This window comes from Neoarius graeffei, chromosome 21 (assembly GCF_027579695.1).
Source record: "Neoarius graeffei isolate fNeoGra1 chromosome 21, fNeoGra1.pri, whole genome shotgun sequence".
Taxonomy (NCBI): Eukaryota; Metazoa; Chordata; class Actinopteri; order Siluriformes; family Ariidae; genus Neoarius; species Neoarius graeffei.
In genome coordinates this window covers 51,688,748-51,963,523 of record NC_083589.1, presented here as the reverse complement: position 1 = coordinate 51,963,523, position 274,776 = coordinate 51,688,748, and the positions used below count along the sequence as shown (strand labels likewise).

Below are 274,776 nucleotides of genomic sequence, written 5' to 3'. Positions count from 1 at the left end.
GAGATGAGAACTCAGACAGCACTTCTGTCTTACAGCTCCAAGGCCACTGTTTGATCCTGTACACACATTACTGTCTGTGTGGAGTATCATATTCTCTCCATGGGTTCCTTCCCACCTCCAAAATACATACCAGTAGGTGGACTGGTGTTTCTAAATTGCTTCTAGATGTGTGGAATACACCCAGACCCTGAACAGGATCAATTGATTACTGAAGATGAGTGAATGAATGAAATCAAATGAAATTCTGAGAAGCATCATGTCTAATCTCTTTGCAATTACAATACAACATGAAATACAGCTTGCAATCAAATAATCTATTAAATAATTTTAGAAAAGCAGTTAAAGTTTCTGATTAAAAAATGTCTAGAATTTGACAACTTTCAACTAACATTGTAAACAAACTAAAAATGTCCCTTTACTACTTTAATTATGGTTTCTTGGCCCCTTTCTAATGCAAGCATGCAAGTTGGCCACATCCTATTTTATTTGCTAGATTTGTTCAATAAACCAAATTCCTACATTTTCCTATACTGCTAATTTACACCAAGTCCAAGACCCTAAATACCGCTGTTACAGTTAGGGCCATAAATATTTGGACAGAGGCAATATTTTTCTAATTTTGGTTCTGTACATTACCACAATGAATTGTGAACAAAACAATTCAGATGCAGTTGAAGTTCAGACTTTCAGCTTTAATTCAGTGGGTTGAACAAAATGATTGCATAAAAATGTGAGGAACTAAAGCATTTTTTAAACACAGTCCCTTCATTTCAGGGGCTCAAAAGTAATTGGACAAATTAAATAATTGTAAATAAAATGTTCATTTCTAATACTTGGTTGAAAACCCTTTGTTGGCAATGACTGCCTGATGTCTTGAACTCATGGACATCACCAGACGCTGTGTTTCCTCCTTTTTAATGCTCTGCCAGGCCTTTACTGCAGCGGTTTTCAGTTGCTGTTTGTTTGTGGGCCTTTCTGTCTGAAGTTTAGTCTTTAACAAGTGAAATGCATGCTCAATTGGGTTGAGATCAGGTGACTGACTTGGCCATTCAAGAATATTCCACTTCTTTGCTTTAATAAACTCCTGGGTTGCTTCGGCTTTATGTTTTAGGTCATTGTCCATCTGTATTATGAAACGCCGACCAATCAGTTTGGCTGGATTTGAGCACACAGTATGTCTCTGAATACCTCAGAATTCATCCGGCTGCTTCTGTCCTGTGTCACATCATCAATAAACACTAGTGACCCAGTGCCACTGGCAGCCATGCATGCCCAAGCCATCACACTGCCTCCACCATATTTTACAGATGCTATGGTATGCTTTGGATCATGAACTGTACCACGCCTTCGCCATACTTTTTTCTTTCCATCATTCTGGTGGAGGTTGATCTTGGTTTCATCTGTCCAAAGGATGTTCTTCCAGAACTGTGCTGGCTTTTTTAGATGTTTTTTAGCAAAGTCCAATCTAGCCTTTTTATTCTTGAGGCTTATGAGTGGCTCGCACTGTGCAGTGAACCCTCTGTATTTACTTTCATGCAGTCTTCTCTTTATGGTAGATTTGGATATTGATACGCCTACCTCCTGGAGAGTGTTGTTCACTTGGTTGGCTGTTGTGAAGGGGTTTCTCTTCACCATGGAAATTATTCTGCGATCATCCACCACTGTTGTCTTCTGTGAGTGTCCAGGTCTTTTTGCATTGATGAGTTCACCAGTGCTTTCTTTCTTTCTCAGGATGTACCAAACTGTAGATTTTGCCACTCCTAATATTGTAGCAATTTCTCGGATGGGTTTTTTCTGTTTTCGCAGCTTAAGGATGGCTTGTTTCACCTGCATGGAGAGCTCCTTTGACCGCATGTTTTCTTCACAGCAAAATCTTCCAAATGCAAGCACCATACCTCAAATCAACTCCAGGCCTTTTATCTGATTAATTGAGAATGACATAACGAAGGAATTGCCCACACCTGCCCATGAAATAGCCTTTGAGTCAATTGTCCAATTACTTTTGGTCCCTTTAAAAACAGGGTGGCACATGTTAAGGAGCTGAAACTCCTAAACCCTTCATCCAATTTTAATGTGGATACCCTCAAATGAAAGCTGAAAGTCTGGACTTTATGTCCATGTCCATTATATAACTATAACCTGCATATGTTTCAGTAAACAGGTAAAAAAAAAAAATTTGTGTCAGTGTCCAAATATATATGGACCTAACTGTATATGTTTCCACTGTGGGATGCAGAGAGTTCCTAATTTTATCTGCACAAGCACAATGTTTGAAAGCGTGGTTGGGGGAGAATTAGTAGAATGTGCAGGATAAACAGCATGGCTAATGGGAGGACAGGGAGGCTGGAGAGAAGTGAGAGCACCCTAGCAGAAGATGCTCAGGTAGGTCATGTGAGGGGATGAAGGGCGAGCTACCTTTCCCACCACAACTCCTTAGCTTTGACCGTGTCTGTTTCTCTAGCCTTCATATCAGTTATACTGTGAAACTAGATGTCACTCAGTTTCTTACCATCAAACTACTCCTTACTGGGTACAAACACTAAAAAATTGGGGATCAGGACACTTCATCCAGTGACCATTTCATCCAATATCATGTCGTTCAATAGTTGAGACATTTCGTACAGAGCTTTTTCACACATGCTATCAATTATTTTATATGTGGTGACAATATGTGCAATAAGATCGAGATATAAACAAACCATAATTCATTTAAGGAAGTGCATTAAGCAGGTTTATGACTGCGTCTCTCCGTAATAAATGGAAATAAACAATTTTTGTAAAGCAAACGAGTGCCGTAGTACGAGCGCTTTGACACAAAAGAGCGGTGTAAGGGGCGTAAACAAGTAGACCCTTACCATTACAGGCTGCTCTCCGAGCTTTGATATACCTGAAGTATAAAATAATTGATAGTGCGTATGAAAAAGGCTTTGGACGAAATGTCTTAACTATTGGATGATATGGCATTGGACGAAGTGTCCTATATCCAAAAATCGTACGGCTCCATTTTTTTTTCTTCAGAGCAACTTGAAGTTGTTGTTGTGAACTGTTGTGCAGACTTCATATAGATATTCTCTATGCAAAGCTTTCCAAGATATTTGTATTCAGGACCAGTCCTTGCTAGACAAGTGACACCTTTTAAACTACTACTGCATGAATTTGGGAGCTAAATGAATTGTCATGTCTTTACTTATCTAATCTATTGCTGTGTTCACACTTATACCGGTACAAAAGTGGTATAACTGTATCGATACAAAGTATACCGGTACAGTTTAGTGCATCTGTCCACACTAGCGAGAAATGTTTGCGGTTTTCTTTCACGGAAGTTGAAATGCGCGTGCGTGAAATGTTTCCGTGGTTACCGAATAACTTCCTTCCGAGAATATGGTGGATGAAACAACGTGTGTGTGCTTTTTGTTGTCAATGTACAGTCTGTATTTCTGGTGGTCATTTATTCAGTCGAATCGTATAAAACGCGCGAGGCAGTTGAGAAAGAAACAAAGAAAACGAATCTCCCTTTCTCCCCCCTCACTTTCTCCCTCTTCCCTTCTCTTCCCCTCCCTTTCTCTCCCTTTTCCCCTCTTCCTCCCTCTTTCCCCCTCTCTCTTTGCTCCATGTAGCTCCACGGTCGTTTTGAGCCATTTTGACGTTTTATTTACAGCTGGAAAGCACGGGCGTATTGTATTGTATGAATAACCCGGAAGACGTAGGAATGGTTCATTGCGCTTGCGCATTATATTTGTTTCGATACAGAACCGCTTCATCTGTCCACACTACAGCGAAGCGCTACAGTACCGGTACTGTACCGGTACGAAACCCATACATTTGTGGGTTTCGTACCGATACAGTTATACCGCTACAGTACCGCTATAGTTGCTAGTGTGGACAGGTGTTGCGGTACGAAAGTAGTTTCGTATCAGTACAAAATCCCTAGTGTGGACAGGGTATAATTAAGATTCCATCCATCCATTTTGGCATGTCATTACAGTGACGTGGCCACTCTGACGGCTTCAGCCATCAAAGTCTCTAGGGAACATTACAGTAGTGGTTTTCTGTTGCTTTCTACTGGATTATTATAGAGGTTTTCTTCTCTCAACCATTCACACCTACAGTCAATTTAGAGCCACCAATTAACCTAACCTGCATGTCTTTGGACTGTGGGGGAAAATGAAGCACCCAAAGGAAACCCATGCAGACACGGGGAGAACATGCAAACTCCACTCAGAAAGGCCCCCATCAGCCCCTGGGCTCAAACCCAGAACCTTCTTGCTGTGAGGTGACAGTGCTAACCACTACACTACCGTGCCGCCAACTAAGATTAGTTACCTCAATAAAGCCACAATAATATATCAGCACTAGAATGGCACTTGGACAGTACAGACCTCTGCCAAGATAGCAGTCGACTCTTCTATAATATGCAAACCACTTTACATGTCTGGATGAGTCGTACTTACTAACAACGATTCCCCAGCCTGTTTGTTTCATGACATTAAAGTGTATGTCCTGGACCAATTTAGTGTTTTTTTTATATGAAAGTATGTCCCTTTACACACTCATCCAGAAAGGTAATTTTGCACAAGGCCATCTGTCTTCAGCAGAAAAAAAAAATAAAATAACAAAACGCGTCTGGAAAAAATCCCAAGGGAGTCTGGAGCCAGATTCGTGATGCCACGTGTGGATCCGCCAGCAGGCTGAGAGAGCTTCCATGGATTCAGTGCACAGTCTGTGTAGACCAAGTTTAGCAGCGAGCGATTTTGCATTAAAATATGGAATTGTCACCTGAGCTTCTAAACCCATGGATTCATGTATCAATGCTCATCTATCTATTGTTACATAAATCATATTTTTTTCTAATTACTATTATGTATTTATATATTTCTTCATTTAGAAGAGTACTGGCTACTGTAGGAGAAAGATTTCATAAGCTACACACATGGAATCAGCTAAGCAGGGTTGTATATACATTTAAAGGGCTGATGACACGAACATGACTCGATGCAATTTCTTAAATAAACTATACAACATGGCAAACATGTTAGATTTCTGTTATAATTACGTGAAAAGAAGCTGTTGTTACGCGAATATCCAACTTTTAATTGCACAGCGCAAGAAAACTGGGTCCGTGGCTCGCGGCCATGTTGTGATGTCAGCGGAAGAACACACTGAGGTTCACTGGCTGTCTACTCAATGGAAATGGCGCATGAAAACGCCGGTGAACTCTCTAGCTCTTCCTCTTCTGGGAGTCTAGAATTGTGTTGTGAGTGGGATAGATCGGAAGAATCAAGTGATGACGAACACGGGTGCATCCAACCGTACAGGTTTGAACCTGTTACTGTGCAATCTGAGAGCGACTCCGATTCCGACCCCGAGATGGACAGCGGACAGGCAGTCAGCCCAGCATTGAACACCACAAGGTTGGATAACAAGGATTGGTAGGTCAACCCGTATTTGTTCAAAATGTTATGGAATCAATATTTTATTATTGTGTATTGTTGTCTTGCATGTGTAAACACTGCTTATATCATGTAAGCCGTATGCTACACTGAATACACAGTTCCTAATGGAGCATGCAAACGGCTAACATAATAAGCTTACAACTATGCCTGATCCGTGATACATTTAGGATAATATTGGCAGGCACGTCTTCTAGTTTATGGCTTCTTAGCCCATGTTTACATTAGACCGTATCAGCGGATCATCAGATTAACGTTTTTAAAACGATTAGTGTGCACACAGCAACACCAATACACGATTTGCGTGCACACAGCAACACCAATACACGGATACGCTCGGCTCCGCAGGCATCCTGCGCTCCAAATCACTCCGCCCTGAACAGCGAGTGCCCTCTGGAGGGTGCGCACTCCGGCCTTGCGCAGCTTACATAGCACGCGAGTGAAGTGAACAAGCTGTGATTCGGGACTGAGCCGCTGTGTGTGTGATCCCAGCGCATATCACTTACCACTTGCAAGTGGAAGGATGGCAAGCCTAAAGACAATCATAACTACACAATGGGCAGTATTTTCATACTTTTATACTCTTTAATGAAAGGTGATACAAGGCGGAAGTCCACGCCGTTTTTCAGCAGTCGCGTCACATGACCAACGCCAGCGAATCAGGAAGGTGGATGTCACAGTGACGTTGTCCAATGAGACGCCAGCTAGAGCTCAGCACAGCGTATCCGCGTATTCTGAATGTTTACACAGCACCGGAGCTGACACGATCTGGATTGAATACGTGGACGCTGGCGGATTCCCGTTTCCCGGCGTTTCCAGGCGGTTTAATGTAAACGGACAGTGCATCCACGAAGAAAACGAGACAGATACGGTTTAATGTAAACATAGCCATAGTTTTATCCTTGAATGAAGCAAAATATTTGATAACCTACATCAGCGTAAGCAAATGACAATCCGTAGCCTACTTGTCTGGCTAAGTTAGCTTTCCCTCAGTGTTTGCTTTGAGAAACAAATTCTTTCAACTTGGGAATAAGAGACCACAATGCAAAGGCAAAATACTACAACTGCTACTACAAATCTGTCACATCAACAAACCAGCAAGTGAGGAGGAAGACTAGGCGATATGATGCCCATACCCATAGATCAGTTTTTTTTGTATTAGTACTAAGAAGACGTAAACAAACCATCCAACACCATCGAAGACAGTGCAAGCTTTCACAAGCAAATACATGACTGATATCACGCCAACTTTATGATTACATTTATGATTATCATGAATGTGTACTCTATGATGTGTACTCTATGAGCGCTCTGGAGCGAGTCACTTCCAAGATGGCCGCACAGACCGCATGGTTACTATTTTTAGCATCATGTCGGAGCACTCTATAGCTCTACGTACCTTTATCTTATGTCGTTTCTCAACACATGTTCTAACAGGAGGACTGTCTTTGGAGGAGTCGCCTTGTCCCAGACGACTGCTGGATCCGGCATAGCTACTAGTAGACCCCCTCCGGAATACTGTAGGCACTGCTGATGGTAGCAGCACACGTTTGTGCTGAACTGAACACCCAAGAGATTCCTTTAAGCTGGGAAGGGTGTCAAAACAATCCAAATCGAAGTGTTCAGAGCACAGGACGGATGTTGGTGAGGGCTCCCACTTGTCACGAGTGCGCCTGACTTGCTTCACCCACTTCGCATGCAGCTCGGGATCTCTGGGAAACTTGAATAAACTTACCCCATCCTTGTGGGTTTTGGAGCAAAAGCCGGCAACACAATGCGAAGGCATAATAACTATATATATATATGGCGGCACGGTGGTGTAGTGGTTAGCGCTGTTGCCTCACAGCAAGAAGGTCCTGGGTTCGAGCCCCATGGCCGGCGAGGGCCTTTCTGTGTGGAGTTTGCATGTTCTCCCCGTGTCTGCGTGGGTTTCCTCCGGGTGCTCCGGTTTCCCCCACAGTCCAAAGACATGCAGGTTAGGTTAACTGGTGACTCTAAATTGACCGTAGGTGTGAATGTGAGTGTGAATGGTTGTCTGTGTCTATGTGTCAGCCCTGTGATGACCTGGCGACTCGTCCAGGGTGTACCCCGCCTTTCGCCCGTAGTCAGCTGGGATAGGCTCCGGCTTGCCTGCGACCCTGTAGAACAGGATAAAGCGGCTAAAGATAATGAGATGAGATGAGATATATATATATATATATATATATATTAGGGCTGTCAAAAGATTAATTTTCTTGATCGCAACTAATCTCAGAAATTTCATAGTTAATCGCGATTAATCTTGATTTACTTTGCATGTGTAAAATTGATATTTTGCAGTAAGACCGTTCGAATCTAAAGTTAAACCCACAATGCAAAGTATTTCTGACCATTGTGTCTTAAATTGGAATAAAATGAAGACAGAGACAAAAGCAGAATTTATCTTTTGGCCTTTTTTTTATTAAAAAAAGAGTGTAGAGAAAGGAAAACAAGTATTAAGAATGAATGACTGGCTACTTTGGAGAAATTGTAAATAAATGAACACAAGAAAAAAAATCAGAAAAAGTGCCATGTAGACCCACTTGTCTCTACTTCAGATTTGACTATGAACAATGTAATGTCAGGCCACTCTCTTCTTCAAAAATAAAATGTCACCATAAAAAAATAAATAACCATACAAAGCACTTCATAACTTAAATTCAAACAAACCATTCAGAGGTCCAGAAAACCGTTGCTTATCCATCACAAAAGAGGACTAAACTGAAGACAACAGCGTGTCCTTCCATGCCAATGCCAACGACTCGATGGAAACCACACGCTTCCACTCGAGCTGCCTACGGATGCGTAGAAGGAACAAAAGACTAGCAAACTCGAAATAGCGCGTTTAACCGAAAATGAGTTTAATTAATACAACCAGAGGAGCTGCATGTGGATGGTAGAAGTGCGGAAAATGCTGGTAAACTCTGATCGCGATTAAAAAAAATATTCGCGATCACAATTTACATTAATCTAATCGCGATTAACGCGTTAATATTCCCAGCCCTAATATATATATACAGTATATATGTTATAATAATGTATAATAATAATATTAATAATGATAAACTGAACACCTCTCGCATCAACAACAAACTGGTAAGTTAGGAGGAAGATTCTTTCGCTGACGTCATATAGCCCCTCCTCCTCATTCGTCTCCTGGGTGCTGCAGCCCCGTCAAATTTGCCCAAATAGATGCGTTTTTTTATCATAACTTGTAAAATAGGCGCCTTCGTGAATTAATATATGGATCATCGGGAATTACTTTTTATGTTATAAAACATCGCCAAAGATGTCAAAAACGTGTCATCAGCCCTTTAATGTGTTTGACAGGTCCCAAGATCTCAAGCCCTGACACACATATCCCTTGATACATGTGAAGTAAGTGTATTATCGCCCAGCACTTTCATGGTGTTTACTTTTGTGTGTGTCAATAAATAACATTATCCGTGTACCACACAAACACAGGAACACCTGATTTAGAGTATAGTCTCTCTTATTTCTTACCCTGGCAACAGTCAACTTGTGAATTTCCGATTTTCTTGGTCTTTTTCTCGGCTCTGCTTGGTCCTCGGCTTTTTCCGGGTGCCTCGCATGAAGCGCTCCCATTTCTCTCTCGTTGTCCGGTCTTTTGGAAAATGATGAGTACTAATCCCATCATGATTGGTGTTGCTACACCCTCCTATGATACATGAATGAATGAATGAATGAATGAATTTATTTATTTCGAACATGTATAAAAAATGTATGTAACTATTTGTACATACAAAAGAAAGAAAATGAAAAAGTGACAAAAACATACATCTGAAATACATCTGTTAACCATTTTAATAATTACATGATAACATTGAAGAAATTTGCAGAAAACCACCACGTCGTATTCTCATAAACAAGCCAACGCTAACATGGGATTCAGAGGGAGGCGTCCCGCGCATGACGTCACAAAAATCAGTGTTTGCCGGGAAATCCAAATGGCAAGTTTTTTCAGAGGCGGACCAATTCACCTCAAATAGCTTAATTTCAACTGAATTTTTCTGGTATTGCGCAAGGTAAAAAAATTGCACAAAATGCAAAATGTTACAGATATTTGACCAAAGTTTAATATAAAATAGGAGAATTACATTGATCTTGCTCCTAAATACACCCAAGATGTGCACTTTAAAGGTGTTTGACAGACACTCTTATCCAGAGTGACATACAGGCTCCCAGAGCAGCCTGGAGAGCAGGTAGGGGTTAGCTGCCTTGCTCAAGGGCACTTCAGCCATTCCTGCTGGTCCAGGGAATCAAACCCGCAACCTTTAGGTCCCAAAGCTACTTCTCTAACCATAGGCCATGGCTTCCCCTTTCATATTAAGAGATACGTTGAAACATCTGTCCCCGAGTGCTCCGTGATAACTGCTTTCTGTATTAGATATGAGCAACCGGCCTATGTGTATCCCAGAGGATTACTGGTACTCGTGAATATCGGATTGTGATATGGAAGGAATTTGAGCCCATTCCTCTGTACAGAACATCTTTATCTCTGGGATGTTGGTGAGTTTCCTCACATGAACTGCTCACATAGCATTTCTCTTAGATTAAGGTCAGGACAGCCTAGAGATGATCTGGCGACTTGTCCGGGGTGTACCCCGCCTCTCGCCCATAGTCAGCTGGGATAGGCTCCAGCTTGCCCGCGACCCTGCACAGGATAAGCAGTTATGGATAATGGATTAATGGAAGGTCAGGACACTGACTTGGCCATTCCAAACCATTATTTTTCTTTCATAATTCTTTGGGAGAATGACTTGTATGCTTGAGATTCAGTTCATGGACAGATGTCTTGACATTTTCCTTTAGAATTCAGTGGAATAATTCAGAAGTCATTGTTAAATAAATGATGGCAAGCCGTCCTGGCACAGAGGCAGCAAAACAGGCCCAAACCATGATACTACCACCACCGTGTTTTACAGACGGGATAAGGTTCTTATGCTAGAATGCAGTGTTTTCCTTTCTCCAAACATAACACTTCTCTTTTAAATCAAAATTTCTATTTCGGTTTCATCTGTCCACAATATTTTTCCAATAATCATCTGGCTTATGCAGCTGATTTTTAGCAAACTGTACAGCAATGTTCTTTTTGGAGAGCAATAGCTTTCTCCTTGCAGCTCTGCCATACATACCATTGTTGCTGAGCATTCTCCTGATGGTGCACTCATGAACATGAACATTAACAAATGCAAGAGAGGCCTTTAGTTGCTTAGAAATTACCCTGGGTTCCTTTGTGACCTCACAGACGACTACACACCTTGCTCTTCGAGTGATCTTTGTTAGTCGACCACTACTAGAGAGGATTGATGGAGTTAGAACCCTTAAGAGATTGTTTTGTAACCCTTTCCAGCCTGATGAGCATCAACAGCTCTTTTCTGAGGTCCTCAGAAATCTCCTTTGTTCGTGCCAAGATACACTTCCACACACGTGTTGCGTAGATCAGACTTGTATAAATCCCTGCTATTTAAATAAAACACGGACCCAGTCAAACCTGATTGTCACCCCACTGATTGAAAACACCTGACTAATTTGACCTTCAAATTAACTGCCAATCCTAGAGGTTCAAATACTTTTTCCACTCATCCACCGATATCTAGGGTGGCATGGTGGTTAGCACTGTCGCCTCACAGCAAGAAGGTCCTAGGTTCAAGCCCAGTGCCCAACGAAGACCTTTCTGTGCGGAGTTTGCATGTTCTCCTGTGTCTGCGTGGGTTTCCTCTGGGTACTCTGGTTTCTCCCACAGTCAAAAGACATGCAGGTTAGGCTAATTGGTGGCTCTAAATTGAGCATAAGTGTGAATGGTTGTTTGTCTCTAAGTGTCAGCCCTGTGATGACCTGGCAACTTGTCCAGGGTGTACCCTGCCTCTTGCCCATAGTCAGCTGGGATAGGCTCCAGCTTGCTTGCGACTCTGTACAGGATAAGTGGTTACAGATAATGGATGGCACTGATATCTAATACTGGATCATTTTTCCTTAATAAATAAATGGCCAAGTATAATATTTTTGTCTCACTTGTTTAATTGAACTCTCTTTATCTACTTTTAGGACTTGAAAATCCAATGGTCCTTTAGGTCATATTTATGTAGAAATATAGAAAGTTCACAAACTTTCAAGCACAACAGTCACTGTATATCCTTCATATTAATTTCACTGTCATACAGTGCTGCTTGAAAGTTTGTGAACCCTTTAGAATTTTCTATATTTCTGCATAAATATGACCTAAAACAACATCAGATTTTCACACAAGTCCTAAAAGTAGATAAAGAGAACCCAGTTAAACAAATGAGACAAAAATATTTGGTCATTTATTTATTGAGGAAAATTATCCAATATTACATATCTGTGAGTGGCAAAAGTATGTGAACCTCTAGGATTAGCAGTTAATTTGAAGGTGAAATTAGAGTCAGGTGTTTTCAATCAATGGGATGACAATCAGGTGTGAGTGGGCACCCTGTTTTATTTAAAGAACAGGGATCTATCAAAGTCTGATCTTCACAACACATGTTTGTGGAAGTGTATCATGGCACGAAAAAAAGGAGATTTCTGAGGACCTCAGAAAAAGTGTTGCTGATGCTTATCAGGCTAGAAAAGGTTACAAAACCATCTCTAAAGAGTTTGGACTCCACCAATCCACAGTCAGACAGATTGTGTACAAATGGAGGAAATTCAAGACCATTGTTACCCTCCCCAGGAGTGGTCGACCAACAAAGATCACTCCAAGAGCAAGGAGTGTAATAGTCGGCAAGGTCACAAAGGACCCCAGGGTAACTAGGTTCTAGGTTCGAGCTTCTCTCACATTGACTAATGTTAATGTTCATGAGTCCACCATCAGGAGAACACTGAACAACAATGGTGTGCATGGCAGGGTTGCAAGGAGAAAGCCACTGCTCTCTCAAAAAGAGCATTGCTGCTCATCTGCAGTTTGCTAAAGATCACGTGGACAAGCCAGAAGGCTATTGGAAAAATGTTTTGTGGACGGATGAGACCAAAATAGAACTTTTTGGTTTAAATGAGAAGCGTTATGTTTGGAGAAAGGAAAACACTGCATGCCAGCATAAGAACCTTATCCCATCTGTGAAACATGGTGGTGGTAGTATCATGGTTTGGGCCTGTTTTGCTGCATCTGGGCCAGGACGGCTTGCCATCATTGATGGAACAATGAATTCTGAATTATACCAGTGAATTCTAAAGGAAAATGTCAGGACATCTGTCCATGAACTGAATCTCAAGAGAAGGTGGGTCATGCAGCAAGACAACAACCCTAAGCACACAAGTCGTTCTACCAAAGAATGGTTAAAGAAGAATAAAGTTAATGTTTTGGAATGGCCAAGTCAAAGTCCTGACCTTATTTCAATCGAAATATTGTGGAAGAACCTGAAGCGAGCAGTTCATGTGAGGAAACCCACCAACATCCCAGATTTGAAGCTGTTCTGTACGGAGGAATGGGCTAAAATTCCTCCAAGCCGGTGTGCAGGACTGACCAACAGTTACCGGAAACTTTTAGTTGCAGTTATTGCTGCACAAGGGGGTCACACCAGATACTGAAAGCAAAGGTTCACATACTTTTCCCACTCACAGATATGTAATATTGGATCATTTTCCTCAATAAATAAATGACCAAGTATAATATTTTTGGTCTCTTTTGTTTAACTGGGTTCTCTTTATCTACTTTTAGGACTTGTAGTGAAAATCTGATGATGTTTTTGGTCATATTTATGCAGAAATATAGAAAATTCTAAAGGGTTCACAAACTTTCAAGCACCACTGTAGCTAAATAAATAACACTGGATAATATACTTTCAGATGAGTTGTTAAAAATATTCTGGATCTGTTTGTTCTCTTTACTACGGAAACCTTTGAGAGAGTTTGATTGTTTGAGGTGTGACACAGCCAAAGTCATAGGAGGCTGAAGCTAATGTGCTTTTTGTTAGCATCAGAGAGGAAATGTTAGTTTGCTCGGTAAAATAAACACATGGGTGCGGTGGGCCTGTCTTCCTGATGGCTTGCTGTGGGCAAAAATAAGCACAAGCAAGCCATGTTTGCCTAAAACCTTCAAAATGTATGAATTTAATTGTGCACATTTAACATCATGAAGTTTTTAGGTTACATGCTAGAAACCTTCTGAATGCTGATAATGACTTTAGTTCAGAATTACTTGAATTGTCATTTTATATCTAAAAAAGTGCTTTGTTTATATGCCATTAGTCTCGATTTTTCTAAATAAATCACGTTTATTGGTAGACACAGCATGTTAGCATCTCAGCTTTGTTTTTGCTTGAAGTTTCAGAGTGTCCTTAGAGAACTGGCCGAGGTTGACGTGGATCAGCAAACAGGGATTAAGCCATAAAATGGCTGTAATTGAGGTATTTACAGTTTGTTTAATTTTTGTCATTCAATATGAGACAATGTGTCGATATCAGAACGGATGATTTGTCCCATCACTCCAGCAGTCTAGTACAGGAAGTGGGTGTTTATTTATTCACAGAAGACTATAAATTCACAGCATTCTCACAGATTTTATCCATTATTGCCCTCCACCAGTGATTTATTATTACTAAGGGTAGCTTTTTTTTTTAAAGCCAACTCATTTGGCTTCACAATGAAGAATCAGTTTGACAGTGAAATGTCGAACTCTAAAGGTGCCAGAAATTAATATCCAAGATGCCTAGAGGATGCAGAATATTTGAGCTCAAAATTACAAAGATGCTGCTAATATTATTTTTTTTTTCCATTATGAAATAAGGTTAAGTTTAAATGCATGACCACTTTCTTTTGAGATTCAGTTCATGGACAGATGTCCTGACATTTTCCTTTAGATTTCAGGGGAATAATTCAGAACTCATTGTTAAATAAATGACAGCAAGCCATCCTGGTGAAAATGTAGCAAAACCATGATACTACCACCACCGTGTTTCACAGACGGAATCAGGTACTTATGCTAGAATGCAGTGTTTTCCTTTCTCCAAACACAACAATAATAACTTTAATATTTATAATGCGCATATCCCCTTCAGAATGGTTGTCTGTGTCTATGTGTCAGCCCTGTGATGACCTGGCGACTTGTCCAGGGTGTACCCCGCCTTTCGCCCATAGTCAGCTGGGATAGGCTCCAGCTTGCCTGCGACCCTGTAGAAGGATAAAGCGGCTAGAGATAATGAGATGAGATGAGATATCCCCTTCAGAGTGGCATGGTGGTGTAGTGGTTAGCACTGTCGCTTCACAGCAAGAAGGTTCTGGGTTCGAGCCCAGTAGCTGACAGGGGCCTTTCTATGTGGAGTTTACCTGTTCTCCCTGTGTCTGCGTGGGTTTCCTCCGGGTGCTCTGGTTTCCTCCACAGTCCAAAGACATGCAGGTTAGGCTAATTGGTGGCTCTAAATTGACCGTAGGTGTGAATGTGAATGGTTGTTTGTCTCTATGTGTCAGCCCTGTGATGATCTGGCGACTTGTCCAGGGTGTACCCCGCCTCTCGCCCATAGTCAGCTGGGATAGACTCCAGCTTGACCGTGACCCTGCACAGGATAAGCGGTTACGGATAAAGGATGGATGGATAGTTCTTTCACATATGCTCACATGCATGCAAAAAATAACAGATGAATAAATAACTAGATAGAACTCGACGCCAACGGTGTAGATGGGGATGCCTCCGCCCGGTAGACTACACGCCTTATTAAGTTGTGATTTGGGGATGGACATTTGACCTCACAGTAATCTTGACCTGGTGAAATTACTTGTATTAGCCTTGGAGACATTGTGTTCACAAGGTTTTCGGACAGACATGTGACCTTGACCTTAGACCTTTTGATCTCAAAATCTAATCCGTTCATGTTTGTCCCAAAGCGCACAAATGGTGAAAGTTTGGTGAAATTCCTTTCATTAGCCTTTGAGATATCGCGTTCACAAGGTTTCGGGACAGACGGATGCACGGACGGACGCACGCACGGACGGACGGACAACCCGAAAACATAATGCCTCCTGCACCTTACAGTGGCGGAGGCATAAAAAGACAAAAAACAAGTGTGTAGGTAAAAACACAGGCCAAATAGATATACAATATGTAGAAAAACTGTCACACTAAAAACGTACGGAATGTACATACAAAAAATATATATTGAAGATCATTACTTGTCTAATCACTAAAAGCTTCAAAAAACTGATAAGTCTTTAGAATGTTCTTAAAGACTGTAGGCGACTTGGCTCTATGCATATTTAATGGAAGCCTTTTCCACATTTAAGCTGCCGCAGCGTAGATAGATCCATCATCTAACATTCAAAGACTGTGACGTGTTGGTGTCAGAAGCAAGAACTCATCATTGTTGGATCTTCAGCTATATCTCCTAGATGGTAACTTAATATCTCTGAGCTTTGTAAGCTAACCTGGCACACACCCATGTATAGTTTTATAACTAATTAGAAGTATTTAAAAGATATTCTATATTTAACTGGTAATCAGTGTAACCTAATTAATATCAGTGTGATGTGATCGAATTTAGAGATATTACATATAAGCCTGGCAGCTGCATTTTGCACTCTTTGTAATCTGTTAATACAGAACGCTTCTCATTTAAATCAGAAAGTTCTAGTTTGGTCTCATCCGTCCGCAAAACTTTTCCAATAACCTTCTGGGTTGCGTACATGACCTTTAGCAAACCGTAGATATACATCAGTGTTCTTTTTGGAGAGCAGTAGCTTTCCCCTTGCAACTCTGCCATACACATCATTGCTGTTCAGCGTTCTCCTGATGGTGCACTCATGAACTTTAACCAAATTTGAGAGAGGCCTTTAGTTGCTAAGAAGTTAGCCTTGGTTCCTTTATGACCTCGCAGACAACTACACACCTTGCTCTTGGAGTGATCCATGTTGGTCCTCCACTTCTGGAGAGGGTAACAGTGATCTTGAATTTCCTCCATCTGTCTGAATGTAGATTGATGGAGTCCAAACCCTTTAGAGATGGTTTTGTAACCTTTTCTAGCCTGAAGAGCATCAGCAACTCTCAAGATGCTTGGAATATACAGTATGTTTGAGCTTAAAAATACTGAGATGCTGTTAGCATTTATTTTAGCATAACCTTTAAATGTTTCAAGATGATTTCAAAATTATTGGCACGCCAGCAAATGCAGTTCTGAAACAGTTGAAGATCGGGGAAAAGACCACTACCTTCTTCGTAGTTATCTTCCAGTAAATTCCCATCTTTCTCGAATGTCCAAAAAGTCAGGAAATAATGACAGAAAACTACATACGTATTTGTTATTTATAACGCATACTCTGCATGCCCACCCTGATGCTCTAAGCATTTTGTCAGCCACTGTATCATGTTTTCATGGATTTTGCACAACAGATTTGGCTCAAGGCAGCACGGTGGTGTAGTAGTTAGCACTGTCGCTTCACAGCAAGAAGGTTCTGGGTTTGAGCCCAGTGGGTGACGGGGGCCTTTTTTCTGTGTGGAGTTTGCATGTTCTCCCCATGTCTGCATGGGTTTCCTCTGGGTGCTCTGGTTTCCCCCACAGTCCAAAGACATGCACATTAAGCTAACTGGTGGCTCTATATTGACTGTAGGTGTGAATGTGAGTGTGAATAATTGTTTGTCTCTAATGCCGCTTTTCCACTACCAACGCGGCTGAGTGGGGCTGTTGGAGTTGCATTTCGACTACAACCGCGCTGGCTGGAAGTGGGTGGACGTCACGTGATGTCGTTAGGCGGCACAAACAGTGACATCAGTGATCTTTTAAGCGGTAGTCTCACGACCCGGATAGTAAACAATAAACATGGAGGACATGGAGTCGTTAGTGTTGCTGGTCTTGGTGCTGTGGCTTGTTGTCACCGACAACGCCAACAGATACTGGCAAGAGCGTATAGATGAGGCGAGGCGCATAAGGCTTCAGAAATTCTCGTAATTCCTCTTCTTCCGGGTTTACGGTGTTTACAGATCCCAGCGTGCTCGCGGGGTGTGTGTGGGCATGTGAGGACACTCCTCCTCACCAATCAGTACACAGGGGAGTGTCTCCTCATGCCCCTAGCCCCACTCGGCTCGGTTTGGCTCGCTTCAGCCCTACTCCAAAACCGTGCGAGTTTTGGGTGCAAAGCAGGGCTGAAGCGAGCTGAGTCGTGCTGCTCTGAGGTAGTCGAAACGCGAGCCGTGTCGGGCTGAAGTGAGCTGAAAAAGGGTAGTGGAAAAGGGCCATATGTGTCAGCCCTGTGATGATTTAGCGACTTGTCCAGGGTATACCCCACCTCTCGCCCATAGTCAGCTGGGATAGACTCCAGCTTGCCCGTGACCCTCCACACGATAAGGGGTTATAGATAATGGATGGATTTGCCCCAAATAGTCTCTTTGGTTTCTGACTTTTCAGACATCCTGAATACAGCAACTCCTATCCAAAATTCCCTTTCCCTATTTATAAGCTCCACAATCACTCCTTATGTTATTTAATTGAAGGAATGGTCTACATTTGCTAATTAATATTTGGCGAAGCCTGTGTTGATTTGTGGATGTTTGGAGTTGTCATCTTGTTTAAAAGGTTTAATTTATAGCCAAGTCTTAACATGGCCTAATGCTTAAAGAAGCAGCTTTGGGACCATAAGGTTGCCGGTTTGATTCCCTGGACCAGCAGGAATGGCTGAAGTGCCCTTGAGCAAGGCACCTAATCCCCAACTGCTCCCCAGGCTGCTCTGGGTATGTTGCATGTTGCTCTGGATAAGAGCATCTGCTAAATGCCATTAATGTAATGTAACTTATTGGCAAAGGAATTAAGTTTTATTGCATGACACTATTCATCTTCCAAGCACTCCAGGATCACAAGCTGAAAAATGATTCATCGCCATATTTTACAGTGGGAATGGGGGTGTATCTTTGTATACAGTTTTTGCTTATTTAAAGAGAGAGAGAGAGAGAGAGAAAAATGAATTACTAATAGTGTGTGTGTTCAAAAATTGCCTTGAATGATCTATAGTAGGGCTGCGTACCGGTACTGTACCGTGAAAATCGATTCAGTACAGGTCCAAAATACCGGATCATGAAGTACCGGTACTGTACCGATATAAATTTACACCAAGTATATGCTTATTTTGTGACTGAAGATGCATAAATCCTACCACAAAGACAAAAATTTAGCACTGGAAAAGACGTAAAATGCCGCGCTGAAACTTGAAATCAGAGTCATCTTTGATTTGAGATCCTCTCGCCACAGTCTCATGAGACATTGCGAGGGCTTAGCTGATCCAGCGTTCTGATTGGTCAAAAAGACTCAAAAGCAGGTCAGCCATTTTTCCTTTGCTGGCATTGGCGGCCTTTGTTGCTTTGTGTAATTGTGCCGCGTAGGTTAAAGGCCGCGGACTGCACGGAGTGAATTTGTTTGTCATGCCACGTGGGAAGACCAGTAAGGTCTGGGATCATGTAACAAAGCTTTCAGGGGGCCAGAACGCAAGTTTTCTCGCTGTGAGACAACTTATGACTTTTTGTCCCAAGTTAACTAAGTGTGAGACTAGGAGGGTGACTGAGAAGTGAGGTAGGAAACCTAGTTACGTTCGGTTTTCTTTGAATAAAGATACTGACAAGTTGTCAACAGTTTATTAATGTTTCAGTCATTATTGAAGAAGTTCAGAACACCACATGTTAATTTGTCAAACTGTTCAGGTACAGGTCCGGACCTATACCTAAACCTCTGTACCGGTACATGTACCTGTACCTGATGTTACGTTTAGGTACGCAGCCCTAATCTATAGCGATGTCTGTAGTTTTGACACATTTATGTGAGAAAGCTGAAAAAAAAGAAGCTCTTATTTGAGGAGAAAATGTGAATTACTGCCGTGTTGATTTGGTTTGTGCCCATTTCTGACGTGATTCTTGAGAATGTGTAATGAGAGCTGCAAGACCTCTCTCAAGATGCTTGGACAAAGACCGCAGAGCCTATTTGCATGTGTATTAAACCGAATTGTGTTGTATGTGGGTTGAGGCTTTCATTGTTTCTCCAAGACTCTATTTAGGCAAACATGCTGGCAGTGACAAGTTGCAGTGCCAATGAAAAGTGGCGTGAATGCTAAAAGATTTGGAGTTCGCCGCTCATTCTGCAATCCTTGCCATTCAGCTCTTGGAATTCCTTCCCCATGAATTCGAGTAAGGGGCTCTGAAGGACCTTGTTTCACTCATTGCTCACTGGAGGCCCTCAAAGGTGGGAGTATTCCAGGAATGTGAGTGCACATGTGCACGTACATGAAGGTATCTGCTCCATCTCAAACACGTTCATCTTCAGTGTTGTTGTGCCAAGCATCAGCGGTGCATATTTGTGCTCAAGTCCTCCCTCTGATGAGTCATTAGTCTCATGCTTTTTCACCCATTACGCCCAATTTTTTTTTCTTTTCCCCCAGCAGGTCACAATGCCATGCATTTTTGATGGTGATGTAAACTTGGAACTAATTGAAGTGGAAAAAAAGAGGCGAGTTTTCCCTCCCTGGACAATGACAGATCACAATGAACCATGGGATCAGAGGGCACCTAGAAAGAAAGCAAATTCTTGAGCCATAATGTAATGCACAGTGTTCATCCTTTCCGTTTATAGTATGTGCATTGTATGTCAGTGTAGCTGACCCCCTGCCTTCCTTAGCAGCTTCTTTCAATGCTATATAGTTACAGTGTACCATGGTTATTGTTGTAAATGCAACTCCGTACAGAACTAGATTGAAAGACGAAAGATGATCACTGCTGCCACGCTTGTGTGAAAACATCCTCGACTGCCTACTTCCTTACTAACACTTTGGATCACATTGCATTCGGTGTTATAATCGTTCATAAGGAGACAGGAAATTTTGGAGTTTGAAGAGTCCACAGTTTGAAGACTGGCTCTGATTATGAGATGGATTTGTATTATCTGTGCAAGAGCTTGCGAGCTTGTCAAGGAATGAAGTATGGAGAGGGTGAGTTGTAGGAGTTGACAGGACACAGAACACTCTGCACCTCCTTATCAGAGGCCTGGTACCAAGTGGAGCTGATGCCTGGGGGAGGAATCCTGCATGTGTGTATGTGTGTGTGTATACGCATGCACAAATGCTTAAGTAACCCCATACAGGTATTTGATCAAAGACGTTTCTGATGTATTTCTCCTTTTAACTTTCTGCAGCGTTTCAACGTTAGAAACCTTTATACGTAGTATGTATGAGTCATGCTACAGGCTGTCACACAATATTCACTCAACAAGTCATTGAAGATGATCATCTTTAAATGAACTTTTCATAAATGTACATTGGGAAACTATGGACAACCACAGTGAGCAAGGAGTCTTTTCATGATATAAAGACAGGGCAAGTCACCCAAAAACCTCTAAAGGATATTGGGTGATTTATTTGTTACATAGGTCTGTGCTGTGCATGGTTTCACTCGGGGTTAAAAGTCAGAACAGATTAAAACAAGAAGACAGAGTCATCTATATCCCCCACCCTATATACCAAGTTTATTATTTGGCACATTTTTCAAGTTCTGCTGCAGGAAACCAACCCTACCTCTTTACACTGACCTCAGCAACCCATGGCATAAACCCACCGGACCTTTGATCCAGGTGAGCTAAAAATTAAAATTTCTCACATTTCTTAGTATCAAAAGGCACAGATACATTACTTAATCAACACATATACCAACTTTCAAGACCATACCACTCATAGTTTTCAAGTTCTGCTCCGGAAACAAAACCTACCCCTAAGACTAACCTGAGAGCGCAAGTCTGAAATTATTTCCATGGAAACATGAAAGATTTAAATTTCTCAAATTTCTTTGTATGAAAAGGCACATCTACATCACCTTGTTAACATGTATACCAAGTTTCAAATCCATATCATGAATAGTTTTGCATATACACTACCGTTCAAAAGTTTGGGGTCACCCAGACAATTTTGTGTTTTCCATGAAAAGTCACACTTTTATTTACCACCATAAGTTGTAAAATGAATAGAAAATATAGTCAAGACATTTTTCTGGACATTTTGAGCATTTAATCGACCCCACAAATGTGATGCTCCAGAAACTCAATCTGCTCAAAGGAAGGTCAGTTTTATAGCTTCTCTAAAGAGCTCAACTGTTTTCAGCTGTGCTAACATGATTGTACAAGGGTTTTCTAATCATCCATTAGCCTTCTGAGGCAATGAGCAAACACATTGTACCATTAGAACACTGGAGTGATATGGCCCTTTTCTACTACCCTTTTTCAGCTCACTTCAGCCCGACACGGCTCGCGTCTCGACTACCTTAGAGCAGCACGACTCAGCTCGCTTCAGCCCTGCTTAGCACCCAAAACTCGCACGGTTTTGGAGTAGGGCTGAAGCGAGCCAAACCGAGCTGAGTGAGGCTGGGGCGTGAGCAGACACTCCCCTGTGCACTGATTGGTGAGGAGGAGTGTCCTCACACGCCCACACATGCCCCGCGAGCACGCTGGGATCTGTAAACACCGTAAACCCGGAAGAAGAAGAATTACGAGAATTTCTGAAGCCTTATGCGCCTCGCCTCATCTATATGCTCTTGCCAGTATCTGTTGGCGTTGTCGGTGACAACAAGCCACAGCACCAAGACCAGCAACACTAACGACTCCATGTTTATTGTTTACTATCCGGGTCGTGAGACTACCGCTTAAAAGATCACTGATGTCACTGTTTGCGCTGCCTAACGACATCACGTGACGTCCACCCACTTTCGCTAACTCCACCCAATGTGTCCACCCACTTCCAGCCAGCACGGTTCAGCGCGGTTGTAGTCGAAATGCAACTCCAACAGCCCGACTCAGCCCAACTCAGCACGGCACAGCTCAGCCCAACTCAGCCGCGTTGGTAGTGGAAAAGCGGCAATAGTTGCTGGAAATGGGCCTCTATACACCTATGTAGATATTGCACCAAAAACCAGACATTTAGTAGAATTTAGCTAGAATAGTCATTTACCACATTAGCAATGTATAGAGTGTATTTCTGATTAGTTTAAAGTGATCTTCACTGGAAAGAACAGTGCTTTTCTTTCAAAAATAAGGACATTTCAAAGTGACCCCAAACTTTTGAACAGTAGTGTATGTTCCGGAAACGAGCATTGCTCTTAGAAAAATCTAGAAATCTAGTTTGTATGTAAAAATTTGAAAAATAATTTTTTTCAAAAATCCAAAATAGCAAAAGCCACCAGTTCACAATGCTGGTTGATATGTATACAAAGTTTCATGAAGATATCTTCAGTAGTTTTAAAGATATGGCCTGGAAACGAAAACATGACTGGACAGACAGACGGACGGAACCCGTTTCTATATCCCCCGCAAAATTTTGTTTGGGTGGGGGATAACTAGCAAGAGAAACGTCTGGGGATCCCTTGGGCAGATCTTCTCAACCTGTTTCTACTGCGACCCCTAACATGCAATGTGGAAGAAAAAAGAATGAATGAATGAATGTTGTGGACAGCTTTACACAAAATATAAGGCATAGTGTATGCAAGGAAATGTTACAAACTTTGATGCAAAATATGGTGGTGGATCACCAATGCTTTGATGTTGTTTTGACTAATAGTCCAAGGGCTCTATTCAAAATTGATGGCACCATGAATTGGCAGAACAAAACCTCATGGCCAGAAGATCAAGTCCTGGCCATGGATGCATTTTTGAACAAGCTGAAATTGATGAAGAAAATGGGGGGGGGGGGGGGGGGGGGGGGAAGATACTTTCAAGTGAAGAAATTCACTTTTTTATACAAGGACAAGAAGAAGAAAACACCATAAAAAAAACTAAGCACAACATGAACGCTTTCAAAAGCTCTCCTGCTGAAATTAAGGAGGAAAGAGAATAATAGCTATCCCCTCTAAGGAGCGAGACAGCTTGCTATGTAGTTTCTATATACAAGCGAAGAAAAAAGGAAATTCAGACTACGAACCTAACACTTTGTCTTCCTTCCCCGGTGGTGTAGTGGTTAGCGCTGTCGCCTCACAGCAAGAAGGTTCGGGTTCGAGCCCCGTGGCCGGTGAGGGCCTTTCTGTGCAGAGTTTGCATGTTCTCCCCGTGTCCGCGTGGGTTTCCTCCGGGTGCTCCGGTTTCCCCCACAGTCCAAAGACATGCAGGTTAGGTTAACTGGTGACTCTAAATTGACCGTAGGTGTGAATGTGAGTGTGAATGGTTGTCTGTGTCTATGTGTCAGCCCTGTGATGACCTGGCAACTTGTCCAGGGTGTACCCTGCCTTTCGCCCATAGTCAGCTGGGATAGGCTCCAGCTTGCCTGCGACCCTGTAGAACAGGATAAAGCAGCTAGAGATAATGAGATGAGACTTAGGTTGGGCTGGACGGGAAAATATTTGCCTTGAGGTCATGCCATATGGACCAAGTGCAGCCAGGTCCATACAAATGATCAAGAGCCAAATATTTTCCCATCCAGCCCAATCTAACTGAGTCATTAAGTACATAATAATAACGTATCCAAGTCAAAATAGAAATATTCACTCTGTTGCAGTAGTTATCACAGTCTATTCATTTGAATCCTACTAAAAGCAGAGTGTAATACAATTTCAATTAAAGAAAATACAGTAAGTGTTTACGGTTTGAAAGTGGGTCATGCAGTCGCTCCAGTGCAGTGCTCCAAGACCATAGTGCTAAAATTGAACACTGGCAGAATGCAATGATGCACATTCACTGCAATTATTCATGTTTGAACAAGGATTTGGCACAGCCAGGCCTATTTGTTGCATTGAGAAACAACAATAGAACATTCCAAGGATATTCCTGCCAAGTGGCTCCAGCCCATATGGACGAGCTTAACGATGACCTTTGACTTACCAACTTTCTTTAGGTTGGGTATTTATCTTTTGTCTGATAGTGCAGAGCCATGTGGATTTATCAGCTCACGCTACTGTAAAACTCCTTACTTTGACCAGTACAGCAAGGACAGGAGGATCCACACCAGTCGTCCTCTCACCCTTGACGCTGACTGTGTACCTACTGCAGATCTCTTGAAAGATCACCCTGAAATGATTGGAGAAATGGACATAGCCTGATGGTGGATAAGATACATCACATTGTATGATTAGCATGCTCCTGTTAGTGTGATCTTATATAGACTGTGTTAATTAGTAAAACGTAAAAGGACAGGGATGATGAAGAAACAAAGGAAAAGCCTTTTTTGGAGCGGTGGAGGACTTTAGATAGCTGGTACCACATCATAGAAATGTTCTGTTTATGCACACTGTGGGAGGGATGCAGGAAGCAGGCAACAGGAGTTTCTTCAGGAACAGGAGTAGGGCGATTCCAGCCTTTCTATAGGAGGAAATGGCTTGCATAGGCGTGGACCTAACAGAGGCCATTTCCAGTCTGCAACCCTCAAATAATTCACACAGCCCCAGCATAGGAACTCTTCATACGAACAAGTCGTAATCTATACATCACCAAGGAGTCACTTCGGTTGCCTCGGTCTGCTTCAGAGCACATTAGAGTATTTAGAAATGGAGTCACCACTGGGTGTTACCTAACAGAAATGGAATGGCTGATGGAGATAACAACTTCCTGTCAGATACAAAGAGACTGCTAAGATTTTGCCATAAAGACCAAGAGTATCATGAGGGTTTTACAATCAAAATTGGAAAAGGATGATATTCTGAGATTAGATATCAATGATGATGAATTTCAGCTGTAATTAGGATCAGAATAAATTTTATTAGCCAATGATCAGATTTGGTGCAACACACACTTACCATACACACAAAAAAAAAAGTCTGAAAGAAAACACGATGTGGTGTGATGTTATCGGAAAATGATTAAAAGCTCCGTTTCTGTAGTGGGTCGCATCACGCCACCTTGATGTGTATTATTTTCCAATAATGGCCTGTCTCAAAGTGTTTCTACAGAATCAGATTGGCAACACTAATTTTGTTTTATTAATTAAAGAACAACATGGTGCACATTTTTATCAGTGTACTGTATAGTTATACTTAAAGTGGAATATTCGTGAAACAAGTCAGTTCCCATTATTACTTACGGTACAACCCCAATTCCAAAGAAGTTGGGATGCTGGGTAAACTGTAAATAAAAATAGAATGTGATAATTTGCAAATCATGGAAACCCTATATTTAGTTGAAAATGGTACAAAGACAGTATCAAATGTTGAAACTGAGAAATTTTATTGTTTTTTTTTTTTAAATATATGCTCATTTTGAATTTGATGTCAGCAACACATTTCAAAAAAGTTGGGACAGGGGCATGTTTACGACTGTGTTGCATCACCTCTACTTTTTAACAACACTCGGTAAATGTTTGGGAACTGAGGAGACCAATTGCTGTAGTTTTGAAAGAGAAACATTGTCCCATTCTTGCCTGATGTACAATTTCAGTTGCTCAACAGTTCGGGGTCTCCTTCGTCGTATTTTGCGCTTCATAATGCACCAAATGTTTTAAATGGGAGACAGGTCTGGACTACAGGCAGGCCAGTTTAGCACCCAGACTCTTTTATTACAGAGTCATGCAGTTTTAATATGCGCAGAAAGTGGTTTAGCATTGTCTTGCTGAAAGAAGGAAGGACTTCCCTGAAAAAGATTTTGTCTGGATGGCAGGATATTGCTCTGAAATGTGTAGATATCATTCAGCATTAATGATGCTTTCCCAGATGTACAAGCTACCCATGTCATGTGCACTAATGCACCCTCATACCATCACAGATGCTGGCTTTTGAACTGTGCACTGATAAGCCAGATGGTTCCTTTCCACTTTAGCCTGGAGGACGTGGTGTCCATGATTTCTAAAAAGAATTTCTACTTTTGATTCATCAGACCTCGGGACAGTTTTCCACTTCACCTCAGTCCATCGTAAAAGAGCTTGGACCCAGAGAAGGTGGCAGTGTTTCTGGATATTGTTTCTATCTGGTTTTAACTTGCATTTGTAGATGCAGTAATGAACTGTTTTCACAGACGATGGCTTTCTGAAGTGTTCCTGAGCCCATACAGTGATTTCTACTACAGACACGTGTCTGCTTTTAATGCAGTGTCGCCTGAGGACCTGAAGATCACAGGCATCCAATGTCAGTTTTCAGCCTTGTCTCTTGCATACAGAGATTTCTCCAGATTCTCTGAACCTTTTAATGATATTATGGACCATAGATGATGCGATCCACAAATTCTTTGCAGTTTTATGTACATTGAGGAACGTTATTCTTAAATTGTTGCACTGTTTGCCCACACAATCTTTCAAAGAGTGGTGAACCCCTCCCCACATCTTTACTTCTGAGAGACTCCGCCTCTCTAGGATGCTCTTTTTATACCCAGTCATCTTACTGACCTGTTGCCAGTTAACCTAATTATTTTTTTAGTATTACACAACTTTTTCAGTCTTTTGTTACCCCGTCCCAACTTTTCTGAAACATGTTGCTAACATCAAATTCAAAATAAGCATATTTAAAAAAATAAATAAATAAAATAAAATTCATTATTTGATATCTTGTCTTTGGACTATTTTCAATGAAATATAGGGTTTCCATGATTTGCAATTCTTCACATTCTGTTTTTATTTGTTTTACACAGTGTCCCAACTTTTTTGAAATTGGGGTTGTACATTATGGCAGCTCTAAACAGTCATTCCCTCAGTACACTAGTCTTTTCTCTCTCTCTCTCTCTCTGTGTGTGGAAGTTCAGAAGACTTGTCATGTTACTGAGAAACCGCAAAGCCGAAAGCCTTCTGTCCTGAAAAACGTAAAACAACGGCTTTCTCTTTGACTGTGACACAGCACTGACACTGACGCCTTCTTCCAGAAATGTTAAATAAATGTCTCCTTCCAGAAAATTCACCATATCAAATGATTAAACAGTTTTATTTGTTAAATAACAGCACATTTTTAATCCATTAATGATTCATCTTGGATCACCTGGAGCAATACAAAATACAAATACAGAATGCAATATAAAAGCCAAACAAATCTCTGTGTAAGTTGTTACTACAGAAATGATATTAGAACAAAAAAAGCAAAGTCCGTCCCATGCCAGGTCTTCCCAGTACGAATCAGGCTCTGAAGGTGCATTGGGCAGTCCCGATCTCCGCTTCTACAGCCCCCCGCCTCTCACCTATACAGCTAGGGGCCAGTCCTCCGGTAACTGCAAGAGTTTGACTCCCCACTCGAATCTGTATTGCAGCGTGCCTTGCCAGAAGGTACCATTTTTTGGAATGGTCTTTGGTATGACCTGACTGCGAGTAGAACTTGCAAGCTCCTGATCGAGAGGCGGACACACTAACCACTAAGCCAGCTTGCGGTATGATATTAGAACAAGTGTGTTAAAGAAGAACTGAAGGCAAATTTTATTATCAAAATTCAATTTCTCATTTTATTAAATATCGGAATGCATGTTTGATCGCTATTTTGTCACTGCTATAGCAAGTTATGAGTGTTTGAAATATGCTCTGTAATATATCAGTCCATATGTCAAAGCAATGGGCGTAAACAAGATTCGTTGAGACCTGTGCGAGACATCGTAGGACGGAAGTAAAACGTACAGCGGAAATCAAAGTGACCGACATCTGCCAACATTGTCAAAAGACGCGCGCGCCCTCTTTCGAATGCTGACGTAATCAAGCCGGAAGTTTTGTTTGTTTTCATAGCAATCAGGAAAGTTTGAAAAAAGTCGGCAGTAATCGTCATTTAAACTCGTTTTTGTGCAATATTTCGTTTGGAAAACAGTTTTCAAAATGACAGCACTGACACCTGGCTGACACTTCACGTTTCAAAGTCTCACACAAGTCTCGTGAAGATCGCACGGATAAGCGACGCCTGCCGTGGACCAAACGAACTAAATTCAACATGGCTAAAAACCGAATAGGCCAATAAGTCTCGTCTCATTATCTCTAGCCGCTTTATCCTGTTCTACAGGGTCGCAGGCGAGCTGGAGCCTATCCCAGCTGACTACGGGCGAAAGGCGGGGTACACCCTGGACAAGTCGCCAGGTCATCACAGGGCTGATAATATTTAATTGCCAGTACAAGTCACAATATAAGGTTACTAAAACCGAAAACGTAATTGAATAACACGTTAATTAAGAAATAAAGCAAGTTTAAAAATGACTTGTGAGCAATTCCAGCGTTATGGACGTGACACTTGAACTCAAAATGGCAACAAATGACCCAGTGCATGTTTTATTGTCTCCCAGTATTTAAACAGGTGTTGCATATTTTAAGGCTGTACCATACTGGAGAAGTGATAGAACAAGAACAATTCCCATAGTACATCTAGGGCATGCCAGAAAATGCCAATAAAAGATGCGTTATGGATGTGACAGAAAAAAGTATCACTTTTCTTGGGTGACTGTACATTTTTATCAAACTCTGTGAAATTGTAAACCTAATGTCGAAATGGAGATATCCATTTGATAGAGGGGTCCAAGGTGAATATTAAAAAATCTTTGTTTAAAATATTTTGTATTTCATGCAGAGTTTCGGAAGGAAAAGTCAGCGTTATGGATGTGACACGTCTGAAATAGACATAGCATATGTTTAGAAAATCAGCAATTTAACCACCATAACCCTTTGAAAAACTCTCTAAATATCAGCTAAAACTATCAAAGTTCTTAAATAATATTTAGGATGGCTATTGTTTTGCTGTTTTGTGGATTTTAGCATACATTTCTGTGGCTTGTGGCAATAATATAGAATTGTACATGATCAAAGTTGATTTTAGCTTGGGGTTTACATTATAAGAAAGAAAGACTGACAGTGACATATTAGGTTGGTTACAAATTGGTTCAACTTATTCACATCTGTAAAATACAGGCCTAGATGAGATCTCTGGGAGTGGTTTTGATGTATTGCATGTTGCTTTATTTTTGCATGGTGAGGTTGACATTTACATGGAATTGCCCTTTAGTTCTCCTTTAATATAAACCTGTGATTTGCCTTACACCAGACGTACTGTCAGAACTGCTGTTATTAAAAACTAATTAATTCCTTTTGACCAATCAGGATCACAGCTTCAGGGGACAGCTATGGCTTGAAGGTTAGTGAAGCCGACTTGGGCCCAAAGGGTCACTGATTCAATTCCTGGGCCCGGCAGGATATACGCGAGGGGAGTTGAGTGAATGAACGAATAGCACTTTCCCCTCCCTTTCTATCATGGCTGAAGTCCCCTTGAGCAAGGCGCCTAAGCTGTAGCATCGCTGCCCACTACTTCAGATGGGTTAAATGCAGAGGGGGAATTTCACTGTGCTTGAGTGTATATGAGACAAAACCTTCTTTTTCAACAGTGCGTGCAAGTGTAGAGAAAAGACGCGTTCATGACCGTGCAAAAACTCAGGTATTCATCAGAAAGTTCTATTTAAAGCTGGCTGTTGTTTGTGCTAATGTTTGTTTATGTAGGAAACTGCATTTACCACATGATAAGTATTTGAATCATATTACATCCAGGATGGGAAGCGTCTGTAAAACAGATGCAGCTTTTCCTTGAGCTGGGCAGATAGATCACCAGCTCAGACAGTTATCTGGGGAGTTAAGACAGACCCGATGATGGATGTGTAAAACCTCCAGGACAAACATCGCTATCAGATGGTAGCTCAGTAAACATGTTTTTTTATTTACTAGAAACACAAAACAACATTCTAAATCAGATTTATCCTGAATGTGTAATTATAACCCGTTATATCTAATCTGTGTTGAATAGGAAATTTATTTTTTTTAAATGCCAAAGAAACTACAAAAAAAAAAAAAAAATCACTAAATCACTGCCATTTGGAAAGCATAGTAACTAAATCCAGAACAACAACATTCACACAACCTGTAGCCATTTTATTTCCTGGTCATCTCTAAAAATCCACGATGTTCAAAGCCGAGCCGCAAACATGTGTTATGACAAGAAGTGAATGGAAACGCCTGGCTTTTTCTCATGCAGCGCAAAATTGTCTAAGAAGCAAACAGGGCAACAGCTGTGTAACTCGCTGCTCTCTGTTTTAACCCTTTAGCTGGTGCATGATGAAATACTTGTCTTAGGCCCTGTCCACACGGCAACGGATTCAGGTGAATCTGATAAAATTGTTTATCGTTTCGGCCTGGCGTCCACACGGCACCGGCGTTTTGGGTGCCCCAAAACGAAATCTTTTGAGAACGGGTTCCAGAGTGGAAAAATCTGGCAATGGCGCCGTTGCGAAGTCGTCTGGATGAGTAGAACGGATTTGTTTACGATGACGTCACAACCACATGACTGTCAGTGCTTCACGCCGGGTAGAAGTGTAATGAACTCGATGCGAGTTGTCAGAGGTGGGGACTTGAGACTTGGACTCGAGTCGACTCAAGTCACTGTTTTCATGACTTGTGACTTGACAAAACATGAAAATACTTGAGACTTGACTCGGACTTGGAAGTTTAAGACTCGGGACTTGACTTGACACACGATGACTTGAGTGACTTGAGTGTTATTTCCATCGTGTTTTTATTGTGAAAATAAAATGTAATATGCACATACTTCAGTAATTTTGATTGCACTGCCGTTGCGTTGTCACCGCCCTGTCCATCAGGCACGCTCTCTGAGTGGGCTATACACTGTGTGCACAATTATTAGGGAAGTGAGTACTCTGACCCTACCATTATTTCTATGCATGTTTTCCAACCGCAAGCTAGATACACTTGAATGCTAATTGGATTTAAGCATTCTCAGGTGGTATTTATTTGTGTAATGAGGGAGGGTGTGACCTAAAGTCATTAATACCCTATATTAAGGTGTGCATAATTATTAGGCAGCTTCTTTATCTCAGGCAAAATGGGCCAAAAAAGAGATTTAACAGACACTGAAAAGACAAAAATTGTAAAATGCCTATCAGAGGGATGCAGCACTCTTGAAATAGCTAAGCTATAGAAATGTGAGCACAGAACAAGCAAACGTTTTGTTGCAAATAGTCAACAAGGTCGCAAAAAATGTGTGGAGAAGAAAAGACACAAATTAACTGCAAAAGACTTGAGAAGGATTAAACATGAAGCTACCAGGAACCCATTATCCTCCAGTGCCACAATATTCTAGAACTGCAACTGACCTGGAGTGTCCAGAAGGACAAGGTGTTCGGTGCTCAGAGACATGGCCAAGGTAAGGAAGGCTGAAACACGACCACCACTAAACAAGACTCACAAGTTGAAATGTCAAGATTGGGCCAAGAAATATCTGAAGACAGATTTTCCAAAGGTTTTATGGACGGATGAAATGAGAGTGACTCTGGATAGACCAGATGGATGGGCCCATAGCTGGATAACTAATGGACACAGGGCACTTTGACTCAGACACCAGCAAGGTGGTGGAGGGGTAATGGCATGGGCTGCTATTATTAAGGATGAGCTAGTTTGACCATTTCAGGTTGAAGATGGACTTAACATCAACTCCCAAACCTACTGCCAGTTTCTAAAAGATACATTCTTCAAGCAGTGGTATGGGAAGAAGTCTGCATCATTCAAGAAGGCCATGATTGTTATGCAGAACAATGCACCATCACATGCACCCTAGTACTCCACTGCTTGGCGAGCCCACAAAGGCCTTAAAGATGACAAAGTAATGACATGGCCCCCTTCCTCACCTGACTTAAACCCTATTGAGTACTTGTGGCCCCTTCTTAAGCATGAGATTTACAGCGAGGGAAGACAATACACCACTCTGAATAGCATTTGGGAGGCCGTGGTTGCTCCTGCACAAAAAGTTGATCGTCAACAAATCAAAAAACTAACAGACTGGATGGAAGGCTCATGGCAGTTATTGAAAAGAAGGGTGGCTATATTGGTCACTGAATATTTTTGAAATGCTAGAAGTGTTTATTTGTTAATTCTGAGTTGTTTATTTGTTACACTGAAAATTAAAATAAACAAGTGAGATGGGAAACTTTAAGCTTTTCATTTAGTTGCATAATAATTCTGCACACTAAATGTTGCCTAATAATTCTGCACACTTGTATATTCCCCTGAGAAGGCCTAAACTCCCCTTTCCTTTGTTAATCATTCTGGTTTTAGGTTTATTAACAATTTGGATTGACTGAGAGCACTGTATTTGTTCAACGATAAAATTAATCATCAGGAATACAACTTGCCTAATAATTGTGCACACAGTGTATATACCACGCCCCATGCCACGATGTGTTCACAGATTTCACATCATATCATCATGTCAGCCATCCCAAGAGTAATCACTTTCGGCTTCAAGGGCTACTGCCTAGAAGGTAAACGACGAACGGCGCAGTGCAAGATTTGCAACGTGACTATTTCTGACAGCCAGACCATGACCTCCAATTTCGTCCAGCATTTGAAGATCCATTCTGCCCAGTAAGTTTATTAATGTGTTGTTATTTGGTGATAGCAGCTAAACTCCTCGTTAGCCAATGTTAGCCACGAGAGTGAGCGGTAGGAGGATTTTAGCCGTTGCAGATGTAGCTAGGGATTCAGTTTATTATTGTGAAATTCTTATGTGAATGCTGGTAAGCAATGTAGTTACGTCAAGTTTAATGATATTGTATATCAGTAGTAGTAAGTTGATTGTGCACTTTGCAGTCGTGATGCTGAATAACATAAGCAGCTTCCTACCCTGTTGTTCTGTTTCAGGGTTAAGCTAATGGTCAGCTTGTGAACATGTACATGTTCATGAGCAGCACAAATTCGTGTAAGTGTGTTCGTGTACATTAGCCAGACTGTCTTGTTGGCTGATGACAATGTGAGAAACTTAGTTGGCTTTCAATCTTGCAATCAATTTTGCCATCAATAAATAACTTTGTGACATTATTACTGTTTTGTTTTATTCCATGATGTATTTTACAGAACATGAGTATTTAAAATGCAAATATTTAACAGGTTGGGCACATGTGCCAGGGATGTTTACTGACATTTACTTATGTATTGCCTTTTCAATGTATTAAATTCATATTCTGCTGCTAAAATTACGCCAATACGCCTAAGGTGACTTGACTTGGACTTGACTTGACATAGCCTGTGACTTGACTTGACCAAGACAAAAAAGACTTGGGACTTACTTGGGACTTGAAAGTTAAGACTTGAGGCTTACTTGAGACTTGCACATGTGTGACTTGGTCCCATCTCTGCGAGTTGTCAACAAATCTTATAACTTGGTTCATGAAACGCGCTTACAAAATATTTTCACTGTAAATATTTATTGTGTAATGGTGCAAAGTGAGAGAGAGAGAGAGAGAGAGAGAGAGAGAGAGAATAGCCCTTAGGGCAGAGTCTTTAGTCCAAACACTGCGGAAGCAGTACCAAACCGCACACCGCCCGTGCGCTTTCCAAAAACAAAAACAATCCCACTAGCAAAAATAGGAAAAAAAAAGGAGCGATCTCACCTCTTCAGATGTTGGTTTAAGTCTGACAATACATTCCTCAAAAAGGGCGTAGAAGAACAAAGTAATCCATCAACGTGTAGCATTCAAATTTATTCCGGACCATTAAAGAATTCTGGAGGATATCAGAATGTTGGCGTACCGGCTTCCATCTACCCCCATTCATTCCTCTTTCCGCGTCTTTCGTTTTACACTACTGATTAATAATCAAAACTTTATGTAGCTGTTGGTACAGAAGAAGGGGTTTATGCGCATGCGTCTACTACTTCTATTGTTCTGGTGTCTCCGATGGGACCGTCTTACAGCACACGTAGAGGTGTGGCATGTGTATTGCATCGTTTTCAGCAAGCGTTGCGTTGCCATATGTACCTGATATTTTACTGATCCGTTGCCCATGTGGACGCAATATTTAAAAAAAAAAAAAATCTCGTTGCCGTTGTCGTGTGGATGTAGCCAAAGTCAAATTCACCCATTAGATTAGCAGCCTGTTGTGTTGCCCACTTAATGTAACAGTAGAAGTACCTATTGAGCACAATAGATCAGTAGTATTAGTTGTACAGCTACAAACTGAATTAATTTTGATTGTAAACTTTTCCAAGTGTGTATGCATCTCAAACCATTAGAATATCATGAAAACGTTCAATATTTTCCATCAGTTATTTAAGAAAGTGAAAATTTTAATATATTCTAGACTCAATACATGTAAATTAAAATGTTTCGAGCATTTTTCTATTTTAATTTTGATAATTATGGCCTACAGCACAAAAAATAAAAACATCTCAAATTAACAGAATATGTTATTTTGAGTACATCAGAATAAATACCATGCATCTCTCAGTCTAGTTCAGTCCACACAACTACAGTCATGGAAAAGACTGCTGACTTGACAGTTGTTCAGAAGACGATCATCGATACCCTCCACAAGGAGGGTAGTCACAGAAGGTCATTGTTGAAAAGGCTGGCTGGAAAAGGTGCACAAGCAACAGGGATGTGCACAGCCTTGAGAGGATTGTCAAGAAAAATCAATTCCAGAACTTGGGAGAGCTTCACAAGGAGTGGACGGAGGCTGGTGTCAGTGCATCAAGAGCCACCATAGACAGACGTCTTCAGAAAAGGGGATACAACTGTCGCATTCTTAATATCAAGCCACTCATAAACCAGAGACAACTTCAGAAGCATCTTACCTGGGCTAAGGAGAGAAAGAACTGGACTGTTGCTCAGTGGTCCAAAGTCTTCTTTTCAGATGAATGTAAATTTTGCATTTCATTTGGAAATCACGGTTCTAGAGTCTGGAGGAAGCGTGGAGAGGCACAGAATCCAAGGTGTTTGAAGCCCAGTGTGAAGTTTCCACAGTCTGTGATGATTTGGGGTGCCATGTCATCTGCTGGCATCGGTCCACTGTGTTTTATCAAGTCCAAAGTTAACACAGCCATCTACCAGGAGATTTTAGAGCACTTCATGCTTCCATCTGCTGACAAGCTTTACGGAGATGCCGATTTCCTTTTCCAGGAGAAGCTAGCACCTACCCACTGTGCCAAAACTACTACCAAATGGTTTGCTGACCATGATATTACTATGCCTAATTGGCCAACCAACTTGCCTGACCTGAACCCCATAGAGAATCTATGTGGTATTGTCAAGAGGAAGATGAGAAACACCCAACCCAAAAATACAGATGAGTTGAAGGCCGCTATCAAAGCAACCTGGGCTTCAATAACACCTCATTAGTGCCACAGGCTGATCACCTCCATGCCACGCTGCATTAATGCAGTAATTCATGGTAAAGGAGCCCCAACCAAGTATTGAGTTTATAAATGAACATACTTTTTAGAAGTTGGACATTTCTGTACTGTAAATAAATTTTTGATTGATCTTCGGAAATACAACCCCAATTCGAAAAAAGTTGGGACAAAGTACAAATTGTAAATAAAAACGGAATGCAATGATGTGAAAGTTTCAAAATTCCATTTTTTATTCAGAATAGAACATAGATGACATATCAAATGTTTAAACTGAGAAAATGTATCATTTAAAGAGAAAAATTAGGTGATTTTAAATTTCATGACAACAACACATCTCAAAAAAGTTGGGACAAGGCCGTGTTTACCACTGTGAGACATCCCCTTTTCTCTTTACAACAGTCTGTAAACGTCTGGGGACTGAGGAGACAAGTTGCTCAAGTTTAGGGATAGGAATGTTAACCCATTCTTGTCTAATGTAGGATTCTAGTTGCTCAACTGTCTTAGGTCTTTTTTGTCATATCTTCCATTTTATGATGCGCCAAATGTTTTCTATGGGTGAAAGATCTGGACTGCAGGCTGGCCAGTTCAGTACCCGGACCCTTCTTCTACGCAGCCATGATGCTGTAATTGATGCAGTATGTGGTTTGGCATTGTCATGTTGGAAAATGCAAGGTCTTCCCTGAAAGAGACGTCGTCTGGATGGGAGCATATGTTGCTCTAGAACCTGGATATACCTTTCAGCATTGATGGTGTCTTTCCAGATGTGTAAGCTGCCCATGCCACACGCACTAATGCAACCCCATACCATCAGAGATGCAGGCTTCTGAACTGAGCGCTGATAACTTGGGTCATCCTTCTCCTCTTTAGTCCGAATGACACGGCGTCCCTGATTTCCATAAAGAACTTCAAATTTTGATTCGTCTGACCACAGAACAATTTTCCACTTTGCCACAGTCCATTTTAAATGAGCCTTGGCCCAGAGAAGACGTCTGCGCTTCTGGATCATGTTTAGATACGGCTTCTTCTTTGAACTATAGAGTTTTAGCTGGCAACGGCAGATGGCACGGTGAATTGTGTTCACAGATAATGTTCTCTGGAAATATTCCTGAGCCCATTTTGTGATTTCCAATACAGAAGCATGCCTGTATGTGATGCAGTGCCGTCTAAGGGCCCGAAGATCACGGGCACCCAGTATGGTTTTCCGGCCTTGACCCTTACGCACAGAGATTCTTCCAGATTCTCTGAATCTTTTGATGATATTATATACTTTAGATGATGATATGTTCAAACTCTTTGCAATTTTACACTGTCTAACTCCTTTCTGATATTGCTCCACTATTTGTCGGCGCAGAATTAAGGGGACTGGTGATGATCTTCCCATCTTTACTTCTGAGAGCCACTGCCACTCCAAGATGCTCTTTTTATACCCAGTCATGTTAATGACCTATTGCCAATTGACCTAATGAGTTGCAATTTGGTCCTCCAGCTGTTCCTTTTTTGTACCTTTAACTTTTCCAGCCTCTTATTGCCCCTGTCCCAACTTTTTTGAGATGTGTTGCTGTCATGAAATTTCAAATGAGCCAATATTTGGCATGAAATTTCAAAATGTCTCACTTTCGACATTTGATATGTTGTCTATGTTCTATTGTGAATACAATATCAGTTTTTGAGATTTGCAAATTATTGCATTCCGTTTTTATTTACAATTTGTACTTTGTCCCAACTTTTTTGGAATCAGGGTTGTATTCTAATTTGAGATACTGGATTTCTGATTTTCATGAGCTATAAGCCATAATTATGAAAATTAAAACAAAAAAGGCATGAAATATTTCACTTTACATGTAATGAATCTAGAATATATGAAAGTTTACCTTTTTGAATTAAATTAGGAACAAAATTAACTTTTTCATGATATTCTATTTGTCTGAGATACACTAGTGTGTGTATAATATATATATTTTTTTAGGTGTTCAGTCTCCCACACACCCTATGACTACCTTCTATAAGACTGTTAGACCAAAATATAAGACCAATTTCTATGTAAAAAATAAAATGCATATACATAAGAAAATTTATCATACTACATATCCTATACAAATAGTTTTAAACTTTATCCTGCATATTCTTGTAAAAAGCTCACAAAACACACCCCTCTCTTATTTATATATATATATATTAATTACACACACGGGCATGACTAATATTATAATTTCATAATGTCAAGAATAGAAAGTCAAATAAGGGAGGTGTTTTATCCTTTAACTAACTTTTGACATTTTAACTCAGTAACTTGATGAACGAGGCGTAGTGCTGGTGATATAAATGTCTGCTTTTCATACGATTTCAAAGCTGTATTTCATGTACGTCAAAAACAATTGTAGTCCTTTAAGATAAAGGGAGACATGGATGGCAAATTTCTGATAACTGCATATCGGATTTACAATGATAAATGTTTGTGTGTGGTTGAGTTGCCTGTTTAAGGACCTTACTGAGTTAAAACACACTCATGTGAGGCCAGAGAGATTTTCTTTAATCTGCAGGATGTTCTCCAGGAACGTGTCCTAAACATGCATTGACTTCAAAGTTAGTTTGCTTTTTAGTTGTTGTGATTGGTCATAATCATGAAAATCCTGCAAATTTTACATATCAACTGTCAATTCCAGAATTACTGGCCCCCTTTTTTATATAAAATGTTCTGTTTATCAGATGAGTTTCTTTTGTATACATCTCATGTTTTGCATGTTGTTCATGACCAAAACGTTAATAGCTGCCCATCTGACTACAACATACGGTACGACTCAAAGTGATGCTCCGTGCCGTTCAAGAGCAGTGAATTGCTGGATGCTGACATGAAGTTCTTTTTAGTGCAGAATCGTTATCATCGAGAATTGTCCGAAAATATACGTCTCATAGCTGGGTTCGGAAAAAGTCTCATGAATTGACTTGAAACCTGAAAACTGTTACAGAAATATGATCACACTAACAGAGCCATGTGCAAAGGCATGGATGGATGGATGGATGGATGGATGGAAAAAGAAAATGAAAAGAAGGAAAGGAAGAAGGAAAGAAAAGGGAGAAGAAAAAGAAAGAAAGAAAGAAAGAAAGAAAGAAAGAAAGAAAGAAAGAAAGAAAGAAAGAAAGAAAGAATGGAAAAGAAAAAGAAAATGAAGGAAAAGAAGGAAAGGAAGAAGGAAAGAAAAGGGAGAAGAAAGAAAAAAGAAAGAAAAGGATGGAAAAGAAAAAGAAAGGAAGAAGGAAAGAAAAGGGAGAAGAAAGAAAGAAAGAAAGAAAGAAAGAAAGAAAGAAAGAAAGAAAGAAAGAAAGAAAGAAAGAAAGGGGAGAAGAAAAAGAAAGAAAGAAAGAAAGAAAGAGGAGAAGAAAAGAGAGAAAGAAAGAAAGAAAGAAAGAAAGAAAGAAAGAAAGAGGAGAAGAGAAAGAAAGAAAGAAAGAAAGAAAGAAAGAAAGAAAGAAAGAAAGAAAGGGGAGAAGAAAAGAGAAAGAAAGAAAGAAAGAAAGAAAGGGGAGAAGAAAGAAAGAAAGGGGAGAAGAAAAGAGAAAGAAAGAAAAAGAACAAAAGAAAGAAAAAGAAAGAAAAAGAAAGGGGAGAAGAAAAAAGAAAGAAAAAGAACGAAAGAAAGAAAAAGAAAGAAAGAAAGAAAGAAAGGGGAGAAGAAAAGAGAAAGAAAGAAAAAGAAAGAAAGAAAGAAAGAAAGAAAGAAAGGGGAGAAGAAAGAAAGAAAGAAAGAAAGAAAGAAAGAAAGAAAGAAAGAGGAGAAGAAAAGAGAGAAAGAAAGAAAGAAAGAAAGAAAGAAAGAAAGAAAGAAAGAAAGAAAGAAAGAAAGAAAGGGGAGAAGAAAGAAAAAGAAAGGGGAGAAGAAAAGAGAAAGAAAGAAAAAGAACGAAAGAAAGAAAAGAGAAAGAAAGAAAGAAAGAAAGAAAGAAAGAAAGAAAGAAAGAAAGAAAGAAAGAAAGGGGAGAAGAAAGAAAGAAAGAAAGAAAGAAAGAAAGAAAGAAAGAAAGAAAGAAAGAAAGAAAGAGGAGAAGAAAAGAGAAAGAAAGAAAGAAAAAGAAAAAGAAAGAGGAGAAGAAAAGAGAAAGAAAGAAAGAAAGAAAGAAAGAAAGAAAGAAGAGAAGAAAAGAGAAAGAAAGAAAGAAAGAAAGAAAGAAAGAAAGAAAGAAAGAAAGAAAGAGGAGAAGAAAAGAGAGAAAGAAAGAAAGAAAGAAAGAAAGAAGAGAAAGAAAGAAAGGAGAAGAAAGAAAGAAAGAAAGAAAGAAAGAAAGAAAGAAAGGGGAGAAGAAAGAAAGAAAGAAAGAAAGAAAGAAAGAAAGAAAGAAAGAGGAGAAGAAAAGAGAAAGAAAGAAAGAAAAAGAAAAAGAAAGAAGAGAAGAAAAGAGAAAGAAAGAAAGAAAGAAAGAAAGAAAGAAAGAAAGAAAGAAAGAAAGAAAGAGGAGAAGAAAAGAGAGAAAGAAAGAAAGAAAGAAAGAAAGAAAGAAGAGAAAGAAAGAAAGGAGGAGAAGAGAAAGAAAGAAAGAGAGAAAGAAAGAAAGAAAGAAAGAAAGAAAGAAAGAAAGAAAGAAAGAAAGAAAGAAAGGGGAGAAGAAAAGAGAAAGAAAAAAGAAAGAAAGAAAGAAAGAAAGAAAGAAAGAAAGAAAGAAAGAAAGGGGAGAAGAAAAGAGAAAGAAAGAAAGAAAGAAAGAAAGAAAGAAAGAAAGAAAGAAAGAAAGAAAGAAAGGGGAGAAGAAAAGAGAAAGAAAGAAAGAAAGAAAGGGGAGAAGAAAGAAAGAAAGGGGAGAAGAAAAGAGAAAGAAAGAAAAAGAACAAAAGAAAGAAAAAGAAAGGGGAGAAGAAAAAAGAAAGAAAAAGAACGAAAGAAAGAAAAAGAAAGAAAGGGGAGAAGAAAAGAGAAAGAAAGAAAAAGAAAAAGAAAGAAAGAAAGAAAGAAAGAAAGAAAGAAAGAAAGAAAGGGGAGAAGAAAGAAAGAAAGAAAGAAAGAAAGAAAGAAAGAAAGAAAGAGGAGAAGAAAAGAGAGAAAGAAAGAAAGAAAGAAAGAAAGAAAGAAAGAAAGAAAGAAAGACCGACCTGGACAGGACAGTGATGATGCACAGGTCAGAGATTCATTTCTTTGCCCTCAGTGTAACTAGCGGAGTCGATTGAAAAGCTCTTATAGCTGTCCGAGGTTTTGCATAGTAATAAGTGCACTAGTGACAGCTTTCAGACGTGGGCAGTGCCGTGCGTGCGCGTGTGTGCGCGCGCGCGTGTGTCCGTCCCCCTTGCATACGTCAGAACAGTCCAGACTGCAGGACATACACAAAGTTTCTCTGTAGGTCAGAGAACTGCTCACATGCTCTGAATAGCACCATCAGCCAACACGCAGCCAAGGAAACCCACAAACACTCCGGATTCAAATCCCCCTGCTCAGGGGACACACAGAGGTGAACAAAAGAGCTCTGGCTTTGGGCTTAATGCTCAGAACTTATTTAGACTAGAGCAGAAAAAGACGTAACAAGGCGGCGTGTCACCTTCAGCATCATCAACAACAATTTTTTTTTTAATGTGCAAACTCTCTCTGATAAGCAACAAACACGACAACAGAAGCAACATGTGCACCAAGATGTGGATCCTGTGGAGTATCCTTGTGCTAGGTGAGTCCATTTTTAATTCCTGTCTAAATCCATGATGACGCATTTCTGAGTACTGAAATCGGGAAATAGATGAAGAGAATTTTCAGAGAAATTTAATTTAAAAAAGAAAAAAAAAGACAATTAGAAATTAAGCTTACAAGTTACAAATGCACCTGCCTGGATACACTTCAGAGTCATTACTGTGATTTACCAGATGCTTATATGCTCACAAAAAAAGAAAAGGAAGAAAAGAAAGATGATACTCTTTTAAAACTCTCCATGGTTTGGAAAAATTCTCATGCTTTCTCATTTTCTAAGCTCAACATTGGCTAGTTCATTCCGACCTGTTTGAGTTTCCAGTGATGTTGGCTTAACAAATGATCTAAAACAGTTGGTTATTTGTTTCATTGCTTATTTTTTTCATTATAAATGGCAGACTAACAAAATTATATGCATACATATGTTTATTTAAATAAGACAGGTATAATAAACAGACAAAAGTACACCTTGGGTTTTTTTTTAATGTAATGAAAGAAAATTATTTGATTGAAGATGGTTATTTAATTTTTTTTTTTTTTTTGGGGGGGGGGTCAGTTAAGCACACTCACTCATATTTCCCAGCACTCATGGTTTGATTTAGCGCAAAAAAAATTGTGCAAAGCCTTGAAATGGTGATAAGAACCTTTATAGAACCTGCATACAAGGCAATCTGGGAAGTGCAACATCTGCAAAACAACATTTTCTGATATTTTTTTTTTTTTCGGGAACAGCACTTTGCTTGTCCAAACAGAAGATAAGCATGTGTGAGGAGAGGGCGGAGATCTGACCGAGGAGTACTGTTATTCTTAATTACCCAAGCTGCACCTGCCACTTCATAAAGTCCTCAAAAAAGCTGAGGCCAGGTCTTTACGTTTCCTTGGCATTGTGGGTCCTCTAGTCTTGCTGAAATCATCACAAAGTGACAGTTCTGTGTTCAAACTGCACGATTATCAGCGTGACGTCTGTTACCAAGAGCCGTGATCTTGTTAGTACTGTAATCTGCGTCACAGTGGCTGTAAAACATTAAAACGGAAATAAGACGGAAATAATTCTCATCCATACCTGCGGTCTACGCCAGCCAGGTCATCGTCCTGGTGTAGGCTCAATGAAAATGAGAAATGAACACAAATATATAGAAAATTCACGAGTGAATGTGATGTCGTTGGATTTTCTGCAATGTTAAGGTTTTTTTTTTCTTCATATAAATTGCATTGTGTAACTTACTACAAACAAACTGCAGTTCTGAGAGCTTTTGCTGGTTTTTTTTGGTGGTATGCCAGAGACTCCACATCTGTAAGGAGGGAAGTAAATAGATTCAAGGCGTGTTGCTATTTAAGAAAGAAAAACATCTCATCTTTGATATGGAGATGTCTGTGAGAAGGAGCTGTTTATCCAACATGTATGGAAGGAGTCTCCAGTGCCAGTGCTTTGTTACAGTCCAAGTTGTGGTTTTTTTTTTTTTTTTTTAATTCATGGAAACATCAGGACAGAGGTGTTTATGCTGTGGCTTTGACAAGCTGTGCTTGCTTTTTTTCCGTCTTATTTACTTCAAGAAAGAGGAAAAAAAGAGGCTGGTGAGGGAACAACCATTTACAGCTGCTGGAACACAAGCGATAACATGAACTAACTTGATGTTCAGCGACATAAAATGTAACTAGAAATGGTTCAAAGTATGATTTTGTTCTTTAATGAATAAAAATGTGTAATAACTGACAAATTATTACACTGGGCGGCACGATGGTGTCGTGGTTAGCACTGTCGCCTCACAGCAAGAAGGTCCGGGTTCGAGCCCAGTGGCTGACTGAGGCCTATCTGTGTGGAGTTTGCATGTTCTCCCCGTGTCTGCGTGGGTTTCCTCCGGGTGCTCCAGTTTCCCCCAACACTTCAAAGACATGCAGTTAGGTTAACATGGGGCGGCGTTGGGCTGAAGTGCCCTTGAGCAAGGCACCAAACCCCCAACTGCTCTCTGGGCGCTGTAGCGTGGCTGCCCACTGCTCTGGGTATGTGTGTGTGTTCACTGCTTTAGGTGGATTAAATGCAGAGGATGAATTTCACTGTGCTCGAGTGTGCATGTGACAAATAAAGGCTTATTCTTCTATTTGCTATAGTATAAGAAGGAAAAAAAAAAAACTTGTGTTGTGCCATTATTAGAAATGAATTAACTTCAGGGTAGGAAGAGTATCTCTACTTGGCACTGGGCTACATCACGCAACCCTGTCGTCGATTATTTGCCTTTAGTATAAATACACAGGTGATTATAGAAATCGTGCGTGCTGATTGGTTGAGAAATTCGGACTATGTCTCGATAATCACCTCAAGTGACTCGGCAAAATGGTGCCCAATCGCTTCATCACTGTAAGTGAGGAAGAATTACAAATGATGAAAGAAAATGCTGTTCCTAAAAAGCACCAAAGATGCAACGAAGTTTGGTCTAAAACTGTTCAAAGGTAAGGTGGGATTGTGATTTATTTTATCCATTTCAAAAAGTATTTTATGTGAGTCGGCGTAGATAAGTGACAAGTCTGAGCCGCACCGTTATTACATTTGCATGCCGCTTTTGAAAACTGAAATAAATTATTTAAGACGATTTTTTTAAAATCATCACTGGTGTATTTATACTAAAACAATTATCCGCCTCAGGCCCGGTGAATATCGGTGAATTATTGTTAAATGACCACATTGCTCAAGGTGGTGCAACAGCAGAACACCAGCTTCGACGTACATCCAGCGCTCGAAACTAACGGTGTCCCGACGTCCCGGGGACCATAAAAAAATGTCATCGGGACACAAAATTATCATATCTGGGACAATCCCGGGACAATGGAAAAAAAATAGATCTAGAAAAAAAGTTCTACATTAATATTATTTACAAAGCCGTAACACGTACGTAGACATTCACCTAATTTGTCGATTTTAATTTTAAAACGTTAACAGCGAAAAATACATAGTAGCTACACTTTCGATGCACCTGCATCCGTAGGCTACAGAGCAGCGCATTCTGTTCTAGAATCTTCGGCCGGAGTCCGCATTATATGGACTTGGAATGGAATTGCTACCGCACACGCTGCGCCGACTCTTGCCAGAACAAAAATGCTTAAGTGGTTGAAGCGGACCGACCGCGGGGAAGAAACTGAAAGCCCAGACATAACGTCTCCGGGACCTTCAGGATCCAAAGTGTCATCGCCTGTCAATGTGGTAAGTTATTTGTGATTATTAGGTTATGACTTATGATGCTATGGTTAGGTAGGAACTACTGTGGATAGGGCTGGTCTGCAGGCAACGCTAGCAACTGAATGAACTTAATGAACACTGTTAGACACGTTATAAAATACAACAGGAATGATGTGGATGATATTGACGGAAGATAGCGTTCAACAGAATAAGTGAGTTTTCTTGGTGTCTTTCTAGTTCAGAAAGTTTAGTCAGTCAGCAGCACAACTAGGCTCGGACCTGCCACTATGCTGATGTTGCTAACATTTGCACCCACGTTTCGGCAGCGAAAGTTCATAAAAATGGATAACGGAAAGTTCATAAAAATGGATAACGGTAATGGTGAAAATTATAAGTTGGCCTTATAAATGCCAACAGATATTCAAGGTATAAATAGATGAAATGAACATAAAAGGGGTCTTATTTTCAACTAAAGTGTACTGCAGATGTAGGGAGTTGAAACATTTTCTGAATGAGCTAGTTGGCCCCTTTAAATAAACGGGTATCTATTCATACAGTGAGATCGCCAAAGTTTAATAAACTGAAAATGCAATAACTGTCATTTTGAAGTAGATGATGTATTGGACATGTGTCACTTGTGTCTTGTGACTTATTGTAAAAATGATATAAAGGGTTCAAAATCGCATAGTTACAAATATAATAGTAACTTCATATGATAATATTAACCACTGGTTATTTCAGAGAGGAAAAAAAATGGGGACACTATTGCTTCCATTCGGGACAATACAACACAGAATTCGGGACCACTGGGGGACACAAAGAAAAAAAGTTAATTTCGAGCCCTGCGTACATCAGTGAAGAAGTGTATTTCTGAACGAGTGCTTGTGTTTGGTGTGTACAAAGTGAAACCGTATAAAAAGGTCGCATGGGATAACCTTGTCAGGAAATACAGCTGTGATCACTTCCTAATGGGCCGATCTGATCCATTTCTGTTTCAAACACACCTGAGGAAGGGTTAGAACTGTGTGGTATCATGTGACGTGATTATCGTTGTTTAGATGTGATGGGTGTGATATTAGTCCTGACACTGCGTGATCAGAGTGGACTTTAAGAGTAATTCGGTTTTCCTTGTGCTAGCTTTCTTGGATTTTCAGAGAGTGGGAATGCCACAATCAATCCAGATTCCAGGAAATTTGCTCAAGGGGTATAAAAACGGCCTAACAAGAAGCTAGGGTTCTATATCTCAATGTTCTCACAGGGTGAAATAAAATACAAACAGTTCTCACGACAGAGGTTTGTTATGGAATCCTCTTGGCAGGACTGTCCGGCACAAAAGCTTGTGAAACTGGAGAACAATAGCTGGGAAAGCTGTCTATCAACATGGCCGTTTTCCACTGAAGGTGTGGCACGGGGCTATATTCCGCTTTCCTACTTCTGGGTCTGGTCTGAATCATGCAGCATCAGTAACGCAGGCATTGAGCTGAAGGTCACGGCTGTCTCACTGAGATAAAAGAAACAAAGGCGTTTCCAGTGTCAGGGTTTTATAAAACCGTCAGTAAGTTTTCTGTAGCTTAAGTTCAAGTTTTCCATCTTTATTTCAGCAAAGAGGGAAAAAAGGGAGGATGGTGATGGAATGATTATTTATAGTTGATGGATGGGAACTGATAACAGGAACTAACTTGTCTTGTGGACTTTCCACAACATTAAAGGAGAACTGAAGTCATTTTTAAACTTGCTTTATTTCTTAATTAACGTGTTATTCAATTACGTTTTCGGTTTTAGTAACCTTATATCGTGACTCGTATTGGCAACTAATTGCAATTAAATATTATACTTATTGGCCTATTCGGTTTTTAGCCATGTTGAATTTAGTTCGTTTGGTCCACGGCAGGTGTCGCTTATCCGCGCGATCTTCACGAGACTTGTGCGAGACTTCGAAACGTCAAGTGTCAGTGCTGCCATTTTGAAAACTGTTTTCCAAACGAAATATTGCACAAAAACGAGTTTAAATGACGATTACTGCCTACTTTTTTCAAACTTTCCTGATTGCTATCAAAACAAACAAAACTTCCGGCTTGATCACGTCAGCATTCGAAAGAGGGCGCGCGCGTCTTTTGACAATGTTGGCAGATGTTGGTCACTTTGATTTCCGCTGTACGTTTTACTTCCGTCCTACGATGTCTCGCACAGGTCTCAACGAATCTCGTTTACGGCCATTGCTTTGACATATGGACTGATATATTACAGAGCGTATTTCAAACACTCAGAACTTGCTATAGCAGCGACAAAATAGCGATCAAACATGCATTCCTAGATTTAATAAAATTAGATCAATTGAATTTTGATAAATTTGCCTTCAGTTCTCCTTTAAATGGAACTATAACAAATATGATGTGCTGTTTATTAATAAGCGAACCATTTTTATCCGCAAAATAGTGTTGTATAAGAGGAAGAAAACTTCAGGACGTGCGGCAAAACGTGTGGGAAACAATCTGCTTCCTAGTGTTTAAAATGTGTCCTCTACGACCGACGACAGCACAATATGTGTAGACAAAAGGAAAGAAAGAGGAGGGAGTGTGTATATGGGTGTGCTGAAACTACTTATCTATTAGCAAATTCCTGTGGTGGAGCTATCATCCTCCTCTCTTCTACTTCTACTCCTCGGCCGTACTTATTATTAAATACTCCTGAGACTGACACTACCAACAGCTTCCCAGTTCCCGAATTCACAGCTCCTGCAATTATATGCAAGAAAAATTACCTGCTCATAAATAGCTGAAGAAATATTCAAATAAAGAAAGGTGGAAAAAAAGAACTGAAACAGCATTTTTCCTCCTTGTTGTTATTTTCCATATTGGATTTGCACTATATTGGTGTTTATTCTATCCACATTCACTGGATATGAGCAATTGCATGCTCTGATTGGCTACTACTAGGATATCAGCTCATATACGGTGAGCAGAGAAAAACAAAATGGCGGCGCGTGTTGCTGAACCAACCGAGGACAAAATAAAAACTCTACTCGAAAACAAAACCCTATAAAATAAAAATTTTTAAAAATCCACAAAATGGTAAGAATGTATTTTTTATTTCTCAAGAATTATAATCGCATTTTTCACAAATTGCTCCTGTCCGGTTGTTTACATTCTAATCGGAAATTATTTTGTCGGACGTTTTGCATGAAGTTTTTATTTATCGAATTTGCAAAAAATAAAAAAAAGTGCTCCGTTTCTCAAAATCCAGTGAATGTGGATAGAATAAAGCAGTTATTCCACTCACTCATATCATACATCGCTGATAGCCAACTTGGTGCTACGCTCCTCATTGACTATCAGCTCATGTACGACCTGATTTCGTGGAATAACTTAAATGTACGTCCTGCTAGTGATTTTTTCTTTTAAAAGGAATACGTCGACATTTTAAACCTAATTTCTTGTCACAAATGTAGATTATGACATGTAAGACTTGATAGAACAAAAAAAAAAACCAAGATTTATTAACAATTCTTCAGTCGAAGGTACAGTATTTGAAATTAAGCTCGAGATGGGTATAATCCGTCCTTGCAGAAAGAGCACTTCTTTTTCAAAAGGAAGGATCTGTACTGATGTTTTATCAATGCAGGAGTTGGATCTACAAATAATCTTTCGCAAAATCTTTCGGAAAATTTAAGTAACAGAAATTTTTTGGAAATCAGAAATATCCTCCAGAACCAGGAGATTGTTGAAAAACGGCAGAGTATTGCTTTAACACCTCTGATTAAATACCATCCTGGTTGAAAAATGATTTCTTTTAAGTTTCTGATGATGAAGATAGATAAATCATCTCCCTCGAAACTTCCATTAGCATACTCTCATGATGGGGCTTAGTCTTTGGTGTGTGTGGTGAGGAATGTGTTCCAAGTCAAGCACACAAAACGCCCTGCGATCCCATCCAGCCTTGTTCTAACCTTCTTCGCACCCTCCTCCCTCTCTCCTGCCATCCCATTATTCCTGCCAAACATCTTTACATTCAAGAGCGTCTCCTCCTGTTCCTCATCAGTTCAGAGAAGGAGCCGAGCTGTGACTCAGCCCCATAAAGGAACTCCCTCCCTCCGTCCCTCCCTCCCTACAGGCCTCTTCAATTAGCCCGCTGGAAGAAGGATGGGGAAGGGAGGGGTGTTAGGGAGGTGGACGGGTGACGGAGGACCCCAGCTCACAGCAGGGAGGTTAGAGTGAGACAACACAAGAACAGAAAAAGTGTGATCTCAAGACAAGACTTTCACGTGCACTAACAAGTTACCGGTACGAGCTGTAAGGTTGGGAGGGTGAAGGCACATGTTGTGGCTGAGTGACGCCTGTTGTGGATGTTCACAATCAAAAAGTGTGACACACTCAGAGTTATTTCCACATCCATACACCAACACTAAGACGAGACCTAAAGGCTCTGAATGGCCTTTCTCCACCGTACCTTGAAGCAGTTATACCGAAGAGGCCCCGAAAGAGAACTACAACAGACAACAACAATGATTTGGTGGTTCCTAGTATCAAGAGAAGTTCATTTGGTGGAAGCCTACGCAGGTCCCGAGTGATGGAACACCTTGCCGAGAGAACTTCAGTCATGTGTAAACATTAACAATTTCAATAAACAATTGCAACCCTTCCTATTTAAATCAGCTTATGATTTTTAGACGACTTTGACTTATTGAATTTTAATTTTTTTTTAAATTTAGTTTTATTCTGTAGCGATTTTAGACTTGAAGTATATTTATCATTTGCATTTTTTGACGTGTAAAGCGCTATAGAGCAGTGTTTCTCAACCACTGGGCTGCGAAGCGCCATCTAGTGGGCTGCGATTTATTTTCCCCCTCAAGTTGAAGCTGATTTTTACTCATAGTAGAGTACGTTTGCTGGGTTGCATCCAACTTCACATCCGCTTCATTAAGCTACGGTCACACTACAGCTCGCGATGCTTTGCGATGGGTTACTGATGAAAATGAGGCGTTTTGGCAGCGATATACACGTGAGCTAAAAGTTGTGGTAACACAGCAGGCAAACATTTGAGCCATTCCAAGCTAACCTACACATCATAGTCATTTTTTCATGCCAAACCCAGACGTAGTTAACAATAGGGGCCAACTTTCCTTTCCAGCCAGCAGCCTTGAGGAAGCCAAAAGCCTAGCTCTGAACAGGCCAGAAATCAAAACTGTTCATCTGAAGTAGTCACAAGCATATTTAACCTGTAGAAGTGACCTTATGTGCACTTTGAATAAAGACATTTTATCTTGCATACAAACCGAAGGATCTGCAGCTGATAACATTTTGGAAAACTTTGTTCACCAAGTTGAACTAAGGACCACTTTATTCTGTGCATTATGTGGGAGTTTAAAAATAAATAATAATAAATAGATACAACTTTTGCACTTTGTTTCATACTGGTGGAGGTACTCGTCACGGAAGTCACATTTTTTCGGTCACGGAAGTCACAGACTTCCAGTGCTCTCCAAGGTCAGCAATTTACTAATTTATGATGGCTTGCTTAATTTAGGAATCTCTAGACTTCCCCCTGGTATACTGTGTGAGACAAATGGTACATCTCTTCCAGAAGGCTACGAACTGGATAAAACATTTCTTCAGTCAATATTTTTGAGGATGTAGCTGTCACGGAAGTCGCATTTTCCTCCTGTTTTTTTTTGTATGAAAATGTAGTTAGAAATGAAAAAAATGTTGGCTATACTAAGGAGCTGTATAATGTCCATGAAATAAATGCATAACATTTTAAATTTGTTCTGGAATTTATGGGCCATAGATTGACTTCAACCAAATTTGAGTAGCTTTCGTCACGGAAGTCACCTTGGAATGGCTGATTTGATCGCCACGCCTTTGCGCGTGCTCACAGAGCGCATGGTGCGTGTTCTTGGGACCCGGTCGTTATGGGAAACACCTGATACTGATTTGAGCGCAATCAGCACGCACAGATATGGACGCTGTTTTCACAGTATTATCACCGTCACATTTCTTTCGAGCCATGTTTATAACGCTGTTTAAATATTCTGCTTTTGTAAATATCACACCTGTTAATAAACACTCTTCCTGCACTTCGATCCGTCTACCGCCGTCTGTCTTGTAGTGTCCTGATTCCCAGATCTTTAACCCAGCCACATATAAAAAGTTGTACTCCTCCATGCTCTCCCAGGTTTTCATCTGTTCGTCCGTATAGAACGATGTCTGCAGCACCAGGTAGTTTGAGATGTCGGGGAACTCAACGGATGGATAATTTTCCAACTCGTACGAAAAAATCCTTCTTTGTTAGCATGTAAGGATCTGTCACATTGAGCGGTTTCTATATCCACTTCTTTTGAGTGTATTTCTTGGTTTTAATAACTGGCTTGTTTGCTGAACACAAACATGGCAATAAGTTCTTGTGTTAATGGACCAGACTCCACTTTTGCATCATTAATCCCTTTTGACTGAGAATGCCCTGCATGCATGGTTTAATGTTGGCTTCCGGTACATCCATACAGTTTTAAATACAACACCTACAATTAAAAAAAAAAAAAAAAATGTATTGCATTTATTTAATTCCTGGACTCCCTTCTGTAACAGGGAGTGATGTTGCATCCTATTAATACACTTTACAACAGATTATTAGATTCTAATAGAATAGATGAGCCAAAATAATTGGGGACCTTTTTTTTTTAATGGGCCCCGACTCGTTACAAGTATGAATAGGTGGGCCTTAAAGCAGAAAAGGTTGAGAACCCCTGCTATAGTGTGTGTATGTATATACACACACGAATAGGCATAGAAATATTGCCCCAGGTCATTTCACAGCGGATGTTTCACCAAGTAAAAGTATAGTATGCATTTGGAGTTACTTACAAAACATAACGTCCTTCCCTTTTTCCCCGCCAAGTGGCGCATCGGGGGCGGCGCCGATCTCCGTTTCACAGCCCTCGGCCTCTTGCCTATTACATAGCTAGGGTTACAGAGGGGGGCTGGTCCTCTGGTAACCATGAGAGTTTAACTCCCCACTCGCATCTGTATTGCAGCGTGCCTTGCCAGATGGTAGTAGGTACCATTTTTATGATGGTCTTTGGTATGACCCGACCGTGAATAGAACTCCCGATCTCCCGATCGAGAGGCGGACACGCTACCACTAGGCCACTAGCTGGTCACAAAACATAACAGATTGCATTTAAATATACTCATACTTATTCTATCAACAATCAAATCTCTCTAATGAAAAATAACCACTGTAAGCTAGGGCTGTATAAAACTGCATTTGAATTTCAATGGTATATTTACACTCAGAGCTATGATCTACTGTATCTCCGTTTTGAAATAACGCCAAATAATCTCACAGACTAGTTGCGTATTTTACAGATCGAGAGAAACCGTTTCACAGCTGAACAGTTCCGTTAGTGATGAACGTCATGAAGCTTTTGCAGACACGGTGTAAAACAGCATCATTGCCATTACACTGGACGAGCCAGAAGTGTCGTCTTGGTTATAACGCGGACGTGTTTGAGCCAGGAGGCCATTAAACTCATTAAACTACCCCTCTTCCCAACCAACAGAACTTCTTCTGCCGCCTCTGTCACATGTACACTCAAACACAGACTGAAGCACACAGTGAAATTCCTGTTCTGCATTTAACCCGTCTGAAGCAGTGATCACACACATGCACACACAAGTGAGCAATGAACACACACACCCAGAGCAGTGGGCAGCTATGCCACAGCGCCCAGGGAGCAGTTGGGGGTTAGGTGCCTTAATCAAGGGCACTTCAATCCAACCTTCAGGCCATGTTAACCTAACCTACATGTCTTTGAACAGTGGGGGAAACCAGAGCACCCAGAAGAAACCCACACAGACACGGGGAGAACGTGCAAACTCCACACAGAAAGGCCCCCGTCAGCTGCTGGGCTTGATCCCAGAACCTTCTTGCTGTGAGGCGACAGTGCTAACCACTACACCACCATGCCACAGATAACCGAATTAGTTCAAAATCTTAAGTAGAATTAGCTTATCAAAAGCATGGTAACAATTTGGATAAAGATAGAAATTAGAAAAGAAATTAAAGTCCATAGTAGGCTGGGGTTAGTAGATTTCCTCCACATGCTTCATCCAGGACGCATGAAGCCAGCCAACTGCATCTTCTGCATCAAACTGCTGCTCATGCTGCGCTGTCCGCCCTCTTCTGCATACCTGAGCTCACAGACACTCGTGATTGGCTGATGTCATTGTGACTGACAGGAGAGAGGGAGAGAATGCCTTCTTTCCTACGTGTTTGTTCTTTCAGAGAACACAACCAGTTGTGCTCCCTTGGCTTCCGGCATCGTCGGGATCTCAATGCATCAGAGCGAACGTTTTTGTTTCGTGCCGCTCAGTTATTTGAATTTTCATTATGTAAAATATTTAGCATTTAAATAAAATGTTCTTCTACAAAAAGCACCAATAATATCAGCAGGATGATATTATATTACATTAAAGGAACAGTCCACCGTACTTCCATAATGAAATATGCTCTTATCTGAATTGAGACGAGCTGCTCCGTACCTCTCCGAGCTTTGCGCGACCTCCCAGTCAGTCAGACGCAGTCAGACGCGCTGTCACTCCTGTTAGCAATGTAGCTAGGCTCAGTATGGCCAATGGTATTTTTTGGGGCTGTAGTTAGATGCGACCAAACTCTTCCGCGTTTTTCCTGTTTACATAGGTTTATATGACCAGTGATATGAAACAAGTTCAGTTACACAAATTGAAACGTAGCGATTTTCTATGCTATGGAAAGTCCGCACTATAATGACAGGCATACTAACACCTTCTGCGAGCTTCGGCAGCGCATTGATATCTGAGCTCCGTATCAATGCGCTGTCGAAGCGCGCAGGTGTTAGTACGCCTGTCATTATAGTGCGGACTTTCCATAGCATAGAAAATCGCTACGTTTCAATTTGTGTAACTGAACTTGTTTCATATCACTGGTCATATAAACCTATGTAAACAGGAAAAACGCGGAAGAGTTTGGTCGCATCTAACTACAGCCCCAAAAAATACCATTGGCCATGCTGAGCCTAGCTACATTGCTAACAGGAGTGACAGCGCGTCTGACTGACTGGGAGGTCGCACAAAGCTCGGAGAGGTACGGATCAGCTCGTCTCAATTCAGATAAGAGCATATTTCATTATGGAAGTACGGTGGACTGTTCCTTTAAAGTGGACACAAGGTAAGTCCTTCTGCATTAAGAAACAATCTTGACGTATGTAGGCAGAGGACTTTGAAAAAGTGTTTTAAAATCAGAAAATACAATATTAAAATTCACACGTAAAATAAACCAAGTGCATCAGTTTTAAACGCAGTAAGTATTTCTATAGTAGAAAGAAAAAAAAATCACAACGTAGCATATAAATAATTCCTAATTATGTCACCTTACCCTGAAATGACAACAAATCAAATCCTGACATCCTGATACACCCCCCACCATATTATCTGATTCCGTGGGTGTGGATGTTTTATGGCTTTGTTATTTTTACAACCGTATCAGCAACAGAATCAAACTATTCAGCAGGCCTCCACCCTCACATCCGACTGCCGTTCTCTTTCAGCGGTTTTAACAAAGCCCTGTACGTTTCTGAACTTACTCCATGACTCTATCTGAACAGGTGGCCATTCTCGAGCACGTGGACCGATTCTATCAAATAATCAATTCTCATATTACAGTAAATTAACAAAGAGAAAATTTGCCCAGACACTAACCCAAGGCCTGGGTCAAACCAGCAACCCTGCAGCTGTGAAGCAGCAACACTGTACGTGCTGCACCATCGTGCTAAAATACCTCCTAATAATATAATTATAATGCTTTGACAAATGATGGGTTAGATAAAGACAGGAAATTCACATCCAGTTTCATCAGAGGTCAACAGCAGGCAGGAAGACCCTGAGGGGGGAAAAGCAGCGGTTCACAGGGGAAGGTTACTCTTCATTCAGAGTTTACTTTCAGATGTTCTGTAAAAATACGCATCCTCTGTGGCTAAGGGTGGAGAACAGGACAGAAACGTTAACAAGAAAGATTTTCTCAAGTCTTTAAAAAAAAATAATAAAACCCCTTTCCAATAGTGATCCATTTAAAAATTGAGTTTGATGATACTTTCATTTAATATCTGCAAAAGAAAGTTATTTAAGAGCAAAAGAGGAAGATCAACTTAAAAATAAAAAAATATAAAGTGTAGGGAAAAAATGATCAGACACCAAAAAAAAAGAAGGATATAATGTAATATATACGTAAACACAAATATTTAATATCGGCAAAAAATTTACATTAAATAGGAGGAAAACAAAAAAAAATCCTAAGTAACATTTTTTCTTAATATTTTATTTTATTTAATATCTAGAAAGTAAATGATTTAAGACTGAAAAGGAGGGAAGATACCTGAAAAAAATAACACCAAAAAGAGGGAAGTTATAATTTTAATAATGTATAAATAAAAACGTTACATTCATGAACATCAAATGTGTTGCTACTACAAGAAAGAAAGAACAAAAGCAAGAAGGAAAGAGAGAAAAAGAAACAAAAGCAAGAAAGAAAAAGAAAGAAAAAAGGAAAGAACAAAAGAAAAGATAGAGAAAGAAAGAAAGAAAGAAAGAAAGAAAGAAAGAAAGAAAGAAAGAAAGAAAGAAAGAAAGAAAGAAAAGCAATTAGGAAAGAGAGAAGGAAGGAAGGAAAGAACAAGAGGGAAAGAGAAGGAAGGAAAGAGAAAAAGAACAAAAGCAAGAAGGAAAGAAAGAGAAAGAGAAGGAAGGAAAGAACAAAAGAAGAAAGAAAAGCAAGAAGGAAGGAAAGAACAAAAGCAAGAAGGAAAGAAAGAGAAGGAAGGAAAGAACAAAAGAAAAAAGAAAGAACAAAAGCAAGAAGGAAAGAAAGAAGGAAGGAAAGAACAAAAGCAAGAAGGAAAGAAAGAAGGAAGGAAAGAACAAAAGCAAGAAGGAAAGAACAAAAGCAAGAAGGAAAGAAAGAAGGAAGGAAAGAACGAGAGAAAAGAGAGAAGGAAAGAAAGAACAAAAGAAAAAAGAAAAAGAACAAAAGCAAGAAGGAAAGAAAGAAGGAAAGAACAAAAGCAAGAAGGAAAGAAAGAGAGAAAAAGAGAAGGAAGGAAAGAACAAAAGAAAAAAGAACAAAAGCAAGAAGGAAAGAAAGAGAAGGAAGGAAAGAACAAGAGAGAAAAGGAAAGAGAGAGAAGGAAAGAACAAAAGAAAGAAAAAGAAAGAAAGAAAGAAAGAAAGAAAGAAAGAACGAAAGAAAGAAAGAAAGAAAGAAAGAAAGAAAGAAAGAAAGAAAGAAAGAAGCCCATGATACCATGTATCATCATAAATGTGACATCATATCATCTCTAGCCGCTTTATCCTGTTCTACAGGGTCGCAGGCAAGCTGGAGCCTATCCCAGCTGACTACGGGCGAAAGGCGGGGTACACCCTGGACAAGTCGCCAGGTCATCACAGGGCTGACACATAGACACAGACAACCATTCACACTCACATTCACACCTACGCTCAATTTAGAGTCACCAGTTAACCTAACCTGCATGTCTTTGGACTGTGGGGGAAACCGGAGCACCCGGAGGAAACCCACGCGGACACGGGGAGAACATGCAAACTCCACACAGAAAGGCCCTCGCTGGCCCCGGGGCTTGAACCCGGACCTTCTTGCTGTGAGGCGACAGCGCTAACCACTACACCACCGTGCCGCCCAACGTGACATCATATATCACAATATGAAGATTATATTATGATGTTAAACTCCTCAGTCCTGGTTGTGGAAAAGCTTTCGCAGTGAGTCTTTCCACGACTGGCTGTGTGGGAATTTTATAGATTCAGGAAAAGCAGCAAAGCACTGGAGAGTTAAAAATAAAAGGAAGGCCGGTGCATCTGTTTCCTGTCTCTGCTATCTGCAGACTTCAGTCACTGGGGCTGTTCCACAGAGCTGAGCTCCCGTTATCAGTCAGAAAGATGACACGCAAGTGTCAGTCTGTAGTGCGCACACAGAGCGAGAGCGCAGGTGGAAGTAGAGAGAAAGTGTCTCCGAGGAAGCTCAGGTGGGATTATTATAGGACAGAGGACTCTGGGAATGCTCTCGACTCTGTGTCTCTGCTGATAGACTCACAATCAGCAGGCCTGAAAGCTAATGATAGTGGGGTTAACAAGGGTCAACACTGAAGACATGAACAGAAACTAAAGAGAGACGCATGAGAGGAAAGTCGTTACACTTAACCCCAGTCCAGGAGTCGTTTGTGGAGGGTTAAGTAGTCCTGGCCACTCGACTGCGGGTAAGTGGCTTGGGGAAACGTTCAACTGGACATGTTAAAGTGCATATCCTGGACCAATTTCATTTTTTTTATATGAAAGCATGTCCCTTTACACACTCATCCAGAAGGGTAATTTTGTACAAGGCCATCTGTCTACAGCAGAAAAAAATAAAATGACAAAACGCGTCTGGAAAAATCCCAAGAGATTCTGGAGCCAGATTTGTGACGTCACCTGTGGATCCGCCAGCAGGCTGCGAGAGCTTGCACGGTTTCAGTGCACAGCCTGTGTAGACCAAGTTTAGCAGCTAGCAATTTTGCATTGAAATATGGAATTGTCACCTGAGCGCAATGTTACTTCACCTTTGGATGAAGAATACAATGAGATGTCAGAATTATTTCTTACCCTGGCAACAGTCAACTTGTGAATTGCCGATTTGCTTGGTCTTTTTCTCGGCTCTGCTTTGGTCCTCAGCTTCGAGGGCCTCAGTGGATGCAGCACTTCGCCTTCTGTCAGGGCAGACGAACACGGCTGGCTCCTTTGGTGACGCTGACACAGATGGAGACGGTGTTGCTTTGGGCATTCTGACAGATGGAACTGCGTCTTTTTTCAGATCAAGTTGCCTCGCGAAGCCCATTTCCCACTGCAAATAGTTCTCAAAGTCATCGGGCCTTGTGAAGTGACCACCGCAAATAATGCTGTAGTCTGTAGCATGTAGCCAATTTTTCCGGGTGCTTCGCACGAAGCGCTCCCATTTCTCTCTCATTGTCTGGTCTTTTGGAAAACAATGAGTACTAATCCCATCAAGATTGGTGTTGCTACACCCTCCTACGATACATCTGTTAACCATTTTAATAATTACCTGATAACGTTGAAGAAATTTGCAGAAAACCACCAGGTCGTTTTCTCATAAACAAACCAGCGCTGATGTAGGATTCAGAAGGAGGCGTCCCGCACGTGACGTCACGAAAATCAATGTTTGCCGGGAAATCCAAATGCCAAGTTTTTTCAGAGGCGGACCAATTCGCCTCAAATGGCTTGATTTCAAGTGAATTTTTCTGGTATTGTGCAAGGTAAAAAAATTGTGCAAAATGTGACAGATATTTGACCAAAGTTTAATATAAAATAGGAGAATTACACTGATCTTGATCCTGAATTTACCCGTGATTTGCACTTTAAAAGCTACACATAAATAAGAACAGAACTGCGAGCTAGCCTAGTGGTTACCGTGTCCACCTCTCGAACGGAAGATCATGAGTTCTACTCGTGGTCGGGTCATACCAAAGACCATCATAAAAATGGCCATATGGCGCGAGACGCCGCAATACAAATGTGAGCGGGGAGTCAAACTCTCACGGTTACCAGAGGACCAGCCCTCCAGTGTAACCATAGCTGTATAGGCGAGAGGCTGAGGGATATAGAAGCGGAGATTGGCACTGCTCAACATGCCTTAAGGGGACTGCCTGGGAAGATCAGGTCCTGGCGTGGGAAGGACTTTGATAAATAAGCATATTCATTTTTATTAATAATACACGGAGTGCAGAATTATTAGGCAAGTTGTATTTTTGAGGATTAGTTTTATTATTGAACAACAACTATGTTCTCAATCAAACAAAAAGACTCATAAATATCAAAGCTGAATATGTATGGAAGTTAGAGTGGGGTGTTTTTAGTTTTGGCCATTTTAGGAGAATATGTATGTGTTCAGGTAACTTTCACTGTGCAGAATTATTAGGCAACTTAATAAAAACCAAATGTGTAGCCATTTCATTTATTTATTTTCACCAGGTACACTGATATGACAACTCCAGATTTGCAAATAAACATATCTGACATTCAAACACAAAACAAAAACAAAATCAGTGACCAATATAGCCACCCTTCTTCATGAGGACACTCAAAAGCCTTCCATCCATAGATTCTGTCAATTTCTTTATCTGTTCACGATCAACATTGTGTGCAGCAGCAACCACGGCCTCCCAGACGCTGTTCAGAGAGGTGTACTGTTTTCCCTCTTTGTAGACCTCACGTTTTATAATGGACCACAGGTTCTCTATGGGGTTTAGGTCAGGTGAACAAGGGGGCCATGTCATCATTTTTTTCACCTTTCAGACCTTTACTGGCTAGCCACGCAGTGGAGTATTTGGACGCATGAGATGGAGCGTTATCCTGCATGAAAATCATGTTCTTCTTGAAAGATGCTGACTTTTTCCTATACCACTGCTTGAAGAAGGTTTCTTCCAGGAACTGGCAGTAGGTCTGGGAGTTGAGTTTGAGTCCATCCTCAACTCGAAAAGGTCCAACAAGCTCGTCTTTGATGATACCAGCCCATAGCAGTACTCCACCTCCACCTTGCTGGCGTCCGAGTCGGAGTGGAGCTCTGTGCCCATTACTGATCCAGCCACAGGCCCATCCATCTGGCCCATCAAGAGTCACTCTCATCTCATCAGACCACAGCACCTTAGAAAAATCAGTCTTAAGATATTTCTTGGCCCAGTCTTGACGTTTTATCTTGTGTGCCTTACTCAGTGGTGGTCGTTTTTCAGCCTTCCTTACCTTGGCCATGTCCCTCAGTATTGCACACCTTGTACTCTTTGACACTCCAGGAATGTTGCAACTCTGGAATATGGCAGAACTGGATGCTAATGGCTGCTTGTTAGCTTCACGCTTGATTTTCTGCAGATCATTTTGCGCCTTTTTTTCCCCCACACGCTTCTTTCGACCCTGTTGACTATTTGCAATGAAACGCTTGATTGTTCGGTGATCACGTTTCAACATCTTCGCAATTTCAAGAGTGCTGCATCCGTCTGCAAGACATCTCACAATTTTATACTTTTCAAAGTCTGTCAGATCTCTCTTCTGACCCATTTTGCCAGAGGAAAAGAGGTTGCCTAATAATTATGCACACCTGATATAGGGTGTTGATGTCATTAGACCACACCCCCTCTCATTACACAGATGCACAGCACCTGATATACTTAATTGGTAGTAGGCTTTCAAGCCTAAACAGCTTGGAGTGGGACAACATGCATTAAAAGGATGTTGTGGTCAAAATACTCACTTGCCTAATAATTCTGCACTCAGTGTACTCTTCAAAAGGTTGTCATTTCATCTTCAGCTGGGGATGGAGGAGGTGTGGCATATGGTTCACTACAGTTGTGGATGGAATAGGGCTGTGTACTGCATTTTTATTAGGGATGTACCGAATCCTGATTTTTAAGGTTCTGCCGAATACCGAATCCACTGCTTAAGATTCGGCCGAATCCGAAACCGAATACTGAATCCTACTCTGAACGTCAGCTAGTACATTATAATGCAGTAAAAAACATTGCACATTTCCTTTTCTTAATAGTAAGATAGAGATACTTTATCCAGAAGGAATATTTTATTTTAAACTGTAAAAACATAGGCAATAACTTCTGCCACTATTTTGTATTTGAATAGTCACACTTAAGCCATGTACACACGTAGCCGGGTATTTTTAAAACCGAACATTTTCGTTTATAAAAATGTTTTATCCACACCACCTCGTCTTCGAAAAAAATCCCTTCCACACATAACCGAACATCTGCGTTTTCAATCACATTCATAAGCATTCCAAACCTGTAGATGGCATCATTTCCCCAAATCCTACCCCCTAATCACATCAGAATAGCACCTGCACAATAATTAACGCTTTCAAGGCACTACTCCGATCCATTACTCTTTGTCCATGCTTAATCTGGCTTCTGCAGTAAACAAAGGTCGCACGTTTGACGTCAGGGCAGATTTGTTGTCATTTTTTTTGGCGCAGATTGTGACGTTCTAAAACGCAAAACTCCGGTTATCTCTGTCTACACGAAAAGGCATACACGGAGTTTTCAAAAATCTTCACTTTGCCCGGAGTTTTTTTAAATATTCGTTTTTGATGTGTTTTCATGTGGATGACGGGCCAAAACGTAGAAAAATATCTTCGATTTAGCAGATACCCGGCTACGTGTGGACGGGGTCTTAGAGAACACCACTGAAATTTTCAGCTTAAAGGCATTCAGTGTACAGGCTTTAGTATAGTGTCCATTATAAAGAACAAAGAAAAAGAGTAAAAAGGGGGGCGTCGTGGCTCAGGTGGATAAGGCGCCATACCATAAATCCGGGGACCCGGGTTCGATTCCGGCCCGAGGTCATTTCCCGATCCCTCCCTGTCTCTCTCTGCCGCTCATTTCCTGTCTCTACACTGTCCTATCCAATAAAGGTGAAAAAAGCCCAAAAAAAATCTTTAAAAAAAAAAAAAAGAGCAAAAAGTGACATTATTGCTAAAAGAATAAGGCCTGTCAGTAACAGTGAGCCATTGCTAAAGTGCTCTTTGTTGAACAAAAAAAAAGTAAAAAAAAAAAAAAATCTCTGCAAATAGAATGCAGCAAAACGTAGCACATTTACATTTTAACTCTTGCATACATGCAAGCCTACTTAATTTTCAAACAAAAAGGTGATATTTAATGCTGAATCTGTTTTCCTCAGGAAAAAAAAACTTACTGGGGATCTTGATCATGTTTAATGCTTACACTCATGGAACATAAATTATAGGCTATTTCACTTCAATTTCAAGCACTTACAACTGTAGGCTTAGTTAGATACATTAAACAAAGTGTAGCACAAAAAACTCGAACATGTCTCCACGTAGGCTATTTTATTAACAACCTAGTTCTATAGCTAGCGTTGGTAATGGTGGTCTTAGTACCACTTTTTGTCTGTGACTGTGCGGTTGCGGTACCTGAAGCCTCACTGACGTAGTCTGGCTAACGCAACTTCAAAGCTCTGCGAGCATTTGGTCTGGCAAAGATATTAAGCCCAACCGTTTCCCAAAGCGCGTGGTTGACCCGCCTCCCTGAAACGCCTCAGTTTGCTACTGGTCGAAGCCAGAAAAGGCTGTGACGAAGCTTAAACCAATCACATCACTCTTTCCTCTGACGTATGTGACGCGACGGAAACTGCTTGAGTAACAGGAAGAAGATAAATACCTCCAGGGCTGCTCTTTGCTCCGTTTTCAATGAGAACTTCCCGTTGAATGCTTTCAATACAGCATCTACCGCTGTGTCAAAGGCTTGCCGCTGCTCCATGTTCGTAATGTTTCTAGTGAATGAAGCGCTTCCGGCATAGATTCTGTAAACAATCTATGGCTTCCGGTCGCAGTTCTACTACGTCAGTGCCTTGAACACGCCTCTACCCAGGGCCGTTGGAGATGCTCAAAGTTGATTGGCTCCCGATTTTTCAGGAGCTTGGAAGAGCTGGAGATAGCTTGCCTGGCCAGACTAAGCTCGCAACAGGCCCTCGTGTTGCGTCACACTTAGGATGGGCGGGCCCAGGCTATCACTGACGTTAGATTCGGCCATGCACAACTCGTACTCCATCGGATGCTTTGAGCGAAGATGTTTTAACAGCAGAGATGTTGTGTACTGTTTAGCATCTTTCCCACCACGAGACAACTCTGTACTGCAAAGTGTGCATGTTGCGCGACTTGAATCTCCCTCTTTCACTTGAAAGTACTGCCACACAACACTCTTTCGGCTCACTGCTTCCATTTTCGATTTCGACTGCAAGCACAATGGAGGCTATCTTCTCCTAAACATCGACGACGTAATCGCATGCACGTGCACCGCACATAGGATTCGGTTCGGTCGGCGCTCTAGGGTTCGGCCGAAACCGAACCCCTTTAAAAAGGCCAAGATTCAGCCGAATCCGAAACCGAATCTTAGATTCAGTGCAACCCTAATTTTGATTATTTACTGTTTGATCTCAAACACATTAAGGCGGCAAGTCTATCTTATTTTTGATTCTACTTCCGGTTAGAGCGCCCCTAGCGGTGGAAGAAAAATCCACAGAATAGCCGCACCTTTGTATAAGCCGCATGGTTCAAAACCTAGGAAAAAAGTAGCGGCTTATAGTCCAGAAAATACGGTACTGTTTGATCTCAAACACATTAAGGCGGCAAGAAATTGCACTAATTAATTTTTGACAAGGCATACCTGTTAACTGAAAAGCATTCCAGGTGACCACCTCATGAATCTGGTTAGGATAATGCCAATAATGTGCAAAGAGCCATTATTTAGGTTTTTTGACAGTTTTTGTTTACCACGTAATTTCGTATGTGCTATTTCATAGTTTCGATGTCTTCAGTATTATTCTACAATGTAGAAAACGGCCCAAATACAGAAAAACTTCTGAACAAGCAGGTGTGTCCAAACTTTTGACGAGCATTTTTTCTTCTTTCCTTTTGCTTTCCTGTGCTGGGTATTACACACAAAGCCTCGTAAAAGGTGTCTATACAATGTCTATGTACTCGCAGCATTAAGAGTCACGTCGGTGTGTGTAAGATGGGGAAAAGGCATTCTTCTCAGTCTCTTGAGGTTGCCCGCTATTGTTTCGTCCTCTCCATTAAGAGCAGGCGTGTTACTTCCTAGCTTATTGTTTCGCTCACTCTGTCCTGTGAATTATAAATAGAAATGGCTCCCAATAAGGCACAGCTGCTGAACAAAATTTAAAAAACGAAAGAAAAGGACTTGACGGGTCAAGGATTATGAACGGCATTGAATTTCCGAAGGCCGACATCAGAGGAATTCAAACACCGACAATGCTACTGCTGGTACAAAAAAAAAGATCTGGATGATATGAAGCTGTTATTATTTTCTTCACAAACCTAATGGGTGGAAAGCACAGGGCATCCTGACCCACGCAATGTGTTTATGAAATTGGGTAAAAATAGGTGCAAGTGGAAAACAATCGAAAAGGAACAGGATGCCTTGCGTGCATAAAGACTGTGGCCAAGTGTGAAAGTGTGTGTGTGTGTGTGTGTGTGTGTGGTGGGGGGACGACCCTCACATTTCAGTTCCTCTGACCCCAAGCACCTCTAGCATTTTTCACGTTTTTTTATTACAAGATATTTTCATACATCTGTTGGGAAGAGAAAAAAAAGTGATTACAATGGACAAAAAAAAATTTATTATTTACTACAATCTAATATAATTACCACTACAGCTACCCAAGAGGAGACACTGCACACAAACCAAACCCAACATTCATCATATATGAATCATGCAGCATAAAATTACACAACATTTGATTCCCCTCAGGCTAACTTCAGCTATAAGAAGTATATAAATAAATATGACCAAGCATCCCGTTATAGAAAAATAACCAGAACGTCATGGACATAGTAGCTCATCTGGCCTGCCATCAAAACAACCATGACGACCAAAGCATCAAACAGAACTGAAATGTGACAGTGCGATAGAGGACCAACCTCCACGGCAAATTGTGTACAACAGGAAAAATCAACAAAGGACTAAATGTTGTTCCCGGAGAGAAGATCGACCCAAAACATCGATCAGAACTGAATTCGCATGATAAATGAGAGAGGAGATACAATTCTAGTCAGAAGAAAATGTGTTAAGTTAACCTAATCACGAATTTGTTCGCAAAAAAATTTGACAATACAATGACTAAGCGTTGTGCAGGACGTCTAGCTCTTTCAAATAAAACGACCAGAACTGAAATCCATCGAGAACTGAGGGAGGAGATGCGATTTAACTGAAAATAAACAAATTGTTTACAACAGGAAAATCAACAAGCAAACAACCAAGTTTTGTTCCTCAAGAGAAGATCTACCCGAAACATGGATCAGAACTGAAATCGGGTGAGAACTGCAAGAGGAGATACAATTCTAGTGAAAAGTCCGAAAACTCGTTAAGGTGACCTGTTTAGCAGTTCATTAGCAAAAAAAATTGACAAACCCATGACCAAGTTTCGTACAGAATGACTAGTTCTTTTAAACAAAACAATCAGAACTGAAATCCATTGAGAATTGACGGAGGAGATGCGATTTAACTCAAAAACAAGTTGTTTACAACAGGAAAACCAACAAGCAAACAACCAAGTTTTGTTCCTCAAGAGAAGATCTACCCAAAACATGGATCAGAACTGAAATCGGGTGAGAACTGCAAGAGGAGATACAATTCTAGTGAAAAGTCCGAAAACTCGTTAAGGTGACCTGTTTAGCAGTTCATTAGCAAAAAAAATTGACAAACCCATGACCAAGTTTCGTACAGAATGACTAGTTCTTTTAAACAAAACAATCAGAACTGAAATCCATTGAGAATTGACGGAGGAGATGCGATTTAACTCAAAAACAAGTTGTTTACAACAGGAAAACCAACAAGCAAACAACCAAGTTTTGTTCCTCAAGAGAAGATCTACCCAAAACATGGATCAGAACTGAAATTGGATGAGAAATACAACCCCGATTCCAAAAAAGTTGGGACAAAGTACAAATTGTAAATAAAAACGGAATGCAATGATGTGGAAGTTTCAAAATTCCATATTTTATTCAGAATAGAACATAGATGACATATCAAATGTTTAAACTGAGAAAATGTATCATTTAAAGAGAAAAATTAGGTGATTTTAAATTTCATGACAACAACACATCTCAAAAAAGTTGGGACAAGGCCATGTTTACCACTGTGAGACATCCCCTTTTCTCTTTACAACAGTCTGTAAACGTCTGGGGACTGAGGAGACAAGTTGCTCAAGTTTAGGGATAGGAATGTTAACCCATTCTTGTCTAATGTAGGATTCTAGTTGCTCAACTGTCTTAGGTCTTTTTTGTCGTATCTTCCGTTTAATGCTGCGCCAAATGTTTTCTATGGGTGAAAGATCTGGACTGCAGGCTGGCCAGTTCAGTACCCGGACCCTTCTTCTACGCAGCCATGATGCTGTAATTGATGCAGTATGTGGTTTGGCATTGTCATGTTGGAAAATGCAAGGTCTTCCCTGAAAGAGACGTCGTCTGGACGGGAGCATATGTTGCTCTAGAACCTGGATATACCTTTCAGCATTGATGGTGTCTTTCCAGATGTGTAAGCTGCCCATGCCACACGCACTAATGCAACCCCATACCATCAGAGATGCAGGCTTCTGAACTGAGCGCTGATAACTCGGGTCGTCCTTCTCCTCTTTAATCTGAATGACACGGTGTCCCTGATTTCCATAAAGAACTTCAAATTTTGATTCGTCTGACCACAGAACAGTTTTCCACTTTGCCACAGTCCATTTTAAATGAGCCTTGGCCCAGAGAAGACGTCTGCGCTTCTGGATCATGTTTAGATACGGCTTCTTCTTTGAACTATAGAGTTTTAGCTGGCAACGGCGGATGGCACGGTGAATTGTGTTCACAGATAATGTTCTCTGGAAATATTCCTGAGCCCATTTTGTGATTTCCAATACAGAAGCATGCCTGTATGTGATGCAGTGCCGTCTAAGGGCCCGAAGATCACGGGCACCAAGTATGGTTTTCTGGCCTTGACCCTTACGCACAGAGATTCTTCCAGATTCTCTGAATCTTTTGATGATATTATGCACTGTAGATGATATGTTCAAACTCTTTGCAATTTTACACTGTCGAACTCCTTTCTGATATTGCTCCACTATTTGTCGGTGCAGAATTAGGGGGATTGGTGATCCTCTTCCCATCTTTACTTCTGAGAGCCGCTGCCACTCCAAGATGCTCTTTTTATACCCAGTCATGTTAATGACCTATTGCCAATTGACCTAATGAGTTGCAATTTGGTCCTCCAGCTGTTCCTTTTTTGTACCTTTAACTTTTCCAGCCTCTTATTGCCCCTGTCCCAACTTTTTTGAGATGTGTTGCTGTCATGAAATTTCAAATGAGCCAATATTTGGCATGAAATTTCAAAATGTCTCACTTTCGACATTTGATATGTTGTCTATGTTCTATTGTGAATACAATATCAATTTTTGAGATTTGTAAATTATTGCATTCCGTTTTTATTTACAGTTTGTACTTTGTCCCAACTTTTTTGGAATCGGGGTTGTAAGAGAGGAGATACAATTTTAGTGAGAGGCCTGGAAAATTGGTTAATTCGGCTGAATTAGTAACTCGTTAGCAAAAAATTGACAAAAACAACCACCGAGTTTTGTGCAGAGTGATGAGTTCTTTCAAACAAAAACAAACCAGAACGGAAACCTGTGGAGAACTGACAGCGGAGATACAATTTAACTGAATCGTGGACGACAGACACCACACCATGGCAACAGCTCATCAGCCTTATGGTAAGATGAGCTCATCAAATACGGGCAGCTTTAACGCAGCCATTTCCAACTCAAAGTTGATTAGTTTCCAACGGTGGAACATCCTGAAGTGATTGATTCCGACACTTTGCCAAAAGTAATATAAACAGTTGCATTGAATGTTGTAGAACCTCCAAAAAACTGGGTTCATTCATCTTAACACAAGTTACAGCAGCTATAAACAGTCCTTCCATCAAAAAAAAAATGCAGCTTGCTGTCTTGACACCACAAAGCCTTCCAGAAACCTAAAAAAAAACAGTTACTGCATTACTCCTGACAGCTACAAAGCACTGCCACTGGAGGCTCCTTACATAAAGGAGCCTTACATCTCACCAAGCTTCAGACTGAATAAGAAATATTAACACGATTAGCTAAGCTCCAAGGTTCAGTTTGAGAGGATTAAGCAGTAACGAGCATCAAATCTGCATCACCAACAGACACTGCAGAGCTTGAACCTTGGTTTCTTATTTTGTGTCGTCAGTAATTTGTGCAACCTCATATTTCATGGTGTAACAATTTTTGGCAAAAAGGTCTGATGCACTCCATTCAACTCAACCCAACCCAAAGGAGGAGTTGAATCTACTGTATCTGAGAAGATACCCAGACCAAGATGGCTTTCCTAACCCTGTATGCTTCCATATTTTCACATCAGCGAGAACAATGCTACAAATGTGTGTTGCTACATGACTACTCATATTGCAATCAATGTTAACGTGTGCACTAATTATGGATCGTTTTCTCCAGCTTCTCTCCTCCAAGACAAGAGCACCATCTCCTCTGCCGGCAGTAGCACAACGCCAACTGGAACTAAAAGCCAACAACCCACTTCACAAACTGAGTCTATGAGCAAGATCACCACAACTAACACATTAGGAACCACTAATAAACCATTACCACCACCAGCACCAAAAACTACACCAATTCCAACACCCCAACCTCCTTCTCTTGGAGACAGTACTTCAGGACCAACCTCTAGTACCCAGTCACTCTCCCAAACCACAAAGCAAGCGACATCCACTTTATCTGCTCTTCCACAAGTCACTCCTACTACTCAGAGCAAGAAACACTCGACCGAACCTCCGACAAATGAAAAGCAGAACAGCAGCACCACTTCAGTATCACATCCAACAACTATAAATGTTGCACAAAGCAAAACAGTGGCACAGATTAGCTTAAGTACTAATGTTCCAAACACGACACAACACAGTACAGTCTCTCCTACCACTACTACAGGAACTCTGAACACAACTACTAGTGTTCCGCTAAATCCCACCTCCACTGCCACTAGTCCGGGAGTCATCGATACCAAAACTTCAGGAACTACCAAAAACCCTAGCACTGCTCCAGGAACTTCGTTAACATCTACTGCCACACCTTCTAAACACGATACAACAAATTCTGCAACAGGTAAGAGTTTAGACACTTTTATGCAACAGTTCATTTGTAAAATTCCACTTCCTAGTTTGAAATGGTTGAAACTACAGCAGAGTTCGTGACAATCAGCGGACAGGCCAAATTTTTTACGACTAACATTCGACTTGAAATATGAAAATGAAGAGGAAGGAAGAAGGGAAGCCAATTTTACCAAAAGCACCTTTAACGGGAACGTGCAAATTATTGTGACCTAGCTAACCAACTAGTCAATGGGCTATCAAAGTATCCAGATTTTTAATAACTAATACTTCCGCAAAATGGAGGAAGAAATGGATAATCATCAACAAAAATCCTTTATTTGTATACTTTTATTCAAACTCCATTAATTACACACATTTTCTTGTATGTTTGATTTTTCAGGTAGCAGCTCAGGCATTTTTAAAGCTCATTATATTTTATAATTATTCCATGAAATCGAGTCGTACATGAACTGATACCCGATGAGGCGCGTAGCACTGACTTGGCTATAGAGAGCGTGCACGTGACGTCACGTGATATTTGTTTATCTGCCATTTTGGACGGCAAGTCCGCGCATAGAACTTCGACGAACCCGTTCTAATTATCAAGTGTGTGGGAGTAGATCTTTCGAGAATGGTTATATCTTGTTCAGCATTTGGTTGTACCAATAGACAGGGCCAAAAGGAGGGCCTGTCATTTTAGAGATTCCCCGCAGACGAGGAGACGCGCGCAAAATGGGTGTCCGCTGTGCGAAGAGAAAACTGGTACCCCAGTTCTACCAGCCGAATTTGTAGTGAACACTTCATATCAGGTAGGCGTAATCTTCTAATTCAATACTCCTAGTACATCTGTTAAGTTGATTTTCGGATTGAATGATAACTGCATAGTCGGTGATTTGTGATATTTTTTTTTCAGACAAAAACATGCATATTTACAACCCTGTCATTATCTGGAACTGAGTTTAGATTTCGAACATTCTTACGATAAAACGTCCTGCATAGTCTCTTTATGATAAACGTCTTAATGCCACTTACCCGTGAGGTTATCAAGTAGACATTCTTCTTCGGAACCTTCCAGAGGTATAGTTGGGATACCCATCCCGCAACAAAATATTTATAAGCTTCCAGGCTCTTGTAAGCTTTAAGGGCTTTGCCAGTGTAACACGATTCACGATTAACAAGAAAATTGTAAATGTCGTGGTAGGCCAGATTGGGCAAATCGCCGGCACCGCAGCTCCAAATTTCCCTGAACAAGGATTGCGGCAAGTTGTACGGATCTGCAATCCCCAACCTGGAACACTTTTCCACGTAACGCTGCCTCACGTCACCTTCAAGATGCTGAACAAACTTAGACAAGTTATCGCGCGATGTAGATGGGGTATTTTCCGAATTTTCTTGGGGATTACTCCCTGGATCCATTACGCTCGCGCAAGGTAAACTATCCTGAAGCCGTCCAATATGGCGGAGTACACACGGACGGGTCATGTGACTGCACATCCTCTATAAGCCATGTACGACGAGATTGAGTGGAATAACTTTTATTCTATCCACATTCACTGGATTTTGAGAAGCAGCATTTTTATTTTTTGCAAATTCAATAAATAATTTTGTACATAACTTCCGACAAAATAATTTCCGCTTAGAATGTAAACAAACCGGTGAAATGACGGTAGCAATTTGTGAAAAATAATTATAATTATTATTATTATAATACGCTCTTACCATCAAACACTTTTATTCCATATTTTGTTGCTTCTTTTTTTATTTTATTTTTTGGGGTTTTGTTTTTGAGTAGTTTTTATTTCGTCCTCGGTTGCTTCAGTAACGCCGCTGTTTTGTTTTTCTCTACTCATGGTATATAAGCCGATAGCCTAGTAGTAGAGTCGTCAATCAGATCACACGAGTGCTCATATCCAGTGAATGTGGATAGAATGTGTGTGTACACAGTTCTGTGCAAAAGTCTTAGGCACATGTAAAGAAACGCTGTAGACCAAAAATGGCTGAAAAATAATGAAATGAAACAAAGTCAAAGTCAATATTTGGTGTGAGACGACCCTTTATAAGGACGCTTTATAGTTTTATAAGGAAATGAGCTGTAGGTTTTACTGAGCATCTTCCAGAACCAGCCACACTCGCTTCTTCATTTTGCACCAAAACCCCAGCAGCCTTCATTATGTTTTCTTTTTTAATCTGAAAAGTGCTCTTTTATGTAATATGCTGCTCAGATACAATTTTTTTTTCCTGTAACACTTAAATTTGTGCTGGAAAACAAACATTTGAAACTCTAAAACGTTTTTGTACTGACTCGATAATGGAGAAGCCATAAAATAGAAATCTGTAACGAAGCTTGTATGAAAAAAAAAAGGGGAAAAATAGGGTGCCTAAGACTTTTGCACAGTACTGTGTATTGGAAAGTTGTTTTTTTTGTTTTTTAAATGGGATTTATATTTATTGAACATAGAAAGAGGACCATCCACATAATAAAAGCTCTTCAAGCCAGACTTTATAGCTTGAGTTGTTTTAAAGTAGGCTTTACGTGACTTTATTGATGAATCTGTGCACTTGAATGTTTTGTTATTAGTAATTTCCTGAAATAATATTTGACTACGTTCAGACTGCACCCTGAAACGACCCATATCCGATTTTTTTGCCCATATGCGACCTGTATCCGATTTGTTATTGACAATCTGAACGACACAGATCCGATTTTTTTCACATGCGACCCAGGCCGCTTGGATATGTGGTCCTAATTCCGATGCATATCCGTTATTTTCACATGCGACTGCAGTCTGACCGGACAGGTCGCATTCATGCGACCTACACGTCATCAACAAGAGACAAACGTCACTATTCTGCGTTGGCTAATCCCGCCTCTTTGGTGGAAAACAACAATATTTATACAGTTTTCAGAATTTAAACAGACTTTTATAGAATTGATCAAGCTAATGGTGGATTTGGTAGGGACCTGGATGTTGATCTGTTAGCCTGATTAAATAAAACAGTTTCTATAACTGATTTATAACTTAAACCATCCTGTATTACAAGATTATAAGATTGTTCTGGAAATTTCCAGTAATTTGACACCTTCGGTCTCATTAGTCTGCTGCCCACATTAATCAGATTATTGTGTGAGTTCCGCCGCCGCCACAAAAACCACATCGCCAGGTCTCGCCTCATCTCCATCGCAAACTGCACTGGTGTTTCTGCACCTTGAGCCAGTGCTGAGAGAAGTTGCAGAATTCAGCTGGCTATAAACAATCTAAATAAATATTGATAAAAATGTAGAAAAAGTTTATTAATATGACGAAATAAATATGTGCAAATTATTAAGCCTGAATTAAGAGTTTGGTAATACAGCGGCCGTATCCCAAATGACTGCCTACTGAAGCTCGAGTGCACTATATAGAGTTTAAAAATCCATTACTTCCTAGTAACATGTAGTGCACTTGTATAGAAATTAGAGACATATTTAGGAGTCAACCCTCGTTACCAGGCTACACGTTTTCATTTCAGTTCAGAAACAAAAACACACACGAGACCTCACACTTTAACACTAACCAGATAATTAAACAAACAAACAAACAAGAAATCATTAAACATGAGTGCGCTTTTTTTTTGTTTACGTAGATGTGCTTATTACGTGTCAATTTGCGCATGCGGGACACTTTTGGGTCGTTTTCCGTTCATATTGGAGATCGCATACAAGTCTCATATAATTGGTAATGTGAACGGCCTAACAAAAAAATCGGATTTCACAACAAATCGGATATGGGTCGTTTCAGGTTGCAGTCTGAACGTAGTGTAAGTTGTGTGAAAGCAGGAACGTTGGGTGTGTCGTCACATCTAAAAACAATCCAAAAAATTGGGATCTTTGATGTGGAAAATACACCATATTCCCATTTGAATACAAAAGAAAAGAAAAAGATTCTAATCTAAAAGCGTAGTGCACTAACAAATGCTTTCAAACAGGTTACGTTCAATTCTGAATAAACGTCATACTGTTAGTGTCTGGTGCTGAAGTGGTGACTAAATGTATAAATCAATTAAATTGCTTTATTTTATTTTAGTTACAAAATCTGCAAATGGAGGAGAACCCTCCAAGCCCCATACATCAGGAACGTCCCGTACGACAAGTCCAGAAACAACAACAACAACAAAAAAACCAGCAGAAACGGAAAGAAAAACAGAAGCAGCCCCCAAATCAGAACAATTCAATGTAAGGATTTTTGTTTTTGTTTGAAATATATTCATTTAACACATTTTGATTCTCACTGCTTCGTGTTGATCATGAAATTCATTTTCTCTCCTACAGACGACCGTAACTCCTGTGCCGACTGGGGTAAGGTCACCTGTTTAGCTTTCCATCAAGCTCCATCCACAACAGAATTACTCAGCAAACACAAAATGGATAGTATATTTAAATAAGGATTTTTTTTTTTTTTGAGTTTGGCTTTGATGCCGTTTGGTTTTATTTTAACGCCAAGAATCTCTCCTGAAGGTCATTACACATTCAGCGTGATAAGAAAAAAGTATATGAAAGTGCGAAAAAAAATTTACGCGTTTAACCAGTGTTGTCGTCGAGTCACTAAACCTCGAGTCCGAATCCAGTCTCGAGTCCCCAATGTTCAAGTCCGAGTCAAATCCAAGTTATTGAAGAAAATTTCGAGTCGAGTCCAGTCCGAGAACACGACTCCAATCGCACCATTTGACGGTGGCTGTTGCTGCTTTTATGTGAAAGCGTCTCTGCTACTGCGTTGGACTAACGTTACTGCTCGACTGCACCATTTTAGTTAACAGGCTACAGATAAACAGCTTGTTCATCACTCAGCAAGCCCCGCCCACTATTAACAGGGCAAATAACATGAGAGGGTTAGCACTAGCTAGTTCATCGCTCAGCAAGCAAGCCCCACCCACTATCAACAGAGCAATGAACATAGCGTGTCACTTCCTTCTCTGGGTGGAGTCTTGTCAAATGACGAGTGAAGTTCAAGGTCGTCCCCGTCGTCTCCTCGATAGTTCTTTTACATATGGAACACACAGCAGTGCATTTTTTCCCACTGCACGAGAAGTCTGTAGAAGCAAAGCGGACAATCCTAGCGGCATCTCTCCAGGCATTTTAGCGCCATTAACGTTAGTTTGTTCCTGAACATGACGTATGAACAGGTGAATGTGCATTCTCTGGCACAAAATTAGTATAAAAATTAATGTAGATATAAAATATCTTACGCCAAATTATGGCGGCATGTTACCAAAAAAATGAAATCCAAGTCCTCGTCTCCAATTTACGAGTCCGAATGCAGTTAATGCACGAGTCCGAGTCATCAGCGCTCAAGTCTAAGTCAAGTCACGAGTCCTTAAAATCAGGGCACGAGTCGGACTGGAGTCCGACTCCTGGACTCGAGTACTACAAGCCTGCATTTAACACAACATTAACCCTTTGGTGACTGACCCCTTGAAAATGGTTCCTCCAGGAACGATGACGTTTCAGTTGTCAAGGCAACGGAAAAACTAAAATACAAAACAGAAAGATGCGTCACAATGCACAAAACAAAATGCTCTTGTATTTTAGTTTTTCCGTTGTTTTGACAACTGAAACGTCATCGTTCCTGGAGGAACGATTTTCAAGGGGTCAGTCACCAAAGGGTTAATATCCACTTTAAACGTGACACGATTGTGTGAGCATTCCACAAAAATAATTGCAGGACGATGCAGTCGAGTGATGATAAACTGGGGCTTATTCTTTTACAAAAAAAAAAGAGGGGAGCAGAAATCTTGGGTACATTCTATTCTATCTGAGAAGTAGGCAAGAACGTGGGGAGGTTCACTGCTTGGCTGAGGATTAGCTGAGACTGATGAGCTTCACCACATCACAAAGTAGACCACAATCCATGGACTGTACACACTTCATTGCCGAACTGCTCTCCTAATTTTTTTTTTTTTTTTTTTGAGACGTCGTCTTTAGTCATTTTAATTTTTGTTGCCCTTTTCAAACAGCACTGGGTTTTGAGACAAAATAAACAAGACTCCGTCAAGCCAGCAAAAGCGTGATGGCGTTTCCACGACCTGCCCCCTGATTGGTTGAACATGCTCCTTTCACGAACAAAATTTTCGTAAAATTGAACCTGCTGCAAAAAAAAAAAAGTTGCTTTTTCACACACTAGCATTCGTCTTCAATGTGAAAGTGTTAATTTAATTTACGGGATAGTTGTTTGAAAATTATATTGATGGATGGAAAAAAAATCTTTGACAAATCGCGCTGTATGTATAAATACCTTAAAGGAAAACTGAAAGTAATTTTTTTTTTATCATCAAAATTCTATTTCTCATTTTATTAAATATCGGAATGCATGTTTGATCGCTATTTTGTCGCTGCTATAGCAAGTGTTTGAAATATGCTCTGTAATATATCAGTCCGTATGTCAAAGCGACGGCCGTAAACGAGATTCGTTGAGACCTGTGCGAGACATCGTAGGACGGAAGTAAAACGTACAGCGGAAATCAAAGTGATCATCTGCCAACGTTGTCAAAAGGCGCGCGCGCCCTCTTTCGAATGCTGACGTGATCAAGCCGGAAGTTTTGTTTGTTTTGATAGCAATCAGGAAAGTTTGAAAAAAGTCAGCAGTAATCGTCAATTAAACTCGTTTTTGTGCAATACTTCATTTGGAAAACGGTTTTCAAAATGGCGGCACCGACACCTGGCTGACACTTCACGTTTCGAAGTCTCGCACAAGTCTCGTGAAGATCGCGCAGATAAGCGACACCTGCCAAACGCACTAAATTCAACATGGCTAAAAACCGAATAGGCCGATAAGTATAATATATAATTGCGATTAGTTGCCAATACGAGTCACGATATAAGGTTACTAAAACCGAAAACGTAATTGAATAACACGTTAATTAAGAAATAAAGCAAGTTTAAAAAAGGACTTCAGTTGTCCTTTTAGTTAGGTGTGTCCAGAAAGGGTTGCTGTGGAAGCAGGTCTTCATTCCAACTAAGCTAAACCAGACCTGATTGTCTAAGGAAAAAAAGACGAGATCAACTGATTGCAAATTAATGCAAACCCGCACCCACACCAGCCCTTTGTGGATACGAAACTTTTTCTCCAAAACAATGGTTTTCGATTTATCTGCATCCAGTTAATATTTGGGGTGGCACAGCAGTTAGCACTGTCGCCTAACAGCAAAGAAGGTTCTAGGTTCAAGCCCAGCAGCCGACGGGGCCTTTCTGTGTGGAGTTTGCATGTTCTCCCCATGTCTGCGTGGGTTTCCCCTACAGTCCAAAGACATGCAGTTAGCTGCATATTGCAACTGGCTACTCTTCACTGATCAAGCTTGGAGAAGCATGGGTTCCACGAAGTTTAAATGCCGTCGACACACCAGCGATGGACTGTTAAAGGTCCCATGGCATGAAATTTTCACTTTCTGAGGTTTTTTAACGTTAAAATGAGTTCCTCTGACCTTCTTAAGTCACCCCAGTGGCTAGAAATTTCATAATGTGTAAACCAAACTATGCCCAAGATTTGAGAATGGCGCGTCAAAACAGCGCGTTGATAAACTCTTCCCTTGCCTACGTCAGCAAGGGAGATGATCCCCACGCCCCCCCTCTGGATTCCCACCCACTGTATGGATTGCCCGCCCAGCTCAAAAGTTGCCACCAAACATGGAAGTTGCGCTGTACATGGATGTGACAACACAGAAAAGAGTCTGTTTTTACTGCCGACGGGAGAGCCCCTGAAGACGCAGTGGCTTAATTTTATTTACTTCAATAATACGCCGTCGAGTCTACCTAAGACGGTGTATGTTTGTCGGAAGCATTTTCCTGATGAATGTTTCCACAACTTGGGACAGTACAGGGCAGGTTTTGCACATCAACTGTCACTGAAGCCTGGGTCCGTACCAAGCATCCCTGCCGCATCAGCCACAAACACCGAACAAGTAAGTGTATAACTGTTAAGTCGTTTTGCCGTGTTTTAAAATCGGTGTCACGTTAGCCTTGCAATGGCTACATTAGCTGTGCAGCTAACCGCTTCCTGCAGTTAGCCAGGTACTCTGCGCTACAAAACCAAAAAGCATGCAGCATGCTCTGTTAAACTGAGTTTAGTCTGGAAATTGACTGTAACTTATGAGCTTATGTTTTGCCGTGTTTTAAAATCGGTGCGTTAGCCTTGCAATGGCTACATTAGCTGTGCAGCTAACCGCTTCCTGCAGTTAGCCAGGTACTCTGCGCTACAAAACCAAAAAGCATGCAGCATGCTCTGTTATAATAGCCAATCAAAACAGTTTTTACAAAGACACCCACATTCTTTTTTTTAAGTCACTCGTTCATTTTATTTCTTTGTTTGTTCAGTAAAAACCCAAACATTTGTTGAATTTATTTTATTTCCTCGCGTCGCACCTTAATGACGTCAGCGCGCGGTATTTTTCCCTTCGCGGTTTGTTCCTTCTCTCTCGCCATAGTAAGACACCCACATCCGCTTGTTCTGACCCACTGGAGGGAGCGTCACAGTGCTGTTAGCCAATCAGAGGTAACACGTTTACATGTCATGAATATTAATGATAAGACCCGCCCCCACCCTCTACCCTTCCCCGCCTCCTGCTTCTCATTAGCAAAACGACGCACTGGGAAAAGCACTGAAATGGGGCTTTCTCCCAGGAGGCTATATCTACGTGCCGAGGGTTCATTTCGAGAAAGGCTGCGGATATAACATCCGGAAACCTCCACGAGCCCGTTTAAAGCATCAACAAACCACCATGCCATGGGACCTTTAAAATCTCATCAGTTGTGCGCCTACAGCCCTTGCTGTCTATGGACTGAAGTAGTTGTTCATATTTGATGAAAACTCCTCCAGTGAGATTAACAGCACCAAGCTTTTTCCTGTAACGTCTGCAGGCACTTGTAATGCCTTGATCAGACTCCACAATATTTGCCTTTCATGATGGTCACCATATCAAATTAATGAAATTCTTAGGAGACTGGCAACACGACAAGTTCGACCCTTATCAATTGGTGTTCACACCCTGGAGTGTCGTCAGGAAGGAGGGACAAGAAGTTGTCAGTCATAGCTACAATTGCATCATAGCTACGTTCATCTTCCCCCCCCCCCCCCCCCCCCCCGGGGCTCTCAATTCAACCACAGGGTTTACTGATTGCCTCACTTTATGTTCATCCATCCATCCATTATCCGTAACTGCTTATCCTGTGCAGGGTCGCAGGCAAGCTGGAGCCTATCCCAGCTGACTATGGGCGAGAGGCGGGGTACACCCTGGACAAGTCGCCAGGTCATCACAGGGCTGACACATAGAGACAAACCATCATTCACGCTCATGGTCAATTTAGAGCCTCCAATTAGCCTAACCTGCATGTCTTTGGACTGTTGGGGAAACCCACGCAGACACGGAGAGGACATGCAAACTCCACACACAAAGGCCCTCATTGGCCACTGGGCTCGAACCCAGAACCTTCTTGCTGTGAGGCAACAGTGCTAACCACGACACCACCCCCTTATGTTCACTATCTGTTAATTTGGAATATAGGGTCACTATGATTGATCTAGCTACAGCTAGGTATGACCAAGATATTTTCTTAAAGGGTGCCATTAAATCTAGAACTGACCATGGACTTATTACGTTCACAGGACACGCACGAAAAAGTTTGTGCCCAGCTCATGAGCATAATAAATGCAACTGGTAACTGCACCATGGTTGGAAAGGAGACAAGTGGTGTTTCCACTTACAAACACATACACCTGATCGGTGAGGCTATGACGCCTTTTTTTTTTTTTTTGCAAATTCACCGTATCTAATGTACCGTTTTTCACATACTGAAATATTTCTGTTTAGTATCCGATCCATCCACGACGCCGAATAATTCTGATAGCAGCACGGTAAGACAAAATTGCGAAAATCACCGAAAAGTATTACAGGGTAACATACTTTTTTTGAAGTCACTGATTTTTCCCTCCCTCCCTCCCTCCCTCCCTCTGTAGTCGACTGAAAAGCAGACTGAAGATTTCCACACGACATCGATCGCCATCATGGCTTCATGTGGTGCTCTGGCACTCATCCTGATTGTGTTTGCTCTGTATTGCGGCTACCATCGTTTATCCTACAGGAAGAACCAGGTAACACACGAACACGCAGAAGAACCATCCCACAGAAGAATTAGGAAGTTTCTCAGGTTTGATTGCACTCATATGCGTTCAGGCTTTCGTAACGAGCTGCTTTGACTACTCTAACACCCTCCTGTACGGCTCGCCTAGTAATCAGCTGCACAAAAACTCCAACGTGTACAGAATGCAGCAGCAAGGCTAACTTGCAATGTTGGACACATCACATCCTTCTTGTTTTGTCTCCACTGGTTGCTGATTAGTTACAGAATTCGGCTTACATTTTAACGTTTTTTTTTTCTCCTATAAAGCTTTAAATGGCCTCACTCCTGTGTATATTACAGAAGTAGTAAAACTCAAAACTGCTCCTAGATACAACCCAAGATCTTCTGATGACAAACTCTTAGTTCAGTTTCCCAACTAGTCGTTATTGCCCGTGAATGGCGCTCTTCACGGGGCGAAATCGCTCCCTGCATCTCCTCACTGATGTAGACTCGGCCCTAACGGACGTCTCCGGCGAGGCCCTGTACAATTGAAACTCCCGGGCGAGTCGGGGAGGGGATTCCGCACCAAGGCTGCGCGCAGTGTGTTAGTACGAGCACGTAGCCTATGGGAAATGAATAACGTGTTGGATTAGCACTAATCCCATGTTTTGGCAAATCGGAAATGTTATCTTGGGCCCCTCTGAGGTGTCACCAGTCCATGAGTATGTGCGTCCAGCCATGTCGATTTGCACAGGTGAACAGACAGAGATAGAGAGCCTTCCTTTAGTAGTGTAGATATAAAGACCCGAGCCTCCCTGAGGCATATTCAACTTTCATTTTCTTTCCTATTACGGTAGTAACTAGATATAATTTGTATATAATAAATATTTAAGTGAAGTTCGTGTTGTATTTATAGTTATTTATATATGACTTGCCTGATCCATCCTGACGCCCTACTTCTGGCTGGAGCCTCCTCACGTTGCTCCTGTGGAGGACGGCCCCATACGGACAGTCGAAAGGCGCACTTGGAAGACGGCTCTGGACGCTTCCAGTAATGCTTTTATGTCCGAGGACAACAGTTGACTTGCTAACTTTAGGACTGCAGAACAGTTTTGCACTCAAGTATCCACCAATGAACAGTTTATAACTTCGACAAAACAGACTTCATGTGAAAACTATCATGAATTTCCTGGTTTCAGTTATACTTTGTGACTCTGTAGGACACGGTTATAGAAGCAAGCTCTTTATAATCACGTTGCCTGTTATCACCCGGATGAGGATGGGTTCCCTTTCGAGTCTGGTTCCTCGCGAGGTTTCTTCCTCATGTCGTCAGAGGGAGTGTTTCCTTGCCACCGTCGCCACAGGCTTACTCATTGGGGATAAAATTAGCTCATGTTTAAAGCCTTTAATTTTCCGTAAAACTGCTTTGCTACAATGTGTATTGTTAAAAGCGCTATACAAATAAACTTGACGACTATATTTATATGTTGTAGGTCCGGGTCGGGCACCGTGCTTTGCATGGACCAAGCCGAATGTGGGTGAGCAAAACCTATTATTTGGGTGTGGCCCGTGTGAGGTGCAGCGTTTGACTCAGGCGTACCGTAAGACAGGCTAACTATTTTATTGTAGTTTGTTTGCTGTAACACGCGTGTGAGCATATTCAATGTAAACACGTGCACTATAAGTCAATAACAACAACAACGAGTGCTCCGAGAGCACAATATCCCCTGCCGGCAACTAAAGCTATGCTAGAAGGCCATAACTCTGGTAAACCGCGACTGAATTGAACAAAATTGCAATTGAGATTTTTCACCTGACGTCACAGGGTCACGTGACGCCCCGGTGTCCGCCATTTTGAAGGTCAAGCTCGCTAATGTCAACAACATAGTAGCTGGTATGTTACTGTAGCAATGTTTACGTTCAGTCATTTGGATGACTGTTAAAACCTTTCAGCCTCAAGTTTTTCCTTTACTGTATTTACTAGTTTACTGTAATTATGATCCGGCAGCTATTTACACCGGATCCAGTGTAAATAGCTGCCGGAGCACGCTCCGGCTTGCTCCCCCTCAAATTAAGCAGCGCGCTCCGGCTTGCTCCCCCTCAAATTAAGCAGCGCGCTCCGGCTTGCTCCCGGAGTGCTCCGGCCGAGGTTCCGGAGCGCGCTGCTTAATTTGAGGGGGAGCAAGCCGGAGCACGCTCCGGAATCTCGGCCGGAGCACTCCGGGAGCAAGCCGGAGTGCGCTGCTTAATTTGAGGGGGAGCAAGCCGGAGTGCGCTGCTTAATTTGAGGGGGAGCAAGCCGGAGCGCGCTCCGGCAGCTATTTACACTGGATCCGGTGTAAATAGCTGCCGGATCATAATTACAGTAAACTAGTAAATACAGTAAAGGAAAAACTTGAGACTGAAAGGTTTTAACAGTCATCCAAATGACTGAACGTAAACATCGCTCCAGTAACACACTAGCTACTATGTTGTTGACATTAGCTAGTGCTAACAGCTAGCTGCTAGTACACTGCTACAACACAGACACCGACCCTAATAATACAGTTCTTGGTCATTGCCTGGTAACAGCAAATTTATAACGGGCCATGTCTCAACAGACTAAGAAGTTATTTCAATGACATTTAATAACATTTTGTTTATCTTGAGGACTGAAAGTAAATGAAAATGTGAACAAACCTTAGCTGTAATAAGATGGCGACCACCGGCTCCAGGGACGACCCGCTGATGTAGGCATGTTACCCAGCCTGACACAAAATATTTGTAGGCATCCAAACTCTTATACGCTTTCAGATCAATACCTGTGTATGGCGATGGGTTTTTAACGACATAGGTATACAGATCATGTGGGCCGAAGTCAGGTAAAGATGAGGGCTTCGTGTACTTCCGTACGTCAGTGAACAATCCTGGTGGAAGCAGGTAAACGTCGTTCTCTAAGCCTGCTAACCTCAATTTTTGCAAATACCTCTCCCTCTGCTCACCCTGTAAATGCCCTACGTCGCTGGATAGTGAAGGTGTTTTCTGCATCTCGCTCCTTTTTCTTTTATGTTTTTCGTTTGTCGCCTTCCTCGCATTCAAACTGATTCGAGCCGTGACGTCCAAAATGGCAGCCTCACATGACTTGGTCACGTGGGTGAAAAACCTCAATAGGCGTATTAATAACATCATGAATCCTGTCAAGTTTCGTGAAATTCATCCAAAAATTGTAAGAGGAGTTGATTTCAGAAGGTGAGTACCCTTCCCGGGATGGACAGACAGACATCCCGTTTCGGGCCTTTCAGCCAGCGGAGGATAAATAAATCGAAATTAAAACATCTGTTTAAGGATGGAAAAACTAGTTTTTGCTTCAGAGTGAATATAAAAACATCTTTTATTGCAGAGTGGATGGGAACCTACCATGATAAAACAAAGTAGGGGGGAAAACTGCTTAAAAAAAAAACATTCCCCCGTAAACCATGTGTACTACGTTTTAACAAGACCATTCAATAAAAGAATAGAACCCAAATAAAACTATCACCATCATGGACAAAGTATGAATTCAAAACTGTGAAAAACATACAGACCATACCGTAAATGTGTCACTGACCACACCTTTAATCATCAATGTCCATGACTTCTACACAGCAACACCTGACTGAAGAGCTGCAGACGGTGGAGAACGGCTACCACGATAACCCCACGCTGGAGGTCATGGAGGTGCAGCAGGAGATGCCGGAAAAGAAGCCGGCACCGAACGGAGAGTTTAACGACAGCTGGATCGTGCCCTTTGACAACCTCGCCAAAGACGACATACCTGACGAAGAGGACACACACCTCTAAAGCGTGCAAGCCCATCAGCTCTCCAATCACGTTTCTCACAAGAGAAACGCCATAAGCAGTCACATCTCGTGCATGACACAGACTGTGTACAGATCACAAACAGCCAAATAGCAAATGGACTACAGGGTTCCCTTTTATTTTCTTAGAAACCTGTATTACTGCCAAAAGGGCACAAGCTGGAGTGAGAGATTTAAGAAAAGTGCTCAAACTTAATGGGAAATGTTGAAAGATAACCCCAGGCTATTTACGCGCCACAAAGTTGCTCTTGATTTTGGTGTCAGTTTAATAATCATGTTAAATCCATGAGATTTTTCTTTGAAAAAGATTTTCTCACATTGTTTCAGCCACAGATAAACATTTTTCACTTATAATACTTAAGAGAAATGTACACTGCTGCACCTGTATATAGTTTTTTTTTAGTATGTTCATAGCACGTTTAGAGACCAATGGATAAATGTTGATCATCCTGGATTTAGACTGTCTGTTAATAATTTAACGTGATGACTTGAGTCAAAGATTTATCTCGTAAACAAATTCCGAGCTGACTTTTGCAGCCATCAGTCAAATTTCACTTTGGAGAACAGAGTCCGAGATTACCCACAATGCCTGGTGACCTCTGATCGAAGGACAGCGATGCAGCAGTGAGTGCTTTAGATGACTTGCAACCACGTGATCAAAACGTGCTACGTCATGAACGTCTGCCATGATGGTGGATCTACAAAAAGGAACTAGGACGGCAGCTGCTGAAAGCGTGTCTGTAAACAATGCTGAATTTTCTCAGTATTACCACGATTTGAACAGTCGAGCGAAGAGTTGATACAAAGAGAAGATAGACGTGTGTGGTTTTGACCCATATTATTTTAAAAAGTCAGACTTTTCTGAAGATAAGACGCTTCTACCGACCATCGAGTACCCAGATATCGCGTTCTATCTGATTCGGCTGCCGAAGAATCAAGTCTGATCTTGGACGAAACGTCGCCCATGTTCTGAGTGGGTGCCCAGTCTGGATTGTTTCTATCGTATAATTTTGCTGGCACTCCGAGAAGCGAAATGGTAATACACGTGTTAAAATAACAACAACGACCGAGTGAACCACGACAAGAGAACGCTCATTTTATAGCAAAATTCTGGCAACACGAAATAAAATTCTTCCATATCATCGAGAGCGCTTTTGAATCTCACCTGAGATAAAATGATCACTGCAAACACGAGCTGTTTCGGTTTTAGCCTCTGTTAGATCAGCCCTGCCGATGTTGTTCAGCCGTGCTCGTCTCCTCTCCGTACTAAGCCTTAGAGTTTCCTCGCCCTCTTTCCGAATCACGGACGGAATTATAAAAAAATCGGAATGTGCCACGGTCACGAGTACTGCTGTGACCGCAACCATATACAGCACAAAGATATGGCAGAGCTAAAAGAACGTTTAAAGGAGATACGCAGAGCCATGGCCTCACTTTCGTTTATAAACGCCTTGAGACGTCAAGAACGGCACAGGAATAGTTAAGCGTTAACAACAGATCTAATATAGTAATTTTTACGATTAAAGTGATTCATATAAGTAGCGGTCTGAGCGAATGACCTTGTCATCTGTGACCTCACCGCAGGAAGTCTATCAGTCTCATCGCCATTTCCGCTATACTAAAACGCAGAGCTGACTGCAACTCCGATCCTCCATTTTGAGCCAATTTATCGGCATGCCACGTAGATGTGTTGCTGGCGGGTGCAGCAACATGACAGAAGGTGGATTTATGTTGCATTCATAGCCCGAGAATGTTCAAACTGCAAAGATCTGGACGCGTTTTGCGAGAAGTTCACGGGCGGCTACGAAGTGGTCTGTCCTCTGCTCTGCACATTTTACTGAAGACTCGTACGAGACCTCTGATCTGTTGAGGAGCGTTGGCTATAAGCCCGTATTGAAAGAGGGGGCAGTACCAAGAATTAAAGGAAAAGAAAAACTACAAGTTTTTTTTTTTTTTTAAAAAGGAAAGAAAGTTCAGTTGCACCAGTTCTCCCAGAGCGTGAGCCGAGGGTTGCTGCTAAAACCTGGGCCGGAACGCGACGTATCGCTCAGGCAGTGACCTCCCAGCGGTTGTTGCGAAAACCGGTGACGTCCCGTCCCAGGTTTTAGTAATTGCCTGAGCCGAGCAGTAATGGCGGAGTACTCAATATGGAGAAAATGGAGAATGAGTGGACCAGCCGTCTGATTTCTCCGCTGGATATGCTTGCCTCAGCAGACATATCTCGCCCTTACATGGAAAAAGCGAATAAATGAAGAACTGAAAGTCAGATTGTTTCAAAACAATCGGCCACAAGAAGTGAGAACACAGGCTATCCGTCTGCGTTCTCACTTCTTGAAGGCCGACTCATTTGGATATAAAATAACAAAACTTGTTCACCTGCATTTAGATAAATCCATGTAACTTGTATTGTGTTTAAGTTACCGGTATAAGATTATTTAATTTGCTTCAGAATGTGATCGTCTCAGTTCATCCGATTATTTAATTAGCCTTTTACGTTTTATCAGTGAAAATGCATGCATGTACATGTCTGTTGCATAAGTTATAGCACCTATCCTGTTTTAATGAGAGTCAACCCACAATCAATCAATGAAGTCAAATCAGTCTTAGTTGAGCAAGTCGGTGACGGTATTTCTTACTTTCACCATAAATCTTTAATTCATATGACTTTGGTCTCAAGCTGTAAAAGGCCTCGGCCTTAAAGGAACAGTCCACCATACTTCCATCATGAAATATGCTCTTATCTGAATTGAGACGAGCTGCTCCGTACCTCTCCGAGCTTTGTGCGACCTCCCAGTCAGTCAGACGCAGTCAGACGCGCTGTCACTCCTGTTAGCAATGTAGCTAGGCTCAGCATGGCCAATGGTATTTTTTGGGGCTGTAGTTAGATGCGACCAAACTCTTCCGCGTTTTTCCTGTTTAAATAGGTTTATATGACCAGTGATATGAAACAAGTTCAGTTACACAAATTGAAACGTAGTGATTTTCTATGCTATGGAAAGTGCGCACTATAATGACAGGCGTACTAACACCTTCTGTGCGCTTCGACAGCGCATTGATATCTGAGCTCCGTATCAATGCTCTGCCGAAGCGCGCAGAAGGTGTTAGTACGCCTGTCATTATAGTGCGAACTTTCCATAGCATAGAAAATCGCTACGTTTCAATTTGTGTAACTGAACTTGTTTCATGTCACTGGTCATATAAACCTATGTAAACAGGAAAAACGCGGAAGAGTTTGGTCGCATCTAACTACAGCCCCAAAAAATACCATTGGCCATGCTGAGCCTAGCTACATTGCTAACAGGAGTGACCGCGCGTCTGACTGACTGGGAGGTCGCGCAAAGCTCGGAGAGGTACGGAGCAGCTCGTCTCAATTCAGATAAGAGCATATTTCATTATGGAAGTACGGTGGACTGTTCCTTTAAAACCCGGTTACCGCTGTGACGTCACGCAGTCGGGGCTGGCTGGCTCAGCGCAGCAGCTCGAATGCCAACTTTGCAATCGATTTTAACTCTCAAAAATATATTTATTTTATTCCCGTTTATGCAGCATACACGAGTCAAGGATGGATATCCTATCCACTCAGAAATGTACTTAAAAATAAAGGTTTTGCATTTCTGCTTTAAAGCAGTGGAAAAACAGAGTTGCACACACATGACTATGTTTTGTATGGAATGTCGCTTGACCCAGCATTTGTATATCCACCAACATGGCCGACATCCGGGTTTGTATTTTGCTTTGAGGTCACTTCTACCCCTTTTCCACCAAAATCAGTTCCAGGGCTGGTTCGGGGCCAGTGCTGGTGCTGGTTCACAACTCGTTCAACTTGCAAGCCAGCTGAGAACCAGTTTGCTTTTCCATAGCTCGGGGTGCTAAGGGAAGCCACGTCATTACGTCGTTGTATACGTCAGTTACGTCGCTACGTTTGCATAAACCTTGGCGCGAATATCGAAGCAAAAACAGCACGGAAGAAGCAGCAGCAACAGCAATAATAATAATGGATGACTTCGCGTTTGTACAGCTGCTGCTTCTTGTCGCTTAAAAATGGCGATCTTTCGCGGTCGTGTTATTGTTGTTGGTCTTAACAACTCCGCCCCCTCCGCTGACGTAAGCGGTTCTTTCCTCTGGCCCAGCAGAGAGTTGGTGCTAGCCTGGAACCGGTTTTTCTGGCCCCAGAGCCAGTTTTGTCAGTGGAAACAGAAAACCCGGTTCCAAACTAAGCACTGGCCCCGAACCAGCCCTGGAACTGCTTTGGTGGAAAAGGGGCATTCCAAGTCAAGGATGGCTCTTTAGCCTGTCCAGCTCGCTCACCACCTCATCTGTACGCTCTGCACATACAGATCAGCTTGCAAAGCTTCAACTTTCATTCAAATACACAGTCAGTCATCACATGACATCATGGCTGGGAGTCATGAAAATACAGCGACACAAAGGCGTGAGTAATAATGCAAGTCATGATGACCAAAGCACTTCTTGTAAGCAGACAATAGTTTTTCCCCTTAACATTCGATTTAGTATCCAATTTCCTTCCCAAACGTCCAAGTCCTTACAAGGCAAGAGATTCTTTTGTACATTTTATTCGATTGAAATATTCCCCCGAGTTTTGGTCACAAAGCTGACTTACTGAAAGGCTGACATTAATTCAAATCCTCCTGAAGTTGCACTAAAAACATTACATCAAATCCTCGCGCAACACAGTTTTAGTTAAAAGCTCCAATTCCTACAGTACATACTACTTCTTATATTTATACGCTTTTCCAACTGTCTAAAGTGACTTGTCTTTAATTTCCATTATATATTATTTTGTATGTATTTTGTATTGTGTTAAACCTTTGCCTTTTAGGGAAGGCAAAAAACAGGAGTCTGATACACTGGAAAAACAGTCACTGCTGTTGCATTGTCTTGTAATTTCACCTTTTTATCTTTCGTTTTTGTGAGAAAGGAATAAAACACACAATAAAAAGGTGTTATTTCACAAAATATCCCTTCATTACAAAAGTGTTTAATAATACAGGAGGAAAAGAAAGGCGCCGCTTTTAGAAAACCTGAACAAAATACAATCTTTATTCGTTATGTACATTACATACAATGCTTTTGTTTTAAAGTATTTTCTACACATTCATGTCTGCCACAGTGTAGTGTTCACATGTCCCGATGTCCTCGCTCAGGAGACGAGAGAGGAAGAAAAGTGAGATGTTTTCCAGGACGGAGAAAGAAAGAAAGAAAGAAAGAAAAGAGACAGAGCCAAAAGGTTGTTTTATAAAAGGCGCTCCCATTGTGTTTTTCCTCTTTTACATTTTTCACAATCCACGTGTTTAACCTTCTTGCTGGCACAAAACCCAAAATTACGAAATGACTGCAGCATGCAGCAGCAGCTCTAATTGCACTCAAGCCCAGGAAACACACAATCAGGGATTTAATCAGGAAAACACAGGCTATGAATGGGAAAATAAATGAAACTCACACACTATAAATCAGCTTGACAATGGTAATTAAACTGATTCAAAAAAAAAAAAAATGCGCTGCTCTACGCCAGGATCTCTCAAAACGAGTGCTGGAATGAAGAAATGGGCAGAGATGTAGGACAGGTTAAAGCAAGAACCTCTAAGATTTACACTACATGTTAAGGATGTATTTTCTTGACTGATCTGATTTTATACAGGTGTGTACATACTGTAGCTTTACATGGGATAAACCGTACTCTGACCTGCACCTTTAATATAATACACCTCCGAAAAGCACAAGCTAGGTTTGAACGAATGATCAACACCGATAAATCAAACATGATGTCCTGCTTTCAGGGGGAAACCTTCAAAAATTAGGTTATTAGTAATACTTCAAATAGTAGATTTTATATACACGCACGGCGATATTTACACGCTACGTTGTACGGAAGACGACCTCCAAATAACATTCCGCCATGTTCGGTCGTGCCACCATACAGCAGAATTCCTAAAATCAAACATCGTGGTATCCAGTACTTCAAATCCCGAAACTCAGAAGACGAGTGCAAGCTTCAACACAGACACACACACATGCACCTAGAGATCTCCAGTGAGGCTCAGTGGACAATTTCACACTGCAGGAGTCTGCGGTCTCCAATCTAATAACATTCCGCATGATCACTGTATTGTTTCGGAGACGGCTTTAGGTGAGAGAAATCTTATGGACTTTATTACTTTCGGACAGAGATAAATTAGACACATGATGCTGCTATGGCACTAACGGGAAGGAAACGAGTCTTTTAGTACCGGTGAGGAGAATTTCATCCGAAGCACGCCGATCGAATTATACCACCAAAATGTGCTCACGACTTCTTATTCCTCTGTAGCTAAGTCGACCTATTACTCTAAAAGCAGCAGGTTCAGAACGAGGCCGCTATTTAAATCTATTTTCCAGACAAACAAACAGCAAGGACAAGGATGCATTCACACAATTTCCACCCTGTAAGCTGAGAAACAAAGAGTGCAAACTTTCCACGTAACCACACTCCTCTTCATTTGGCAAAACATTACCAAGCAAAACCAAATTGTGCAACTCAAAACCCACATTCGTTCAATAAACCAAATCACCGAAGTGTGCGAGACTCCGTCGAGGGCCGCGTAACAGCCATGGACGCCATCCCTAACTGTACACCCTTTACGACAATGAGCATTAAACCTTCACAAACTGAAATAGAGACGAAAGCTGAGCTCGACCTGAAACCGAGTCTGACTGGAATAAAAGAGGAAAAACAGCGAGTTTTGGATTTGTGGATTACACCTTCCTTGTACGCCTCCTGAGAGGAAAGAAACGGACACGAGTGCGGCAGACGCTTCAGGGACTTTGATTTCAGACTTGGGTGAATAAATAGAGTAAAGTAGGTAACGTTCCAGTTTTCTTGTTTTGGTTAAATTCTCATCAAGGGCAGCCCGGAATACTTTCCTGCTTGTGAAGGAACCGCATTTGGTCAGCACGGCGATTCTGAAGTGGATGTAGAAAAATAACTTCTGGTTTCAGTGGGATCAGTCTTTCTTAGAGGCGTAAAGAGTGAAGGGAGAGCGCTCGGTGGGCGTGGCTACAGGGTAATGAGGTCGACGAGGTTACCCTTGGGCGGGGTCATGTTGTCAGGGAAGAAGTTTACCAGTGTGTCAAAGAGCTGCGTGCGCTGGGCGTATGTCTGGTCTACATCCGAAAAGCCTGAAATGTCGACAAAAAAAAAAATACAGAAGCAGCGTTTGAAATGAGTCTCAAATCGTATGCAAATTAGTTGACGTGACAAATCTAAACAATTGGCTGCAGTTGGTTCTTCAGACGGATCGTGACCCAGAATGACTTACCGAGTGGGATGAAGTCTGAGCTGGACTTGAAGAGCGCGGAGGGCAGGAGCTGAAACTGTAGAGCAGTCATTTAACATTCCTCATCACTGTCTCGCGTAATAAAGTGTCCATTTTCTAAAGAACACCTTTACACCTGCTCATTCATGCAAAATCAGCCAATCATGTAACAGCGGCACAACACTGAGTGAAACGAGTGCTCCGAGAGCACAATATCCCTCACTGGCAACTCTGCCATAACGCTGGTAAAATGCGACTGAATTGAACGAAATTACAATATGCGTATTACCAACATATAACAAAGAATCCTGTCATGTTTTGTGAAATTCCTCCAAAAACTATGAGAGGAGATGATTTCACAAGGCGAGTACCCTTCCCCGGACGGACGGACGGACGGACGGACGGACGTCGCCACGACATAATCCCCCTTCAGGCCTTTCAGCCAGCCGGGGATAATCTCATCTCATCTCATTATCTCTAGCCGCTTCATCCTTCTACAGGGTCGCAGGCAAGCTGGAGCCTATCCCAGCTGACTACGGGTGAAAGGCGGGGTACACCCTGGACAAGTCGCCAGGTCATCACAGGGCTGACACATAGACAACCATTCACACTCACATTCACACCTACAGTCAATTTAGAGTCACCAGTTAACCTAACCTGCATGTCTTTGGACTGTGGGGGAAACCGGAGCACCCGGAGGAAACCCACGTGCACACGGGGAGAACATGCAAACTCCGCACAGAAAGGCCCTCGCCGGCCCCGGGGCTCAGAACCCAGGACCTTCTTGCTGTGAGGCGACAGCGCTAACCACTACACCACCGTGCCGCCCCGCCGGGGATAATAAAAAAAAAAATTGAAATTGAAACATCTGTTTAAGGATGGAAAAAATAGTTTTTGGGTTTTTTTGTGCTTCAGAGTGAATATAAACATTTTTAAAAGGGCTTAATTTATTGCAGAGTGGATGGAATTGTGGAAACCTACCATGATATAAAGTGGGAAAAACAAAAACTGCTTTTAAAAAAATATATAATTTCTCCCACGAACCGCGTGTACTACATTTTAGGCCATGTACACACGTAGCCGGGTATTTTTAAAACCGAACATTTTCGTTTATAAAAATGTTTTATCCACACCACCTCGTCTTCGAAAAAAATCCCTTCCACACATAACCGAACATCTGCGTTTTCAATCACATTCATAAGCATTCCAAACCTGTAGATGGCATTATTTCCCCAAATCCTACCCCCTAATCACATCAGAATAGCACCTGCACAATAATTAACGCTTTCAAGGCACTACTCCGATCCATCACTCTTTGTCCATGCTTGATCTGGCTTCTGCAGTAAACAAAGGTCGCACGTTTGACGTCAGGGCAGATTTGTTGTCATTTTTTTGGCGCAGATTGTGACGTTCTAAAACGCAAAACTCCGGTTATCTCTGTCTACACGAAAAGGCATACACGGAGTTTTCAAAAATCTTCACTTTGCCCGGAGTTTTTTTAAATATTCGTTTTTGATGCGTTTTCATGTGGATGACAGGCCAAAACGTAGAAAAATATCTTCGATTTAGCAGATACCCGGCTACGTGTGGACGGGGTCTGAATAAGACCACTCAGAAGGTGAGCACCCTTCCCGGGATGGACAGACGGACATCGCCACGACATAATCCCCCTTCGGGCCTTTCAGCCAGCAGGGGACAAAAATAGTGAGGGAAGTTGATTTCAGAAAGCAAGCACACCTTGATGAAATTCCCAAAGTACAAGTTTGTTAATAATCAAGGGCATAACTCTGGTAAAATTTGCCCAAATTAAACGAAATTTTAATTTGCATATAACGGTCATATCACAAAGCCTTTCGCCGAGTTTGGTGAAATTCCTCCAGAAATTGTGAGAGGAGTTGATTTCAGAAGAGCGTACACCCTCATGAAATTGTCAAAGTACAAGTTATTTAATCGAGGGTCAAAACTCTGAGAAAATTTTCACAAACGAAATTAATCACAATATGCGTATTACCGTCATATAACAAGGCCATTATTAAAAAATGTTCTGTTTCCAGTCCACCAGCCGGGCGAGTGCCGTTTGTGCGGTTGAAATCTTTTTTTTTTTTTTTTAACGCCGGTTTTTCGACATTTTTTTCGGGTTCGTAAATCTAAAATCGAACTTGACATTTACGCATTCCGTGCAGAATATAGAATCGAATCAGCTCTGCGCATGCGCCGTGCGGCACAAAAAAATGTCAGCCACCATGAAGGAAGGAGATCCGGAGTTTTCAAACATTCGCTTAAGTGTGAAATTGCAAAATGGTATTCTAGCGAACAACAAAATAGTAAAGATTCAGAAAAACAAATCATTCAGTGATCATTTTAATAGTGTAATTTCATCCGAACTAGGCCTAACGCTCGATTTAGAACTACAAAAAGTCCGTGTGTCGGACCATCACAAACCGTTACTGGAAAATTCGTTTGATCTTGATCCATCCGAGACGTTACAAACAGCTTTTGAGTTTTGTTATGCGAAATTCATTACCTACTTTGTTAATGACCCTGACAGATCTGTAGGAGAACCTAATAGATCTATTCCAAATGAGAACGGAACTGAACAAAAACATGCGTTTACGGAACTAATGCAGGTTGGCTGGACAGAATTAAAAACTGTGTCTGTAGCAAATAAAAAGAACGAATTACACAACGAAATTATAAAAGACATCCAGAGAGAAGGACCTTGTCTATCTAGACATACTGGCCAAACTGAAGGAACAAATGTAGGAATGAACATTACAAACTGCTTGTGGTATTTAGACGGCCACCAGGACATGAAGAGGCAGTGAAATGCCGAGGACCGTCTGTGGTGACGCCTGTTCCTGCACGGTAGGTTTTATAATAATAAAGTTTTTGTACACGTTTCAGTTGATTAAACTGTCATATTTTATTAAATGTGTCTGCTTTTGTAATAAAGTATTGAAAGAAAAAGCAAACAGCATTGCGATTTCTTATCCATCCATCTATATATATAAGGGCTGTAATGATACACCCAACTCACGATTCGATTCGTATCGCGATTTTTGACCCACGATTCGATATACACAATTTTTTTAAAATGTTTTTTTAAAGTAGTAAATTTGACTTAACATTAACTTACTTACATTAACTATTTAATAACAAATAATTCAGACCACTGCAGAGAATGAGTAATATGTATGCAAAAATGAACAAATGTATATCCAAAGATTGTTTTATTTCTCAAAATAATACTGTTGAGCCGGAAGCTCTGTTTTTTTCGGTTCTGAAAAAGTCATTTTTCCAAATCGTGTAAATCCGTGAAGATTTTTTTTGGGGGGGGGGGGGGGGATAGGGGTGGCTCTCTCACTGTCTCACTCTCATAGGGCCAATGATTTTCTGTGATCGCGGAAAACAGATGGAAATTACGGAATTTTTATGGTGAAACGTTGCTCGCGTGTCAAAACGTAACTGCCGCAGAAGGCTTCCGCCCAAGCAGACATGCCTTCATTGTTGCCAGATATTGCTAACGTTTTCCACCCCAACATATGTTCAAAACCAGCCAAAAAGCACCTAAACCCGCCCAATCTGGCAACACTGCATGCCTTTCCGGTCAAGTGATTGGCTTGTGGCACACCTAGCCAGCCAATGAGCTGCTTGTTTACAGATTCGCTCCCCGTGTCGCAACCAGAATGGCGACCGCTTAAAAGAAATGAATGCTCTGCCAGTGGCGAGTGTGGACGTTGCGTGACTCACAGAAGACTGTCGCAGATCGGCGAAAAAACGACTTACTAATAGATATAAAAAATATAAAAGTAATTTAAGTAAGTTTAAAATGTAATTTAAATAAAAAGTAAAGTATTCATAAATTGAAGTTTGGAAGCGCCTCTGTTTTTGGGCTGAGGAGAAGTTTGAAAGGGTGTACCGCGATTCTGCCTTCTTGTATCGCGACACGGATCGTGGCTCTGCGTATCGTGATTTCGATACGCATATTGTTACAGCCCTAATATATATATATATATATATATATATATATATATATATATATATATATATATATATATATATAAAAAATTAAAAATAAATAAATAAATAAATAAATCCTTCCCTCCCGAAAATTTTTTTGCTCACCCGGTGGACAGGAAACTGATTTTATTTTTTTAAGGATGGCCCAAGGCCTTTCACCAAACTTCGAGAATTTCATCCAAAAATTGTAAGAGGAGTTGATGTCAGAATCCAAGCACACCTTCATGAAATTGTCCAAGTACAAGGTTGTTAATCAACTCTGGTAAAATGCGACTGAATTGAACAAAATAACAATATGCATATTACTGACATATAACAAGGCCTTTCGCCAAGTCTGGTGAAATTCCTCCAAAAATTGTGAGAGGAGTTGATTTCAGAAGTAAAAAACACTCATGAAATTGTCAAAGTATAATTTTGTTCATCAAGTGCTGTAACGCTGGTAAAATGTGACCCAATTGAACGAAATTACAATACGCGTATTACCGACATATAACAAAGAATCCTGCCAAGTTCTGTGAAATTCCTCCAAAAATTGAGAGAGGAGTTGATTTCAGAAGGTGAGCACCCTTCCCAGAACGGACAGACAGACATCCATCCATCCATCACCACGACATAATCCCCCTTCGGGCCTTTAGGCCAGCGGGCGATAAAAACCGAAGGTGACGTTTTTGCATTTTTCAGCTGTCCAGTTTAGGTGAGCCTGTGCCTACTGTGCCATCGTGTTCTTGACTGGCAGGACGGCAACCTGATGTGAACTGCTGTTGTAGCACACCTGCCTCAAGGCTACGCATTCTAACATGCTTTTCTGCTCACCACTATAGTAAAGAGTGGTTATTTGAGTTAGTGCAGCCTTCTGTAAGTGAGAACCTTGGACTGGTCATTCTCATCTTTATCAACAAGGCGTTTTCAACTGCACAAGTGCTGCTCACTGGATTTTTATTTATTTTTTTTAATTTGCATCGTTCTTTCTAAGCTGTCCATGCAAATCCCAAATGATCAACAGTTTCTAAAATACTCAATCCAACATGCATGTCACAGTCACAGAGATGACATCTCCCCTCCCCAGTCTGATGTCTTGATGTGAACTTAAGCTATTTACCCGTAGCTGCACGATTTCATGTATGGCACAGCAGCCACATGATTGGGTAACTGCATGAATGAGTAGGAATATAAGTGGAATGATTGATGCATCAGTCCTTACCTCTTTAGTCTCATCAGGGTCAGAGTGGTCCACGGTCAGAGAGAGATCATTCTGCAAATACTGCAGGGCGCTCAGTGGTTCAGTCTGAGCCTTCTCCTCGAACCTGCAAACAATACGAGCACTCAGGAATTCAGATCTCAACACGGTTTATATACATCATCATATCTTGACGTGCCGGTACTGCAGCCAGTTCAGGGCTTCTTGGTTAGCTTCATATAGGTCTTGATTGGTGACATTTCAACCCAGTTCGCACTCACGGAGAATGCGTCCCATAGTTTGGTTTGGATGACCACATCGACACTCTGCTGAGTTCACCCGTCCCACTCCGCTCCTGGCTCTATTCAGGGCAACCCATTCCCTTCTGGGCAGGTGAGTACCATGAGGTAGGGACTTGCAAGGGACTCTGAAGAGCTTCATTTGGTGGTAGAGTGTCGGAAGCTTTCTAACGGTCTAGTCGGTATTTGGCAGAGTCCTTAGGGTTTATATATATATGATATTTACATTTACAGCATTTAGCAGATGTCCAGATCCAGAAGTGCTCTGCGGTTTCTACTGAAATGTTCACATTGGGCCTTGGTCCAAGAATACCATAAAGCTAAAACCGTGCCATGGACGCACATTAATGGGTGTTTCAGGTGGTTTTTTGTTTGAGATTCAAGTGCTTATATCTGCAGTTGGTAGGACTGAGAAGAGAGGAGATCGAGCTTGAATAATTTGAGCTAAACTTCCAGGCCCCTCCCCACAGAGGAGGCTGCTGTGTGCGCGCAGCCTAGTAACTATGGCAAGTCAAGTTTCTGTTATAAAAAAAAAAAAAAGTCTTAAACCACTTTGAGAACATTTAGCTGCGAGAACAGAGGACAAAACACCAAAACAGATAAAACTGCCTGGGCACTTAAAGATATTTTCAGCAACCTTCAAGTTAAAAAAAAAAAAAAAAGGGCTCATTAGCAACCTTAACATCTGAAACACGCGAACATTACTGTGATCTTGCAGTTGGGCTAATGTGAAAGATGCGCTACAGAGTGTTAACAGTAACCATCATAGCTTTGTTAACCAAATCAAACAATCAAGTAGTTCAGGGTAGAGCCCTGCACTCCCGCGGGACCCGCCGCAAAGCAGTGCGGCGCGGGACAAATTTTGAAAGCTCATTGTGGGCGCGGGCGGGAGGGGGAGTGCACAATGCGGGCGCGGGCGGGAGAGGTGATAAGCTGAATGTCCATGAGGTAGGGACTAAAAACGTGTTTAAAATAAAATTTATAAATTATAAATTTATGTCTATCATATATAATTTGTGCTGGATATTTTATTTGGCATTAATAAAAACATTTTAAGATGCCTAAATTTGCGGATGTGGTTGTGTCAGCGGGGGCGTGGCTAAGCAGCAGTCTGTGAATGGAGGGCGGGGTCGGGAAAGGTAAGTGGCTAGGTCATTACACCTGATGTCAATTTGTGTGTGTTTGTTGCAGGGATGGAGTATAAAGGGAGGGGGAGAGGAGAGAAGAGGGATTCGCTCCCTGACCACAGCACGTGCGTGTGAGTGAGTGAGTGAGTGAAAGAAAGAAAGCTGAAAAGCTCAATAAAGTGAGTGGTGTGCGTCCCGGGTTTCAGCACCACTGTAGTAATCCCCGATGTGGGTGGAGCACAGAAGCACGGCAGGCGAGAGTTCGTGTTCACACCCACTCACTTTATTGAGCTTTTCAGCTTTCTTTCTTTCACTCACTCACACGCACGCGTTGTGGTCAGGGAGCGAATCCCTCTTTGCTCCTCTCCCCCTCCCTTTATACTCCATCACTGCAACAAACAAACACACACAAATTGACATCAGGTGTAATGACCGAGCCACTTACCTTCCCCGACCCCGCCCTCCATTCACAGACTGCTGCTTGGCCACGCCCCCACTGCCACAGTGGTCTAATCTCGCGTACGTTTCCGATTCCTTTCCGCTCTTCCATGTTTGAGATCTCCGATCATGGCAGAAGAGCAGAGCTCCTCTAGTGAAGCTCACAATGGGCATCTCTGTAAAGCCTCAGCTGCGCATGCCGCCCGGCAACGCGCACCCTCGCTACGTTCGCTAGGTGAAGGATCGGTCAGTGGAGAGCTCAGCTAAGCTCAGCATGTTTAACTCCCCAAGCCAATGACAAGAACTTTCGTGAGAAATAACGCGAACGTCTACATCATGCGGGATTTGCGGGCGGGAGCGGGACAAAATATGGCAGGCGCGGGTGGGAGCGGGACTGAAAATCATAATTCTTTGCGGGAGCGGGACTGCACAATGCGGGCGCGGGCAGGAGCGGGACTGAAAATTCTGTCCTGCGCAGACCTCTAGTCCAGGGCTTTTCAAAGTGTGGGGCGCGCCTCCCCTAGGGGGTGCCAGAGTTCTTCAGGGGGGGCGCAATGTGAGGAAAAATAAACCAGAATAAGTTACTATTGCGGACATTTAGCGAACTTCAGCTAGCCTTTGCCAGAGACAAAATGGATCGATTTTTAGTACCTAAAGCTACAGTGAGTGAGGAGACAGAGTCTGGGCCAAGCAAAAAAAAAAGAAGGACGTATGACCACGATTATTTAAAGTTTGGATTTTCACGGACTGGATCTGAAGATGCTCCACTGCCACAGTGTGTTGTCTGCCGAGAGGTGCTCGCTAACGATGCTATGAGATGTTTAAAATGTGTAAAACAAGATGTTTTAAAAAAAAAAGCACAGATGTTTTAAATGTGTAAAAGAAAAAAATGTGTACAACAACCGGTTTTTAAAAATACGAATGGAACATTAAGTATAGCAACAAAAATTGTAAGGGGGGGGCGCTGTTGTTTATTTGCTCTCTGAGAGGGGGCTGACTCTCCCACACTTTGAAAACCCTTGAAGTAGTTGATCAAGTTCCCTGTCGAGCAGAAATGCGTCTAACTCTGCATTGGTTTTGAATCCCTACAGGTGTTCACCAGTGAGAGCACGTGTGGGAGGCGGCGGCTGCCTGCGCACAAGCAGCGATCGACACTCCAGACACTCCTCCTGATGCTGATTGGTTGTTTTGATTCAGGCGAGATGGAGTCATGCAAGAAGTATTCGAACCACTAGGTGGAGCCAAAGGAGCCTGATTCTCCTCCCCCTCCCCCACCCACAGTTATTTCATGCACTACTGTCAGGAGTGACCGTTTTAGTGAGACAAAGTAATTTTTATCCTGGTTACCATAGCCGTAGCCAGTTATGAGGCCACCGAGGTCCGGACCTCGGTCATTTTTAAGAGCTGAAAACACATTTGTACGCTAAATATTCAACTGGATAAAAAAAAAATAAAGAACATTAAAACGTCTCCGTAAAAAGTGTACTGTTAATTATGTTAAACGTTGATTCTGTCTTCTGTGTCTGTTTCGTGCGTGCAGCTCTGAGACCAAGAACACAAAAACGAATGAGTGCGCGACTCGGGGGAGGAACGCAGTGCAGCAGACATGGTTTTTTTCATGGTAATCATCAGCGCACTTTCATGAAGCTGTTAAATTTACCTTTTCGAAGCAGCGCAGTTGTAGCCTACCTTGTTTGTGATTTTAAAAATAATCATTCGATAAGCCAAAGCAATAGAGTGGAAAGTTTCAACTTATGTTTGCCTTGGGTAACTTTGCCTTGTGATATTAGAGAGGGGAAGAGGATCTTGGTGGGACTGGGTCCTCTGCGTCTGTATCTTGCACGCGTCAGGCTCTCTTTAGTCCTCATTGCTTGGGCCAGATCAAACCATTAAACAAGCTTAAATTATTCTTACTCTTGCCGTAGACATGATTTTTTTTTTTTCCAAAACTGATCATCTTCAGTTCAAACACCATTAAAAGTAATTTCAGGAATAGATCTCGTGTGACGTGTAATTCACCCCTCTCGTTTAAATATGTCGAAAATTTTTCGCCGCATGCTTTGCGTACGCATCACGGACCTCGGTGATTTTAAAACGCTGGCTACGGCCCTGCTGGTTACCTACTGCAGCTTTAAGTGTTTAGCGAATAGGTAGGTCTTTAACCTTCGACGTATATTAGTGTTACTAGCTAACCATCAATCCAGGTCACACTTTCACGTTTCTGGTAATTTAGTAAATTATTACTAGCATTAAATACTACTACTGCTGAACATGACATGGTGAGCAACGACGAGAGTGCTATTATCCTTGGAGAGCAATACATAAAGTAAACCTGCAGAGGGAGCTAACCAAGCAGAAATGACTCTGACTCATGGAAAATTACAGCTCGATGTCAATCTGATTTAGTGCCAACACAGTCCGAATTAAAAAAAAAAAAAAAAGAAGCAGAAACAAGGCTGCTGACGTAAAGAACATCCAAAATAGATGCTATATACAGACAGCATAATACCATAAACGATCATATACCGACAGTGTGAATGCGAGATGACTGAAGAATGCATTTTTTTGCTCAAGTCCAATAACACCACCACATTTGACAGGGACAAGGGTTTTATCCTTCGTTCATTTCACTGAAATGTCAAACAGCTAACAGGTTCCTCCAGTATGGAAATAAATGCCACAAGATCCAGCTGCTCTATCATAAGCTAGATCTCCTGGAAGTATTTATTTTTATCACGGTGCAGCTGAATTCTCAAATTTTAACAGTCAGAAGGTGAGTAATCTCCCAAAGCAGCAACACTGCCTGCAAAGCAAATACTTTTATTAATGCTCTCACTTTTTTATTGCTCTAATACTGTATCGTGAAATCAACAGGCATATGGTTGACACGGCATAATTTTAGACGAATGATACACTGGTTTAAAAAAAAAAAATCATTTAACTAACAAACAAAAAAACAACACGTACAGTTACATCACTGTTGATTTTTGTATTTAACATTTATAAAGGAATCTACAGTGTTCGTAACAGAGAGCTGCACATTTTACGCCATGGGAAAATCTTTAGGATGGAGTTTGTTGTGGTTTTGTAGTAACATGTATTTGTCCTTTCTTATTCTCTTCCAGGGGATGGCTTTGTAGCTGCTATAAAACAACTGATAACACGAACTAACTTGCTTCAACAACTCGAAACTTAACCAGAAATGGATAACAAGTACGCGTTATTGGTCAATAAATCATAAAAACTGGAACTGTTTGCAAATTGCTGTGTTGAGAGGAATAAACACTTCAAGGCCAGACGGTTTTAGGATGATAATCTTTGGGATGGGAGCCGTTCCGTGTTGAGCCAAATCACGCCACCATGTCACTGATTATTTTCAGAGAACAGCATGCACCTTCATGCTTCGTTACTTATTTGACCGAGCCATTTAAACATTTAATAATAATAATAATAATAATTTTTAAAAAGAGCCTATAAATCATTAAAGGAACGTTAGACAAAATGAAAATATACTAAGTAACTTTAAAAACGCACAATGGAATTCAACACGATATCACTTTAGATCCATGCATATAGGGCTGCACGATATCAGAAAAATATGCGGTATTCGATAACATGACTGAATATCTCGATATCGATATGTATCACGATAATTAAATACGTTTTTCTTACCTCTACTCGCCGTTCTGCCCTGTCGTTGGTAGCTGCTACCACTGTTTTACATGTCTTGCAAAGTACCCGAGTTTGCAGTACGTCATCCCTCCTGAATCCAAAGCACTTCCAAATAGCAGACGTACATTTTTTTTTGGAAACCAGTTCCTCCTCACACAAGTTTGTCTCACCACACTTGCTACCGCTCCCACCTTCCGCCATCACCACGAGGCTTTTACTTGTTTTGCAATAGGGGGCGGAGTTATCCCGTGGCGCTTGTTGACATTCAAATGTGATTAGATGGCACAGAAAAATGTGCCTTTTATCGAAATTTAAGTAATTTTTGCGGTATGTGTATCGCAAACTATGATATCGCGATATCGATACTTTTTCGATATATTGTGCAGCCCTACATGCATATATTTGAAATTTATGATATTGTATGTAATGCACACACATCTTGAAACATCGATAAAGGACATTTATTGTCAAACTCAAGACAATAAAAAAATTCACAATAAAAATTCACAATAAAAAAAAAATTCAAAGTGACAGTTGGTCCATGTTCACGAAATTACAGGTTCAGTATCGTGTATGACCTCCGTTTGCTTGCAACAAGGCGTTCACTCTTCGTGGCATAGACCTTATCAGACCATTGATCTGCCTCTGTGGGATCGCCTGCCACGCTTCCTGAAGTGCTGTTTTATCAATGTGCGTTTTTAAAGTTACTTAGTGTATCTGGTACATTTACCGTATGTGGAGCTTCTCCGAGAAAACAAGACACTACGTGTCCAAAAAGTACCTGTATTTGCGGATGAGATATTTGCAGTGTCTCAGTAAGTATTCTTTAGATGGGCGGCAGAGTTTCAGAGACCAAAAGTCGTCCAGTCTCATCTTAGGAGAGCTTGACTTGCCTGGGTTCCCCCCGAACAGGTAATGCACCTGACACAAACACACAAATCAGCCAGCATGTATAAAGCCAAGCAAGAGGATGTATAGTCTAGGACCTGGCTTAGACATGTATGCACACAATTTAGGAGAGGAAAAGTCAACTGTTCGAGGCTAATTTGACCCCGAGGAAGAACTTTGGACGTGTGCCAAAAGCGCTATCCGGGGCGAGCAGCCTGAAAATTACCGATCCGAGATGGCTGCCGATGATAAAATTACGGTATTATTGTGTTACTCTTCATGTTCCTGACCCTGATTTATGTGACAAACGGTAAAGGATCGAGCAACTTATTTGAAACTCTTGTAGGATGCCGACAGGGTGCCCTGGAGTCCCCTACGATCTTCAATGTCTACATGGACTTTGTTGTAAGAGTGGCCAGAAATGAAATATTGAAATCGAACCCGAAAGCACGTTTCAAGATTATCTACCGTGTACCCAATGAAGTGTCTCCTGGAGAACTTCGAAAGAAACCTCCGGCATATGGACATTTACGAGTCACCGAGCTACTGTGTGCTGACGATCAGGTTACCGTATTTTCTGGACTATAAGCTGCTACTTTTTCCCTAGGTTTTGAACCATGCGGCTTATACAAAGGTGCGGCTATTCTGTGGATTTTTCTTCCACCGCTAGGGGCGCTCTAACCGGAAGTAGAATCAAAAATAAGATAGACGAAAAATCAATGCAAAGAAGAATTAGCAGATCTTTAGCAGATAGAACACGCACGACAAATTACTAACTGGTAATTATTTTCAAATCCAGCGAAGATGATTAAAGTGACTTGTGGTTTCAAACACAGGAGAAATGAAGGTAAATAAATACCGGTTATTTTCTCTTGGTTCTGTTCCGTTTTAATCAGCAAAGTTGCTGCCGTGTTAAAAGGCACTGTTCGGAAAGAATCTGTTCAGGTACATACATGTACATTTACAGTACAAAATCGTTCTGTACATGCAGTAAATATCTAATTTTTCAACATAGATATCTGCGGCTTATAGCCCGGTGCGGCTTGTATATCTTTTTTTAATTTTTTTTTAAAAAATAGAGCGGATGCGGCTTATATACAGGTGCGCTCTATAGTCCAGAAAATACGGTATATTTGCCAATTCACAAGAGGAATTACAGAACATGCTCACTATCTACCATACGATGACATCTTTAAACGGTTTGGGATGCAGATCTCATACACACTACCGTTCAAAAGTTTGGGGTCACTCTGAAATGTCCTTATTTTTGAAAGAAAAGAACTGTTCTTTTCAATGAAGATCACTTTAAACTAATCAGAAATCCACTCTATGCATTGCTAATGTGGTAAATGACTATTCTAGCTGCAAATGTCTGGTTTTTGGTGCAATATCTCCATAGGTGTATAGAGGCCCATTTCCAGCAACTCTCACTCCAGTGTTCTAATGGTACAATGTGTTTGCTCATTGCCTCAGAAGGCTAATGGATGATTAGAAAACCCTTGTACAATCATGTTAGCACAGCTGAAAACAGTTTAGCTCTTTAGAGAAGCTATAAAACTGACCTTCCTTTGAGCAGATTGAGTTTCTGGAGCATCACATTTGTGGGGTCGATTAAATGCTCAAAATGGCCAGAAAAATGTCTTGACTATATTTTCTATTCATTTTACAACTTATGGTGGTAAATAAAAGTGTGACTTTTCATGGAAAACACAAAATTGTCTGGGTGACCCCAAACTTTTGAACGGTAGTGTACCAAAACTGAAACGATGGTCTTCAATGTGGACGAACATCCGATGGAGCTGCTGAGTCTGGTTAATATCGGCTCAAACAAGCTAAAGAACGTCAGGAGTTCTAAGTATTTAGGATACACCATTACCAACTCTGAATGCACCATACAAGCTTTACACACTAGAATCGGCGCAGCATACCAGAAATGGAAGGAATGAACTAAAACATATTCTGACTGACAGACGGATACGGCTAGCAACTAGAATGAAATTCCTAACCGCCTGTATACGATCAAGGCTTTTGATCAGCGTACAAGCATGGGAACTAACAGAATGAACTGAACAAGGTTGAAGCCATCTGGCATTATAGCTTCTTGAGAAAAATGGTTCGGGGAGGATACGAACAAAAAAAAAAGCACCGGATCAGGCAGAACGTGAAGGAACGGAAGTTGATTGGAGTTTCAGAATATCAAATGAGAGATGACGTGCCCTCGCAGACACTCCACCCATCCGTGATTTTTGTGTGATGCAGCATATGAAATATCTTGCACGTGTGTGTAGGCTGGATAACAACCTCCAGAAACAGGTGCTATTAGATGTTCTGGCTCCAAGGAAAGTGTGGAATAGAGTGGAGAAGCTGCTTGCTGTCGACGTACAGCAGGCAAGGAAAATGATGGTCAAGACTGAATTCCTGCGACTACTAGATGCACGATTCCAGCAGAAGCACCCCAAGGCTGTTCCCAATGCCACGGGGGAACAATGAAGAAGTAATAATGTGATATTAAAAGTTGTATTGTTGGCTCTCAAGATATTGCTGCCTACTAAAGTAATAAGTTTTGTTTTGTATTTTTCACTTTAACATTCCATTGGAGTGTCTGATTATAATTTCATCAAAGTAAATTCTGTATTAAAATTACTAAATAACCCAATGCCGCTACAGTACATGAAACATTAGTCTGGCTAACGCGACTTCAAAGCTCTGCGAGCATTTGGTCTGGCAAAGATGTTAAGCCCAACCGTTTCCCAAAGCGCGTGGTTGACCCGCCTCCCTGAAATGCCTCAGTTTGCTACTGGTCGAAGCCAGAAAAGGCTGTGACGAAGCTTAAATCAATCACATCACTCTTTCCTCTGACGTATGTGACGCGACGGGGCTAACTGGTAGATTAAACTCTTACCGAAGCCGGTCGGGAGCAAGGCGAAAACGTCCTTCCTTTCAATAAATACCTCCAGGGCTGCTCTTTGCTCCGTTTTCAATGAGAACTTGCTCCATGTTCGTAATGTTTCTAGTCAATGAAGCGCTTCCGGCATAGATTCTGTAAACAATCTATGGCTTCCGGTCGCAGTTCTACTACGTCACTGCCTTGAACACGCCTCTACCCAGGGCCGTTGGAGATGCTCAAAGTTGATTGGCTCCCGATTTTTCGGGAGCTTGGAAGAGCTGTAGATAGCTTGCCTTGCCAGACTAAGCTCGCAACAGACCCTCGTGTTGCGTCACACTTAGGATGGGCGGGCCCAGGCTAATGAAACATACGAAGTATAAGTATGAGAAGAAAACAGTAAATCAGAAAGTTGCGCACGTAAAGCCAATTGGCTGTGCGCCATTATCTGCTGCTGGCTGCACTTCACTGCACGCGCAAGGATTTCCATCAGTCCAACGTAAGTTACGCAAGTTACGTAATTGGCTTTACGTGCGCAGCTTTCTGATTTACTGTTTTCTTTCAGTCTATGTTTCATGGACTGTAACGGCATTTGCTTATTTAGTAATTTTAATACAGAATTTACTTTGATGAATTAGAATCAAACACTCCAACGCCCCCCCCCCCCCCCCCAAAAAAAAAACTCATCGGATTTGCGCGATTCACACAAATCCCCCAGACAGCCGTAAAAAAGGTGGCATCCGCCAAAAGGCGCGCCGTTTGCATCCATGATTGATCATAACAGTATGATTGAAAATGAAATGCTTGCTTTCTTATACTCTCCTAAATTGTGTGTACAGGTCTCCCAATTCCATGTCTGACGAAGGGTCATTCTGGGTTGTTTTTTTTCTTCATGTTTTCTTGCCTTGACCACAGCTTGTCCCCCCTCTTTTCCTTCAATCATGAAAATGTCACTAATGGATTCCCCATACCCAAAAAAACATAAAATGAGGTACTGCACATACTTCTGTAGCGAGTGGTTCAAAAATGAAGATTTTCAATATGGCTACCGGCAGCCATCTTGGATTGGTAATTTTCGGCCTGTTCGCCCCGGATAGCGATTTTGGCCCGCATCGAGTTGTTCCTTGGGTTCAAATTAGCCTAGAACAGTTGAGTTATCCTCTCCTAAAATTATGTGCATACATATCTAACCCAGGTCCTCTACTAGGTGTCAAGTGTTAGACAATCAAGCTGTCGGTAATAATGGTGTGTGGGTGCATGTGTATATTTTTTTTATACACACACACACACACGAGGGTAAGTCAAAAAACTTAAGACAAATGAGAAAAATATTTATTTATGAAAATAAAGCTATTTCTCGACATATCCTCCACAAGTCTAAACACTTCTGCAAGCGATTTTTCCATCACAGAATTCCTTCTTTGTATTCCTTTTGAAATTATAACACATCGGGTCTCAGAACTTTTTGACTTAACCTCGTGCGCGTTTGTGTGTAAGCTTTATTTTTAAGAAAAGAACAAAATAAAATAATCCAGTGTTGAATTGATTATTATTGGATGCAGGTTACGAACAACAACTCGACGTTTCAAAGCGTTACCTTATGCAGCTCATCGTACACGAGCTGGTGAGCAAACCGAGGGCACGGCTCCTCCTCCTGTAGTGTCTTACTGGGGTTCTCCTTCACAGCTTGGTCATTCTTATACACACATGACCTGGAGGGATTTAAAACACACACTCATAACATAACCGTGGCTCTTGAGTTTACCCACTTCAAAGCATCACTGCGCATCTTGTTTAACTCCAGGTATGGTTTTTGCTCATCTGTTGATCGTATTTAGGAAGGATGTGGGGGGTGATGATGCAGCTGAAGAAAAACCTGCAAAAAGTTCACATCGTGGTTGTGTGCACTCGTTAAAAATAAACACAAAATAGTTACCAAAACATTATACTATCGATTTGAATCATACACCTTCTGTGACTAATTGGTTAAAAATTCAGGTTTTGATGTGGCTTTCAATGACTAAAGCCGCTCACGTACCTGCTCTATATATACACACACGCATGGGAAAAAGAGGAACGAGTCAAAACTAACTTGCCACAGGTACCTACCCTTTCTCAGCCAGTGATACTTTCCTGTTCGTGCAGCCTCTCTGTACCTGAGAGAGGTTAATCAGCTTGTACTCCCCACAGTGCCATTAGTGTTGCAGTCGGCAGTTAATTAACGTTACAACAATGTTATGTTAATCAGTGTAACATCCTGTGTGTGCTGCACAGGTTGATTATGAATTAATGGCAGAAAGACCGCTCCATATAATTTCTCGACACCGCTGATTATATCCAGTGTGTATGTGAGAGAGCACAGGCCTCAATGTTAACTTTTGACACCTGCAGTGCAAATGGCCTCAAAAAAATGTTTTTGCCCCCCTTGAATTTCCTTTTGCCCTAAAATTTTACGGTATGGGTTGTTTTACAATCAGGGTACAAAGTTTGGGGTCTAAAATTCAAATTGATTCAAACTGGTTCTACAAGCCCCATTCCAAAAAAGTTGGGACAAAGTACAAATTGTAAATAAAAACGGAATGCAATAATTTACAAATCTCAAAAACTGATATTGTATTCACAATAGAACATAGACAGCATATCAAATGTCGAAAGCGAGACATTTTGAAATTTCATGCCAAATATTGGCTCATTTGAAATTTCATGACAGCAACACATCTCAAAAAAGTTGGGACAGGGGCAATAAGAGGCTGGAAAAGTTAAAGGTACAAAAAAGGAACAGCTGGAGGACCAAATTGCAACTCATTAGGTCAATTGGCAATAGGTCATTAACATGACTGGGTATAAAAAGAGCATCTTGGAGTGGCAGCGGCTCTCAGAAGTAAAGATGGGAAGAGGATCACCAATCCTCCTAATTCTGCGCCGACAAATAGTGGAGCAATATCAGAAAGGAGTTCGACAGTGTAAAATTGCAAAGAGTTTGAAGATATCATCATCATCTACAGTGCATAATATCATCAAAAGATTGAGAGAATCTGGAAGAATCTCTGTGCGTAAGGGTCAAGGCCGGAAAACCATACTGGGTGCCCGTGATCTTCGGGCCCTTAGACGGCACTGCATCACATACAGGCATGCTTCTGTATTGGAAATCACAAAATGGGCTCAGGAATATTTCCAGAGAACATTATCTGTGAACACAGTTCACCGTGCCATCCGCCGTTGCCAGCTAAAACTCTATAGCTCAAAGAAGAAGCCGTATCTAAACATGATCCAGAAGCGCAGACGTCTTCTCTGGGCCAAGGCTCATTTAAAATGGACTGTGGCAAAGTGGAAAACTGTTCTGTGGTCAGACGAATCAAAATTTGAAGTTCTTTATGGAAATCAGGGACGCCGTGTCATTCGGACTAAAGAGGAGAAGGACGACCCGAGTTGTTATCAGCGCTCAGTTCAGAAGCCTGCATCTCTGATGGTATGGGGTTGTATTAGTGCGTGTGGCATGGGCAGCTTACACATCTGGAAAGACACCATCAATGCTGAAAGGTATATCCAGGTTCTAGAGCAACATATGCTCCCATCCAGACGACGTCTCTTTCAGGGAAGACCTTGCATTTTCCAACATGACAATGCCTGGCATCAAGGCTTGGAGTATAAATACGGGCATTTGTTAAACCTTAATACTTCCAGGAGGAAGCCTGGTGTCCTCACTGCTGCACTACGGGTTCTTTCATACCAGGCTTGGGAATGTCATGGTGAAGAAATGCACACTATATGCCACCTGTTGATTCTTGGGAGCCCTCCGTCAGGTGGATACAGAAGCTATAGCAGCATCGGTTAACATTTTCTCTCTTCTCTGAAATATCTCATCTCATTATCTGTAGCCGCTTTATCCTGTTCTACAGGGTCGCAGGCAAGCTGGAGCCTATCCCAGCTGACTACGGGCGAAAGGCGGGGTACACCCTGGACAAGTCGCCAGGTCATCACAGGGCTGACACATAGACACAGACAACCATTCACACTCACATTCACACCTACGGTCAATTTAGATTCACCAGTTAACCTAACCTGCATGTCATTGGACTGTGGGGGAAACCGGAGCACCCGGAGGAAACCCACGCGGACACGGGGAGAACATGCAAACTCCGCACAGAAAGGCCCTTGCAGGCCACGGGGCTCGAACCCGGACCTCCTTGCTGTGAGGCGACAGCGCTAACCACTACACCACCGTGCCGCCCTTCTCTGAAATATGTTTGGGTAAATAGTGCCGACATGTTTTTAGAGCAGCACTTTGGCATTTAAAAACAGTCACACTTGATGGTTCCGATCACACACACAGACTGGAGCGTAACTACAGCTAGCAAGACATCATCGGATTGCTCTTTCTTAAATAAGACAGAAGAAAAAAAAAAAAACTCCGCTAGCAGAGAAAAGATGGGAGGGGTTCATTCTGAGGAAATTAGTGATCGGTTCAACACGCAGGCCAACAAGAATACGGTGTGTTCTTCAATAACGATGATTATAAATTTCTAGGTGTGTCTCTTTAGAGTTTGCTCACTCGGTCAGAAGACCTAGTGCTTCCAGACGAGTGCGTCTGTGACTAAGAAAGCAAACCCTTTGTAACTGTACACTAACTTTTTGGTCCAGAAGTTTCATTTCAACATTTGTTTTCATAGGACTCCGTTTCCTTGTAATATTTACTTTGGTAATGCTTCATAGAGAATTAAATTGTGTGTGCAGTACAGAGCTGGACGAATCAGTAGTTCGGGCAGCCGGGACAAACAGATTTCGTGTCCGGAAGAGTTTTGTATTCTTAGTTGTGGACATGTAGGTCAACAACGCGAAAAAGAAGGAAAGAAAGGAGGAGGGGGGGGAAAACCCACAACTTTGCATAACAAAAAAACATTTAACATGCCAAGTAGATGATGGATTTAAACTTCGGTGCTTGCTCACATCAATCCAAGGAGAAATCTGGTTAAATTTTTACGAGGTGGATTAATTCGAAACCACGGCTGCACTGATCTTTTCAGAATCAGGAATAGGCTCTTTGCAGCTAGAGGTCACGTGCCTGGATACCGCTTAGCAACACAAAAGTGGAGAGCAAGCGTTCAGGTAAACAAAACCCTCGACAAGGTCAAACAAAAGTTTCAGCAGTTTATAACGCTTAATCTCTTTCCTTTCCTCGAAAAATTGTCAACCTAGTTTTCTAAGTTTATTTTAGGCTCATTTTTATGGAGGGGGGGAGGACGAGATTTTATCACGAAGGCACTGACTTTCAATGGATGGCACTCGGGCCCTGTCCACACGGCAACGGATTCAGGTGACTCCGATACAATTGCTTATCGTTTAGGCCTGGCGTCCACACGGCACCGGCGTTTTGGGTGCCCAAAACGCAATCTTTTTGAGAACGGGTTCCAGAGTGGAAAGATCTGGCAACGTTGCCGTTGTGAAGTCGTCTGGATGAGTAGAACGGATTTGTTTACGATGACGTCACAACCACATGACTGTGAGTGCTTCACGCCGGGTAGAAGTGTAACGAACTCGATGCGAGTTGTCAACAAATCCTATAACTTGGTTCATGAAACGCGCTTACAAAATATTTTCACTGTGAATATTTATTGTGTAATGGTGCAAAGTGAGTGAGAGAGAGAGAGAGAGAGAGAGAGAGAGAGAGAGAGAGAATAGCCCTTAGGGCAGAGTCAATCCCGCCAGCAAAAATAGGGAAAAAAAAAGGAGCGATCTTACCTCTTCAGATGTGGGTTTAAGTCCTACAATACATTCCTCAAAAAGGGCGTAGAAGAAATTAATCCATCAACGTGTAGCATTCAATTTATTCCGGACCATTAAAGATGCCGCCTTCCGCGTAGAATCATACGTCATCCTCGCCGCCATATTGGATAGGTCAAAGCGGAGAATAAAGATTCATGTGCTGCGTTTAACTGTATCAACAGGTTTACCGTCCAAACGAGATCACATGGGATTACCTTTCACAGGTGAGAAACAACAAATTAATCCATCAACGTGTAGCATTCAATTTATTCCGGACCATTAAAGACGCTGCCTTCTGCGTAGAATCATGTCATCCTCGCCACCATATTGGACAGGTCAAAGCGGAGAATAAAGATTAGCTGCGTTTAACTGTACCAACAGGTTTGCCGTCCAAACGAGATCACATGGGATTACCTTTCACAGGTGAGACTGGAAAATACTTTTCATTGTATTTGGTCATTATAATGTAATTTTACAAACAGATTTTCCTGACTTTGTGGCTAATATGAAGTCTCGCACATAATAGTTTATGCGCATGCGTCCTTACTTCTTCTATTGTTCTGGTGTCTCCGAAGGGACCGTCTTACAGCGCCCCTAGAGGTGTGGCATGTGTATTGCATCGTTTTCAGCAAGCGTTGCGTTGCCATATGGACCTGATATTTTACTGATCGTTGCCCATTTGGACGCGATATATTTTTAAATAACATCTTGTTGCCGTTGTCGTGTGGATGTAGCCTCGGATCTTCGCGGTCAAACAACATGGCGGCTTTTGCAAGGTATCTACACCGAAAAAAAAAACCTAGCAAAAGTATTTATTTGAATGTTAACAGCTCAAAGCAGCTCCATAAGAAAAGTTTTCAAGGTATACGGTTGTTTGAGAGGTTTGGCTACTTCTTGAAGATATAAAAACGAACAATTTACCGCGATACAGTTATTACAGCGCATCGTTGGCTCATGGATCATTTGTGACATGGTTTTGTTGGCTTTTATTCAGTGAGAAAAGCTCTCTTTTTAGACAGCGAGAATCACATTGCTATGGCAACACGATTGTTGACGAGTACCCGTGTCAGGACTGCGTATGCGTTATCGAGCCGAGTCGGCGTTAGAAACTTCAAAAAAGTGAAGTCTGTTGATTTACGGATTTTGTTGCCAGTTTAAAAAACAACCCACATGGTTAGAGAACATTTCTGATTAGATTTTTGTGGCTACTGCCTCAGAGAGGCGAAGTGAGGCTGTAGCCACTCCGTCATCATGTTGTAAGAATGAGTAACAATAGCGCAATGCGTACGCTAGAGATGAAAGCGGAGCAAAGGAAAAAAATCCTAAACTTTTGAAAGTCAAACTAAGATGGGGGGGCAACGTCCCCCGAAAAAATTTTAATAACATAACACGCAAAACCCTGCATTTTATCACTTATTTTCACTAAAACAAGTTATAACTTTTAAGCCTTTTTCTTTCATGTACATTAATGATTAACATGTCAAAAATATCAAATTTAATTCCCCTAGTTAATGAGCAATTTTCAGGAGTGCGTTTAGAAAACGCGGCGATTTTACTGCTACACAGTTCATTACTTTGAAAAAAAAAAAAAGACATTTGAAGGTAAACTCAGCAAAATCCCTAAACAGTCCTGTGAAAAAGTAAAGGTCTGTTAGAGTTTCTAAAGCTTTCAGGTTTCAGTGTTGGGGACGTTGAGCCTCGTTTATCAATCTTTTAGTAGAGTTGTGCGTTTGCAGAAGCTAAAGTGAACTAAACATTTCCCATTCATATTTATGCGAGTTGAAGCCAGTTGTTTACATTAGTTTGTATTGTCTGTAAATTTAAACACACCAATGAATACCAAATTTCTCATGTCAATCAGGGGCGTCGCTAGGATTTTTCAAGGTGTGTGTGTGTGTCACACACTGACTAGCAGCCTGAGTGCATTATGTAACAAAAAATAAATTACCATTGTTAGTTTTAGGCAGCTTAGAAACCGGCTCTTCCATTACTGCTGTTTCTTCCACGTTTTCTTGATGTCGTGTTCTAGAAACGGCACTAAAACTTAGCTTCGAAGCCACAAAATGCAACTTTGATGGAAAAAATATATAATAAATCGCTTACCTCTCTTCACGTCGAAAGAAGGAGGAAAGTTTTGCTTGTTTTGACATGGCAAATTAACAACACAAGAGAAAATACTCGTAATTCGCAACTAAAAAGACTGCAGCTACACTGGCAGCTTGTACATGCTTTCTACTGCGATTGTGTTGCGCCTGCGCAGAACGGTGTCAGTCCTGCGCACCTTAGCTCGTGCACCGTTAACAAAGAACACCTGTCTTTAATCAATCAACTATGTTTGGGCTATTGAAGGACCGCGCCCAGGGGCTTCAAAGTTTGGGAGAATAGCAGGGTACAAATAATTTACAGCAGGGTGCAAAATGGTAAAATGTCTGCCAGTGGCAGACATAATGCACGCAAAGCGTGCAGGGATATATATATATATATATATATATATATATATATATATAGAGAGAGAGAGAGAGAGAGAGATAGATAGATAGATATGTTAAATATTAAGTTATTACTGAAAAACTATTGATTAAAAAAACAGACACTGAGAAATGGTCCTATAAACAACTTTACCAATATAAAAGATTACCAGGACTACAAAAATGCAGAAAAATCGGCTTTACTTATCCAAATGCACCTGTTGGTTCAAAGGTTAAAGTGCAGAGAACCTCACAGCACAACATGAAGTTACCTTAAAATATAATATAAATGCCTCAGCTTTCATGTAAGAAAAAAACTATTTATACTAGTACTGTGTGCAGGCAGTCTCTCCTGAAGACTAAATTAAACAATAATTATAAACTAATAAAATAAATGGCTCAGGCTTCATAGAAGAAAAAAAAACAGTTTGAACAGAATCTCACAGTATGATGCTGAAGCTGCCTAAACAATGGAAAATAAAATACCATTTTGGCAAAAACGTTGGCATCCATTAATTTCTTGTATTAAGTAAAAAAATATGTTGCCAGATACTGCTGACGTTTTACAGCCCAAAATATGTTCAAAACCCGCCAAAATGCACTTAAAACCGCCCAAATTGGGCGGGAAAACACGCAATCTGCCAACACAGGCGGCAGTAATGGCTGCACTCGTGTCGAGGATGTAAACACAGTTGACGCGGCAACGGACATACATGACATAGTGGATGTAATTTACGTTCACAACTTTTTTCCCGTCAGAAATATTTAATATTAAATTTTGTGACTCGACTGACAATAGCCGGCGGCATAACAAGCCATAGCCGGCGATTTGCCGCCGGTGACCGGCTACTTTTGAGACCACTGCGCGCCCATGCAAGGATGATGCGAAGTATTACGCAGGGATGAGAGTGCATGTTGAGAAAAAAATCTGAAAAGTAGCGGGGGGCAGCCCGCAGGTCCCCAATGGGGTCCAGGGGCAACGTCTCGGTGAGGGACCAGGGGGTGAAGCTGATGGATTTTGGCGATTTAAACACCCAAAACCCATTAATTTTAGCAATGAAATATATGTATTTTTCTCGAAGTTGATATCCCAATTCAACATGCCATCAACTGAAACTTTTCTATCATGACAAGTGTTCTTTCTTAAATATCATATCCCACCTTGTTTGACTTTTTCAACATGTTCAGTGCAACCTTTTAGGTTTTGGAACAATAGACCCATAAATCAGGGATGAGAATGAAAAATATTTTACAAGTCTGAAAAAACCGGGGCGGGGCCCATGGGGCTAATGATTTTTGGCTTTTTTTTTTTTTTTTTTACCCCAAAACCATTAATTTTATCAGCAAAAATTTGCAACTTATTTGGAAATAAATTCCCCTTCTTGGTGGCCTCCCAGGTGAAAATGATTAATATGCTACAAGAGACTTGTTTTTAATCAATTCACATTTGATGATTTCAAAAAAAATCAATGCACCTTTTAATATAAACGAGCTCTACGGTATTATATTTCTGCATTTTAGCTATTCATGTCTTTGAATCCTCTAATCCTTTAAAATGAAGTGCAAACCAGAAAAAAAGTTCTATCATATAATTCTCTTAAGCTTTCTTCTGATGTTATCATGGTAGCAGGAGCTCTTGCGTATTAAGCAGGCAACATTCAACATCACTTATCGCTTCCCTTTCGACTGTTGTGTGAACTAACGAGGTTTTATCTGGACAGGATGTTGTGGAATGTAATACAGATACCATACGGTCAATCTGAAGATCGAGATGGTGATTTTGAATTAAAGAACAGGCATGCACAATCGGCATTACATATTGGAAAATTTTTTTTAAATCAAAAACTATAAGTTCATCTCGGCCTAAAAAAATTTGGGCAGACGCTCCCGCGCAGCACATACCAACAATTCCCCCCGTCCCCGTATGAAATGAGCAATAAGTAGAAGTTATACATGCTATCATACTTAAAATTTCATCAGAAATATAGATATGATGCTATGATTCTCCCCAACATGCTACATTAGATAAGCTAACCCCATTTATAAAAGATACACACTTATATATGACATGTAACTGATATATATTTTTTGGGGCGCGCGCTCTCTCTCTCTGCCATGCCGATCCTGTAGGCTGCACTGACTCAATACAACTGAAAACTCCGGTCCTCGAGAAAAGAGATAAAAGCCCGCCCACACTGAAAGCTGATTGGCTTATTTTGCTGAGTAACCCAATCAAGATGCTCTCTGTCTGGCATGCGCTACATGAACAGGCACACAGGCAGTGTTGCCAGATTGGGTGGTTTAAAGTGCATTTTGGCGGGTTTTGAACATATTTTGGGCTGGAAAACGTCAGCAGTATCTGGCAACACTGCACACAGTCTCCCTCGCGCACCCCCTCGCGCGCACACATTCTAAGATGCGTGATGCAGACCTTAATGTTGCGCGCGCATGCTCTTGCTCGCTTCTATCAATATGCAGGAGACTCCCGGAACTTCTGGGAGACTTGGGATGTCTGCGTTATAAGGTGACCACAGATCGTTAATCATAACACCCCCCCCCCAAAAAAAAAATTCTCAACGGATTTACATCGAACTCAAAAACGATCATTTTGGTCTGAAAAAGTCAGAAATCCGCCAAATCGGCAGAAAATTCTCATCCCTGATTACGCCACGTCTAGGAATGCGAAAAATCCAAAAAATAAAATTTTCCATTCGGAAAACTGGAGATTTTCAAGAGTTCTGTCAAATATCCGGATGACTTTCGTCTATCGTCTGCGCGTAAGCATTACAATCACCAGAACGGCGAATCGTGATCTCGCGATACAAACAGTTGATCTCGCGTTATCAAAGGCACACAAGAACGAGTGTAAGAATGTAAGAATGACTGTAACGATAGCAAAACTTCGTAACCAATCAGCACTTATCCTGATCAAGTTCGATTACCCGTTCTACCTCTTGATAAACTTCGGAACCAGTAACGAAATAAGAGAAACCTCGTTATAACTTCGTAGTATCGGAAGATAATCAGCAGATATAAAGATAAACGAAATTCACCTCGTGGTTCGCCAAGGCTACTGATTCGATATCAAGTACGTAGTGTTTATTTGAAGAAAATGTACCTTTTGATTATCACAGCTTGTGTTTGGTTCTTCTGAAAAGTCAAATGAAAGGTTTTGTAAGTTTTTTTGGCAGATATATCGAGAAGCCGATATCAAACTTCCGCTGTTCGCTTTAATTTTTTTTCATTTTGAGTCTTTACACTACACTTGTGAAACAAAACATGCTCACTAGTACTAAATAATGCTTCTAAGACAATTCATGAACAAGTGCTTTCTCAGTATTTTGAAAATATAGTTCACAGCACTGTATTTTGAACAAAACACAGTAAACAAAATTAGTAACCAAAATACTCCAAGCCCTGATGCTGCTCACAGCTTGGTGATGCTCGTAAGAGATGAGGCGAGTATAACTGACAACATGGATTTATTTTTTTCGTGGTGCGGTTTCCATCAAATCCTGCGCTGACTGGCTGGCTGGCGAGTTACGGACCTCTGGCGACTCGCTCGTTCACAACAGCAAACATAGTAGAATTGTGTGTCAACATTTATCTTTTTTTTTTAAAGATTTATTTATAAGATTATCAAAAATCTTATAAATTTTTGCCTGCATTTCTCAGGAGAATAGCATTAATTTTACAGCATGGATAGCGATAACGACAGTGTTCACAGCGAAAGCGAGTTTTACTACCCTGAGGAAGAAGAAATAAAAGAAAACATTTCAGGAGAAAGCTAAAAACCTCTAACTTGCTAACGCCGAGTAAAAACATATCTGAATCCTGAATGACTCAATTTAGTATAAATAGGGGACTACATAGGCGGCAAAATGTAGTTTTTTTCCTGCCATGGAAGTGCACTTGTATACCGAGGAGGAAGCAATTTGCATTACAGCTGTGAATGAGGATTCAAAATGGCGGCTCGGCTCGGTTTTCCCTTTCGGGCGCTCTCGTTTTCTGTTAGAATTTGGTAAAGAAAAAAATAAATATATTATTTACCAGCTTAAAGTGCCATTCCACCATTGGATGTATTCTTTGGCATAAAATACAATATATTTTATGACAACATGACTAGACAGAGAAATCTTTCAGCTTCAAAATGATATATCAAACATAATTTTTTGACAACGACAAGTATAGACCCCTTTCACTGACGTCACCCAAAACCGGAAGTAAACAGACCCTGCGCCATTTTGGAAGACCAACAAACTCGTGATAAGGGGATAATAACGGCAGCGGTATGTGAACCCACGAGAATAAAGTGGAGTGGCAAACGACTTAAACAAATCTGAGCTGTTTTATTTATGATTTATTGGCCCAACAGTAGACTTGAAAGAAACCTGTGTGAGACTTGGCAAAAAACTGTGGATATAATGGATAAGTCTGTGCATGATCTGCGGACACTTTGAGGTAAGCAAACGCAAGAAATTCAGATTTAAAACATGCTAAATTGGCCCCAAGTTGATAACTGGATGAGGAGCAAGCCTCCCAGACTTCTACAATTTAATAATAATAATAATAATAATGATAATAATAATTTAGGATGGTTTGGGGCTTGCTCGCTGCTGCCAGGTTGGTTGTTGAGTACCCTGACTGTTTTTTTTTTCCTTGCGTGTGGCATCATTGTTGACGCGAGGTTGTTTTTTGAACATGCCAATGCGGACACGATTTCCCCTGATGAGTTATGACTTCAGACGCGATGCGTGTGTGGAGTCCGCGTGATATGTGCGTAAGATAGGCTTCTCATGTGTTTGGAGATCCGCGCTCCGAGACAAGCGCAAGCACCCCCCCGCCCAAGGGAAAAAAAGGGGCCCCCCGAAAATATCGGCATAGTTCGAACACTGAGTGTAGGCACTGGGTGTAAACAACAAATAGTTTACAATGTCTGGGTAGCAAACAGATGGCAGAATTGGTGTCCGGTCCTCCTTATGTTTCCATTCTCCCTTGCCCCGAGTCTCATCATATGCGTCAAACCCATCAATCACAGCCAGTTTCTCCACATACCGTGCCCTTTCTGCAGCTGGTAATGTACTCACATAACCAGAATTATCAGCCATCGTGTCACTTTACTCTCGCCCGTACTTTGTTTTATATTGTGAGTGCATGTACTTGGTCTTCCAATATGGCGCCTAACAAAATCTCGCGGCGTGGTGACGTCATGTGAAAGGGGTCTATATTAATTTTGCGACCAAAGTCACCTACCCTTTTAATTTCCGCACTGTAGTGAAACGTGATGTCATCGGCAGGTTCCCCTTCTTGTGTACCACGTGTCGGTCTATTTTTAGACCAGGAAACCCCCAAAGTGAGAGAGTCATTTCTGCTCGTATATGGGGGCCAAAAAAATTGCGAAAAATTGAGTTAATCTTTCAGTTAGCTAGATTTATTGGTATTAGCTAGATTTATTGGTATTATTTTTATCGCGTTCTATCCGCCATTGCTGATATGTGCCACGTCACACGGTACACAAGAAGGGGAACCTGCTGATGACATCACGCGCGGAAATTAAAAGGGTAGGTGACTTTGGTCGCAAAATTAATATACTTGTCGTTGTCAAAAAATTATGTTTGATATATCATTTTGAAGCTAAAAGATTTCTCTATCTAGTGATACCATTTATATATGTTGTCAAAATATATTGTATTTTATGCCAAAGAATACATCCAATGGTGGAATGGCACTTTAAGGTCGGTCCGTATGGTGAAATACCGTGACCTCGGCCCAGAGGGCCTCGCTCAGTACTTTCAACACCTCGGTCACGGTATTTCACCATACGGACCTCCCAGCTGGTAAATAACATGCGCTATATTTACTGTACGGACATGGGATCTGAAAACAATTTTATTTATAAAGCAGTAGCCACATGTACCCATAAGATACCTATTTTTAGAATTAGAAGCCTTTATCTGTCACACATACACACACACAGCTGATAAGGGGGAAAGAGCTGAGAGGGGGAGGGAAGCTGAGCTTCGTGTCATCATTGCAGTAAATTGTTCGTTTACATCTTCAAGATGTAGCCAAACCTTACGAAAACAACTACACATCTTGAAAACTTTTATTACGGAGCTGCTTTGAGCTGTTAGAATTAAAACCAGTGCTAATACAAGGTTTATTTATTTATTTTTTTGGTGTACACATAGGCTACCTTACGAAGTCGCCGTGTTGTTTGGCCGCGAAGATATAAAAATGCCGTCCGCTGAAAGTCAATGCCTTCATGACAAAATCTTTTCCTGTAAAAATGAGCCTCAAGTAAACTTTAAAACTACATTAACCATTCTTCGAGAAAAGGAGAGAGAGATTAAGCGCGATAAACTGCTGAAACTTTTGTTTGACCTTGTCGAGGGTTTTGTTGACCTGAATGCTTGCTCTTCACTTTCGTGTTGCTACGCAGTATCCAAGCACGCGACCTCGAGCTGCAAAGTCTACCGGCAGGATGTTGAAACACCAAAAAAACAATCATATAACACTAACAAATTGCATCGTATCCATTCCTCTCCCTTAAGCAGCAAATTAGGTCATATACAGTATTGGGTTAGCTTCCGCTTCTTTGCCTCGTCCGTTAGGTTTCTGGGTAACCGCAACATGCCACTGGAACTGTTACTTCTCTCGTGGACTCGCTAATGAATTTATAATCTGTCCAACCCTGGAGAAAGAGTGACTTTCTGAGTGCACAAATTAGTCTGACTGTGGATGATCTTAAACAAGACAGAGGAAATTCAGATGCTCGGAGGTGAAAGAGTTAAAATGCGACAGAGGGAGCCTACCAGTTGTTGCGGGCGATGTCGTAGATCCAGAAGGAATTGCGGACGTTCTCCTCTCGTTTATCTTTGTCTTTGCTAAGGCCTGACAGAACATGAATCTCGTTCAGCTCTGGGTCGATGGTGGCACGCTGGGTGAAGCCGGTCATCGGGACTGAAACACAAAAATTGGAGTGCGTTCAGCAATGCGTCCAACTGTTACAAACCCTAGTGGATTCACTGGCATGTAAAGGAAAAAACAGTGCTGCTGCTTGATGGACAGGGTTTCTTCCAACATGCCATCAGGGAGATCTCTCTCTCTCACACACACACACACACACACACACACACACAGACAGACAGACAGACACACACACACACACAGACAGACAGACAGACAGACAGACAGATAGATAGATGTACCACCTCTTTACTTGAATTCCCATTTCTTTATTCTGCTTGGCAGAAGCACACGTGCCATGTCCGAAATCGCTCCCTACGAACTATATAGTGCGGACGCCATTTTGTAGTGCTTTCCAAAACCTTAGTGAGGATTATTTACACCCTATATAGTGCACTCAAAGTATCCCACAATGCATCATGAAAAGTAGTGTACAACCTATGGTCACTAACCAAAGCAATATATCCCATCATGCACTGCGGTCACGCTGAAAAATCAAATTAAAAGTCTCAAATTTGATTGAATAAAAGGCAGCGGCAAAGAAGAAAAAGTATTCAGCCTTGATTTAAAAAAAACTGAAAGATGCAGGTACTTTGTATTGATTAATGTAGGAAATGCGCTCAGTATAAGACGGATTTATCGCAAAAACACATGCATGGGTTTATTATTTTGAAAACCGACTGATCTGGCACGTTTTAGAAGAAAGAAGAAACCTTTATTTGTCACATGCACACTTCAAGCACAGTGAAATTCATCCTCTGCATTTAACCCATCTGAAGCAGTGAACACACACACACACACACACACACCCCCAGAGCAGTGGGCAGCCACACCAGAGCGCCCGGGGAGCAGTCAGGGGTTCGGTACTTTGCTCAAGGGCACTTTAGCCCAAGGTCGCCCCACGCTAACCTAACTGCATGTCTTTGGACTGTGGGGGAAACTGGAGCACCCGGAGGAAACCCACGCAGACAACATGCAAACTCCACACAGAAAGGCCCTCGCCTGCCGCTGGGTTCGAACCCGGAAGCTTCTTACCGTGAGGCGGCAGTGCTAACCACTACACCACCGTGCCGCCAGTAATGACGTAAATACCAGCGGGACGGAGTAGTGTCCAAAAATGTTTTTTCATTTCACCAATGAGCTCACTATACATAGTTTTCACATGATGTCACAGAGTCGGGGATTCCCTAGTGGCGGCCATCTTGCAGGTCAAGCTTACCGTATGGGTCACTGAGCACACATTGTAACACATGAGTACAAAAGTCTTCAAAAGAACCCAAGCAGGCTATTTAAAGCTAGCAATGGTGCACACCTGTTGTATTCACGGCTGTCGTAATAGGTCAGATGATGACGTCAAGCGGAGCTTTTATGGAATTCCCACTGTACGGGAGCACGAAGGTGAGCAAACAAAGAAACTCAGCATACAAAGGAGAAATCTATGGCTTGCGAGAATCAACCGCAAGGATTATCAGCCTTCCAAACACAGCAAAGTCTGCTCCGATCATTTTATAAGTGGCAAGTTGTTTAAATAAACAATCAGTCGTGTTTAAGTTTGTTTTTGGAAACCAAAACATCATGTGAACAATCTCTGGAGAATGCCTAACTGGAACCGCTGAGTGTACGTTTACATTGTAATGTACGCTTAATATCGCTCGTTTGTCACGTTTTCTATTTCTATTTCCAATGTTTACATACCTTGGCTGTAATTAGGACACGACTGTCACTTGGTTTTATATGGTGGATTTCACGGACCCAGCCACAGACAAAATAATTGTATGACTCCAGCAACTTGTATGCTTTGAGGCCGTCAAGTGCGTAGGCACTTTTACTATTCACGAAATAGTTCACAATATCAGGGTACGATATGGATGGCAGCCCTGCATAGTCACTTGAAAATGCATCTGTCCACTTCGTAGGGGTCAATTCCCCCAATCAAGGCCAGTTTGGCTGCATACCGTTGTCGTGAGATGTCGTCCAATGTATCTATATACTTCCGTTTGCTTGATTTTGCCGACATTGATCTTTATTTTAGAAAACTGACTATACAACTTCATAAATTCGTCCGAGATAACGTAGCCGGTAATAGCGATGGTCCGTTTTGTTTGCCCCACAAGATGGCGGCTGGAGGGCATTCCCTGGAATGTCGTGACGTCAGTGAAAACTGTATACAGTCCTCTATATAGTAATTCCCTATATAGGGAGAAGTGAATGATTTCGGACACAGGAATTGTTTACATTGCAACTGAAGCGAAAGGAGTTAAAGCTGTCACAGCACAAGGAAATGCATCTTCATAACAGCTGGGGGCAGGGCTCGAAATTAACTTTTTTTCTTTGTGGTCCCGAATTCTGTGTTGTATTGTCCCGAATGGAAGCAATAGTGTCCCCATTTTTTTCCTCTCTGAAATAACCAGTGGTTAATATTATCATATGAAGTTACTATTATATTTGTAACTATGCGATTTTGAACCCTTTATATCATTTTTACAATAAGTCACAAGACACAAGCGACACATGTCCTATACATCATCTACTTCAAAATGACAGTTATTGCATTTTCAGTTTATTAAACTTTGGCGATCTCACTGTATGAATAGATACCCGTTTATTTAAAGGGGCCAACTAGCTCATTCAGAAAATGTTTCAACTCCCTACATCTGCAGTACACTTTAGCTGAAAATAAGACCCCTTTTATGTTCATTTCATCTACTTATACCTTGAATATCTGTTGGCACTTATAAGGCCAACTTATCATTTTCACCATTACCGTTATCCATTTTTATGAACTTTCCGTTATCCATTTTTATGAACTTTCGCTGCCGAAACGTGGGTGCAAATATTAGCAACATCAACATAGTGCAGGTCCTAGCCTAGGTGTGCTGCTGACTGACTAAACTTTCTGAACTAGAAAGACACCAAGAAAACTCACTTATTCTGTTGAACGGTATCTTCCGTCAATATCCTCCACATCATTCCTGTTGTATTTTATAACGTGTCTAACAGTGTTCATTAAGTTCATTCAGTTGCTCGCGTTGCCTGCAGACCAGGCGATGACACTTTGGATCCTGAAGGTCCCGGAGACGTTATGTCTGGGCTTTCAGTTTCTTCCCCGCGGTCGGTCCGCTTCAACCACTTAAGCATTTTTGTTCTGGCAAGAGTCGGCGCAGCGTGTGCGGTAGCAATTCCATTCCAAGTCCATATAATGCGGACTCCGGCCAAAGATCCTAGAACAGAATGCGCTGCTCTGTAGCCTACGGATGCGGGTGCATCGAAAGTGTAGCTACTATGTATTTTTCGCTGTTAACGTTTTAAAATTAAAATTGACAAATTAGGTGAATGTCTACGTATGTGTTACGGCTTTGTAAATAATATTAATGTAGAACTTTTTTTCTAGATCTATTTTTTTCCATTGTCCCGGGATTGTCCCAGATATGATAATTTTGTGTCCCGATGACATTTTTTATGGTCCCCGGGACATCGGGACACCGTTAGTTTCGAGGGCTGGCTGGGGGTGTCGAGCAGAAAATGGCATTTTATAAACCAAATGCCATTAAATGCATTTAAAAAAAAATTGCTGATTTTATACACGAAAATCATCTAAATGCTCACATCCAGTACCTTTTTGGCAAAGTCAGCATAGCCGATGTGTATTTAATGACAGGATTTGTTTCCAATGGTACAAAACCTACAACATTCTCATTCCCCCATCACAGCATGCAGCGAGATTTAAGCCTAGGTCACAACCGGCCGTACGTGCTCCTACGGCCGGTCTACGTGCAAGAAACGCACGGAGGGCGCACATGGGACGTGCTGATTTTCGAGCCATAGACCGGCCACAGAGGTCCTTTGTCATGTCAAACAAACTCTCCGGGCGCTTACGTTTTTCTCAGGTTGCAAGACAAACTTACGGCCAACGTGCGTCTTTCTCCACAAACAAAAAAAAGCAGCGATTTGGGAAACGCCAAAAATAGCACGGCCAAAAAAATCGTACGTCCGGTTGTGACCTAGGCTTTAATTTGAAGTTACATTGTGAAGATCTCTCCTTTAGCTCTTTCAGTGAGGAAAAAAAAACTTGCAATGACTGATTTATTAACAGCAGTCTGAACAGGGCATTTGTTTCATGTCTGTTATTGCATCTCTTCACATTTAATTTTTTTTTTTTTAAATTCAGTGACGTGCATGAATACAACTTAATCGCCTTAATACTCCTGCAATTCGTGTGCTCATTCTAATCATTCACAGGGACTTGTCTAACAGATTCCTCATACACAGACTTAACAAGTTGTTTGTTTAGCCTTTTAGGAAGCGTCGGCGCTACTTTTCAACGGTCTGAGCTACAGCTGCAACCAAGTTTTCCGTCATGGGACTGTAAGAAAGCCGAGCTCTCAAACAGGACAGCAAGCTGCTTTACAGCTGTTATAGATAGTTTTCACTGACGTCACGGCATCCCGGGGAACGCCCCCCAGCCGCCATCTTGGTGGGCAAACAAAACGGACCATGTTTTTTTTTAATCATCAATCACTTGGCACACTCGTGTATTTTACTTACTGAAACTGTCTTACTACTATTATGAATACTGTGCAATATTACTTTGCATCTGGTGGCTGAGAAGGCGGCCTATATTTCTCTATGGTTTAATATGATTTAGCCTAACCAAACTCCAAAGCCTGAAACTGACTTCATCAAACTATAAAGGCTGTCTGATATATACAACTTTATATATTCTAGCATTAAATAGACTGTTGAATGTTATGCAACCGTAATAAGTTGATTAAACACAAATCAAATCATACAGAATAGACCTAAAATGATTTTCAAAAATGACCCTTGCATGAGCGATATTAAGCATACATTACAATGTAAACGTACACTCAGCGGCTCCAGTTAGGCATTCTCTAGAGATTGTTTACACGATGTTTTGGTTTCCAAAAACAAACTTAAACACGATTGATTGTTTATTTAAACAACTTACCACTTATAAAATGATCGGAGCAGACTTTGCTGTGTTTGGAAGGCTGAAAATCCTTGCGGTTGATTCTCGCAAGCCATAGATTTCTCCTTTGTATGCTGAGTTTCTTTGTCTGCTCGCCTTCGTGCTCCCATACAGTGGGAATTACATAAAAGCTCCGCTTGACTTCATCATTTGACCTATTACGACAGCCGTGAATACAACAAGTTCGCACCATTGCTAGCTTTAAATAGTAGTAATGTAACTATAAATGTAAATAATATATAAATGAATGTAACTCGCGCGCTACAATGTGTGCTCAGTGACCCGTACGGTAAGCTAGCCCTCCAAGATGGCCGCCACCAGGGAATCCCCGACTCTGTGACGTCATGTGAAAACTATCTATGGACCCTTTTCACGTGACGTCACGACAAACGCGGCAGCCATTTTGGACATGTACTACCAGTAGTTTACCACAGCCAACATTGAGGAACGGCAGCAAAGAAAGTGTTTATTTTCAGCAAGACTTCCATCATGCCACTATATTGTTGTGCACCTGGATGTAGTAACCATCAACAAACAAGGCAAGGGTTATCATTTTATCGGATCCCGGTAGATGCTGACCGACGGAGAAGATGGATAGCGGCATACCAACGCTTGTGTAGTGACCACTTTGTTGGAGGTAAGACGAATAAAATTAGCCAGAAAAGGCATTACATTGCTGTTAACATTCCATTCTAGTTTACTGTAATTATGATCTGGCAGCTATTTACACCGGATCCAGTGTAAATAGCTCCCAGATCATAATTACAGTAAACTAGTAAATACAGTTTTCTGCATCTCACTCCTTTTTCTTTTATGTTTGTCGCCTTCCTCGCATTCAAACCGATTCGAGCCGAAGTCCACTACATGTCCAAAATGGCGGTCGCGTTTACGAAGGTCACGTGACTGAAAAGGGTCTATAGTGCAAGTGATAACAGGAGCCATCTTGTTTTGCGGATGGTTCTACAACTTTCAATGTAATTCTAAACTAATAAAGAAGTACAAGATGCCATGCTTTAACCAAAAAATAATAATTTGCATTGGCCATTTACTGTCGTATAAGAGGAATAACACACTATTATTAGCCTAGTAAGCTAGACCCAACCGCCTAGCGGCCAAAAATATTTTTTGCCTAGCGAATGGGTCTAGCCTCGCACCATATCAACAAAACACCCCGGGCATCAAATCGTGCCCGCCAATCACAACGCAAAGTTTTTGTTTGGATTTTTTGGGCGAGCTTTTGCAGGAGTGATGACACTGGAGAAAGCGCAACAGGAAAGATGGCTACGGCTAGTGAACAGCGCGCGTTTGACTCCGCTTTGGAATCAGTTTTAGAAGAATCAGACTTTGAGTTTTCATTGAAACATGAGCAGGAAGAGGCTCTCCGCTCATTCCTTTTCAAGAAGGACGTTTTCGCTGTTTTGCCGACCGGCTATGGCAAAAGTCTGATCTACCAGCTGGCTCCGCTCGTAGCCAAAAGGATGGGGCTAGTTTGTGCAGTACGAAGAATTAATAAACAGCTTTGAAACATTACTTTTTGATTGTTTCTTATTTTCCCGTTATTTTAAATTTAAAGGAAATTATTTCACCAAACACCACTAAATAAAAACTCTCAAAAACAGTTTAAGCAAACCCTTGAAAAACACTTGGAAAAAAATGTACATGTGGTACAGACTCCAAACTTGTGGTCATCATCTCCAAACTTCTTAATATCTAGAACCTGTTTATTAATTAATACGCATTTTGAAAAATTATTTAATTTCAAGGCCTCCCCCACTGCTTTCTGTCGCTCTGACTACGTCACAGTCACTGTTGCGCTGATTGGTCAGAGCGTTGGCCTATACGCACAGAGACGGTTTGAAAGACAGCGGGTTGTTCCTCCTACCTGCTTCGGAAATGTCTCCGGATCGAGGCCAGACTAAATATTCACATTTAGTCTGGCTTGCCAGGCTACACTATTATACCAATCACACCAGTACTTGCCTTTAACAGCATGCTCAGTCGTGGTTTGTTTGTTTATTTCTTTTTCCTTCCCCCTTCTTCTTACATGCGACATCAAAAATAGCAGAAAGGAAGTCCAGGTCATTGAGAACATCCCTGCTTCATGCAGATGTGCATATATTAAACCCACATCTAATTATAACCAAATGAGTTTGCAGAGGAATGCCACAGTGGAAAAGCAAGGTCCAAGCTTGAAAGCTTGATTAATTAATGAGTTTGTCTACAAAGCCAGCTTATCTCAAGCTCAAATGTGGGATTTACCAACCTGAGGTTACGAGCAACAGAGACCTGTCACGCATCAAATGTTCGAGTACATGCGTCAATGTTCTTTCACAGGAAATGGCGCACACGCGCGCACAGCCTGAAACAGCACACGAAACCGCATAGTGATACAAAAACTGTCTCTCGGTACACTGGATCGGATCATGGACCGGCCAAGAACCCAGTTCTGAACAACAAGAGACTTGGCGCGGAAATGGAAATACTTTTCATTATTCCGAGAGGAAGCAAGATAAACATTTGAAACTGGTTATGTGCACAATGTTTGGACTTGCTGCTTCCTTACTGGTGTGAAGGGGGGGGAACAAAAAAAAAAAAAAACACATTCTGCTCTTTCTGTCTGTTCTTGCTCCCTGCCACCCCTCTCTTTCTGTCTCACTCTCAAACACAATCAGAGGAAGACCTTTTTATACAGATTGCATCAAGTCGCCTACTGAACTGTTTACAAGGACAGGAAATGGGTCACTCCCTGTGTCTGCATTTCTTTTATCTCTTGTGCTTCGCTTCAAACTGCAGAAGACGTGACGAGACAATCATATCGGTGACATAAGAGCGAATGACGCAGCAAGGTTTTGAAAATATAGCTAAAATAAAAAGCAGCATTAAAGAGCCGGCCACCACATCACACCCCTTCCAGCCAACAAACTGCATTTTGTTGGGAAAAATGCTTGGACTCCGTTTTGTTTGTGACACTACATGCTTGTGTGTCATGGTTGAGCAATGAAATTAACATCAGGTTTGTAAATTACCACAAAACAGCGTGGGTGTACAGGGATTTCTAAGAACTCGGTTACTTCTCTAGAATAACAGCTAGCTTCTCGGAATTTGACGGAAAAAAAACATTGTTCACCCGCGGTACTGAAATAAACGAGAGGACGGACGATAAATACGGTGAGGTTTGTGTTCCCAAACTGGGATGTTGGCTTGAGATCATGAAAACCAAATGCCACCTGCGTAGCAGATGCTCCAACACGCCACATAACTCAGACAGATAATAAATCCGATAAGTTTCCTGGAAGGAGTCGTTTCGTTAACATTTATTTAAAAAAAAAAGTCTCAGTGCTTTCTAACAGTCAGTTTTCAGGACATTTCACATGTACATGTTTCTCACTAAAATAACATGCTTGCTTTTTTTTTTTTTTTGGTCTTACTCACTTCCCTGTGTCTGAAATCACTCACGATCTATATAGAGGACTATATAGTGAGCTCGTTGGTAAAATGAGCACACTTCCGGACACTACTCCGTCGCGCTGTTATTTACGCCATCACTGATGGCAACAGTGGCACTTCACGGAATCCAGGGACACATGTCGGCTGAAACGAATCCGAGAAAATCGCAAAAGAAGCGCTTTTTTTTCCCAAAATTTGTGATTTTCGTTTTTTTCCATAATGTGCAAGTTGAAAGGGCGGCACGGTGGTGTAGTGGTTAGCGCTGTCGCCTGACAGCAAGAAGGTCCGGGTTCGAGCCCCGTGGCCGGCGAGGGCCTTTCTGTGCGGAGTTTGCATGTTCTCCCCGTGTCCGCGTGGGTTTCCTCCGGGTGCTCCGGTTTCCCCCACAGTCCAAAGACATGCAGGTTAGGTTAACTGGTGACTCTAAATTGACCGTAGGTGTGAATGTGAGTGTGAATGGTTGTCTGTGTCTATGTGTCAGCCCTGTGATGACCTGGCGACTTGTCCAGGGTGTACCCCGCCTTTCACCCATAGTCAGCGGGGATAGGCTCCAGCTTGCCTGCGACCCTGTAGAACAGGATAAAGCGGCTAGAGATAATGAGAATGGGATGTGCAAGTTGAGATCTTGAAGAATGCAATCAGTATTTCAGATAATAGATTGTTTTGTTGGAAAAGCATACATTTTTTGTTGCAAATTGTCTTGTTTTTGTCAGGACTGTAGCCTGCTGGGGGGTGTGGGTAAATTACCATATGGGCCATTCACGTGACGATTTAAGGCTACGTTTACATTACGTCGAATCAGCGGATCATCAGATTAACGTTCTTAAAACGATTCGCGTTTACACTAAAACTGTTAGCCGTGCACACAGCAACGCCAATACGCGGATACGCTCGGCTCCGCAGGCATCCTGCGCTCCAAATCACTCCGCCCTGAACAGCGAGTGCCCTCTGGAGGGTGCGCACTCCGGCCCTGCGCAGCTCACAGAGCGCGCGAGTGAAGTGAACAAGCCACGATTCGGGACTGAGCCGCTGTGTGTGTGATCCCAGCGCATATCACTTATTACTTGCAAGTGGAAGGATGGCAAGCCTAAAGACAATCATAACTACACAATGGGCAGTATTTGCATCAGTATTTGCAGTATTTTCATACTTTTATACTCTTTAATGAAAGGTGATACAAGGCGGAAGTCTGCGCCGTTTTTCAGCAGTCGCGTCACATGACCAACGCCAGCGAATCAGGAAGGTGGATGTCACAGTGACGTTGTCCAATGAGACGCCAGCTAGAGCCCAGCACAGTGTATTCGCGTATTCTCAATGTTTACACAGCACCGGAGCTGATACGATCTAGATTGAATACGTGGACGCTGGCGGATTCCCGTTTCCCCGCTTTTTCAGGGGGGTTAATGTAAACGGACAGTGCATCCGCGAAGAAAACGAGACAGATACGGTCTAGTGTAAACGTAGCCAAAGTCTTTTGTTTTTTTTTTCGCCAATCAGCTGTATGATACGAGCTGAGCTCGTGGCTACTTAAGCTGCATACAGGCATGTAATTTCACTATGGAACGAATATGGAGCAAGCTAAACAGAGCACAGTGGAGCTGAAACACCGCAAAGCAAACAGACGCACGGTATTTACATCGGAGATAACCATTTCTAGCAAAAAAACAACCAAAAGGAAGTGTTCTAGGACTACATATTCCATCGGAGGCATTGATGCGTGCAAGGCGCCGTTTCTCTTTCTGATGGGGTGAGTTTATTAATCTATAGGGGTGTTCACACGGCAACTTTTACTCCGGTGTAGCACCGGGGCTGCCCCGGTAGAGCGTTCACACGGTACAAAGTTATACCGGTGTAGCCCCTGAAAGCTGCTTAAACCGGTGCAAATCTAACCCTGCTCGGGAGGTGGTTTAAGAAATTTACTCCGGAGTAAATGCTAGTTTGCGGGGCAGCACCGATATAAAATGGGACGTCTGAACGCTACAGGGGTAGACTCGCTACGCGTGAGGAGAGTTGATTACATAAGGGTATTGCATAATTTGCATCCTGGTATTTTGCGCTTCCAAAATGGCGAATATCAACAACAACAGAACTGCGTGTCTTCCAGTGTTGCCAGATTTGGCAGTTTTAAGTGCATTTTGGCGGATTTGAACATATTTTGGGCTGGAAAACGTCAGCAATATCTGGCAACACTGGTGTCTTCATCCACGTTGTTTCCCGGCGCTTGGTGATGCCATGACAACCGGGAAAAAGAAGTACATTTTCACGCATGCGCATATTTCATTTCCGCATTATTACTATCGGAAATGATAGTAATAATGATAGGAAATGATAGTAATAAAGTTTTTGCTACTATAACACGGTCGCAGAAACTGCCGTGTGACCGCAAGTGGGGCTGCACCGGTGCTAACACGCTTCTCTCTAGTAAGCAGGGTTGTGACGTGTGAACGCTGCGCAAAATTTACACCGGTGTAAGATATATCGCAACAAAATACATCGGTGCAGCATCGATGCAAATATGTGCCGTGTGAACACCCTATAAGGCTGTGTGGTTATTTTTGCATGTAACGGAGAGTGTTGTGGTTTGGTTACATGAAACTAGCGTTGTGTTAGTTGTGTTATCATCGTGCTATCTTTCTTTCTTACGGTGTGAGTAATTTTTCAACCACAAAACGTTAAAGTATACTTTAGGACTTATTTTTGTACTTCATAATTGTTTTGGACATACTTTGCATGGAAGGAAAATTGACGTGGTGATCTTTGTTTACATGAAAGTAGCATCGTGCTCGCTAGTAGGGGGTAGGGCTTTCCTTAATGTCATGCAAATGAGCAGCATTATGTGCCCGCTCTGCACCCAGAGTAGCTGAGATGGAAAACTTTGAGGGTGATTTTCTCCCTTTCCTGTTTTAAGAGGTATGCACTTTCAAAAGGCCACACATTCTTCAAATATTGTCCGATCTCCACATGGAAGGCATCATTGGAAAGCTTAGAAACTGTACTTTCTGAATCTGTCAATAACTCAAAATGCCCCCGGGCCGACATGTGTCCCTGGATTTCATGATCTGCCATTGCCTCTCTTGAATAGTTCTACAGTGGAAACCTCCTGATCCATCGAAAGTTTCGGTTTGGCTCAGCGGCCTGATGCTTTTCCTGAAATTAGAAAAAATTAAGTATTTCACCAGAGGATCAATTACAAAGTTCCACAAGATATGGGACGCCTTAGTTTTGTATTCTGACAGTCTCAACGCTTTCCCATAGCATCGTAGGGCCCTGATGATTCTTTCATATATAACAGATGAGAAGACGGTGTGTACTTTATACAAAGTGTGAAATCCCCCTTTTTTTTTTTTTTTAGCAGTGTGGGCGGGACTTGATTGGTTAAAATAAGGAAAAAAAAATTCAAGACATTGTATTTAAATACATCCTGTACTGCATGGGCGCAAGTATAACATTTTCAAAAACCTGAAAAGTCTGACAAAGTCAGACGTGCAGGGCTTGAAAAAATAAATTTAAATTACAAGTTAAAATGGTTGTCTCTCATGCAATCTCATGCAAACATTTATAATCAGGGATCCCAGCAGTAATTGAAAAAAAACAGAGGAATGTAAGAAACTATCAGCAGGGGTCAAGGGGGCTGCAAGCCCCTAGTCTGGCTAACGCGACTTCAAAGCTCTGCGAGCATTTGGTCTGGCAAAGATATTAAGCCCAACCATTTCCCAAAGCGCGTGGTTGACCCGCCTCCCTGAAATGCCTCAGTTTGCTACTGGTCGAAGCCAGAAAAGGCTGTGACGAAGCTTAAACCAATCACATCACTCTTTCCTCTGACGTATGTGACGCGACGGGGCTAACTGGTAGATTAAACTCTTACCGAAGCCGGTTGGGAGCAAGGCGAAAACGTCCTTCCTTTCAATAAATACCTCCAGGGCTGCTCTTTGCTCCGTTTTCAATGAGAACTCGCTCCATTTTCGTAATGTTTCTAGTGAATGAAGTGCTTCCGGCATAGAGTCTGTAAACAATCTATGGCTTCCGGTCGCAGTTCTACTACATCAGTGCCTTGAACACGCCTCTACCCAGGGCCGTTGGAGATGCTCAAAGTTGATTGGCTCCCGATTTTTCGGGAGCTTGGAAGAGCTGTAGATAGCTTGCCTGGCCAGACTAAGCTCGCAACAGGCCCTCGTGTTGCGTCACACTTAGGATGGGCGGGCCCAGGCTAGCAAGCCCCCTGAAGCTGTTGAGATTTTAACATTTAAAGATGCTATAGAACACATTTTTTTACATAGATTTAACATAGAAAAGCAACAGAATTTAACAATGTGTATCTATTTGATGCCTTATTTTGTAATCAATGACATAAATGGCAAAAAAAAAATTATTTATAAAAATTAGATGAAAATGTAGCTTTGAAGAATATACTTCTTCTAACCCAGACACTGTTCCGCTATCTCTTTTATGGACGATATCTTTTTTCCACGACATATTGAATTACAGTGGTGCTTGAAAGTTTGTGAACCCTTTAGAATTTTCGATATTTCTGCATAAATATGACCTAAAACATCATCAGATTTTCACTACAAGTCCTAAAAGTAGATAAAGAGAACCCAGTTAAACAAATGAGACAAAAATATTATACTTGGTCATTTATTTATTGAGGAAAATGATCCAATATTACATATCTGTGAGTGGCAAAAGTATGTGAACCTTTGCTTTCAGTATCTGGTGTGACCCCCTTGTGCAGCGATAACTGCAACTAAATGTTTGTGGTAACTGTTGATCAGTCCTGCACACCGGCTTGGAGGAATTTTAGCCCGTTCCTCCATACAGAACAGCTTCAACTCTGGGATGTTGGTGGGTTTCCTCACATGAACTGCTCGCTTCAGGTCCTTCCACAACATTTTGATTGGATTAAGGTCAGGACTTTGACTTGGCCATTCCAAAACATTAACTTTATTCTTCTTTAACCATTCTTTGGTAGAACGACTTGTGTGCTTAGGGCCGTTGTCTTGCTGCATGACCCACCTTCTCTTGAGATTCAGTTCATGGACAGATGTCCTGACATTTTCCTTTAGAATTCGCTGGTATAATTCAGAATTCATTGTTCCATCAATGATGGCAAGCCATCCTGGCCCAGATGCAGCAAAACAGGCCCAAACCATGATACTACCACCACCATGTTTCACAGATGGGATAAGGTTCTTATGCTGGAATGCAGTGTTTTCCTTTCTCCAAACATAACGCTTCTCATTTAAACCAAAAAGTTCTATTTTGGTCTCATCCGTCCACAAAACATTTGTCCAATAGCCTTCTGGCTTGTCCACATGATCTTTAGCAGACTGTAGACAAGCAGCAATGTTCTTTTTGGAGAGCAGTGGCTTTCTCCTTGCAGCCCTGCCATGCACACCATTGTTGTTCAGTGTTCTCCTGATGGTGGACTCATGAACATTAACCAATGTGAGAGAGGCCTTCAGTTGCTTAGAAGTTACCCTGGGGTCCTTTGTGACCTCGCCGACTATTACACGCCTTGCTCTTGGAGTGATCTTTGTTGGTCGACCACTCCTGGGGAGGGTAACAATGGTCTTGAGTTTCCTCCATTTGTACACAGTCTGTCTGTCTGTGGATTGGTGGAGTCCAAACTCTTTAGAGATGGTTTTGTAACCTTTTCCAGCCTGATGAGCATCAACAATGCTTTTTCTGAGGTCCTCAGAAATCTCCTTTGTTCATGCCATGATACACTTCCACAAACATGTGTTGTGAAGATCAGACTTTGATAGATCCCTGTTCTTTAAATAAAACAGGGTGCCCACTCACACCTGATTGTCATCCCATTGATTGAAAACACCTGACTCTAATTTCACCTTCAAATTAACTGCTAATCCTAGAGGTTCACATACTTTTGCCACTCACAGATATGTAATATTGGATCATTTTCCTCAATAAATAAATGACCAAGTATAATATTTTTGTCTCATTTGTTTAACTGGGTTCTCTTTCTCTACTTTTAGGACTTGGGTGAAAATCCGATGATGTTTTAGGTCATATTTATGCAGAAATATCGAAAATTCTAAAGGGTTCACAAACTTTCAAGCACCACTGTAAGTTCAACGCATTAGAAACAAGAGCACGAACGGAGTTAAAACACATTTTCTAGCAAATGGGCGCAGCCATATTGTTTTCTCGTTCTATCGCGTACAGTCTTGCGGTATTTACATCAATTTAACTTCCGAGTGTTCCCGAATGTCAACGAGAACAAACGAAGCTGACAAAAACATCGCTAAACAAGCAAACCAAATCAGAACGTATTCTGCTGGTCATTTTACTTAAACAAACATATTTTTAACGGATATACAAGAGATTTAAAAAAAAAAAAAAAAAACACCACCACTTTGGCTAGAAAAATAGCAGAATTCCGCTAAATAGCGGACGTCTGGGATCCCTGTATAATATTAATAGTTATATGATTTGCATATTCACATCAAATGTTCAATACATTTCATCAATTCATCTGAAATAATATTTCAAGTACAAGGCTTGATATTTCAAAACATCTAGCAATTACTACCGTATTTTCTGGACTATAGAGCGCACCTGTATATAAGCCGCATCCGCTCTATTTAAAAAAAAAAAAAAAAAGATATACAAGCCGCACCGGGCTATAAGCCGCAGATATCTATGTTGAAAAATTAGATATTTACTGCATGTACAGAACGATTTTGTACTGTAAATGTACATGTATGTACCTGAACAGATTCTTTCCGAACAGTGCCTTTTAACACGGCAGCAACTTTGCTGATTAAAACGGAACAGAACCAAGAGAAAATAACCGGTATTTATTTACCTTCATTTCTCCTGTGTTTGAAACCACAAGTCACTTTAATCATCTTCGCTGGATTTGAAAATAATTACCAGTTAGTAATTTGTCGTGCGTGTTCTATCTGCTAAAGATCTGCTAATTCTTCTTTGCATTGATTTTTCGTCTATCTTATTTTTGATTCTACTTCCGGTTAGAGCGCCCCTAGCGGTGGAAGAAAAATCCACAGAATAGCCGCACCTTTGTATAAGCCGCATGGTTCAAAACCTAGGGAAAAAGTAGCGGCTTATAGTCCAGAAAATACGGTAATTTAAATGCTGAAACAACCATTTTTAATATGCTTTTGCTGTGATACCTTTTTTACAATATATACACAGCTTGAGTTAAAATAAGAGGCCGCATGTCTTGTCCTCAGAAACTCCTGGATTTTAGCAAATAACAAGATTCAGCTTTTTCCATATACAAAAATATCTATATTTTATAATCCATTACTGACTACAAATGAGTTTTCAACCTGACAACCACATTAGAAAAGATGATAAAGCTAACAAACTTATTTCAAGACCTACCTTACTTTTATTTAATAACCGAAAGGTAATCAAATGTCAAAAAAAAAAAGTTTACAAAAGCAGATACTTGTGATGAATAATTTCAATTCGAGAAGAAAGCACATTGCATTTGCACATCACACAGTATCAGATGACAATTTAAATCACCGATAAATGTTTTGAATTCACTTTACTACATAGCACAAAAATCAGAAAAGTGATTAGTCTCATCGGCGTGACTTTTAAGTCCCTTCTTCCCGCTGGAGCCGTACTTGACAGTCTTTGAACACCAGTCACAATACGCAACTCCTGGGACGTCCGGTTTTCTCAGCCATATTCCCCATGTGTCACCGTTTTTCATTTATTTCTAGACGTCTTTTCTAATTCTTTTGCATTGGAGCCTTCCGATAAAAACTTCATTTTGACATATTTTGATCAGCAACCAGAAGCAAAGCACGTGGATCTGTCACAAGGGAGGGAAGCGAAATAAGGCTTATTATAAAAGCTGAAGTTTCAATGCACGGCAGTTAACAGTGAGCCAATCAAAAGCACCGTTCTAACTTGCACCAAAAGAAACGGCGACTCATGGGAATAGCTGGGTTGATTTGGTCAAACAACGTGCGTGAAACATGATATCACACGTGTACAACACCGTGAAACAATGGGCTAGTCAGGACCGTTCGTCGGTGAGCGGTGTATAAACTGAAAGATTTCTCATGCAGAGACTGTACCGCGGTAACCTGGTAATACGCCGAGAGTGAGACAGTGAGAGGGCCACACCCCCCTGAAAATCTCAACGGATTTACACGGTTTGGAAAAATGACTTTCAGAACCGAAAAAAACGGAGCTTCCGGCACATGCCGGAAAACTTGCACCCATGGTACTGTACTTCCTTTCTTGAATAAAAAAATATATGTTAAAAAAAATTCCTGTCGCGCCAGATCAGTCGGCTGGCGGGTTTTCAAAATAATAAATACGTGCATTCACATTTTTCTGATCAATCCATATTATACTCCGCGCATTTCCCACATTAATACATACGAAGTACTTTGTCTCTGCTGCATCTTTGGCTACGTTCACATTGCAGGCTGAAGTGACTCAAATCCGATCTTTTCGCCCATATGTGACCTGTATCCGATCTTTTATTGACAATATGAACGACACAGATCCGATTTTTTCAAATCCGACCCAGGCCGTTTGGATATGTGGTCCTAATTCCGATTCCTATCCGCTCATTTCATATGCGACTTCAGTCTGAACCGCCAGGTCGCATTCATCCGACTTACACGTCATCAACAAGCCACAAACGTCACTATTCTGCGCTGAAGTAGGCGGCGGGTCTCTCAAAAAAAGTTACAACAACATGGCGCATAATCACGGGCGCAGATAGACGGTGGGACTCGTCCCACCCAGATTTAAATTCACCTCGTTCGGTCCCCCCCACTTATAGGGAGGAAAAAACGTCCATGCTGTCTTTCTTTGCATAAGGCAAACCTCACAGAAAAATCAAAAGACTAATTACCATTCGGTTTATTGAGGTGCACAGCAGTGTATACATAGTTGCAACAACTCACATAAAACAAAGACTGATATTCGGTTGGTTGAGCTGCGCAAACTGCACAGGTTGCGAGCTCGAGCTTGGTTGCTATGGTAACCCACAAGAAGTTTGACAGGCATATCAGGGTTGGGGTTGGTTTGCTGGCAGCTTTGTCCCCCCCCCAGTTCAAAAAACGTATCTGCGCCCCTGCGCATGACATCAATGCGAGGGACGCTTCGGGCTGTGAAGGTTCTGAATCTTCTCAATGGAAGGACGCAGAGGTTAGGGAGCTGATTTCCATTTGGGGGGATGCAGCTATTCAAGCTAGATTGGGTGGGTCATACCGCAACCGGGCGGTTTTACTTCCGTAAACACTGGCCATGCTCACTGCGTGTGACGTCGTCGTATCCTGCAATGCGCATGCGGAACACTTTTAGGTTGCTTTTTGTTCATACTGAGGATCACATACAAGTCACATATATTTGTTCATGTGAACGACCTCACAAAAAAATCGGATTTCACAAAAAAATCGGAATTGAGCATTAAGCCTTGCAGTGTGAACGTAGTGTTTCAGTTCTTTTAAATCAAGGCTGAATCCTTTTTCTTCTTCACCGCTGCATTTTAATAAATCAAATTTGATGCTTTTGATTAATTCCTTCCTCTGCACTGTAACTTATTCTTGTATTTTAGACTTCGACAACCTTTACTGTCATTCAGTATGCGACACGTGTACACCGGACAAGATTTCGTTGCAATTTGGCTCAGCACAGAATTAAATATTAAGTGTACTAAATTAAATTATGCAGCAGCAAAAAATATTATAACGTGCAATAGTATAAAGTGACCTGAGGAATTAGGAAATGTTCAAGTTATAAACAGAATTTTAGAGTTTGGGTTTGGAGTTCAGCAGTCTGATGACCTGGGGGAAAAAGCTGTTCCAGAACCTGGTGATCCTGCGCCGAATGCTGCGGAACCTCTTTCCAGAGACCAGAGGGGAGAACCGTTTATCTGTCTTATTCTGCTCTAGCTTATTTTCTATTCTCTTACCATTTTTAATTGTACTTGAACTAGGGATGGCGAAAACTAAAAAAAATCTTGACCGACCACCGAGCCTCATTAGCCGGTTAAAGTCGGTTAACCTATGAGTTTAAACAGGGATGCAAACGGCACGCCTTTTGGCGGATGCCGCCTTTTTCACGGCTGAATCGTGCAGATCCGATTTTTTTTTTTTTTTTTGGGGGGGGGGGGGGGGGGGGGGGGGCGCGTTGGAGGGTCTAAATAATTTCATCAGAGTAAATTCTGTATTAAAATTACTAAATAAGCAAATGCCGTTACAGTCCATGAAACATAGGAAGTATGAGAAGAAAACAGTAAATCAGAAAGCTGCGCACGTTTTCGCGGAAGCTGCGCAAATGTGCGCAGCTTTCTGATTTACTGTTTTCTTCTCATACTTCCTATGTTTCATGGACTGTAACGGCATTTGCTTATTTAGTAATTTTAATACAGAATTTACTCTGATGAAATTATTCAGACACTCCAACGCCCCCCCAAAAAAAAAAAAAAAATCGGATCTGCACGATTCAGCCGTGAAAAAGTCGGCATCTGCGCCTTTAGTTTGTGTGGAGAGAGATGATCTCCATGTGCCTTCTAATAATAATTTTTTAAAAAAACAGAATAGTAATTTGTAAGCTAAAAAGCCTGTGTCTGCACTTTTCTTTCGCCGAGTGGCAGCTGCCTTCAACTGGGGCGGGAGGGCGGGACATGACTGAATGGGTGTTTCTGATTTGTCAGCTGCCGTCCTTACACCGCATGGCATGCCCCAAGCGTTTACAACACAGAATTCCAGGTTCTCCGCTCCAAAATCGGCAGCTTCAAAACGATTGATTTTTTTTTTTTTTTAACCGACAACCAAAAAAAAATTAACCGGTTGACGTTGATTCGGTCAACCATCGGTCAAACGGTCATCGGTTAACATCCCTAACTTGAACATGTTTATAACGCGTTTCTTCCTCCGTCCGTTCACTCCAACACACTTTTTTTTTTCTTCTTTCAGCACGACTGTAATGCATGATGGTATATACTGCTCGGTTAGTGACCGTCGGTTGTACACTGCTTTTCATGGTGCATTGTGGGATACTTTGAGTGCACTATACAGGGTGTAATAATTCTCATTATACGGTGCATTCGGACAGCACTACAAAACGGCCAACTCGCTATATAGCCCACTATACACTGAGTAGTGAGCGATTTCGGACACGGAAAGTGAAGGAACAGCTATTTATAGCGGCTACAATGCAAGTTATAAGAGAAGCTGTTCATGGATTTCGAAAACATTAAAATGCATCATTAAAATTTTATTTAAAAATAAACTGGCAAATTGAATTAAGAGAGGAATAAACCACTTTGGGAGATCCTGTAATAGTGTTTTTTCTACTTGGAGCAGTTGCATTCACTCAACCGTTTTTCTCTTTTCCTCCACGTGTTTCACAAGGTAATTTCAAATGTTTTAACTGTGCAGCATGTAACTTTATGCTTACAGAAAAAGAATTCACGCACTCTAAAACAGGAAAAACGTACAAAGTCAAGGGAAGAATTACTTGTTTGTCTACCTTTGTCGTTCATCTTTTGACTTGTCCTTGTGGAATACTTTATGTGGGTAAAACGAAGAGACAGTTAAAAACGAGAATTTTTGAACATAAATGCTCAATAAGAAAAAAACGATGAAAAATCATCTGTGGCAAGGCATTTCCAGTCTGCTGGCCATGACGCTAGTATGTTGAAATTTATGGGACTAGAGATGGTTTACAGGTCTCCACGAGGGGGAAATAGAGAGAACCATCTCTTACAGCGAGAGGCGTGGTATATTTTTAATTTGAATACGTGTATACCGAATGGGATGAATGAAGAGCTATCCCTGACTTGTTTTTTATGAAGATAATAATGTACTGATGGCTATACTGCATTGCATAATTGTAAATATGCACATAATGTCTGTAATGTTTTGTGAATGTATTTTTCCAATCGAAGGATTATTTTGACACATGGTCTAAATACTTCATTGTCATTGGTTTGTTGTAATGGGGTGTGGTAATGGGCGTGGGTATTTAAAAGTGTTTTTGTGGTTACATTGTTGCACACTGAGGAAGGCACACGCCGAAACGCGTTTGTGCAATAAAAGGACATTATATGCAAGGTGCGGCCTTTTTCTTTGGAAATTGAGATCCTGTAATAGGAAATGAGTCAACTTTGGGGTGATGACTGGATCACACCACCCACCCAGTCACTGATTATTTTTCTATAACAGCATGACCCATCGTGTTCCATTTCTTTCTTAATGATCATTTTCCTCGGCAGTAAAAAAACGTCAGAGTATAATTTCATCTTCCTTTTGTCTGCTTTATTCTTTTAAATATTAAGATATTTGAGCATTCAGAAAATGTAAACTGGTAAGAATTTTAGTAACCCATTAACATTACTGCTGCTGTCTTAACACTCTGAAGCGGGCTGTTAACTCCTTCCTCATACCGCCCAGTCGGACAGTTAACTGAAGAGGGATGGTGTGCGTTATGTTCAGGAAGTCATGAGCTTAAATTCTTCCCATGTCTCAGAGTTACAGTACACAGCGGTGACATCATGCACGCCTGACTCCTGTCCGTTTCTGAGAATGAGGTCATTCTCATTCCCAAGAGGCCATCGCTTCCTTTTATGGAGGTCTTTCTCATAACGCCACCCTCCTAAAAGTCACCCTTTACACTGCATCTCTAAAGATTTTATGATCAGGAATGACATCACACCTTCACTTTGATCTGTATGTATATGAGCACTGGGAATTTTTGCAATACGTCACCCGGTACAAAGCCTTCAAAACCAACTAAGACAACACCGCTGTCCCATATTTACACATTATTATTATCCATATTACTGAAGTATATTCTTACCCATGCCAGAGTCTTTCTTGGTGCCGTCTGAGATGATCTCGACGTGGTCAGCGTCCACATCGTAGCTAAAGAAGTCGTTCAGGTACGTCTTGGACCGCTGGCCTCCAAACACGTACAGGCAGCGATTCCTCTGAGAAAAAGGAAGCAAATAACCCAGTGTTCCCATCATCAAGAGTATTAACCATCAGTCTCACCATAAAACATCTAAACGAAGCAGTAATCTGAGCAGCAACTCTGAAATTACAACGCACATCTTCAGGGAGAAAAGAAAATCCTCCATCCCACACAATAATACCTCTTCATACCAATACAACCCAAAACCAGTCGAACTATAATTACTGCCGCAGTGATGGAAAACATTTTGTTCAAAATTGAAAAAACATGACAATTTAGTAACAAAATGACTTAAAGTGCCATTCCACCATTGGATGTATTCTTTGGCATAAAATACAATATATTTTATGACAACATGACTAGACAGAGAAATCTTTTAGCTTCAAAATGATATCGAGATCTTGCAGTCACGTGACCGGAAAGTACACAACCGCCATCTTGTCGGTCAAAAACACCGCTGAATACTGCTGCACTCGTGTACAGAATGGATCAATTTCAACCGACGGACTACACGGCTCATTTTTCTAATGAACAGATAACTAGATATATGTCTAAAATAAACGATCTACAGATTTGTGACCCTTATGGCTTACCGGACGGAGTTTTCACGACCGGATTTTGAACTGCCAGCGGAATACCCAGACGTGTATAATTACCTCATTAACTTTCCCTCGCTGTTCAGTGGTGAAGCACTGCGTGCTTATAAATCTCTGGACAGTTATTTTTACAGAAATTCAGGATTTGTCAGCGACTCGGATGTGGCATCTTGTAAACAAGAATCCTCATTGGATGGGTAAGTCACTTAAGTATTGAGTATAGCACTGACCAGCCGATTATAGAATAGAATAAGGTAATTCCAAATCGTCCGTGTTGTTTACATGGATCTGGCGTTGGAGAGGTAGAGGCTTAGCAGTGGAGGTTTGAGTAGCTGTTTTCTGAGCTTAGTCAACAGGCCGGCTCTGCAGCCTCGCTTTTGCTTCCGCTCCCGGCACCGCTTCCTTCGCTTTGCTTCTGATAACAATCCACGGAGACCCCGCTGGTCTCGCTATCTCGTCCGGAATGTTTTTTTTTTTCCTCGTCCGGAATGTTGTGCATGCGATGGAAATCGCTACAAACCGTTATTTTCTGCTGGAAACCAATGTCCAGTAAGTCCATACGGTTGTAGTGGATATTGAAGTCCGGTACAGACGAACAACACGCAAAAATACACACAAAAAACATAAAAAACGTGCACAGGTAGGGAGAGCTTGTAGCCGCAGCCGTTGTAGTAGAATTACATATAGTAGGGTTTTCCAGAAGAAAAGGTAGAAGTAAAAGCAGAAGTAGAACGAGAAGTAGAAGGCGGAATATGGCGTTTGACCGACAAGATGGCGTCTGTCACAATCTGGATCAGCTGTGACGTCACATGCAAGTGCTCCATAGCAAACATAATTTTTTGACAACAACAAGTATATTAATTTTGCAACCAAAGTCACCTACTCTTAATTTCCGCGCGGTAGTGAAACGTGATGTCATCGGCAGGTTCCCCTTCTTGTGTACCACGTGTCGGTCTATTTTTAGACCAGGAAACCCCCAAAGTGAGAGAGTCATTTCTCCTCGTATATGGGGGCCAAAAAAATTGCGAAAAATTTTGAGTTAATCTTTCAGTTAGCTAGATTTATTAGTATTAGCTAGATTTATTGGTATTATTTTTATCGCGTTCTATCCGCCATTGCTGATAATATGTGCCACGTCACACGTCACGTGGTACACAAGAAGGAGAACCTGCCGATGACATCATGCGCGGAAATTAAAAGGGTAGGTGACTTTGGTCGCAAAATTAATATACTTGTCGTTGTCAAAAAATTATGTTTGATATATCATTTTGAAGCTAAAAGATTTCTCTATCTAGTGATACCATTTATACATGTTGTCAAAATATATTGTATTTTATGCCAAAGAATACATCCAATGGTGGAATGGCACTTTAAGGCTTTTATTTTAAATCCAAAAGTTCCCGACCCCATGCTTCTATAAGTAAACAATTACTATAATACATTAATAACTGCTCTTTAACTCGCAATCCAATAGACAGTTAGACATACAAACAAGTTTAAACAAAAATAAAACGTTTATTTTAACATGACATTGAGTTTACTTTCGCCAATCTCAGCAATATTGCTAGAGTTTTCAGGTGATTATTTTTTCTCCTGGGGGGTGAATAGATGTTGAATAAGCTATTATTTGCATTCTGCAGGGTAACACGAACTCAACAACAACAACAAAAAAAAAAGAACGAGGTCTTTATGTTAAAAATTGACAAAGATACGAGGATTTCTGTTCCGCGGAAAGGCACGGGCACAGTTACCCCTTTTCCATCAAATCAGTTCCAGGGCTGGTTCGGGGCCTGTGCTGGTTCTGGCTCACAACTCGTTCAACTTGCGAGCCAGCTGAGAACCAGTTTGCTTTTCCATAGCTCACGGTGCTAAGCGGAGCCACGTCAGTTACGTCGCTGTATACGTCAGTTACGTCGCTGCGTTTGTATAAACCTTGGCGCGAACATCGTAGCAACAACAACACGGAGAAGCAGCAGCAGTGGCGGCAACAACAATAATAATGGATGACTTCGCGTTTGTACAGCTGCTGGTTCTCGCCGCTTAAAAATGGCGACCTTTCGCGATCTTGCTATTGTTGTTGGTCTTAACAACTCCGCCCCCCCGCTGACGTAAGCGGTTCTTTCCTCTGGCCCAGCAGAGAGTTGGTGCTAGCCTGGAACCGGTTTTTCTGGCCCCAGAGCCAGTTCTTTGTCAGTGGAAACAGAAAACCCGGTTCCAAACTAAGCACTGGGCCCGAACCAGCCCTGGAACTGCTTTGATGGAAAAGGGGCAACTGACACTCGACCAGGCTTGTAGTACTTGAGTCCAGGACTCGTGACTTGACTTGGACTCGTACATTAACTGCATTAGGACTCAAATTGGAGACGAGGGCTTGGATATTTTTCTTTATTTTTTGTAACGTCATAATAATTTGGCACAAGATATTTATATCTACGTTCATTTTTGTACTAATTTTGTGCAAGTGTGTCACACCTGCACTAGACAGACACTCGGGAGCGCTCCGGACAGCGCGCACGCGCCAAGTGGACTCTCGTGCACGCACCATAAATGACACTCACCTGCACAGGATTAAGGTGCAATCAGCGCGCCTATATAAAAACTGAACACACACTTACTTTGCGAAGTATTGAGCTGCGTTGCTGACACATTACCGAGCCTTATTTCCTTGTTTGGTTTCCTGATCCCCGATTTCCTGTTTCTCGTCTTTGATTCTGCCGAATCTACGATAGCCTGTTTGTGCCTCGCTCGACCTATTGCCCGTTTCACCATTTTACGATTTTGCCTGCCGTTCTGGATTGTTTACCGTCTTCACTTGTACACTACCGTTCAAAAGTCTGGGGTCACTTCGAAATGTCCTTATTTTTGAAAGAAAAGCACTGTTCTTTTCAATGAAGATCACTTTAAACTAATCAGAAATCCACTCTATACATTGCTAATGTGGTAAATGACTATTCTAGCTGCAAATGTCTGGTTTTTGGTGCAATATCTCCATAGGTGTATAGAGGCCCATTTCCAGCAACTCTCACTCCAGTGTTCTAATGGTACAATGTGTTTGCTCATTGCCTCAGAAGGCTAATGGATGATTAGAAAACCCTTGTACAATCATGTTAGCACAGCTGAAAACAGTTGAGCTCTTTAGAGAAGCTATAAAACTGACCTTCCTTTGAGCAGATTGAGTTTCTGGAGCATCACATTTGTGGGGTCGATTAAATGCTCAAAATGGCCAGAAAAATGTCTTGACTAGATTTTCTATTCATTTTACAACTTATGGTGGTAAATAAAAGTGTGACTTTTCATGGAAAACACAAAATTGTCTGGGTGACCCCAAACTTTTGAACGGTAGTGTATTAAAAAACACACCTTCTGCACTTACATCCGTCTCCCAACCATCTCTGACAGAATACTTCGCACTCCCTGATCAGCACCTTCACCTGTTCAGGAACAAACTAACAATAACGGTGCTGAAACCACCACCGTCAAACGGTGCGGCTGGAGTCTTGGACTCGACTCAGATCAATAGTGGACCCGACTCGAAATTCTCTTTAATGACTCAGACTTGAACACTGGGGACTCGAGGTTTAGTGACTCAACTACAGCACTGCACTCTACAGCATCGGGAAACGGGCTCGAAATAGATCCCATTCTGGTAACCTGAGTGATTATTTTTCATTTCTTAATACTTTGGCCAAACAAATAACGACACCAAATCCTGTCTCATTCCCATCAGCTCCTTCGCTTTCTTTTTTCCTTCCGAATGGTCATGTGGTGTTTTGATTTGCTTCTCTCGTTCAAGGAACTGGTCATGTATGAGCCTCCCTTTCTTGCGTGCATCATCGAGCGCGTCCCGCAAGCTCAGGGACGAGTCTAACGTCGGAAAAGCAGCAGGATGACGCGTTTGCGGTCACTTCCGAGAGACATTTTTCACGTTTTATCTCAAGTCAGCGGCAGTGCATGTAAAAATCACTTCAACTTTCATATCAATGAGGTTTCAGCATTTTTCATAATCAAATCAAAGAAATCATGGTGCGAATCGGGTATATTCCAACCCACCTCCCTCATGAGGATAATTTTAGGTGAACCTCATTAATACTCTGATAAGGAAGGTCACGTGACCCTGTCCTATGAGGAAATTATATCACATGGACACGACAACCCAAAACATGATGGAAACCCGGGCCAAACAGGGAACACACGCGGTCTACTCACTTTGCGGCCGGGCTGTCTGTGTTTAACCGCTCGTATCGCCACGAAGTGTAGACCAATTTTAATGACCCAAAACATTTGTTTTACTGCTACCAAACTGCCTTTGAATAGAACTAAATAATATTCAAATAATACGCCAGTAAAAGCCGATTAACTGCAACCTGTTGGCTTAGATATGCCGATTCGCTCGCTGGCGTGATAGTGACGTCACTGAATACCCTAATACTGCAGTCGATTATCTTTGCTTAAATGAAGAAACCAAAAATCAAATCTATAGATATGCAAGAAATAAAAAACAATGGAGTGTGTTGTCAGGAAAAATAAATCAATACCACGGTGGTTTGTTGCATCGGTCCAGAGTCCCCCTTCCGACCCCGAAGCTGATTCCCCAACATCATGTCTCAAACGGTTTCATTCCTTTTATACTACAGCAATTCAGCATCAAGTATATTTTTACGACGCATCATATTTTTCCGTTATACACAGTACAACCCCGATTCCAAAAAAGTTGGGACAAAGTACAAATTGTAAATAAAAACGGAATGCAATAATTTGCAAATCTCAAAAACTGATATTGTATTCACAATAGAACATAGACAACATATCAAATGTCGAAAGTGAGACATTTTGAAATTTCATGCCAAATATTGACTCATTTGAAATTTCATGACAGCAACACATCTCAAAAAAGTTGGGACAGGGGCAATAAGAGGCTGGAAAAGTTAAAGGTACAAAAAAGGAACAGCTGGAGGACCAAATTGCAACTCATTAGGTCAATTGGCAATAGGTCATTAACATGACTGGGTATAAAAAGAGCATCTTGGAGTGGCAGCGGCTCTCAGAAGTCAAGATGGGAAGAGGATCACCAATCCCCCTAATTCTGCGCCGACAAATAGTGGAGCAATATCAGAAAGGAGTTCGACAGTGTAAAATTGCAAAGAGTTTGAACATATCATCATCTACAGTGCATATCATCATCAAAAGATTCAGAGAATCTGGAAGAATCTCTGTGCGTAAGGGTCAAGGCCGGAAAACCATACTGGGTGCCCGTGATCTTCAGGCCCTTAGACGGCACTGCATCACATACAGGTATGCTTCTGTATTGGAAATCACAAAATGGGCTCAGGAATATTTCCAGAGAACATTATCTGTGAACACAATTCACCGTGTCATCCGCCGTTGCCAGCTAAAACTCTATAGTTCAAAGAAGCAGCCGTATCTAAACATGATCCAGAAGCGCAGACGTCTTCTCTGGGCCAAGGCTCATTTAAAATGGACTGTGGCAAAGTGGAAAACTGTTCTGTGGTCAGACGAATCAAAATTTGAAGTTCTTTATGGAAATCAGGGACGCTGTGTCATTCGGTCTAAAGAGGAGAAGGACGACCCAAGTTGTTATCAGCGCTCAGTTCAGAAGCCTGCATCTCTGATGGTATGGGGTTGCATTAGTGCGTGTGGCAAGGGCAGCTTATGCATCTGGAAAGACACCATCAATGCTGAAAGGTATATCCAGGCTCTAGAGCAACATATGCTCCCATCCAGACGACGTCTCTTTCAGGGAAGACCTTGCATTTTCCAACATGACAATGCCAAACCACATACTGCATCAATTACAGCATCATGGCTGCGTAGAAGAAGGGTCCGGGTACTGAACTGGCCAGCCTGCAGTCCAGATCTTTCACCCATAGAAAACATTTGGCGCATCATAAAACGGAAGATACGACAAAAAAGACCTAAGACAGTTGAGCAACTAGAATCCTACATTAGACAAGAATGGGTTAACATTCCTATCCCTAAACTTGAGCAACTTGTCTCCTCAGTCCCCAGACGTTTACAGACTGTTGTAAAGAGAAAAGGGGATGTCTCACAGTGGTAAACATGGCCTTGTCCCAACTTTTTTGAGATGTGTTGTTGTCATGAAATTTAATATCACCTAATTTTTCTCTTTAAATGATACATTTTCTCAGTTTAAACATTTGATATGTCATCTATGTTCTATTCTGAATAAAATATGGAATTTTGAAACTTCCACATCATTGCATTCCGTTTTTATTTACAATTTGTACTTTGTCCCAACTTTTTTGGAATCGGGGTTGGAGTTGTTAAATGCTGTGGAGCAAAACGCTCCTGCTATCACTTGTTATAGCAGCTATAAAGAAGTTCTTCCATGAAGTTAATAAGAAAAAATGAAGCATGTTACGTTGCACTAAGAAAAAAAAAGTACTCTGAAGAAGTTTCTCATTAAGGAAAAAAAACTCTTCCAAAGCATATAAAAGGATTAATTGCGCACTCGTAACTTTTATAACGATAAAATGTTAAGAATCATCGTTCCGACCGTTATTTAATACGTCCATAAAAGCTCGATCTCTGACGCAGGGGAACTGACCGTGTGAAAGAGCATGCAGTGGCCGATGCGAGACTGCACGTCTTCAGGTCCGGCGTTGCACGAGTCGTCCCTCAGAAGGCTCCAGGTACCTGCTTGGCACTGATAGGCATACAGGCCGCTGAACTGTGGCTCTGACGTGCGTCCGTCGTCTACGCTGCCGTTACACGTCAGGATCCGACCGCCAAACGTATAGATCATGTGCTTCTCCGAGTCCATGCACATCTACATGAGGGGAAAAAAAAAAAGCATTCAGATTTGTTGTAGTATTTACACGGCACTTAGCGCAGTGGCGTCTTGTATAATCCGCTACGGCCAGGTCTGGACCTTCGGGTGAAATTACCTGGTGGTCGAACACAAGTTTAGGGCCTCCGTCCGCAGAGGTGTCCTCGCTGAGCAGCGTCCACGTGTTCGCATCGATATCGTACCGGTAGAAGTCACTCTTCAGAGACTTGCTATTTCGGACGGAGGAGTCAAGGTAGCGGCCCAGCGTGTAGATCTGCCTCCTCTGAGAGTCGATGCACATCTTGTGGCAGGAACGTGCACTGGGACCATTCTGACACACACACACAGACACAATTTCACAACTTACTCTGACATTCCACCATCTGCATCCAAAGCACAATTCATAGCTGCCAACATTCCGAAATTGTAAATAGTAATACAAGGTTGGGTACTGAATCTTGGTGGGGGGTCGCCAAAGCTTTCTAGCAAAACTACCCTGAAAAATCACACTAAAAATAGTTTGACAAAATTTATTCTACAAGCTAAACTATCATCTTACATTAATTTGCAAAGTTCTTTTCAACAATGTACGAAAATAGTCAGTGAATCAGGCGAAAACTTCAAACAATGCAACTGGCACATATAACTTTTGACAAAGTACACATTAGAGAAATAGACTAGAGCTTACTCAGTCAACAGTTGATGTTATTGCACCACATAAACTTGGCAATATCTAACACCATTCAATCATTAGTCACAAACAAAAATGAATTATCACCCTTACTTGACTTGGGCCCTGTCCACACGGCAACGGATTCAGGTGACTCCGATACAATTGCTTATCGTTTAGGCCTGGCGTCCACACGGCACCGGCGTTTTGGGTGCCCAAAACGCAATCTTTTTGAGAACGGGTTCCAGAGTGGAAAGATCTGGCAACGTTGCCGTTGCGAAGTCGTCTGGATGAGTAGAACGGATTTGTTTACGATGACGTCACAACCACATGACTGAGTGCTTCACGCCGGGTAGAAGTGTAACAAACTCGATGCGAGTTGTCAACAAATCCTATAACTTGGTTCATGAAACGCGCTTACAAAATATTTTCACTGTGAATATTTATTGTGTAATGGTGCAAAGTGAGAGAGAGAGAGAGAGAGAGAGAGAGACTCTGCCCTTAGGGCAGAGTCAATCCCACCAGCAAAAATAGGGAAAAAAAGGAGCGATCTCACCTCTTCAGATGTTGGTTTAAGTCCTACAATACATTCCTCAAAAAGGGCATAGAAGAGCAAATTAATCCATCAACGTGTAGCATTCAATTTATTCCGGACCATTAAAGACGCCGCCTTCCGCGTAGAATCATACGTCATCCTCGCCGCCATATTGGATAGGTCAAAGCGGAGAATAAAGATTCATGTGCTGCATTTAACTGTACCAACAGGTTTACCATCCAAACGAGATCATATGGGATTACCTTTCACAGGTGAGAAACAACAAATTAATCCATCAACGTGTAGCATTCAATTTATTCCGGACCATTAAAGACGCCGCCTTCCGTGTAGAATCATACGTCATCTTCGCCGCCATATTGGATGGGTCAAAGCAGAGAATAAAGATTAGCTGCGTTTAACTGTACCAACAGGTTTGCCGTCCAAACGAGATCACATGGGATTACCTTTCACAGGTGAGACTGGAAAAATACTTTTCATTGTATTTGGTCATTATAATGTAATTTTACGAACAGATTTTCCTGACTTTGTGGCTAATATGAAGTCTCGCGCATAATAGTTTATGCGCATGCGTCCTTACTACTTCTATTGTTCTGGTGTCTCCGAAGGGACCGTCTTACAGCACCACTAGAGGTGTGGCATGTGTATTGCATCGTTTTCAGCAAGCGTTGCGTTGTCATATGGACCTGATATTTTACTGATCGTTGCCCATTTGGACGCGATATATTTTTAAATAACATCTCGTTGCTGTTATCGTGTGGCTGTAGCTTTAGAAATGAAGGGAAACTCCTCTCGGTACGAGTCCTTGAAGCGCTGGCCCTTCCCCTTAGCCATGCTTTCTTTAGAGATTAGTACTACGCTACATCTTCATAACAAAAGCTTGAAACGCCATGCTTTGTTCAGAAACTTCGTGAACAAAGGCCAGACGATAGCGTGCCATGGATGATCTAATAGCATCATTGATTGGCTGAGAGAACAAGCAATAGCCAATGAAATTTGGCGTAGTATCTGCCGCTTGGAACGAAGCGGTGTTTTATCAAATACGAATCCCACCGGTGATAGACTTTGAAAACGACCCATGAAAATTGGCAAAATCGTATTTTATTGTAGTAAATTCGTATTTTTGTAATCAAAATGACAAATCGTAATAAATACGATTTATTCGTAGTAGTTGGCAGCTATGACAATTATATCTACAGTACGGAATAACATTTACCGTTAATAATCCGTCCCATACGTAGCTCGGCGGTTCATGCAAGATGGAAAGCTACAGAACACTCGACACCATATTGCCTCATAATTTGGGAAGATTCAAAAATAATATTGATGGATCAAAGCTCAATTAAATATTTGGAATACATTAAAGGAAGAATGCAAATAATTCAGTGGCGTGCCTATGACCCCGGATTCAAACCAAACGAAATGGATCATAGATTTAAATCTCGGATTTCGAAAGGAATAACGTTTTATTCGCTTATAACTAAAGGAAAATTGAAGGACTTTGAAAGTCTGAGGAAGGAATATCAAGTTGAACAACCTGACTTTTTTTTTTTTTAAGATACCCTCCATATACGAACTTATTTTGAACGTATTAGACACAAAACGGATATGGATGAGCCTAGATTGAAAGTACTCCTGGATGCCTACGAAAATCATCTCTAGAATTTACAAAGGCCTGTTGACCAAAACAAAAAAGAGACACACAACAGAATACATCAAAGAAAAATGGGAGCGCGCGAGTAACCTGACAATATCAAACGAGGTCTGGCTGAACGTGTGTGAACTCCAGTGGAAATGTACAGTACAAACTCTCATATGTGGAGGGAGTTTGGATGGAAGCGTTTTATTTGTTATCACAAGTATGTGTGTCGCTGGAGGAGATGCCAAATGTTAGAGACCGTGCGCGTCTCAAGAAGCTGACTACTGGCATATACTTTGAGACTGCCCAGTGATCAAACCATTCTGGGCAGAGATTCATAATACGTTAAGAAAGCTGTCCGATACTGACCCGCCCATTCGGTTTCTCACTTTATTTTTAAGGCATGTTGACTTCCAGGCAAGGTGCGCTGATGAATATTTGTTTGGTATTTTAATATGCGCCTGCAAAAAAAGCGCTTACGAGACGCTGGCTGCTCCCTGAACCCTCGATAATACAAGAATGGATAAATATAGTAAATGAGATTTGCAATATGGAAAGGATCACTTTCTCTCTCCGTCTCAAGAAAACTGTTTATTAAAGCTATGGACTAAGTAGGTCAAATATATAAAACCTAGCCTAGTAAACTAGACCCACCCGCCTAGTGGCCAAAAATATTTTTGCCTACGAGTGGGTCTAGCCTCGCACCATAATCAACAAAACACCCCGGGCATCAAATCGTGCCCGCCAATCACAACGCAAGGTTTTTGTTTGGATTCTTTGGGCGGGCTTTTGCAGGAGTGACGACAAAGCTGCGCGACGCTGGAGAAAGCGCAACAGGAAAGATGGCTACGGCTAGTGAACAGCGCTCGTTTGACTCCGCTTTGGAATCAGTTTTAGAAGAATTAGACTTGGAGTTTTCGTTGAAACATGAGCAGGAAGAGGCTCTCCGCTCATTCCTTTTCAAGAAGGACGTTTTCGCTGTTTTGCCGACCGGCTATGGCAAAAGTCTGATCTACCAGCTGGCTCCGCTCGTAGCCAAAAGGATGGGGCTAGTTTGTGCAGTACGAAGAATTAATAAACAGCTTTGAAACATTACTTTTTGATTGTTTCTTATTTTCCCGTTATTTTAAATTTAAAGGAAATTATTTCACCAAACACCACTAAATAAAAACTCTCAAAAACAGTTTAAGCAAACCCTTGAAAAAAAAATAAGAGTGTATGTTAAGTATGTGGTACAGACTCCAAACTTGTGGTCATTATCTCCAAACTTCTTAATATCTAGAATCTGTTTATTAATTAATACGCATTTTGAAAAATTATTTATTTCAAGGCCTCCCCCACTGCTTTCTGTCGCTCTGACTACGTCACAGTCACTGTTGCGCTGATTGGTCAGAGCGTTGGCCTATACGCACAGAGACAGTTTGAAAGACGGCGGGTTGTTCCTCCCACACCCTTCGGAAATGTCTACGGATCGAGGCCAGACTAAATATTCACATTTAGTCTGGCTTGCCAGGCTATATAAAACCCATACGACCAGACTTTGTGGAGGTGTCAAGTGAATGATTATGTCAAGTTCTTGTTTTCCTGCAACTTTAACTTTACCGTATACGCACATACATGTTGAACCCGTTCTTATGTCTCAAAATTTGTAATTTTATTAAATCTCTTCTCTAACCTCTCCTGGACTTACCGGTCCCTCGCTATTATGCTTCTATGTAAACACTTAATCTCTCCCAAACTGTATCAAGTTCATAAATACTGAAAATGTATGGAATGCAGAAGAAATGATGCTATTGGTTTGATCAATGTATGCATTACAATCTGCAATCCCAAAAAATATAAATATAAATTAGTGCTGTCAAAGTTAACGCGATAACGCGTTAACACGATCTCAATTTAACGCGATTAAAAAAAAATAGTGCCGTTAACGCAAATTCTAATTTGACCCTGCGAGTCACCCGTAGTTCCTGTTGAGGCTTGTCGCGCGCTGCTTCAATAAGAGTACATGTGAGTGATGGAGAAAGGCATAGACACAAACATCCTCGCCGCCATATTGGATGGGGCAAAGTGGAGATTCTTCAACCGTCTCTGGTATTGAGGTATTTCACCTGACGTCACAGGGTCACGTGACGCCCCGGTGTCCGCCATTTTGAACGTCAAGCTAGCTAATGTCAACAACAGTAGCTGGTATGTTACTGTAGCGATGTTTACGTTCAGTCATTTGGATGACTGTTAAAACCTTTCAGTCTCAAGTTTTTCCTTTCCTGGATTTACTAGTTTACTGAGCTAGCGCGCACCGGCCGCCGGGGAGCTAGCGCGCACCGGCCGCCGGCAGGCTTGCGCGTGCTAGCTCCCAGCTTGTCCGAGCGCGCTAGCTCAGTAAACTAGTAAATCCAGGAAAGGAAAAACTTGAGACTGAAAGGTTTTAACAGTCATCCAAATGACTGAACGTAAACATTGCTACAGTAACATACCAGCTATGATGTTGTTGACAATAGCTAGTGCTAACAGCTAGTTGCTAATACACTGCTACAACTACACCGACCCTAATAATACAGTTCTTGGTCATTGCCTGGTAACAGCAAATTTATAACGGGCCATGTCTCAACAGACTAAGAAGTTATTTCAATGACATTTAATAACATTTTGTTTATCCTGAGGACCGAAAGTAAATGAAAATGTGAACAAACCTTAGCTGTAATAAGATGGCGACCACCGGCTCCAGGGACGACCCACTGATGTAGGCATGTGACCCAGCCTGACACAAAATATTTGTAGGCATCCAAACTCTTATACGCTTTCAGATCAATACCTGTGTATGGCGATGGGTTTTTAACGACATAGGTATACAGATCATGTGGGCCGAAGTCAGGTAAAGACGAGGGCTTCGTGTACTTCCGTACGTCAGTGAGCAATCCTGGTGGAAGCAGGTAAACGTCGTTCTCTAAGCCTGCTAACCTCAATTTTTGCAAATACCTCTCCCTCTGCTCACCCTGTAAATGCCCTACGTCGCTGGATAGTGAAGGTGTTTTCTGCATCTCGCTCCTTTTTCTTTTATGTTTTTCGTTTGTCGCCTTCCTCGCATTCAAACCGATTCGAGCCGTGACGTCCAAAATGGCAGCATCACATGACTTGGTCACGTGGGTGAAAAACCTCAATAGCGTCTAGACAGTAGCCGAGAATAAAGATGCCTCATTCATGTGCTGCGTTTAACTGTACCAACAGGTTTACCGTCCAAACGAGATCACATGGGATTACCTTTCACAGGTGAGACTGGAAAAATACTTTTCAATACTGTTCCTTCAGTCTTCAGTTTCCCAGCTCAGCTCCACCGGGGAGGTGTAGACTTATAAGCAGTGGGAATTAGATAATACAGTGCCGCACTATGGTGAACGTTTTTGAACGTATGAGGAATGTTTTTATTTTTGTTATCTGTTTTGTTCTTCTTTTACGGCAAATACTTCTCTTCAAAAGAAACTAATGAAGAGTAAAATAAAACTTTTTTTATTTTCACAGTGATATGCACTTTATTTTTCATCCCTTGGTTTTCTCATCTAACATGGAAGTTATGGATGTCAGTGGCTGTGACAAGACGTGTTATGCTCTGCAATAAAAAAAAAAAAAAAAAAACATTGGTACAAAGCAAGCCCATTCACTTTTTTATGCTGATAAGAGAATTACAATGGTTTTTCATGTGACAAAAATGTGCGATTAAATTGCGATTAATCGCGAGTTAACTATGACAGTCGCGACATTAATCGCAATTAAATATTTTAATCGCTTGACAGCACTAATATATATTAGTGCTGTCAAAAATGTCGCGTTATTAACGCGTTAACTTGACTCAATTTTAACGGCGATAATTTTTTTATCGCGAGATTAACGCTCTGTGACATGATGCCACGCCCCGCACAGCCAGAGTCCTCTGCCCTCCCCCGAAGCGCCACAGTGCTCGGCTTAAGTTTTTCGTTTTCCCATCGGCGGCTCCAGCCCCACTTTGCAGTGGCTGTGACAAGATGTGTTATGCTCTGCAATAATAAAAAAAAATTGGTACAACCAGTGTTCGAACTATGCCGATATTTTCGGGGGGGTCCCTTATTTTCCCTTGGGTGTGTGTGTGTGTGTGTGTGTGTGTGTGTGTGTGCTTGCGCTTGTCTCAGAGCGCGGCTCTCCATCGCGCGCTCACTTCGGATATGCAAATGCTTCCCGTGACACACGATTGCTATGTCAATAAACATCATTTTGCCAATATTTTAGAGACCCCCCAACATTTCCCAAATCATGTTTTCAAGGGATCTCATGTCTGTTTCAGGGGATCTCGGATCCCCCGAGTACCCCCGTAGTTCGAACGGTGAGCAAGCCCATTCACTTTTTTATGCTGATAAGAGAATTACAATGGTTCTTCATGTGACAAAAATGTGCGATTAAATTGCGATTAATTGCGAGTTAACTATGACAGTCGCGACATTAATCGCGATTAAATATTTTAATCGCTTGACAGCACTAATATATATATATATATATATATATATATATATATATATATATATATATATATATATATAAATTTGTTCCAAGTACAGACTGCAAGACAATCATTTTTGTTTCGGTGAGAATTGCAAAAACAGTCTTGCTTCAAAAATATGCAAAAGGATTTACCTAATGTGAATTTACTCACTGAGCAGCGTGTGACTGATTTATCTTGCACTCACCCGGAAACAAAAGCACTTCAAGGACCTTTAATGTGTGATGTATTACCATACTGACAATAAATCTACTCAGTCAACAGCTCATGTGTTAACGAGGCTAACTGTCTTAAACATCACTCACTGAGAATTAAATCCTCTTCCACCACAGCACTGCTGAATTCTTGAATACGACTGGTCGGGTAAATCATGACTATTATTTTACTAGAACAGCAGCCACGCCCATTCAGCCACAAGAGCATGAGTGAGGTTCGGGTGAGGAGGCCTGAGGTGCAGTCAGCGTTCCAGTTCATCTCAAAGGTGTTCAGTGGGGTTGAGGTCAGAGTTCTGTTCGGGACACTTGAGTTCTGCTCCAAACTTGACAAAGCATGTCTTCATGGAGCTCAGCGACATTGGCAAGGCAAGGCAAGTTTATTTCTATAGCGTATTTCATACACAGTGGCAGTTCAATGTGCTTCACAGAGGTAAAAGCAAAACAGTAAACAATAGAAAATAAAATTACATAAAATAAAGGGGGAAGAAGAGAGGAAAAAAAAAGAATTAAACAATAGTAGAAAAAAAAAATAATAAAATGAAGTAAAAGTTCAGTAAAAAACAGCAGAATAAAATAGAATAAAAGTTAAGTAAAGTTTAAAACATGCAGAGACTGTAAAAGTTTAAAGTGCTGATGACACGAACATGACTCTAAGCAATTTCTTAAATAAACTATACAACATGGCAAACATGTTAGATTTCTGTTATAATTACGTGAAAAGAAGCTGTTGTTACGCGAATATCCAACTTTTAATTGCACAGCGCAAGAAAACTGGGTCCGTGGCTCGCGGCCATGTTGTGACGTCAGCGGGAGAACACGCTGCGGTTCACTGGCTGTTCTACTCTGGTTCTACTCAATGGAAATGGCGCATGAAAACGCCGGTGAACTCTCTAGTGCTAGCTCTTCCTCTTCTGGGAGTCTAGAATTGTGTTGATCTCTTCGGAATAGAATCTATGATAGCCTACCCTCTTTACCCTTTGCCTCTCGTTGCTAGGCGGCAGTTACACGAAAGCCGCAAGCTTTCACAAGCAAATACATGACTGATATCACGCCGACTTTATGATTATATTTATGATTATCATGTAGAATCTATAGCTCTACGTACCTTTATCTTATGTCGTTTCACAACACATGTTCTGACAGGAGGACTGTCTTTGGATCCGGCATAGCTACGAGTAGACCCCCTCCGGAATACTGGCAGTGTTGCCAGATTGGGAGGCTTCCCGCCCAGTTGGGCGGTTTCAAGTGCATTTTGGTGGGTTTTGAACATATTTTGGGCTGGAAAACTTCAGCAGTATCTGGCAACAGATCTGGCAACAGATACTGCTGACGTTTTCCAGCCCAAAATATGTTCAAAACCCACCAAAATGCACTTGAAACCGCCCAACTGGGCGGGAAACCTCCCAATCTGGCAACACTGTGTAGGCACTGCTGATGGTAGTAACACACGTTTGTGCTGAACTGAACACCCAAGAGATTCTTTTAAGCTGGGAAGGGTGTCAAAACAATCCAAATCGAAGTGTTGAGAGCACAGGACGGATGTTGGTGAGGGCTCCCACTTGTCACGAGTGCGCCTGACTTGCTTCACCCACTTCGCATGCAGCTCGGGATCTCTGGGAAACGAATAAACTTACCCCATCCTTGTGGGTTTTGGAGCAAAAGCCGGCAACACAACGCGAAGGCATAATAACTAATATATATAATAATGTATAATAAAAATACTAATAATGATAAACTGAACACCTGTCGCATCAACAACAAACTGGTAAGTTAGGAGGAAGGTTCTTTCACTGACGTCATATAGCTCCTTCGTCTCCTGGGTGCTGCAGCCCCGTCAAATTTGCCCAGATAGCCGCGTTTATCATCATAACTTGTAAAATAGGCGCCTTCGTGAATTAATATATGGATCATTGGGAATTACTTTTTATGTTATAAAACATCGCCGAAGATGTCAAAAACGTGTCATCAGCACTTTAAAACATGTAAAGATGACGATATTTATCAGTTAGCAGAAAGCATCTGAGAACAGCTTGGTCTTTAGTCTAGATTTGAAGCTGCCAACAGCAGGAGACAGTGTCATGTGGGAAACATGGCTGGGCCTCTTTCTTCTGGTGAAAGGAAATCTTAAATGCTTGAGCTCAAAAATGTCCTATTTCTTCCAAATTTGTGGACACAGTTTAAAGCATATACCATGGCCTCACTTTTTGAGATCTCAGGAACAGTTTTAAGCGTTAACAATAAATCTAATATAGTAATGTAATCATTTTATGATTAAAATGATTCATATAGGTAGTGGTCTGAGTGAATGACCCTGATGTCCGTGACGTCACAGCAGGAAGTCTATCGGTCTCATCGCCATTTCCGCTATACTAAAACACAGAGCTGACTGCAACTCCGATCCTCCATTTTGAGCTAATTTATCGCCATGCCACGTCAATGTGTTGCTGGTGGGTGCAGCAACACGACAGAAGGTGGATTCACGTTGCATTCATGGCCCGAGAATGTTCAAACTGCAAAGATTTTGGCGTGTTTTGCAAGACGTTCACGGCCACATTGGGCACCTACGAAGTGGTCTCTCCTCTGCTCTGAACATTTTACTGAAGACTCGTACGAGACCTCTGATCTGTCGAGGAGCATTGGCTATAAGCCCGTATTGAAAGAGGGTGCAGTACCAAGAATTAAAGAAAAAGAAAACTACAAGAAAAGAAAAATAGTTATTTTAAAAGGAAAGGGAGTTCAATTGCAATAGTTTTCCTGGAGTGAGCCGAGGGTTGTTGCTAAAACCCAGGACGGAATGGGACGGGACATATCACTTGGGCAGTGACCTCCCAGCAGTTGTTGCTAAAACCGGTGACGTCCCGTCCCATCCCGGGTTTTAGTAATTGCCTGAGCCGAGCAGTAATAGCGGAGTACTCAGTATGGAGAAAATGGAGAATGAGTGGAGCAGCCGTCTGATTTCTAAACTGGATATTGCTCCCATCTCGCCCTTACATGGAAGAAGTGAATGAACGGGGAATTGAACGAACAACTGAAAGTCAAATTGTTTCAAAAACAAAATCGGCCACAAGATCGGCCTTCGAGAAGCGAGAACGCAGACGGGTAAGCTCAGACTCTCATTTGGATTAAAAAAAAAAACGTTGTTTACCTGCATTTAGATTAATACACGTAACTTGTATTGTGTATTTACTGGCATACGATTATTTAATTTGCTTCAGAATGTGATCGTCTCAGTTCATCTGATTATTTAATTAGCCTTTTCCGTTTTATCAGTGAAAATGCATGCATCTACATCTATGTTGCGTAAGTTATAACACCCATCCTGTTTTAATGAGAGTCAACCCACAATCAATGAAGTCAAATCAGTCTTAAGCGTAGGTCACAACCGGACGTACGATTTTTTGGCCGCGCGATTTTTGGCCTTTCCCAAATCGCTGCGTTTTTTTTGTTCGTGGAGAAAGACGCACGTTGGCCGTAAGTTTGTCTTGCAACCTGAAAAAAACGTATACGCCCGTAGAGTTTGTTTGACATGACAAAGAACCTCTGTGGCCAGTCTACGGCTCGAAAATCAGCACGTCACACGCGCGCCCTCCGTGCGTTTCTTGCGTTTTTTGCACGTAGACCGGCTGTAGGAGCACGTACGGCCGGTTGTGACCGAGGCATTAGATGAGCAAGTCGGTAATGATATTTCTTACTTTCACCAGAAATTTTTATATGACTTTGGTCTATAGCTGTAAAAGGCCTCAACCTTAAAACCGGTTCACGCTGTGACGTCACGCACTCAGGGCTGGCTGGATCAACGGAGCAGCTCAAACGCCAACTTTGCGGTCAATTTTAACTAAAAAAAATAAATTTTTTAGTCCCATTTATGCAGCATACAAGAGTCAAGCATGGAGATACTATCCACTCAAATTTATTTAAAAATAAAGGCTCTGCGTATCTCCTTTAAGGAAGACCCTCATATGGGTGTGGTCAGGTGTGCACAAACACTTGGCCAAAAGTGTTTAGCTGTGGGTCAAGGACCATTAGCAAGTGGACACTCGTATATGACAGCATGAAGGTTCTGGGTTCGAGCCCAGTGGCCAATGAGGGCCTTTCTGTGTGAGGTGTGCATGTTCTCGCCGTGTCTGCGGGTTTCCTCCACCAGTCCAAAGGCATACAGCTAAGCTAACTGGCTACTAAATTGCACATAGGTGTGAATGGTTGTTTCCCCAAGCCCAGAAATGGGGGCGTTGCAGCAGGAAGGGCATCTGGCGTAAAACTATGCTCCAAGTAATACGACATGTGGATCAATAGGGTCAACACGGCAGCGACCCCACATGCACAAGTGGGACAAGCGAGGAGGAGTGAACGAGTAAGTCACAATCACTACAGGCCTTCCAAATGTCATCGGACCACCTTAATCCAGTCTCTGATACTCAGGCATGATGCTGCTGGTATTACATTTTTACATTTGGTGTCTGGTGGAATGGGTTTAAAGCACCACGATAGTGGAGATACAGTTTCACTTTCCCCTGCTGCATGGCGATCTCTGGGGGGGAATCGAATTCTGATCCTCGCTAGATCAGCAGAGAAATTGTTCAGCGGTTGGTTGTTGCTGAGTCACCATCATAACTTCCTGTTTGTCCTCTCACCTCTTTCTCGGTGTCTCTGGAGATACAGGCCCACTGATTCTCCTGCACACTGTAGGCCCAGAAATCTGCCAAGTCCTGCGTGCCATCCCAACCTCCAAACAGATACACGGTCTCTGAGAGAGACGAAAAAAAAACAGCGTGAGAGAGAGAGACTGGGTTTGGCGGAACAGTTCTAGCCTCCGGCCACTCTGCCGGAGTTGTTTTCCACCAGATGTCTTGATGCCTGACCTCAAACAAATAATGTTGCTTTTTTTCCTCTCGTGCTATTTAAAAAAATAATAATAATAAATCACATAACAGGACGATTACAGGTTTGGCTGCAATAGTGATGCTTGTTACATAACATCCTCACATGATAACGCGTCAACAAAAAGCACTTTTGTACAGAAATCAACTATAGCAAGCCATCTAGGGGAAATAACTTGTTTAAAGTTGCAATGCAGTAGAGCAGCAGTGTGCAGGACAGGTCTCCATGGCAGCATTGCTATGACGATAGGAACGACAGTGTTGACGCAAACGGAGCTCAGATGTAACAGGGTAACTAAGACACTGGCCACATCAGGTCACCGGAATAGATTTCTTAATCTCAGAGGACAAATTAGCAACTCAGCTCAATCTCTGCATTTTGTCTCGCTTAGAAATAATATTAAAAAAATTAAAAAAATTTTTTTTATAAATAAACCCCCACACAGAGCTCCCATCTCGAGCTATTTTGAGCAAAATCCAATGCTTTATGTTTAGACGAGGCACCTTACCCGTCTGCACATCTATCACCATCTGATGACCACCTCTCATCCCGGGCCTACTGTCATCCCCGTCACCTAACACACACGATGAGGAAAATGAACAGGGCAGAAAGTGTACATTTAAAAGAGAAACTGCAATAAGTAGGAGAGCATCTAGGAAACAAAGGCAGCAGCAGAGAGATGGCAGAGAACAGGAGAATATCAAAACTGCCTTTAATCTTGTAGCCATGTCAGACATTTCAGAAGCTGACATGCATTTTCAGAGACGAGGACTTCGCATTAAGGCTGATCAGTGGACCAGAAAGTACTACCTTTGGTGCATTTGGGGATGATCTGACTCCAGCGTGGCTTGTACTCCTGTTGGCTGATGTACTGATTAAACAAGCCATCTAAAAAAAAAAAAAAAAGCACAGGAAACAAGAGACAAGGGAGTCAAAGCAGGGAGAGAGATGCATGAGCCAGTTGGGACTTTCATCTAATGGTGATGATACACAAGGCAACTTTTTGGGCAATGTTGCCGAGCAATGTTGCTGGCAACGGGCAACTAGGTGAGACATAGGGCAACTTTTCAGGGCAACTAACGATGGGCAACAACAGTTAGCAACGGCAGTTCACAGTTAGCTAAAAAAAAAAATCGATGTCTTAATTTTTGCTGTGACCATTTAATCAAGCTGTCTGTTGTTTTTTAGAGCTTTGGTGAGGTAAATTCCTCCATATAGAATATTAAAATAACTTACCGGCGTAAAAACAGATGAGGAGTCTCTCCATCTCTTCACTCCACTGACACTGAGCGGCCGCCATATTTGTTTGAAATTTCTGATCCGAACCTCACCAGAGGTCACATGACTCGATACTCGCGTTCTGATTGGCTTATCTCAAAAAGTTGCCAGAGATTATCAAAACCATTCAGAAAGAAACAATGTTGCCCAATCTCAATAGAAAAGAGTCAAAACGCAATTGCCCAGCAACATTGCCGGCAACATTGCCCAAAAAGTTGCCCCGTGTATCATCACCATAAGACAGGGGTGGGCAATTATTTTTTCCATGGGGCCACTAGCCTGGGAAATCCCATGCTGCTTTGCACAATCGTTCCGATCTGAAAAAAGACAGCATGGAAACTATGGTCTAAAGGCTCGCCTGAGTTAGGGAGCCAATCAGAGAGTGGGGAGGGGTGGAAAGACGGTGACGCGTACTACTCGACAAACGGAAGCTTGTAGTTTATTTGGGACTGTTTACGGATCACATTTAACATGGCGGCGAGCGATACGAACCAAACTAACCAAACCAGCTTCTTATATTTGTCTTGCACAAACGGCAGTAATCGTTCGGTGCCATTGTTTTCCTATTTTTGTTTTGCCTTCTCTTTCTCTTTCCTTCTCTTCTTCTTCGCTCTAACTACGTCACCGGGTACAACTGCCATGATTGGCCATGGGCTACGTATACGCCAAATGATAGACATTCGCAACGTCCAATAAACGGCCGTTGACAATCGTAAACCACACCTCCCCTACGAGAAATTCAATAGACGGATTCCAGACCATATTGCACTTGTGATATGGTCTGGTGTTAACCAGACTATGGGGCCACATGAGAAACAGAAAATTTAGTGGAGGGCCGGACCAAAAGGCTGAACTAAATTCTGCATAATATTAATTGTATTTCTTTACATAAAGCAGTAAATAACATTGTTTTTACAAGCTGCTAAGACTGGTAAGAGTAGGGAAAAAACGAGGTTGCCTTACAATAAATGTCATTTATTCAATCAAATTTCCCAAAACAATGGTTAACAAAATGTGAACGTTTGTACCATTTTTTTTCAGTCACATTCACCCCAAAACACAATAAAGACATCACAATATTGTCTTTCTGCTCCAAATATCAAGTAAAATACATCATATTATAATAATGATGCCCACATTTGTAGTCTAATCACCTCATTTGGTGCTTTTCAGTTTTTTATTTGTTCAGTGAGAGAAATCTCATCTCTGTTGGGCTTTAACGAGTGCATCAAAGTCAGGCTGAATGTCTGAGGTGGAGATGCGAAGCACAGCTGACTTCATCAATGAAAATGTTTGTTCACATATGTAGGTAGAACCTACAGTCCATGTTTTGTTAAAAGCCCTGCATTTGGCATCTACCTTTCTTCTTTTTGCGGACATTTTAGGGGCTAAAGTCTTCTTGTGACCTGCTCGCAACAACGTCGATTCGGTGTAGGTATCAGATCTACAGATCGGCTCGGGCTCCGGCGTCTGCTGGTGACGTCACACTATGTGATTGGATGGACCGTTTGAAGGATGACGTACAAGTTTGTGGTTGGTCTGGACAAATTACGGAAGTAGTAAGAAAAAAAAAAAAGTCATGCTCATGTCGCGCGCATTGTGTTTTTGTTGAACACAACTTCAAAATAAAAGCAATGCACATTCAGTCCATGTATGAGGTAAAATTAGAAAAATACGTTTATTTTGTAATTTCTAATTAACCTTACGCGGGCCGGTCAGAATGAACCAAAGGGCCGGATGCGGCCCGCGGGACGTAAAATGCCCAGGTCTGATCTAAGCTATAAATACTTTAAAACCTGGAGATGGCTATTAGGAGTTGAACTTGGACCAAAGGGGGGGGGGGGGGGGGGGGGGTCCAATTTTTCACTTGGTCACATTTTTTTTTTTTGCCTTGAGACCTTTTAAATGGATGATTAATGCAGAGGATGCATTAGGCCAAAGTTTAGTCCAACAGCCTCCATAAACCAAAGACAAAGATAATAAAGCACCACAGAAAAAGTACATTATTTAATTTCTTTTAACATATAAAAGAACTACAGCATCCTTATGAACATGTTCACATTTTGAAATTCATTTCACAGAGCCTAATCTAGGAATTTGAAAATAGGGGACAGATCCCTCACTAGTTGTAGAAACAGGGGACAGAAAATATTAACATGGGTAAAAACATCCCTCATTTGTTCCAGTTAGTGGGGACAGAAAAATAAGTAATACATTGGTAGATATTTTCACGAGTACATCTATAAACAGAACAGTTTTATTAATCTTTACTTTTAGAATATCATTAACATAATACTAAATTGAACTTTCAACAAGAAAAATTAAACAAATTACTCAAAAAAAAAAAAACTAACAATCATGTAGAATGTGTAAGATTACCAGGACTACAAAAATGCAGAAAAATAGGCTTTACTTATCCAAATGCTCCTGTTGGTTCAAAAGTTAAAGTGCAGAGAACCTCACAGCACAACATGAAGTTACCTTAAAATAGAATATAAATGCCTCAGCTTTCATGTAAGAAAAAAAACTATTAATACTAGTACTGTGTGCAGGCAGTCTCTCCTGAAGACTAAATTAAAAAGTAATTATAAACTAATAAAATAAATGGCTCAGGCTTCATAGAAGAAAAAAAACAATTTGAACAGAATCTCACAGTATGATGCTGAAGCTGCCTAAACAATGGAAAATAAAATACCATTTTGGCAAAAATGTTGGCATCCATTAATTTCTTGTATTAAGTAAAAAAAATAAAGTGCACACAGTCCTTCACTGTAAACATAACACACTTTCAGTAACAGAATTTAAGCCTACATAAACACTGACTCGCACATCATGCAATGTTGCCAGATACTGCTGACATTTTCCAGCCTAAATATGTTCAAAACCCGCCAAAATGCACTTAAAACCGCCCAATCTGGCAACACTGCGCACATGCTGCTTCTCTTGAACGTATACACGGAAGTAAGGTGGAAGGTAGTTTGTCGACGTCACCGCAAGACGACGCCAACGATTGGATATAATGGTTCACAAAACTGTTTTACCCGCTAAATAAACCATTCGGAATACTTCAGTCCTTTCCGATTGGTGTGTAAACAACGCTATATTTACCGCAGTGCTTGCTAGCGCGTGCTGACAAATTGATACGCACAAGATTCAGTAAAACGCGACTACACGCTCTCTACTTATAAATGCGCGACAAAATGAATAGATACGCGATATCACTCTCGCGCCCAAAAAGTGGATGTGCGACAGACAGATAAAAAACGCGTATTATCGCCCTAGATTAGGCTCTGTTTCATTGCGAATAAGCTTTATGACTAGGGCTGGGAATCGATCCAGATTTCCTGGATCGATTCGATTCCGATTCATAAGGTCACGATCCGATTCGATATCGATTTACTTAGATATTGCTGGATTGTCACTTTAAAGTAAAAACTGTCCCTATTGACAGGAACAGCCCCATATGTGTTTGTGCATGTAATTTAACACCAAATGCCTTCTCCAGTGCAGTTTGATTCGCCGCAGGTTTAGCTGAAACTGTGTCGGCGTGGTGCCTGGATAAGTGGTTGTGGAGATTGGTTGTATTGCCACTATATTTTACCTCTATGTGGCACAGTTTGCACACTGCTTTTGTTCTGTCGACTTCGTCTCTGTCCTCGGAACGTTTGAATCCAAAGTAATGCCATACATCAGCTTTCAGGCCAGGCGGTGATTTTAGCTGTGCAGCTTCAGCCATCTCGCGTTCTTAAGTTTCGGTTTCATTTGCCGACACCCGCTTTTTATAGCGGTCCTTGCGCGGTCGAGAAAATAGTGCCTATAGCCACCTGGAAGAGATCGATCCACACATTTTGGAATCGATCTCGTATTTTTTGAACGTGAATCGATATCGGATCGTGGATCGATCTTTTGAACCCAGCCCTATTTAGGACTAACCTTTGCCAGCTATAATCAGGTCAAGTTAGCTGATTTGAATGGAAAATAACATCACAGCGTTTTCCCCAGAAAAAATTAAAGCCCTAAATTCTGCCATGATAACTGAGCACCAATGGCACGAAAGCGAGCGCTGAAGGCACGAAGCGAAACTGGGGTGGTCCGGGGTCACGCTCCCCGGAAAATTTTTTGAAAATAGATGCTCTCGGGTGCATTTTCAGGGTCTCAGAGGTTTTAGATACATGATTATAGGATAGATTTGACCAGTGTTTTAATTAGGGATGTGAACCAATGACCGTTTGACTGATGGTTGACCGAATCAACGTCAACTGGTTAATTTTTTTTGGTTGTCGGTTAAAAAAAAAAAATCAATCGTTTTGAAGCTGCCGATTTTGGAGCGGAGAACCTGGAATTCTGTGTTGTAAACGCTTGGGGCATGCCACGCGGTGTAAGGACGACAGCTGACAAATCAGAAACACCCATTCAGTCATGTCCCGCCCTCCCGCCCCAGTTGAACACAGCTGCCACTCGGCGAAAGAAAAGTGCAGACACAGGCTTTTTAGCTTACAAATTACTATTCTGTTTTTTTTTTAATTATTATCAGAAGGCACATGGAGTTTAGTCCTGCCTTGGCCAGTGCATTCTGAAAGTATGTTTCGGTCTGTAGCCAACAATGCATGTTATTGCAGATCATCTCTCTCCACACAAACTAAAGGCACAGATGCTGACTTTTGGAGGGAAGGGGAGAGAATGAAATGACAGCGGTGTGTGGAGGGGGAGTGACAAACGCAGCTTTTATGTCTGTGAGCCAAGTCGGTGACGACTTCAGAGCAACTTCAATACCATGCAGTAATGGCGTGTTGATACTGGTAACGGCGTTATAACGATTGTAGCTAATTAATTAGATTACCCGGCGTTAACACAACCTTTATTTTAACGCCGTTATTCCCATCACTGAATGTTATGTACTTCTTCTAGCACTTGACTTTATTTTCAACGCCATCATGGCCAACTGAAACTGTCTCTAAGCTGGAGCCATTTGTCCTCCGCTCCAATACAAACCCCTCGACATCAATGCCGCGTTTGACTAAGGCAACATCCACACGACAACGGCAACGAGATGTTATTTAACAATATATCGCGTCCAAATTGCCAACAATCAGTAAAATATCAGGTCCATATGGCAACGCAACACTTGCTGAAAACGATGCAATACACATGCCACACCTCTAGGGGCGCTGTAAGACGGTCCCTTCGGAGACACCAGAACAATAGAAGAAGTAAGGACGCATGCGCATAAACTATTATGTGCGAGACTTCATATTAGCCACAAAGTCAGGAAAATCTGTTTGTAAAATTACATTATAATGACCAAATACAATGAAAAGTATTTTTCCAGTCTCACCTGTGAAAGGTAATCCCATGTGATCTCGTTTGGACGGCAAACCTGTTGGTACAGTTAAACGCAGCACATGAATCTTTATTCTCCGCTTTGACCTCTCCAATATGGCGGCGAGGATGACGTATGATTCTACGCGGAATCTTTAATGGTCCGGAATAAATTGAATGCTACACGTTGATGGATTAATTTGCTCCTCTACGCCCTTTTTGAGGAATGTATTGTAGGACTTAAACCAACATCTGAAGAGGTGAGATCGCTCCTTTTTTTCCCCTATTTTTGCTGGCGGGATTGACTCTGCCCTAAGGGCAGAGTCTCTCTCTCTCTCTCACTTTGCACCATTACACAATAAATATTCACAGTGAAAATATTTTGTAAGCGCGTTTCATGAACCAAGTTATAGGATTTGTTGACAACTCGCATCGAGTTCGTTACACTTCTACCCGGCGTGAAGCACTCACAGTCATGTGGCTGTGACGTCATCGTAAACAAATCCGTTCTACTCATCCAGACGACTTCACAACAGCAACGTTGCCAGATCTTTCCACTCTGGAACCCGTTCTCAAAAAGATTGCGTTTTGGGCACCCAAAACACCGGTGCCGTGTGGACGCCAGGCCTAAACGATAAGCAATTGTATCGGAGTCACCTGAATCCGTTGCCGTGTGGACAGGGCCTAAATGTTTCGCGCTGTAGAAAAGGTAATGTGAGTGGAGGGCAGCGACTGGGACTGAATGTGCGGATGCTCGCGGTTAGATTTAGAATAGATTCTAATAATTCCAATTCTAGAATTTTAAACTCGTAGGTTAACCGACTTTAACCGGCTAATGGGGCTCGGTGGTCGGTCAAGATTTTTTTTTTTTAGTTTTCACCATCCCTAGTTTCAATGATTTCTGACCTAAATAGTATTAACGTATACACATTTGAAATTTCACCTTAAAGTTCAACGTGCAAGTTAAACTGTTTTGTTATAGATTATTAACGTCCCCCGAAAAAATTTTAATAACGCGCAAAAACCCTGCATTTTAGTACTTATTTTCACTAAAACAAGTTATAACGTTTAAGCCTTTTTCTTTCATGTACATTAATGATTAACATGTCAAAAATATCAAATTTAATTCCCCTAGTTAATGAGTAATTTTCAGGAGTGCGTTTAGAAAACGCGGTGATTTTACTGCTACACAGTTCATTACTTTGAAAAAAAAATCAGACAGTTGAAGGTAAACTCAGCAAAATCCCTAAACAGTCCTGTTAAAAAGTAAAGGTCTGTCAGAGTTTTTAAAGCTTTCAGGTTTCAGTGTTGGGGACGTTGAGCCTCGTTTATCAATCTTTTAGTAGAGTTGTGCGTTTGCAGAAGCTAAAGTGAACTAAACATTTCCAATTCATATTTATGTGAGTTGAAGCCAGTTGTTTACATTAGTTCATATTGTCTGTAAATTTAAACACGCCAATGAATACCAAATTTCTCATGTCAATCAGGGGCGTCGCTAGGATTTTTCAAGGTGTGTGCGCGCAAGCTTAGAAACCGGCTCTTCCATTATTGTTGTTTCTTCCATGTTTTCTTGATGTCGTGTTCTAGAAACGGCACTAAAACTTAGCTTCGAAGCCACAAAATGCAACTGTGATGGAAAAAACATATAATAAATCGCTTACCTCTCTTCACATCGAAAGGAGGAGGAAAGTTTTGCTTGTTTTGACATGGCGAATTATTAACACAAGAGGAAATACTCGTAATTCGCAACTAAAAAGACTGCAGCTACACTGGCAGCTTGAACATGCTTTCTACTGCGATTGTGTTGCGCTTGCGCAGAACGGTGTCAGTCCTGCGCGCCTTAGCTCGTGCACCGTTAACAAAGAACACCTGTCTTTAATCAATCAACTATGTTTGGGCTATTGAAGGACCGCGCCCATGCAAGGACGATGCCAAGTATTACGCCACGTCTAGGAATGCGAAAAATCCGAAAAATAAATTTCTCCATTCGGAAAACCGGAGATTTTCAAGAGTTTTGTCAAATATCCGGATTTCCGGGTAAATCCGGAAGACTTTCATCTATATTATTTGAAATTATGCTATATTTGACACATTTGGACAACTTCACTTCGTGAGAGTGTTTATAAGTACATAATCTTTCTGCAAACCCAAACTAATGAATTAAAGTGCCATTCCACCATTGGATGTATTCTTCGGCATAAAATACAATATATTTTATGACAACATGACTGGACAGAGAAATCTTTTCGCTTCAAAATGATATATCAAACATAATTTTTTGACAACGACAAGTATATTCATTTTGCGACCAAAGTCACCTACCCTTTTAATTTCCGCGGGGTAGTGAAACGTGATGTCATCGGCAGGTTCCCCTTCTTGTGTACCACGTCACGTGTGACGTGGCACAGATTATCAGCAATGGCGGATAGAACGCGATTTCCACTTGTCGATTGCTGTGCCGATATTCACCATCGACCGTCTCCTTCGGGCATCACTTGCTATTTTCCTTCGCTTCTTTTCCGAAGCTGACAATCGCGTTCTATCCGCCATTGCTGATAATCTGTGCCACGTCACACGTGACGTGGTACACAAGAAGGGGAACCTGCCGATGACATCACGTTTCACTACCGTGCGGAAATTAAAAGGGTAGGTGACTTTGGTCGCAAAATTAATATACTTGTCGTTGTCAAAAAATTATGTTTGATATATCATTTTGAAGCTAAAAGATTTCTCTGTCTAGTCAGTCATGTTGTCATAAAATATATTGTATTTTATGCCAAAAAAATACATCCAATGGTGGAATGGCACTTTAAGTTTTCTACTCCTTTAAAGCAGATTAATTCTCCTTGGCCCAATGTTGGGCAACCCTCTCATAGTCCATCTCGTGGTCATCCATGCTGATATGGATCAAATTGTCCAGCGAGTCTTCTCCTAGCTTATTAAAATCAGTCGGCTTTGTCCGTCTGGTGAGGGACAACGTCGGCAGCCAATGAGCTCGCTTATAATGAATCGGAAAATTCCGGGATGTCTGATGTTTTCTTTTGATGTTTACACTGCCACAAGTAACTAGATACATAGGAGAGCAAATATCAATTCATATGTAAATGGATCTGTTATTTGCTCTCCTATGTATCTAGTTACTTGTGGCAGTGTTCTCCACTATCGTTAATGACTCGGCGGCCCGCCGAGTCATAACGGCTAGAAGAGCTATTACCGCCGACTCATAAATGCGCCGGTGAGCCTTAATTTTGGCCGCCCAGTCAAAAAAAAAAAAAGTTTACTTCAAAGTAAAAAAAAAAAAAACACGCCAATACAAACACCAAAGTAATTCTCTGATCATAGATCGTTGATACGCTTTACTTTACAATAGGTTCAACATGTTTCAATGTCGCGCGGGCATATAGTCGAACGCCGACTTGCCGAATTATCTATCTTCCGTAACGTTTTTTCCCCCTTTAAGCTGGTCCCAGTGCTCACGATAATAACGACTACGTAGAGTGATGCACATTATGTAGGTCAGATCGGCTCTGCTTCATCTTCATTAAGCGTTAGCATAGGTTATCTTTCATCACATTCTCAACTCTTATGATGTCTTTGTTTGGTTGGCTGAAACGGAAAGATCCTGATTCTAAATCTTCTTGCACTAAGCTTGCTCGCTCACTTGTCACTACGCGCATGTAGTGCGGCGACAGAGGAGTGCATGTCAGTTAAGTTGCTCTGATTGCCTCAGACCTCCGAGAGGAGTACGGTGGAAAGAAAAGACACATACTGCACATCAGATGAAAGTTAATTTTGTGTAGAATTCAACTAAAAACAAAGATATTCTATTCAATAAACATTTCAGTAACGGAGTGACAAAATAAATGTAAAGTCGGCTCCCAGTGTCAGAAGATTTTGCACAAAAGCAGCTACTTGTGAAATAAATAACATGCAACTTAGGGTGTTTTCACACCTGGTCCCCTTTAAAGGAACCAGACTCGGTCCTCTTTAAGTGGACCAAAAAGTGGACCAACAGAAAAAGAACTCAGTTCTTTTTGTGTTCACACTGTGAATTTATTACAAAGAGGACTGGGTTCTCTTTCTGGTCCAGTTAAGCTTTGATGGGGCCTCAGTCCTCTTTCTGTTCACACCAGGTCCTCTAGAGCCCTCAGACCCCCAGTGCACGGAATTCTGGGTAATTTTCTCTTGAATCAAAATGTCTGCTGCCATGCTTGCCCTGCTGTATTCTTTGATCAAAATAGTGCGGATTAAGGAAAATAAATTTATTATATTATATTTATATATATACGCACACAAAAATATAAACACACACACACACACACATATATTAATATTATATATATTTATATATAATAATATATTTATATATGTTTATATTTATATAAATAAATAAATTATATAGTTATATTATTGTGGCCGACTCGTCAGTCAGTAAGTTCAGAGAACTGTAAAGCGGCTGTGGTAAGTTCCAAAAGGAAGTTGAGTTTCCCTGCTACAGTCACGTGACCAACTACGGCAAACGAAGAAGGTTAAACTACAGTGAAAAAGGCGAAGTGAACCCGGTGCGCTTTTTGTTCACACTGCGCAGATTAGGCGAACCGTACCGTTGATTTTTAGCGAGCCGTACTGAGACCACCTCCTGAGGTGGTCTCAGTTCAGTTCGCTTTAAAGGGGTCTGGATACGGTTGGAGTGTTCACATATGCGCAAAAAATGCTGAATCATCGATCTGAGTTCAGTTAGATGGCTGAAAGGGACCAAGTGTAAAAACACCCTAAGTGGACCAAAAAGTGGACCAACAGAAAAAGAACTCAGTTCTTTTTGTGTTCACACTCAATTTATTACAAAGAGGACTGGGTTCTCTTTCTGGTCCAGTTAAGCTTTGATGGGGCCTCAGTCCTCTTTCTGTTCACACCAGGTCCTCTAGAGCCCTCAGACCCCCAGTGCACGGAATTCTGGGTAATTTTCTCTTGAATCAAAATGTCTGCTGCCATGCTTGCCCTGCTGTATTCTTTGATCAAAATAGTGCAGATTAAGGAAAATATGCGCAGTGCACAATCATTACATTCACTTTTTTATTGTGGCTGACTCAGTCAGTAAAGTTCAGAAAGCGGCTGTGGTAAGTTCCAAAAGTTAGTTGAGTTTCCCTGCTACAGTCACGTGACCAACTACGGCAAACGAAGAAGGTTAAACTACAGTGAAAAAGGCGAAGTGAACCCGGTGCGCTTTTTGTTCACAATGCGCAGATTAGGCGAACCGTACCGTTGATTTTTAGCGAACCGTACTGAGACCACCTCCTGAGGTGGTCTCAGTTCGGTTCGCTTTAAAGGGGTCTGGGTACGGTTGGAGTGTTCACATATGCGCAAAAAATGCTGAGTCATCGATCTGAGTTCGGTTAGATGGCTGAAAGGGACCAAGTGTGAAAACACCCTTAGATGCCAGGAAATGAAATGGCATCTGAGGGGTTTCTTATTTCAAAATTTTCTGGTGCGAGGGGGGACACCCCCCTTCGTGAACCCCCCGGCGACGGCCGCTCAATACTACCGCCGAGCTATAACTTCAGGTAATGGAGAACACTGTTGTGGGTAGGAAATTTAAAGTAATCAGTATAAATCTAAGCGTATCGGCAGGCAGGCAGAGCAAGCGTATTGGGCACGATACGCTAAAACGCTTTGGGGAAAACCATGCGTCAATATTTTACTGTTGAGCTGTTTAACCAGAGTGCACTGCCCGGTGCACTCTTTGTATATTGTGCACTCGTCACACCCTTATTTATTTGCACACTTAGTCCTACGTCTCATACCACGGTCCGAAAGAAAGGGCATTTCATTCCAGTGTACAGAAGTTACATGGAGGAATGACAATAAAACCCTTCCTATCCAGGTGAACAGTGGGAATTTAATGGGTGAGCAAAAACACCCCCCACACACACACACACCTCTGAAGTAAGAAATGGGGAAGAGGGAAAAAAAAAAAAGGCAGATTCACATTTACAACCCACAGTGCTACACTTACACAAAGCCATTTCATTTTTATTCCCACAGCACAAGGAACTTACAAAACCAAGCCACATTATAAAACACCTTGCATCAGGGCTGCTAAATATAAGCTCGGCCACATTTGCACTTAATTAAACAGTGTGTTACCTCTCACAGCTTTATCGATGAGCTCCTCACAAGCGTCAAAGTCTCCACGGAGAACCAGACGCTCGTGGAGGTGTGTGAGCATGGGGTGCTCCAGCGCTATACGCGTCTTCTTCTGCAGCGACTCGAAGGCCTCGGTGTAGTTGTGCTGCCGGAAGTGCTTCAGACACAAACGGATGGCCTCCTGTTCGCGGTACTGCGCAGGAGACAGAAAGGTGTAAACAGTTAGAACGCTGTTTACGCGTCCGGACAGGGCGACTTCTGAAGAGGTCACGCTAGGCTTTGCTTTCACTACACAGTCAGTGAGGACTCGCTCAAAGCACTAGTGTGTTTAAAAAATAATCAGAAAACTATTTACTAAACCTTTGTGTAAAAAACAGTCAGTCATCTGAGAAGGAGCTAATTTAGCATGATGAATCGAGTGCACTGAACTAGAAACTAAACAGAGCAAACCGAGTACTGCATCATCACTGACAAACAAAAAAAAAAATTTAATTACGGATTATACAACAGGAACAAACATTTAAAATGGGGCAAGAGTTCAACTTTTTTTTTAAAATAAAATACGAGGCTTGAAGAAAAAAAAATCTGCTCTTCTTGAAAAACATTCGAAAGGTGTTTTCACACTTTTAAATGCAAATCAGAGCACCTTGCGTGGGTTTTTTTTCTTCCCCATTTTGGACACCTACCAACTTTCCCTGCTCAAACCACAGCTACAGTACCAATCAAGGAGGGTGAAGGCGATCATTAGGGTGCATCACCTGCCCTCACTTTCATAAAATCTGATGTATTTTTGCTCGGGTGTTCCTTTTCACCAATAAAGACATCCTGTAAAATTTTTGATCATATTCAAAAGTCTAATGGTGGCACCATGAGGTTCATTTTTTGCCAAAAAACGCTTATGGCCCTTTTCCACTACCCTTTTTCAGCTCGCTTCAGCCCGACACGGCTCGCGTTTCGACTACCAAAGAACAGCACGACTCGGCTCGCTTCAGCCCTGCTTAGCCCCTAAAACTCGCACCGTTTTGAAGTGGGGCTGAAGCGAGCCAAAGCGAGCCGAGTGAGGCTGGGGGCGTGAGCAGACACTCCCCTGTGCACTGATTGGTGAGGAGGAGTGTCCTCACATGCCCACACACGCCCCGCGAGCACGCTGGGATCTGTAAACACCGTAAACCCGGAAGAAGAAGAATTACAAATTACGAGAATTTCTGAAGCCTTATGCGCCTCGCCTCATCTATACGCTCTTGCCAGTATCTGTTGGCGTTGTCGGTGACAACAAGCCACAGCACCAAGACCAGCAACACTAACGACTCCATGTCCTCCATGTTTATTATTTACTATCCGGGTCGTGAGACTACCGCTTAAAAGATCACTGATGTCACTGTTTGCGCTGCTTAACGACATCACGTGATGTCCACCCACTTTCGCTAACTCCACCCAATGTGTCCACCCACTTCCAGCCAGCACGGTTCAGCGCGGTTGTAGTCGAAATGCAACTCCAACAGCCCCACTCAGCTCGACTCAGCACGGCACGACTCAGCCGCGTTGGTAGTGGAAAAGCGGCATTACACTACGTTCAGACTGCAACCTGAAACGGCCCATATCTAGCCTGGGAAATCCCATGCTGCTTTGCACAATCGTTCCGATCTGAAAAGACAGCATGGAAACTATGGTCCAAAGGCTCGCCTGAGTTAGGGAGCCAATCAGAGAGTGGGGAGGGGTGGAAAGATGGTGACGCGTACTACTCGACAAACGGAAGCTTGTAGTTTATTTGGGACTGTTTACGGATCACATTTAACATGGCGGCGAGCGATACGAACCAAACTTTCGATCAAGCTTTAGACACCGTTCTGAATAGTTTAGAGTGAAAGTTTGTTTTAAAACGGCAGTAATCGTTCGGTGCCATTGTTTTCCTATTTTTGTTTTGCCTTCTCTTTCCTTCTCTTCTTCGTCGCTCTAACTACGTCACCGGGTACAACTGCCATGATTGGCCATGGGCTACATATACGCCAAATGACAGACATTCGCAACGTCCAATAAACGGCCGTTGACAATCGTAAACCACACCTCCCCTACGAGAAATTCAATAGGCGGATTCCAGACCATATTTCACTTGTGATATGGTCTGGTGTTAACCAGAGTAGCCCATATCCGATTTGTTGTGAAATCCGATTTTTTTTGCTAGGCCGTTCACATTACCAATTATATGAGACTTGTATGCGATCTCCAATATGAACGGAAAACGACCCAAAAGTGTCCCGCATGCGCAAATTGACACGTAATAAGCACATCTACGTAATACGTCAACAAAAAAAAAGCGCACTCTTCACGTTTAATGATTTCTTGTTTGTTTGTTTGTTTAATTATCTGGTTAGTGTTAAAGTGTGAGGTCTCGTGTGCGTTTTTGTTTCTGAACTGAAATGAAAACGTGTAGCCTGGTAACGAGGGTTGACTCCTAAATGTCTCTCTAATTTCTATACAAGTGCACTACGTGTTACTAGGAAGTAATGGATTTTTAAACTCTATATAGTGCACTCGAGCTTCAGTAGGCAGTCATTTGGGATACGGCCGCTGTATTACCAAACTCTTAATTCAGGCTTAATAATTTGCACGTATTTATTTCGTCATATTAATAAACTTTTTCTACATTTTTATAAATATTTATTTAGATTGTTTATAGCCAGCTGAATTCTGCAGCTTCTCTCAGCGCTGGCTCAAGGTGCAGAAACACCAGTGCAGTTTGCGATGGAGATGAGGCGAGACCTGGCGATGTGGTTTTTATGGCGGCGGCGGAACTCACACAATAATCTGATTAATGTGGGCAGCAGACTAATGAGACCGAAGGTGTCAAATTACTGGAAATTTCCAGAACAATCTTATAATCTTGTAATACAGGATGGTTTAAGTTATAAATCAGTTATAGAAACTGTTTTATTTAATCAGGCTAACAGATCAACATCCAGGTCCCTACCAAATCCACCATTAGCTTGATCAATTCTATAAAAGTCTATTTAAATTCTGAAAACTGTACAAATGTTGTTGTTTTCCACCAAAGAGGCGGGATTAGCCAACGCAGAATAGTGACGTTTGTCTCTTGTTGATGACGTGTAGGTTGCATGAATGCGACCTGTCCGGTCAGACTGCAGTCGCATGTGAAAATAACGGATACGCATCGGATTTAGGACCACATATCCAAGCGGCCTGGGTCGCATATGAAAAAAATCGGATCTGTGTCGTTCAGATTGTCAATAACAAATCGGATACAGGTCGCATATGGGCAAAAAAATCGGATATGGGTCGTTTCAGGGTGCAGTCTGAACGTAGTCTTATTTTATGTTTTCGCATAAGGTTTGAATCACAATGTTGGACTCCATTTATTGATTTCTTGTGACCCGGAGATCATGTTAAGAACCTTTGCAAGGGATTGAGAAGCATTAATGTGATTCATAATACATTTGTATTGTTTAAAAGTAGTTGAACAATGATTCAATGAACAGCTAAAACTCAAACCGTGCTTGATAATATATTTAGAATATGTACTAAAAATGTGGATCTAAGATATTTGGTATACTCTATACCAGGGGTGGGCAATAATTTTTTCCATGGGGCCACATGAGAAACAGAAAATTTTGCGGAGGGCCGGACCAAAAGGCTGAACTAAATTCTGCATAATATTAATTGTATTTCTTTATATAAAGCAGTAAATAACACTGTTTTACAAGCTGCTAAGACTGCTAAGAGTATGGAAAAAACGAGGTTGCCTTACAAAAAATGTCATTTATTCAATCAAATTTCCCAAAACAATGGTTAACAAAATGTGAACGTTTGTACCATTTTTTTTTCAGTCACATTCACCCCAAAACACAATAAAGACATCACAATATTGTCTTTCTACTCCACATATCAAGCAAAATACATCATATTATAATAATGATGCCGTGTAGGTATCAGATCTACAGATCGGCTCGGGCTCCAGCGCCTGCTGGTGACGGCACACTATGTGATTGGCTGGACCGTTCGAAGGATGACGTACAAGTTTGTGGTTGGTCTGGACAAATTACGGAAGTAGTTATCGCGGGATTAGGTTTCGTGAGATGTCATGTCATGCGCATTGCGTTTTTGTTGAACACAACTTCAAAATAAAAGCAATGCACATTCAGTCCATGCATGAGGTAAAATTAGAAAATATGTTTATTTTGTAATTTCTAATTAACCTTACACGTGCCGGTCAGAATGAACCAAAGGGCCGGATGTGGCCCGCGGGCTGTAAAATGCCCAGGTCTGCTCTATAAGGTGCCGTAATGTTTCATGAAAAGTGATAGAAATTTTGTCATAAGTGTCATAAAATAGCAGCTTTTTCCATAACTTTGAGCTCCTGGTGCCACCATTAAACTTTTGAACTTTGTCAAAATATTTCACCCAGTGTGTTTTCTTACCAAACGGAACATAAAAACAAAAATGCATCATGATCGGAGGAACTTTTCATTTTTAGGGGGCAACTGATGCACCCTAGCGATCATGTGCTTCCAACAAGACGCATGAATCCAACCAATCCTGTTTTTTTTTTCAAACTGCGGCTCGTGCTTCGTCACAGGGAAGGGTTATCCACCCTTTTCTGGTGGATTGACACGAGCGAGAGGACGGCCAATTTTGCTCTCTGGGCTCCTGGCTACAGATGGATGGGGCAACTTTTGGATTCACTACTCTGCTGTTATTTTAACAACCTTGCCAGTCCAAGCTAACGAGCCAGTAATAATTTAGTCTAAGGCAAGCAGGCTGCCAGACCTTTGTCATGATCTAGGCCAGGGGTGTCAAACCTGATCCATAAAGGGCCGTGTGGCTGCAGGTTTTCATTCCAGCCATGCAGCAGCACCCTGATTTGGCTTATTCAATCAACTGACACACCCACCCTTTAATCAAGGGTGGGTGTGGCTGCAAGTATTTGACTGTGTGAAGACAGTTCAGTTGATTGAATGAGCCAAGTCAGGTGTGCTGCTGCATGGCTGGAATGAAAACCTGCAGCCACAAGGCCCTTTATGGATCAGGTTTGACACCCCTGATCTAGGCTATGCAGAGGACAAAAGCAAAAGGTTACATTTGTCATCTCGAGCTAGCTCAAACGCCCACCATATCGACGTTGAAATATCGCAAATTGAAAAAACTACTACTTTTGGCTGCTCCCGTACGTTCGGGGTCACCACGGTGGATCTGCTCTGATTATATCTGGCATAGATTTTACACCGGATGCCCTTCCTGTCGCAACCCTCCCCCAATCCATCCAAGCTCGGGACTGGCACCAAGTATGCACTGGCTTATACAACGCCAGTGGCTGGGTATTCAGGGCTACAATTTTGGCGCGAATCAATTCGCCTGAGTATTCACGTAAATTGTTCCCCAGGCGAATCTCAACGGATTCGCGCAAAATATTCAACGTAATTTTATCATAAAATATCAAAGTAATCGCTTCAACACAAAAAGTCCGCAAACGGTTTCGGTTTCGATAAACAAATGTTCTGCGCATGTGCAAAGTGTTTTTCACTCGCTTGGTGTCGCTTGCATCTAGTCCGCCGAGTACTCGCCAGGTGGCTTTTGTTGTCAAGAATAACAAATTGGCGTACTCCAGCTCAAGTGATAGTCAGCCAAACACCTCGAAATCCGTTGAAAAAAACGAAAAGAATATCGCGGCGCGGTTTACAGGCGTGGGGCCATGACCTACTAGACAATTATGACTTCGAAGACGATTTCACGGTCAAGGCGAGGTGTAAGACATGCAGCCTGCACTATGACAAAATCAAAGCACGGTGGGCATTCTGTTTCATGGTCGATGATCGTCACGCGTATAATGATATACAGGAGTCTGACACACACACACACACACTAGTGCAGTCATTCGGAATCAGAAAGACAAGACCAATGAAATGAATAAATTAGTGCTGTCAAGTGATTAAAATATTTAATCGCGATTAATGTCGCGACAGTCATAGTTAACTCACGATTAATCGCAATTTAATCGCACATTTTTGTCACATAAACCATTGTAATTCTCTTATCAGCATAAAAAAGTGAATGGGCTTGCTTTGTACCAATGGTTTTTTTTTTTATTGCAAAGCATAACACGTCTTGACACAGCCACTACAACGTGAAACCTAAGCCAAGCACCGGCGCGGGGCTAGTAAGAGAACCATGAGTGAAATGATGTACTGTTTGAGTTAGTCTACAGCTCTAATCAGAGAGACAGGTTACACAGTGACGGTAGGCTTGACATGCTTGATTATAATATCAAGTACACTATTATATTAAGTTTAAGTTGTTCGTTGATAAATATTGCATTGAATCTGATTTTTACTGTTTCAGCTCACTTAACACATTTTGTACTTTTACACTTTCTGCCTGTTGATGCATCGCGCTGTCCAATCAGAGGTGGCCAAATTTGCATATTACAGGAAGGATTTCTGGGATAGCATTGAGTTGACAGTTCAGAGGGATCTGGCTTCTTTAGACGCTGTCTTCTTAAAACTGAATAAATATTTAAAAAGAGCCAAATGAGCCAGTCTTTTGAACGGCTCTTTTCAAAGAACGGATCACAAAGATGCGGATCCCATCCAAGAGCCATAAATCCCATCTCTACTAGCGTGCCCTGCCCGCGCTGGTTCTTTGGGGGGTAGGAGGGCAGAGGACTCTGGCTGTGCGGGGCGTGGCATTACAGTCTAGCTGCTATCGGTTTTCTAAGCAAAGTCTCTGTTCCAAGTTCCTGGCAGTTTCAAAAGCTTATGAAAAACCTACATCATGTCACGGAGCATTAATCTCGTGATAAAAAAAATTATCGCCGTTAAAATTGAGTCAAGTTAACGCGATAATAACGCGACATTTTTGACAGCACTAGAATAAATATATGATAAACACGCAAAAATACAGGTTACTGACATGAGAAAAGACAAACAAGATCCTCCACGGCTTGACCCCAGAACGTCACTCAGACAGTGCAAGCTCTACTTCTGCCAGTACTGACTTGTATGCCGTTGTGCATCCTGACCCTGACTCTAGTGTGGCTGCTAGTAGTGGTGATGATTCAGACTCAGCTGTCAGTGACGATGCAGAGTAAACTAAATGATAGTTTGGCATGACCCTGACACGTTGGTGCAGTTAGGTTTCTGACATTCAGATGTTCTCTGTTGCTCAGTTTCTGATGATTAAGGATTGAAATAGAGTGATGTTTGTTACTGTGAACAACTCAGTGTATTGTAATGTTTACTCTAACAGTTACTGTATTTGCGGCAGGCTTTTGAAGACGTTGTCCTTGGCTCCATTCTTCAGTTGTTGACTTGATTAAGGAGTGAAATAAAGTGATGAGTTTGATAGTGTGTATAAATGTGTATTTTAATTACTGTAACCAGAGCCTAATCTAGGAATTTGAAAATAGGGGACAGATCCCTCACTAGTTGTAGAAACAGGGGACAGAAAATATTAACATGGGTAAAAACATCCCTCGTTTGTTCCAGTTAGTGGGGACAGAAAAATAAGCAATACATTGGTAGATATTTTCACGAGTACATCTATAAACAGAACAGCTTTATTAATCTTTACTTTTAGAATATCATTAACATAATACTATATTGAACTTTCAACAAGAAAAATTAAACAAATTACTCAAAAAAAAAAAAAAACTAGCAATCATGTAGAATGTGTAAGATTACCAGGACTACAAAAATGCAGAAAAATAGGCTTTACTTATCCAAATGCACCTGTTGGTTGAAAAGTTAAAGTGCAGAGAACCTCACAGCACAACATGAAGTTACCTTAAAATAGAATATAAATGCCTCAGCTTTCATGTAAGAAAAAAAAAACCTATTAATCCTAGTACTGTGTGCAGGCAGTCTCTCCTGAAGACTAAATTAAACAATAATTATAAACTAATAAAATAAATGGCTCAGGCTTCATAGAAGAAAAAAAAACAATTTGAACAGAATCTCACAGTATGATGCTGAAGCTGCCTAAACAATGGAAAATAAAATACCATTTTGGCAAAAATGTTGGCAGCCATTAATTTCTTGTATAAAGTAAAAAAAAAAAATAAAGTGCACACAGTCCTTCACTGTAAACATCATGCAATGTTGCCAGATACTGCTGACGTTTTCCAGCCTAAATATATGTTCAAAACCCGCCAAAATGCACTTAAAACCACCCAATCTGGCAACACTGCGCACATGCTGCTTCTCTTGAACGTATACACGGAAGTAAGGCGGAAGGTAGTTTGTTGACGTCACCGCAAGACGATGCCAATTGGTCAAATTTGCGGGAAAGTTGCAGTGATTGGATACAATTGCAACACCGCCCTGAATTCGCGGGGATTGGTTGAATTTGCGTTCATGTTGCAAATCGCGAAATCCCGGAGGCTCTGAATGTTATGTTTGGATGAGACAGAACGATATGTCGTGTGCTTTTGGGTATTTTTAAAACACTTCACACGACTGGGTTGAGATACACTGTCTTCTGGTTCAGTGACCAATGATGTAATAGTTCACAAAACTGTTTTACCCGCTAAATAAACCATTCGGAATACTTCGGTCCTTTCCGATTGGTGTGTAAACAACGCTATATTTACCGCAGTGCTTGCTAGCGGGTGCTGACAAATTGATGCGCACAAGATTCAGTAAAACGCGACTACACGCTCTCTACTTATAAATGCGCGACAAAATGAACAGATACGCGATATCACTCTCGCGCCCAAAAAGTGGATGTGCGACAGACAGATAAAAAACGCGCATTATCGCGTATTACACGCCCTAGATTAGGCTCTGGTAACTGGTACTGTATTTGTGGTTTGAGGGCGGAGTTGGAGGCCAACTGACTGCCTGTGAAAAGAATTCAAACTCGTACACACAGTCGCAACAAACACAAGTTGTTGAAATTATTTTATTGGATTCTCAGGATTCTCGCAAAACAGTTTTGCAAGAATCTAAACAGATTCCTGCAAATTTTCACAAAATTCTAGCCCTGGTATTTTTACCCAATCTTTGAACTGCGGGGGAAACCGGGGCACCCAGAAGAACCCACACAGGCACGGGGAGAACAAGAAAGGCCTCCGTCGGCCATGAGGTTCAAACCCGGAACCTTCTTGCTGTGAGGCGACAGTGCTAACCACTACACTGCTGTGTCGCCCCAAACTGAACATGCACCAAAAACCCTTGTTCGCTCGCAAGATACACGGGACTGTTGTTCTACCGGTGCTGTATTGCTTATCCAGACGTGCTACCTGATTGGTCGGAAGATTAAAGGGGAACAGAGGGCAATATATAGAGTAAATATAACAATAAAACACACATTGACGAACCTTATTCAAGACTTACAAAAGTTTTTTGTTCCAAGGTTGGAAAGTTATAGTGTTTTGAAAGTAGCTCGAGCAAACTATTTCCGCAGTTTGAACAGCCCGCCATGATATTAATTTTATCCAATCAGAATGCACGTTCATTTTCTCTGCGTAACACTCATGACGTATGTATGTGCCCAGTTGTGTTGGCTCATTGAGGTTGGGAATAGCACGTGTGAAATACCCGTTTCTGCCTCTTGCGACGATTTCGCAAGTCCACGGGTGGCGCCTATCTCATTACAGCAAATAAATTCTGCTGGACTCGTGAGCAACTCCACGTTACATTTTCCGCACGAGCACCACGCCGTGTCACCTGCACGCAGACGCTCTGCCCCACGCTCGCCATGCCCATGGTCAGCATCAGTCTCATTCTCGCCGTCATCCGAGCTTTCTTCTCTTATTTCATCACCGGAGTCGAGAGTACCTCTCCTAGGTTCAAACTGGTACCCTTCTAAGCCATAGCCTGCTTGCAGTGTGTCTTGCGGGATCTCTTCGTATGATTCGACAGAGCTGTCGCTTTTTCACTTGATGCGCCCGACGCCATGATTACACGCTTATCTCCTCTATTTCGGAGAGTTCCGCTAGTGCAGTGGGTAGCGCTGACGTCACGGTCTTTTAAAAATGGCGACTCTTGTGCGGTTTAGCGTATAAATATTATATTTACAATTACCAAGATATTTCGTTGTTTTCTAGTATATAAATTTGATAGAATACTTAAGAATACGTTACTTTGTCACATCAGTAACCGTATATATTATATTTTGTGCCCCTTTAAAAAGAAGAAGTGGCACAACAAAAGTATTCACCCTATCAAATCGCTAGTTCGAAACTTGACGATGCCACAGCCACACATGGCCGGGAGCCCAAAAGTGTTAAACTGATACCGCTAGCCAATCTGTCATAAGGAAGTAGAGGACGCCACTTCCCTCTGAAGAAGCACGCGATCGCCTTCGCCCTCCCTGGTTGGTAGCGGTCATGTGATAGCGGAGACCGGTCTAGTGGGTCTCTTGGAAGAAAATTAGGAAGGGAAGCAACTGAATATGTAAAACATTATTCCAGCAATGGAGGGGAAAATTTAAAAAAAAAAAAAAATTAGATAATAATGCTGCGTTATTCAGATAACCGTCTTCGGCAGACCGTTACTCATTCAGCTCTTTTCTTCGCTCGTCTTTGAGTTACACATCACGTGCAAGACTGGGCAAAGTAATAAAGGGATTATGCATCCAAATGTAAATAATACACGATTCAGCACAGATATCCGACAGTAATCAGATTACAGAAACAAGGTGACTTTTTAATTTCAACTGAAATTAAGAATACTGCATTTAGAATACAGGTTAGTCAGTATTTAAAAAGATGTGTCGGGGCCTGAGGAGAGCCTGTGAATGAAAAAGCAAGTTCTGCACTGTTGCCATCAAAGGGACGAACCTGCAGCAGACCTGCGACGCAAAAGGTTTTTCAGTCACGTCACAAGAACTGGCAGCGCAATTCACAGCATGTAGTCGGATAAAAGCGGTGGTTGCATTAGACTTTTTCACTGTCCGTCATTTTGACGGACAGGGTCGTAAAAATTCCGTCATTGTCCATTATTATCTCTCATTTTATTTTAGCTTTTAAATGACAATGTATATAGGCTATAAATGCTATATACACTAATGGCCCTTTTCCACTACCCTTTTTCAGCTCACTTCAGCTCGCTTCAGCTCACTTCAGCCCGACACGGCTCACGTTTCGACTACCAAAAACCAGCACGACTCGGCTCGCTTCAGCCCTGCTTAGCCCCTAAAACTCGCACCGTTTTGGAGTGGGGCTGAAGCGAGCCAAGCCGTGCCGAGTGAGGTTGGGGGCGTGAGCAGACACTCCCCTGTGCACTGATTGGTGAGGAGGAGTGTCCTCACATGCCCACACACGCCCCGCGAGCACGCTGGGATCTGTAAACACCGTAAACCCGGAAGAAGAATAATTACGAATTACGAGAATTTCTGAAGCCTTATGCGCCTCGCCTCATCTATACGCTCTTGCCAGTATCTGTCCGCGTTGTCGGTGACAACAAGCCACAGCACCAAGACCAGCAACACTAACGACTCCATGTTTAGTGTTTACTCTCCGGGTCGTGAGACTACCGCTTAAAAGCTCACTGATGTCACTGTTTGCGCTGCTTAACGACATCACCTGACGTCCACCCACTTTCGCTAACTCCACCCAATGTGTCCACCCACTTCCAGCCAGCACGGTTCAGCGCGGTTGTAGTCGAAATGCAACTCCAACAGCCCCGCTCAGCTCGACTCAGCACGGCACGGCTCAGCCCGACTCAGACGCGTTTGTAGTGGAAAAGAGGCATAAGTAACTTTAAAAACGCACATTGATAAAACTTGCTGAATTCGTGCTGAATTTATCTCAAGAAGAAAAGAAATATATCACAATGGAAAAATAACTTCGTTCCGCCCGAATAAGTTCCAAATCTGTGCTCAAATCAGAATTTAAGGGAGTTGTACTCAATAACGTACAATATGACTCGGGTAGTCAATGACATGGACAGGCTTTAATTTTCAAACAAATTTTGCATACACTGTACACACACACAATCTTGCCTATAAATACCCGGGGGAAATGATGGGAAAATTGTCATTATTGAAGATGCCACGCCTAAGCCAAAATCAACGTGAACAGGCCATCAGGATGTTGCGTGCCGGAAGTACACAGACAGAGGTCGCCCAGCACTTCGGTGTTCATCATTCGACCATTTCCCGTTTGAGTCAGCGTTACAGACAGACAGGGAGCACCAGGGATCGTCCACGCCCTGGTCAGCCTCGAGTCACGACGCCAGTTCAGGATCAGCACATCAGGCTAGCTCACCTCCGTGACAGATCCCTGACACCCTCAGTCACTGCTGCTGAGACCCCTGGACGACACAGACCCAGAATCTCCAGCATGACGGTCCGAACATGGACCAACTGTCACTTTGAATTTTTTTATTGTGAATTAATTCTTGAGTTTGACAATAAATGTCCTTTATCGATGTTTCAAGATGTGTGTGCACTACATACAATATCATAAATTTCAAATATATGCATGGATCTAAAGTGATATCGTGTTGAATTCCATTGTGTGTTTTTAAAGTTACTTAGTATATTTAATAACTTGTGTTTTCATGGACTCATTTTCATTTAAAAATTAATTCGCAGAACAAGCTTGTATTATTTAATCATTTATTTATGATGCAAAAAGATGAACAGAGATTCTGACGTTCGGTCACTTGTGAACCCATTTTCCCTCCGCTAAAAACATTGCGGCTGTTGAGCCTTAACGAGCATATGAACAATGTTATTTTACAACGTAGCAAGACAATTGCAGTTCAAATATGAACAGTCCACTACAACGATTTAAGTGACGATCTAATTTGACCTGTTTGCGTGAGCTCAAACCTTCCTTCTGGCCCGCATGGATTTAAATTGGGAGCTCGCTTGTGCATAATCAGAGTCGTCAATGGAGACTGCTGCCGAGGCAATTGTCATTAAATTTTGCGTCTTTGCCTCGGACAGACGACTTCTCATTGACGTTTTAATTTTATTCTGAAGGCTGAACCCGCGCTCTGCTGCGACACTGCAGACTGGAATAACCAGCACCACTTCAGCCAAAGTTCTGAAGTCGGGAAACATTTCTCCCAGGGAAGTGATCAGAAGCCGGCAAGAGCCTCGGCTCGGCGGAGCCTGGAACCTGACACGGAAGGTCTTAAATAAAACGAAGTTATGTTTAAATTAGTGCTGTCAAGCGATTAAAATATTTAATCGCGATTAATGTCGCGACTGTCATAGTTAACTCGCGATTAATCGCAATTTAATCGCACATTTTTGTCACATGAAAAACCATTGTAATTCTCTTATCAGCATAAAAAAGTGAATGGGCTTGCTCACTGTTCGAACTACGGGGGTACTCGGGGGATCCGAGATCCCCTGAAACAGACATGAGATCCCTTGAAAACATGATTTGGGAAATGTTGGGGGGTCTCTAAAATATTGGCAAAATGATGTTTATTGACATAGCAATCGTGTGTAACGGGAAGCATTTGCATATCCGAAGTGAGCGCGTGATGGAGATCCGCGCTCTGAGACAAGCGCAAGCACCCCCCCCAAGGGAAAAAAAAGGGACCCCCCAAAAATATCGGCATAGTTCGAACACTGGTTGTACCAATGTTTTTTTTTTTATTGCAGAGCATAACACGTCTTGTCACAGCCACTGCAAAGTGGGGCTGGAGCCGCCGATGGGAAAACGAAACCTAAGCCGAGCACCGTGGCTCTTCGGGGGAAGGCAGAGGACTCTGGCTGTGCGGGGTGTGGCATCATGTCACAGAGCGTTAATCTCGCAATAAAAAAAATTATCGCCGTTAAAATTGAGTCAAGTTAACGCGTTAATAACGCGACATTTTTGACAGCACTAGTTTAAATGTTAGTTTGTCTCCCCGCGCTCTCATTAAAATGATAGTTTAGCAGATGTTCGAGCAGTGATGTTCCTAAGCTTGCTGGGGAAGAATACAATAAATCGGCATTTGTTTCATTTTAAAAACAAGAAAACAACTAGCCTAAATGAGCGCTACTGCATTAAGACGTACAGGCAGGGAAACGACACAAACAACCTACTGCATCTCTTTTTTTAATAGCAAAAATGACGTGTCTTCTGCAGAGAAGGGAAACATTAATCCATCTCACTGTGCTAGTGGTTAGAAAAGTCAGAGCGCGGTCAGGAGCGCGATGGGGGGGAACAGCCTTGCGCAGTGGCTACGGTCTATACGGTACATGAGTAGCCTATGCACTGAACATCAAGACTGCCGCAACGTCGGCTCAGATTGAAAGTGACGGCAGTGAAGACTATGTATACTGTATGTAAGAAAACTCTGCCACAACTTGCCAATCATTTCAATTGTGTGTTTCATTATGTTTTATTATTAGGCTATTATTGTTATTGGTAACGGTAAACATCCGTCAAAATGACCGACGGCCTTCAGATTTTTCCGTCATAGCTAAAAAAAAATCCGTCAATGACGGACAATTGTCGGTTAACGCGACCTACGGGTAAAAGATCCTAGTTTAAATGAAAGGCCAGTGTCTAAGACTATCAACAAGAGGACCAAGCTCCAAGTCACTGATTCCACCCGCACTTACACAACTGTGTGGATTTAAGATGCAAGCTGTATCTTAAAGACACACAGTTGTGTCCTGAATAGCTCTTTTATTCAGTCTTTTACCTGATTTAAATCATAGGACGCTAGGTATCAGAGAGATCTTGGGCTATTTTTAGGTTTTTAAAACGATACAGGAATTATTAGGAGAATTTAGCACAAAACACATTCTGGTTCACACTCCAGTCCAGAAGGTGGCGGTAATGGACCTAAAAGCTGTTTGCCAACCGTTATAAAACAACATAGAAGAAGAAAGATGATTTACCTAACGTGGAAATCCCGCTCTGGTCACTGGTACGCGAGTCTCGCTCCTCCACGAAATCATGGCGTGCTGATCGCCGTTGTTGGAGAATTCGTGCTCTGCGCGAGGCTTAAGGCCAATTTATGCTGACAACCCAGTCCTCGCAGATAGCGTCGCAGATAGCGTCTGCGTAGCCCCCCCACCTTCGCAGACGCTCTGCGCGCACCTCCCAAAAATTGTGACCACTGCAGAAGCCTTGCAGACAGCGTCGCAGACAAGAGGGCTCTGATTGGTCCACTCTACATCTGCTGTACACGCACTTCCGCTTCCCTACTTTCCCGGTTTGGTTTGTTTTCACGACCGCCATTTTTAAAAACACGAGCGAAGATGGAGCAGCACGAAGAGCGGTTGATCGAGGAAGTATGTACATCTATACGACTCCAGTTCTAGTCATTATAAGTAACCGGAGGATAAACACTCCACTAACCACACCCACCAACTACTCCTAGCGATTTCGCGACTTCGTGCCCCCTTGCGTTGTGGTGGTGAATAACATCACGCACGCCTATACTCCCTGCTCAACGATAAATTACAACTGTCTGCGAAAAGCTATCTGCGAAAGCCTTGTCGCAAGAGCATGCAGAGGCCCTTACGGCTAGTTCGATGAACCCGGAACAACATGGGAATGGTGCGGATTTCACATCAATTACAAGAAATACATGCTAATTCTCGCTAATTTTGGTGTTTTTAAAGTCGTCAGTCAAGACATTGGGTTTTACGCAGCCAAGTTTATTTAAGGCCATTATTAAAAAATGTTCTGTTTCCAGTCCACCGGCTGGGCGAGTGCCGTTTGTGCGGTTGAAATTTTTTTTTTTAACGCCGGTTTTTCGACATTTTTTTCGGGTTCGTAAATCTAAAATCGAACTTGACATTTACGCATTCCGCGCAGAATATAGAATCGAATCAGCTCTGCGCATGCGCCGTGCGGCACAAAAAAATGTCAGCCACCATGAAGGAAGGAGAGCCGGAGTTTTCAAACATTCGCTTAAGTGTGAAATCGCAAAATGGTATTCTGGCGAACAACAAAATAGTAAAGATTCAGAAAAACAAATCATTCAGTGATCATTTTAATAGTGTAATTTCATCCGAACTAGGCCTCACGCTCGATTTAGAACTACAAAAAGTCCGTGTGTCGGACCATCACAAACCGTTACTGGAAAATTCGTTTGATCTTGACCAATCCGAGACGTTACAAACAGCTTTTGAGTTTTATGCGAAATTCATTCCCTACTTTGTTAATGACCCTGACAGATCTGTAGGAGAACCTAATAGATCTATTCCAAATGAGAACGGAACTGAACAAAAACATGCGTTTACGGAACTAATGCAGGTTGGCTCGACAGAATTAAAAACTGTGTCTGTAGCAAATAAAAAGAACGAATTACACAACGAAATTATAAAAGACAGCCAGAGAGAAGAACCTTGTCTATCTAGACATACTGGCCAAACTGAAGGAACAAATGTAGGAATGAACATTACAAACTGCTTGTGGTATTTAGACGGCCGCCAGGACATAAAGAGGCAGTGAAATGCCGAGGACCGTCTGTGGTGACGCCTGTTCCTGCACGGTAGGTTTTATAATAATATTTAAGTTTTTATACACGTTTCAGTTGATTAAACTGTCATATTTTATTAAATGTGTCTGCTTTTGTAATAAAAAAGTACTGAAAGAAAAAACAAAATCCCTCCCTCCCTACTAAAAATTTTTTTGCTCACCCGGTGGACAGGAAACGGATTTTTTTTTTTTTTTTAAGGATGGCCGAAATCAACTTTTTTTTTTTTTTTTTAACTTTTGGTAGCATATTTTGGGCGCTTGACCTTAATTTGGGCGCCAACGACGTTATCCGTCGCAGGTTTCATGTAACTGAAAGGCCTGGAGTATAAGCTATGATGCAACATTGTTCAACAGCAAGTTGTACAATTTGCTTCTATCCATTTAAAAAAAAAAAATCCATTTGTCGATCACTGAAAAAGTCAAATGTGACACATCTAGATGAAAAGGAGACATCTGTCAAGTAATTTCAATCACCGCAACATTAAAAAGCACTAAAAATATCACAACAGCTCTTGTTCATTACACTTTTAGAGAAACAACTGCAGAATCAAGGGTAGGATATCATATGCAAACTCTCCCGATTAACGAAGTACAGTACCAGTGGAATGACAACTGAGGAATCAGGTTCAGCCATGTGGAAAAAAAAACAACAAAAAAAAAGCCACACGTCAGCCCCTTTTTTTTTTACATTTCACATGCATATGACACACCAGATTTTCCACACATGCAAATCGTTGACATAAAAAGACCCGATTTATCTACATGATGCGACATTGAGGCAATGAATAAAGGAAACTATTCATCACATGGACGGAAAGAGACAGGAAACTCGGAGCAAAAAAGAAGGTAGCTCAAAACTCTGGTGTTGAGGTTGCTGCATACACAGATGCGCTTAATTTACTTTCAGTAAACAGGATTGCACATTATAAGCAGGAGGGAAAAAACATTAAAATACAGAGTGAAAGAGAAAGCGCAAAAGAAAGATGAAAAAGTGAAAGAGCACTAAACTGTGGAGCGGTGAACACAGATGCAGACGGTGACGGCGCTGGGGTTTATGCCCGATGAGCGATGCAGGTCATGCTTGCTATACCGAGTTCAGCATTTTAATCATCAAATAAACTCAAATCCAATAAATTTGTTCATAAAAGAAAATGGCACAAGTGATGAATGCAGAAGACCGTGTCTGTGAACGCATGTATGTATGTCCATTGTCTCTGCTGCAGCTGATGTCACCACTTTGCACCTTCTGAATGACACTCTCAATACGTTAGCCTAGTAAACTAGACCCACCCACATAGCGGCCAAAAATATTTTTGCCTACGAGTGGGTCTAGCTTCGCGCCATATCAACAAAACACCCCGGGCATCAAATCGCGCCCGCCAATCACAACGCAAGGTTTTTGTTTGGATTCTTTGGGCGGGCTTTTGCAGGAGTGACGACAAAGCTGCGCGACGCTGGAGAAAGCACAACAGGAAAGATGGCTACGGCTAGTGAACAGCGCGCGTTTGACTCCGCTTTGGAATCAGTTTTAGAAGAATTAGACTTGGAGTTTTCGTTGAAACATGAGCAGGAAGAGGCTCTCCGCTCATTCCTTTTCAAGAAGGACGTTTTCGCTGTTTTGCCGACCGGCTATGGCAAAAGTCTGATCTAGCAGCTGGCTCTGCTCGTAGCCAAAAGGATGGGGCTAGTTTGTGCAGTACGAAGAATTAATAAACAGCTTTGAAACATTACTTTTTGATTGTTTCTTATTTTCCCGTTATTTTAAATTTAAGGGAAATTACTTCACCAAACACCACTAAATAAAAAAACTCTCAAAAACAGTTTAAGCAAACCCTTGAAAAAAAAAAAAATGAGTGTATGTGGTACAGACTCCAAACTTGTGGTCATTATCTCCAAACTTCTTAATATCTAGAACCTGTTTATTAATTAATACGCATTTTGAAAAATTATTTATTTCAAGGTCTCTCCCACTGCTTTCTGTCGCTCTGACTACGTCACAGTTGCGCTGATTGGTCAGAGCGTTGGCCTATACGCACAGAGACAGTTTGAAAGACAGCGGGTTGTTCCTCCCACACCCTTCGGAAATGTCTACGAGCGAGGCCAGACTAAATATTCGCATTTAGTCTGGCTTGCCAGGCTATCAATACGTCATTAAGAGAGATCGAGTCATGGGCTAATGCCAACAAGCTCTTCCTAAATGAGAAGAAGACAAAGGTCCTGACGATCACGGGCAAGCACCTTGCTTCGAAGACAAGTGTAGAACTGTGCGTTAAGGCGGGCAATAGCGCCACAGCACTAGATAATGTCTCAAGTGCAACATTACTTGGACTTGATATAGATAGTGAACTTTCGTTTTACGAACATGTCGAAAAAACATGTAAAAAAGTGGCCTCCCGTATTGCAATTCTAAGGAAAATAAGATCGTTTTTGCCGTTAGCACAACGTAAACGATACTGTAATGCTTTAATTCAACCAATCATTAATTATGGTAGTGCAGTATGGTCTGAGTGCGATAAAGAATGTCAGAATCGAATTCTTAAATTACAGAAGCGCGCTGCCAGAGTTATTCTTTTCGCAGAACCGCAAGCATCATCTGTGGAACTGTTTAATAGACTTGGATGGATTCCAGTACACGAACGGTTTAAGATAAACAAATGCGCTCTCGTTCATAAGCGGATTTATGGTAACGTTCCTACCTTTTTAAGTGAGCAACTTGTTCTAAATAGCTACGTCAATAAAAGACGCACGCGCTATGCTGATCTTAATCTTCGCTGCCCGAAATACAGAAGGCGGGCGCACTTTTTCTGTTTCTGCTACCCGCCTTTGGAATACTCTCCCTTTCTCTACAAGGCGAATCGAACAGCTTATGCCCTTTAAGGAATCTCTCAGACAGCGGGCGTTTTCTGAGCAGCGTCTTTTATATCATTTTGTAATATAATTTTATAATAATTTGTTTCTTATTTATATCTATTAATATGATTATCGTATTGTTTTTATTGTAATTTAGTGTAAATAGTTTTTATTAGTGCTGTCAAGCGATTAAAATATTTAATCACGATTAATGTCGCGACTGTCGCAATTTAATCGCACATTTTTGTCACATGAAAAACCATTGTAATTCTCTTATCAGCATAAAAATGTGAATGGGCTTGCTTTGTATTGCAAAGTATAACACGTCTTGACACAGCCACTGCAAAGTGAAACCTAAGCCAAGCACCAGGGCTAGCAAAAGAACCATGAGTGAAGTGATCTACTGCTTGAGTTAGTCTACAACTCTAATCAGAGAGACAGGTTACACAGTGACGGTAGGCTTGACATGCTTGATTATAATATAAAGTACACTATTATATTAAGTTGTTCGTTGATAAATATTGCATTGAATCTGATCTTTACTGTTTCAGCTCACTTAACACATTTTGTACTTTTACACTTTCTGCCTGTTGATGCGTCGTGCTGTCCGATCAGAGGCGGCCAAATTTGCATATTACAGGAAGGATTTCTGGGATAGCATTGAGTTTACAGTTCAGAGGGATCTGGCTTCTTTAGACGCTGTCTTCTTAAAACTGAATAAATATTTAAAAAGAGCCAAATGAGCCAGTCTTTTGAACGGCTCTTTTCAAAGAACGGATCACAAAGATGCGGATCCCATCAAAGAGCCATAAATCCCATCTCTACTAGCGCGCCCTGCCCGCGCTGATTCTTTGGGGGGAGGAGGGCAGAGGACTCCGGCTGTGCGGGGCGTGGCATTACAGTCTAGCTGCTATCGTTTTTCTAAGCAAAGTCTCTGTTCCAAGTTCCTGGCAGTTTCAAAAGCTTATGAAAAACCTACATCATGTCACGGAGCGTTAATCTCGCGATAAAAAAAATTATCGCCGTTAAAATTGAGTCAAGTTAACGCGTTAATAACGCGACATTTTTGACAGCACTAGTTTATATTGTATACATTTATTTTAGGGAGGGCCACAAGTTCATTAGCATCGCTATTTAGTGCTGCCCTCATTATAAATAAAGTCTGAAAAAAAATAAATGTATGGCCGACGCTCATTTTACAACCAGACTGTAATAAGCGAAAATAGAGTTACTGAGAACCTGACTTCATGTCAAGGCAGTGACTTCACTCATCTAAATTAGAGCTATGACGGCAAGGACAAGTATCTGGAGCTCTGCCATTTCGAGAACGTTACGCTGCCCCAACTCAGCCACCTGGAGCCCATCCAGCTTATGTGAACATCACTGAGGTTATTACTAACACATTGGTGCTGGTGAATAGAACGACTCACCTTACTGTACCAGTTAAGGCAAGGCTGGACTACATCTGGGTCTTCGATCCCGTGCAGCTCAATGTACCAGATACTGAAGTTAAAACTGGGGCCCCATGACATCAGAGGCACTAAACACACAGCAACAAAGGAAATGAGAAGAGATGCAGGTCATCAGCAGCTGCCCCTTCAAGATAACTGCCATAAAGTACACTACCGTTCAAAAGTTTGGGGTCACCCAGACAATTTTGTGTTTTCCATGAAAAGTCACACTTTTATTTACCACCATAAGTTGTAAAATGAATAGAAAATATAGTCGAGACATTTTTCTGGCCATTTTGAGCATTTAATCGACCCCACAAATGTGATGCTCCAGAAACTCAATCTGCTCAAAGGAAGGTCAGTTTTATAGCTTCTCTAAAGAGCTCAACTGTTTTCAGCTGTGCTAACATGATTGTACAAGGGTTTTCTAATCATCCATTAGCCTTCTGAGGCAATGAGCAAACACATTGTACCATTAGAACACTGGAGTGAGAGTTGCTGGAAATGGGCCTCTATACACCTATGGAGATATTGCACCAAAAACCAGACATTTGCAGCTAGAATAGTCATTTACCACATTAGCAATGTATAGAGTGGATTTCTGATTAGTTTAAAGTGATCTTCATTGAAAAGAACAGTGCTTTTCTTTCAAAAATAAGGACATTTCAAAGTGACCCCAAAGTTTTCAACGGTAGTGTAAGTACCACTGAACACAGCCCTTTAAACCACTGAATTCTTGAATCTGATTGCTCAGAAGATAGTGATTCATTTCCATATTTATTTACCAGCCGGGAGGTCCGCATCGTGAAATTTCACGATACAGACCGACTTTAAAGTGCATATCACGGGTAAATTCAGGAGCAAGATCAGTGTAATTCTCCTATTTTATATTAAACTTTGGTCAAATATCTGTCACATTTTTTTACCTTGCGCAATACCAGAAAAATTCAGTTGAAATCAAGCCATTTGAGGCGAATTGGTCCGCCTCTGAAAAAACTTGGCATTTGGATTTCCCGGGAAACATTGATTTTCGTGACGTCGCGTGCGGGACGCCTCCCTCTGAATCCTACGCCAGCGCTGGTTTGTTTATGAGAAAACGACCTGGTGGTTTTCTGCAAATTTCTTCAACGTTATCACGTAATTATTAAAATGGTTAACAGATGTATCGTAGGAGGGTGTAGCAACACCAATCTTGATGGGATTAGTACTCATCGTTTCCCAAAAGACCGGACAATGAGAGAGAAATGGGAGCGCTTGGTCTACACAGGCTGTGCACTGAAACCGTGCAAAGCTCTCGCAGCCTGCTGGCGCTTCCGCAGGTAACGTCACGAATCTGGCTCCAGACTCCCTTGGGATTTTTCCAGACGTGTTTCGTTATTTTATTTTTTTCTGCTGTAGACAGATGGCCTTGTACAAAATTACCCTTCTGGAAGAGTGTGTAAAGGGACATTCTTTCATATAAAAAAAAAATAATAATAATTGGTCCAGAATACGCACTTTAAGCTGGTAAATAATTTTTTTTTCCCTTTACCAAATTCTAACAGAAAACGAGAGCGCCCGAAAGGGAAACCACATTTAGAACAAACCTGCTACAAGCTTGTCAAAAACCTGTTTGACAAGCTACGTCGGCTCGGAAACTAGTCAGCAACAGTTTAGGGTGTTCACACGGCACATATTTGCATCGATGCTGCACCGATGTATTTTGTTGCGATATATCTTAGACCGGTGTAAATTTTGCGCAGCGTTCACACGTCACAACCCTGCTTACTAGAGAGAAGCGTGTTAGCACCGGTGCAGCCCCACTTGCGGTCACACGGCAGTTTCTGCGACCGTGTTATAGTAGCAAAAACTTTATTACTATCATTTCCTATCATTATTACTATCATTTCCGATAGTAATAATGCGGAAATGAAATATGCGCATGCGTGAAAATGTACTTCTTTTTCCCGGTTGTCATGGCATCACCAAGCGCCGGGAAAACAACGTGGATGAAGACACCAGTGTTGCCAGATATTGCTGACGTTTTCCAGCCCAAAATATGTTCAAATCCGCCAAAATGCACTTAAAACTGCCAAATCTGGCAACACTGGAAGACACGCAGTTCTGTTGTTGTTGATATTCACCATTTTGGAAGCGCAAAATACCAGGATGCAAATTATGCAATACTCTTATGTAATCAACTCTCCTCACGCGTAGCGAGTCTACCCCTGTAGCGTTCAGACGTCCCATTTTATATCGGTGCTGCCCCGCAAACTAGCATTTACTCCGGAGTAAATTTCTTAAACCACCTCCCGAGCAGGGTTAGATTTGCACCGGTTTAAGCAGCTTTCAGGGGCTACACCGGTATAACTTTGTACCGTGTGAACGCTCTACCGGGGCAGCCCCGGTGCTACACCGGAGTAAAAGTTGCCGTGTGAACACCCCTAGTTACAGGCTTTCGGCTTTCTCCCGAAATGTTCCATTTCGTCTTCATCAGGGTAGTAAAACTCGCTTTCACTGTGAACACTGTCGTTATCGCTATCCATGCTGTAAAATTCATGCTATTATACCGAGAAATGCAAAAATAAATGACAAATTGCTACCATGTTTGCTGTTGTGAACGAACGAGTCGCCAAAAGGTCCGTAACTGGGGTCTGGATCGTAGGATTCTGGACCGCGAAAAAAATTAAGATATTTTTACGCACTGCCGACAAGCAGAGCTCCTGATGACTGGATGAGCAAAATATTTGCAAGGGCACAAAATCAACCTGAATAGAATAATAATCAGGGATGAGAATGAAAAATATTTAAAAAGTCTGAAAAAAGCCAGGGGTTTGGGGGCCGCAGGAAGCCAGCGGGGTCCAGGGGCAGAGCCCCGGTGGGGGCCCAGGGGGCGGGAGCTAATGATTTTTGTCTTTTTTTTTTTTTACCCCAAAACCATTAATTTTATCAGCAAAAATTTGCAACTTATTTGGAAATAAATTCCCCTTCTTGGTGGACTCCCAGGTGAAAATGATTAATATGGTACACGAGACTTGCTTTTAATCAATTCACATTTGATGATTTCAAAAAAATCAAATCAATGCACCTTTTAATATAAATGAGCTCTACGGTATTATATTTCTGCATTTTTGCTATTCATGTCTTTGAATCCTCTAATCCTTTAAAATGAAGTGCAAACCAGAAAAAAAGTTCTATCATATAATTCTCTTAAGCTTTCTTCTGATGTTATCATGGTAGCAGGAGCTCTTGCGTATTAAGCAGGCAACATTCAACATCACTTATCGCTTCCCTTTCGACTGTTGTGTGAACTAACGAGGTTTTATCTGGACAGGATGTTGTGGAATGTAATACAGATACCATACGGTCAATCTGAAGATCGAGATGGTGATTTTGAATTAAAGAACAGGCGTGTACAATCGGCATTACATACTGGAAATTTTTTTAAATCAAAAACTATAAGTTCATCTCGGCCTAAAAAAATTTGGGCAGACGCTCCCGCGCGGCACATGCCAACAATTCCCCCCGTCCCCGTATGAAATGAGCAATAAGTAGGAGAGTTATACACGGTATCATACCTAAAATATTTTATCAGAAATATAGATATGATACTATGATTCTCCCCAACATGCTACATTAGATAAGCTAACCCCATTTATAAAAGATACACACTTATATATGACATGTATTTTTTTTATATATATATAAAACCCCATGGCATTGATTTGTGCGATATACATTATAAATATAATGAATCATTGAACAGGCAAAATAATTTTCGACCTACCTGTGTGTTTTTGGTGTATATGTGAAGTTCGATAGTCTATAGCCATTGTCGATATGCTAAAATATCCCGCCTGAATAGGTGTCTTTCCGATGTTACCAATGCGTATCCTCAGTGTGTACGGTCGGTGAACGGCGATTGCAAGCCACGCGTGGAGACCATGCGTGCTTGTGTTTATACACTGCGCGCGATGGAATTTCCCGAAAATTCTACCGCGAATAAGTTGAACATTGTCGCAAAAGTGAATGTTAATTACGACGTCGAAAGACTCGAGTGTGTTAACCCGGAGTCCACCAAAAATCAAGACGTTATAAGGTGACCACAGATCATTAACCATACACCCCACCCCACATCCTCGAAAATTTCTCAACAGATTTACATCGATCTCAAAAACGATCATTTTGGTCTGAAAAAGTCGGAAATCCGCTGATCGGCGGAAAATTCTCATCCCTGAATAATACAGCATATATGAGCTATCGAATTATGTATTTTAGGTCAATAAATCGCTGCATTGTCCTGCGACAACGATACCAATAATGAGATACGCATCACAGTTACGAATACGTATTTATTCCTTTCTTTGACGCCGCATGCCATGCACCAGAAACACCACCACCACATTTATTATGGTGTCTGGTGGACAGCACCGCTTTCACTTTACATCATTGCTATATAGTTGCCATCGAATATCAAACTTGATGCCAAACAATTGTCTGGTTACATCTCTCATGTCCACGTGTGTTGGTGCTTGAAGCATGCAGCCACAGACTGCAAAGCACACGCACGCAATTAGGACTAATTACCATGCACCTGTTCCTGATTAGAGTGCAATCACAGCACATACATAAGGACTCTCAGTAACACACAGACATTGAAATATACGCGCTGTACTCTGCATCTGACCTTACCAAGCTTTGCATTTGTATCGCTTTTCTGGTTTTGACCGTTTGTGTTTTTAGACTTCGAGTATTGTATTACCGCTAATATCCTGTCTGTGCCTCACTCGACCAATGCCTGTTTTTCAACTCTGCTTTTTTCGTCTACATTTTGGATGTTTGTTAGCGTGCTTTCAATAAAACTCTTCCTGCGATTCCATCCATCTATCGCCTTTACATGACAAACTGTCCACTGCCCAACAAGCTAATGGGCTAATACAACTGGTTTTAAGTAGCTTTATGAGAAACGGTCATGAATATTTCCCATAAAATGTGTAAGTAAATAATCCCATGTTATTTTAAAAAGCAAATTTAAACAAAAGCCCATCTCTCTTATGGAAATAAAGATACAATTTTCATTGTCCGGTGGTCAAGTGTCTGAGATACATGGCCTTGCATTTACGATCAGGTTATCTATGGTGGTACACGTTCATCATCTGGTTAAGCCATCAAAAATCAAGCCGATGCCTTAACATTCTCTTAAGTATGGGGCTCCAAGCGCTGCTATAAACTCAATTTTTCTTTTTTGTATTATTAACTCAAAGACGGAAATAAAATGAGAGGCTGGTGAGGGGATGGCTGGTTATAGCTGCAATAACAAGTGACAATAGGAACTAACTTGTTTCACAGACATTAATCAGGTGTTTTTCTAGAAAACTTTAGTATGAGGGCGCTCACCATGGCGAGGGAGCGAAGCGACTGGGGGGGGGATGGTACTGGTTGTCCATCCCCCCCCTCTGCCGTGCGAAGCCTTTGAAAAATTGAGGCTACAATGGGACATTGAGGCTATCTGACAGGGAAATTGTAACAAATTGTCAACATTGAAAAAGAAAAGTAATCATCTTCTGCCCCGGACAGTCTTTGGCTTTCTTCCGTTTCGTGCCGCGGGATGACATCTTTAAATGCCCAAGTGTCAACAAAAACAACTCGCGAACTACTACTGTCAAAAACTCCCGCGCCGGTGGGTGAAAGGTCATTCAGTCTCGAGAAATCTCGCTCTACAAGTCAGCTGACCTTGTATGTAACCCATGTCAAATCTCGCGAGAGCAGCCGCAACAAGTAAACAACTAAATATGGCGCCTCAGTCTGGAAAACGCCAATTCGGATTGTTTTTGCACCGTCTGGCGGTGTATCTACTATGATTGGGATATTTTTGGAGTAATTATAACGTATTTGATGATCAGACACATTGTCACGTGGTGTTGCTGGGATGTTTTTACAGAGAAAAGATCGTTTTGAGAAAGACTGCATGTTGTGCAGTAGCATAGAAGTGCATGGCCTAAGTGTGACTTGGGGTTCAATCGGCATTTCGGTAAGAGGGCGCAGCGCCCCTGTTCCCCGGTTTAGACGAAAGCCTGTTAAATGCAACTATAAACTGAAAAGCTACATAACAATAATAAATATTACCATCATTGGCAAACTGCTGTTGTAAAAGAGGATTAAAACATTTTGGGAAGAATACGCCGCCGTTTTACTCCTTGCACATACAGCTGCAATAAGAAACTTAGCATTATCTCTACACCTTTAGGGTTGTACAGATCAACAGCAGTTTAAAAAAAAAAAACAGCCGTCAGGGAAATCAGCAATGGATGCTCTTGAAGTGCTTCAGCAACCCTATGGCAATGAAGCATGGAGTCACGTTCGGAGCAGATGACAAGGTGATCTGACGGTCCTGATAAACTGCGCTCAGTTTCTTCGACGGTTTCAAGACACGTGCTAGTGAAGCATTTCAAGGGTCTCCGCTGCCAATCGTGACGAGTCATGGAATCCACGGACACGTCGGCCGAAACGAATCCGAGAAAATCGCAAAAGAAGCTTTTTTTTTCGAAATTTGTGATTTTCGGTTTTTTCCCATAATGTGCAAGTTGAGATCTTGAAGAATGCAATCAGTATTTCAGATAATAGATTGTTTTGTTGGAAAAGCATACATTTTTTGTTGCAAATTGTCTCGTTTTTGTCAGGACTGTAGCCTGCTGGGGGGTGTGGGTAAATTACCATATGGGCCATTCACGTGACGATTTAAGTCTTTTTTTTTTTCGCCAATCAGCTGTATGATACGAGCTGAGCTCGTGGCTACTTAAGCTGCATACAGGCATGTAATTTCACTATGGAATGAGCAAGCTAAACAGAGCGCAGAGGAGCTGAAACACCGCGAAGCAAACAGACGCACGGTAGTTACATCGGAGATAACCATTTCTAGCAAAAAAAAACCCAACCAAAAGGAAGTGTTCTAGGACTACACATTCCATCGGAGGCATTGATGTGTGCAAGGCGACGTTTCTCTTTCTGATGGGGTGAGTTTATTAATCTAAGGTTGTGTGGTTATTTTTGCATGTAACGGTGAGTGTTGTGGTTTGGTTACATGAAACTAGCGTTGTGTTAGTTGTGTCATCATCGTGCTCTCTTTCTTTCTTACGGTGTGAGTAATTTTTCAACCACAAAACGTTCAAGTATACTTTAGGACTTATTTTTGTACTTCATAATTGTGTTGGGCATACTTTGCATGGAAGGAAAATTGACGTGGTGATCTTTGTTTACATGAAAGTAGCATCGTGCTAGCTAGTAGGGGGTAGGGCTTTCCTTAATGTCATGCAAATGAGCACCATTATGTGCCCGCCCTGCACCCAGAGTAGCTGAGATGGAAAACTTTGAGGGCGATTTTCTCCCTTTCCTGTTTTAAGGAGGTATGCACTTTCAAAAGGCCACACATCCTTCAAATATTGTCAGATCTCCACATGGAAGGCATCATTGGAAAGCAACTGTACTTTCTGAATCTGTCAATAACTCAAAATGCCCCCGGGCCGACATGTGTCCCTGGATTCTGTGATCAGTCACATTATTTTCTGAGCTTCACACAGAATTTGATGCTTGCTCTCGACAAGTTTGAGGTCCATAGTAAAAATCGCAAACGTGCACGTCGTACATGTCGTCTAGCGCAGGTCCCAATGTTGACAGCGTGACATGATGTACAGGGCTGTACATTAACTTTTTTTGCCCACAGCACTGGTGCGAGAGAGAGAGGTTGATAGCTTTGTAGTACAGGCCACAACATTGTAGCACGAGTATAAAGCATCGGTTATCTTTAAAAAAAAAAAAAAAAAAACACGCTGATGAACCGCACTACAGGTATGTGACTGGGAAATGACATGAATGTTGGAACAGTGCACACAAAATCCAAACCTCCTCAGACATCTGTAAATGTCCTTGTGTTTCATTTGGCAGGGGTTCTTCTTGAGTTTCCTCATGAGCTCATTTGGAGTTTTGATTTGGTGGTTGAGGGAATGAAGTGGTATTTGCATCATCTAGCTAGCAAGCAGTGTAGGGCAGCGACTCGGAAAAAGAGTCTTGAGCTAAGCTACCGGTTCAAAGCCCAAGTCTTTCCCACCCCATGTGGTGTACAGGGCGGCGCCGATCTCAGTTTCCGTAGCCCTCGGTCTCTCGCCTATTACATACAGTGGAGGAAATAATTATTTGATCCCTTGCTGATTTTGTAAGTTTGCCCACTGGCAAAGATATGGACAGTCTATAATTTTAAGGGTAGGTTTATTTTAACAGTGAGAGATAGAATATCAAAGAAAATCACATTTTATAAAATACACTAAGTAACTTTAAAAACGCACATTGATAAAACAGCACTTCAGGAAGCGTGGCAGGCGATCCCACAGAGGCAGATCAATGGTCTGATAAGGTCTATGCCACGAAGAGTGAACGCCTTGTTGCAAGCAAACGGAGGTCATACACGATACTGAACCTGTAATTTCGTGAACATGGACCAACTGTCACTTTGAATATTTTTATTGTGAATTTTTTTATTGTCTTGAGTTTGACAATAAATGTCCTTTATCGATGTTTCAAGATGTGTGTGCATTACATACAATATCATAAATTTCAAATATATGCATGGATCTAAAGTGATATCGTGTTGAATTCCATTGTGCGTTTTTAAAGTTACTTATTATATATAAATTGATTTGCATTTCATTGAGTGAAATAAGTATTTGATCCCCTACCAACCATTCAGAGTTCTGGCTCCCACAGACCAGTTCGATGCTCCTAATCAACTCGTTACCTGCATTAAAAGACAGCTGTCTTAAATTGACACCTGTATAAAAGACACCTGTCAACAGAATCAATCAATCAGACTCCAACCTCTCCAACATGGGCAAGACCAAAGAGCTGTCTGAGGATGTCAGGGACAAGACTGTAGAGCTGCACAAGGCTGGACTGGGCTACAAAACCATAAGCAAGAAGCTGGGTGAGGAGGAGACAACTGTTGGTGCAATAGTTCGAAAATGGAAGAAATACAAAATGACCATCAATCGACCTCGGTCTGGGGCCCCACGCAAGATCTCACCTCGTGAGGTATCAATGATCACGAGAAAGGTGAGAGATCAGCCTAGAACTACACGGGAGGAGCTTGTTAATGATCTTAAGGCAGATGGGACCACGGTCACCAAGAAAACCATTGGTAACACATTATGCCGTAATGGATTACAATCCTGCAGTGCCTGCAAGGTCTCCCTGCTCAAGAAGGCACATGTGCAGGCCCGTCTGAAGTTTGCCAATGAACACCTGAATGATTCTGAGAGTGATTGGGAGAAGGTGCTGTGGTCAGATAAGACCAAAATCGAGCTCTTTGGCATTAACTTAACTCGCCGTGTTTGGAGGAAGAAAAATGCTGACTATGACCCGAAGAACACCATCCCCACTGTCAAGCATGGAGGTGGAAACATTATGCTTTGGGGGTGTTTCTCTGCTAAGAGCACAGGACTACTTCACCGCATCAACGGAAGAATGGACGCGGCCATGTACCGTAAAATCCTGAGTGACAACCTCCTTCCCTCTGCCAGGACACTGAAAATGGGTCATGGATGGGTCTTCCAGCACGACAACGACCCAAAACATACAGCCAAGGCAACAAAGGAGTGGCTCAAGAAGCAGCACATTAAGGTCATGGAGTGGCCTAGCCAGTCTCCGGACTAGAAAGACGATCAACTTTCTTCCTCTTTACTTCATTTTATTCAAGTAGAAAAGGATGACGGATTAGTCATCTAGAAAAGAACAAAGCATAATAAGTATACATGCAACTACTGGAGCATGACATCACTATCTATCTCCTTTCCCCAGGGAGAAGTTTTAAAAGGTACGTAGAAAACTTGACACATAAAATAAATAACAAATTTTAGTCCTAACAATTTCCTTACTGTCCAACAGTCATTAAAACAAACACAAAGTCTAAACACACAACAGTTTATGAATGACCACCACACACTAGAGACCTCATCTCTCTTCCAGGGGGGGTATTATTGTGACCCACCGAAGACCCTGGGATATACACACAATCACACTAATCCTTATGACGCTTCTCTCTGAGTGCAGCTTCCTTGGCACCAGGCTTGTTGTAAGGTAGAAGACGCCTCAAGGAGAGTGGTAGCTTAACACTTTGTTTAGCTGGTGATGTCTCTGGCAGTGACGGGGTAGAGTCCACAACTGGTTGTGTCTCCGGGGTCTGCTCTGGAGGGGCAACATCTGGTTCAGTTGATACAGGTTCCACATTCAATTCTGATGCAGGTTGAGGTGGAAGTTGCACAGATGTCCTCACAACAGAGGGTTGTGAATGTGCAGGATAGGTAGAGTCAGTGTATGGGACTACATTATTGGGAACTGCATAATCAAGCTTGGTGGGTGCTGGCTGATATGGCTGGAATTTTCTCAGGTGTTGCCGGTTCCTGAGTGTTACCCTGCCCGAACCGTCCACACGAATAGCATACTGGTGAAATTGACGTACCTCAACAACCACCCCAGTGCGGTCCCAGCGGCGCGGGTGATTGCCAACTAAGTTTTGCAAATAAACATGATCGCCAACTCTCAGTGGAGGCAGCTGTCTTGTATTTTGAGACCATTTTTCATGTTCTCTAGAATGGCGCTTTGCCAGAGCCACCTCCCTGTTTAGCATGGTTTCCTGCCATGTATTGTGAGGACAGTATTTACCCAAGGGAATTGGGATGGAGTCACGAATCGGCCTGCCAAACAACACCATAGCAGGTGAGGTTTTAGTTTCTGGGTCTATTGAATTGCGATAGATAAGCATGGCCCTTTGAAATTTGTCAACGTTGAGGGAACCAGTGGGGCCGGTGTTGTCGGTCAACATTCGTTTCACTGTCTTAACGGCAACTTCAGCTCTACAGTTGGCATGAGGATTAGCAACAGATGTGAGACGATGGCGGACACCCCAAGACATCAAGAACTCCTGAGTCTTGCCTGAGGTGAACTGAGAGCCTCCATCTGACGTTAACTCCTCAGGGATCCCAAATGTCACAAATGATTCACGCAGGTGCTTTATCAGACCATCTGCACCTGAAGTAGATCTGAACACCATTGGCCAGTTTGAATATCTATCCACTAGCACCAAATACTCAATATTGTTGTGAAGGAAATAGTCACCACACACTTTCTGAAATGGGTAATCTGGAGGAACGATGTCACTAGGCGGCTGCAAAGCATTTGACTTGGCAATTCTGTGACAGTGAGCACACTCTTCTCGGACTCTGCTTATATCTATGGTAATACCCGGCCAGAAAACGGATTCTGCGGCCCTTTGACACATGCTATTGACACCCTGGTGTGCTGCATGAAGTGATGATAAGATATGCTTCCTCAAGGAGGTGGGGATAACAATCCTCTGACCCATGAGAATCACGCCATCGACGCAAGAGAGGCTTTGGGCGTAACGATGGAAGGGACGCAGACTTGTTGGAAGATCCAGGCACTTAGAAGGCATACCATGTTGCAGAATATTCATGAGATCATGTAGGACTTCATCGGAAGCTGTGGCCTCCTTGACCATGTCCCATGTCACGATGTTAGATATAAAGTGAAGCGTTGTAAATGCTTCTGCGAGGGTAGTGCTGTCATCAGCAAAGTCCTCTGTGCCTGAGGTTGACAGGGTAGGTGATTCTGATGATTGCAAGGATTCTGTGTCCATTCTGGTCTTGTCTGGGGGAGGATAGCGTGAGACCGCATCAGGTCCTTTGTTCTTCGCACCAGACACATGTACAAGAGTGAACCTGTATGCTAGTGTCTTTTCCTTAAGATTGAGGAGGCGCCTGTTGCTTATCTCAGTGAGGGAGCGATCATTGAGAATTCTCAGCAGTGGTTTGTGATCTGTAGCCACAATGAGGTCAGAACATCCAAGGATGTAGTAGCGTGTTTGATGCAGTGCATAAGCCACGGCAAGGGCTTCCCCTTCAATAGGGGCATACCGACTCTCAGCTGGTGTTGTGAATCTACTGCCAACAAGACAAAGTTTCCAACCATCAGGACAGCATGTCAAAGTTTTGGAAATGCACTGACAGTACTTTTGTCTTAAGAGGAATCCTATTCCATCAACCGACCAGTCAGTCGAGAGACATGTTGTACGGGCTGGGTCAAAAAGCCTAACACCCTTCTTCATTTCTGATATGATAGCATGCTTTGACCGCTCAAAGAGAGTGTTCAGTTCATCTGTCCAAGCAAATTGTGTTGATGGCTTAAGAAGGTGTCTGAATGGTCTCATCTGTTTCGCAACAGCAAATGCATAGGCTCCTTGGTTGACAAGTCCAAACCATGCTCTAGCTCCAGATATGTCCTTAGGTGTTGGGAAGTTCAAAACCGAATCAAGGAACTTTTTGCTTGGCTTAACCTGGGTGGATGTAACTGTAAGGCCTGCAAATTCAACGGATTCCTGAGCAAACTGGAACTTCTTTGGGTTGAGGGTTATTCCATTGCGGGCACATAAATCCAGCCACTTACAGGTTTGAAAGAAAGAAGCCTCTATAGACCCTGCCCACATGCAAGTATCATCAACGCATTTCACCTTGTCTGGAAAATCTGCTATGATGCTATCAAATCTTTGGGTGTAGGCATCCCCACTAGCTAGAAAGCCTTGAGGTGCAACTTTGTATCTGAACCTGCCCCATGGGGTAATGAAGGTGGTGATATGTCTATCCTCTTCTCGAATTGGCACAGAGTGGTAGCCATTCCACGCATCAGTGACTGTCTTTCTTGTATTCTGAGGAATGCGATCAGCCAGATGAAACGGGCTTGGCACATGGTGTGTTTGCCTGACTGCTTGTCTGTTCTGTGGCTGCAGATCAACAGTCCGTCTCGGACTCCCATCTGCCTTTGCTGCAACGACCATCCGTGAACACCAAGTTACAGGTGTATTGGGGCTGACCTTTTCAAGGACTCCAATTCTAACGTCACGTTCCAAGTCTTTCAGAACTTTGTCCTGCCAGTGAATTGGTACAAGGGCCGGCTTGTGTACAGCTACAGGTCTTGCCTCAGGATCAACATGCAACTGCAAGGGTTCACAGTTCATCATAGGGAGAGGTTGATGCTCGCACACGTTGAAGGTTGTGCTACCGTAATAATCGAGGAGCCATGCCTTGAGTGCTGGTAAGTCTTCTTCTGTTGCTGTCAACCCCGGTGGTAGAGACTTGGGTAAGGGTGGAGGTGACTGGCCCCGCTGAGGACAATGGCAGATGGAGTCATCTGGGGTTTCAATGGACGAAACATGATCAGGGGGTTGGCTGGTTGGTATCTCAGGAAAGTTGGGTGGGACAATTCCAAGGTTCTCGAGGGCTTCTCTGCACAAAAATGCCTTCTCTATCTTTGTAGACACATACACCAAATGTTTTGATGATTTCATAGATCCGGCAATGTCAGCGAGACAAATTTGTAGAAGGATGCCGCCCTCAATTCCCAAATCTTCTATTATTGCCCCACGCATCTTAAGCTTAACAGGCATGATGTCGCTTCTCTTGTATCCCATGGCAAATGCGGTCTGAATGGGTATCACAGAGCTCTGGCAGCCTGAGTCAGCTACCATAGGTATGGAGAGTCTCTTTAATCCTGAACTGTTGCTAATAGGGTAGCCTAACTCACTCTGGTCTTCGGGTAGTGGGACTAAGTCGACGACAACTGTGGGATGGGGCTTTGATGGACGTTCGATCCATCTCTCCTCATATATGTGGTGGGCTACTGGTGTCTTGCCGATCTCTGGCTGCTGGATTTTCCCATGAAGACTTAAGGTGCACAACTGTTCAAATGCAGAAAGGTTATCCTCTGCTTGACATGCGTTAACCTTGTCCTTGTGTTCTCGATGTACAGCTTGGTCCTTTGAGTCCTTACTATTGGCACAGAATTTAGATGTATTGTCTCTATGTCCCCACTTTTTACAGGTCGAACACTTACTACAGGATGCTGTAAAATGTCCCTTTATTGAGCATTTGTTACATGTTGAAGACCAGGCAGGGCATCTCTTTGACCTTGTAACCTTGTCGTTCCGTTGACCATGACTTGAACCACCGCACGCCCAACACCGTCCAGTAACAGGAGATGAGTTGCTTGATTTCTGCATACTGTTAACCATGCCTGCACAATCACCAACTGCGTTCCTGGTTGCTTTACCTTGTTCCTTCTGTGCGATGAATGCAACTATCTCCTCAAGGGTGCGATCAGTCTTTGTGTCCCCAAGAAGATCTGCGAGTATTTCAGGATCTGCTATCCCCCGAACAAGATTATCTTTGATGATCTCATTACTGAAGTCAAAAATATGGTTACAGCCTGGCTGTTGGCACATTGCTGTGAACTGGCATAGAGCTGCTTGTCCTCTAAGACTGGCGAGGAAAGTCCTTATGCCTGCACCTGGAGGCTGTACCATCTTCCCCAGTTTAATGCGGTGGACCAAAATGCTCTCTTCTTTCACGGCAAGACGTCGGATTTCACTCAGTAGATCAGCCTCTGGCATCCCAGCAACATCACAACGCAGGTCTCGCATAACATCAGTCCTAAGGTCCTCACTGCAGCAGTAGAACAAGGCTATTGATGCTTGGTTAACTGATATGGCCATCCCTGTCTTGTACATCGCCCACTGTCGGGTGAAGGCTGACCACTGGTCTGGGTTGCATCCTGAGTCAATCTTGGGGGGATCCAGTTTAAGCTTGGAGGGAGGTGATGCTGTATGCACTGCCTTGTCATGCATCTGTAGCGCTGTAGTGAGGGCTGCTGCGAATGCTGCTTCGAGGTCCTGAGACTCCCAGGTGCATCCCTCCACAGGACATGTAAGTTTCGGCATGGCTCAATCTTCTACCTGACACGATGACTTTTTTTTTTATTATTTTTTTTTTTTTTTTTATCTACGCTGTCCAATCAAATCACGCTGTGGGAGACGCTTTCTTCAGCACCCGCCCACTGCCGTCTCCTGCCTGTGCAGGGTCTGTTATCATCAAGATGGAGTTCTTGTTGAGGAATCCGTTTAGCACTCCCGTCGGCCAGTGTATCGATGACTAATCCGTCATAGAAAGACGATCAACTCTCTTCCTCTTTACTTCATTTTATTCAAGTAGAAAAGGATGACGGATTAGTCATCTAGAAAAGAACAAAGCATAATAAGTATACATGCAACTACTGGAGCATGACATCACTATCTACGGACCTTAATCCCACAGAAAACCTATGGAGGGAGCTGAAGCTCAGAGTTGCGAAGTGACAGCCTCAAAACCTTAATGATCTAGAGATGATCCATACATGTCAACCTTTGGTCAATCAAACCTGTATAACTAACCTCCAAAATCCGCATTTCCCTTATAAAATCCTTATAAGATGCAAATTAAAATAATTTACCTAAAATTTGAATGATAATTAACAATGATATATCCAAGTTACTTTTTATTCAATATTAAAAACAATAAACCTTCAGAATGAATACAAAGCTCCAATGTTCGATGAAAACACAAAGTGTCACTCTAATGTTCTGAATTGTACTCCATGACAGCTTTTTTTAGCAGTCTGCACAAATACCTCACTAGGCTGCATGTCACAGCAAGTGTCTGTGTTGATCTTGCCGGAGTGCCCATTCAGAATCTTTTCAGTCGCTAGTGAAAGTCGCTCAGGTGGAAATACGCGTTTCAAACAAAATGTTACTTCCCGGTTGGCGGGATTCTCGCAATGCGGTGTGCGCATGATCAGAAGTGGAACGAAGTCTCGCTACCACAAGATAACGCGCGATTTCATAAGACTCTTTACTGGCTGTTTGTGCTGTCTGTGGTGTACAGTACGTTTGTAAATGAATGTTATGCGCTCTTATCATCGTGGGAATTGATTATAGCTCAAAATAAATATTGAAGTTTTTTAAAGAATCCATATAACTTTATTTGTACGCCCGTATACTACGTTTATTGAATCAAATCCGTATAAAATACGGACATTCCGTATAGGTTAGCATGTATGGATGATCTGCAAAGAGGAGTGGACCAAAATTCCTCCTGACATGTGCGCAAACCTGGTCATCAACTACAAGAAACGTCTGACCGCTGTGCTTGCCAACAAGGGTTTTGCCACCAAATACGAAGTCTTGTTTGCTCGAGGGTTCAAATACTTATTTCACTCAAAGAAATGCAAAATCAGTTTATATCTCTTTTATATCAAGTTATTTTCTGGATTTTCTTTGATGTTTTGTCTCTCACAGTTAAAATAAACCTACCATTAAAATTACAGAATGTTCGTTTCTTTGTCAGTAGACAAACTTACAAAATCAACAAGGGATCAAATAATTATTTCCTCCACTGGCGTGTCCTCTGGTAACCGCGAGAGTTTGACTCCCCACTCGCATCTGCATTGCAGCGTGCCTTGCCAGACGGCAATAGGTACCGTTTTTATGATGGTGTTTGGTATGACCCGACCGTGAGTAGAACTCACGATCTTCTGATCGAGAGGCGGACACGCTAACCACTAGGCCAACTCGCTGTAGCTACCGGTTACTCGACATGAAATAAAGCTTCACTGCACTGAAGAAGAAATGTAGCAAGCTAAACTCTACCAATATTGCAAAAGTAGTTTATTACATCAGATGCTACTTTTCTTTTTTTCTTTTTAATTGAACCAACTTGATGCCAACTCAATGCTCTCAGTGATCAATACAACTGTCAAACACATACCCAGGTTAAAAAAATAAAAACCCAACCCACCACCATTCAGTTCAATTGTTTAAACAATAACCCGTGATCATTACACTCATCGCTCCAAAACACAAACAAATCCATGTGTTTCACATAAAATACACATCAATCATGTACGCATGAATGTGTGTACCTAAATTTGCATGGTTTGCTGTGCTTGCATTAGGGATGTTAACCGATGACCGTTTGACCGGTGGTTGACCGAATCAACGTCAACCGGTTAATTTTTTTTTGGTTGTCGGTTAAAAAAAAAAATTTAATCGTTTTGAAGCTGCCGATTTTGGAGCGGAGAACCTGGAATTCTGTGTTATAAACGCTTGGGGCATGCCATGCGGTGTAAGGACGGCAGCTGACAAATCAGAAACATCCATTCAGTCATGTCCCGCCCTCCTGCCCCAGTTGAAGACAGCTGACAAATCAGAAACACCCATTCAGTCATGTCCCGCCCTCCTGCCCCAGTTGAAACATAGGAAGTATGAGAAGAAAACAGTAAATCAGAAAGCTGCGCACATTTGCGCAGCTTCCGCGCAAACGTGCGCAGCTTTCTGATTTACTGTTTTCTTCTCATACTTATACTTCCTATGTTTCATGGACTGTAACGGCATTTGCTTATTTAGTAATTTTAATACAGAATTTACTCTGATGAAATTATTCAGACACTCCAATGCCCCCCCTAAAAAAAAAAAAAAAAAAAAAATCGGATCTGCACGATTCAGCCGTGAAAAAGGCGGCATCCGCCAGAAGGCGTGCCGTTTGCATCCCTGTTTAAACTCATAGGTTAACCGACTTTAAAGGAACAGTCCACCGTATTTCCATAATGAAATATGCTCTTATCTGAATTGAGACGAGCTGCTCCGTACCTCTCCGAGCTTTGCGCGACCTCCCAGTCAGTCAGACGCAGTCAGACAGCTGTCACTCCTGTTAGCAATGTAGCTAGGCTCAGTATGGCCAACAGTATTTTTTGGGGCTGTAGTTAGATGCGACCAAACTCTTCCACGTTTTTCCTGTTTACATAGGTTTATATGACCAGTGATATGAAACAAGTTCAGTTACACAAATTGAAACGTAGCGATTTTCTATGCTATGGAAAGTGCGCACTATAATGACAGGTGTACTAACACCTTCTGCGCGCTTCGGCAGCGCATTGATACGGAGCTCAGATATCAATGCGCTGCCGAAGCGCGCAGAAGGTGTTAGTACGCCTGTCATTATAGTGCGCACTTTCCATAGCATAGAAAATCGCTACGTTTCAATTTGTGTAACTGAACTTGTTTCATATCACTGGTCATATAAACCTATGTAAACAGGAAAAACGCGGAAGAGTTTGGTCGCATCTAACTACAGACCCAAAAAATACCGTTGGCCATACTGAGCCTAGCTACATTGCTAACAGGAGTGACAGCACGTCTGACTGCGTCTGACTGACTGGGAGGTCGCGCAAAGCTCGGAGAGGTACAGAGCAGCTCGTCTCAATTCAGATAAGAGCATATTTCATTATGGAAGTATGGTGGACTGTTCCTTTAACCGGCTAATGAGGCTCAGTGGTCGGTCAAGATTTTTTTTTTAGTTTTCGCCATCCCTAGCTTGCATCGCTCCATGTGATATTATCACGTCACCTTGGTCTTCGACATGCGCAGTCAACACGCCCAAGTCCACGCAGACACAGAATTAAACAAGATATTTCAGCCTTTAGTTTTATTTCAGCCGCAGCAGAAAGAGCTGCTTGTGCTTGAGCTTCAGAAACGCTCAGGAATATATAGCTCACGCTACTTGATAAAAGAGCTTCCGTGCCACACTGTTCATTTGCAACAGGAATGGACTCAAAACGTTTCCATCGCACCTTGTAATTTCAAGTGCATATCACGGGTAAATTCCGGGTAAAGCAAGATCAGTGTAATTCTCCTATTTTATATTAAACTTTGGTCAAATATCTGTAACATTCTGCATTCTCTGCAATTTTTTACCTTGCGCAATACCAGAAAAATCCAGTTGAAATCAAGCCATTTGAGGCGAATTGGTCCGCCTCTGAAAAAACTTAGCATTTGGATTTCCCGGCAAACATTGATTTTCGTGACGTCGCGTGCGGGACGCCTCCCTCTGAATCCTACGCCAGCGCTGGTTTGTTTATGAGAAAACGACCTGGTGGTTTTCTGCAAACTACTTCAACGTTATCGTGTAATTATTAAAATGGTTAACAGATGTATCGTAGGAGGGTGTAGCAACACCAATCTTGATGGGATTAGTACTCATCGTTTCCCAAAAGACCGGACAATGAGAGAGAAATGGGAGCGCTTGGTCTACACAGGCTGTGCACTGAAACCGTGCAAAGCTCGCGCAGCCTGCTGGCGCTTCCGCAGGTGACGTCACGAATCTGGCTCCAGACTCCCTTGGGATTTTTCCAGACGCGTTTTATTTTATTTTATTTTTTTCTGCTGTAGACAGATGGCCTTGTGCAAAATTACCCTTGTGAAACAGTGTGTAACGGGACATACTTTCATTTAAAAAAAGAAAATAAAAATTGGTCCATCTTTAACTGATGAACCGTCAATAAGCTACCAGTAGCAGTTCAAGGCTATGTAAAAATATCTTGACATGCTGAGCAGCTGAAATGCACCTAGGTGCTCTCTTGAGATGCCCATTTTTCACTCTGCCAAATTATCAGATGTGAGCGTGATACTTAATGCTCGTCTTGTGCACAAAGGAAATAAAATATGTTTACAACTGGCTTTTCAGCTAGTCCTGGGCAGCATCTCTCTGTAGCGGCTCAGATGAAAGTCGATTAGCCGAGAGATCCTCAAATGCAATTTACAATGAAACGCTGAAATGGTTTTATACAAAAAAAAAAAGTTCCACTTCCCACTCACACTGTAAAGACGTGCCACTCGGCTTGATTTTCCGCACCATCATTAATGCTCCGAGTGATCCTGAGTGCATCACCCTGCTGAGTTTCCTCTGTCGTCACTCTTTTAGTGACTCACTCACCTATTTTAATGTATCTGCAAGGGAACATCTGCTCATCGATCTTGTGCTTCAGCGTGAAAGTCTCCTTGTTGAAGTCATTCTTAAGGCCACTATGACGAAAGGAAAAAAAAGCTCTCATGAAGCCAAGATATGAGCAAGTGATTATGTTTATACCACAGGGTTGCTGAATTCTTGAAGCTGATTGGATGAAAGTTGTTGATTAATTTTCTATAACAGCGGCTCCGACAGTAGTGCCGGGTGTAATTTACATCACAGGTTTGTATTAATGCGCTCAATAGTGATTCTCTTGTTTAAAAAAATTTTTAAAAATTATACTTGGATGGCAGACACTCCACATCACTTTTTTTTTTTTTTATGTTTTAAGAGAAAGTATATTCATTGTTATTTCCACATTCACATGCTCTGATTGGCTACTCTACTACAAGGCTATCAGCACATATGGGTCTCAGAAACTGGGTACTGTAGGGGTACGCCACTAAATATACTCTCAGTCAATAAACTACACGGTTTTGGATGGTGATGTCTGTTTCAATTTGAAATAAAATGATGAAAGAAATAATACAGATGTGAATATTCAAAATTTGGCAAAAATTCTGCAAATTTGTGGAAAAATGGCGGCTTGATCTGGGACATGATAAACGGTCGACTCCATCGCATTCCCTTAAAAAGGTTGTAGTCCACTGAAAAGTCTACAGTTATCACTAATTGTATTTTAAGTTGTAACTTTATACACCTAAGGATCGGTGCGCTCACAGAATAATCATAACCGGAATAAAGCATCATGCAAAATATTTGATCACCGTTGTAACTCCATTTTCCGCAAACCCAAAACCAATACGATCGTGTGTCTTGATCTAAACGGAAAGCCTCAGGGTCAAGGTCACTACCTCACCAAAAGTAGGAACTTAAAATCACTAAGCCGTATAAAAATTTAGTTATAAATCTGCGATTTTGTTTTTTAAAACGAAAGCTGAACGTTAGGTATAGAATATGTTTCTTACAGAATATGTTACGATGGTAGCTGGTCTTGTATGAATTTCTGAGCTATAAAATGAGTTGTGGTCTATTTTTTACCGTAGCGTGTTATTTGTGTGCGGGGAAGGACACGCATTAATTAACAATTTGCATGTGTAGAATGGAATTTTCCACTCCAGCAGTTAGAAGTTGATCGTGCTTCCATTTGCGGTCTCTCTGTTACGCGGGTGATCTGTTCGGACGTTATCACTGAAAAGGTGAGTTTTGACAGTTTTAGTTTGTTTTAGTCTTGCAGTATAAGGCAATAGAATGTTTCTTTTTCATCTCACTTTCATATTTCGTAGTGTTTGCGTATTTTTGGCCGATATTTTGCAACCATGGTCAATTTAGATCGGAGTTTTGATAGAATCTACGGCCAGTCATTTTGCCCCACCCCCGCCTCCGCCTCACGCTCCGTCCGGTGTGGTAGTGATGTCCCGTTGCTCGTGCGCGGCAGCAGAGACCCGCGCGACCTTCAGCCGGTACAGTCGCTGTTCTTTTACCACCGCCGTTATTCTCATCTTTCCGGTGTGTTCGTGATTTTTCCATTGTGTCCTATTTCGCCATATCAAATACCCAAAATGCATCATATCATTCATATTTAAGTGAATAATCAATTCAGTCATCATAACTTGACATTTTTAACCCAAGCAATCAAAAAGAGGAAATTTATTCAATATTTTCACTCATCTGTGAAGGAGGGGCTTTAATTCTTCATGCTGTAGTTATTTTATATGTAAATCAATTTTACAAAAGCATTTGAATTGTAATCAAAAAAATTTTCCACAGTGGAGGCCAGATAAAGCAAGACACTATCTTTATTCTTATTAAATATGACAAAAGAAACATTGACTGTTAGGTAAATGCAAAAAAAAAATTAGAAAATTTATTTTTTTTAACCATAATGTCCCAAATGAGAGACCAGTTTCTGAGACGGACCCATATACCATGAGTAGAGGAAAAACTAAATGGCGCTGCGTGCTGCTGAAACAACAGAGGACAGAATAAAAACTACTCAAACAAAACCATTAAAAAAATTTTAAAAGCAACAAAATATGGAATAAAAGTATTCGATGGAAAGGACGCATTTTTTTCCCCCCAAGAATCATCATCGCATTTTTCACAAATTGCTCCTGTCATTTCGCCTGTTTGTTTACATTCTTCATATTTAAGCATTAAAATTTGTTGAAAATTTTTAGACCGGTTCAAAAGCTCAAAGTTGTTTGAAAATTACAGAAGTGAATTGTCCAAGGAAGAATTAAATAAATGTCTAAAGCACGACAGCAAGACAACACTTTCTACAAAAACAGTGAAGTCAATTCTCGCAGCCATCGATAGGTTTTTAAGAAGTCTGGCGAAGCGGAAATGATTTTGTCGGACGTTTTGTATCAAGTTTATCAAATTTCAAAAAAAAAAAAAATGCTCCATTTCTCAAAATCCGGTGAATGTGGAAAGAACGAAACAGTTATTCCACTCAATCTCATCACACATGGCTTATCGCAACTAGGGATGTTAACCGATGACCGTTTGACCGGTGGTTGACCAAATCAACGTCAACCGGTTAATTTTTTTTTGGTTGTCGGTTAAAAAAATAAAATAAAATCAATCGTTTTAAAGCTGCCGATTTTGGAGCGGAGGACTTGGAATTCCGTGTTGTAAACGCTTGGGGCATGCCATGCGGTGTCAGGACGACAGCTGACAAATCAGAAACACCTATTCAGTCATGTCCCGCCCTCCCGCTGCCACTCGGCGAGAGAAAAGTGTAGACACAGGCTTTTTAGCTTACAAATTACTATTCTGTTTTTTTTTTTTAATTATTATTAGAAGGCACATGGAGTTTCGTCCTGCCTTGGCCAGTGCATTCTGAAAGTATGTTTCGGTCTGTAGCCAACAATGCATGTTATTGCAGATCATATCTCTCCACGCAAACTAAAGGCGCAGATGCCGACTTTTTTTTTTTGAATCGCGTAAATCCGGTTTTTTTTTTTTTTTTGGGGGGGGGGGGGGGGTGTCTGATTGTAATTTCAAGGTGGATTCTGTATTAAAATTACTAAATAGGCGGGTGCCGTTGCAGTCCATGAGGCGTGGGGGGGGTGTGGGAGGAGGGCAGTGGATCGGGGGGCTGCGCACATTAAATTTGGCGCGGCTTCGGCGCGGCTTTCTGATTTGCTGTTTTCTTCTCGTGCTTGTACTTCCTGTGTTTCGTGGACTGTGGCGGCATTTGCTTATATGCAGAATTTGCTTTGATGAAGTTGTGGTCAGACGCTCCAACGCCCCCCCCCCTTGGGAAAGGAAGGTCGGATCTGCGCGATTCAGCCGTGGAGAGGGCGGCATCCGCCAAAAGGCGCGCCGTTTACATCCCTATAATAATTCCAATTCTAGAATTTTAAACTCACAGGTTAACCGACTTTAACAGGCTAATGACGCTCGGTGGTCGGTCAAGATTTTTAGTTTTCGCCATCCCTAATCGCAACTCCGCCATCAGCTAATGTACGACTCGATTTTGTGGAATAACTAAAATATGGCGAGGCTCTCTGTAAGGAGAGATTTATTTAACGTTTACAAAAGGAGTCACTAGTGTCCGTACTTTGTGACGATCAGGAAAGTTTACAACACTGAGGAGTTTCTAATTCCTGGTTTTTCAGTAACACGACAAACTGCATTTTTTTTCTGCTTACTAACGCCAAAAGAAACCAAGAGCTTGATAAGATAATGATTGATATACTGCTATAACAAGAACAAACTTCGCTCGCGTTAAACGTAACCAATCTGAAAATTGTCAGACATTAACAAATTAAAAATTGGAGTTGTGATATAAAGTAACAAAAATTGTGGCATAAATTCCTATCCCGAGTTAATTTTTTTTTTTCCCCGTCAATGTTTTCCTCTGAGAAAATTACCGGCTGATCTCCTTTCCACCAAACTCAGTGGTCATCTGACTTTTTTTTTTTTTTTTTGCTGCTACTGCTTGCTGTATTTAGTTTTGTAGCATGTCTCTCAGTGACCCTCCCCAAAACATGAAATACTTCCGGAGTCATGTCTGAACAGAGCGTGATCGCATAACCACATGAAGAAACATCCAGGATCACAGAAAATATAACCCACTTGAAAAACTTGCTGCTCCGGTGTAACTTTATTGGTGTCTGGATGCGAGAGTTTTATCGCTGACGAGATGCATAAAAAAAAAAAAAACTATTCGCTCATTCGATCCGAACAGCGCTAATAAAACACTTCAGGGAGTGGCGATATTGGAAAAATAACTCGACGCCGGACGGTAACAGCAAGTCCGCTTCATCCAACCCATGTGTTGATTAATTCTCTATAACAGAATACCAAAAAGTGTTTAATTCCTGATTTACCCCTCACCTGGACAAGAGTTCAGTCATGTTTTCCTCACTCATGCCTCCAAACACCTTGAACTTCTTGAGGTTGCAGACGTGCGTTTTCTCATATTTGCCGTAGGTGATGCTTAGTACAATAGCTGGTCTCTCCAGTTTTAAGATCAAGTACTGTAAAAAGCAGAAAAGAGAACATTTAGGCAAATAAACGAAAGGAAAAATCAGCAGCAGACATGAGATTACTCGACACAAGGGGTTAAAACTCTGGTATGGTCTTGCTCAGAGTCTGACGAGTTCCCTGCACAAACACCGCTGAGATATAGATACACTACCGTTCGAAAGTTTGGGGTCACTTTGAAATGTCCTTATTTTTGAAAGAAAAGCACTGTTCTTTTCAATGAAGATCACTTTAAACTAATCAGAAATCCACTCTATACATTGCTAATGTGGTAAATGACTATTCTAGCTGCAAATGTCTGGTTTTTGGTGCAATATCTCCATAGGTGTATAGAGATCTTGCAGTCACGTGACCGGAAAGTACACAACCGTCATCTTGTCGGTCAAAAACACCGCTGAATACTGCTGCACTCGTGTACAGAATGGATCAATTTCAACCGACGGACTACACGGCTCATTTTTCTAATGAACAGAAAACTAGATATATGTCTAAAATAAATGATCTACAGATTTGTGACCCTTATGGCTTACCGGACGGAGTTTTCACGACCGGATTTTGAACTGTCAGCGGAATACCCGGACGTGCATAATTACCTCATTAACTTTCCCTCGCTGTTCAGTGGTGAAGCACTGCGTGCCTATAAATCTCTGGACAGTTATCTTTACAGAAATTCAGGATTTGTCAGCGACTCAGATGTGGCATCTTGTAAACAAGAATCCTCATTGGATGGGTAAGTCACTTAAGTATTGAGTATAGCACTGACCAGCCGATTATAGAATAGAATAAGGTAATTCCAGCTGTAATTCCAAATCGTCCATGTTGTTTACATGGATCTGGCGTTGGAGAGGTAGAGGCTTAGCAGTGGAGATTTGAGTGGCTGTTTTGTGAGCTTAGTCAACAGGCCGGCTCTGCAGCCTCGCTTTTGCTTCCGCTCCCGGCGCCGCCTCCTTCGCTTTGCTTCCGATAACAATCCACGGAGACCCCGCTGGTCTCGCTATCTCGTCCGGAATGTTTTTTTTTTTTCTCGTCCGGAATGTTGTGCATGCGATGGAAATCACTACAAACCGTCATTTTCTGCTGGAAACCAATGTCCAGTAAGTCCATACGGTTGTAGTGGATATTGAAGTCCGGTACAGATGAACAACACGCAAAAATACACACAAAAAACATAAAAAACGTGCACAGGTAGGGAGAGCTTGTAGCCGCAGCAGTTGTAGTAGAATTGTATATCGTAGGGTTTTCCAGAAGAAAAGGTAGAAGCAGAAGTAGGAAATATGGCGTTTGACCGACAAGATGGCGTCTGTCACAATCTGGATCGGCTGTGACGTCACATGCAAGTGCTCCATTGAGGCCCATTTCCAGCAACTCTCACTCCAGTGTTCTAATGGTACAATGTGTTTGCTCATTGCCTCAGAAGGCTAATGGATGATTAGAAAACCCTTGTACAATCATGTTAGCACAGCTGAAAACAGTTGAGCTCTTTAGAGAAGCTATAAAACTGACCTTCCTTTGAGCAGATTGAGGTGGTGTTTACATTAGACCGTATCCGTATCGTTGTCGTTGCGGGTGCACTGTCCGTGCACATTAAAACGCCGGAAAACGACTCCACAGGCGGAACAGTTTGAATCCGCCAGGGCCCACGTATTCAACCCAGTACGTATCTGATCCGGTGCTGTGTAAACATTGAGGAACGAGGATACGCAGTGCTGAGCTCTAGCTGACGTCGTCATTGGACGACGTCACTGCGACATCCACCTTCCTGATTCGCTGGCGTTGGTCATGCCACGTTGGTCATGTGAATGAGCAATACAGGAAGTGTGTTGAGGAAGTCATTAAGTGAATGAGCACTACAGGAAGTGTGTTGGTTACCGTAGCACTAAATAGTCTTGTTGTAATCGCAAAAAACGGCCGTTCTGCGAGGTGAAGAGTGTACCGAACACTGTTAGATCCTTCTAGCATATACACGAAAGCCATACACGGTGTAAAAAAGGCGTCATTGTAGTACCAGTACCGCCGATAACAGACTGGCATACTTCATTTTTTTACAACGACATCCTTCCACTTGCAAGTGGTGAGTGACTTGCGCATGCCCGATATGCACTGGGATCATGTGACGTGCCGTCTAATTAGTCATGTGATTAGTAGGGCTGTAACGATACATCCAACTCACGATTCGATTCGTTTCGCGATTTTTGACCCACGATTCGATACGCCTACGATTTTTTTTTAATGTTTTTTTAAAGTAGTAAATTTGACTTATTAACATTTACTTACTTACATTAACTATTTAATAACAAATAATTCAGACCACTGCAGAGAATGAGTAATATGTATGCAAAAATGAACAAATGTATATCCAAAGATTGTTTTATTTCTCAGAATAATACTGTTGAGCCGGAAGCTCTGTTTTTTTCGGTTCTGAAAAAGTCATTTTTCCAAATCGTGTAAATCCGTTAAGATTTTTTTTTTTTTTTTTTGGGGGGGGGGGGGGGGGGGGGGGCTCTCTCACTGTCTCACTCTCATAGGGCCAATGATTTTCTGTGATCGCGGAAAACAGATGGAAATTACGGAATTTTTATGGTGAAACGTTGCTCGCGTGTCAAAATGTAACTGCCGCAGAAGGCTTCCGCCCAAGCAGACATGCCTTCAGTGTTGCCAGAGATTGCTAACGTTTTCCACCCCAAAATATGTTCAAAACCAGCCAAAAAGCACCTAAACCTGCCCAATCTGGCAACACTGCATGCCTTTCCGGTCAAGTGATTGTGATTGGCTTGTGGCACACCTAGCCAGCCAATGAGCTGCTTGTTTACAGATTCGCTCCCCGCGTCGCAACCAGAATGGCGACCGCTGAAAAGAAATGAATGCTCTGCCAGTGGCGAGTGTGGACGTTGCGTGACTCGCAGAAGATTGTTGCAGGTCGGCGAAAAAACGACTTACTAATAGATATAAAAAAATAAAAGTAATTTAAGTAAGTTTAAAATGTAATTTAAATAAAAAGTTAAGTATTCATAAATTGAAGTTTGGAAGCGCCTCTGTTTTTGGGCTGAGGAGAAGTTTGAAAGGGTGTACCGCGATTCTGCCTTCTTGTATCGCGATACGGATCGTGGCTCTGCGTATCGCGATTTCGATACGCATATCGTTACAGCCCTAGTGATTAGCGTATCCGTGTATTGGCGTTGCTGTGTGCACGGGGAACGGTTTTGTTGCGGGCACAGAAATTTTGTGTGTACGCGAATCGTTTTAAAAATGTTAATCTGATGATCCGCTGATTTGAAATAATGTAAACAGGGCCTGAGTTTCTGGAGCATCACATTTGTGGGGTCGATTAAATGCTCAAAATGGCCAGAAAAATGTCTTGACTATATTTTCTATTCATTTTACAACTTATGGTGGTAAATAAAAGTGTGACTTTTCATGGAAAACACAAAATTGTCTGGGTGACCCCAAACTTTTGAACGGTAATGTAGATACGTTTGAGTGGGCAGGAATCATAATGGTGTGCTGGACTCCGACCCCGCCCAGCTCCACAGTTGTGGCCTCCTGGTCTAAAGAGACTGCAGATATAGATTAAACATTAGGTTATAAATCATTTGTCGAACAAGAACAAGCTGACAGTCAGAATACATCATGCATGATGTGTAGCAAACACTACTTGTTATTACAAGAACACGGTGTAGTTATTACGAGAAGAAGGGTTAGTCATTACCCCACCTACATGATGCAATTCTGCTGTGACTAAGTGCGTCACTGTCGTGCTTTCGAGATTCGAAATGCAAAGAAAAGGCATACTGAGGCTCTACGGGAGAGAGTTACTCTGTGGACGCTATGCATAAAGCTTGAGATAAATAGACAAGCTTTGCATCATTACATATTAAACGGAACGCAGCTGAACTCAATACACCACACGTGCTTTTAGACAGACAAATCTGTACATTCCAGGTTTTTAATGAAATCAAAATGAAAACCATTTTCGGAGGTAACCAAACTTTAAAATGCTGTACATTTACTCTGGCCGAGATCCATACACACTCGGCAGTTTTTATAAAACTTTGTATAACAAAAACATTTTAATTTCACCATGTTTTAAACCCCCCCCACACTGCTGTAACCCGTGTCAGATATGCAGCCCTGCAGTCTATCACCCTTTGAGCGCGCACAAAAACACCAACATGCTCTCGGAGTAAATGGAGTTTGAAAATTGACACCCTGGTTTCAAAGAATGCTCGACAAAGCTGTTTACATAAGCCAGTAGATGGATGGGACAGGCGATCGTTGGACGAATCGGAGAAACAATGCCATTCTTGTTCAGGGTCATTTAGGGTTCTTTTAAATTCCCTGACATTTCCTCGTCACCTTGAAAAAAAAAAAAATCACTGAAAGTTCACCATTATTAACTAAGTGCACTCGACAATATATAAAATATAAAACTGTGTATAAATGAAAACATTACGTTTTAATAAAAAGGTCTGGAGAGAACATACTGGAATCTTAAAGTCCAAATCTACTCTTAAAGTGCTGATGACACGTTTTTGACATCTTTGGCGATGTTTTATAACAAAAAGTAATTCCCGATGATCCATATATTAATTCACGAAGGCGCCTATTTTACAAGTTATGATAAAAAAACGCGGCTATTTGGGCAAATTTGACGGGGCTGCAGCACCCAGGAGACAAAAGAGGAGGAGGAGCTATATGACGTCAGCAAAAGAACCTTCCTCCCAACTTACCAGTTTGTTGTTGATGCGACAGGTGTTCAGTTTATCATTATTAGTATTTTTATTAGACATTATTTTACATTATATATATATATATATATATATATATATATATATATATATATATATATATATAGTTATTATGCCTTCGCGTTCTGTTGCCGGCTTTTGCTCCAAAACCTACAAGGATGGGGTAAGTTTATTCAAGTTTCCCAGAGATCCCGAGCTGCATGCGAAGTGGGTGAAGCAAGTCAGGCGCACTCGTGACAAGTGGGAGCCCTCACCAACATCCGTCCTGTGCTCTGAACACTTTGATTTGGATTGTTTTGACACCCTTCCCAGCTTAAAGGAATCTCTTGGGTGTTCAGTTCAGCACAAACGTGTGTTACTACCATCAGCAGTGCCTATACAGTGTTGCCAGATTGGGAGGTTTCCCGCCCAGTTGGGCGGTTTTAAGTGCATTTTGGTGGGTTTTGAACATATTTTGGGCTGGAAAACTTCAGCAGTATCTGGCAACAGGGTGGGAAACCTCCCAATCTGGCAACACTGCCAGTATTCCAGAGGGGGTCTACTAGTAGCTATGCCGGATCCAAAGACAGTCCTCCTGTCAGAACATGTGTTGTGAAATGACATAAGATAAAGGTACGTAGAGCTATAGATTCTACATGATAATCATAAATGTAATCATAAAGTCGGCGTGATATCAGTCATGTATTTGCTTGTGAAAGCTTGCGGCTTTCGTGTAACTGCCGCCTAGCAACAAAAGGCAAAGGGTAAAGAGGGTAGGCTATCAGATTCTATTCGGAAGAGATCAACACAATCCTAGACTCCCAGAAGAGGAAGAGCTAGCACTAGAGAGTTCACCGGCGTTTTCATGCGCCATTTCCATCGAGTAGAACCAGAGTAGAACAGCCAGTGAACCGCAGCGTGTTCTTCCGCTGACGTCACAATATGGCCGCGAGCCACGGACCCAGTTTTCTTGCGCTGTGCAATTAAAAGTTGGATATTCGCGTAACAACAGCTTCTTTTCACGTAATTATAACAGAAATCTAACATGTTTGCCATGTTGTATAGTTTATTTAAGAAATTGCATAGAGTCATGTCCGTGTCATCAGCCCTTTAAGCCAGTACCTCACCGGGCTGCGACAGCTTGCGAACGTCACTCGCGAGAGAGTTTCAAAAGTGTCTTGAAACATTCACGGGGCTTCTCAATTTCCTCGCAAAGTGTCGCTCCTTCGTCGCTGAAATTTTGAACATGTTAAAAAAATTTGCGCGACAAAATTTCTCTCAAAATAGCCGCAAGTGCGTCGCAAAGCCGTCACGAACCCTTCTCGAGTCAGTTTCCGGAGACAGGAAGTGCGAGTGTATGTCACTGGGCTGCGACAGCCTGCGACTAGTTCGAGACACAACTGTGATAAAACATGCGAATATCAATTCAGTGTGATTCCAAGTGAAAACTGTTGCTAATTCGCATATTTTATCGCAATTGTTGTGTCTCCAACTAGTCGCAGCCCAGTGAGATACGACCCTTAAGCACACAATGGCATTAGTTCAGTGTGTAACAAGTGTTTTCAGGCAAAACAAACCTCGCCCAGCACTTATTTTATACCTATATGTTGATAATCGTGATATTTTTCAATCATCAGCTGTCAGGTGGACACGCTGGAGGGACCATGTCTCTCGGCTGGCCTGGGAACGCCTCGGTGCTCTTCCCGAGGAGCTGGCCGAGGTGTCTGGGGAAAGGGAAGTTTGGGCTTCCATGCTCAGACTGCTGCCTCCGCGACCCGGCCCCGGATAACCGGATGAAGACGAGGCGAGATGAGACAGCTGTCAGGTTATAGTCCTATGAAAATCCATGACCTTGACATTTCAAAAAGTCATTCAAGGTCAAAGGACATGGCGGCCCATACGGGACTTCTTATAACGTTGATAACGATAAACATCTAGCTATCATGAACCATTTTAAAGTTAAAGCCTTTGAAAACCCATGACCTTGAGTTTGACCTTTCAAGGTCAAACAGGCTTTCATCTAAACCGGGGAACAGGGGCGCTGCGCCCTCTTACCGATTGAACCCCAAGTCACACTTGGGCCATGCACTTATACGCTACTGCACAACATGCAATCTTTCTCAAAACGATCTTTTCTCGGTGAAAACATCCCAGCAACACCACGTGACAATGTGTCTGATCATCAAATACGTTATAATTACTCCAAAAATATTCCAATCATAGTAGATACACCGCCAGATGGTGCAAAAACAATCTGAATTGGCGTTTTCCAGACTGAGGCGACATGTTGTTTTGTTGTTTGTCGCGGCTGCTCTCGCGAGATTGGAGGATGGGATGTAAAACCAATTGAGTAAGAGGAAACACGCAGAGGTAAGATTAAACAAGATCAATGTATTAATACGGGGGTTTTCAAAGTGTGGGAGAGTCAACGCCCCCTCGGAGAGCAAATAAACAACAGCGCCCCCCTTCACAATTTTTGTTGTTGCTATACTTAATGTTCCATTCGTATTTTTAAAAAAAATGGTTGTACACATTTTTTTCTTTTTCACATTTTAAACATCTGTGCTTTTTAAAACATCTTGTTTTACACATTTTAAACATCTCATAGCATCGTTAGCTAGCACCTCTTGGCAGACTGTGGCAGTGGAGCATCTTCAGATCCAGTCCATGAAAATCCAAACTTTAAATAATCGTGGTCATACTTCCTTCTTTTTTCAGTCCCCCAGGATTCCACGGGCCTTTTTTGTGATTGTTGCGGGCTAAAATGTCTGATGTTGCGGGGGTTTCCAAAAAAATTGCGATGAAAGTTGCGGTGTTTAGGTTTTTGTTGCGATTACATTGCGGGAGGAAGTGAAAGTTGCAAGAAATTGTTGCGATTTTCTCTTTTTGTGATTAAAACTGAGTGATATGTTATTACTGAAAAACTATTGATTAAAAAAACAAAGACACTGAGAAATGGTCCTATAAACAACTTTACCAATATAAAAGATTACCAGGACTACAAAAATGCAGAAAAATCGGCTTTACTTATCCAAATGCACCTGTTGGTTCAAAAGTTAAAGTGCAGAGAACCTCACAGCACAATATGAAGTTACCTTAAAATAGAATATAAATGCCTCAGCTTTCATGTAAGAAAAAAAACTATTAATACTAGTACTGTGTGCAGGCAGTCTCTCCTGAAGACTAAATTAAACAATAATTATAAACTAATAAAATAAATGGCTCAGGCTTCATAGAAGAAAAAAAACAATTTGAACAGAATCTCACAGTATGATGCTGAAGCTGCCGAAACAATGGAAAATAAAATACCATTTTGGCAAAAATGTTGGAATCCATTAACCTCCTAGGGCCTAGCGGTCACATCTGTGGACAGCACTTTTTAGAAATTCAGAACAAGAATCCACATATGTGGACATACTTTTTCTCAAAAAGTACATCTTATTAAAGATGATCTCATCTCATTATCTCTAGCCGCTTTATCCTTTTACAGGGTCGCAGGCAAGCTGGAGCCTATCCCAGCTGACTACGGGCGAAAGGCGGGGTACACCCTGGACAAGTCGCCAGGTCATCACAGGGCTGACACATAGACACAGACAACCATTCACACTCACATTCACACCTACGCTCAATTTAGAGTCACCAGTTATTAAAGATGATGCTTAGTTTTTATTCTAATCAGGTTCTAATGAGCCCAAATAGCAAAAAGAAATAAAAAATGCATGTAAAAAAAACAGCTTGGGTCTTAGGAGGTTAATTTCTTGTATTAAGTAAAAAATAAAGTGCACACAGTCCTTCACTGTAAACATAACACACTTTCAGTAACAGAATTTAAGCCTACAGAAACACTGACTGGGTGAGCGCCCTCATACTAAATTTTTCTAGAAAAAAACCCTGGTCAAAGATCATGGTGCCAAATGAAAGGCCATATGGGAGTTCCTATATACTCATAGTAAACATCTGTCTATCGGCAACCGTTTTTGAGTTATAATGGAAAATTTTATTTTGACCAACAACCTTGACACCCCCCCCCCGACTTTTAACCCCCAACCGCTACGGAGACTGTCCAAGCTACCCCATTGTGCAGCATACGGTTGGAAACAGAAGTGAAAGATGCACATTTTGGTTTGAAGTCAAACGCTACGTTCACACTGCAAGGCTTAATGCTCAATTCCGATTTTTTTGTGAAATCTGATTTTTTTGTGAGGTCGTTCACATTAACAAATATATGCGACTTGTATGTGATCCTCAGTATGAACGAAAAGCGACCTAAAAGTGTTCCGCATGCGCATTGCAGGATACGACGACGTCACACGCAGTGAGCATGGCCAGTGTTTACAGAAGTAAAACCGCCCGGTTGCGGTATGACCCATCCAATCTAGCTTGAATAGCTGCATCCCCCCAAATGGAAATCAGCTCCCTAACCTCTGTGTCCTTCCATTGAGAAGATTCAGAACCTTCACAGCCCGAAGCGTCCCTCGCATTGATGTCATGCGCAGGGGCGCAGATACGTTTTTTGAACTGGGAGGGACAAAAAACTGGGGGGGGGGGACAAAGCTGCCAGCAAACCAACCCCAACCCCGATATGCCTGTCAAACTTGTTGTTAGTAACCATAGCAACCAAGCTCGAGCTCGCAACCTGTGCAGTCTGCGCAGCTCAACCAACCGAATATCAGTCTTTGTTTTACGTGAGTTGTTGCAACTATGTATACACTGCTGTGCACCTCAATAAACCGAATGGTAATTAGTCTTTTGATTTTTCCGTGAGGTTTGCCTTATGCAAAGAAAGACAGCATAGACGTTTTTTCCTCCCTATAAGTGGGGGGGGGACCGAACGAGGTGAATTTAAATCTGGGTGGGACGAGTCCCACCCTCTATCTGCGCCCGTGATTATGCGCCATGTTGTTGTAACTTTTTTTGAGAGACCCGCCGCCTACTTCAGCGCAGAATAGTGACGTTTGTGGCTTGTTGATGACGTGTAAGTCGGATGAATGCGACCTGGCGGTTCAGACTGAAGTTGCATATGAAAAGAGCGGATAGGAATCGGAATTAGGACCACATATCCAAACGGCCTGGGTCGGATTTGAAAAAATCGGATCTGTGTCATTCATATTGTCAATAAAAGATCGGATACAGGTCACATATGGGCGAAAAGATCGGATTTGAGTCACTTCAGCCTGCAGTGTGAACGTAGCCAAAATGAATTTGAAGAAGAAGAAAAAAAAAAAACACGCAAAAAAGATTTTGACCTTTCTGGTGACCTTGACCTTATGCCCCCCCCCAAATTTAATCAGGTACTCTACAGACCATTGCTCACCTACCCTGAAAATTTGAAGTCAATCGGTGCAACCGTCTAGACGCTAGACTGTTAACAAACAAACCGCACTGATTACAACACCTCATCCCGCTTACTCTGTCGCGGGCGAGGTAATCATATTGCGGGAGAGCTGGGCAGTAAGTCAGCTATCGGTGACATTGCGTTAATACAATGCTTCAGTGAGCCGACATCTCATTTTGCAAACGTATTTGCGGTCGATTCTTCCGTCTTCACTTCTCACCCTGTATCCTCACAGCTTCAGAGTAAGGGGTGCAGTAGTGGAGGAGGAGGGGAAAAGAAACAAAAAAAAAAAAAGCAAGCAATTGAGTGTAAAAGGAATGAAGAACCCACACTCTTGGACCTTGTCCATGGAAGGCTCTCTGGATTCAAACTTGCAATCTCATGGTGAAAAGTTGTTAAGACTGCATCACCACGGAGCTTTTAAACAATTGGGATCTCATCACCATCTAATGACGGTCTCAGAATGCGTATTTATTGAATCCAGAGTATATACTGCCTCCAGCGTGAACAGCAGCAGATCACCTCTGACGTAAACTCTCTATGTACATCGGAGGACAATAAACATGAAGTCAGTGATGCGTGAAATGAACCACATCGCAAAGAAAGTTGCGTGGCTAAGGAGGGGGGGAGGAAAAAAAAAAAGCAGCCACGAAATTACAGGCGTGTTGCGAAACCAGGGGTTAAAAGTTGAACGTGCATGCGAAAGCACCTCAAACATAACGCTTTCAATTTCCTCTCCGCCTAACCACAAGACTGTCTGTACTGCCTGGTGTGTGCCAACACGAAAACTAACTGCTTCCTCTTTCCATTTTAAGATTAGCCAGAGTATGGACCGGAGTGTTTCATCTTCACACAAAAGAATGCATCAAACCACAGAGACCTAAAAGCCATGCCTGAAACCTGTGGTTCGACACTTGTTGTACAAAAATGACATCCCTCGCTATTAATCATTTTCCCTCTTGTTTGGATTTGAACGATGACAGAATTACCGAGTGAAAAGCATTGTGCACGATTTATTTATTTAACTGAATGGCATAACAGCTGCAAATCCTGATCAGAAACAGACAGCGGAAGCCCAGCAGTTCGAGTTTCGGGTTAGTGATCAGATTATGAAGAAATGACACTGTTAATGCTCTTGTGCAAGACTTGGCGCATATCTTTTTTGCAAAATCAAAAATAATAATAATAATAATAATAATAAAGACCAAGCCTTCATTAAATGATTAATTTGACTTTTAGACTGGTACCAAAATTCAAAAAAGTGCTTATTTAAGGAGTTAAAGGCATTTTTGAGACAAAGTCGGCAAACAGTCTTATTTTGTCAATTTGGGTGTGCCGAATTCAAATCTGCAATATGCCGAGCTCTATCTGACCTCTGTTGACCTCTAGAGGTCATTGAACTTTGGGCCTGTAAACGTCTCAGCTGAACCCAGTTTCTCAGCTTTCTAAGGAATGAAATGTACTAAAATGATTAATGAAGTTAGCAAATGGCCTTGTTTGTTAAATGTTTGGGTGCTGAATTCATTTTTCATTTGTAAAACGACATATGACCTCTGATAACCTCAAGGTCATTAAACTTGGCCTGTAGGCCTATGCATTTAACGGCATTTTTAAACTGACTTTACTCCCCCAAAAAGAATATGAACAGACAAAAAAAACAAATACAACATTAAATGCCAGTCCATGTACATGTGACTTACTTTTCACAATGAGAATGCCTCGGCGATCACCTTACGTAACATTGCATTACATTTAGGCCAAGAAAAAATAATTGTTTGTTTCCGGTTACCCGACCGACCGTTTAAAAAAATGCCCCGACCCTAGACTTTTTTGTCAGATGTTTAAAAAAAAAAAAAAGTATTTTCGCCCGACCAACAATAAATTTTGAAAAAAAAAAAATATCTGCATTACGATTTGCATAATATTGTCGATCTGACAAGTGACTAATTCTAAAACGCATATATCGGACAAGAAACGCTCATTGATTTCTCACGGCCTCAATCTGACGTCATGACCTCTTTCCGGGAAACTCCGGCTTGTGTTGTACACAACGCTAGGCATCATGGCGGCCAACGAAGTGTTCTCGATTACCGTGATCGGTTGCGACCACACGGAAGATTGTAAGACAATAAGTTCACTTTATAAGTTTTCAACTGTAAAAGAACTCTACGAACATTATCATCCTCCGCTGGACGAGTCATGCAAACAGTATACACACAGCGCCCAGGCTAACGGCGGTATCGATATCACGACGCAAGTCACGTTGGAAAGCCTGCTCAGCAATTTTGGCTTGCGGGCACTGACATTTGAATGTAAACGGAAGCCGGAGTTTCAAAAAATGTTAGCTATCAAAACAAAAATACTAAAAGTACACGAGGACGCAAAAGTAGGTTCAACATTTGTAGTTATGTTTATAGTTCCTTTAAGCGTCCGAGCACTCCATATTTTATCCATGGGCTCCGAATCCTGTATTCCACAAGCTTCACTGGTTTTCTTAGGCCTGGTTCTGGATGGGTGAGTCACAGAATGACACTTCCCCACTATGTGCCACTGTTTGTCCCACACCTAAAATTTATTTTTAAAAAAAACCTACCTACCCGGTATTTTGTGTGATAAAAAATAAAATAAAATAAAATGAAAAGACCTACCTACCCTATTTTTTTTCAAGATGTAATAGGAAACAAACAATTATTTTTTCTTGGCCTTAGCGGTTATTGTTTATACAAAGCTACTGAAAAAAGGACAGATTCAGCAGCATACAAAATGTGGGGGCGTACAGGGTATACAGGTTAATCAGGGTTAGTATATATGAGAGTTTCTTTCTTTGTTGTTTGTTTTTCTTTGTTGTTTTTGTTTTGTTTTAAACGGGGTAAAGCCTTTACAAAAAACAAACAACAAAGGAAAAAACTCTCATATATACTAACCCTGATTAACCTGTATACCCTGTATGCCCCCACATTTTGTATGCTGCTGAATCTGTCCTTTTTTCAGTAGCTTTGTATAAACAATAACCGCTAAATGTAATGCAATGTTATGTAAGGTGATCGCCGAGGCATTCTCATTGTGAAAAGTAAGTCACATGTACATGGACTGGCATTTAATGTTGTATTTGTTCCTTTCTATTTGTTTTTTGTCTGTTCATATTCTTTTTGGGGGAGTAAAGTCAGTTTAAAAATGCCGTTAAATGCATAGGCCTATTGAGGTTTTTCACCTGACGTCACAGGGTCACGTGACGCCCCGGTGTCCGCCATTTTGAACGTCAAGCTAGCTAATGTCAACATAGTAGCTAGTATGTTACTGTAGCAACGTTTACGTTCAGTCATTTGGATGACTGTTAAAACCTTTCAGTCTCAAGTTTTTCCTTTACTGTATTTACTAGTTTACTGAGCTAGCGCGCTCCGGGGCAGGCTGGCGCTAGCTAGCGCCAGCCTGCCCCAGAGCTAGCGCCAGCTAGCGCCAGCCTGCCCCGGAGCTAGCGCCAGCCTGCCCCGGAGCGTGCTAGCTCAGTAAACTAGTAAATACAGTAAAGGAAAAACTTATAACGGGCCATTTCAATGACATTTAATAACATTTTGTTTATCCTGAGGACCGAAAGTAAATGAAAATGTGAACAAACCTTAGCTGTCAGTGAACAATCCTGGTGGAAGCAGGTAAACGTCGTTCTCTAAGCCTGCTAACCTCAATTTTTGCAAATACCTCTCCCTCTGCTCACCCTGTAAATGCCCTACGTCGCTGGATAGTGAAGGTGTTTTCTGCATCTCGCTCCTTTTTCTTTTATGTTTTTCGTTTGTCGCCTTCCTCGCATTCAAACTGATTCGAGCCGTGACATCCAAAATGGCAGCCTCACATGACTTGGTCACGTGGGTGAAAAACCTCAATAGGCCAAGTTTAATGACCTTGAGGTTATCAGAGGTCATATGTCGTTTTACAAATGAAAAATGAATTCAGCACCCAAACGTTTAACAAACGAGGCCATTTGCTAACTTCATTAATCATTTTAGTACATTTCATTCCTTAGAAAGCTGAGAAACTGGGTTCAGCTGAGACGTTTACAGGCCCAAAGTTCAATGACCTCTAGAGGTCAAAAGAGGTCAGATAGAGCTCGGCATATTGCAGATTTGAATTCCGCACACCCAAGTTGACAAAATAAGACTGTTTGCCGACTTTGTCTCAAAAATGCCTTTGGGTGTCACAATTCTGGATTTTGGTACCAGTCTATTTTTTTTTTTCCCTCCGCAACTGTCTACATTCTCATAAAAAGTGCCAAAAGGTTCTTCAGAATGCACTAGGGGTGGCACGGTTCACAAAAGTCGCGGTTCGGTACGTATTGCGGTTTGAGGTCTGCGGTTCGGTACGTATTGCGTTTTTTTTTTTTTTAAATCTTAAGTACTCTGTATTTGGGCATATAGCCTACTATTTACCTTAAGTAAACACAGTTTAGGATACAGCATTTAAGAGAGGTTAAAATTATAGTTACAATGAAATAATCATGCACAAACTGAGTTTGAGTTGACATAAGCACATTTTATGAACAATCTCTGATGAAAAGCCAGGTAGTATTTTGAAACAGCAAGAGGGAAGACATGGATGATTTCAACAGCTTTTTTATTTACTACAGTATTTATACAAAGTGTCAGGAGTGTTTGCTGCCATGTTGTGGCATCTAGAGGAACCAGGTGTCTTTTGTCACATACAGAGTTTTCATAATTGGAAGAAATAAAAATGAGTTCTTAAAGCTTACTTTTGAACAGATGTGTGTGTTAAAACTTAAACTTTTATGTGGCGACCAACCAACCAACCACCTATATACAAAAACCGAATCAAAAACTCTTCTAATCCCTGAGAGTGAGGATGTATTTTTTCACTTGAAATTAAAGTGCAGTGTTTTGAAACGTATGGCTGGATTTCTTATCTAATCTTAAAGTGCCACTGTATTCTTAGAACGATTTATAACAAAATACACACACAGCCAATATAAAATATTGCAATAAAACCAATCACTGCACTGTTTAAAACAAACCTCCCCTCCCCTCGCCGGAAAAAAAAAAAAATCTAGTTCGCCCATTATCCTGTGTCACTCTGAGATGCGCAGATAGACAGTAAAGGGAATTCGGAATTCCCTTTACTGTCTATCTGCGCATCTCAGAATGACACAGGATAATGGGCGAACTAGATTTTTTTTTTCCGGCGCCGCGGTACGCCGGAAATCCGGCGCGGCGCCGGAACGCTATCACCCCTGTTCGCGCGAAAGAGAACCACGTGGTTTCATACGGGCATTCGGCTTTTTTTTTTTTGGCGAACGTCTTAAATAGGGGTACCGCGGTTTATACGCGTATTGCACCGCAACAGGTGTATCGTACGGTTCGGTTTTTTTCCCATAACCGTGCCAAGCCTAGAATGCACCATTTTTCATTTCCTAAAAAGCCTTTTAATTTTGGGCTCTGAGCGTCTATGAAAAGGTTATGATTTAATTTCATACACTGATGTATTTCCTTTTAAAACAGGAAGTCAGAAAGAGTGTCTCGAAGGGCTTAAGCACCTCCCATGAAACAACCAAACTAGTTTGAGATATGCTACTGTACATGTCCCACTTAATCTAAAAAAACATGAAGATGGCTTCATGACTATGGAATCAATTTTGTGCCAAAATGTTCATACAATACTTTTGAAATATCAAACAAAAACGACAAATCAAAATACAAAAAAAAAAAGTCAATTTTTTTTTAGACTGGCAAACAAATTATTCGTGTAATCGTGCAAAATATCAGTCTATTACTCTTCAGAAACCTTTTATTTTTGTTCCGCGTCTTTCTCAGTTTTGTTTGACGTAATTTATTTGGGTTGCGATTCCAGCTTTCTCGTTTGCGCTCCCTGACTTTTTGCTTGCAGTTTTGGCACAAACTTCACGTGTGGGCGGGCTGTCCAGGAACGCATTCCCATTGGCTAACTTGTGTTTGACTGACAGCTACGCTCAGCCATTCCCTACTCGGATTCTGGCGGACTGTTTGGCGAGTGACCGATCCATTGACGGTAAACAAGGATCGATGGACTTCAGTGGCGACTATGACATTGAATTTACACTTTGTTGAATTAATTCAGTATCATAGTCGCCACTGAAGTCCACTCGGTCCTTGTTTACTGTCAATGGATCGGTCACTCGTCAAACAGTCCGCCAAAATCCAAGTAGGGAATGGCTGAGCGTAGCTGTCAGTCAAACACCAGTTACCCAATGGGAATGCGTTCCTGGACACGTGAAGTTTGTGCCAAAACTGCAAGCAAAAAGTCAGGGAGCGCAAATGAGAAAGCTGGAATCGCAACTAGGGCTGCACGATATCAGAAAAATATGCGATATTCGATAACATGACTGAATATCTCGATATCGATATGTATCACGATAATCAAATACATGTTTTTCTTACCTCTACTCGCCGTTCTGCCCTGTCGTTGGTAGCTGCTACCACTGTTTTACATGTCTTGGAAAGTACCCAAGTTTGCAGTACGTCATCCCTCCTGAATCCAAAGTACTTCCAAATAGCAGACGTGCATTTTTTTTTTTTGGAAACCAGTTCCTCCTCACACAAGTTTGTCTCACCACACTTGCTACCGCTCCCACCTTCCGCCATCACCACGAGGCTTTTACTTGTAGGGGGCGGAGTTATCCCGCGGCGCTTGTTGACATTCAAATGTGATTGGATGGCACAGAAAAATGTGCCTTTTATCGAAATTTAAGTAATTTTTGCGGTACGTGTATCGCAAACTATGATATCGCGATATCGATACTTTTTCGATATATTGTGCAGCCCTAATCGCAACCCAAATAAATTACGTCAAACAAAACTGAGAAAGACGCGGAACAAAAATAAAAGCTTTCTGAAGAGTAATAGACTGATATTTTGCACGACTACACGAATAATTTGTTTGCCAGTCTAAAAAAAAAATTTACTTTTTTTTGTTTGTTTTTTTATATTTTGATTTGTTGTTTTTGTTTGATATTTCAAAAGTATTGTATGAACATTTTGGCACAAAATTGATTCCATACATGACCAGACTACAAACGCAGCCAAAACTGAAGGTCCGTTTCAATCCGTCTAAGATTTCTCACTGACATTTCACTTAGTGCGTTTCATATCTACCACATGTTGGACCGGTTCCGGCCCCGCAGCAGTTTTCTTTCCCCTCTCCGCCTTGGTGAGCGGCACTTAGGGTGAGAGAGAAAAGACTGCCATTTACTCCAGTGTAGTGAAATACAGCGGGACGGTGCCAAGTTTTTGGACAACATTAACATGCATACATGGGTTGGAAAAGATGGAGATTTTGGAGGGGGTCTGATCTGAAAGGAGATCATCATGCAGGAAGTTGCACAACCAAAACTACATGAATGGCCCTTGTTCGACGCCAAGTAGCTGCTACTGAAGTGCGACGCCCGACAGATGGTTTACATGAGCGGCACAAATGTGATCGAGAGAACATTTAGCTGGACGTAAATCTCAACTCAACTTTATTTATATAGCACTTTAAAACAACCGTAGTTGAAAACAAGGTGCTGTACAGAGACATAAAACAATTAAAAGCAATGAAATAAATAAAACGGACAGTAGAACAGTTGTTTCGTTGTTTTTTTTTAAACAATTAGAAACAATAAAACAATAAATAAAAGCAAACCATAAAACACTAAAACGAGCAGAGTTTCATGCGGAGTTAAAGGCCAAGCAGTAAAAATGGGTTTTAAGACTGGTTTTCAAAATGGACAGTGAGGAGGCTTGCCTAATGTGCAATGGTAGCTCGTTCCATAATTTTGGAGCAGCAGTGGAGAAAGCTCTGTCCAAACGGAAGCTCAGAGGGGACCTCGGTACCTCCAGGAGCAGCAGATCAGCTGACCTAAGGCACCGAGCAGGAGCGTAGGGTTGAAGGAGCTCAGAGAGGTGGGGGGGGGACCATTTAAAGACTTAAATAAAAGAATCTTAAAATGGACTCTAAGGGTGTATTCAGACCAGGATGGTTCGATAGTTCACTTGCTTTGGTCCGAACCAAATGTTTTTTTTTATCTTTTCATTTTGGTGCGGTTCGCTTTCACACTGTACATTTTAGTAAGCGGACCAAAATCTGTCAACAAAGCCACGCACCCCGAGGTCGTTCAGCTATTGGTCAGAGACGACACGCGCACAAAGCGTTAAGTTCAAAAGTAGTCATGGAGGCTTTCCGTGTTGTTATTCTTTTTAATGTCATCAAAGCTATATGTTTTTTCCAGTTTTTACTGTTTTCACAATTGTGCGATTACTATGCTGTTGTACAAGTAATTTATCAACGACGACTTCAAAGGGCAAGGCGGCTACGGAGGATAGCGCTGATGAGCGCACGTCATGTTGTGACAGTTCTGGCTCTTCACGCAAGACGGAGGAGGTATGTGTCGGGATATTCGCCTTATCCATCGTAATAGATGAATTTCTTTTTTGCGTTGCTAGTGCCGCCACTTTTTGAAAGAATGTCCCTGATTTCAACGTAGGTCTGACGGAGTTTCTTCACTTTTAGCCGACATTGTTCTGGGGAGCGCGTGAACCCCTTCTCCTTCATTTTCTCACTGAATACAGCAAACACGTCGGCATTTTTGTGTGTTCTCTCCAAAAGCTCAGATATGTGGAGATCTGCCCATATATCCACAAGGGTGCGCGTTTCTTCCTCAGCCCACGTTTGCCCCCTACTCATTTTTTGTACTCTGTAGTCTAGCCTCCCACTGGTCTGAATGACTGAATGACTGTTGTAAGGTTCCCTTGACAACCGAAACAGTGTTTGCACTTTGCGGTGGAGTGTCAAGACTCTGTTTCCCATAATGCTCGACAAACGACGGAAGCTCCCGAGGTACAAAAAAGCAAAACTGTTAGATTAGGTCCGGTCTGCTTTCACACCTCCAAAAGAGCCGCACCAGGGTTCCTTTGGTCCGGACCGAGTCCGACCTTGCAGCTCGGTCTCGGTCCGCTTGTTTGGTCCGGACCAGAGTTCGGCGGTTTGTATTCAGACCAACCCAAAAGGTCCGGACCAAGGGAAATTTGGTTCGTTTGGTCCGGACCAAACAACATAGGTGTGAATACGCCCTAAAATGCACAGGCAGCCAGTGGAGGGAGGCCAGGATGGGAGTTATGTGCTCCTTCTTACGTGCTCCAGTTAAGCCTCGGTCACAACCGGCCGTACGTGCTCCTACAGCCGGTCTACGTGCAAAAAACGCAAGAAACGCACGGAGGGCGCACGTGTGACATGCTGATTTTCGAGCCGTAAACTGGTCGCAAACTGGCTACAGAGGTTCTTTGTCATGTCAAACTCACTCCACGGGCGCTTACATTTTTTTCAGGTTGCAAGACAAACTTACGGCCAACGTGCGTCTTCCTCCACGAAAAAAAAAAAAAAACGCAGCGATTTGGGAAACGCCAAAAATCGCACGGCCAAAAAATCGTACGTCCGGTTGTGACCTAGGCTTTAGGAGGCGAGCGGCTGCATTTTGCACCAGCTGGAGACGTGCGAGGGAGGACTGGCCGACTCCTTCGGACAAATACAGGACAGATCATCAAAACTTTTTCACTTTTTTCCTGGAAATTATGACGCGTAAAATTAAAATACTGGATCGGGGCCCGAAATGATTATTCCATCAACTATGGCAACAAGAAAGGTTGAAAAATCAAGCACTAAGGGTTCTTTAAAGCAGTGCCGCAGCCCACTATCCCCCCGCCCCCCAAGTTGAAGTTAATTTTTCACTTGCTGTAGAGTACAACTACTGGGTTGCCTCCGACTTCACATCTGTCTCATTAAGCTACGGTCACACTACAGCTCGCGATGCTTTGCGATGGGTTATCGATGAAAATGAGGCATTCTGGTGGTGATATACACGTGAGCTAAAGGCTGTGGTCACACAGCACGTGAACATTTGACTGTCGTGCCTTTGGTTGTGTGCGTGCTTGGGACCCGGTCATTACGGGAAACACCTGATACTGATTCGAGCGCAATCAGCACGTGCAGATACGGACGCTGTTTTCCCAGAGGCTTTGCAAAGCATTATCGTTATCAGCGTCATGTTTGTTTCTAGCCATGTTTATAACACTTTTTAAATATTCTGCTTTTGTAAATATCCCGCCTGCTAATAAACATTTCCTATCTTTAGATCCGTCTATCTTATAGTGTCCTGATCCTCAGATCTTTAACCCAGCCACATATAAAAAGTTCCACGCCTCCATGTTCTTCCAAGTTTTCATCTGTGTGTCCATGTAGAATGATGTCTGCAGCACCAGGTAGTCTGAGATGTCAGAGAACGCAACAGATGGATAATTTTCCAACTTGTAGGAAAAATCCTTCTTTGTTAGCGTGTAAGGATCAAATCCCATTGAGTGGTTTCTATATCCACGTCTTGGTTTTAATAACTGGCTTGTTTGCTGAACACAAACATGGCAATAAGTTCTTGTGTTAATGGACCAGACTCCACTTTTGGATCATTAATCCCTTTTGACTGAGAATGCCCTGCATGCGTGGTTTGGCTTCTGGCACATCCATACAGTTTTAAATACAATACCAACAATTAAAGAGTTTGTTTTTCTTGCATTTATTTAATTCCTGGACTCCCATCTGTAACAGGGAGTGATGTTGCATCCCATACAGTAGGTTATTAGACTTGAATAGAATAGATGAGCTAAAATAATTGGGGATCTTTTTCAATGGGCCCCGACTCGTTACAAGTATGAATAGGTGGGCCTTAAAGGAGTACGCCACCCCCAGGTGAAATTGAGTCAGTCCCTAGAGTTGGATGAGTGAGCCAAAGCGTTTTGTAGCCGACCCAGCCATTGTCCTGATCTAGAAACGCCCCGGTTAGCTTTAGCTTAGCGTAGTCGCTGTAATCCGGCGTGTCCAGCTAGCATTATCATTGCAAAAGTGAATCAAATAACTCAAGATTTTTTACAATTATTTCTCATGACCTGTCCATTCACATCGAGTACACATATCAATGCAAATTAACACGAAGGGATTTAAGTTACTAGACCAATTTATATCTGGAACTATTTTCGGCCACAGCACAGGCAAAGCACCGCTGCAGGCGCAAAGACACCACGCAGCACCACAACTTCCGTCAATACACCAGTGTTACCAGCATGTAGTTGCGGTAAGAGGAGAAGAGAAGAAATTGTAGTAAGGTTGTTACGCAAGTAGTTTGAAGTTAGTTTCACATCTACTGAGGAAAAATGGTTATTTGCTGTGTGAAGGGCTGCAATAACAAGCAGAGGATGTACACGAACATAATGTTTCACAGAATTCCAAAACCAGTGGAACGAAGAAATCTTTGGCTTGCAGCCCTCGGCATTCCTGCAACAACACCAGTGGATAAAATCAATCAATATTGGGGGTTTGCAATGAGCATTTCAAACCGGAGGACTACGAAGAAAAAATGCAGTATGCTACGAGAAAGGTGTTGCTACATCTGAAGGATACGGCCGTTCCATCCATTTTCAGTACAGAGGCAGAACAGAGTTCATCATCCATGCCTGTAAGTATAATTTCTATCCCTCCTTCCTTGGGTTATACATTGCTAACGTTATAACTGAAGCTTCCCGTTAGTCCGACTCACATTGTCGCTTCCAGTTTTATTGACCTGTCAGTGTCAGCCTAGTAGCAGAGAACTTAGTAGTCACGCTGGTGTATTGACGGAAGTTGTGGTGCTGCGTGGTGTCGCGTGGTGTCTTTGCGCCTGCAGCGGTGCTTTGCCTGTGCTGTGGCCGAAAATAGTTCCAGATATAAATTGGTCGAGTAAATCCCTTCGTGTTAATTTGCATTGATATGTGTACTCGCTGAGAATGTACAGGTCATGAGAAATAATTATAAAAAATCTTGAGTTATTTGATTCACTTTTGCAACGACATGCTAGCTGGACACGCCGGATTACAGCGACTACGCTAAGCTAAAGCTAACCGGGGCATTTCTAGATCAGGGCAATGGCTGGGTCGGCTACAAAACGCTTTGGCTCACTCATCCAACTCTAGGGATGCAGGGACTGACTCAATTTCACCTGGGGGTGGCGTACTCCTTTAAAGCAGAAAAGGTTGAGAACCCCTGCTGTAGAGAACCAAAAATGCATTACTCAAAAGAAGCTTCTCAGTCACTTCTCTGTATTCTTAAAGTGCATATTTTGGACCAATTTCACGGTTTTTTTTTATATATGAAAGCATGTCCCTTTACACACTCATCCAGAAGGGTAATTTTGCACAAGGCCATCTGTCTACAGCAGAAAAAAATAAAATAAAACGCGTCTGGAAAAATCCCAAGGGAGTCTGGAGCCAGATTCGTGACGTCACCTGCGGAAGCGCCAGCAGGCTGCGCGAGCTTTGCACGGTTTCAGTGCACAGCCTGTGTAGACCAAGCGCTCCCATTTCTCTCTCATTGTCCGGTCTTTTGGAAAACGATGAGTACTAATCCCATCAAGATTGGTGTTGCTACACCCTCCTACGATACATCTGTTAACCATTTTAATAATTACGCGATAACGTTGAAGAAATTTGCAGAAAACCACCAGGTCGTTTTCTCATAAACAAACCAGCGCTGACGTAGGATTCAGAAGGAGGCGTCCCGCACGCGACGTCACGAAAATCAGTGTTTGCCGGGAAATCCAAATGCCGAGTTTTTTCAGAGGCGGACCAATTCGCCTCAAATGGCTTGATTTCAACTGGATTTTTCTGGTATTGCGCAAGGTAAAAAAAAAAATTGCAGAGAATGCAGAATGTTACAGATATTTGACCAAAGTTTAACATAAAATAGGAGAATTACACTGATCTTGCTCCTGAATTTACCCGTGATACGCACTTTAAGCATGTAGCGCACCTTCAACTCAGAACTCCAAGTCCAACACCCACCTCGCCCTAGTTCTGACATCACAGGAAACATCGACTTTGCATTACTGCTTGATAAAACTCATTATTGCTACTTGATAAGTAGGTTTGTGTTGTGAAAACATGTTTTAGCAGCTTTGTGCGTATAGATTTGTAACAATTCCATCGATTTCCACCACTGGGTTTACTAACACAGAGATGCCTACCCCAAATTTTGAATTTCAGTATTCTTGAAAACATTTTTCAGTATTTTGGAATGACTTGCAGTAACATTAATTTATGCGCATTTCCATTATAAAGAGGTGTATATACCAATATGTTTAACATTTAAATTATTAAAAAGAACTGTTTTGTGTGTATTGAATAAACAAAACGCGAGCAGCCATCTCAACTGAATTTCCACCCAACAAATTTCTAGAGCATACAATACATCACACTTTTATAAATACAATAGTGTTCCCTGTTTGCAGACATTACGGTTGACTACCAATCATTGGTATTGAATGTAACTCCTCAAAAGTATTATATTATATTGCCTGGCAAAATGTTCTACCTGTTAACGGATTCTAATAAAATTTAAAAAAAATTCTTATTTCATGCCAAAGAGAGTCCGACATTGTTATCTTAATGTCCCAATATATAAATACTTCAGCATAATGCTTCAGAAGAGACACTGAATAAAATGACATTTATAATTGTATTTAAAACAGTGGAATGATCAATTTTTTGCCACAATCCCAACAACACTAATCATAAAATTCTGTTTTTGATCATACTACATGTACATTTGTACTTGCAACACTGAAAAGACTTTGAATTAAAGAAGTACAGCCAGTGTTTGATATTTCAGTGAATAAAAATCAGACATGTAAAAAGAAACTGAATAAGTTTAACTCACATTTCATGGCACCAATTGGCAAGTTCAACTCCAAGCACAGGTCAACCATCACCGCTTCAGCACGTGTCACGTTCCGTGTCTTTTCATCCACAGATTTCGTAAAAAACTGCTGGATACCCCCAGATTTACTTTCCGCCTGACTCGCCATTTCAGCATACTCCATATGGTTTTTTTGTAGTTGACATGCCGCCTGCAGTCATCGCGACCATGTTCAGTTCTACACAGTTTGCAGTGCGCGTATCCATTGCCCTTTTGACTGGGTGTAATGCACGGCCGTTCTACCGTATCGAAAATAGCGCGAACAAATGTGCGGAATCTGCGCATGTCACGCACAGCATGTGTGGTTGTCGTAAAAATAAATAGCCTGGCCGTGAATCACGCATGGATTGAAAAAGTCGCTTGGACATTTAAGAACAACTCACTGGAACTTTTTAAGACTTTATAATAATTCCGTACAGAATAACACTGTTTGCCGTAACATCGTATTTATGTAACTTTTCCGTACAAAATATGGCCAATCCGTACTAGTAGGCATCTCTGCTAACTAGGGCTGTAACGATATGCGTATCGAAATCAAAATCGCGATATGCAGAGCCACGATCCGTATCGCGATACAAGAAGGCAGAATCGCGGTACACCCTTTCAAACTTCTCCTCAGCCCAAAAACAGAGGCGCTTCCAAACTTCAATTTATGAATACTTTACTTTTTATTTAAATTACATTTTAAACTTACTTAAATTACTTTTATTTTTTTATATCTATTAGTAAGTCGTTTTTTCGCCGACCTGCGACAATCTTCTGCGAGTCACGCAACGTCCACACTCGCCACTGGCAGAGCATTCATTTCTTTTAAGCAGTCGCCATTCTGGTTGCGACGCGGGGAGCGAATCTGTAAACAAGCAGCTCATTGGCTGGCTAGGTGTGCCACAAGCCAATCACAATCACTTGACCGGAAAGGCATGCAGTGTTGCCAGATTGGGCAGGTTTAGGTGCTTTTTGGCTGGTTTTGAACATATGTTGGGGTGGAAAACGTTAGCAATATCTGGCAACACTGAAGGCATGTCTGCTTGGGCGGAAGCCTTCTGCGGCAGTTACATTTTGACACGCGAGCAATGTTTCACCATAAAAATTCCGTAATTTCCATCTGTTTTCCGCGATCACAGAAAATCATTGGCCCTATGAGAGTGAGACAGTGAGAGAGCCACCCCCATACCCCCCCCCAAAAAAATCTTAACGGATTTACACGATTTGGAAAAATGACTTTTTCAGAACCGAAAAAAACAGAGCTTCCGGCTCAACAGTATTATTTTGAGAAATAAAACAGTCTTTGGATATACATGTGTTCATTTTTGCATACATATTACTCATTCTCTGCACGAATCGAATCGTGAGTTGGGTGTATCGTTACAGCCCTACTGCTAACACAATAAAACCATTGAAACAATCTTTATATGAGTAAAGATGAAACTCGTACATCGTTTCGAGTCACTATTCATGCAGAAATAGTTTGCATACAGTAGGTCTCCTTAATATGCTAATGAAATTCATACAAGTATGACCTTACTCTGGACGGACATCCATATTTTCTGAGTCAAAGCACCGGAACGCGTTTGGTCAGAACTGGGGCAAACGGATTTACTTGAATACAATGGATAGCAGCAGAACATTAAGTGGAATATTTAAACAACATTGGCTGTTTTTTTTTGCGTGGTATATCAGATATATTCCATTCAGCTACTCGTCTTCGACTCATTCAGTATCATGCTAGCTGAATGGAATACATCTGATATACCACGCAAAAAATAGCCAGCCATCATTATCATCAGTATTGTTATACATGCACATTCCTTTCGAGTGTTCAGCACGTCTTTCGCTTTCAAAATTCTCTCAAAATCTTCCGTATTTAACGACTCAAACCTGGCGGCCATGTTTGTTTGCAAATTGTCACAGTCGCTCGCTAGTGCGGAAGTTTTACGTCTCGGATGTGTGACGTCATGTTGCCTTGACAACCATGCAATATCGTAAACCGTATTCAACGCTCGTTCTCCATTGCGTAGTGATGTAATACACATAGGATAAGCGATACGCTAACAATATTGCATGCTATCAAACCAAACGAATGAAACCTGCTAGAGAGGAATAGAACACGGTTTTATTCCATCAAAAGAGTGTCCTGTATGTATAATAATCCAGAATACTGATCAAACATAAGCCTCGGTCACAACCGGCCGTACGTGCTCCTATGGCCGGTCTATGTGCAAAAAACGCAAGAAACGCACGGAGGGCGCGCATGTGACGTGCTGATTTTCGAGCCGTAGACCGGCCGCAGAGGTTCTTTGTCATGTCAAACAAACTCCACGGGCTCTTACGTTTTTTTCAGGTTGCAAGACAAACTTACGGCCAACGTGCGTCTTTCTCCACAAGCAAAAAAAAAAAAAAAATGCAGCGATTTGGGAAACGCCTAAAAAATCGTACGTCCGGTTGTGACCTAGGCTTTAACTTAATGTGGGTTGTTTTACAATCAGGGTACGCAAGCTAAAAGTCACATTTAACACTTATCTTCAATATCAAAAGGCTTGACTACATAAACTTGGTTGTTTATTGTAGCCCTGTGATAGCTCTGATTACCATGCAAAAAAAATTTTAGTGATAAGGCCAAAAAAAAAAAAAGTGTGTGTGTTTCCGGTTACGTAGATTTCAAAACTAGGGTCGGTAGGCAGGCTTTTTTTTTTTTGAAATTTTTTTTTTTCAAGATGGCTGCCATAACCTATATTTAGACAGGAATAATTTCACAAAATATAATGAATTTCTTTGCAGGTCACCTGAGTTACCACCTTCTGATGAATCTGATGCAGCATGAGACACCTTTTAACATGAATTTTTCTGTAAATATAACAGCTCAATACACCATGAGAGAGAGAGAGAGAGAGAGAGAGAGAGCAGCTCCGCCCCTTTCTGCTCACTGAGTGCAGCTCGTCGCCTTGGTAACGGTGCAGGGAAAAGATGCAATATAACAAGCAAAGAGCGCTTTTTCTCTCTCAGAGTTCCCTCTCCTCGAACAACGCTGATTTACACGGAAACGAAAGGAGCTATTCACAAAATTCTTTCACATTGAGTGCTACAAGGCTCCCATGAACACATTAATGTATTTTTTTTTGTCCCTAGTGTAAAAAATGTGGACACTAGAGCGAGTTAAAAACAAGTGACTTTTCTGATTTTGCAGTAAAAGCGCTGCCACGTTTATAATGCGAGTCTATGGGAGAGCGCGGCTGTCCTCTCCTTACTTTCAGGCTTCTCATTCAAAAACTGTAAATCCTATCGCTCAGGGAGACACTTGTCTTGATTCACACAATGTGTGACTACAACTTTTGAGAAAATTGTGTGTGTAGAGTGAAAATTGTGGCTGAGAAAACAGTTTAAATGAGAAAGCGAGAGCTTTTTTTTCAAGCTGCCTACACTCTAAACTCCTCAGCCGGCGCTTGTGGAAAGCCCTGATTTTCCCAGTGAGTGACAAAAACTTCCGTTTCACGTGGTTGGGTTATATGTAAAAGTCGCGACTGGGAAAAAAACGAAAAAAAAGTTTAGGGTTGGGCGGTACGGATTAGGGTCGGGCGGTACAGATTAGGGTCAGTCGGGTAACCGGAAACACACTTTTTTTTTTTTTTTGGCCTAACGTTATTTTTGGTGAATGTATGGCAATATGTCATATTTAGCAAAATTACTCGTGTCCTTTAGAAAAAGTGCTTTTTGACCACAGGTAGCTCCAAAAGGGATGCACTTAAATCATTCTTTATACCATAAAACACATATTTGGTTCCATATCATTGGAAACATAGTTAAGTTTTAATGTTGAATGCCAGTAAGTTTTCAGACTATTTTGATCAAATTAGTATGGAATTGTGTCAAAAAAAAATGTCCTCTCCGAGACAGCTAATTTTTCAATATAAAATAACATATCTAAAATGATTATTTTCATCCTAAAATGTGGTCAAGATATTGGGACATAAATATTAGAGACAACTAACACAAAGCTTATATTTAAAAGCACTATGGAAGTAGTGGATTCTGAATTGTCAAAAAAAAAAATGTCCTCTCCGAGAATCACTTCATTTGTTTCTCCCAGCCCTGCTTAAAGCGACACTTAATCTTGTTATAATACAAACTATTACACATGCCTATCTGTTCTTTAACTTGTCCTTCACTTAAAAACTGGTACAAGAACCAGTTTGAATCAATTTGAATTTTGGACCCCTGTGACCAGTGATGGGAATAACGGCGTTAGAAATAAACGGCGTTACTAACGGCGTTACTTTTTTTAGTAACGAGTAATCTAACTAATTACATCGTTATAACGCCGTTCCCGTTACTTACAATAAAATACTATGCGTTACTTGATTAAAGCTGTTCTCATCTGGCACGCCGCTCGTTCAGCCTTTCTTTACTCTGCTTTCGGGCGGCGAGACACGAGACAACGGCACAGTAAGCCAATCAGAGTAGATTTGGACAAGATACGTAGGTAGGCCACGCCTACTGCGCGCTCTTTCAATCGGAAGACACGGCGATGGCGAGCGGTCAGCCCAACACTGTGCTTTCACATTGGAAATACAGCCATTACTTTTCATTACTTTAAATAAAAGGCAAGAGTGTTTACGTGCAATGCACATTATGTCGAGGAACAAAGCGTTTGTCCTCGTCAGTGGCCAGTAATTAGTAACAATTTTAATAACTACAAAAATATATTACATTTGATAGATGTCTTATCTCACACTGTCCCACAAAAATAGTAATATAGTGTAAGCAACATGACTAATTGGTTCTGTTAAGTGTCCATTTCAATCATTAAACACATTTAACATTTACTTTTATTATGATTACAATAATTGAATTTGATTTTTTTTTGAGGGGGAACAAAATGTAACGGAATAATTACTTTCCCTGGTAATTAGTTACTTTTATGACAAAGTAACTCCGTTACTAACTCAGTTACTTTTTGGGAAAAGTAACTAGTAACTATAATTACTTTTTGAAAGTAACGTGCCCAACACTGCCTGTGACACAAACTTTGTACCCTGACTGTAAAACATTCTAAAATGGTGTTATAGAATCATAACACCGGCCACTGGCAAAGTTATCATAAGTACCAGGATGTTTTTGGGTTGTTGTTTTTTTCCATTTGTTGCCAACGAAGAAAGTGAGCCTGCAGCCGCCGAGAAAGAGAGAAAAAAAAATCTGCACCCAGCATCTTTTCTCAGAGAACGCCGCCTTTTTTAATGTGGCCGCTCCGAGTGCTTCCAGCTGAAAATCTTGGAACTTTTTAGAAAGGTGCTGGTGTCCTATAACTGTCGCTCCTTTTCAGGCGACCAATCGTATGGGCAGGATTCATCACCCTGGCAACTAAGTAAATGGAGGAGAAGCTCGTTCGGACCGTTTCAGTCTATCCTGAGCTGTATGATATGCAAGAATAGCATACATAAATCGACTAGCATCGACTCGTTGCTTATCATCATACAACGGTGATTAGAGTGGCGATGTGTTAATATATTGTAGTCATAGAAACAAAACAGCATGGGAGCGCTTTTTTGATAAAGCGCTGAGATGACGTGCACCCCAGCATGAAATGGACACGCGCCTTACGAGCCAGGATTACAGACTTGCAGCTTTAATATAAGGGTCTTTACAACCAAAGTTGGGTGAACAGAATTACTGTACATCGTACGTGCGCTCCACCACAGTTCTTTAAAGTGGTTTTCCAGGCCTTTAGGTGTTCCTGAGCTCGCCGGTGTTTTCTTTCTTTACAAGAGTTCACCAGATAGCTGATTTGGCCACATCCAAGGTCTTTCTCTCTCTCCTTGATGGGTTTGTTTTGAATTTTCAGTCTAAAGGCCAATTTATGCTGACAACCCAGTCTTCGCAGACAGCGTCTGCGTAGCCCCCCCACCTTCGCAGACGCTCTGCGCGCACCTCCCAAAAATTGTGACCACCGCAGACAGCCTCGCAGACAAGAGGGCTCTGATCGGTCCACTCTACACGCACTTCCGCTTCCCTACTTTCCCGGTTTGGTTTGTTTTCATGACTGCCATTTTTAAAAACATGAGCGAAGATGGAGCAGCACGAAGAGCGGTTGATCGAGGAAGTACATACATCTATACGACTCCAGTTCTAGTCATTATAAGGACAGCGGTGTTGAATGACCTGTTGCTCAGTAACCGGAAGATAAACACTCCGCTAACCACACCCACCAACTACTCCTAGCGATTTCGTGACTTCGCGCCCCCTTGCGTTGTGGCGGTGAATAACATCGCGCACGCCTATACTCCCCGCTCAACGATAAATTACAACTGTCTGCGAAAAGCTATCTGCGAAAGCCTTGTCGCAAGAGCATGCAGAGGCCTTAATGATGGCTTGCTTCACTGGTAGTGACAACTCTTTAGACTTCATTTTGAACGTTAACAACAAGATTCCAAATGCACATACCTCACCTGAAATCAACTCTAGACCTTTTGAACTGCTCACTTTAAGAGACGTAACAAGAGAACACCACACACCATTAAACAGAAACACTGACCAATTATTTTTGGTGCTTTAAAAATGAAGGAGATATTGATGATATAATTTCAACTCCCATATACTGTAGTTTAAAAAAAAAAACATAACGTCAATGTCCAAATATGTTTGGATCTGACTGTACATAGAGAGATAACCAGCAACTAAAAAGCGATGTTTCAAAAAACAGTTAATGCAATACAGATATTTAACATTAACGTTAAGATAAATATGATCCAGATATCAAAATGTATTAAGCTAATCTACAAGACATAGGGACTATTTGAATGGACCAGCCGATAGGACATGGTACAAATACACACCTGTGGAGGGTAATTGCTTTCTGATGACCATCTGGAAGACTGGTCATTGGGTTTATCAACCAAAATGTTCCTGCAAGCAAAAACAAGCACAATACACATCACACACTTTTCCACTCACGCATTGCTTTGCATCATTCAAGTAAAAAAAATAATAAAATCACTAAATTTCAATGAAAATAATAATGCATTGATAGTGGCTACCAATACTGGTATGATTACTATGTTACATTGACATTTGTTTTATTTCAAAAAATATTCGACCTGCATTTATTGTGCTCTACCTAGGATGTAATATAACCTAAACTTGTACACTCGACATAGCATACGACATTCAACCAGATGGGAAAAAGCATCATTCACTCTGCTGAGAGGACAACTGGCTGCAACCTTCCATCTCTTCAGGACCGTGCACGAGTCCAGGACCCCTCGGGGAGGGCGGGAAGGACAGCGCACGAGTCCAGGACCCCTCGGGGAGGGCGGGAAGGACCGCGCACGAGTCCAGGACCCCTCGGGGAGGGCGGGAAGGACCGCGCACGAGTCCAGGACCCCTCGGGGAGGGCGGGAAGGACCGCGCACGAGTCCAGGACCCCTCGGGGAGAGCGGGAAGGACCGCGCACGAGTCCAGGACCCCTCGGGGAGGGCGGGAAGGACCGCGCACGAGTCCAGGACCCCTCGGGGAGGGCGGGAAGGACCGCGCACGAGTCCAGGACCCCTCGGGGAGGGCGGGAAGGACCGCGCACGAGTCCAGGAACCTCGAGAAGAGCGGAAAGGATCGCGTACGAGTCCAGGAACCTCGAGGAGGGCGGGAAGGGCCGCGCACGAGTCCAGGAACCTCGAGGACGGCGGGAAGGGCCGGGCACGAGTCCAGGACCCCTCGGGGAGGGCGGGAAGGGCCGCGCACGAGTCCAGGACCCCTCGGGGAGGGCGGGAAGGACCGCGCACGAGTCCAGGACCCCTCGGGGAGGGCGGGAAGGGCCGCGCACGAGTCCAGGACCCCTCGGGGAGGGCGGGAAGGACCGCGCACGAGTCCAGGAACCTCGAGAAGAGCGGAAAGGATCGCGTACGAGTCCAGGAACCTCGAGGAGGGCGGGAAGGGCCGCGCACGAGTCCAGGAACCTCGAGGACGGCGGGAAAGACCGCGCACGAGTCCAGGACCCCTCGGGGAGGGCGGGAAGGACCGCGCACGAGTCCAGGACCCCTCGGGGAGGGCGGGAAGGGTCGCGCACGAGTCCAGGACCCCTCGGGGAGGGCGGGAAGGACCGCGCACGAGTCCAGGACCCCTCGGGGAGGGCGGGAAGGACCGCGCACGAGTCCAGGAACCACGAGAAGAGCGGAAAGGATCGCGTACGAGTCCAGGAACCTCGAGGAGGGCGGGAAGGGCCGCGCACGAGTCCAGGAACCTCGAGGACGGCGGGAAAGACCGCGCACGAGTCCAGGACCCCTCGGGGAGGGCGGGAAGGACCGCGCACGAGTCCAGGACCCCTCGGGGAGGGCGGGAAGGACCGCGCACGAGTCCAGGACCCCTCGGGGAGGGCGGGAAGGACTGCGCACGAGTCCAGGACCCCTCGGGGAGGGCGGGAAGGACCGCGCACGAGTCCAGGAACCTCGAGAAGGGCGGAAAGGATCGCGTACGAGTCCAGGAACCTCGAGGAGGACGGGAAAGACCGCGCACGAGTCCAGGACCCCTCGGGGAGGGCGGGGAGGACCGCGCACGAGTCCAGGACCCCTCGGGGAGGGCGGGGAGGACCGCGCACGAGTCCAGGACCCCTCGGGGAGGGCGGGGAGGACCGCGCACGAGTCCAGGACCCCTCGGGGAGGGCGGGAAGGACCGCGCACGAGTCCAGGACCCCTCGGGGAGGGCGGGAAGGACCGCGCACGAGTCCAGGACCCCTCGGGGAGGGCGGGAAGGACCGCGCACGAGTCCAGGACCCCTCGGGGAGGGCGGGAAGGACCGCGCACGAGTCCAGGACCCCTCGGGGAGGGCGGGAAGGACCGCGCACGAGTCCAGGAACCTCGAGAAGAGCGGAAAGGATCGCGTACGAGTCCAGGAACCTCGAGGAGGGCGGGAAGGGCCGCGCACGAGTCCAGGAACCTCGAGGACGGCGGGAAGGGCCGGGCACGAGTCCAGGACCCCTCGGGGAGGGCGGGGAGGACCGCGCACGAGTCCAGGACCCCTCGGGGAGGGCGGGGAGGACCGCGCACGAGTCCAGGACCCCTCGGGGAGGGCGGGAAGGACCGCGCACGAGTCCAGGACCCCTCGGGGAGGGCGGGAAGGACCGCGCACGAGTCCAGGACCCCTCGGGGAGGGCGGGAAGGACCGCGCACGAGTCCAGGACCCCTCGGGGAGGGCGGGAAGGACCGCGCACGAGTCCAGGACCCCTCGGGGAGGGCGGGAAGGACCGCGCACGAGTCCAGGACCCCTCGGGGAGGGCGGGAAGGACCGCGCACGAGTCCAGGACCCCTCGGGGAGGGCGGGAAGGACCGCGCACGAGTCCAGGACCCCTCGGGGAGGGCGGGAAGGACAGCGCACGAGTCCAGGACCCCTCGGGGAGGGCGGGAAGGACCGCGCACGAGTCCAGGACCCCTCGGGGAGGGCGGGAAGGACCGCGCACGAGTCCAGGACCCCTCGGGGAGGGCGGGAAGGACCGCGCACGAGTCCAGGACCCCTCGGGGAGAGCGGGAAGGACCGCGCACGAGTCCAGGACCCCTCGGGGAGGGCGGGAAGGACCGCGCACGAGTCCAGGAACCTCGAGAAGAGCGGAAAGGATCGCGCACGAGTCCAGGAACCTCGAGGAGGGCGGGAAGGGCCGCGCACGAGTCCAGGAACCTCGAGGAGGGCGGGAAGGGCCGCGCACGAGTCCAGGAACCTCGAGGAGGGCGGGAAGGGCCGCGCACGAGTCCAGGAACCTCGAGGAGGGCGGGAAGGGCCGCGCACGAGTCCAGGAACCTCGAGGAGGGCGGGAAGGGCCGCGCACGAGTCCAGGAACCTCGAGGAGAGCGGGAAGGGCCGCGCACGAGTCCAGGAACCTCGAGGAGGGCGGGAAGGGCCGCGCACGAGTCCAGGAACCTCGAGGAGGGCGGGAAGGGCCGCGCACGAGTCCAGGAACCTCGAGGAGAGCGGGAAGGGCCGCGCACGAGTCCAGGAACCTCGAGGAGGGCGGAAAGGATCGCGTACGAGTCCAGGAACCTCGAGGAGGGCGGAAAGGATCGCGCACGAGTCCAGGAACCTCGAGGAGGGCGGAAAGGATCGCGCACGAGTCCAGGAACCTCGAGGAGGGCGGAAAGGATCGCGTACGAGTCCAGGAACCTCGAGGAGGGCGGAAAGGATCGCGTACGAGTCCAGGAACCTCGAGGAGGGCGGAAAGAATTGCGTACGAGTCCAGGAACCTCGAGGAGGGTGGAAAGGATCGTGGCCAACCCCTCTCACCCCAGACACAACCTTTCTGAGTCACTTCCCTCTGGTATGAGGTTGTGATCCATTAGAACCAAAACCTCATGCCACAAGGCCAGCTTTTTCCTCCCACTGCAGCTGGACTCCTCAATAAGGTCATAGACTTTCACTGACACTGAATTCTAATCTCTCACTCTCATTCTGCAAAATAAATGTACTTCTTTTCTGAACTGCGCTTTTGCACATTTCATGCATCCTCATCCTATGAACTTTTAACTCACATTCCGGTACACACCGTACAGCTTGGTGATTTATTTAACCCCATTGCACATATTGTCTTCTTCTAACAGATTCAGGTCATGACTTCAGCATTTTCATCCTGTGACTGATCTTTGCACATTACAGACACTGCACAGCTTGGACTTCAAAACATGCCATGTAGATTCTCCTTAAAATAGGTCTGTTTTCCAAAGTTCTACATTTTAGACTGCTTTTTTTTTTTAATTCTATTTATAGAACTACTCTTATTCATTGTTACATTCTTATACCTTAACTGCTCAAGCACCAACCACCAAAGCGAATTCCTTGCATGTGAGAACAGACTCGGCAATCAACTCGATTCTGGTTTCTCGTCACGGAGCGAACAACTAGTGAGCGCGATTTGTGGAGAAACTCAAGTTTCAAGCTCAGTTAGCTTTCAGCCTGCATTCATTACTCTCAACGCGAAACATTAGCTTGAACTTTCCCTGAAGGAAGCCTGCTTGTGAACTTGCCCGATATGCTTAGCGAGCGGTCAGTTTTCACCCCACATTAGGGTTATGACTGTGAAAGTGTTTTCAAAATTTCTACTTTCCTGATGTTGCATTTGGTGAACTTTTACTCATACATTACTTTTTTTGAAGTTATTTTTATTGGGTCATGCAAAAACCTCCCGCACCCAACATATCACTTCACTTTTGATAAATACATGTGTATTAAATAAATAAATCATGATTATAAAATAAATTCATTCCAAGATGTGTAAAGTACTTTTATATAACAATAAATTGCTTAACAATTGTTGTAATAATCATTATAATTGTTAATTATAAGCACCTTCGTATATTAGGGATATAAAGCTCAGCTTTTAAAAGTATTTTCAGACAACTGTTAAATATAATTCCAAAATTATACAAATATTCCACTTCATCCCTCTATCAATTCCTTAATAAAAAATCATTAACAATTATAATTATTAAAACAATTGTTAAGCAATTTATTGTTATATAAAAGTACTTTACACATCTTTTCACAACTTTATTAAAATTCATTGTTAAAAATTTAATTTACTATATGAGTGATTCCACGCTTATGGGTACTGAAATGGGGACATGAACTTATTTTTAAAAATTCACCTAAAACCATTTCTTTTTTTACCATCAGGTCACAAAACATGTAATCTTTAATGAATGATATGTTAAAAGATAACTTTAATTTTCTGAGATGTAATAAAAACATATTTATATGCCAAAGTCAGAACGTAACAGAAGTGTTGTGGACATATATATTCTCAATTTTAACAATGTAGAATTACTTTTTGAAACATAGGAAGGTGATGTTTTAGCAAATATAATTAATAAACATGTGTAGTAGAATAAACATACACATTCTTTCAATGAATGAATGAATGAATGAATGAATTTATTTATTTCGAACATGTATAAAAATGTATGTAACTATTTGTACATACAAAAGAAAGAAAATGAAAAAAGTGACAAAAAAAAGAATAAATAAAATAAAGAGCTAATACATTACAATACACCGCACATTGTTCGAAAAAGGAGTGGGAAGAAGTACAATACTTTTTTTTTTAATTTCCCACCCCTTTTTAACTACCCCGAAATCCAAACTACATTAATACACCTATAAAAATATATACCATATATACACTTCATGATTATCCATATAAATTTATAATTACAAAATCAATAAGATTAACATGGTATATAGCTAGATTGTAATTAATTTGTAACAGACGCGAGATGGACAATCGTAACAGAAGTAATGTAACAGACATCATTTTGGAACTCATAGGCTTGACTTTGGCATATAAATATGTTTTTATTCCATCTCAGAAAATTAAAGTTATCTTTTAACATATCATTCATTAAAGATTACATGTTTTGTGACCTGATGGTAAAAAAAGAAATGGTTTTAGGTGAATAAGTTCATGTCCCCATTTCAGTACCCATAAGCGTGGAATCACTCATATTATATATATATATATATATATATATATATATATATATATATATATATATAAAAACTCTTAAGACTTAAAAACGCCATATTTACAAAGACCAAAGAAAAAAAATGATAAAATAAAGAACACATCTTTACACATCTTTCAATGAATTTAAAGATGTAAAGAACACATCTTTCAATGAATTTATTTTATAATCATGATTTATTTATTTAATACACATGTATTTATCAAAAGTGAGGTGATATGTTGGGTACGGGAGGTTTTTGCATGACCCAATAAAAATAACTTCAACAAAGTAATATATGAGTAAAAGTTCACCAAATGCAACATCAGGAAAGTAGAAATTTTGAAAACACTTTCACAATCATAACCCTACCCCACATATCACACATAACAGATGTTAACAACAAACGCGGATAATATATGAACTAGCCGCGTTAATAATATTTTCTGCACACAACACAGGTTGACTAGCTAGCAAGTTAGCTAGCTAGCTAGCTAGCTACCATGACTGCATGTGTAGTGAGCGAGTTAGCGAGTAGGCTAATCATTTAGCCACACTCGTAGTCAGCTTCCTAGCAGTGTCACTATTTTAGTCTAAAGTTCGCGCTGAGCTGAAAAATGTACTATTTTACCATAAGTCGATCAGTGACCATGCTAAGCTAAGCTAAACACCGTTAGCTTGTCCCCCAGCTGACTTGCAAATAACACTCGTTAGCGATTAATTAGAGCACTTGGCCCGTTTTTATCCGGCTGAACCCGAGCTTCAGAGTGTGACAGAACTGAGGAAGTCGCTCTAGTGTTTCGTGGCATTACTCACTCGGGTAAATATGTCGAGGAGTATGAACTCCATTTATAAACAGTGTAGGAAAGCACTCTGCTCTCAGGAGCCACCGCCATCTTGTTGGAGCACAAACAACAAGCTGCGCGCGTCGCGTGCACGAGCATCCTGTGGGCGTGGCGACGTCTTAAAGTGACCGGCCGCCTTTTCGGCAAAAGAGAAATAACGCTATGAATATTAACATTAAGACCTGTTAGAAATTTATCAATAATGAAGTGAGAGTATTTTAGATCAACACAATGTCGGAATTAATTGTAACTGAATGACTCGTTTTTTTTTTTTAATTATGACCCCTGATTTTACGACATGGGGGCGTGTCAATAACAATCACAAATCATGGCGGCCACCAAGATGAGTATAATGTTTACAGCTGACTGGAGGGTTTAAGGTGGCACGGTGGTGTAGTGGTTAGCACTGACGCCTCACAGCAAGAAGGTCCGGGTTCGAGCCCTGTGGCCGGCGAGGGCCTTTCTGTGCAGAGTTTGCATGTTCTCCCAGTGGGTTTCCTCCGGGTGCTCCGGTTTCCCCCACAGTCCAAAGACATGCAGGTTAGGTTAACTGGTGACTCTAAATTGACCGTAGGTGTGAATGTGAGTGTGAATGGTTGTCTGTGTCTATGTGTCAGCCCTGTGATGACCTGGCGACTTGTCCAGGGTGTACCCCGCCTTTCGCCCGTAGTCAGCTGGGATAGGCTCCAGCTTGCCTGCGACCCTGTAGAAGGATAAAGCGGCTAGAGGTAATAAGATGAGATGGAAGGTTTAAAGCTGCAATAAGCAGAGTTGGACAAAGTACCCAACTTAAATGGCACATCTTGGGTATATTTAAGAGCAAGATCAATGTAATTCTCTTATTTTATATTAAACTTTGGTCAAATATCTGTTGCATTTTGTGCAATTTTTTTTTTTACCTTGCGCAAAAACAGAAAAATTCAGTTGAAATCAAGCCGTTTGAGGCGAATTGGTCCGCCTCTCACAGCAAGAAGGTTTGGGTTTGAGCCCCGTGGCCGGCGAGGGCCTTTCTGTGTGGAGTTATATATAAATGGAATCATTTGCTGACAGCTCAGTCCCCCCCAGTTCAAAAATCCTATCTGCGCCTCTGGCTGACACATAGACACAGACAACCATTCACACTCACATTCACACCTACGGTCAGTTTAGAGTCACCAGTTAACCTAACCTGCATGTCTTTGGACTGTGGGGGAAACCGGAGCACCCGGAGGAAACCCACGCGGACACGGGGAGAACATGCAAATTCTGCACAGAAAGGCCCTCGCCGGCCACGGGGCTCGAACCCGGACCTTCTTGCTGTGAGAGGTGGACCAATTCACCTCAAATGGCTTGATTTCAACTGAATTTTTCTGTTTTTGCGCAAGGTAAAAAAAAATTGCACAAAATGCAAAATGTGACAGATATTTGACCAAAGTTTAATATAAAATAAGAGAATTACATTGATCTTGCTCTTAAATATACCCAAGATGTGCCCTTTAAGTTGGGTACTTTGTCCAACTCTGCTTATTGCAGCTTTAAACCTTCCATCTCATCTCATCTCATCTCATCTCATCTCATTATCTCTAGCCGCTTTATCCTTCTACAGGGTCGCAGGCAAGCTGGAGCCTATCCCAGCTGACTACGGGCGAAAGGCGGGGTACACCCTGGACAAGTCGCCAGGTCATCACAGGGCTGACACATAGACACAGACAACCATTCACACTCACATTCACACCTACGGTCAATTTAGAGCCACCAGTTAACCTAACCTGCATGTCTTTGGACTGTGGGGGAAACCGGAGCACCCGGAGGAAACCCACGCGGACACGGGGAGAACATGCAAACTCCACACAGAAAGGCCCTCGCCGGCCACGGGGCTCAAACCCGGACCTTCTTGCTGTGAGGCGACAGCGCTAACCACTACACCACCGTGCCGCCACAACAGATTCACACAAATAAAAATAAAAAGTATTTTTTTCAAAAAACACAATTGATCGAAAAAAAATTTTCCCTCTGCAGCCAAACAAATTTACCGTCTAGAAGCAGACTCAATAGGTCCCAAAAACATCTCTCCGCTGCTTCCCAGTTTAAAAACTGGGACATCACGGAACATGGAATGCGAAAAAAACGGACAGTTAATGAAATGAAACGAAAACCCCAACGTTTATGCTGGTAGATGCTAGATTTCAATGCTTTTCCAACTTCAAACTTCCAACTTACGAGTACAACTGAACGCACCATTAGTCGTAGCAGAAACACCATTGCTATCAAATGGATCAGCTGTGCAGTGTTATTAACCGAGAATTACATGGAAAATTGAACACCTTGCTTTCCCAACTCTGCAAGGATCTGCTCCAGCCTTTCCCCTTCTTGAATCGGTGTAATGTGGATTGATCACTGACAAGGCTACTGCTGCTGCCATTTCAACTTTGTGCTACAATGTAAGTTAGCCTAACTAACGGAACATTAATCCTCACTTTTTCTACCTATGTTTGGCGCCTTACATAGGGACGGTGGGTGGGGGGGAACAGATAGGGTCACTATGAATCTGCGGGGGGACATGTTCCCCCCGTCCCCAGTGCCATCTGCGCCCTTGGTGTCAGCTCTGTGATGACCTGGCGACTTGTCCAGGGTGTACCCCGCCTTTTGCCCGTAGTCAGCTGGGATAGGCTCCAGCTTGCCTGCGACCCTGTAGAACAGGATAAAGCGGCTAGAGATAATGAGAATGAGATGTATCATAGGAGGGTGTCGCAACACCAATCATGATGGGATTAGTACTCATCGTTTTCCAAAAGACCGGACAACGAGAGAGAAATGGGAGTGCTTCGTGCGAGGCACCCGGAAAAACGGGCAACATGCAACAGACCACAGCATCATATGCGGCGCTCACTTCATAAAGCCTGACGACTTTGAGAACTATTTGCAGTGGGAAATGGGCTTCGCGAGGCAACTTGATCTGAAAAAAGACGCAGTTCCATCTGTCAGAATGCCCAAAGCAACACCGTCTCCATCTGTGTCAGCGTCACCAAAGGAGCCAGCCGTGTTCGTCTGCCCTGACAGAAGGCGAAGTGTCGCGTCCACTGAGGCCCTCGAAGCCGAGGACCAAGCAGAGCCGAGAAAAAGACCAAGCAAATCGGCAATTCACAAGTTGACTGTTGCCAGGGTAAGAAATAAGAGAGACTATACTCTAAATTAGGTGTTCCTGTGTTTGTCTCTCAGCCTGCTGGCGGATCCACATGTAGCATCACGAGTCTGGATCAGTATGGCTCCAGACTCCCTTGGGATTTTTCCAGACGCGTTTTGTTATTTTATTTTTTCTGCTGTAGACAGATGGCCTTGTGCAAAATTACCCTTCTGGATGAGCGTGTAAAGGGACATATGAACTTTAAGTCAAAGTACAGATCCGACTGGTCAAATGTTACTCCGATACAAGTGAAAGTTGTCCAGTCAAATTTTTACTTAAGTTAAAGTACTGAAGTACTTCCTTTTAAAGTATTAAAAGTACATTTTCTGTCAACGCATCGTTGTATTATTGCCACAATTACAAAACCGTTACCAAAGACAGAAATGTGAATTCACAAAATGAACGCACACTGTGCCATCATGGTGGTTTAATGTTAAACTAGCTAGTCAGTGAAACTCCACCTGACATGCTAGCAAACTCTTTTCAAACTCGAAATCATATTGGGTAGCTAACGCTGCGAGAAAAGAACGATTTCTACATTCTGTTTATTTATGCTAAACCATATTTCTGAAAGGACTTCGGATAAATTAACGTTATTCATGTTAGCATAACTCCGTTTTTACATGCTAACTAACAGTGTCCAAGTTAACTAGCTTAATGTTTAAACACTAGCCGTGGACAAGGCGATGGCAACTTGGCAGGCGAATCCATAGAAAGTCATTTGACTAACCAGACTGCATAGCTAGGCGGCACGGTGGTGTAGTGGTTAGCACTGTCGCCTCACAGCAAGGGTTCGAGCCCAGCGGCCGACGAGGGCCTTTCTGTGCGGAGTTTGCATGTTCTCCCCGTGTCTGTGTGGGTTTCCTCTGGGTGCTCTGGTTTCCCCCACAGTCCAAAGACATGCAGGTTAAGCTAATTGTTGGCTCTAAATTGACTGTAGGTGTGAATGGTTGTCTGTGTCTATGTGTCAGCCCTGTGATGACCTGGCGACTTGTCCAGGGTGTACCCCGCCTTTCGCCCGTAGTCAGCTGGGATAGTCTCCAGCTTGCCCGCAACCCTGTAGGACAGGATAAGCGGCTACAGATAATGGATGGATGGACTGCATAGCTATTGCAACATTATCATTAGCTCTAAAAGCACAGACAACTTCATTACAAGTTTTCTCTTGAAATAAAACATTTATATACCTCAATATGCTTCTGCAGGTTGGACAGCAAGTTTTTGTAGGCTGTAATATGGTTCATTTTCGGCAAACAAAGCAACTATTTAAAACGAAACGAATCTTTAACCCTTTCAGAAAACTGAAACATGGGTTCTAGCTATAGTCATGGGTGCGTGCATTCCCCAGAAGAACCGCCTCCTTCCATTCTGCCATCAACTGATCGTGTTAAATAATGCTGTGAAGAAATCACTGACCTTGATTTTATCCAGTCTATGGATGTGACGTGACCCTAGTGATTACTGATAGGCTGTCTCAGTGTCACCTGCAAAAAAATCAATCACGTTTTAGAAAAGAAAAGAAAAAAACATCTGCTTTTAAAGCCGCTTCATAGTAACGAGTAACAAAGACCTTGATAGAAATGTAGTGGAGTAAAAAGTACGATATTTGTCTTTCAAATGTCGTGAAGTTAAAGTCATAAGTTTCCAAAAGAAATAATCTCATCTCATTATCTCTAGCCGCTTTATCCTGTTCTACAGGGTCGCAGGCAAGCTGGAGCCTATCCCAGCTGACTACGGGCGAAAGGCAGGGTACACCCTGGACAAGTCGCCAGGTCATCACAGGGCTGACACATAGACACAGACAACCATTCACACTCACATTCACACCTACGCTCAATTTAGAGTCACCAGTTAACCTAACCTGCATGTCTTTGGACTGTGGGGGAAACCGGAGCACCCGGAGGAAACCCACGCGGACACGGGGAGAACATGCAAACTCCACACAGAAAGGCCCTCGCCGGCCCCGGGGCTCGAACCCAGGACCTTCTTGCTGTGAGGCGACAGCGCTAACCACTACACCACCGTGCCGCCCCAAAAGAAATAATACTCAAGTAAAGTACAGATACTCAAAAAGCGTACTTAAGTAAACATACTTTATTACTGTCCACCTCTGGCAATAAGTTACCTTTGTTTATTCCTCACTTGTACAGATAACATGTAAGATATGTTGAATATCATAAAAAGCATTGCGTTAAGCCATAGCTTTAACAAAACTGTATCAAGTGGCTGAGAAAACCAATTTGGATCAAAGACTTCCAGTCCGGAGTATGTTTGGGTTTAAATGTGCACCCTATCACATTATATATTAAAGCTAGACTGCCTTTCGGATTTTTCAAGTGTAGGTCATAAAAAGAATTTTTCCCAACACCCAATTGTTTTTGTTTAGTGGACTGAAAGCTACTGAATTCAAATCGCAGACTTCCAATTTCATTAGTTTTTTTTAAATAGAACAATTAATGACTTTAGGGCCACGTGGCTCTAAATTCTCCGCTATTTTTTCCTGCTTCACCATGACCCAATACTACGTCTTGCATCACATGGTGGTCTTTCCCCGTTCGCGCAAGGCATTGTGGGATACAAATTTGAAACAGGAGAGAAAAATGAAGGACGTGAGTGTGCGAATGAAACGTGAAAGACCGACTACAGTAACGGAAAGCGAGAAGAAAGGACGTTATGTTATATACAAAGGAAAGGAAACACAGGACCAAGCTAATAAATATCGGCGGTCAGCGAGCACCTCGGTGTGATCAGCTGTTCGTTTAGCGACAGAATGATGGAACTGTCAGTGCACGCTCAAAGGTAAACCTGTAGATGGCAGTAATGCAACACTGTGGATGCCAGCTGCTGTAAAACCCAAAAGAAGAAGAAAAAGAAGAGGAAGCAGGTAAACCTGAGCATGTGCACACCAGACTTCGTCTGTCTGCTTGACTGCACGAAGCGAGCGATTTCATGCACATTATTTGCAAGGGAATCCCCTCAAATTAAAAACAACCCCGATTCCAAAAAAGTTGGGACAAAGTACAAATTGTAAATAAAAACGGAATGCAATGATGTGGAAGTTTCAAAATTCCATATTTTATTCAGAATAGAACATAGATGACATATCAAATGTTTAAACTGAGAAAATGTATCATTTAAAGAGAAAAATTAGGTGATTTTAAATTTCATGACAACAACACATCTCAAAAAAGTTGGGACAAGGCCATGTTTACCACTGTGAGACATCCCCTTTTCTCTTTACAACAGTCTGTAAACGTCTGGGGACTGAGGAGACAAGTTGCTCAAGTTTAGGGATAGGAATGTTAACCCATTCTTGTCTAATGTAGGATTCTAGTTGCTCAACTGTCTTAGGTCTTTTTTGTCGTATCTTCTATTTTATGATGCGCCAAATGTTTTCTATGGGTGAAAGATCTGGACTGTAGGCTGGCCAGTTCAGTACCCGGACCCTTCTTCTACGCAGCCATGATGCTGTAATTGATGCAGTATGTGGTTTGTCATTGTCATGTTGGAAAATGCAAGGTCTTCCCTGAAAGAGACGTCGTCTGGATGGGAGCATATGTTGCTCTAGAACCTGGATATACCTTTCAGCATTGATGGTGTCTTTCCAGATGTGTAAGCTGCCCATGCCACACGCACTAATGCAACCCCATACCATCAGAGATGCAGGCTTCTGAACTGAGCGCTGATAACAACTTGGGTCGTCCTTCTCCTCTTTAGTCCGAATGACACGGCGTCCCTGATTTCCATAAAGAACTTCAAATTTTGATTCATCTGACCACAGAACAGTTTTCCACTTTGCCACAGTCCATTTTAAATGAGCCTTGGCCCAGAGAAGACGTCTGCGCTTCTGGATCATGTTTAGACACGGCTTCTTCTTTGAACTATAGAGTTTTAGCTGGCAACGGCGGATGGCACGGTGAATTGTGTTCACAGATAATGTTCTCTGGAAATATTCCTGAGCCCATTTTGTGATTTCCAATACAGAAGCATGCCTGTATGTGATGCAGTGCCGTCTAAGGGCCCGAAGATCACGGGCACCCAGTATGGTTTTCCGGCCTTGACCCTTACGCACAGAGATTCTTCCAGATTCTCTGAATCTTTTGATGATATTATGCACTGTAGATGATGATCTGTTCAAACTCTTTGCAATTTTACACTGTCGAACTCCTTTCTGATATTGCTCCACTATTTGTCGGCGCAGAATTAGGGGGATTGGTGATCCTCTTCCCATCTTTACTTCTGAGAGCCGCTGCCACGCCAAGATGCTCTTTTTATACCCAGTCATGTTAATGACCTATTGCCAATTGACCTAATGAGTTGCAATTTGGTCCTCCAGCTGTTCCTTTTTTGTACCTTTAACTTTTCCAGCCTCTTATTGCCCCTGTCCCAACTTTTTTGAGATGTGTTGCTGTCATGAAATTTCAAATGAGCCAATATTTGGCATGAAATTTCAAAATGTCTCACTTTCGATTCTTGATATGTTGTCTATGTTCTGTTGTGAATACAATATCAGTTTTTGAGATTTGTTAATTATTGCATTCCGTTTTTATTTACAATTTGTACTTTGTCCCAACTTTTTTGAAATCGGGGTTGTAACTTCCCAGCCACAGAATGGCCTGCTTTTTTTTTTAAAAGATATTACAGAAATAAACATACATCACAATGACCAAATTTCAGAGGGAATTAAATTTCACAGATTTTATGAAATCGAAAGGCCGTCTAGCTTTAATGTAATATACTATGCACTGAGAGGCTCTGGTTGAAATGATGGATTCTCTGAGGTGACTGGCATCATACTGTTTTGTGAGAGACACAGTCCCAAAGAAAATAGTACTACGCCAGTCACTGAAGAGACTCTATAATTCCTGGCGCCTCTTAGTGCATAGTATATTTGATTTATATTCCTCATCGAAAAATTCCAAACTAAAAGTGTTAAGATTGGATCTGGGCTTCAACTCGCTGGAGGCAGCCATGTTTGTTGTTTACATCAGAGCAACCTTTGACCTGCACATGTGCAATGTACCATGGTATTGCTTTATTTATTTATTTATTTTTTACCCATTTTATTTTATTTTCACCATGCTATCGCCGGCCTCACCAGGCATGATCATGATACGTGGATCTACACACACAGAAATACTCGCGGAGCCACAGCTGTGACTTGAGTCGGTTACTAAACCGCTATTTCTGGTATTTGAAAAAGAGACCAAGCAGCACATAAAAACAATTACTGACTCACAAAATCAGAAAGCCATTAAAGCTATGATTTGTGTGGTTATTTTAATGTGTTCACTTGAAAATCCCCCTGCCTGAAATGTTAATGTTTTTGTTTCGATTGTATTCATGACTTCTATTTTTGTCTGCCTTTACTGGAAAAAAATAAAATAAAAGACTCGAGTCGGCCGTATAGCTTGAAATTGTGATGTCAGTTCATGGTATATCCAGGATATAGCATGACTGACTCACACCATATCCTTTTTTTTTTTTTTAATTTTGAACGTCACAAGATACATTGCTTAATCAATGGTGAAACTATTTTATGTCACATGAGCCATCCTTGGCCAATCCCTGCACGGGAATTTTTTGATGAGGGACATACACTACCGTTCAACAGTTTGGGGTCACCCAGACAATTTTGTGTTTTCCATGAAAAGTCACACTTTTATTTACCACCATAAGTTGTAAAATGAATAGAAAATATAGTCGAGACATTTTTCTGGCCATTTTGAGCATTTAATCGACCCCACAAATGTGACGCTCCAGAAACTCAATCTGCTCAAAGGAAGGTCAGTTTTATAGCTTCTCTAAAGAGCTCAACTGTTTTCAGCTGTGCTAACATGATTGTACAAGGGTTTTCTAATCATCCATTAGCCTTCTGAGGCAATGAGCAAACACATTGTACCATTAGAACACTGGAGTGAGAGTTGCTGGAAATGGGCCTCTATACACCTATGGAGATATTGCACCAAAAACCAGACATTTGCAGCTAGAATAGTCATTTACCACATTAGCAATGTATAGAGTGGATTTCTGATTAGTTTAAAGTGATCTTCATTGAAAAGAACAGTGCTTTTCTTTCAAAAATAAGGACATTTCAAAGTGACCCCAAACTTTTGAACGGTAGTGTAAATCTAATATACCATGCGCTGAGAGGCACTGGGAATTATGGATTCTCTTCAGTGACTAGCATAGTATTATTTTCTTTGGGGCCACGCCTGTTACAAAATAGTACTATGCCAGTCACCTCAGAGAATCCGTAATTTCAACCAGAGCCTGTCAGTGCATGGTATATTTGATTACCGTAGGTACGCTTAGGTTGTGTATCCATATTGTGTTTTTTTTCCTAACAGAAAAGTGCTAGAAGGATCCTGGAGAAAGAAAGAAAGAAAGAAAGAAAGAAAGAAAGAAAGAAAGAAAGAAAGAAAGAAAGAAAGAAAGAACAACTTTATTCATCACACACTTGTGAAATTTCCTCTCTGCATTTAACCCATCTGAAGCAGTGAACACACACGTGAGCAATGAGCACACACACACATACCCAGAGCAGTGGGCAGCCATGCTAACAGCGCCCGGGGAGCAGTTGGGAGTTCGGTGCCTCGCTCAAGGGCACCTCAGCCCAAGGCCATCCCATATTAACCTAACCGCATGTCTTTGGACTGTCAGGGAAACCGGAGCACCCGGAGGAAACCCACGCAGACACGGGGAGAACATGCAAACTCCACACAGAAAGGCCCTCGCCGGCTGCTGGGTTCGAACCCAGAACCTTCTTGCTGTGAGGCGACTGTGCTAACTACTACACACCGAGTGTATCATCAAAAAATAAATAAATAAATAAAAGCACTCCCAGTCTGCAGGGGAAAATAGGGCCTGGGGTAAAAAAAAAAAATCCTGAAGTTTCCCTTTAAAGAGGCAGACTCACCCTTTCCAGAATCCAGTTTGTTGTTTTTGTTTTGAAATCACATGATCTATGAGGGCGGCACGGTGGTGTAGTGGTTAGCGCTGTCGCCTCACAGCAAGAAGGTTCGGGTTCGAGCCCCGTGGCCGGCGAGGGCCTTTCTGTGCGGAGTTTGCATGTTCTCCCCGTGTCCGCGTGGGTTTCCTCCGGGTGCTCCGGTTTCCCCCACAGTCCAAAGACATGCAGGTTAGGTTAACTGGTGACTCTAAATTGAGCGTAGGTGTGAATGTGAGTGTGAATGGTTGTCTGTGTCTATGTGTCGGCCCTGTGATGACCTGGCGACTTGTCCAGGGTGTACCCCGCCTTTCACCCGTAGTCAGCTGGGATAGGCTCCAGCTTGCCTGCGACCCTGTAGAACAGGATAAAGCGGCTAGAGATAATGAGATGAGATGAGATGATCTATGAGTCTGAAAAGTTCCAACACATGATTCTGCTATCTTTCTGTTTAGCAAATTCACTGTTAGTGATGCCTCAGAAATCCATCTCAGACTTTTTCTTCATCTAGATATCAAACTTCGATGTTTTGAATTGGATCTGCCAGATATTTCCTTGCTGTAGTGCTTAGCACTGTCACCTCACAGCAAGAAGGTTCTGGGTTCGAGCCCAGCGGCCGACGGGGGCCTTCTTTCTGTGTGGAGTTTGCACGTTCTCCTCGTGTCTGCATGGGGGTGCTCCGATTTCCTCCACAATCCAAAGATATGCAGGTTAGGCTAATTGTTGGCTCTAACTTGACCGTAGGTGTGTATGCGAGTGTGAATAGTTGTGCATCTCTGTGTGTCAGCCCTGTGATGATCTGGCAGCTTGTCCTGAGTGTACCCCGCCTCTTGTTTATAGTCAGCTGGGACAGGCTCCAGCTTGCCCGCAACCCTGTACAGGATAAGCGGTTACGGATAATGGATGGATGAGATTTCCTTTCCTTCGTGGCCGCCTCCCAGACAGCCAAGGCCGGTTCTGGTCCATTACAACGGAATGGCTTAGTTGAAAGAATTTCGAATATAACTGCTTTGACAAAATATCTTCAATCTCATGTTACAGTTTATGATCTTTGGCTTAGGATGTCACCGGATTGTTGCGGATCGTTTTTTTTTTTTTAACTCTTTGATGCAAAACATATGCACACCCCTTCTAATGCACAACATGGGTCAAAAATAACCCGTATTCATTTTCCAGGTTATTTCATGCTGACTGAGTTTTTCTTTGCTCTATCTTTTGAAACCAATTTATTTTATGATTGAATATTCCAAGTATTCTTTAAATATCTTGTTTTTAATTACCACAAATCATTAATTTAATTTTTTCTTTCCTACTTTATGAACAAAAATACTTTTTATATTACTACACATGGGTCATCCAAGTGTGATTTAAAATTGAATGTCTTAATACTATAATAATAATAATTTGTTTCAAGTAATTACTTTAGCAGTGAATGGGGCCAGTTATTTATTTATTAACTATGTGGTTAGCTAAGCCAACTACAATAAAATTAGCTAACTAAAGTAGAATATGTCAACAGCTCAGTAGCTAATAGTAATTACTTGTAACTTTCTGACAAGTAATCTACTCACTCTCAAGGGAACCTAAACATAATCAATTTTTTTCTAAGGTGATGTTCGAACAATTGAAAAACATTACTTCCATGTATGAGATGGGCAAAGGGCACTGTGCTGAGCTGTGAAATGTCTGACACAAGCACAATTCACAGTTCCCACCAAACGCTGGAGTAAATGCATGCGGGTCGGTTCTGACCCATGTGTGTAAACTTGATGTAGAATTACAAAAGCTGTGCTTGTTCATAACTTAAGAAAGGGAAAATAAAAATGATGATTTGTGCTAAACAAAAACAAGATATTTACTGCATATTTGGAAAAGTAAATGACAAAATGAATTCATTTCAAAAGTAGATCATAGAAACACTCAGCCATACATGAAATAACCTGGAAAATGAATGCAGGTCGTTTTTGACCCATGTTGTGCATTAGAAGGGTAGTGATACAAAAAGGGTTTTTATTCAAAAAGTAAGAAAGGAAAAAATAAAATAAGGATGTATGATGATCAAAAACAAGTTAATTGAGGACTACCTTGAATACTGAATGATGGAATTAATTTATTGCAAAGATATAGAAGATAAAAACTCAGCCGGGTCACTTTTGACCCATGTTTTGCATCAAAGGGTTAAACTCTGGAATATCTGTGGATGAGAAAATGATAACTTGCTACTTAGTGCAGAGGCTTGTGGGAAGTATGAGCCGGCCCCTTTACCGAGTAAAAAAATATATCATAGGGCGATAATAAACAGATTTTTAAAATTGTGTTGTTATTTAACAAATAAAAATATAGACTCATTGAAATGGTTAATCTTTATTTTAGGAGACGTTTATTTCAGGGGCGGCATGGTGGTGTAGTGGTTAGCGCTGTCGCCTCACAGCAAGAAGGTCCGGGTTCGAGCCCCGGGGCCGGCGAGGGCCTTTCTGTGCAGAGTTTGCATGTTCTCCCCATGTCCGCGTGGGTTTCCTCCGGGTGCTCCAGTTTCCCCCACAGTCCAAAGACATGCAGGTTAGGTTAACTGGTGACTCTAAATTGACCGTAGGTGTGAATGTGAGTGTGAATGGTTGTCTGTGTCTATGTGTCAGCCCTGTGATGACCTGGCGACTTGTCCAGGGTGTACCCCGCCTTTCACCCGTAGTCAGCTGGGATAGGCTCCAGCTTGCCTGCGACCCTGTAGAACAGGATAAAGTGGCTAGAGATAATGAGATGAAATGTTTATTTCACGGTTAGGGAAGAAGTCTTCACTGTCACTGCTTTGTAACAGTCAGTAAGTTTTCCATCACGAAAGAGTTTTTCCATTAACCGAGCCAAGTATGTCTTATAGCAGTATACTGAATACGATTACATAATGGCTAATGGTTACAAATGGATCATTCCCCTGTTTTTAATTTTTAATTAAAATTTGTCTTACAGATTATTATTTTTCTGCTATGACATGATATTGAAACGTAACTCATTTTTTTTTCAGTGTACTTTATTTCCATAAATGTTAATTATTTAACCAAAATATGAAATAATTTTCTTTTTGTGACTATACCCTGTATTTGTCTTGGGTTGATTGTAGTACAGTAGCATTAACATTGTTTTGTGTCATTAGCTTTTGGAAATGCAGTAACACTGATTGGTTCTCTCATTACAATGGCACCTGTCAAGGGGTGGGATATATTAGACAGCAAGAGAACAGTCAGTTCTTGAAGTTGATGCGTTGGAAGCAGGAAAAATGGGCAAGTGTAAGGATCTGAGCGACCTTGACAAGAGCCAAATTGTGATGGCTAGATGACTGGGTCTGAGCATCTCCAAAATGAAGGAAGTGGCGAAAAAGTTAATGCTGGCTAAAACAGCAAGCTGTCAGTATTATCTTTTTTTGTGCTACAGGAGCTCTTCTATGGGATTGGACCATATGGGCTAGCCTTCATGCCCCATGCGAATCAATGAGCCTTCGACACCTATGACCCTGTCGCCGGTTCACCGGTTGTCCTTTGGATCCTTGGACCACTTTTGGTAGGTACTAACCCCTGCATACCAGGAACACCCCACAAGATGTGCCATTTTGTTCAATGCTCAGACCCAGTCATCTAGCCACATCACAGTTTGGCCCTTGTCAAAGTCACTCAGATCCTTACGTTTTCCCATTTTTCCTGCTTCCAACACATCAACTTTAAGAACTGACTGTTTTCTTGCTGCCTTATACAGTATATCCAACCCCTTGACAGGTGCCACTGTAATGCAGGCTTGTAGTACTTGAGTCCGACTCGTGCCCTAATTTTAAGGACTCATGACTCAACTTGGACTTGAGCACTGATGATCTGGACTCGGACTCGTAAATTGAAGACGAGGACTCTGATTTTTTCTTAATTTTTTTTAAACATGCCATAATAATTTGGCGCAAGATATTTATATCTATGTTGATTTTTATACTAATTTTGTCCAAGAGAATGCACAGTCACCTGTTCATACGTCATGTTCAGGAACAAACTAGCGTTAATGTCACTAAAATGCCTGGAGAGAACGCTGCTAGGATTGTCCACTTTGCTTCTACAGACTTCTCATACAGTGGGAAAAAATGCACTGCTGTGTGTTCCATATGTAGAAGAACTATCGAGGAGACGACGGGGACAACCTCGAACTTCAATCGTCATTTGGCAAGACTCCACCCAGAGAAGGAAGTGACACGCTATGTTCATTGCCCTGTTGATAGTGGGCGGGGCTTGCTTGCTGAGCGATGAACTAGCGAGTGCTAACCCTCTCTCGTGTTATTCGCCCAGTTAATAGTGGGCGGGGCTTTCTGAGCAATGAACAAGCTGTTTATCTGTAGCCTGTTAACTAAAATGGCGCAGTCGAGCAGGAACGTTAGTCCAACACAGTAGCAGAGACGCTTTCACATACGGTAAAGACAGCAACAGCCACCGTCAAATGGTGCGGGTGGAGTCTTGTTCTTGCACTCGACTCGAAATTTTCTTCAATAACTTGGACTTGATTTGGAGGACTCAGACTCGAGGTTTAGTGACTCGACTACAACACTGCTGTAATGAGATAATCAGTGGTATTTACTTCACCTGTCAGTGGTCATAATGTCATGGCAGGTATAAATTAACATTTAAAAATCTCATCTCTAGCCGCTTTATCCTGTTCTACAGGGTCGCAGGCAAGCTGGAGCCTATCCCAGCTGACTACAGGCGAAAGGCGGGGTACACCCTGGACAAGTCGCCAGGTCATCACAGGGCTGACACATAGACACAGACAACCATTCACACTCACATTCACACCTACGGTCAATTTAGAGTCACCAGTTAACCTAACCTGCATGTCTTTGGACTGTGGGGGAAACCGGAGCACCCGGAGGAAACCCACGCGGACACGGGGAGAACATGCAAACTCCGCACAGAAAGGCCCTCGCCGGCCACGGGGCTCGAACCCGGACCTTCTTGCTGTGAGGCGACAGCGCTAACCACTACACCACCGTGCCGCCCACATTTAAAAATGATAAAACTATTTCAAGTGACTGTTGAATGGAGGGTATTGAATTCATTCGGTGTATTTTCCTTCTTTCTCGAAGTGAGTTTTCGTTTCTGAAGATGTATCAGATCTAATTAAAACTGATCATTCCACTCTTCCACTGAGGTTCGCTGTCAACATGGGAGAGGTCTTTCAGTTTGCAGTTCTTCTGCTGTGCTTTTATTACCAGTCTCGGAAAGCACTCTTGTTGAGCTTGGAGAATGAGTGTGCCTGGTTCTGACATTGGTGAGTGCAGTACTGGCTGTACTCCAGATTCAATAACCAGAGCATCCAGTCAGAGCAGTTTCTCCAGCTGAGATATTTTTGATTACAGTGGACTAAAACAATGTTGGACTGTTAGAGTAAGTTATAACTTGATTGAGCTGGAACCGGTCAGTATCTGGCAACCCTGGATGAAAAGAGAAGTAGTTCTTCTTCTTCTTCTTCTTGTTATTATTATTATTGTGGCTACTGCCTCATATAGAGGCGGTAGCCACTATGTCATCGTGCTGTAAGAAAGTTAAGTGTAACAATCACACACTGCGCATGCGCATACGCGTACGGATTACAATAGCGCATGCGCATAAGCATTGCAATCACCAGAACGGTGAATCATGAGCTCGCAATATGAACAGTTGATCTTGCGTTATCATCATGTTGTAAGAATTAGTGTAACAATAGCGCACCGCACATGCGTATAAGCATCAAGGCCAATTTATGCTGACAACCCAGTCCTCGCAGATGGTGTCGCAGATGGCGTCTGCGTAGCCCCCCACCTTCTCAGACGCTCTGCGCGCACCTCCCAAAAATTGTGACCACCGCAGAAGCCTCGCAGACAGCGTCGCAGACAAGAGGGCTCTGATTGGTCCACTCTACATCCGCTGTACACGCACTTCCGCTTCCCTACTTTCCCGGATTGGTTTGTTTTCACTACCGCCATTTTTAAAAACATGAGCGAAGATGGAGCAGCACGAAGAGCGGTTGATCGAGGAAGTGAGGAAGTACGTACATCTATACGACTCCAGTTCTAGTCATTATAAGTAACCGGAGGATAAACACTCCACTAACCACACCCACCAACTACTCCTAGCGATTTCGCGACTTCGCGCCCCCTTGCATTGTGGCGGTGAATAACATCGCGCACGCCTATTACTCCCCGCTCAACGATAAATTACAACTGTCTGCGAAAAGCTATCTGCGAAAGCCTTGTCGCAAGAGCATGCAGAGGCCCTTACAATTACCAGAATGGTGAATCGTGAACTCGCGATATGAACAGATGAGCTCGCGTTATCATCGTGTTGTAAGAATTAGTGTAACAGTAGTGCAATACGTGTGCGCATAAGTATTACAATCACCAGAATGTCGAATCATGATCTCGCAATATGAACAGTTGATCTCGCGTTATCATCGTGTTGTAAGAATTAGTGTAACAATAGCGCACTGCGCATGCGTATAAGCATTACAATTACCAGAATGGTGAATCGTGATCTCGTGATATGAACAGATGAGCTCGCATTATCATCGTGTTGTAACAATTAGTGTAACAATAGTGCCCTGCACATAAGTATTGCAATCACCAGAAGGGCAAATCGTGATCTCGCGATACGAACAGTTGAGCTCGCGTTATCAAAGGCACACAAGAACGAGTGTAAGAATGTAAGAATGAGTGTAACAATAGCAAAACTTCGTAACCAATCAGCACTTATCCTGATCAAGTTTGATTACCCGTTCTACTTCTTGATAAACTTCGGAACCAGTCAGAACCAGTAACGAAATAAGAGAAACCTAGTTATAACTTCGTAGTATCGGAAGATAATCAGCAGATAAAAAGATAAATGAAATTCACCTCGTGGTTCACCAAGGCTACTGATTCGATATCAAGTACGTAGTGTTTATTTTAAGAAAATTTGCCTTTTGATTATCACAGCTTTTGTTTGGTTCTTCTGAAAAGTCAAATAAAAAGTTTTGTAAGGTTTTTTTTTTTAGCTTTTTGGCAGATATTTAGGCTAAGAATTCCTAGCCATTCAACAAGAGTTGTAATGAGTACTTATGTTTTTCAATGAATAATTTTTTTAAAATACATTTCTGATATAGGGGCGGCACGGTGGTGTAGTGGTTAGCGCTGTCGCCTCACAGCAAGAAGGTCCTGGGTTTGAGCCCCGGGGCCGGCGAGGGCCTTTCTGTGTGGAGTTTGCATGTTCTCCCCGTGTCCGCGTGGGTTTCCTCCGGGTGCTCCGGTTTCCCCCACAGTCCAAAGACATGCAGGTTAGGTTAACTGGTGACTCTAAATTGACCGTAGGTGTGAATGTGAGTGTGAATGGTTGTCTGTGTCTATGTGTCAGCCCTGTGATGACCTGGCGACTTGTCCAGGGTGTACCCCGCCTTTCGCCCGTAGTCAGCTGGGTTAGGCTCCAGCTTGCCTGCGACCCTGTAGAAGGATAAAGCGGCTAGAGATAATGAGATGAGAGATTTCTGATATATTCTTTGACAAACGTGAAAACTAATAGTAAAAGTTAGAAGTATAATTGGTCAAACTTCTGCTACTCACCTTGATTTTTTAGAGTCTTTAATATCAAAATCTGCTCGTTAGTACTAAATAATGCTTCTACGACGATTCATGAACAAGTGCTTTCTTACTATTTTGAAAATAGATCTAGTTCACAGCACTGTATTTTGAACAAAGCCCTGATGCTGCTCACAGCTTGGTGATGCTTGTAAGAGATGTTGTTGTTGGCTCCTTCGATCTCGAAAGATCATGGTGATCTGCGCCAGGGGTCATCCATCAGTTATCGAGTTGCAGCGCCTAGTATGACTGTATAGGCTGATGCGTGAGCCACACGGTCTGCTATAGTTGTTGCAGGTGAAGTTGCTTGGTCGGGTGTCTGTTGGTGCCAACTGCAGTCTCCACTGCCGTCGGAGCCTCCTCTCCCCCCACCGGGTCTCTCTCCTTTCCTCGGCTTCCCCAACGATGGCCTTGGTGGTGGACCGCCAGCCGGCGCGGTCTGAGGCCGCCGTCTCCAGGTCTGCGGGGTTGAAGCTGTCTTTCCTCAGGTCGCGCTTGCACACGTCCTTGTAGCGTAGTGCGGGTCGTCCTGTGGGTCTGGAGCCTGTGGCCAGCTCACCATACAGCACGTCCTTTGGGATGTGGCCGTCGTCCATGTGGCTGACGTGGCCTAGCCAGCGCAGGCCACGTCAGCCGCATGAGGCGAGTATACTTGATAACATGTACAACGTATTATTATTATTATTATTATTATTATTATTATTATTATTATGTTTTAGGTGATCTGTTTGGTGGCTACAAAACCACCAGCTTCACACAATCTCCAAACCTAAAGACAAAGCAATATACTGCTCCATTATTAACAGAATGTTAAACCTAAATATAATATGATTAAAAGGGTTTCGTTATAATTGTCCTTAATGCACACCAGTGAGGAAAAATAAATAAAATCAACAGCCGCAGGAGATTAATGAGTCCTGACATCTGATTATCATTCCCTGCTAAGAAATGACCTTGCAGATAAAGGCACTTTGGCTCTAGTGAATCATCCAATGACGGTGTCTCTTACCAGAAGCCAGCTGATGTAAGTAGTAGGAGATAATGCAATTTCTGCGAAGTGCATATCTTTGACTTGGCAAGAACTTTGTTTTAATATACCGTAAATGATGCACCATTGGAGATTGTTCTGATTCATAGAAAACCTTTGCTCAGTTACGTGGAGCTTGAACATAGACTGGAGCATTAAAAAGACATGTATCTTGAAAAATATTTTGGTTTCAGTTCTACCACATCGTTCATATTAATGAGCCACATTTACACAGCATTTGTCATGATACAGTACTTATTTCGATATTGTGTGGAAGTGAATAAAAACCAGCGGCGCTTGTAGTAGTAGGGTCTGTGTAGAGTTTCGTGGGTTTCTTCTGGGTTCTCTGGTTTCCTCCCACCTCCCAAAAACATGCAACTCGGTGGAGGTCGATTGCTACTCGTAACTTCCATTATGTGTGAATGAGTGTGTGTGTGTGTGTGTGTGTGCAAGGCACCCTGGGATAGACTGGCATTCCATTCAGGGTGTATTCTCACCTCAGACCCCAGTGGAAAAGTGCTTCAGATCCATATGACCAGGGTAAAGAGTTTACTGAAGATAAATGGATGGATAGATGGATAGAATGAAAGAACGAAATTCCTAAACAAGTTTCGTCATCATTTCACTTTTGATCAAAATGATGAATATTCATTAATTTTCATTTGTTATATCGTTCATTAGGGTGGCATGGTGGTGTAGTGGTTAGCGCTGTCGCCTCACAGCAAGAAGGTCCGGGTTCGAGCCCCGTGGCCGGCGAGGGCCTTTCTGTGCGGAGTTTGCATGTTCTCCCCGTGTCCGCGTGGGTTTCCTCCGGGTGCTCCGGTTTCCCCCACAGTCCAAAGACATGCAGGTTAGGTTAACTGGTGACTCTAAATTGAGCGTAGGTGTGAATGTGA

General features: G+C 42.1%; 2 protein-coding genes across 3 annotated transcripts; one reads left to right on the top strand and one right to left on the bottom strand.

Moving 5' to 3' along the window:
• The first annotated feature begins 40,790 nt into the window (after positions 1-40,790).
• On the top strand, positions 40,791-84,775 carry podxl (podocalyxin-like). Of its 2 annotated transcripts, XM_060903326.1 has the most exons (8): positions 40,791-41,145; positions 67,473-68,135; positions 72,187-72,335; positions 72,432-72,458; positions 77,755-77,872; positions 77,960-78,003; positions 78,106-78,240; positions 81,834-84,775. In XM_060903326.1, the coding sequence occupies exons 1-8, from the start codon at positions 41,055-41,057 to the stop codon at positions 82,026-82,028; spliced, it is 1,422 nt and encodes a 473-aa protein (XP_060759309.1). In that variant the 5' UTR covers positions 40,791-41,054; the 3' UTR covers positions 82,029-84,775. The 2 variants fall into 2 exon arrangements, with proteins under 2 accessions (XP_060759309.1, XP_060759310.1); XM_060903327.1 differs by lacking the exons at positions 77,755-77,872; positions 77,960-78,003.
• A 2,301-nt stretch (positions 84,776-87,076) lies between these two features.
• Positions 87,077-255,192, bottom strand: mkln1 (muskelin 1, intracellular mediator containing kelch motifs). The gene is made up of 18 exons (XM_060903331.1): positions 255,104-255,192; positions 248,648-248,717; positions 217,821-217,963; positions 213,441-213,529; positions 193,741-193,850; positions 173,065-173,257; positions 161,134-161,211; positions 160,832-160,897; positions 160,077-160,189; positions 147,962-148,174; positions 147,622-147,843; positions 140,326-140,455; positions 118,910-119,057; positions 105,461-105,575; positions 100,873-101,012; positions 94,580-94,682; positions 89,362-89,416; positions 87,077-89,221 (listed from the first exon to the last, which is right to left on the bottom strand). Exons 1-18 carry the CDS (start codon positions 255,181-255,183, stop codon positions 89,100-89,102), a joined length of 2,190 nt encoding a protein of 729 aa, XP_060759314.1. The 5' UTR covers positions 255,184-255,192; the 3' UTR covers positions 87,077-89,099.
• Positions 255,193-274,776: the final 19,584 nt, after the last annotated feature.

Coding starts and splice junctions, on each gene's coding strand:
- podxl (XM_060903326.1), top strand. CDS start 41,055: ATGTGCAAACTCTCTCTGATAAGCAACAAACACGACAACAGAAGCAAC. Junction 68,136..72,186: donor TACAACAAATTCTGCAACAG/GTAAGAGTTTAG, acceptor ATTTTATTTTAG/TTACAAAATCTGCAAATGGA. Junction 78,004..78,105: donor ATAATTCTGATAGCAGCACG/GTAAGACAAAAT, acceptor CTCCCTCTGTAG/TCGACTGAAAAGCAGACTGA.
- mkln1 (XM_060903331.1), bottom strand. CDS start 255,183: ATGGCGGTGGCTCCTGAGAGCAGAGTGCTTTCCTACACTGTTTATAAA. Junction 94,683..100,872: donor TATCTCATCCGCAAATACAG/GTACTTTTTGGA, acceptor TATTGTTTGCAG/GTTCGAGGAGAAGGCTCAGA. Junction 89,222..89,361: donor CTCAGACTTCATCCCACTCG/GTAAGTCATTCT, acceptor TCGACATTTCAG/GCTTTTCGGATGTAGACCAG.